The sequence below is a fragment of the Vulpes vulpes genome, chromosome 4, assembly GCF_048418805.1.
Source record: "Vulpes vulpes isolate BD-2025 chromosome 4, VulVul3, whole genome shotgun sequence".
Classification (NCBI taxonomy): Eukaryota; Metazoa; Chordata; class Mammalia; order Carnivora; family Canidae; genus Vulpes; species Vulpes vulpes.
In genome coordinates this window covers 27,125,909-27,369,701 of record NC_132783.1, presented here as the reverse complement: position 1 = coordinate 27,369,701, position 243,793 = coordinate 27,125,909, and the positions used below count along the sequence as shown (strand labels likewise).

The following is a 243,793-nucleotide window of genomic DNA, read 5'->3' as shown; positions in this document are numbered from 1 at the left end:
TCTCTGTGTCTCTCCTGAATAAATAAATAAAATCTTAAAAAAAAAAAAGAAAAAGAAATGATCCTCATAATAAGTCTAGTTACTGTCACTATACAAAGTTAATACAGTATTATTGGCTATGTTCTCTTTGTGTATGTTACATTCCTATGACATTTATTTTATAACTGGAAGTTTGTACCTCCTAATTCCTTTTACTTATTTTGCCCACCCCTCAACACCTCTCCCAACTCTGGTAAACAACAGTTTATTTTTTATTATTTATGACTATTTCTGTTTTATGTTGTTTTATTTCTTAGATTCTACATAATAAGTGAAATGATGCGGTATTTGTCTTTCTCCGTATGACTTATTTCATTTAGCATAATACCCTCTACATCCATTCATGTCACAAATTATAAAATTTTATTCTTTTTATAGTTGAGTAATATTCCACTGCGTGTGTGTGTGTATGCGTGTGTGTACACCACATCTTATTTATTTATTCATCTATTGATAGTTTCCATATATTGCTTATTGTAAATAATGCTGCAGTGAAAGTGAAGGTGCATATATCCCCTCACATTGGTGTTTTTGTTTTCTTTGGATAAACCAAGAAGAGGAATTGTTGAATCATATGGTAGTTCTATTTTTAAATTTTGGAGTTCTATTTTAAATTTTAAATTTTGGAACCTCCATGCTCTTTGCTACAGTAGCTGCTCCAGTTTACATTCCTACCAACAGTGTATGTGGGTTCCCTTTTTTCCCTATAGCTTTGCTAACATTTATTTTTTGTGTTTTTAATAATAACCAATCTGACAGATGTGAGGTAAAGTTGTGGTTTTGATCTACAGTTCTCTGATTTGCATTTCCCTGATGTTGAACATCTTTTTATGTGCCTATTTGCCATCTGTAAGTCTTCCTCAGAAAAATGTCTATTCAGTTTCTCTGCTCAATTTTAAATCAGGTTGTTTGGTTTTTTTTTTTATATTAAGTTGTGTAAATTATATGTATTTTGAATATTAACCCCATATCAGATGTATGATTTACAGATATCTTCTCCCATTCAATAGGTTGCATTTTCATATTGTTGACAGTTTCCTTCTTTGTGCAAAAGCTTTTTGCTTTGATGTAACCGTATTTATTTATTTTAGCTTTTGTTGCTTTTGCCTGAGGAGACTAGTCCAAAAAAATATTTCTCAGACCAATGTCAAAGGGTTTCCAGCCTATGTTTTCTTTCTTTCTACGTTTATGGTTTCAAATCTTGCATTGAAGTCTTTAATATGTGAGATAGTGGTCCAGTTTCATTCTTTTGCATGTACCTGTCCAGTTTTCTCAACAGCATTTATTGAAGAGGATGTCTTTTCCCCATTGTGTGTTCTTGCCCACTTTCTCATAGATTAATTGACCATATACACATGGGTTTATTTCTGGGCTCTCTATTCTATTCCATTAATCTATGTGTCTGTTCTTATGTCAGTACCCTACTATTTTGATTACTATAGCTTTGTAGCATAGTATGAAATCAGGGAGCATGATACCTCCAGCTTTGTTCTCCTTTCTCAAGACTGCTTTGGTTATTTGGGATCTTTGTCATTGCAAATAAACTTTAGAATTTTTTTGTTTTTGTTTTTGTTCTAGGAAAAATGAACTTGCTATTTTGATGGGTATTGCTTTGAATCTGTAAATTTTTTTGAGTAGTATGGACATTTAAACAATATTAATTCTTTCAATATATGAGCACTGTATATTTTTCCATTTGCATGTTTCAGCTTCAATTTCTTTCATCAGCGTTTTACAGTTTTCAGTGATATATGCCTATAATTTTCTTCTTTTCTTGTGTCTGGTTCTGGTATTGGGTAATGCTGCCCTTGGAAAATGAGTTTGGAAGCACTCCTTCCTCTTCAATTGTTTTGGAATAATTTGAGAAGGATAGGTACTAACTCTTTTTAAAATGTTTGGTAGAACTCACGTGTAATGACATCTGGTCCTGGACTTTTGTTTGTTAGGAGTTTTAAAATTACTAAATCAATTTCATTACTTGTAACCAGTCTCCTCAGGTTTTCTGTGTCTTTATGATTTGGTGTTGCAAGGTTGTGTGTTTCAAGGAATTTGTTAATTCTAGGTTTTCCATTTTATTGGTGTATAATTGTTCATAGTAGTCTCTTGTGACCATTTATATTTCTGTGGTGTCAGTTGTAATTTCTCTTTTCTGATTTTATTTGGGTCCTCTGTGTTTTTTCTTGATGAGACTGGCTAGAGAGTTACTGATTTTGTTTATCTTTTCAAAGAACTAGCTTTTAGTTTCATTGATCTTTTCTATTTGTTTTGTTTCTATTTCATTTATTTCTGCTCTGGTCTTTTATTATTTCCTTCTTTCTACTAACTTTGTGCTTTGTTTGTTATCTTTCTTCGTTTTTCTAGTTCATCTAGGTGTAAAGTTAGATAATTTATTTGGGATTATTTTGTTTGTTTCTTGAGGTAGGCCTGTATTGCTATGAACTTCCTTCTTAGAACTGCTTTTTGCTGTGTCCCACAGATTTTGAAACATTGTGTTTCCGTTTTCAAGGTGTTTTTTATTCCATTTATTTTCTTCATTGACCCACTGATTGTTTGGTAGCATGCTGTTTGGTCTCCACCAGTCTGTGGAGAATATGAGGAAATGAAACTTTTGGGGGCCCTAGCCAAAAAAAGTTTGTGTCTTTTCCAGTTTTCTTTTGGTAATTGAAGAAATTACATGCTGTGGCCAGGAAAGATGCTTGCCACAATTTTAATCTTCTTGATTTTATTGAGATGTATTTTTTTGTGGCCTAACATGTGGTCAATCCTGGAGAATATTCCATGTACACCTGAAAAGAATGTATATTCTGTAGTTTTTAGATGAAGTGTTCTGTGTAAAACTATAATGTCCTTCTCATCTAGTGTATTGTTTTAAGGCACTGTTTCCTTATTTTTATTTTTTTTATTTTTTGGCCTGGGTGATCTATGTATTGATGTAAATAGGGTGTTAAAGTTCCCTACTATTATTGTATTACTGTCAATTTCTCTGTTGCTTTATATATTTAGGTGCTCCTATGTTGGGTGCATTAATATCTACAAATTAATTGATTTTTGGATTGACTCCTTTGTCATAATGTCCTTCTTTGTCTTTTGTGACTATGTTTGTTTTAAAGCTGATTTTATCTAATATGAGTATTGCTACTCTAGCTTTTTTTCATTTCCATTTACATGGAATATCTTTTTCCATCTCTTCTATCTTTACTTTCAGTCTCTGTGTGTCTTAGATCTGAAGTGAGTCTCTTGTAGACATCATATTGGTAGTCTTCTATTTTTATCCATCCAGCCAACCTATATCTTTTTATTGGAGCATTTAGTCCATATTTATTTATTTATTTTAAAGATTTTATTTATTTATTCATGAGAGACACAGAGAGAGAGAGAGAGGCAGAGACACAGGCAGAGGGAGAAACAGGCTCCATGCAGGGAGCCAATGTGGGACTCAATCCCAGGACTCCAGGATCATGCCGTGGGCCAAAGGCAGGCGCTAAACCACTGAACCACCCAGGGATCTCATCCATTTATATTTAAAGTAATTATTGGTAGGTATGTACTTATTGCCATTTTGTTATTGTTTTCTGGTTGTTTTTGTAGTTCTTCTTTGTTTACTTCTTCCACTCTTTGCCTTCTTCCCTATAGTATGACAGTTTTCTTTAGTGTTAAGTTTGGATTCTTTTCTCTCTCTCTCTCTCTCTCTCTCTCTCTCTCTTTTTTTATTTTTGTTATCTGTTACAAGTTTTAGGCTTGTGGTTACCATGAGTTTTATCTATGTTGATCTATTTATACAGCAGTTTATTTTAAGCTGATAGTTGCTCAAGATCCAGTGAATCTAAAAGCACTACATATTTGGGATACCTGAGTGGTTCAGTGGTTGAGCGTCTGCCTTTTGGCTCAGGTTGTAATCCCAGGATCCTGGGATCAAGTCCTGCATTGGGCTACCCACAGGGAGCCTGCTTCTCTCTCTGCCTATGTCTCTGCCTCTCTCTGTGTCTCTCTCATGAATAAATAAATAAATAAAATCTTATAAATAAATAAATAAATAAATAAATAAATAAATAAATAAATAAATACACTGCATGTTTAACCTCTCTCCATGTTTTATGTTTTTGATGTTAGATTTTATTATTTTTTTATTTTGTATATTTTTAACTACTTAGGTAGTTATAGTTATTTTTACTATTTTTGGTTTTTAACTTTCATACTAGCTTCTAAGTGGCTGATCCACTATCTTGAACATATATTTGTTTTACTAGTGAGATTTTTTTCTTTTATATGTTTTCTTATTTCTAGCTATGACATTTTCCTTTCCAATTAAAGAAGATCCTTTAACAGTTCTTGTAAGGCTGGTTTTAGTGGTGATGAACTCCTTTAGTTTTTGCTTATCTGGGAAACTCTTGATCTCACCTTTAATTCTGAATGATAACCTCGTGGGGAAGAGTGTTCTTGGTTGTTAAGTTTTTCCCTTTCAGCACTTTAAGTATATCCTGCCACTTTCTTTTGGCCTGCAGTTTCTGCTGAAAGTCATGACCAGTGTAAGATTTTAAAGACTGCCTCCCATGCTGTTTATCTTTTTAGTTTATCAAATGTGAAAAGAAAAACAACCATATAGTTTATCAATATATATGTCATATAGTTATTTTTTTAAAGGAGAAGCTACTTATAAGGCAATGTGGAAACAGAGTTTATTCATCTGTTATTAAAAATGTTACACATTTCTTTAGAACACCAATAGAGCAATAAATGTACATTTTAGAGAATGTAAAACAAATTAAATCGTAATTAGTTTTTACTTCTTTTGCCTTGGCAAGACTGGAAGTATGAGTCACTGGTTATGTTTACAAAAGGACTAATCAGGAAAGGAAAAACAGTTTTGGCATAATATAGATTTTCCATTCAACTTGTGTTCTGGGCTGTGCTCCAAGAACAAAGCTCATTCCTTTTTGAAGATCCTCTTGGCTTCTACTCCTTCATATGTGTAAGTCTGAAAGGTGTTAACAAACATAAAAGGATTTGTCATAAGATTTAAGGTTCAGTTAAGGAAAATATTAGTATTATTATAGCTTTGAAATAATATAGTATTTTTTTCTTAGTCTTGATAGCAACATTTTATACAGATACAGGATATACCTCTTAAAAACATGGTTTTTGGTTTTTAGTCACATATTTTTAGTTAAAATTGTCATTGATATATTTTACATCTATATAAGTTCTCTTCAAGAAATAGGCAATAGAAAAATACCTATCTTTTAAAAATAAGATTTATGAGAAAGGTAATACTTTGTTTGTTAAAGATATAACTCAGCAATCAAAATATAAAATAATTATTATGTAATTACTTTTGTCTTTAAAAAATAGCTATAATCTTTTTATAACTCACCTGCACAAGTTCACCACCTATAATTTCTCGGAGAGCATTCAGTTCATTTCCATTGTCTACCCGTTTGAATTTTCCAACAAGTTTATTTCCCTCTAAGTTCCAAGTACCCTATAAATGTAAAATAAAAAAAATAATACCAAATAGCTTTTTTTAGAGTCTTACATATGAAAAAAATAGAGTCTTCCATATGTCAACACTGTTCTGAGTTTTATAGGTCTACTTCTCAGTCTTCACAATGACCTTATAAAGTGGATATCACTATCTCCGTTTTATGGTTGAGAAAACTGAGACATAGTAGTTCACTTAAAGTCACAGAGCCAGGATTGAACCTAGGCTTTTGGGGCTCTAGAGTACATGCTGGTAACCATTACGCTAGTCTCACTCGTTTCCAAATGCTAAATATTAAGGTAGATGAGCAATGCCTCCCTTTTCTAAATCTTTCATGTTAAAAAGAGTGTCCTAAATTTAGTCATGGCTCAGCTTAGTTTCATAAAGAGCTTAACAACTTTGTATATGTTTTAATTTTATTATTGTTGTAATAATTTAAAAAGGCCGGGTGCCTGGCTGGCCCAGTCAGTGGAGTGTGCAACTTTTGATCTTAGGGTTATAGGTTTGAGCCCCATGTTGGGTGTAGAGATTGCTTACAAATAAAATCTTCAAAAATAAATAAATAAATGGCCACAATTGATCAAATATTTGACAATTTGTCATTACAAACATATAATTTAACTAGAAAATCCTAAGGACAAAAAAGATTTTAAAAAGCCAGTTGAAAAACATCACTACCTAAAATTTCTTGTCTTAAACATTAAAAGGTATATTCCTGGGACGCCAGGGTGGCTCAGCGTTTTAGCGCCTGCTTTCACACCCAGCACATGATCCCAGGGTCCCAGGATTGAGTCCCACATCAGGCTCCCTGCATAGATGGAGTCTGCTTCTCCCTCTGCCTGTGTCTCAGCCTCACTCTCTCTGTGTCTCTCATGAATAAATAAATAGAATCTTTAAAAAAAAAAAAAAAAAGGGAAGTGCAAAGGGGCTTCTGACTTCCAGGACACAAATGCAAATATCACCTTCCAATAAATAAATAGATAGATAGATAGATAGATAGATAGATAGATAGATAGATAGATCGTATATTCCCAATAGCCTACAATGTAGCATCAGATTTTTCCATTTGGCCACTCATTCATTAACTAATTTATTCATTTATTTTATTATTTCAGTGTATTTATTAATGACTTATGTTTTAGATAAATCTAAAAGCTTTTGTTGCTATCATGTAAGTTAAGTTGAAAATACTGAGCTTTAGTTTTCTTTATAAGTAATAGGTCTATACTTAATTTTCTGAAGGATGTTTTTCTAATTCTTATTCTTATTCATACAGATATGAAAATAAAAATATTAGATTTAAATATCCTACCAATTTGTGCGGCACGTAATGTGGATAGATTCTATTGACTGCTTCAGTAAATGAAAGAGGCTTAACATTAAATCTATCCAGGGACAGAAGCATACTATTTTAGTATCATGTAGATAAATCAAGAATACATTGCTTGTAAAAAAGTTTCTTACAGTGAGTTCAGTTCCATCTGCTAGACTGTAATTAAAAGTGACACCAAGCTCAAAAACAATTTCAATGGTACGAAAAGTGCTTGATTCCTTGACGGTGAATTTATTTCCTTCTTGTGTAATTGTCAGTTTCAAATTGTCATGACTTGCAAGCTTCCTTTTCACCACATTAATACCTGCAAAGCAAAAGATGTTGGAGAAAATAAAGTCAAAATGCCATAGAAAGTGTTTATTTCAAAAAGTTCTATTTTATTTGTTTATGTATATTTTGAGGGTGGGAAGGAAAACCTGATAGCATTGCCTTTGCACAAGAGCATTCAGATTGCCTGTTGCAAAAAAATTTCAAGCTTAGTCAGATCAAGACTAGTGATTCAAACTATCTTTTCAAAACTTATGAAAAATTAAATGAAAAACAGAATTGAATCTTGAATTGAGTAATTTTAATACAATTATCAAACTTTTTGCTTCAGTGTTAAGTAAACTAAGTTCCAGAAATGTAGAACATAGGATTTAATATATTAATATATTTATAAGGAACTTTAATTCTGCATAAACAGTATTTTTTAAACTTTTTTTGACTTTCCATAATGGCTTTATTTATTTTTTTCCATAATGGCCTTAAAATTTTGAACTTAATAATTCTCTTTGCTTTGTGTTTCATTTCTCTCACAAAAATGAGAAAATTGGCAAAGATTTCAGTGAAATTTATTATTGTAAGAATGTGCAAATCCCATAAATTTCAACATGGAATTCTGGGACTATAGGATATAATTGATGCAAATTTTGTTTTTGGGGAATGACTCCAATTTGTTTGCACATCTTATGCAGTGTATGAGCTGCCAGGGTATTAGAATAGCTATTAAGGTTAGTTAAATTATTATTAATTTTTAAATATTTATTCATGAGAGACAGAGAGAGAGAGAGAGAGAGAGAGAGAGAGAGAGAAAGGCAGAGACACAGGCAGAGAGAAAAGCAGGCTCCATGCAGGGAGCCTGATGTGGGACTTGATCCTGGGTCTCCAGGATCATGCCCTGGGCTGAAGGCAAATGCCCAACCCTGAGCCACCCAGGCGTCCCAAGTTAGTTAAATTAAAACCCACAGAGAAACCACATGGAAACATAAGATTATTCCCCAAATTTTATATGTCGGAGGAAATGAGAATTAAGTCCAATTTATTTAGAACTGCCAATTATTATAGAACTTTTTTCCATTACTCTACTATATGATCTTTGTTTTTCCACCCTCTAGTTTTCCATCCTCAAAGTTTTGAAGTTTTCATAATGCACTTCCATATTTTAGAGTTTTGAATTTTTCATTATGCACTTCCATGTTTTGCTCTCTAAACCAAAAAAATACCAGTTTTCAATGATATAGGCACAAACAGCAGTTGAAGAATGAAACATACCTAGATCTTTTCTGTTTCAGAGAACTCAAAGAATCTTTTCTCCCACTACAAATAAAGACTAGGTAGTTTTACTAATATAAGAAGTGAGAATATTATTTTCCCTACTCTGAGCCATCACACATTCTGGATCCTCACCATCAGAACAGGAACCATTCCCTAAACCCTGAGGTTTAGAAGGAATTAGAAAAATGTCTGTAAGGAACAAAATAACAAGCCAGTAAAGAAATAAGCCCTTACCCATTTTTTCCATGAACTTGTCATAGTTCTCATTCCGGTCTATCTTCCAAGTACCATCAAAAGCCATGATCTCCAGTTGAGTCAGCCTCTAAGCAATCAGAGATTCAGGTCTGTCCTTAGGAGACAATTTATTCTATTTTCTTATCTTAGAACCAACTTCATACTGTGATGTGGAAGTTTAAAGTTTAAAAGGTCACCTAACTACACTAATGCCCAGCCATTGTAGTTTATCTTTCTATAAATTTCTTAGTTCCTCTCCTGAACTTCAACTGAATTGCAGTTGACCCTTGAACAACATGGGTTTGAAGTGCACGGATCCACATATACATGGATTTTTTTTCAATATATAAAATACAATATTGTAAATGTATTTGCTCTTCCGTATTTTTTAAATATTTTCTCTAGCTTACTTTACTGTAAGAATACAATATGTAATACATATAACATACAAAATATGTGGGAGTTTTTTGTTTTTTAAAAAGATTTTATTTATTTATTCATGAGAGACACAGAGAGGCGAGACATAGGCAGAGGGAAGAGCAGGCTTCCCTGGGGAGCCCAATGAGGGACTTGATCCCAGGACCCCAGGAACAAGACCTGAGCCAAAGGCAGACGTTCAACCACTGAGCCACCCAGGTGCCCAAAATATGTGTTAATTGACTGTCTATGTTACCAGTAAGACTTCTGGTCAACAGTGGACTATTTAAGTTTTTGAGAAGCCAAAAGTTATATAAGGATTTTTGACTGCATGGGGGGGTTGATGCCCCTGATCCCCATGTTGTTCAGGAATCTACTATAAAACATGATAAACAATACTTATTCTGTCTCCAACTACAATTTGTGAGTACATTTATTTCAAGAACTAGAATGTATACTGTGAAAATAAGATTTTCTGCTTACAAGTTCAAAGTGCACACTACATTGGAGGTAACACAATTTAGAACATATATCAAATAACATCTGGTATATGAGACTATTAATGACCTATCCCTTTTTTACAATAGCAATTACCTTGTAAAGTTAGATTTTATGACCAAATATAAATAAAAAGTTAAAGTTAATACAATATTGAGACTGAAGATTTATTCGTGTTGCTAATACGTTCTTTTGCATTGTGTTTTAGGTTGCCAGGAGTTTGGTAAATATCCTGGTACCTGGTACAGTGCATGGCACATAGTAGATACCCAGTAGGTTTTTACTTTGGTCTTGAATGGTGATAGGCCTCTGAGAAAAATTTTAAGACGTAGAAGTGTAGTTAGATAACCCGAAAACTTCCATAGGAGAATCAGTTTTAAACATCTGCCATGTACAGAGAAAACCAAAATCAGATGTCAGCTATGTCATTAATTAAAACTATTCCTAAAAAAAAAATAAAAATAAAAAATAAAACTATTCCTTTGTTTTGCTCTTATTCCCTCTCATCTCCAATCCTGGTACAATCAGAAACTAAAAGTCAATATGTATATGGGACAAGGCTATGGAAGTAGCTAAGAGGATAAAAAAGACAAGAAGATCACATGTCTCTCCTTTCCCCCACTGCAGGCTTTGAGCCTGGAGCAGGATTGAGCTGCTGGAGGAAACACATTAAATTACTCTGAAGTGTAGAGTTTTGATTATTAACTAGTTGGAACATATAATTTCTAAAAAGAGACAGTTATTGTGAATAAATGTGACCAGGGAAACTCTTATCAACTAAAGGTCATTAGAGAAGCAAAAGAGCATGCCGAAAATTTTATTCAGGGTTGGAGGAAGGATATATCTAACGTGAATAGAAAATTGGGGAATAGAATTAAGTTTTTAATTTCTGTTTTAAGTAGGCTCTATGCCCAGCATGGAACCCAACACAGGGCTTGAACTCACAACCCTGAGATAAAGACCAAAATGAGATAGTCAGACACTTAACCAACCAAGCCACACAGGCACCCTTAGTTTTTTATTTGATTGCATCCATTGGGCACTTTTTCAGTGGAGTTGCCCACTTATTATTTTATCAAGTAAGTGCATTAAAAAGCAAATGACCTTCTGTTAGCTCCATTATTTCATTAATGGGGAAAAACACATCAGAACATAGAGAATGGGACAGGGAGAGGGATATTGGGAGAGAGAATGCAATTTTAGAATAATAGAAGTCCTTTAAATTTGTAGCTAACCTTATGAAAAAAAAATTACTTGTCATTGTTTTTCTCCCTTTTGTCAAAGGTAATGAAAACTTCATCATTTGGAACCATCATCATAGTATACTTTCAACCTGAGAAGAGTAGAAAAGTTCATGGTTACCCTAAAGTCAAGGACTGGTCTCTTAGGTAATCAATCCACTACTTATGGTTTATTTGTGAATTTAGAAGGCCATGAATATGGATCCAATATTTCTTTCTAGATTAGAAAAATAGTTATATCTGGTCACTGGAATAGAAATGTGGTACAGTAAAATGAAGATGTAGTTTAGAAACCAAAAGACTTAAGTTTCAATACTGCCTACAGCACCCATTACTGTACAGGAACTTGGTAAGATTGCTCTATCTCTCTGAGTCTCAGTTTCCTCAGCTATAAAATGAAGAAAATAATAAAATCTAATACATAGGGTTTATTAACAAATTATATAAAGCACACATCTGAGCAAGACTTCAAGTAGACATCAAGTCCTCAGTAAATCTTTCTCCCCTCATTCTCTGAGAAAGAAACTCCAACAGTCATAATAAACTTTTAGATAGATGCTAGGTCTCAAGCCACTTTAATTTTTTATAAATAAAATCCCTGTCTTTCTGATGTTTATTAGAAAGTCATCTAATAGTTGTTTGGGTATTTCATGACTTATACTCATGATTAACTTGGGACTGGGTATGACTTGGATTTGCCTGTTAAGGATATAGCATGATGCTTTGGTCCCTCTAGGAATGTATCTATCTACCCTGTAATCTCATGACTGAAATAAAAGTGCCTGCGCCAGTTAGGAAGGTGGGGAGTGTTGTGCCCAAGATTGCGAATCCTAGAAACCACCAAGGAGCCGACACCGATGCAAACACACGAGGGTTTATTTACAAGCTCGAGCTTGGGTCCAAGTATACCCGACACAGCCGAGCAGGGACTTGGACCCGAGACTAAGAGGCATAGCAGCTTTATAGGGGCCAGTGGCCAATGGGATACGCAGAAAGTTGCACAGTCTTGTCAGTCCACATGCAGGTGGCCGATTGAATTACATTTTACCCTAAAGTATCCATTTGAACTGGCCTATCACTGAGCCAATTTCCGATTAGGGTGTGCCCAGTGGCTTGACTAGGGTGGGGCAGCGCCTTAAGCAATAAGGTCATGTAGGGGCGGTACTGGAGGTGGCGGGTGCAACACAAAATTAGTCCTGCTCTGCTTGTCCAGGGGTAGGGGATTTTTGTCAAAACCTGGGTCCCACAGGGAGGAAGAAACAAGAATGGCTTAAGTCAATTGGAGAAAGACAATTACAGTATGGTTTCACTCATATGTGGAATATAAGAAACAGCACAGAGGATCATAGGGGAAGGGAGGGAAAATTGAGTGGGAAGAAATCAGAGGAGACAAACCATGTGAGACTCAACTCTGGGAAACAACTAAGAGTTGCTAGAGGGGATGTGGGGGGTGAATGGGTAATTGGGTGATGGATATTAAGGAGGGCACAAGATGTGATGAGTACTGGGTTTTTTTATACGCAACTGATAAATTATTGAACACTACATCTGAAACTAATGATGTACTATATGTTGGTTAATTGAATTTAAGTTAAAAAACATAAAAGAATGGCTTCTTGCGCTTGTTCACCTAATAGTGTCTTCTGCCCTACGACCCAGCAATTGCACTGTTGGGGATTTACCCCAAAGATACAGATGCAATGAAACACCGGGACACCTGCACCCCGAGGTTTATAGCAGCAACCTCCACAATAGCCAAACTGTGGAAGGAGCCTCGGTGTCCATCGAAAGATGAATGGATAAAGAAGATGTGGTTTATGTATACAATGGAATATTACTCAGCCATTAGAAACTACAAATACCCACCATTTGCTTCAACATGATGGAATTGGAGGGTATTATGCTGAGTGAAATAAGTCAGTCGGAGAAGGACAAATATTATATGTTCTCATTCATTTGAGGAATATAAATAATAGTGAAAGGGAATAGAAGGGAAGGGAGAAGAAATGGGTAGGAAATATCAGAAAGGGAGACAGAACATAAAGACTCCTAACTCTGGGAAACGAACTAAGGGTGGTAGAAGGGGAGGAGGGCGGAGGGGTGGGGGTGAATGGATGACAGGCGCTGAGGGGGGCACTTGACGGGATGAGCACTGGGTGTTATTCTGTATGTTGGCAAATAGAACACCAATAAAAAATAAATTTATTATTAATAAAAAAAATAGTGTCTTCTGAACTTAGTCTTGTCTCCTGGCCACCTTGAATTTCCTAGGAGGAACAGGATGGGATCAGGTAAGTAAATAGCACTTGGACTCATGCCACCCTACTAACAGAATGGACATGTTAAATTTTTCAGCTTCCATTTATCAGTGGCAGTCCCTGTTGTCTTTGGAGTGGCATCATTGGAGTTTTCAAATGACTAGATCAAATTTTTAACATTATACTTTTCCTTTTTCAGCTTCCCAACTCTGCAGCTTCTCAATTCTTATCACTCACCTGGACCCCACCTAGAAAAAATTATACAGAACCTATGGACCAAATTCCCTATAGACAAAGTTCCCCACAGACCTCTCCTACTGATGATACAATTGAACCACCCAGCTGAGGGCCGACACAGTTATTTCTTTTCTTTTTCTGATAAAGCTAGAAGACTTAGGGTCCTGCAGTTGGGAGAGTGGGTGGATCAGGTACGTGTGTGCATGTGGGTGCAGATGCTCTTTCTCTGGTCTTGTAGTCCATGTTAACCACTGAGTAGTATGGAAGAAGTGGAAATCAGCAGAAGCTCCTGGTGATCCTTATCCCTTTGCTGCAGGGGATTGTACAACCTAAATTCATAACATGGCTTATGAGGCCTTCACTCTTACTGCCTGTCTTTTGCCATTCCTTATTATATCCAAAGGTCTGAACACACTTAACTTCTTTCGATCTCTGGTCACTTGAATGTGGATTCTTTCTGTTGTGTCAGGTCCCAGCTTGGTCATTAACTGCTCTGAGAAGCCTATCCTGAACCACAAGTGGTCAGGTAAGCCTACTTCTCCCAAATGTAATGACCTTCTTAAGGTCTCATAAAAGTCATGAAAGACAAAAACAGCTGATTCATAATAGCCAAGGAAATATTAGTATCATCATGAAGACCAGAGACATCATGAGGAAGGGCAGTACAATGTTTCAAGCTCATCTCAAAGAAATAGGTTTTTAGAGATCACAGAAATCCTTTCATGTCATTGTATAGTAGGAGGGAACGTTTTTCTAGAGTATTTAAAAATATATCATTTATGGAAAACAGCAAAAAAAAAAAAAAGGAAAACAGCTTTTTCAGGACTTTTCTAATCACCTCAGAATTTCAATCCTAATTTGTTTAACTTTTACATGTCAGGGAAAAACAGTGGTCTCTATCAGGCCTGTGGAAGAGGAGGATTTGAGGGGCCCATTAAAGGAGCAACAAGAAGTCTTAAGATTACTCTCTAATCCCTAGCAGTGACTGGATAATGAGAAAGAATTCTAATGTTTGCCTACAGAGACCACTTCATTCTGTTTTAATCATAATCTTCATAATACTTTAGAAATATTAAGACCTGTTAAATTATGTCTTAGATATTTGTACCTGACATGACTGGTTGGTTTTCTTCCAAAAAGACTGTAGAGTTATAGCAGTGCATAGCAGGACATCTGCCATATAATGGCAGGTATGGCTTGCTAATTGTTGTTAATAACAGGACAGCCATTTTTTGGGATCCACACATGACAGTTGAATGATCTTGCATGAAGGATTTTAAACTCCATCTTCTGCCTTCTTTGTAATCTTATTCCCAAAATGATCAGTCTCCTCAAGCAATTTAGATGGAAGGTCACTCATCTCCTATGCTCCTCATACCACAAACAGTGGAAGATGGGTTTGCATTATTTCAATTCTCCACTGCCCCATCCAAACCATTTTGTTTCTGTTAACCCCCCCCCCCCCCGCCCATTTTAAAGAAAGTTTCTTCTTTTGAGATCATTTCCTTTTGGCTATCACTTTCCAGCTTACTTCATCATAGTTATCTGCCATTTACCCCATCTATCATTATCTACCATCTGTCCCCATCTAACATTGCTATATACCATCTATCACTGAAGATCTTGACATCTGGCTCACGGTCATCCTCTGTGTCCTGCCATTATCCTGGGTGGCCTCAACATCCACGTAGATAAGTTATTTGTCACTCTGGCCTCACAGTTCCTTAACCTCATCTCTAGTAACCTTTACTTCTGTTACACTTTATCCACTTATATCCACAGCTATAATCTGTGATTTGTGCTCACTCGCTAGAGTTGTTCCTTCTGTAAAATTTAATATATGACCCTCTGACCACAACTCTCCATTGCCTCAAGCTTCTTCATTTTCTCACATATCTTGGGAAAAAACTTGGCTTGGAGAGAACATCAGTCAGTTCCCTTTATTTTCTCCCATATTGAAGCCCCCTCCTGGTTTCTTTACATTCTCTAATCAATATCCTGTTGCCAATAAAAAGACTCTCTTACACGTTCTCCCTGCACCAACCCCTGTGCTATCACAAATGCATGGTTTCTAGTCTCAGCTGAATTGTCCACACTGCCTGGCAAGACTTTTCTGTATCCCAATCAACTCCCCCCTCATTTTATGACAATATCTTTAATCATTCTTTTTTTTCTATCAAAGGTGGAGTTTTATTCTTTTTAAAAATTATTTTATTGCAGTACAGTTGACATGCAATGTTACATTAGTTTCAGGTGTACAACACAGTGATTCAGCAACTCTATACATTATGCTATGCTCACTATAAGTGTAGCTACCATCTGTCACCATTAAACACTATTGCTATATCATTGACTATATTCCCTATGCTGTGCCTTTTATTCCTATGACTGGTTCATTCTCTAACTGGAAACCTTTATATCTCCTCTTCACCCATTTTGCCCATCCTCCCAACCCCCTCCCTCTGACAAGCACCAGTTTGTTTTATGTATTTATGGGTCTGTTTCTGCTTTGTTTATTTTATTTTTTAGATTCCACATATAAATGAAATCATATGATATTTGTCTTTCTCTGTCTTTTATTTTACTTAGCATTATATGACCTAGGTTTATCCATGTTGTCTCTAATTGTAAGATCTCATTATTTTTTATGGTTGAATAAAGTTCCATTGTATCTATCTATCTATCTTTCTATCTATATTATATCTTCTTTGTCCATTCATCAATCGATGGACACTTGGGCTGCTTCCCTATCTTGGCTACTGTAAATAATGCTGCAATAAATATAAGGGTGCATGTATCTTTTCAAATTAGTGTTTTTGTCTTCTTTGGGTAAATACCCAGTAGTGGAATTACCATATCATATGATGTTTCCTTATTTTTCTTTTAAAGACTTTTTTTAAAGTAAATCTCTACACCCAATGTGAAGGTCAAACTCACAACCCTGAGATCAACAGTTACATGTTCTACCAACTGAGCCAGCCAGGTGCCCTTCATATGGCATTTCTATTTTTAATTTTTGAAGAACCTCCATACTGTTTTCCACAGGGGTGCACCAATTTACCTTCTCCCCAACAATGCACAAGGAGTCTTTCTCCATATACTCACCAACACTTGTTATTCCTTTTCTTTTTGATACTAGCCATTTTGACAGATGTGAGGTGATAGCTCATTGTGGTTTTGATTTCCCTGATGCTGAGTGATGTTAAACATCTTTTCATGTGTCTGTTGGCCATCTGTATGTCTTCTTTAGCAAAATGTCTATTCAGGTCCTCTGCCTATTTTAATTGGATTATTTGTTTTTTGGTGATGGATTTCATCTTTTTCTATTCTCTTCTTTCCTTGCCTTCAACAAATGACCTACACATTATTCCACAGGGGAAATAAATGGTCAAATAAGAATTCCCTCAATTCTTGCCTTCTCACTTTCAATATTACCTATTACTTTTTTTACTCCTATAAATTCTTTTACCCACTTACTCAACAAATATTAGAATTTCTACTGTGACTTACACTCTATACTTAAGTATAGAAGAATGAATGCATACAGTTTCAGTCATGAGGAAGCAAGGCTTAAAATTTTAATAGTGAGGCACATGCAAAGACTTTTTCCCCCTTCATCTTCATGTTTCCCCCTCTCTCTCTTTTATTTATTTAGCTGAGGTTGGATCTTTTCTCCTCCACTTCAAAGTGGCCAAGTTTTTCTCCTTTTAAGAAATGAAAAGAGCTCTCTGGATTCTTTTGATGTTTCTAGAAACTACTCAGTCTCTCTCCTTTCTTTTGTAGCCAGGCTTCTTGAGAAAATAATCTATACTTGTATCTACATTCTTCTCTTCCCTTAGTGCCTCAATCTACTGCAATACCAGCTTTCATTTTCACCACTCCACGAAAACCACTCACTGAGATCATAGGTGAATCTTTTGTTACCAAACTCTATGCACATATCTTGGCCTTTATTTTATGTCACTGCAGCATTCTAGACCATTAACTCTTCTGCCTTTGAAATTTCTCCTTTTTATTTCCTGACTTGATTCTTCCTTAACATTCATCTTAATTCTCTGAATACTGCCTTCGAGGCTATTCCATGGGCAGTTGTTCCTCACTTTACACCTTGTATTTAAAGTTGTATCTTAAGAACTCTTTTCATTCCACATAGTCTACCTGGGCCATCTTTTTCATTCCCATATCTTCATTTCCCACCTATGTGATTCCAAACTTCAGATCTACAACCCAGATCTCTCTCCTACCAGGTATTATCCCTTACTAGGTTTCTTTACCTGTATTCTTTATCAGCACCTCAAATTCCACAAAACCAGAAGGGAGCTTAACTTCCCACTCAGTCTTGTTCTCTCCTCTTCTATTTTGTATATCAGTAATTGATCCTGCCATTCTAGGGATAATTCTAAAGTCTTTTCTCTCCTTTATTCTTGGCTTTCCATTTTATAAAAAAAAAATCAACCTTTACTCCCTAACACCACTTAAATATATCCTCTCTTTGTATTTTCTAGCAGTCACTATTACTCACCTAGATTGCTACAATAATTTAAATACTGTTCCCCTCCTCCAGTATCTCAGAATCCATTTTATCCAGAGAATTATCTTCATAGAATGCACATGTGAGCATGTCCTGTCTTTGCGTCTTTATCATTCAGTGATTCCCTATTACCATCAGCATAAAATTCTGTATTTCTTACCTCTCCTGTTAATCTTGCTTTACTCTTCTTCTGCCCAAGGGGCTCTAACTCTCCCATCTCTGTATTTTTGTCCATCTTCTTAACTCTGCGTCAATCCCACCCCTTACCCCATGCTTTCCTGACTGATACCCACTTAGACTTTAAGAGTCAGTTGGGTGTCACCTGTCCAATAAGCTGCCTTGCCTTCCTCCTTCCTGCTGGCCTGGGTTAAGTCTTTGCCTGTGCTCCAGTATTGCTATCATAACTCTTTTACACTTTACTGTATTAACTGTGGTATCTGTTAACCTGTTGTTTCTTCTAAGAGATTTTCAGATTTGAGGGCAGAGACAATGCAAAGTGGGTACAAAATATGAACAAAGTAAACTTACGCATACTAATTAAAGCCTTTGTTGCCTGTTTAGAAGTTCCATTTGTTTCCCAGTCTGGGTTCTGCATGTGGGTCTTTGACTAGCTAACAGGTTGTTTAATAATGAACAGTAGTACCCCACTGCCCTCTATTTTGATACTAGGGCCATGGGTTTACCAAGTGTAATATTTTGACTCCCTGCCTATTTTGCAACCTAACTGAGGAGCCTCCATTTGCAGGCTTTCCAAAAGAAAGGTAATTACCGATCATAGGCTCCAAAGCTATCTGGTTGGCGGACTTTGGCTTCTTGATGAAATGAAGCAAACTTTTATCTCAGAGTGTAAGAATAATGTTGCCAAAGCGATACTTTTTTAGGCATGGTAGCAGTAATCCTATAGAAATCAAGAAAATGTTACCAGTGTTAGGAAAGTATCAGTTGGCTTAGCTATGCCATAGTTTACATCCTTGCCATAGAGAAGCACACTTAGTGGGAAGACTACCATGACTGTATATGTCACTGTAGAAAAAATTTAGGAATATAGCTAAGCACAGAGAAAAGAAAAAATTACTCAAGATCTTATCTCCCAGGGTAGTCAGTGCTAGCATTTATATATATATATATAATAATATATATTAAAAAAATATATATGTATACGTACACCATTCATTTATATAAAATACGCATTACACAAATAGATGAATTTATATCATATATATTATTTTACAAATCTTTAAAGGTTAACTTTATCAAAATTTTTCCATTTCATTAAATATTCCTCTACATCAAGAAATTTTTTAAATTTATTTATTTATTTATTTATTTATTTATTTATTTATTTATTTATTTATGGGGCTGGCATAGGGAAAGGGAAAGAGAGAATCTTAAACAGGGTCTGTGCCCAGAGCAAAGCCCAAAGTCGGGCTTAATCTCACAACCCTAAGATCATGACCTGAGCAGAAATCAAGAGTTGGTGGCTTAACCGACTGAGCCACCTACCTACCTGCCTCAACAAATTTTTTTTTGAAAATTTTTTTAAAATTATAGATTAATGAGGAATCAATGCAGGTAACTTAGTACAAAAAGGCATAAAGAAAAAATTAATCAAGGACTTATAACCAACTGGACATAATTAATGTAATGTTTACATATAACTCATCTATTTTTAAGTACGTTTAAACATACGTATATATGTATGCATATATATTTTTATGTATTTCTACTTACCCATATGTTTGTATATGTACATATAGATGTGTGTGGGGGTATATTCCTATAAGTTTGTGTGTGCATAGATACCCATGCATATATCTTCATTTGATCAAGATTTGTATTTTAGAAGGCTTCATTTGGCACCAAATATAAGAGAGATTTGAGGAACTCATCTGGAATCCTTACTGAGAAATAAGAACTAAAAATAAGACTGTGAAAGTGAGACTGGAGAAAAGAGAACTATATAGATGTGGGAATGCCCTAGGTGGCTGTCAGACTAGATTAGCAGATAAGACAGCAGATGGCAGCTGTGCCAGATGTGTATGCTATTTCCCAAGGGCATCCAGACACCAGCTTCTCTTTTCAGCAAGCTTATCTATATGGAAGATGGACCTTTGAAATACAGATAAAGTCCCCAAACAACATCAGTCAGTCAGACATTGAAATTTGCCCCCAGTGAATGTTTGTTCCTCTTTCAATTGGCATTTGCTTCTTAAATCCTTTCCCTGTTAAAGAAACAGATTAATTTAAATAGAATCACTCTCTTTAATAACTTAAAGATTGGCCTTTACAATCTGTTTGTTTATTCATCCATTCGTTCCTCTCCTCATCCTTCTGTAACCATGAATTGAATGAGCACAATTTATGGAGTTTAACTAAAATGCAAATTTATTTTTGTCTTTATTTTTCACTGGGTCAAGTTTTTTTCCTGTGCTTGCTTGAAAAACTAGGGGAGTTTAGCCCCAATAGAGTCTATGGAAATAGTGCCTTTGTAGTTTTGCAACAGACCCTTGGGTACCAAGGCCACTTTCATATCAAAATCATAGTTTTAATTCAATATTTAGAAATGTTTTGTCTGACATCTTAAGAATATTTTTCGGGGGTACCGGGTGGCTCAGTGGTTGAGTGTCTGCCTTTAGCTCAGGTGGTGATCCCGGGGTCCTGGGAATGAGTCTCTGCATCAGGCTCCCTGCAGGGAGTCTACTTCTGCCTCTGCCTATATCTCTGCCTTTCCCCGTGTGTCTCTCATGAATAAATAAACAAAATCTTTTTTTGAAAAAAGACTATTTTTCGTTCAGCGTCAAGACTTCTCCTCTACACTCTACCTTCATTCCAGGGCCTGGCTGCAAGCAGGCCAGCATTCTTCAGGGAAGAGGATGCCATAAACCTTCTTTTGCTTCTGGCCTCTGGGGTTGGAGGGTAGGGTAGAAGATAGAGAGAAGTGGAGCCCTTTTCATTGCCCTGGCCCTCAGTCTATCTCTCCAGATATAGCAGTGCCTCATTTTCAGTTAGTGACTCTCAGTGCCCTTCTGCCCTGCCAGCTACTAGGTTGTCTTCAATCCTCTCAGACCATTCTCTTGGACAGGATACTTTTTAAAATGACCCCAGGACAATATTCCTACCATTAGTTTTCATCCAGTTCCTAGAATTCCCATACTTTTGACCCACTCTGAGAGGAGGATGCAGATCTTCCTAGTCACCCACCTCTATCCTCCTGTGATAGGCTGCTTTAGCAGGCACAGGTGAGGGTCAGACATCATTACCTGGTACTCCTCACTCAGAATTGGGACTAGGGTGGAGCTAGTGAGGCACTCACCTTAAGAGAAAAATTAAAGGGGATGCCAAAAGCTCAGCATTCAAGATAAATAATATTTTAGTGAAACATTTAAAAATATATTAATGTAAACAAATATGAGCAAGATATCAAAATTTTAAATAAAAACAGGATTAGTGCAGTAGATAGTGAATTCTATGACTATCTTGAGGTACATTACAAACAATTCTTGTCATTCATTGTTCACCCACAGCATTAACTACTGTTCCAATGAAATAATCCTCAAAAATTCTCTCAGTTGCCATCATCTTTTAGAACTATGTTGAAATTTAGGCTCTGTGGTCTAACAGCTCCCTTTGAAATGTATTTTATGTATTGTTGTACTGTTCAAATTTCCAACTTATTTATTTGTTTTTTTAATGATTTTATTTATTTGCAGAGAGAAAGAGAGCACAAGCTAGGGGGAACAGCAGAAGGAGAGGGAGAAACAAGCTCCCCTCTGAGTAGGCAGCCTGATGTGGGGCTTGATCCCAGGGCCTTGGGATCATGGCCTGAGTGGAAGGCAGATGCTTAACCCACTGAGCCACCCAAGTACCCCTAAAATTTCAGTTATCCATCAGAAGAGCATGAGACTCTTGATCTCAGCATCATGAGTTGGAGCTCCACATTGGGTGTAGAGATTATTTAAATAAATAAAACTTGAAAAAGAAAAAGGTAATCTTCAAAAGCTAAAGACTAATTCATTCTAAGAGATGTTAAACTAATGACTGGTGGGCAGCCCCGGTGGCGCAGCGGTTTAGTGCCACCTGCAGCCCAGGGCGTGATTCTGGAGACTGGGATCGAGTCCTGCGTCGAGCTCCCTGCATGGAGCCTGCTTCTCCCTCTGCCTGTGTCTCTGCCTCTCTCTTTCTGTGTCTCTATGAATAAATATAATAAAAAATCTTTAAAAAAATAAAAATAAAAAATAAACTAATGACTGGAAATATTTATAGTAACAAAGGGAATACGAGATTGGTCTGCCTCACCAAGTAGGCCCTGAGTGCAGACTGATGTGTAAAATTACAGGGGTCACAATGCATTTTACTCTCCTGTTAGAACTGTCCCCTAAAACATGCCTGTTACCAACTCCTTTATTCTGCCTATGTCCCCACCTCTATAGAGTCAGTTCTTATGAGCTGTTCCTAAACAGCTCATTCCATAATTTCTGATGAATTTGTTTTTAATGTAAATAGACACCTTTAGAGGTAGAATGATGAGCCTTGTTTTGTTCAGAGAAAAATGAAGGACCTTCAAGCTAGTAAATTGTCAGTTCCTTTGTAAAAAGTGTTTTAAATTGTTTTAACCTACTGGATTAAGTCAAACTTTGTGTCAAAGAATACAGGCATGTCATTGTAGGCACTGAGATTTTTTTGAAACCTATTTTCTAAGTTGTGTTTTTTTTTAAGCTGATGTATTAAAGGGGTAATTTAGTGAATAAATATGTGTTATCTATTTAGTTGACTTCATACAGAGCTATTGGATCCAATGATTTTTGAGTAGTCAGAAATAATTCTCTAGAATCAATTAGGGCACCTTTGGCCTATTTGTGTAAGCCAGTACAAATTAGTAAGCACCCCCCTTGAGTCCAACTGCAGTGCATGGTTCAGTAACATCCAGTCGTCAGCTATTGTTGCCTTGGTTAGTTAAATGACTGTGCTCCATAAGCACACCATAAAATGCATCTGGCTCAATAAACGAAACTGTAACATGCTGTCCACAGAAAAGGAGATTTTATAGACCCGTTCTTGCTTAGAATAGCATAATTGGGAATTCAGTTAATTGTAATCCAAAAAGTTGTCTTAGCCCATGGCATATGAGTTCTGAAACCCCAAATTCTAAAATCTTGCTACATAAAAAAGGCCCATATAATGTGAAAAATAGACACATAAATTGAATTTCACAACATGTTGTTTTCCTAAAATATACTGTCTAAAGAGTTCTTGCAAATCAGTTCCTGCTGCTTTATAAATGACCATATTTACACTGAATTACAACAGCCCTCCTGCAGTTGAGGCCAGCTTGTTCAGAGAATGAATTAAGGCCCAATGACACCAGGGACTCTATGGCCCCATTGTTGCAAGTGAACAGAAGGTCAGTGAAAATGAAACATATTATAAAGTTTCCATTTCTAACAAACGTCTTCCAAAGAATAAAATGGGAATTTAAGAAACATGTACAAGTTTACTTAATATTGTTTTTTTTAATGAATATTTTATTTATTTATTCATGAGAGACACAGAGAGAGAGAGAGAGGCAGAGACACAGGCAGAAGGAGAAGCAGGCTCCATGCAGGGAGCCCGACGTGGGACTCCATCCTAGGTCCCCAGGATCACACCCTGGGCTGAAGGCAGTGCTAAACCGCTGAGCCACCTGGGCTGCCCTACTTAATGTTCTTAATTAACATTAGCATTGATATGAAAGAATACATTTCACATATATAGTGTGAAGAATAACCAAATCCCATTTTAGCCATTCCTAGTTTAAAAAATAGAATAGTGCTGTGGCTAGCAGGCTTACCCCCCAGTGCTCACTATTCCCAAAAGCACTAATGACTCTCTGCCTTAAGCACCTGAGAAGCTTTGCTTGTAGGCTTTCCTCTGATCAAGAAACATGCTCAACCCCTACCAGTACAGCATCTGGCTGTGCCAGGGAATTAAAGCCATCAGGAGCAAACCTCAACTAATAATGCGCAGGAACTAGTAGATAAATACCTAAGCTTCTTTGTCCCTCAGGTAGGATGACTTTGACATGTATTCTATACAGTCTTCAAGAGGTCCCCAGCGTGTAAGTCACAAGAAAATTCCCCAAACTGAAAGATGGTATTTTCCACATTGAATGGGCCACTAAGCACTTATACAGTAGGTGAAAATAGGGCTACACTCAGGCACAATGTGTAATTTCATATACGTGGAGAAAAATAATTTTGTAAATTTCTGTGATTCTGGGGAGTACGATGAGGTGGCAGGGACAAGTGACATACACTTCATAATCATAATGGGTTTTAATTTCCCACCAGTGTACTGGAAGTTAGATGATCAAGGAACATTGCCTTCAAAATATAAAGGAAATTATTGCTTATTTTTCTAATCTAGAATTTTACCCCAACCAAACTATCAACTGAGTAGAAGGATAGACTACAGTTGTTTTCCAGTTTTACATGTCTCAAAAAAATTATCTCATAAACATCCTTTCTGAGAAGCTGCTAGAGGACAAAGTGTGTATATAAAATTTGGATTAAGAAAAAAAACATTAAAACAGATTTTTAAAATATGGGGAAATATAATACCAAATAACTTTTTCAAAGTGGTGTATTAATGTACCCTCCCTAAAACAGTGTATATATATGAGTGCCTTAGGCCATGTCTTCATCAGTATTTATTTTTCCTCTAAAAATGTGATAGGATTTGCTGTAAATCTGTCTAAGCCTGACAGATACTTGTTTTTCTTTATGAGAAAAATTTTAAAAGCAATTTAATTCCTTTAATTATAATAATATATATAATAATATGGTGTAATGCTATAGTATATATAATGCATATCATATAATATGTATATTATATATATTACTATGATTTTTACTGCTACTATTATATACATATTTTATATTTTTTTGAGTCAGTTTAAATCAAGTATTTATTTCCAGGATGTTTTTCATCTGTTACGATTTTTTTTCACTAATATATATAATGTTAGTATTAGTTTTGTCTTCATTGTTTTTCTTGGTCATTAAACATGAAATATTTATTCAAACTCACCAATTACTAGACAAATGCAAATTCAAATAACAATGTGATAAAATATTATTTCCTTCAAATGTCTCCTCTTCATTTTTTATATTATAAGTCACTTCTCACTGGGTGTTTTTCCTCTGAACCTAGGAACTCTGAGAAATTTTATATATATGCAGTGTGTATGTATGCATATATAGCTCTTACTATAGAAGTAATTTATTGTTGAAAATCAGAAAATGCAGATAGAACCTTCAATAATCTCTTCATTTAGGAATTGCCATTATTCACATTTATTTTAAGTTGGGTTCCCTGAGAGTCTTTTTTTTTTTTTTAATTTAAAGATTTTACTTACTTATTTGATAGAGCAGAAGCAGGGGGAGCTGTGGCAGGCAGCAGGAGAGGAAGAAGCAAGGAGCCCAATACGGAACTCAACCCTAGGTCCCAGGGATCATGACCTGAGCTAAAGGCAGACACTTGACCGACTGAGGCACATAGGCATCCTAAAAGACAGACTTGAAGACAGATAATTCAGTGCAGCTGATTGGGGAATGAGTGAAGGCAGCAGGACTGGGCAGAGGGAAGAAGCTGGTCCTCTCTGTCATACCAACAAAGTCCTTAGCCAGTCCTCTGAGGAAGTCTGGAACTGGAACAGACCTTCAGAGTTGTACCTCACTCAGATGAGCAGGTTGGGTCTTTGTTCTGAACCTTCATTGCCCTGTGATAGGACACAGGCTGTGCCTGGAAAGAAGGCATAACCTTGAGCCTGGTGGCTCCCTTAGGCCTGGGACAATTTCTTGGCCCATCTGTGAGCTGACACTGTCAGCAGCCAAGAGTCCTGACAGCCTGGACGGTGAGTGCCTTTGTGCCTTGGTGTAGCATGTGTAGGGCTCGGGGTAGAGGTGGTTAGAGTGAGAGGTGAATCTTTTCAGTAAAGCACAGCATCTACTAAAATCTGCCTCTTGTATTTCCTGGATCAACTTGCTTAATAATAAGTTTACTTCATCTGGGAACAGTTCCTCTAGGATTCTTTTTTTCTGGGGAAAAGTAGAAGTTTAGTGGGATAATCTGTTAGCCCCAGGAAGGCAGCTATCCTTGAGGTCCTATAAACTGAGTTTATAACCTCTCTCTTCTATTCCCCATTCTAGGTTTGTCTCACATTAGGGGCTTTCCCTGAGAAGCCTGGGATTCTGGCTCACACCGTGGTGGCTGTACTTACCCATTTTCTTCTAAAATTTGGCAACGAAATACTAAAAGACACTCCAGTGAATCATCTGGGTACCAAACCAATTTTTTTCTGCTTCCACAGTGTAAGAGCAACCCTATCTTCTGATACTCTGCTGTTAATTATTCCTGCCAGGATGGTGACTTCTTTTCTTGCCTACTGGCCTCTTGGGAAATAGGATTTCCTAACTCACAGAGGCCAGAGTTGGGATGGGAAGTGGTGGCAATGGGGCAACTTTTACTTTTTATTTCTGAGACCCATGTATTCCACCTGTTGAAGACAGAGCATCATACAGTGTTTTTTTCTGAGTGTGAACTATACCCTAGAGGCTGATGCCCTACTCTTGCAGTGTATGCATATATTCATTATTTAGACAGAATTCCTAAATTAGGTTTGATGACCAAATGCCCAGAGTAAAATCAGCTCACACAGATGAGAGGAGGTGTTCCTTCCCATGTTGAGGCCACGTCAGAACACCCTGGGCTATCTACCAATGCTCTCCTCCTATTCCATTCCAAATTGTTTGCTCTACCTGCCAAGTAACAGCCCAAGTTGGTGCTGCCCAGGAACGCTGCTCTGTTGTAGAGGAATGGATTCTGACATGGAATTGTCCTGGCAAATAGCTTGTAAAAAGAAGGGTATAATTGTAGCTGGTAAATACAAAGGGAAGTATCAGTTAATACCCTACTATTCTATAATAGTTAAAATCCCTGCTGGGGAGTAATAAATTATATATTCAAAAAAAAAAAAAAAACACTATATAGTCCCAAGAAGAAAGGAGTCCGTTTTTGAAAGGGCTCAGTTTGACCAGCTTGAAAATGGGAATACGAACTTCACAGAATATTATTCTTCTGACTTAGATAGCCTAATGAATGATTAACTCGCTGAAATATCAGTGATGGTTATGACTGTTGTATATCAAACTTGCTTAGGGCACATAAAAGAACACTTAGAGGATTATGATGGAATAAGCAGATTGCAGCAAATGCTGTTTGGCCTCCTTCGCAATAAAACGTTTACCTCAGCCTTTTTTTTTTTTTTTTCCCCTCATGGAAGAGATAACAAAAAAATTGATGATGGCTTTCTGTTTAATTGACATGTGTAGGGGTAACATGGAGGAAAAAGGTCCGGAAGGAGAAAGAGGAATAGATAGAATAAGTAAGGATCATCCATGAGAAAAGCTCCCTCAGCTGTCCTTTGATCTCCAACCCCTTGTTTGGTGGTAGGTGAAGGGCATAATGATTCTCCCTCAGGACAGCATAATTAGGATGCGTGTTTATGGAAAGATGGCACAGGTGATGTCTACCCTATGATTTCCATTAAACTGTGGGCAATAGCTCACACAGGGAGGCCTGAAGTGACCTTTGCTTAGAGACAGGTGGTGAGCCCAGTGAGCCCCTTCTGCCGTGACAGCACTATGATGAGGAGAGCAGGGACTTTGCAACCAGACCAGAATTCATATTCTGGCTCTGCCAACTGCAAACTGGGTTGACTGAATAAGTAACCTAACTTTCTCTGCTTTGTTTTCTTGTCTGAAAAATGAGTATAAAATTATCTACTTAAGGGTACCTGGGGGGCTCAGTCGGTTAAGCGTCTGTCTTTGGCTTAGGTCATGATCCCAGAGTCCTGGGATCAAGCCCCTCATTGGGCTCCCTGCTCCTGAGGAGCCTGCTTTTCCCTCTCCCTCTGCCCCTCCCCCAACTTGTCCATGCACGTGCATGTGCACACAAGTGTGCACACATTGTCAATCTCTCTCTCTCTCTCTCTCTCTCTCTGTTTCTGTCAAATAAATAAATCAAATCTTTTTTAAAAGATTATCTACTTAAGGAGATTGTTGTAAGGATAAAATGAGTTAATGTATGGTACAGGTCTGGCACATAGTTGCTGCTCAATAAATGTTCACCTCCCTCCCTCCACAATGTAAGAAGGCCTTGCAATGTCGAGAATTATCCTTTGGTAATTCTATAGAAAAATCCTCTTTAGGCATGAAATCGTCTGCAAGTTGTGCTCAGGACACAGGCCTTATGGCTCTTGTAGACCGACTAAGGTGCAGGGCTCAGGCAGAAAGATGTTTCACTGAACCTGTGGCAGGACAGTCATCAGGGTCTCTCCCCTGGCCTGGGTACAGCTCTTTCCCTGAAGAGTTGGAATAGCCCCATTCTCATCTGGAGTGTACCCCAGGTTTTGAAGAAGCTTCAAACTAGAGCAGCAAAGATCTAAGTGTTGTGCCCAAGATTATGTATCTGAGAAACCACCAAGGAGCCGACACCGATGCAAACACACGAGGGTTTATTTACAAGCTCGAGCTTGGGTCCAAGTATACCCAACACAGCGGAGCAGGGACTTGGACCCCGAGGTGGGTTTCAGCTTAGTTTTATGGGCTGGTCTAGGGGACCTCCAGAAGGTGAGAAGGAACTTCTCAAGTTCTGTTTACATTCTAATATGGGGCTTTCAGGGGCATTGAGCTCTGTTCTCATTCTGATATGGGACTTTCTGCCACTGGCTTGGGCTCTGTTCTCATTCTAATATGGGGCTTTTTAGGTCGTTCAGCTGTAAGCTGTTTTTTTCCTGTAACTGAAGTAATGTAAATTTCAGCTCTTATTCACAGGAGCCTGGGATGGCTGTACTTGTGCTAACACTGAACTTAAAGTGGAATGGCCTTAATTTCCTCGGCCTCCACACTAAGGTTGAGTGGTGGACCAACCTTACCCTAGATTTTGATAAAAGTACCACCAGCCTCACCTCCTCTTCTGAATCTTCTTTGAAATGTTCATTGTCTGTGATAGACTAGGAACAGATTGCTTTTCCTCAGGGATGATTGTTTGCCAGTCTTCCCCAGGGCCTCTTTCAAAGCTGGACTGTTCTCTTGGTTCTGATAATGAGCAATGATTGTCGGACCTCTGGTGTGGCAACCTGCAGGAATCTTTGCCCTCCCAAATTGCTCCAGGATTTTGATTCAACCCATCAGGACATAGATGATAAATCAGAATGAGAACCTTTGCCCTTACTCCTGGATCTAGAAACAATTTGGTGAATTGCTAGTAAGCAGTATTTATAACATATAAAATGTCAGCTCTCCCTTTGACCTTCTTGGCCTAGGGCATGCCACATCCAATTTGTCTTTGTTCCAACTGTGAGAGGACTTAATCTCATCATTCTGGCCTGCTGCAATTCAGTGTTCTCTAAGCATATGATCTATGAGGAGGAGCAAGAAGACTGATAATGGATCTGATCTTTCAAGGTCCTGCTTAAACAACTGTAGATAGCAGAGAAGGAGGGGAAATTCTGGAAATCATCATTTCATTTATTTGTTTATGTATCCTACAACTTATTTTTAAAAATTTTAATTCTAGTGTAGTTAACAAACAGAGTTATATTAGTTTCAGGTATACAATATAGTGATTCAACACTTCATATATTACTCAATGTTCATCAAGATAAGTATGTCTCAATCCCTATCACTTATTTCACCCATCCCCCCACCCACCTCCTTTCTAGTAACCTGTCTGTTTGTTCTCTATAGTTAAGAGTGTTTTTTGTTGTGTTTCCTCTTTTTTTCCCCTTTGTCAATTTATTTTGTTTCTTAAATTGTACATATGAGTGAAATCATATGTTATTTGTCTTTCTCTGACTGGCTTATTTCATTTAGCGTTGTACTCTAATCCATCCATGTTATTGCAATAGGCAATATTTCATTTTTTATGGCTGAATAATATTCCATTGTGTGTGTGTGTGTGTGTGTGTGTGTGTGTGTGTAGAGAGAGAGAGGCCGAAAAAAATTAAGGCCATTCCACCTCAAGTTTAGCATTAACACAAGTACAGCCATCTTAGGCCCCTGTGAATAAGAGCTGAACTTTATAGGAAAAACTACAGAATGTCCTCAGCAGGGAATCCCATATCAGAAAGACAACAGAGCTCAGAATTGCCCTCGGCAGAGAATCCCATATCAGAAAGACAACGGAGCCCAAGTCAGTGGCAGAAAGTCCCATATTAGAATGAGAACAGAGCTCAATGCCCTTGAAAGCCCCATATCAGAATGTAAACAGAACTTGAGAAATTCCTTCACCCCTTCTGAAAATCCCCTAGATCAGCCCATAAAAAAACCCAGCTGTAACCCACTTCGGGGTCCAAATCCCTGCTCTGCTGTGTCGAGTATACTTGGACCCAAGCTCGAGCTTGCTTATAAACCCTCCTGCGCTTTCATTGGTGTCAGCTCTTTGGTGGTTTCTTGGATTTGCAATCTTGGGCACAACATATTGCCACATCAAAATAAAAAGCTTTTGCCAGCAAAGGAAAAAACTTACAAAACTAAAAGACAACTTATTGAATAGGAGAAGATATTTGCAAATGATGTATCTAGTAAAGGGTTCATAACCAAAGTGTATAAAGAGGGTATACAACTCCACACCAACAAAACAAATAATCCAATTAAAAAATGAGCAGGGGCAGCCTGGGTGGCTCAGCAGTTTAGCGCCCTTCAGCCCAGGGCGTGATCCTGAAGACCCACGATTGAGTCCCACGTCGGGCTCCATGCACCGGGAGCCCGACGTGGGATTCGATCCCGGGTCTCCAGGATTGCGCCCTGGGCCAAAGGCAGGCGCCAAACCGCTGCGCCACCCAGGGATCCCCACATTTTGTTTATATCTTCCAAAACACTCATGAAATCTATTTTACCATATGAATTTTTGTTTACCTAAAAGGAATATAGACAGAATTTAAAATGTTTTTGAAGATGGAGGAAGAGGCCATGGAGTAAGCAGTGCATGCAGCCAAAAGCTCATAAAGGCGAGGAAGTGGCCTTTAGAAGGAATGTAGCTGTGCTGACCCATTTTAGACTTTTGATCTGCACTGAAGGTTAATAACTTTGTGCTGTTTTAAATCTATACATTTGTGGTAATTTCTTACACCAGCAATAGGAAACTATTACAATGACTTTTGAAAGATTTTAGAAAATGGAGTACAGGGCAGCCCTGGTGGCTCAGTGGTTTAGCGGTGTCTTCAGCCCAGGGCCTGATCCTGAAGACCCTGGATCGAGTCTCATGTCGGGCTCCCTGCATGGAGCCTGCTTCTCCCTCTGTGTCTCTGCCCTCTGCCTCTCTCTCTCTGTCTCTCATGAATAAATAAATAAAATCTTTAAAAAGAAAAAAGAAAAAAAGAAAATGGAGTACAGAAGAGATGTTTACATATCTCATTGTCCAGTTAGTACATGTGAAAATCAGTTCACGCTAGTGGTGTCCAAGTACCAGCTCTTCCTGTTCAGGTCCAGGAATCATCTGCTTGTGTTTCTCATTGTCAAGTATGCTCCTCCTCCCAAACTTCATGGTCTCCACCAATAGAAAAAAGAGCAATTCTGTTATACTCACAATGTTGTGGCTCCTTAGTACCTGTTTGTATGAAGATAGCATATTCTTTTGCAGTTCCCTGATACATTTATTTATTTATTTATTTAGGCTATATTATTACTTCTGGCAGTGCCACATCCATTTTACTGCCTATGAATACAGGCTGTCAGTGAGCTGATGATCATCAGGTGATGATCAGCATAAATGCAAGTCTTAGAATAAGTAGAAGAAAAATATGAATGATAATTTCCAGTCTTGTTAAATTTATGTTTCAGAATTTTATAATACAAAATAAGACAACACATCTTACAACTACTTTTCTTGAACTCCTTAGGCCATATTTACTGCTTTCCTACCTATGATGGGCTCTCATTCAATGTTGACTTCGCTCCTGCCTTCTATACAGCCACTAGGTGAATAAGAAGAATGTTCTGGGGCAGCCCAGGTGGCTCAGCGGTTTAGCGCTGCCTACAGCCCAGGGTGTGATCCTGGAGACCTGGGATCAAGTCCCATATCGGGCTCCCTGCATGGAGCCTGCTTCTCCCTCTGCCTGTGTCTCTGCCTCTCTCTCTCTCTCTCCTCTCTGTGTATTCTCATGAATAAATAAATGAAATCTTAAAGAAAAAAAATAAGAATGTTCTGATTTGTACATTACATCCCTTGAACAGCACAGTCTATGACAGACTCAGGAAAGCAGATCTACCCCACTGATCAGAAGGAGAGGCCACTGATTGAAAAGGCCCATTGATATTACAGAACAACATTCTGGAAATACTTTGTAGGAGATAGGCATAGCACTCTGAAAAAACCATGGGCTGCTGGCTGGTGTGGAGCTTTGTGGAGATGGTTAGGTAAATAAGGTGTCTGAAGAAAATGTATAGGTTGGAAACATGCTATGGTTATATGGGTTTGCTAGCATTCTCTGCCCCCCTCCCCCTTTAGAAGGTTAGATCTTGAGACAGGCCACATATCCGGACACACTTACCTAGGATTTCTGACTTACACTGGATCAGGATTAGAAAGGTAAGGAAAAGAAACAAATCCCCAGCATTCACTGCTTTTATTATATTTACTTTACCTATTTAAAGGCTGTCAACTGATATGGCTATCATCCTCCAATCTGACTGAGTTAGAGGTGGAACAAGAGGTGGAACAAGAGTGTCATTTTAGAGGTGTTTAGAGGTGTTCCTTCATTTGGAAATACAAGAATGAGGAATTAATGATTTCTCCCAACAGTCCCTGTCAAAGAGTTCAATTGTATGAATTTCTTGGGGGATCTAATCCTAGTCTTGTGGCTTCTGACTTCATGCATTGTGAATTGCTTCCTCATGTGTTTTGCAATTACAAATTATGAATTGTCTTTAGTAGCATAATTTCTGTAGCAATTTTATGAGTCTATTTGAGGTTAAATTCTTCCAAAGACATTTTACCTTTATTTTGCCAGATGTCCAGGGATATTACTGGCCTGAGACTTCTTTTGTGCTTGCAGTCTAACTTGGGTAGTCCCAGATCATATTCAAACCTCAAATCTGTGTTGAAGATGGACACAATGTTAGTTTTAGCCCAGATTAAGCCAGGCATGCATCTTTTGTGTCTCCAAGTGGATTTCTTCTGTCCCCACCCCCAACCCCTATCTGAATTTCATTGATGACATAACTCTTTAAAGGTTTCAGCCTTACTTGGAGAGCCATAACCCATGGTTGGGTTGGATGGGCATTAAACCCACTTCATGATATAGATCTACACATATTCCCAGGTCTGACATAGTATCAGTTCATGCTTACTGATTTGATTTTTAATTAACTTTATTTTGGCCTCTGGAAAGTTCTCTTTCTTAAAAGTTTAAACACACATTAAAGCACATTTGCTTTATTTTATAAATATTTATACATTATATATGTTATAGTAATATTTAAGTATTATATCAGTACTTTATAGTTTTAATCCTCATCATTCATAATTATAAAACTAAAAAGTATTTAAATGAAGTGGGAAGATTTTCAGCTTCTCTAGTCTGCTTTTAGATTTTCACACATATTGTTTCTTTTGCCTGGAATGTTCTTTTTCATTTGGCTAAACCAGATATCACACCCTTAAGGAAGCCAATTATGAACCCTCAGGTTGGAATTAGTACCCTCCACTCCCCATCTCAGTACACAAACATATGTAATTGTCCCTCCACTGGACTAGAAACTCCATGAGGCCATGCTTGTTTAGTTTATCCTAGCCAGATAGTAGTAGAGAATCAACTATTTGTGAACGAATGAGAAACTTCTGTTGATTTTTGTTTGCTTATTTTTCAAAACTAACTTTATTTATTTATTCATGAGAGACAGAGAGAGAGAGAGAGAGAGGCAGAGACACAGGCAGAGGGAGAAGCAGGCTCCAGGCAGGGAGCCTGATGTGGGACTTGATCCTGGGTCCCCAGGATCCCGCCCTAGGCTGTAAGGCGGCGCTAAACTGCTGAGCCACCGGGGCTGCCCACATTTTTTATTTAAATTCAATTTAGTTAACATATGGTGTATTATTAGTTTCATGGGTAGAATTTAGTGACTCATCAGTTGCACATAACACCCAGAGCTCATTATCACATCCCCACCTTAATGCCCATCACCCAGTTACCCCATCTCCCCACCCACCTCCCCTCCAGCAACCCTGTTTGTTCCCTATAGCTAAGAGTCTCTTATGTTCGCCTCCCTTTCCGTTTTTATCTTTTTATTTTTTCTTTCCTTCCCTTATGTTCATCAGTTTTGTTTCTTAAGTTCTACATGAGTGAAATGTTGTCCTTCTCTGACTTATTTCACTTAGTATAATACATAATCTTGCTCCATCTACACACTACAAATGGTAAAATTTCTTTTTTTTAGGATTTTATTTATTCATTTGAGAGAGAATGAGAGAGAGTACAAGCAGTGGGGAAGGACAGAGGGAGAAGGAGAAGACTCCCCACTGAGCAGGGAGGCTAATGTGGGACTTAATCCCAGGACCCTGGGATCATGACCTGAGCCAAAGGCAGATGCTTAACTGACTGAGCCACCCAGGCATCCAAGATTTCATTCTTTTTTGATGGCAGAGTAATATTTCATTATATATATATATTATATATATATATATAATATATATATATAATATATATATATACACACACATATACACACACATATATACACACACACACATATATGTGTATGTATATATATCTATATATCTATATCTATATCACCTCTTCTTTATTCATTCATCTGTCAATGGACATCTGGGTCCTTCCCATATTTTGGCTATTGTGGACATTGCTACTGTAAACATTGGGGTGATGTGCCTCTTCCAACCACTATTTTTGTATCCTTTTTTATTTTATTTTTTATTTTTGTATCCTTTGGATAAATACCTAGAAGTACAATTGCTAGGTTGTAGCATAGTTTTATTTTTAACTTTTTTGAGGAAACTTTTTGAGGTTTTTTTGAGGAAACTGTTTTGAGGAATTCTGTTTTCCAGAGTGGCCACACCAGTTGGTGAGGATGCAGAGAAAGGGGAACCCTCTTACACTATTGGTGGGAATGCAAACTGTTGCTTATTTATTTTTAAGTGTAACTCGTCTTATCCATAAGATCACTGTCCTCTAGGTTTATGAATTTTCCTTATTTTGCAGCAATATGGTAAAACTCCCACTAGGAGTAGTGCCAGTAATGGCTATTAGTTTATTAGTGAAAATCTGATAGCTAACATTTTTCTGGTAGAAAACATTTTTTTCCTAAAAAATTGTTTTATTTAGCTTTTTTTCATCTTAAATTTCACCTCTTGTCCAACTCAGAATTTCTAAAAACTTTGTATTGATTTTTGTTTCCTTTCACTGGAATTAGCTTTCCTTTTTTAAAAAATATATTTTATTTATTTATTCATGAGAGACACAAAAAAAGAGTCAGAGACCTAGGCAAACGGAGAAGTAGGCTCCCCGTAGGGAGCCTGACGTGGGACTTGATCCCAGGACCCCGGGGCCATGATCTGAGCCAAAGGCAGATGCTTAACCACTGAGCCACCCAGATTCCCCTTTCTTTATAAAAAATTTAATTTTATGTCAGGTGGCAAAGTATGGAAATCTATGTTTTCACTCAATATTTGTTGAGTACCTTCAAAATATAAGAAAGATGCAGAGATGCTTGTAGCTTAGGAGGGCTGTGTGATTCAAGCAGGTGTTCTTAGGGCCACAGGACAATCAATTATGTTTGGAAGCCTAGGAGACGGAGCTAGAATACAAAGAGGAGAAACAGGGGTTTCAAGAAAAAGGGAATAGTGACAGGACATAGTCCTCTCTTCATCTCCCAGGAAATTTATAACTTATTTTAACAGAGTAAAACACCCTTAGAAACTACTTCTATTGGCTTGTGTGCACATGAGACAGTGCAGAGAGCGGTTGTAGCTGAGGCAATCGCTGACCATGTTTTAAGGCTTGGGCTAAGGGAGACGTGAAACCACAGAATTCCCTAATTTCAGAGAGGTGTTCGGTAAAGGGTGAAGCTTGTTTCTTAAAGAGAAGCTTGTTTCTTCGGATGATCAGAGACTTCACGGATAGGTTAGATCAGTGTCAGAGAAGGCCTAAAAGCCCTCCTGTTGGGTAAGGGGAAGCAGTACTAAGAAGTGAAATGAGATTTTAAAAATAATTAATACTGGGGATATAAAGGTTGAAAGCTATTGTGACAGTCTATGTTGATGGTTTCCCCCTGCCATTTGGCCATGCAAACTTGTCTCTTACATGGCAATTTGGGAGGAATCCTAAAAAGGGCCACTGGAATTGCTGTCAGATGATGGAGAAAGTCAGCTTAGTTTCTGTGTATTTTACACACTCACACACACTCTTAAAATGAGGCAAGCCAGAGAGAAAAACCACGCATGCCATTTAATTAGATTTCTTTTGGTTTCGAATAATCATTGTGATTCCATTCATAACTTTTGTGAATGTTTATTTTGAAAGAATGATTTGTGAACTGGAAACATGGTTCTTGTTTGTTTGCCAAGGCTGAATATAGCTTAAAATCAGAGAATATTCTCTGCAATTTCAAGAAGTTTCTGTTAATTTAATGTCACATGCCTTAAAAATGGAGAATCATATTCTGACATTTATATTTATCAAACATAGGAATCCCTGTTTCTGAGAAGGCAGGACAGCTAATTACATGAAAGTGAAGGGATGATCCTCTGAGTATCAGAGACTTCAGATGACCAGTTATTGTTTGGAGAACATCTTGATGAAATGATCACTGATCAAAGAGCAGTATGCAAGAACTAATTCTCTATTATTTCCATTTTGTTTTTTTTTAGCTAGTAAAAAATTTCTATAAAACAATTTTATTCATTATACCCAGTAAGGGATTTCTTTCTTTCTTTCTTTTCTTTCTTTCTTTCTTTTCTTTCTTCTTTTTTATTTATTTATGATAGTCACAGAGAGAGAGAGAGAGAGGGAGGCAGAGACACAGGCAGAGGGAGAAGCAGGCTCCGTGCACCGGGAGCCCGACGTGGGATTCGATCCCGAGTCCCCAGGATCGCGCCCTGGGCCAAAGGCAGGCGCCAAACCGCTGCGCCACCCAGGGATCCCCCGATTACTTTCTTAAATAAAACAGGAACTCTGGCACCCCCTAATGGTCAGAAGTTCTAAACTAGTATTTTACACGAGCTTTCATTTTATTTTTGTCTTTAGTTTTGTGAATTAGGCATAACTGAGATATTCGGTCCCACGTGGAGTGGGCTTGTCTAGTGGTAAAACTAAATGACGAATCATAAATTCTGAGTTTAATTATACCTCTACACCTCTCCATTAGCAGCAATGAAGGCACGGTGGTATCTGGGGTTCTGTGGAGGCAGGACATTAGCTAGTATCAGATGAACTACAAGAATGTTAACAGTAAAAACCCAAACAAAACAAAATCTGCTGGGTGAGGGATATTTTATCTCTAATGCTTCTAGATAGCCCATTTGATCCACTAAGAATGGATTTGAGACCTTTTACTATTAAGATTCAAAAAGAGAACCAAGAGGAATATATATACCTGCCTTGAAACTAGACAGGTCTAGGCTCAAATCCAGCTCATGCCATTTGGCAAGAATAGAACTCCTAAGCCTTAACTCCTCATGCAACAGGAGGCCAGAAATAATCACCCTCCACAGAGCTGTTAGGAAATCCAAGTGAAGAAGGCATGGAAAATGTTGCCCTTAGATTGGTAGCAAAGGATGTTAATACAAAGAAGACTGTTACTGAGAGGAGTCTTGGCGAAAGGAAAGCATCTAATAAAACCACATTTTTCCAGCCAATATGGCCACAGGCTAGCTTGCCTAGTCTCTCAAACCATTGGGCCATTCTTTCTGCCTAAATAAAATTCTCCTAATAACCACACAATACTCACACCGACTTGTTCATTCTTCTTTTTATTTTTACAAAGCATAGCAAAATGAGTAAACAACTGACAGGTGAAGAGTTTGCACAACAGACCACCCTGACCATCTCTTGATTTTATGGGGATCATAGGTGGGAATGTGTTCCTTTAAAGTGATTTTTTAATAGAAGAGTCATCTGAAATGGTTCTCATGGTGGAGGAGAGGAACGACAAGAAATCAACATTCACAATTATTTAAAATGACTTAAAAGCTAAACATAATATACATAGTAACTCCTTTATCCTAGTACAAAAATAGTGCCAGAAACTATATATTTGTTCAAATATATTGAAAAAGGTATAAGAATACAAATAGATATTAACAGTGGCTAGTGATGATTCATAAGGTTTTCTTAAACTGTAATAGAAATTTATTTTCAACTATTTACACTGCTTTCAACGACATTTTTTAAGACATGTTTACACAGGCTTTTGAGAAACATACGGAAGGGTGAAGTGAGCTTTAATACTTTCTTCCTTGCTCCGTGTAGTGGAGCAGAAGGTGTCCAAAACTGTGCACAATTTAGCAATCTAAAAGAACTCTTAGTAATATCTACCTGGCTAACCTATGGGAAAAAACTCTATAGAGTAGAATACATGACTCCTTACATAAGGTGTTCTTTAAGCTATCAACAGGTTAAATGATTCAGACTTGTAAGAAAACAGGCTATTCACTGGCGGATTCTAGTAAGTTCCAGTAAAGAAGGTCCTTGGGGGTGGTGGTAGGTGGAAGGTCCTTGGAAAACTGTATAATACATATGTTGTAGATGAAAATGAAAGTGATATCATGTACCCTATATTTTCTTGTTCAATTTGTAAGATCAGAAGTTGGTAAGCCTCTTACTCAGCACTTTTTGCAGACTGGGTTCCTTGAGGTCACAGCTCTGTCTCGGGCTGAGCACAGTGCCTGACATGTCACAAGGACTCAATAAAGGGTGGACTGTCACATGTCTGATACTAACTAATTAAATTTTACCACTTTATTTCAACTACAGTTGTTCACAGGAGAGGACAGCAAATACACCTTTTCCTCCTCTCATCTTAAAATCACTCTTGTAAACAGAACAGCACTGCTTGTGATGATCTATAAAGCATTGAGTAAAATCTGGTGAAAAACACAGAAAAATTGAAAATCCGATTGGAGTACGTCTAACATTTGTGCTCTATGTTAAAAATAAAGGCACTTTACCACTAGGCAAGACTATATCTGTGACCAGTTTCCTCCCAGAACCCAATATTTCCATACACTTTATCTCAGTACTCCTATCTAAGGAAACTATTCTCAACTAAGAAATCAGTGGTGACAACATCACTTTCCAGAGTTTGCACCTTGAAGGCAAGTTATTCAAAATCTCACACTCACTAGTGATCTGCATGAGAAACCAAATAAATGTACTGTCTTTTTTTTCTTTCAGTCTTTGAAACATAGGAAGTGACATGTGGGATTAGATACCATGCTCTATAGCCCAATATCCCACATGTGACAGTGGTCTCCAGGGCCCATTAGGGCTTACACAGTGGCTGCCTTCTGTGACATCCTTGAAGACAAAGGCTTTGCCCACACATTAACTCCTTTAATAGCACTTGTTCAGGCACACAGAGGTTAAGTGACTTACACAAGTTTACACAGGACTGCAACTGACAAGGGCCAATCCTGTGAAAAATATAAGGCTGGGCAACTTTACAGACATCTTTTAACAACTCAGTAAAATAGTGGGCACTTTTTGGGCTGAAAATTGAAATTGAAATGGTATGTCATTCAGCTATACCCATGACAACTTTAATCTAGAAAAAGAATAACTTCTTACTAGCTATGGGTAATATAAATACAGAGTGGGGAAGGGAGGACTATAAATATATTTTTTCCAACTTGGGAAGATACTGGAAAAAAATATTCACATAAGAGCAAAAGCTCTAATTTGTGCCCATGTACCAGATAATCTAGATATGGAATTATTTTCCTAAAAATTAAAAATTATTTGAACCAACTAACTGGTCCTAAAGAAGTACTCTTTTTTGTAAAAACTAAAACTTCTAACAATAGAGCAGATACAGCACTAACCAACTTCTTTTAATTGCTAAATTAGTAAAGTAAAATAAACCACTATGTAAAGTTAAACCAAACAAGTCCTAATCTATGTACATCTTCTCGCTTGTGAAAATGACACACATACAAAACCTCCATATATCTCAGTGACATATTAGATGGGTCTAAACAAACTATTAAGTATATGATTACAGATTTTAGCATAACTGCTAAATCACAATGCGTATGATAAAAACATTACTAAAGATTGCTCTTCTTTCAACAATTTTTCTACACTAAGGAATTATGTATGCATGCATAGTTGTATACCAGTATATAGATATGTTATTTTAGTGACAGCCTGTGTAACTTACACACCAGTGCCACCAAGAGGCAACGTTGTAGATCTCACCTATATGACATCAAATAAAAATTGAATAACATCATGAAAACACAAGTATTAACGACAATTACACATATAGCAACAAACAGTTGGTAACTTCCTAGACTAGCCTTTACCAGTAATAAAGTAATGGCAATACAATTTATTTTGCTTTTTTTTTCTTTACCTGAATAGTAAGAATAAAGTCACATTATTTAAGATACACACTCAGAATTTTAAAAAACTTGATGGATATGTTGAATTTTAGGCAGTTTAGAGAAAAACACCAATATAGATGGGAAAAATATGTTTGGTAAAAGTTCTTTGAGGCTGCTGCACCATGTCCCCAAGAAATTCTCCACCCAATTTAGTGACTGAAACTCAGAAACGTTTTTTTTTTGGCACGGGTGGTTAACAAATCACACAAACAGCTCTCTTCCTACTTTCCCTGAGTCCAAACATTAGCATATATTTGGAATAGATTTTCCTTTCCTGAACCAGTTGCTAGATTCACTATCTACTTCTCCAATAATGAATAAATTGGTATTTAGGGTACACAGGATCAATGGGAATCCACTCAAACGGGCTCAAATCTAAGACAATGTTAGCATTTTCTATATGTGCTAAAATTAAAATCTATGAGAAGTAAATATCAACAACTATATGGCTCAGGGTAAGCATTTAGTATACACACCCAAACTTGCATGATACTGAGCTGACCAGTCCTATGAACTGAAAAAAGGGCAGTTTCTCAATTGCAAACTCAGTACTCTTATGTTTCATTCAGGGCTAAGCTTTCTTACCTTCCTGCTCTCTCACTTTAATTTTTGACCCCAATAGCAGGATAGTCCTTTGCTGTTTATACAGTTAAAAGTATTTTTCTATACTTGCTCTGACAAAAAAAAAATGATGATTCATTTTACCTTTTATCTGCAGTCGTATCTCACCTCAAGTCAATGCTCCAATTATCATATTTTCCTCAGTTTTCTGTTGAGACCTAAACTGTTCACTCATAAACTATGGTTTGTAAGAAAAAGGATAAGGAAGTTATTTTAAAAAGGAAGTTCAATATTCAAAACACGGACTCTCAGAGAGGCTTCCAACAGAATATTTCTCTTCACTGAGACAGATACAGCCATTCCATTTCCGGATCACACCCCCATCCCTCCCTCGTAAAGCCAGGGACCATGAAGTCCAAGAAATCATTGTCTTCTAAGGCTTCCCCCGCTTCCCATCAGGGGGCGTATACTGAAATGACTTAAGGGTAGTCTCTGGATAGATGTTAAGTACTGAAATGAAAGAGTTCTCCCCTTCCTGCTCTCAAACAAAAACAGCAAATTGATTAAACAATACCTTTTCTTTACAGTACTGCCTTAGAGTACTTTCCAATTGTTGCAGAGTTTTGACTTTTTTTTGTTAAGGTAATACAACTGTTGACAAATACTATGCTTTCCCCGTAAAATCCACTAAGCCAGCACTTTTCTCTAACCATGATGGTTTTAAATGTCACAGAATACATTCAATTTGCTCCTAGACTATTTTTGAGAATGAAAAGAATCCAAACATTCTTTAGAAGATTGGTAATTCAGAAAACACAAAACCAATTATTTAAAATCCCCAAGCAAAAAACAAAAAAACAAACCCCCAAAACCCAAAAAACAAAACAACAAAAACCTACCTCAGTGCAAGAAATTAACTTGCATTTTGCAGTACACAAAGTATCACAGAACTCTCATCTGTGTGCTAAGAGTGCGTGTTGCCGATAATCTCAGATCAGTGGCATAAAACAAATATACAGAAAATATGTAATAGTCCCCTAAAAACGTTTCATGCTGTGCTCTTAAAAGTTGTGCAAAAATAAAAATACAGCAGTGGCAAAGTATATACTAAATCTGTACAGTGTATAGCAAAATTAGACATCCTGCAGATACACCATCTGTAAACTTCAACTCCACATAAATAGGCCACTCAGTTCCGCTTGGCCTGGCTGCTTTCCCCATTAATCAGCGTTTTCTCCTGCTGTTCTGCTAGGGCCTGCCATTTTTGCCTGTTCTTTCTGCAGCCATCCAGCAAAGGGAAGCAGTCCTCTGATACGTGGGTCAGAGCCTAAAGAAGAAAAAAGAAAGCAAACAACTAGAAGGCATCCAGGAAATAAGCCCTCTCCCCATGCCTATTAGCAAAGAGCCACAATCTTACACTCATTTCATGAGCAGGCCCACTGTTGGGGTTTCCACAAGCTGTGTGAACAAACAGGCAGCTCATTTATGACTGATCTCTCCTCATCTATACTGACAAGTGGCATGTGCTGGGATAGAGCATACACATATATTCCAACATAATATTACTCAGTTATGCTTGAGACAGATCTGTGTGGAATCTGCTCTGCAGGGAAATAATACATTTTGCTTTTTTTGTAGTACAGATGGCTCTCCCTAAGTGTGAGTGTACTGGGCACTGTTTAGTTTTCATTTTTTTCTATAAAATAGTTCTATACAATGTACTTAAACAGACCTGTATCCAAGATTATAATAAAGATTACTTTATAATTCTGGATGGTATTATTATTTACTAATTATACTGCAATACATATTTAGATATAAAAAAGTTCACTGCAGGAATAGAGAAACTCTGAAAATAACTTTAAATACCCAACGACAGGGTTGGATATACTAGTTCACTATTTTGCAGCCTTTACTTTTTTTTTTTTTTAAGATTTTATTTATTCATGAGAGACACGGAGAGAGAGGCAGAGACATAGGCAAGGGAGAAGCAAGCCCCCTGCAAGGAGCCCAATGTGGGACTAGATATTGGATCCTGGGATCATGTCCTGGGCCAAAGGCAGACGCTCAACCACTGAGCCACCCAGGTGTCTCTAATTTGCAGCCTTTAAAAATATCATAGAAACACATATGGTATGGAAGAATACACATTATGATATATTATGAATTACAAAAAGCAAATTTGTTAAGTGAAAAAAAATGAAAATTTCATAAAACATGCACTAATATATTAATAGTAGTTATCTGAATAGTGAAATTATAATTCCGTGATTTTCTACGAGAATATTATTTCTGTAATAAATAATAGTAAAGGTATCTAACAATATTACATAGAATTTAACAGTAGATTCAAATGAAGTAAATCCTTACACAGATACAAAACGTAGGATAAAATAGTTATGAATTGTGAAATCTCTGGATTAGAAGATTCTAGGGTTTCTTTGAGTCTTGACATTCTATAACCCTATGATAAATGCTGTTTTCCCAAACAGTTAAAACTTAAGATAGTTTCCTATTTAACCTTTAAAAATAAGGATAGTGTCTACTTTCTGTACTTTGGGCTTAAGCATCTAAACTAGCAAACTGGATGTTTTAGGAAGACTATCTCTACCTAAAAAATAAAAATCCCAAGCCAGCAAATGGGAACCTGTACTATTCTTCCAGCTACCTCCTTTACATCATTATAAAAATTTTAACGATATTAAAGCTACACTATACGGGATCCCTGGATGGCTCAGCGGTTTAGCGCTGCCTTCAGCCCAGGGCATGATTCTAAAGACCCAGGATCGAGTCCCACATCGGGCTCCCTGCATGGAGCCTGCTTCTCCCTCTGCCTCTCTCTCTCTCTCTCTCTCTCTCTCTCAAATAAATAAATAAATAAATAAATAAATAAATAACTCTTAAAAAAAATAAAGCTACATTATACAATGAGAAAAAGAATGATTTTTTTCTTTATTTAGTCCTAAACTGAAAAAAAGATGCTAACATAGAGTATGCACAGTATCCCTCCTTAAGGTAACGTAGTTAATTCTTTTTAGTATTCCTACATCAGTTTGCTAGAGTCTAACACAAAGTACGCACTCAACAGATAGTTCTACATTGATGAATTAAAGTTTTTGAGAAAATTCAAATATAAAATGTGTTCTTTATTCAATGCAAACAGTGTGATCATCAGGAAGGAAAAAAAAAAAAGAAAGAAAAGCCTAGTGTCAATTGCTTCAATTTACTTGAGGTTTTAATTCATAACACAGTCTAAGTTTAGCAAGTCTCGTGTTTTCATATAAATACCTCATATAGTTGCAAGCAGATGGCATCTATGAACCCAACTTGCATACTTGGGATTTTGTTTTTCTTCTCCCTGTTCATTAGATCCTGAAAACACAAACACAGAAACACATACACACACATACACACACAAACACAGAAACACACACACACACACACAGATCTGCATTTACTTAAAGAACACAATGCAAGTTGGCTCCAAAAACATGCATCATGGGCAGGGTGAGAAAGGCCAGGTACTTGCCTATCTGTCTCCTTCCTTTGTGGGGAAGTTTCCTACACTCCCTGCCAGCCCTGTGCTCTGGAAGACCCTGATCCTTACTGCCTTGTTCATCCTGGCTGACTTTTACCACACTACCTTGGAATTGATCTCTAATCTAGAGTCAGCCACTGACCTAGAGCTGATCACTGACATATATCTGGAGAACAGCTCTGAATTGTCTATTGACGTAAAATCAAACACCCTCAGTTTTGTGGAAGAAGCCACCGAGGCCACAGCTGATTGCAATTCAATTCATGCAGAGAGCTTTCTGAGTGACGATTATGCAGATGTCCCTCTGTTTATTCCCAGGAGGTCATGGCTGGAGCACCGGACGAGCCCAGCACTGCCATGGGAAGAAATGAGTCTGTCTCAGTACTTGTTTAAAATGAAGCAGATTTCCCATTAGCTGTTATCATCACTCTGCTACCCACCACTTTCTAAAAAGATTCTGAGCTTCTGAATGAGCCTGCCATTACATTAGAGGACACTGAGTAATTGTGAAAGACACAGGATGTGCCCAGCCAAGGCTAAAGAGCAGAGTGGATGGAGCTGTACACAGAAGGGGGTCATAACCATGTACCCATTAATATGGGCTCAATAAATGTCCATTTGAATTGAAAAAAAGACTCAAGGCTTCATTTTCAGGAAAAACTCGTTCTAAAAGCCAGAAATGGCTTGAGAACAATCTTTTTTTTTTTTTTTTTTTTTTTGGTCTGTGAGATCCATACTCTATGTATCAAAGACCTTAAAAAAATCTGTGCCCTTTAACATAGCAATTCTGGGAATTTATCCTAACAAGATGATGAAAACTGGCACAGAAACATTAGCAACAGAGAAGTTTATCAAAGTGCTATTGGTCATAGTGAACACTGCAGACATTACAACAGAGGAAGCATGGGAACTATGACTCCATCTACTTCATGTGATCATTATAAATAATACACACATGAACATCTGTTAGAATAGGAATTAGCTTATGATATTTAAATAGAAAAAACAAATTATAAAAAAGTAGGTACAGTATGATGCAAAGAATCTTTTTCTCTTATTTACTTATGTTTTCTGTAATGAATATGTATAATTCTTTTCATAAGAAAAAATGTTTTAAAAACTAAACTGAAAGAAATTGTGTTCCTCAGTAAAGATCCCATAGAAAATATAAGAAGTCTACACTAAGCAAGTCTATCTGTATAATTCCTACCACCAAGGTCTCATACTTACAGCAGGCTCTATGTTGAGTTCTTTTCTCTCTCTGTCTCCTTGGTCAAAAAATTCAGTTGCTACAAGTTCTGCTATCTGAAATAAATAACCGAATGAGTTTGGCAATTAAAAGCGTGTAACTGTCAAATAGAGACTTTGAATAAAGATAACAAAGTCTATCAAAGCTAGCTTTCAACCACGTCAGTAAAATGATAATAAAGCAATAATGAGTACTAGAAATTATATTTTGTTTGCTTTTAAATATGTGCCTCATCACAAAGGCTAGAGCTTGTAACCTGTAATTAGGCAGAAAAAAGCAACAGGTTATTTCAACTTCAGCAATCAATGGGGAAGAGGCAGTGTGTGCCCATCTGTACACATCACCAATGAGATATTGGTTAAGCACCTGTTATACCACGGTGCCGATATAGGTGCATATATGGCACCTGACAGATATGCCTTTTAAGTTTATTTTAATCTACATGTTCCTCCTCTTTTCAAAATCTTTCCCTGTAATTTTTGTTGTTGTTGTTAAATAAACTGAGTTGTGTATCCTGCAGTTTCCCCACTATCTGGATTTTGGCAATTGCTTCCCCATGATGTCATTTGACGTTCCTCTGTGCCCTGGATTTCCACACACTAATAAAATCTAGAGGCTGGATTAGATAAATTCTTTTCTTGGACTACTTCATAAGCAGTGCTGTGTAATTCCATCAAGAGCTATATAATGCCTGGCTGCCTCTCTTTTTGTGCTATTAGAGACCATGAGTGATCTTTGTCTAGATCTGCTAATTCAAAAAAGCTGATATTCAAAGTGATCATTCCTTTTTATTAGTTGAAATACAATAAAAAGAAAGTTTCCACCATCAATTATTTAGTTACCCTAAAAAACAATTCATATAAGGAAAAGCAGGAGAAATGTTGGATTTTTCTACTTTAATTACCATTTGAAAAAAATAACTTTGGGTTCCTAAGCAACTTATCAAGGATAACTAGGGAAGGTTTAATTTTATTTTTATTATTGTTTTGAACTTTTAAATTTAAATATATTTAATGTATTTCAAACCTTAGTGATACTGAGATTGTCCATTTTGACCAGTGAGCTTAATAAGGTGGCTTCTCTGTCTTTTGTCAAAATCCTATGAGTCTTTGATAGCTTCTCTGCTTTCTGATATAATAAGATGTTCCAGGCTCATTTTGTACATTTCCTGCTTTACAGCTGCTATCAGCTATTTCTTTGTTGGAGCCCTTGTTCATTTAAACTGAGGTACTTAGAAACCCCAATATGAGCTCAATCATTACTACCAGGTTAAGTCATTATTCAGAGGACAGACATACAACAGAAGTTCATACAACATTTCAATTCAAGTTCAGGACTACAACATTTCCACGCAACCTTATTCACCTTTATCTTTCTACATAAACTGATGATCCTGGCTGTCAACAATACCAATACAATCTTTTATTTGCTTTTATTCCATATAATCTACAACAGTGATTGAATATCTGTACAAAATTACCACTAAGATTACTGAAAACAGCTTTAAAGGCTTTTTTTGGTCATTCCTTTTTGTTTTTAGGGTACATTCCACTGGAGATACATGATCAAATTACTGTTTTAATGTCACGTGGAATGAAATAGTTCCTTTTAGTGTGGTTTTGCAACCCCAAATCAGGTTTGTTACATTTTACTTTCAAGGCTTAGGGATACTTAGGATTCAACTTTACAATTTTATTTTTTTTAAGATTTTATTTATTTATTCATGACAGACAGACACACACACACACAGAGGCAGAGACACAGGCAGAGGGAGAAGCAGGCTCCATGCAGGGAGCCCAACGTGGGACTCAATCCTGGGTCTCCAGGATCACACCCCAGGCTGAAGGTGGCGCTAAACCGCTGGGCCACCGGGGCTGCCCTCAACTTTATAATTTTAAAAACGATTTATGTGGTTCCAAAGTTAAATCTACACTAGTACATAGAACTCATTCTGTAAATGTACCATAAATTACTTAATCAGTACCCTACTGATGAATATTTGGGTTACTTCCAGTCTTTGTCCTTACCAATAGTACAAAAGTGAACAGCCTTGTATAAAGGTCTTTTTATATTTTTTCCACTATATCTTTGGGATAAGATGCCTAGAAGTAATGGTAAATGAATATGTGTATTTATAAACTTCCCAAGAGTTACAGTATTCTACATTCCTTGTTTTCCCTCAACTTCCCCAACAGAGTAGATCATAAAACCTTTGGATTTTGCCAACTGGACAAGTAAGAAAGGGTATCTCAATGTTGTTTTTCTGTGTGTGTGTGTGTGTTTTAAAAGATTTTATTGGGGCAGCCCCAGTGGCTCAGCGGTTTAGCACCGCCTTCAGCCCAGGGCCTGATCCTGGAGACCCGGGATTGAGTCCCACGTCGGGCTCCTTGCATGGAGCCTGCTTCTCCCTCTGCCTGTGTTTCTGCCTCTGTCTCTGTCTCTCTCTCTCTCGTCTCTCATGAATATATAAATAACGAATGCTACATCACAACACCTGTATCCTCCACCTTGCTACCTCTCAACTTTATTGTCTCCCATCGTCACGAGAAGGAGAGAGGGTGCAATATAATGAGAGAGAGACACCCCACATTCACATAACTTCTATTGCAGTATATTGTTATAATTGTTGTATTTTATTATTATTGTTCATCTCTTACTGTGCCTAATTTATAAATTAAACTTTATCATAGTTATGTATATAAGGAAAAAACATAGTATATATAATGGCTCAGTCCTATCTGTGGTTTCAGGCATCCACTGGAGGTCTTGAACATGTCTGCCACAGATAATCTACTCCATTAGGAATAGAGCGGTTATGAGATTCTATACAAGGTTTTTTGTGTCAGTGTAGTTTTATTTGCCTTTTTTCTTATGAATACGGTTCTGAGAACCTTGGCAGATGAGTAAGGCCCATTCACATTCCATCAACTTTTAGTTCAAATTTTTGGCTTATTTTTCTTTAGTGTTGCTGTCATTTTTTCTTCTCTATTTTTACAAGTTTTTTTAATATTAGGGGTATTAACTATCTATCAAATAAAAGCTGCAAATATTTTTACCATTTTCTCATGGACTTTTACTTTGCTTATAGTGTCTTTTGCCATTGATTCTGCATATTGAGCCATAGCTAGGAAAGTTTTCTCACTCCTAAGTTAGCTAGGAAAGTTTTCTCACTCCTAAGTTATAGAAGAATCCACAGATGTTTTTATTTAGTACTTCTATGGTTTAATTCTCACATTGATCTCTATGCTCCATTTGGAATTTAAGTATGCAAAGTACATCCAATTTTGTCTTGCCATCTGATTATGGAAGATGGGAAAGTCACCCTAAGATTATTTAGTAAAAAAGTCTCTCTTTTCCCCCAGTTATTTGAAATGCTATCTTTATTATATACTAAATGTTCTATGCAATTCTCAATGCTCTATTGTGTTCCGCTAGCCTGTCCCCAACAACAAACTATTTTAGTTATAGAGGCTTTATAATGTTGCTTTTCATGTCTGGACCCCAACATATAGTACCAATTATTATGGAGCAGGACAGTCTGTAAAGACTACCTTTCCTGAGTGCTTACAGTGTCAGCTTTGGCACGTGGAGGGTACATTTCATTTTTAAAACTTTTTTTTTTAAAGATTTTATTTATTTATTCATGAGAGACACACAGAGAGAGAGAGAGAGAGAGAGAGAGAGAGGCAGAGACACAGGCAGAAGGAGAAGCAGGCTCCATGCAGGGAGCCTGACGTGGGACTCGATCCTGGGACTCCAGGATCACACCCTGGACTGAGGGTGGCACTAGACTGCTGAGCCACTCGGGCTTCCCGGAGGGTACATTTCTGATCTCGTTTTCTCAGCATTGAGATGAACCTGTCACTGGGCTCCATGACTATGCACCACAGAGCCCTGACCAGCAGCAGGCTGTCAACAGTCTTGGGTAGTGCATTTAGGATTAACAGCGCAGTTTCAAAAACCAAAACACAATATACACATCACTGTATGTAGAGCTATCCCTTTTGTGAGCTGAGGCCCTTTACTGCCTCTGCAAAATGTTAGGACAGTTACTAATTTAGAGAGAAGGATATATGTCTAGCCTCCTAGCCATAGGCCCTGATCACATCCTTCCTGATACCTTATATCAACATTTCCTATATTTATGAGCCCCAAGAAATGCTTAAGTTCTACTTGTTAATGCCTACTTAGAGCTGAGGTATAGCTGGCTAGGCTAACTATAAAGAAGAAGAAAAATAATTTGCTTCTCCTATTTTTCAGGGTTATTAAAAAAATGTGCTAAAAAGATTCCTAAGTGAGGCAGAAGTAGTACTGGAATTAAAAGACTATCAACAGCTAGGTTTTTGCTGTGTTAATATAGATGTTCTCTTTCTTAATATAGCTTATATTAGTAAATGTTAAGGAATCTTCTAAAAAAGAAAACCTGTTTATGTCCAATTATCTGCTTTTAATGCTACTTAAAGATCAGATAAAACATTCCACAAATACTTTAGAAGCCACTTTTAGGAAAACAGACTTTTCTTACTTTGACCTTTTTTAAAAATTTTTATTTATTTATGATACTCAACACACAGAGAGAGAGAGAGAGGCAGAGACATAGGCAGAGGGAAAAGCAGGCTCCATGCAGGGAGCCTGATGTGGGACTCAATCCTGGGTCTCCAGGATTGCGCCCTGGGCCAAAGGCAGGCGCTAAACCGCTGCGCCACCCAGGGATCCCTTACTTTGACCTTTTAATCCCTACTTTTACTGTCACCAAGCAACATACCCGTTGTTGAATAGGCCACGGTTTTGTAATGGCAGACAGGTCACAAGCTGTCATCAGCATCGCTCTGTTAAGGCAAAAAGAAGCCCAATGCTATGATTAACTTTTTATGCAAATATATACTCTCAGTAAATAGTTACAGGTAAAAAGGTTAAATTAAAGCCTCCTAAACTCTGATGATGTCAGTTTACAAAGACCAAAGAAACAGAAACAATTTATATGGAAGTGTGGCTGACTCAGTGATAGCAGAGTGTCAACTCTTTTGGTTGTCCATTGAACTGGAATTGCCCTAAAATTGCCTCATTTAGCTCCAGATTGGCACAAGGAGAGAAATTATTAACCTCTGGGCAAAAACTTGCCTCCTGTTACTATTTTTTTTCACCTTGGTAGTCCATTCTCAGTGAAGTAAGATGAAAACACACTGACTACTAATAATTAGCCACTGAAGGATAACATCAGATATCCTACTGATAAAAGTCCTAGGGGAGCAAGAATTATGGTGGGTCATCCTTTTTTAAAAAATGTTTTATTTAAATTCAATTTACCAATATAGAATAACACCCAGTGCTCATCCCATCAAGTGCCCTCCTTAGTGCCTGTCACCCAGTTACCCCATGCCCCCACCCACCTCCCCTTTGGTAACCCTTTGTTTGCTTCCCAGAGTTAGGAGTCTCTTATGGTTTGTCTTTAATGGTGGGGTCATCCTAATGCTGACCTCAGCACATGTGAGAAGCTCTGACTTCCAAACAGTATCTGCCATTTCCCTTCAAGAGGGAAATGAGAGGATAGTGCTGTTTCATCTTTCTGTTGAGAGAAATGGAAACCATGCTGGGCTGTAGAGTCAATGACAAAGTGCTCTAGAGCTCAACAGCATAATTGTATGAAAATGGTTCTGTCCTTCGTGCAGTGTTTTCCCATGTTGGACCCAGATGTCTGTTTGTAATAATTTATCAGAAGGAACAGGTGGAAAGGCCATCACCGTAGTATAGAAACACTTGTGGTGAAGGACTGTATCCCTTGTCCCTGCAGGGAAACCCAACCTAAAAAAAAAACAAAAACGTCCTTCTTAACTACGTTAGGCAAAAAGAAGAGTGGTTTTCTGCTGCTACCCTACCTCTTCCACCACCTCTCTTGGAGGAGTGCAACAAAGATACTTTTAATCACGTTTAAACCCATTTTCATGAAGGATTTCAGTGCTTGCCAGTATAAACCACTTGCCCCAAAGAAGGCTATGCATCCACAGAGGCTTCACTAAGATCTGAAAAATGAGGGGATCCCTGGGTGGCTCAGTGGTTTAGCTCCTGCCTTTGGCCCACCCAGGTCGTGGTCCTGGAGACCCGGGATTGAGTCCCACATCAGGCTCCCTGCATGGAGCCTGCTTCTCCCTCTCCCTGTGTCTCTGCCTCTCTCTCTCTCTGTGTGTGTCTCTCATGAATAAATAAATAAAATCTTAAAAAAAAATTCTGAAAAATGAGTGCACACGGGGACATTGACAACTCCAACCGCACTTCTCCCCTCAAGGTCCCTCGGGTAGGACGGAGCAGCAGGGACCTGTGCAGACTTGGAACTGCAGTTTGTTTCTTTTTTTGCTATTGGGATAAACTGTTCGCTAACTATAGTAGCAGGTCTATACTTTTCCTTTTCTTTTTTTTCTTTTTTGTTTTTTAAAAGACTTTTATTTTTAAGGAATCTCTACACCCAACATGGGGCTCGAACTCCTAGCCCTGAGATCAGGAGTCATGCTCTACCAAGTGAGACAGCCAGGTGCCCCTTAAAGGTCTATACTTTTCTAACCACTGTGATGAAAAACATTTTGAGGCTATGAAGTTAAGCATGATTACAGAACAGCTGGGCATTTGAGTATTGTCTCCTTAAAATCTGCATCTTCATTTGCATGCTAAATGGTATCATTCCGTTTAAAGAAATGCTAATTTCAGGGGCATCTGGGTGGCTCAGTTGGTTAAGAGGTTAAGCATCTGCCTTGGGCTCAGGTCTTTTTTTTAATTTTATTTATTTACTTATTTTTTTTGGCTCAGGTCTTGATCCCAGGGTGCTAGGATGGAGCCCCACATTGGGCTCCCTGCTCAGTGGGGAGCCTGCTTCTTCCCCCTCTGACCCTTCCCCCAGCTCAAATAAATAAATAAAACCTTTATTTTTTTTTTTTCTCTCTCTCTCTCTCAAATAAATACAATCTTTAAATAAAAATGTAAAATTAAAATTGTAATAGCACTCCTTGGAATTCTATGTCATTCTTCTATTATTGACCACTTGTTCTTTGTTATCAATCCAGTTCTTGCCAAGACAAAGGTACCAGTGAATGCTAACAGCAAAGGGGTGGTGTCTACAGCTGGAAGGGAGGGACAGGTGTACAGGGGAGTTAAATGGAAATCCTGCCTATCTGACTGTGCTACGCTACTATCACTCAAGAGAGGGAAACCCTTCACAACCATCCTCTTGCTCCCACAATCTTTGGGGTGCTATTTGCAGCTGTTCCATTCCAAAGAATCGGGAATATGAGCAAGGGGACCTTATAGCTTTGTATCAATATTCAACCGCCTTTTAAAGGTCCTTCGAGGACAAAGAAGTGATTTATTCACTTGCATTTGCAAATCCATTTCCTTTCAAATAAATATTCATATTCAGCCCTTTATATAACATTCTAGAGAATTCTGACAGCCTCGAAGATCATCACCCTGTGACAAATAACTGCAGTAAAATCTGATAATAGTAAAATTAATTGGGTAGCAAAACTTCAGCTTTAAGGACAGTAAACCTACTTACAAAAACAACTCTTTTTGATGAGGATCTTCCAAGTTGAATTGATTTTTTCTTATAAGTTCAAAAAATTCTCCTCGTCTCCTTGAAAATAAAGAAAAATATTTGGTAGTTATGATGAGTCCCCAGGCTCTTGTTTCTTTGGTTGACAGACTCACAGAGTAAATTTTTTGAAAAAAGATCTCTAATGGTTTTTTCCCCTCTTAAAATCCAATATAGAAATCATTTAAGGAACTAAAAATATCTCACTTTCCTCTCTTCTTTCATTTTCTTTGGGTAAAACAATAAACTTCATCTAGTTTTTAACTATGAATCACAAATAATAATAATAATTTCAATTCTTAAACATGATTTTAAGAAAATGAAACAATAGGAGTTAAAAATTTGATGCCAAAATGACTTAAGAAATTTTAAGTGTATGGCATAATCAGATTTATATGGCTTCAGTTTAATTTCATTTATCTTATATATTATGGTATAGGGTAAAAACTTTATGTTCATAATAATTATTTTATGTCAGTATAAAATGGTGAAGGCTTTTTGAAGCAAAGTGACTTTGGGTGTACACTAATATTCACTAGTGTACATACAGTGTGCAGTGAATACCTCCTATGCGCCCAGCACTGTTAAGAATCTTGGGAAGTTATTAAGACACGAGTCCTTTTCAAAATCTAGTCGGATGGGCAGCCCGGGTGGCTCAGTGGTTTAGCGCTGGCTTCAGCCCAGGGAGTGATTCTGAAGAGCCGGGATCGAGTCCCACATCAGGCTCCCTGCATGGAGACTGCTTCTCCCTCTGCCTGTGTTTCTGCCTCTTTCTGTGTCTCTCATGAATAAATAAATAAATAAATAAATAAATAAATAAATAAATAAATAAAATCTTTAAAAATATATAAAATAAAATCTAGTCAGAGACACAAAACAAATGTAGAAAAACTTATCTAACAAAATTGACTCAAAAAAAAAAATTGACTATGTGATCTGAGTACCAAAAATGAAAAAATACATTTTGTAAGGGTTCAGAGGTGAGACCTGAGTGGCCTGGAAAGGCTGGAAGTCTTTGTGGTTACAGGTATTTTTAAATTCTTAGTAACTTGATAATCTTTATTCTGCAATCATTTTAAATAAACTAAGGTTTGCCGCTTTTTCTTTTATCCTAATTAACTTTAAAGTGCTCCAAAATCCAACGATGCAGACACTTTTAGATGCAGTTACTTTTAGATGTATAATAGTGAATATCTGGTATGTGTTTTTGTGTGTCTATTCTATTTGTTTTTACTTCTCCTAAGAGTGGTTGAAGCCATGGATGTGACTCTCTGTGCAGAGGGAGAGAGGGCTGCGCTTCAGGGAAATCCCATGAGTGCCACCAGAAGACTTGCCTCACTCCTATACATGTAGCAACAACCTGGTTTGTGTGTGGGAAACTGATGCCTCCCCAAATGCAGCAAAGTTTCTTCTTGATTTTAGAAAGGCAGTTTAGTTACAGGCAAATGCATACATGCATGATAAATACTACTCTAATGCACACTTTAATTTTTTGAGTCAGTAGCTTCACTAATTAAAGTTCTACATTAATATTCTTCTGCCAAAATCAAATAAAAAGAAACAAGAGTTATTTGTCTTGCACTTACTTAGCTCCTTCTCCTGCCCACCTAGGCTTAGATGACAGCATGGAGGGACTGTCACGTGGTCAGAAGCTGGGGGAGTAAAGAAAAGGAGGCAAAGCGAACGGGCTCTCAATCTTTAGGTTGGACAACCTAGCTTGGGATGACGTTAGGATGGTTATGTACTTGGTACCTAGCTTCAGAGACATAGCAGTAGATAAACACAAATAACTCTGTATTCTGTAACTGCTAGCATTAAGTAATAAGTCAAAGGAGTACGCTTTCCGGGCTTCCTTTAAGAAACTGCTCCATTTGAAAAACAAGATATTTGACTTGCCAGGACATTTGTCTTTATAATCTAAAAATTTTCCAATATGCATTTTAAAAATTTGAAACAATGCAAACACTTCCAAGACCTATTTATCTCAGAATATTTCTTAAAACTTACTTAATGTACAATGCTAGGTCTGTGGCTAAAATAGCTTGCTTGATTATTTTCAGCGTGGTCTTATATTCTTCAATGGAGAGGCCACTGAGAATCTGATTGCCCTTTATAAAAAAGAAAACCATCATTAGCACTCCACTTGGAGAAGCTGCTGACAAGAACAAAATCTGAAGTTACAGTGACATATCTTAAACACACACCTTGTATTCTGAGCTCATGAATACAGAGGACACCTGCTTACTTGGAATAAATGCCATGAAATGATGTTTGCCCTCTATGCTTCCACCCCTACCACCTCGTCTGATAAGAAAGACAGCTTCATAACGGTACATCTGCCTACACATGCATGTTTTTCCAAAACTTAAACTCTTTTGTCCAGACCTAAAATCTAATAACTACTATATATCTTTGTCCTTTGGACAGGTTAATTGCTATAGTGTACAGCAAGAGAAATTTTGAAAAATCAAAGCCATCTTAATGGACATGAAGAGTAGAGTAGTGAAACTTTTAAACAAAATGGTGGGATCCCTGGGTGGCGTAGCGGTTTGGCGCCTGCCTTTGGCCCAGGGCGCGATCCTGGAGACCCGGGATCGAATCCCATGTCAGGCTCCTGGTGCATGGAGCCTGCTTCTCCCTCTGCCTGTGTCTCTGCCTCTCTCTCTCTCTCTCTCTCTCTTTCTGTGTGACTATCATAAATAAATAAAAATTTTTAAAAAATAATCAAAATGTTTATAAAGAAATCAGTTCTCTATGGATTTTGTAATAAATCCAGTAACGTTTTTTTTGGATGCAAATTTATATAATTTTAATTTATTCAATACTGAGAACAGTGTGTATTCTTTAGGAGTATGCCAATACGGATGGGTTATAGGGCGTGGGCCAAAGGTGTGCTTACTGGTGATAAAAAGCAAGGATGGGTTAAAACATCTATAAAAAATATTGAAAAGGTGGTAAATTCAGCTGTAAACAATGAAAAATTTTTGCTATATAACCATTTAAAAAAAATTTCTTGTCTGTAATTTAAAGCATAGTGGCTCTGTCATCTTGAACTACAGAAAACATCCCTTGGAGACTCAGCATATATTCAAAACAACATCTGCAAATTAAGTCAGATGTGCTTCCTAAATCTCAGGGCCAATAAAAAACCCCAGAGGTGTAGGAATGAGATCTGGAGGCAAAGGATTTGTTCTGAAGACAGGGACACTGCTGTGTGTGGTGTGCCAGGGCCAAGACACTAGTTCGAGAATAACTAGATGCCAACATCATGGCATATATCTAATTAATGAATCCATGATTACAACCATAAACATTGTTTTTAAGTATGAAATCATTTTAGGTTCTAGACCAGAAAGAAAACTATTTAGAAAAAAACTCTTGATACTTATATTTATTTTAAAATAGAACAATTTCAAGTGGAAAATGAAAGAAAAGGTTACTACTCTGTGGGATGGCTTGCAACCTCCAAGTTTTGGAGGCATGGGGTTGATTTCAGTCCTGTCTTTTTCAAGGACCACAAAGAGGGCTAAAGAACCTTAGCAGGGGGCACCTGGGTGGCTCAGCGGTTAAGCATCTGCCTTTGGCTCAGGGCATGATCCCGGGGTCCTGGGATAGAGCCCTACATTGGGCTCCCTGCAGGGAGCCTGCTTCTCTTTCTGCCTATGTCTCTGCCTCTCTCTGTGTGTGTCTCTCATAAATAAATAAAATTTTAAAAAAGAAAAAAATAAAGAACCTTAGCTTTAGAAAGGAGGTGAAAGTGAGCAACCCGATTTTCAGGAGCTGAGGAAGGAGCCATAAATAAACCAGACAGAGGTGATCATTCACATTAAAGAAATATCTAGTAGGAAAACCTCACAAATGAAGGCACTTGGCAGGGATCATGAACTTACCCACAAGAAAATAACTTGGTTTAAACACCTACCAGGCACAAAGAGTAAGAAACCCCTCACAGTCAGTACCTGTCTGTTGAGAATGTTCGTGTCCCTCTTCTTACCTATTCCTTACTCCCCAAGTCTGGAGGGGTAGGAAACTACATGGGGGTTTAGGAATGAGGAAGGAGATTAAAAAAAAAAAAAAAAAGGTAGGGATGAAAGAAGCCAACCAGAGCAGTAAGTGGAGAACCTGAAACTTTAAACGAAGTCTAGACTTTGGACTATTTTACAAGACTGGACATTTTGGTTTCTAATTGAGAATTGTATACTGTATTTTGGGACTTAAAGTAATTAGAAGGCTTCTACTTAAAAAGAATGACCAGAAAATGGGGCACCTGGCTGGCTCAGTTGGTTGAGCATCTGACTCTTGATTTCAACTCAGGTCATGATCTTGGGGTCATGGGATTGAGCCCTGTGTCAGGCTAGTGTTGGGCATGGAATCCACTTAAGATTCTCTCTCTCCCTCTCCCTTTGTCCTCTCCCCCCATTTACGCATGTGTGCTTGCTCTCAAAAAAAAAAAAAAAAAAAAAAAAAAGACCAGATAACTCATGGGACTCCCAAATTTCTAGGGCTCAGAGAAGAACTAGCCACACTGGGTAAACATAAAAAGATGGAGGTAAAATTGCTTTAAGAGTATATACCACGCATTGTGTTTGTTCCACATAAGTTGCAGTCTTCACTTTTTTCCTATTATAAAGGTAATACATGCATTTAGTAGACAGTGTGAATAATGAACAAATCAGAATAAGAACATAAAAAGTATTAATAATTTAACTAGACAAAGACCACCTTTGTTGATGTTTTGGTGTACATTATTTTATTTTCCTTAACATAAATTAGCATAGCATATGCTTTTTTACATTGATAAATACTCATTTCACCAAACTGTTGAGTAGCTTTATTCCTTAACATAACAGTTTGTTAGTGGTCAGAAGATTCAATAAAAAGAGGAACAGGCATGGTTTTGTGAAAGCAAACCTTTGAGAGCTGTATAAACCACATTTGACCAAAAAAAAAAAAAAAAAAAAAAAGAATTAACTGAGAGCCATAAAATACTAGTTTTGCTTGTTTCTAGTTTGCAAAAACCAAACAGAGGTGAGTAACCAGATATCCTTTATCAGGCAACACTTAGACAGTCTTGGTTGTCTAGAGAAATGAGGCTAGGAAGATTGCAAATGTTTTGGCTTTGCCTTCCTTACCCAAAAAGGAATAAAGCATGCTCAAGAATTTATGATGCTGGGAATAAATCCAAAATTTAAAAATAAAACTGAATTTATAAAGCTCCCTTTTAAAATTCCACAACCATAAAGTAGGTACTTACTGGACTATTAAGAATCATCAGGCACTGGTCAAAATGATGATGCTCCATGATTGAATGGCAGTAGAGTTGAGCAAGTGGGTGTTCACTTCTGAAAAATATTTTGTTGAAGAGAGAAAAACAGTTTAAAAATGACCAATTTACCCCCAATATGTCAGTTATTAATGTCTTCTTCATACCAGTTAATAAAAAAACGGGCTACTGCACAAAATTAATCAAACTAACAATCCTTTTGCTGGGGAAAAAAGTGAGTTAATCTCTGGGAAATAAAGAGTCAAACTATTTTCAAATACCTGTGTGATCAGTGCCAGTTCAAAGCATAAACAACTTCACTGGTTTTAATACTGATAAAATAGTAAATTGGAAGAAGGACAAAAGACTAATTTCTTGAGACATGAAAAAAAAATCTCTGAAATACCTGTACCAATGAGATTTTTCAGTTTCAAAACTGCAATTTAAAACCTGGAACAAATTTCAGTGCTAGTCTTTCCACTGAAATAAGGCAGCATATTCACACGTGCCTACATATCCAAAAACAGCAGACTGAGATGGAATTATCAAGTTCAATTTTGGAAGGCACAGAAAAGGGGCAGGGCTGGTGCACGCCCCCCTTTGAAGGGAGGGAGGAGACAACTGTGTTGGGACACATGCCCCATGTGGGATCCAGGTTATTTCAGTATGGGATCTCCTGCAAGCTCTTTAATTTGAACTTGGGGGAAACGGTGGGGACCATTTGGCTGGGTGAAGGGGGTGGGAAGGATAATTACACTCAGTTCATTATATGGAACACGCAGTCACAAATCGAGATCTAAAGCATGACACACACAGCCCTCTGCCTCATACTTCTCATGATCCTTCACATGTGAATACGAAGCACAATTTTCACCATTTTTTCTTGAAAAGGAAAAGTCAGAGGTCCTGAAAGTCTCTGTTTCTAAAATTTATAGGACAGGGGTTTATGCATTGTAAAGTACAAGTAAGTGTTGGAGAACACAGTTGACTTTGTTATTTCTTTATGCTACTATATGAATCATTAATTTACTTTGCATTTAACTTGAAGATAGAGAAGCTGCCCAAGAGGGAAGGAATAGAACACAGGAAGGAAATGAGCGGAGTAAGAGTAGCTTAAGGGAAAACCAAATCAATAAAAGGGAAATAAACCTAGGAGAGTGGGCAGTCGTCTATTCTTGTTTAATCTTCCACCAATCCTGCTGACTCCCAAACCTCCATTTTTGGTGCTGTTGTAACCTTTCCCAAGTTAGCTCCTGCCTGCCTGCCTGCCTGCTTTGCTCCTTCCACGTGCAGGGAGTTGTACAATGGACCAGATGCTGTGCTCGCCATCGGATGATGGGACACAACGGATGGAGTCAAATGAGCAGAGTTATAAAAAAACACACACATAAATTTGTTGGAGACTGCCGGAAGCTAGGTAGGAGGCCACTGGGAAGCTAGCAGTCCTAGTTCTAGTTACGTGGGTATGAGACAGCCGGAGCTAGGGTCACAGACTCCCGCACAAGCAGCAGCAGAGTTGTCTGAAAGCTCCGTAGAGGTAGGAGTTGGCAATAAATCCCGATGCTGGGGTCCAGCCGGGCTCTTCCTGGGGGAGAGTATGAATGCCAAGTTCCTACCTTGTCCTTTACTGACGTTGGAAAAAAGGGAGAAGATGATTAGGGTGGGAGGTGACGGAGGGGAAGAGGTCTAGTTGAGGGCGGGACCTGCAGACTTCAAGGTGCCTGAGGTCCACCAATGGATATAAACGTCTGTGCTTGGCTCTGGGCTGGAGGTGTAGACCTGGAACACTTCACCCTGCAGGTGGTTAGTAATCCAGGCCATGGGAGTAGATGAGGCAACGCTGAATAATGGAGGGCCTGGGGTAAAAAGAATGCTGGCCTCCCAGGCAGCCTGGGTGGCCCAGCGGTTTAGCGCCGCCTTCAGTCCAGAGCGTGATGATGGAGACCCAGGATCGAGTCCCACGTGGGGATCCCTGCCGGGAGCCTGCTTCTCCCTCTGCCTGTGTCTCTGCCCCTCTTTCTCTCTGTTTGTGTGTCTCTCATGAATAAATAAAATCTTATAAATAAAGTAATAAAAAAAAAAGAATGCTGGCCTTCCTTCTGAATTCTGGCTTGTGTTCTGTGCTCTTCTCGACTTTGGCCAGAGCCTTTTCTTGCCATTCAGACTGGCCTTGCTAAGGTCAACCTCAAAGCGACAACCACAGCCTTCTTCATTCCCTCCACTTAGATAAGGAAAAGCTTCTAGAGTACCTGTTTCTTTCCAATGAGATGTAAGAAACTCAAGGATATACAGTATTAGTTTAATATCAATTTTGCTCCACCAGCTGTTAGCTGTTCGGACATCTATTACCTTGTTAGACTGTAAACCTCTTGAGTTTGGTCACATCTGTTTCCCCTAATGATAATAATTACCATTTGCTGAGAACCTCCAACATGTCAGGCACTGTGTAAGTAGCTTATGTTCAGTTTTTGTTTCATACGGGACACTTCCGCTCACCACACAGAAAGCTGCAGCCCCACCTCTGACTCCAGCCACTGCTGTAGTGGCAGTTCCGTGCGTGACTTAACGGGTCCACTTGCTGAGCCCGCGCTACGGAGGAGCTGAGGCCCAAGGAGGTTGTCTCTGCCCAGTGGGGCACGGCAGCTTGTGGCTGGCTGGCCGTCCCCCCTCGGCCCCGTCCATTTATGCACAGTTCTGGGTCTCATTTCCCACGACTTCTCAAAGGCGCCTGGCAGGACTGAGCACCAGCTGCCCGTCCGAGTGGACGGCTGGTAGCTCATCTTCCCCTTGGCTTCTCCTTCTTTCGCGTCTTCACTCGCAGGCCTGCACTCCAGCTCCCCGGGGATCACAGGCACAAATGTGTGCACCCCAGCGTGTGTCTCAGGCTGTGTCCCCCGGGGAGCCCCAGGCTGAGGCCTCTCTCAGACTGGCATTTCAGCATTTATTCTTTAGCATTTGGCATTTATTCTTTAGACAACCAAGAGTTCGGAGGGATGATCTAACTTGCTCAAGGTCAAACACATCCTCTCACCACATCATGCTGGCCCATGCCGCCCCGGCACTTTGCACACAGCAGCCACTTACTGACATACTTAGAAGCTGGACCAGAAATGCCATTAGGCAGGTACGACACAAACTTGTTTAAACTTTCGAGCACATAATACATTTTTAGACAATGCAGAAAGGACTCTTTCACATTACAAAAACTTCTTGGGTTGTGGGATAGATGAATGCAAATTATGTGTGTTTGCCTTTGCTTACATTCTAAAAATATGATCTGTGAATCAATAAAAGGGTGACAAATGCCCAAGGTTTCCTGTTTACAAAAATATTCATGGACAGCAATGTATTCTACATTCTGTTGCTTTTTACTCCTTCAAACATGAGACTATGTTGTTTCTTTATATGAGATCCTGTCACGAGGACCCATCTGAGCCACTACTGCCACCGAGATTTATTCCCATGCTGATGTCAACAAGCAGCATGGACTGTACGCCCTTCCTTCATTTTCCTCTTGTCCTACAGTCGTTTGTCCATCTCCTCGAGCGGCGTTAGGATGTCAGTGCCCAATCAGAACATTCTAAAAATAGAAAGCCTTAGAAATCGATAGAAATGTATGCTCTGTGAGAAGAACAATGCCTGCTGCCCCTGCTGCTTTATAGACTCTCAACAACCATCCTTGATTTTGCTTCTCATCCATATATATTACTCTTGGGCTCGGCTCTCTCAACTACCTATCGTAAGCCATGTCAACCCCACTGACTTCTTTACTTCCCAGTTTCTCTCCAAATGATCACCGTGTATTCCAGCAGTCAGGGGCTATTTTACCTTTGCATTCTCTGCCATCAAATTAGATGCCACAGATGTTCAAGCTGATGATTCATTTGGCCTTTTGACCCTAGTTCTTTGAACGCCTTGACTCTACTGTCTCTTCTCACGTCAACAATACATACGTCTTTCTTTGTTCCACAGCTACTAGGTGCTGCTAGACACATTATTTTTGCTGCCCCAACATGGGACAAAGCAAGATCCTGAATTCCTGTACGTCCTTAACAGCATCCCCCCTTTGAAAAGGCTAAAAGCTGGAGAGCATTTACTCTGTGCAGGGTACTGTTACAAGTTCTTTACTTTTATTTATACTCCTTAATCCTTGTCAACAAAACAAAACAAACAAAACAAACTATAAGACAGGTACTGTCATTATTCCATTACACAGAGAAGGAAATATGGACAGGGATGTTAAATGACTCGTTCAAGGTCAGATGGTAAGGGGAGGAGTCAATATTTGCTTTTGCACCCAGGCATCTGGCTCGAGTTGGCCCTTAACCACCGTAACCGTCGTGGCCACTGTGGGGCGGCCTGAGGACTAACTGAACTCATATATATAAATTACTAAGAGGAGCTCCCAATGCCACATGGCAAGGGCCATATTAAGTGTTAACTTCTATTATTATTTTTATTAGCTGGTGACATTAAGACTCCTTGAACTTGCACTTTTTGCATACTGAGAGACTCCAGTAGTGTCTCAGGCCCTCCATCCTCAGTGGGAATGATCTCCTTCCTGGCTAATACAGACTATGCCCAGTTGAACTTTACAAACTGTGATTCTTGTGCTGTCTTTACTGCCCTGCTGTGGCCTTCAGAGCCTGCTGACAGTCCATTGCCACCATGCCAGCCCAGGTCTCCAGCTCACTTCTGTTTCTCTGACAGAGAGTGAATACCAGGGTACAAATGCAGGCCTGAGATACACGGTGGATTATAGTTACCAGGAAGTTCTTTCATTCTGATTTTATGGAAACTTAATCTTGGAAAAAAAAAAAAAAAACCTATTCCTTTGATCATTTTACCTCTTCTAACTCCCAACTCATTTACTATTTTCTCCTCATTGCCAACACTCCTTTCCCTCTGTCCTTCTCATGCCTTCCTCCCTAAATACATACACATGCATGTGTAGGTCCCATTTCTTCCATTTTCATAAGTGGCCCCACTGCTGTTCCAGTTTCTTGGGCCAGGAGGCAGGATTTCCCCCTTCCTTCAGGCATATAACCATCTGTTTAATATTAAATGGAAAGACCTTTCTCCTTCCATCTCTTCCTCACTGTGGCCAGTAGGTGATGGTCACCATGACTCTGGCTTGCTGTAGCAGCCTCTGAGCTGCACTCTGAGGTTCTAGTTTTGATCCATTACAGCCCGTGTCTGACTTTTCAGGCTCTCCTTCCCAAGCAAGGTCTTTACTGCCCACTGCAGTGGCTCCTTGTTTCTTCACTCTACCGCATCTCAAGTATACTGCTTGGTTTTATAGCTCTCTCTCCAAGGGGCCTATAACTTCTACTTGATCATCCTCTTATTCCCCATCCCTTGTCGGTGAGCCTCCTGACTGCACAGGCCATGATCGGTGTCCCATGGGAATGCCCCCCACCTCACAGTGTTTCTGGGATATCTTTGTCTTCTATCCTTTCTGATTCTGACCCACTTCCTAGGATCTCACTTCTCCCATGAACAGTGGAGATGGACAGCACCAGTCTTGACCAATCTCCTCTGCCGAACGCTTACAATCCATCCCCATTACTAAACAACTCAGGACTTACTAGGGGCTTTCTTGTGTTGATCACCACTGTTTCATGAGACTATGGTAATTACTTACAACAGGAACCACATTTCATGCTTTATAGCTCTCTTTCGGCCTAACAAAGTGCCAGGCCCTGGTAATTGCCCATTAGCCGGCTGCCTAAAATGTAGGATACTTTCACTCTATTATTTTATAAAATGTCAGACTTGAATCTAACCAGATAAATGCATCCACAACAGTCTTCTTATATTGACTGCAGGCCCAATCCAAGAGGTTTCTTTACAGGAGCTGAGTGTTACACTGTGCTCTCTCGAGTAGATGTCTGTACTTTGTCATTTTGTTCCTACTATTCTGTTTTTAAAATAATAATTTAATATCTTTCTCTTACCCACCCAAATGGGAGAAGAAAGTATAGCATTGAACTCTTCCCACTGGCACACCTGTAGTACTCCTCATAATGGCAGTTTTACTAATCAAGTAAGCCATCAAAGAACCAAATAATGGCGGCACCTGGGTGGCTCAGTCGGTTAAGCATCTGCCTTTAGATCAGGGTCCCAGGTCCCTTTAGTCCCAGGGTCCTGGGACCAAGCTCTGCACTGGGCTCCCTACTGAGCAGGGAGCCTGCTCTTCCCTCTCCTCCTTCCCCTGCTCGTGCTCTCTCTTTCTCTCTGTCAAATAAATGAAATCTTTTTCCAAAAACAACAACAACAACAAAAAACCAAATAATGAGTCAAAACATAATTTCTTGTACATCTTACTTCAAATTAATTTTCTGACAAGATGTTCAAGAGGAATGAATGACAGGAGAGTTCTGTTTCTAATTTTGCTACCACATGAGTGCTTTTCATCTTTTTGATATATTAGTTTTATTTCTGTGCCTTCTTCTATTGTGATAGTTTTCTTCATGTAGTGTTGGAATACTGACGAGATTGGATACTGTATACCTTTTTACAAGTTAGCTCCTTATATGGGAATGTTTATGGTACTCTTATTCCCCCAAGAGTCCCCTGGTTAAGAAAGTCCTCCTGAGGTATCACTCATTTACCACTAAGGAAAGAAAAAAAAAAAAACATCCCTGGAAAATTCTTCATTTCTTCTATTCAAACCACAGAGATGTAGGAAGAAATAAAAATCTCTGAAACTCCTTTAACTTTTTTTCTTGAAGTTATTCTTACTTGGTGGAAGTCTGCTTTGTGGTGTGTATGAAGGCAAGATTCTGCAGTCTATGAATTTTTCCCAGGACTTTTTTTTTAAGAGAAGATGACGTTTCTCCAGATGTTTTTCTGGGTAATTATTTTTAAATAAACAAAGGAAAAAAATAGCTGAGTCTCTAAAGCAAGGCAACATGGCATCTTAGAGCAAACTATACACCAATAATATGTTCAGCTTTGAGGTATGAGGGAACATAGCATTGATGGCTTGGATCTTTAGGCTATGCTCGACCCTCGCTATGTATCTTTTTGTGTGGTTGTTCCCTATCATAATTACTCCCGGGTCAACATGAGGCTCCGGAGCATGATCATGCGACAGAGGACACAGGACAGACATGTGATCCAGTCTGTTCTCCAAAATGTTTCCTCTTTAAGTTTAGATCTTAGGAAAGAAAGAGCCAGTCTCTGACACTCAGGCAAGAGCTTGATATCTTTTCCCATCAAAGGTCAGCAGAGGACACGGTGGCTGCATCACTACAATTCTTTTTACATGAAGTTTTCCATTTAATTAGATAAAGGGAATCTGAAATTCCTTCAAGATATCAGACATCTGGAATTTCCTTAAGAGATATATCCATTAGTCGCATCACTTGCATACTTTAAGAAAGTGCTCAGTAGTAAGAGATTTTGCCATTAAGATGTAGGCTTTCCAACTAAATTGCTACAAGTAAATAAACATGTGACGGTGGCTTAGAAATCTCATGAAAAGTGATGTCACCTTTATCCTCTCATTTGTCATTGCAAATGTCACTTTAGGATGGCCCGAAAAGGAGCCTGAAACACTTGTCTCAAGAGTCAGTATCTATTCTCAAGATCAGTCAAAAAGCAGACTTCTGGTGCTGATAGGACTATCACTAGCATCTGCTGCTAAGACTTAGCGCTTAAGTATGTACTTCACATTCTACCTGGTATTGGTATGTGTTATTTTTTAAAACTTACATCAACCCTATGAGGTAGGTAATATTATCTCCATTTTACAGAGCAGGAAATTGAAGCATAGAGAAATAAGTTCCCTTGCCCAAGGTCATATGGGAGCTAACCGTGTGCCAAAGGTAGGGTTTGAGTCTCATCTGACTGCAGGCCCAAACTTGCCAACACTGCACTCCACTGTTTTCCCTAAGACCAAAAGCCTCCTTCTACTGAGTTCTTCCTAAGTACTTAGGATCAAGCTAAGCACTTTTCAAATATTATCTCCTCTATTTCAGGGTAAAATTTTACTTTTTTGAACTAGGCTTTTTTTTTTTTTTAAGACTTTATTTGAGAGAGAGAGAGAGAGAGAGAGAGAGAGAGAGAGAGAGAGAGAGAAACAGACTCCCCACTGAGCAGGGAGCCCCAGGGGCTGGGTGAGGGGGCTTGATCCCAGGACCCTGATATCTTGATGGATCTGAAGGCAGATGCTTAACCCACTCAGCCACCCAGGCGCCCCCTGAGCTAGTCTTAATTGTTTTCTAATGAAGCGCTGAGTATACATAAACTAAAGCAAAATTCTTGGTAATTATCTAGTGAAATTAGATTCTCAACATAAAGATTCTTTTGAACTTCAGGCCAGAAATGTTATCAATCCAATATTGGATTGGATTATTTTTTTTCCCATTTCCCTTAAATAAAACCAGAGTATGTTATGGGGCCTTGATCAATTGAAATTTGGTACCATCAAATTTTGCTGTGGCTTTTACCTTAAAAAAGATAGCCCTACAATTGAAAAGAAACATTTTCTTCTCTAGCTGGGGAAAACCTGCCTTACCGCTGTATGTAAGAGTTATTCACACCACGGTGGTCCAAGTCGTGGCTGAGAGCAGCAATCAGCAGGGCAAGTATCTCCAGGTCAGTCAGCTTGTTCTGTGTGACCAAAGAAGTCAGAGGAAAGAAAGAGAAAGACAATTTGGTAAAGTTCATTATCCTACCTCTTTTCATCAATCACATATTTGTTTTTCTGAGTGTTTTTCACATGGGATTCTTTACAGTCACAGAGGACTCATGCTAGAATCCTACTCTGCGGGGAACCAGCTGTACCCTGTCTTCAGGGTGGGATTATTAGAAACGTCATTTATCAACAGAGAAGGTTGAAATGCCTCTAACAATCAGTAATCTGTCCACCTCCTGTAAAGAGCATTAACTTTTCATGATCTCTCTCTATATATATATGTGGAATCATCAAACTAAACTTTAAATAATTGGTATCTCTCTGCCTTCTAACTCCCTGAAGATTCTGCTGCCCTCACTCCCTGCTGTTAGTGCTACATCCTTCAGGAACACAAACAATATGAGCAGTAAGCAAAACGACATAAAAAAAAAGAGGATTAGGAATGAAAAAAAATCTGCCTTTAAAAAGTTGCACAATATATTCCAAGGCCAACCATAGTTATTTTTGTCACATCTGCCATTTGTATTATTTGTACTACTGGTCTCCTTTATCATTAAGAAAACAAGTTGAAATCATGATCAGCTCCACTCTGCGGGAACCCTCAACGTTCTATGCAGTATGTCTACAACGTTAGACAAAATCATCATTTTGTTATTCTTCATAAAAAAAGCAAGGATAGTCTTCAGCGGTATAATCCTGGTGACCTTTCTATAGCCCAAAATAAGTTTATCCTAATTTTTATAAATGTTTGCTATGGCAGGAAAATACTACTATGGTATTTCATATGGATTCGTGGACAACAATCCCTTCTTTTAGCTCTAGCCAGTTAAAATGTGCAGCCTATGGAAGGAGAGTCAGAGAATAATATTTTTAGAATTTCCTTAATAAAAAAAAAAAGAGCATGGAAGCTCTGAATTAAACACAGTTATGTGATGGATGCCTAGTATCACTTACCTAAATAACTAGTCGATTCTCACTGAAGTTAGAATCTAAGAACAGAGATATGGATAAAATTTGGCCTGGAAAGGAACGAATTACTTGAACGCTTTCTGCACTGATCTTCCTTGAATACGGGGTCTGGTCAATGTATACGATATTAAAGCCTTTTCCATGAAATACTATTTAAAAAATTTAACTGAGTGCTCCAGAGAAAATGTGATAGAGAATCCTGGACTTACCTATGAAGCCATTTGAGTTTTTTTTTTTTTTTTGAGGAATTCTACTGTGAAGCTGGTTGAATATGAACACAAGAAATTTGATACTTTTTCTCATACTGTAGACATTTCCTCTGGAGAAAGTATTTATTTGCCCAAAGACTACTAAATTTAGCATGAAGTTATTTTAAAGATTTTTTAAAAATATGCCATATATGTTACATATGAAAGAAAATTAATACCTAAGTATTTTGCCATGCTAGTCTTCTTCAATTAACAAGCTGTAATTTATTTTGTAAGTGACAATAAACAGTATTCCAATCATTGTTAGTGCAATATTTAAAAAAAAAAAACCTTGAAAAAATATCCTGTAAATTTTACTACTAAAGCAAGAGGTTTTATATATAAAAACAGCTCTAAAAAGTACCTGAATCTTGCCAGCCTTTAAAGCAGCAAACATGCACTGAGCTGTATTAAAGGCGTGTCTCCAATTATGATAGGCAACATTCTTCCTGTAATTCTTCTTAACACTTAAAATCCACCTGCAAAGAACCTTTAGGAAAGAAAGCGTAAGTAGTAATAATGCTTGCTAACACGTATCACATATTTACTCTGTTCCAGGCACTGTAGGAAGCATTTACATCTAACCCTTGGACTGTGGGGGAGGTACTACGACTTTGAAAATTTCACAGATGAGGAAACTGCCATTCTGAGTGGTAACTCGTTAAAGGTCACATTGCTCCAACGTAAAGGGAGAGGCTAAAATTCAAACTTGAGCAGTTAGACTTCAGAGCCCACCATGTTAATCACCATGCTAACTACGTGAGACGTAAAACGCAAGACAGCTCTAGTGAAGGTATTTTTGGCATGGGTGCGGAAGGTACTGACTAGCTTTTTAAAAGATACTGTGTCGCGTGTGCCACCAAATAGTCAACTGTGTACGAATTCACGAATTCACGTGTAGAGAGTCATGGAAATAGCCACTCTCAAGTTCTTCTCTACTCCCACTTTTTAGTTCTGCAAAGGTATTCGGTGCAAGGCTGGGGAAGTGGACTGGGAGCTGAGATAGAGAGCAATGTCTGAGCACAGAATGGAGCTCCAAGTCCTGATGCCATCATCAGGTCTTTTGTTCCTTTTAAACTACACTTAAGTATTCAGGCAGAGTTACTGCTTGCTTACCAAGAAGTAATTTTTAAAGATATATATGCAAAATAAAGCCCTGAGGTCCCTATGAAAAAGACGTATTTTAAAAGATGGGGGGGGAGGGGGGGGAGGACAGACCAGAAAATCTCAAAAGCTGGGTTTAATTCAACTTCCAAGTAGTGTATTCAATAAAATCCCCGGAGATGCCTGGGCCCTAAGCATGGTTATTTTTTGTTTGGGTTAGCATCAGAGTCTGCCTCTCTTCAATTCTGAATGATTTACTATACTTTGGGGGATCTGTGAGAACAAATATGTGCTTCTTCCTCCGTATATCACTGGAGATACCTCAAACACAAAGAACATTGCCCTCGGGCATGGAAAAAGTACCGGGAAAAAGAACGTTGCTTTAACAACATTCAATACAAATGACTGGCTGCAGAAGTAGGCCAAAAACAAGGTTTCTTCTTTGTTGGTAGAAATTGCTTACATAGGGTTTGGTAGAAAAATCAGCGCTTTCATAACCCTCCTTTTCTTTTCAGGTCTTTTTGTTCCTGTTCTATTACGTAGTTCACAGGGAATTCTGATAACGAGCAAGCCAAATGTCCCCTAGCTCTTGCACCTCCAAGTCACCTTATTTAGCAGAGGATTTCTGTGTGCCTAAAACTGACATGTGTTAATCCCAAGTGCAGTTTCTTTCATCATGACCATTTCTGAACAAAATCAGCTAGAAAGATGATAGTTTCATCTTTTTAGCAGAATTAAGAGCTCTAAACTTGCTTCGATGTGCATAGTTAGAAACTATATGTGTATAGTTAGAAACTATAAAGCGTTATAGAAAATTACTGATGATGAATTAAAGAATCAAGGAAAACCCAAAAATTTAACCTATGAATATGTCTCTTTACTAATCATAAATCTGTAGATATAATTAAATGTGCATATAATCACAAAATGTGGAATAATGACCAAAATGACTATGAAATATTAATTCCTGATGGACTATTCTACTATCCTTGTAATAAGATGGGACTAAGAGAAATGGGTAATCCAATGGGTACAGTAGTTAGGAACTAGATATAAGCACAGGTTTGGGTTCTATTATCAGGATGACTTTTTTTTTTTTCATTTTTTTTTCAGGATGACTTTTTAAAAACATTTCTTTTGAGTATAGTTAACACATAATGTTACATTAGTTTCAGGTGCACAACACAGTGATTCAACTTCTCTATACATCATACAATGCTTGCCACAAGTGTAGCTACCATCTGTCACCATACAGCGCTATTATGACATCATTGACTATATCCCCTGTGCCCTTTATTCCTGTGACTTAATCATTCCATAACTGGAAGCCTGTATCTCCCATTCTTCTTCACCCATTTTGCCCATCCCCCCAGCCCTCTCCCCTTTGGCAACCATCAGTTTGCTCTCTGTATATACAGGTCTATCAGGATGTTAATAGCATTTAGGAAAATTATAGTCAGATCTGCTCAGTGCTTGGTGGATATGCCTGGCATGTTCAAATCTGCAATATAGTCTTTTGTAAAGGACTACTGAGTAATTATGTGCAAATTGCATGACCCTAGGGAGCATGCTCAATACACTGATCAGTCTCCAACAATGACAAAGGCTTCCTAAATCCTGAGTGGCAGACTCAAGATGCTCTGGGACAAAGAGAAGAAACAGAAAACAGCTCAGTTTCTGCCCTCAAGAATCTCAATCAGAGTGAAAATAAGTGTACATATAAAGTGTACATATAAAGGAAATAAAAAGTGTACATATAAAGGAAATAAAATCGAGACCACAAATTGTCAACAGTATTCCAACAGGTATGAAGTCAAACCTAGGATTGAGTCAGACTCTGAGAAAGTGTGCTGTGGCAGAAAGTGGAACAGCCTTGTTAAGTGGGACAGTCCATTCAGGAGAGGAATGACACATCAAAGAGAGAAGGTGAAAATTAACATATGCAGATGTGTTCAAGTAGAGTCAAGAGTCTGTTTCATAGGTCCACAATAGTAATGGTTGTGATGTTTATAGGAGAGTCACTCAAGATTCGGAAGCCAAGAAGAGACATGAAGATTTGACATATCTTTCAGTTGAAAATACTCTTTGTTGTTGCAGCTTCATGATCTCCAGTAATAACATTTTAATTTTATCACTCTAAAATTATACTGACAATAGTATCTGAAATAAACATGAAAACAAAACAAAACAAAACAAAAAACAAAAAACAAAACCAACCACGATAGGAGAGTCACTAAGGGAGGAAGGCCAATCAGAACGACTGTGATATTCAAATTGGTTGTTGGCCAGAATCAGAATAGTAGTTATTCAAACAGAAAAGGAAAGTAAATGAATGAGACCTTGAAGAAAAATATCTGCCTAATGAACAAAAATTCAAGAAAAGGTAAGAAAAAGGGTTGCTAAAAGAAATTCTGAGTGACTGGGGCACCTGAGTGACTCAACTGTTTAAGTATCCACCTTTGGCTCAAGTCATGATCTCAGGGTCCTGGGATTGAGTCCCATGTTGGGTTCCCTGCTCAGCATGGAGCCTCCTTCTCCCTCTGCCTATGTCTCTGCCTCTCTGTGTGTCTCCCATGAATACATAAATAAAATCTTTAAAAAGAGAGAGAGAGAGGAACACATATGCATGCATACAAATAGTCATATCGATGCATGTGTCATTCTCACAAGACTCTCACTGGGGAAGTCATACCATTATCCCCAATTAACAGACTATGAAACTGAGAATTTGAGAGATTAATTGCTTAAGGAAATAAGAGCTAATAACCAGTAGAGCTGTAACTCAAAATCCATGATCTTTCTACTCTTCTCATGCTATCTGAATTTCTTCATTTGAAAACAGGGCCACTAACAACAGGCCAGAGAACCATTCTTGAGAGCTTCTTGAAGTAATCAAGTAACATGATGTCCCTTAATCAACATGGCTCTAAGATGAGTGAAGTATTATTAAATCCACAGACAGTAGTTCTTTGTTTTTACCCAAAAGTAAGATAAACTTTGGCTAAATTTTTTTCAAGAGATTATTTATGTGTGTGTGTGTGTGTGTGTGTGAGAGAGAGAGAGAGAGAGAGAGAGAGAGAGAGAGTCACAAGCAAGATGAAGAGCAGAGGGAGAAGCAGACTTCCCGCTGAACAGGGAACCAGTCATGGGGCTCGATCCCAGGACCCAGGGATCATGACTGGTGGCTCAGTCACCCAATACTTTGGCTAAATTTAAGAAAGAATACTCCAAGAATACCATAAATGACACTGTATTAACCTAGTTATATTAACCCTTCATTTTCATTCCTAATTTAGGCTTTTGAGAGCTTCTGCTGAAATGAATACTTAGCACAGTGCTGGGTACACTGTATATGCTAATAAAGTTTCATTTTATGAATTCATGGATTGCTAAATAGTAGAGGCTTTCAAAGGATTTAAATTTCCAGACAGGAAATCTGTACAAGACTAGAAATTCAACTGTCCAGAAAAAAAAAAAAAGTAACTTTGAAGGCAAATTACTACATTTTCCTCCTAAACAATCCTTTCTCTTTCCCCCTTATTCTTTGATGGTATACACTCAGCCGTTACGGAGCTCTCCCCTAGTGTCTCTGGATGGGTATTAGAAGATACTAACTAAAGTCTCGCTGTTTTCTGAGAGGTAAGTAAGGTAATTGGCAGGGGTTAAAAATCAGTTTTCATCATCACCCCGTATGGGTAGCCCCTGTTCAAACCACAAGCTTGGCCTCTCATCAAGCGCCTGTACGCCCTCATTTCCAAAGCAGTTCACTTTGTCTTGGTCCTTGTCCATACTGTGTTATCATAACCTCTGCAATCAGATCAAGTTACTTCCCTGTTTAAAATTCCTCAGTGACTCACCATTGTTTTCAGGATAAAACCCAAATTCCTCTGAATAGCTTAGAAAGTTCCATACAATCTCTACTTCTTACCTTCCTCTCTAGCTGCCAGCCTCGCCACGCTGCCTCTCTCAACCAGTGCCCGATGCCCCAGGCCCACTCCATCAGCCCGCCTTGGCACATCCTACTCCCACTCCTGGGGATACTCTCCCCTGTTCTTTACCTTGGTGCTTGACAAACAGTAAGAACCCAATAAATGTCTTTTTAGGGTTGATCGTTTTTCTTTTAAAATCTCAGGGAGGCATCAGGTGACAGTATATTAATTCTCTCTCTCTCTCTCTCTCTCACACACACACACACACACATGCACGAATGCACATGCACTATCTCTCTTTTCCAAAGGACATGATTGTATTCCTACCTCATGTTTCATCTGGAAGTTCTGCACAAGGTTGAGGTCAGTGAACATCCGAATTGTGCACAGTGCTGTTTCTAGGTCAGACAGCTCAAAGTCACTGAAGCTGAAGTCAGTAATTTTAAGTGTCTGAGCAGATGGTACCACAGCAGCCTTAGGTAAAAACAGAACAAAATGAAATAAAGCTGTAAATTTTATAAAGCAGCAGTGATTCACAAAGTTTTCTCACTTTACTTTAGGGAAATACCACATTGTGTTTTTTTCTTTTTATGTATACCCTATAAATCTTTTGATAAAGGAGCTACTTCTTTTTTTTTTTTTTTATGAGTCTCGTGGCGGGGGTGTGGGTTCCAGGTAGGCTACGTGGAGGAGAGAGGGGGACTGTCCTGAGATTGTACTCAGAACCGTAAGCAGAACTAAGGACTCCGGCAACCTGGCCCCATTTACGTCCCCAGTCTTAGTCACTGAACAGACGCTTATTGAATAATTGTTCTGGATCCATCCCAATACTATGGGCTGGGGATCAAGTGGTGAGCAGGACCGTGTAACATTCTACGTATTTTATGTTTAATTGGCAAGACACTCTTGCTAAGCGGATACTCTAGCTCTATTTTTCAAGTGCAGATGCTTAAGCACAAAGAGGCTAACTGCCTTACCCACAGTAGCCCAGCCAGTTAGGGAAGGGATGCCAGCTTCTGATCCAGGCAGACTATCCTATTTTCAGATGTGACACAATCTACTGTGGGCATCGGATGAGCAGAATGCACTTCAACCAAGCCTGATCCTAAGACTCACATAGGGTGCACGTTAAAAAAAAAACTCAGCGATTCTGAATCATTAGATCTGGGGTGGATCTTAAGAAAAAAAAAAAAAAAAGACACCAGTTTTGTTTCTGGAGGGGCACCTGTTTTTTTTTTTTTTTTTTATAATAATATCCTTGGTTTTGATTTGATAATTATTTAATTGTAGCCAACACTTGCAACTTCTTTAAATATACCTTGCTCCTTTTCATCAATGTTTGTTCATAATTCCTGCTTCTCCTACAAAGCAGCACCCACTCTCTTTAACTGATACACAGCTCACATCCAAAGAAGGGTTAAATGCCCTTCCGTGCAGACCCCACCTTGGGAATATCCATTTAATTACAGAAAATTCACTGTAATGTAATTTCCTGTTTATCTGTCTCCTAAGTACCCTGGGATCTATATGCAGGACTGTATCTTATACATCTCTGTATCCACTGAAATGACTGATGGATACAGTTTTGATAATTGTTAACATGAACACTTATTAAAAGAGTGAGAGGGGAAAATCTTATTCCCTTCACTTTATATGAGTCATAAATTCCAGTTTTAAAATCCCCAAACCACCAAGGAGGATGAAGCCCATTAACCTGCGTTGGAAGACTAGCAGACCTGGCAAGTGCCTTGCGATCCATTATACTATTTAAAAAATGGGAGATTTTAATGACTTTAATGACGACAACAAAAAAAAGGATTTCTGGCTTATGAGAAATCAAGCCACTCTGAGGCCCAATTCTCATGAAGCAATGTTGGCCAAGGCCGAGGCGCCTGGCTCCCTCAGACTGAGCAGAGCTGTCGGGCTTCTCTCTTAGACTTCCTGCCCGGCCCCAATGAGCATCAGAACTTGCAGGGTACTCCCTCACTCCCTTGACCATTTTCCCTGCCAGCACGTTAACTGCTTTAGCCAGATTGGGCTGCGATTTACCTGATGAAAAGAGGCTTTAACTTGGAGCCAGGCAGAGGGAAGACAAATTAGGAAATCTGAACCTGGTTCCTTCTTTTAAGGTCTTTTCCCAGACTCACTCCAAACCCCTTAGTTTTCCTAGGAGTGTCTAGGATATCACTACTCTGCTTTACCTCCATCTTTTCCGAAGTAAAAAGGCCAAAGTAACTAAATCTTAAGGATCAGTCCACAGCTTTCTCCTACCCATCTTGGGGCGCTTGCCCATTCTCCTCTCTTGACCATCACATCGTACTTGCCTCTCTCAGACACGTTTAAGCTTTAAATTAATGTCACCTCTTCATAGGCCACACTTCAAATCTTTTCCCAAACCCCCAATTCACGAGACAATATGCATTTTGTTAAGTAAGTTCCACAGGCTACTGCGTGGGCTGAAGCAGGGGAAGAGAGGATTTAAAATGTTTAGATCAAGGGCTTCATTGTTGACACCAGGCCCCAACATCAGAGATTGCAGCAGTCAACTGCCGTGCAACTGGGAAGTGTGGAGGTGGGAACTACCAGCCCACCCTGGTAACTCGGAGCAGATTGCAGCTGCTTCCCTTAAACATACTGCACTCCACTGGAGATTTTTTCCCCCTCAGGGCATCATTATTCTTACAGAAGTTTTCTTTCTTTCCTTCCATAAAGGATGTAGGATGAAGAAGGCCAACACAGCTTGTGCCTCTCTCCTTGACACTCTAACTCCCAACCTTTCTACGGAGAGAAAACGGTGTTGTCTTTTGCTTGTTCAGTCACACTACACCAAGACTCAACCTTTCTGAGCTGACCCAGGGGGGATGTGCAAACGTTTTCCTTCGGAACCTTGTGGTCAGTGATACAGCGGTTCAGAATTCTCGGAATTGACTGCTAACGAGCCGTGAGCAAATCAGAGGTTGTTCACGGCCCTTGTAAATTGCCTCCCTGACCATCACGAGGCAGTTCAACTTTCTGTTGGTCTTGAAAGGGCTTGGGATAAAGGTGCTTTTGAATAAAACACGACCCGTAATTCTTACCATTTCATAAAACAAAATATTCTACAGTTTACTAATCGCAGAGAATAAAGGTTGTGGCATTTCTGGGATAGGCTATATATATATATATATATATATATATATATATATAAAATTCTGGATTTTCACAGCTGCTTCTTTTAGTGACTGTTTTGTTAGAATTTACAAAGTGACTTTTTTTTTCTTCAGGTGATAATTTAACTTATTGCACGGTGGCACTGAAGACTAACAGAAATAGCCTGTTTTCTAAAGATTTTGTGAAGCTACGAGGTGCTATAGATGTGTATATGTCTAATGGTTAATAATCTAACTCAGTTTACGATACCATCTAATCCCACAGAATAATACATAATAATAATAATAATACATGAGAGTGTAAATGCCTGTGATTCCTCAGGCAACAGTGTTTAGGTATTTTATTGCTTAATTCAAATATAGATAAGCTCTTCTAGAGTTGGGAGTTTAATTTGTGTCAAATTAACCAAATATGGGATGCAAAAAAGTACAGGAAGCTCAGTGAGTTAAAGATTCAATCTGGCAAACAAATCCGTAGTATAGTCTCATTTTTCTTCTGAGTTCTGGAATTGGATCTGCCAAACTCATCAAGAAACTAGTTTACCTCTCATCACACTTCAGAGGAAATTCTTCATTTAAGTCACCCTTTTATGACCCTTTTTCTAATGCTTTGGTCCCTTTTCACCATTTCAGCAAAAAAATTTTAAAACCACAATCGGTTTCAGAAGTGAAATTCACTAAGGGTGGAACTAAACATATACTTGGGAGTAGGACTGGACTGGGTTAAAGGAAGCAGTGCTGAGACCCCCTGCAGCCCCACAGTATTTACAGTTTTAAAAATATTTTAATTTCTTAGCGTTCTTAACTCAAATCCAGTTGTTCTGAATATCAACTGACAAAGAGCTAAATATTAAATTGATCACAATTAGCGAGAGTAACTACTACATTTATATTTACATTTCGGCATTAGATAATGGTCATAAAAAGAGGAATTTTAAAGCAAAGTGAAGCACATGGTAAAAAGTTATGTTTGTGTGACACCTGCGTGGCTCAGTCATTTATTTAGTGAACAGCTCTTGATTTTGACTCAGGTAATGATCCCAGGGTCATGAGATTGAGCCCCATGTGCACTCAGCGCGGAGTCAGCTTGTTCTTGTCCCTCTTGTTCCCTCTCTGCGCCTCCTTGTCGTTCTCTCTTAAATAAATACATAAAATATATATATATATATATATATTTTTTTTTTTTTTTTTTACAAAGGGGGCATTTTTGCTATTAAGGGTTCTAGTCCCAATGTGTCCCTGACTTTATCACCCTCAACAAGATGTTCAACCTCCTTTCTTACCTGTAAAATGAGGGGGTTGGGTGAGAGTGTCTCTAAGATTTAATATTCCGAATTTATGGTATATTTATTTCTCTAGCCACAGGACTCCAGAACTTCTTATTGCTTTCTCACTTTGCAACAAAATACCACCCTGAAGGTAGCATGTGAATCCTACCAGTGTCTTTCCTGTATGGGGCTCAGTCTGTCTCTGACCTCTCATCATTTAAGGTAAATGGATGGGTACACCATAGCTGTTATGGTTATGCTGTGTTTTTCATGCTTGATTCCATGTTCATGTCACTGTCAGGCTTCCTGACACATGAGAAGGGATATCCTACAACTCCTGGCTAAACAGAGGACCCACAGCCTCTGTGTGAGTGTAGAGGAGGATGAGACTAGGTATGTGGTGGTATCTCTACTTACTGCAGTAATGCTCTAAATGAAAATTGGAGTTTCCTGAAATTGCCATTTGTATTTTTGTTAGGGGGAGGGTATGGGAAGAAGTCATTTGTTTGACAAGTCACTCTTGTCTTTTTTTTTTTTTTTTTTTTTTTTTAGGTTAATACTCTTTCTCACTTCCAGGCCTCTTTAACTGTTTTTCCTCTGCCTTGAATGCATCCCCCCAAGTTTTCATAGAGCTAGTTTTTCTCTCATCCTTCCCAGCTGCACCAGGGAAACACTCACTGTGTATCCCCTTGGTAGATACTATGGCAAAACTCCCTTAGCATCCATCTCAACCTTCTGCTGGGGAGCCTTCAAAATATATTTCTTGGGGTACCACAACCGTGCCCATATAAGATGGTAAACTTAATCAGTAAATCAGTGTATGTTCTGAAGTTCCACCGACGAGCTGTTCCACCATCTCTCTTCCTCTCCTCGGGCTTCCCAATTCCCTGAGACACAGCAATACCGAAACTAAGCCAGTCAATAACTCTGCAGTGGCCTTTAAGAGTTCAAATGAAGGGAGAGTTGCATGTCTCTCCCTTTAAGTCAAAAGGCAGAAATGATTGAGCTTGGTGAGGAAGGCATGTCAAAAGCCAAAATAGGCCAAAAGCCACACCTCAAGCTCTAGTTAGCCAAGTTGTGAATGCAAAGGAGAAATCCTTGAAGCAAGTTAAAAGTGCTACTCCAGTGAACACACCAATGATAAGAAAGTGAAACAGCTTTCTTGCTGATGTGGAGAAAGTTTCAGTGGTCTGGATAGATCAGATCAGCCGTAGTATTCCCTTAAGATAAAACCTAATCCAGAGCAAGACTCTAACTCTCTTTAATTCTGTGAAGGCTAAGAGAGATGAGGCGGTTCAGAACAAAAGTCTGAAGCTAGTAGAGGTTGGTCATGAGGTTTAGGGAAAGAAGCCATTTCTATGACATAAAAGTCCAAGGTGAAGCAGCAAGTGCTGATGTAGAAGCTGCAGCAGGTTATCCAGGAAATCTAAGGTAATTCATGAAGGTGGCTACACCAAACTACAGATTTTCTATATAGATGAAGCACGTCCTATTGGAAGAAGATGCCAGGTAGGACTTTTACAGCTAGAGAGGTCATCTGCAAATATCTTCTTCCAATCAGTAGGTTGCCTTTTTGTTTTGGTTTCCTTTACTATGTAAAACCGTTCTTGTTTGATGTAGTCTCATTTGTTTATTTTTGCTTTTATTGCTCTTGCTTGAGGACACAGACTCAAAAATATATCACTGAGAATGATGCCAAAGAGTTTACTGCCTACGTTTTCACCTAAGAATTTTATGATTTCCACTATTACATTTAAGTCTTTAATTCATTTTGAGTTTATTTTTGTATACAGCGTTTGAAAGTGGTCCAGTTTCATTCTTTTCCATGTATTGTCCAGTTTTCTCAAACCATTTATTGAAGAGGCTGTCTTTTCACCACTGTATATTCTTACCTCCTTTGTTGAAGATTGACCATATAAGCACAGGTTTATTATGGGCTCTTTATTCGGCTGCATTGGTCTGCATGTCTATTTTGTGCCAGTACCATAGTGTTTTGATTACTTAGCTTTACAGTATAGTTTGAAAACAGGGAGCATGATTCTTCCAGCTTTGTTCTTCTTTCTCAAGATTGCTTTGGTTATTTGGTGTCTTGTGCAGTCCCATGCAAATTTTAGAATTAGCTGTTTGAGGTCTGTGAAAAATGCTGTTGGTATTTTGGTAGGGATTACACTGAATTCAGTGCAAACTGCTTTGGGCATTATGGACATTTTAACAATATTAATTCTTCTGACCCATAAGCACAAGTAGATTTTTCCATTTATTTGGTCTTTACTTTCTTTCATCAACATTTTATGGTTTTCAGAGAACAAGCCTTTTATATCTTTGGTTAAATTTATTCTTAGGCATTTATTCTTTTTGATGTAATTGTAAATGGGATTTGTTTTAATTTCTCTTTCTAGTTGTTTGTTATTAATGTACAGAAATGCCATAATAATTTTGTGTCCTGTGACTTACTGAATTCATTTATTAGTTCTAACAGTTTTTTGATGGGAGTTTTTAGACTTCTCTCTATATAGTAAATCATGTCATCTGAAAATAGTGAGTTTTACTTTTTCCTTTCCAATTTGGATGGCTTTTATTTATTTTTGTGTGTCTAGGACTTAGAATCCTATGTTTAATATAAGTGGCATGAGGGGACATCCTTGTCTTCTACCTAATTTTAGAGAAAAACTTTTCTGCTTTTTCATATTGAGTATGTTTGCTATGGGATTGTTACATACGGCCTTTATTATGCTGAGGTATGTTCCTTCTAATACTTTGTTGAGAGTTTTTATCATAAGTGAATGTTAAATTTTGTTAAGTACTTGTTTTGCATCTATTGAGATGATTCCAAGATTTTTACCATTTTCTTAACGTGGTGTATCACATTGATTTGCAGATATTTAACCATCCTGGCAACCCTGGAATAATCCCTTTTGATCATGGTGATCCTTTAAATGTATTGTTGAATTTGGGTTGCTAATATTAGTTGAGTATTTCTGTATCTATCCAACAGGAATACTGGCTTTTTTTGTGGTATCTTTGCCTGGTTTTGGTATCACAGTAATGGTGGCCTCACATAATTAGTTTAGAAGCATTTCTTTGTCCTTATTATTATTGTTTTTTGTAATAATTTGAGAAAGATAGGTATTAACTCTTCTTTTAAGTATTTGGAGAATTCACTTGTGAAGCCATCTGGTCCTGATTTTTGTTTATTGGGAGTTATTATTACTGATTCAATTTCATCACTAGGAATTATTCTGTTCAGATTTTCTATTTCTTTGTTCTTTGTTTTCTATTTCTTTATTGTTGTTTCTAAGATTTTACCTATTTTTCTAGGTTATCACATTGTTTGGCATATAACTGTTCATAATAGCCTCTTAAGATCCTTTGTATTTCTCTCTGCTTTTTTTTTTTTTTTCTAGAGAGAGACAGCACAAATGTGGGGGCAGGGGAGAGGAAGAGAGAGAATCTTTTTTTTTTTTTTTAAGATTTATTTATTTATGAGAGAGAGAGAAGCAGGCTCCCTGCAGGGAGCCCGATGTGGGACTTGATCCTGGATCCTGGGATCATGACCTGAGCCGAAGGTAGCCACCCAACTGCTGAGCCACCCAGGCATTCTGTAGAGAGAAAATCTTAAGCAGGCTCCTTGCTGATTGTGGAGCCCGACTTAGGGCTTGAACTCATGACTCTGAGATGAACTGAACCAAAATCAACAATCAGACCCTTAAATGACTCAACTCAGGTACCTCAAGATCCTTTGTATTTCTGTAGCATCTGTTGAAACTTCTCTTTCATTTCTAATTTTACTTATTTGGGTCCTTGGGTGTTTTGCTTTGTTTTTTTTTTCATGAGGAGTATGGCTACAGGTTTATCTCTTTTGTTTGTCTTTTGAAATAATCAGTTCTTTGTTTTATTGATGTTTTCTACTGGATTTTTTGTCTCTATTTCATTGTTTCCACTTGGATCTTGATTATTTCCTTCTTTCTATCAACTTTTGGCTTTGTTTTTTTGTTTTTTTCTAGTTCCTTTAGGCATAAAATTAGATGATTTTTTTTTTTTTTTTACTTTTTCTTGTTTCCTGAGGTAGGCCTGTATGTCTTAAACTATCTTCATATACTTGCTTTGTTATATCCTACAGATTTTGTAATGTATTTCCATTTTCATTTATCTCTAGGATTTTTATTTCCTCTTTGATTTCTTCATTGACCCACTGGTTGTTTAATAACATATTGTTTAGCCTCCATGTGTTTGTGTTTTCTCCACTTTTCTTCCTATAATTAATTTCTAGTTCCATACTGTTGTGGTGGGAAAAGATGCTTGATATATTTGCTACTTATATTTATTGAGACATATTTTTGGCCTAACATGTGCCCTATCCTGGAGAATGTCCCATGTGCACCTGTTTTCGTCCTTCACCAGGTCAGAAAAGTTTTTAGGCATTATTTCTTCAAACAGGTTTTCTGTCCCTTTCTCCTTCTCTTCTCCTTCTGGGGCCCCTATGTGAGTGTTAGTACACTTGATGTTGTCCTCATTTTAAAAATTCTCTTTTCTTTTTGTTCTCATTGGGTGGTTTCTACCTCTCTGTCTCAGAGGCTGATCTATTCTTCTGCATCATTTAATCTGCTGTTGATTTCCTCTAGTGTATTTTTAATTTGTTGTTGTATTCTTCAGTTGATTGGCTCTCTTTTGCATTTTTCTATCTTTGTTGATGTTCTCACTGTATTCATCCATTTGTCTCCCAAGATCAATAAGCATCTTTATGACCATTTCTTTGAACTCTTCTAGATGGTTTATCTCCATTTATTTCTTTTCTGCAGTTTTATCTTGTTCTTTCATTTGGAACACATTCTTCTGTCTCTTCATTTTGCCTGTTTGCTTCTTTCTATGTATTAGGCAGATCAGTTATGTCTTCTTGTCTTGAAGAAGTGGCTTTATATAGGTGTCCTGTGGGGCCCTATAGTGCAAACGCCCCTGGTCATCCATACCCTCTGGGTGTGGTAGGATGGAGGACCACTCACTGGTTGTGGTAGGGTAAGGTTACTTGCGACAGTGCCATTGTCACCAAGGCCACCCATGAAGTATGGTGGGGTGGAGCCACTTGAGAGGAGCACAGGCCAGGATGGGTGGACTGGGTAAGGCATGTCTACAGGGAAATGCCAGGCCAGGGCAAGCAGTGCTAGCATGGTAGATAGAGTGTCAGAAATGGCATCTGCTAGGTAGGGTAGCTACTGAGGGCAGCTAGGTAAAGGGGAGTGAAAAAAAATGGTATCCACCAGTACTTCTATCGTTGGAGAAGGTTTCAGCAGATCCCCAAATTACTTCCATGCCTTAAATTTAGTCAATTAAATTAGTCAATGAATCTCATTCACATGTAACATAGGCACTTTTCTAACTGTTGCCTCCACTCTGGAACTCAGAGCAAGTGATACTGCACATGCCCTTTAACTAAGAGTGGAGTCTTGGTTTCCTACTGTCCTCTGACTCTCCTGGACCTAAGCCTCACTGGTTTTCAAAGCCAAATGTTATGGGAGCTCATCTTCCCAGTGAAGGTTTCCTAGGTCAGAGAGCCTAATGTGGAGATTGGACTCCTTGTTCCTCAGAGAGGGCCTTTGCAACTGTGATATCCTCCTGTTTGTTTGTTGCCATGTTGGGGGGGGGGGGGGGTCCTGAGTAGGCTGCATCTCTGCCTCCCTTGGTTGTCTTGATGTGACTTTTTCTCTATATTCTTAGTTGTGTAAAATCTTAGTTCTTCTGGTCTTCAAGTTGTTCTCAGAGATAGTTGTTTTATATATAGCTGTAGTTTTGGCATGTCCATGGGTGGCAGTGAGCTCTGGATCTTGATTGCAAATTCACACATTCTATTTCTTGCAGCATTAAAGTAGCCAAAACCTAGATGCAATCTTATCCTTCAGGTTGCTGAATTACAATGTAGGATGAAATCCCAGACTTGCCATATCTCTTATGGGAAAAACTACACACATCCAGACCATCATTCTAGAGTGTCTCTATATTATATAATTTCACAATGCCCTATACTTTAAAGTTACAGCTTTTTGTTCCTGGTTATTATAATCATATAATATTGCATAATTATTGTATATAGTCCTTCACTATTCAAGTTCTAAGAAGGTAGAGATTTATTATTTATTGTCATGTGGAGCACCTAATATAATGCCTACATAGAGGAGGAGGTAAATATAAATGTGTAAATGAAAATCTTTTTCTGATCATCAAGCACCTAAACAATTCTTCATAATATTAAATTTAATTTAGTTTGGCCAAGAGTTATAACACAAATGTTAACATTAATAATGAACCATGCTATGTCAGAAACAACAGATATATACTTTCTTACCCTATAGTTCAATTATTAATTTTATTTGCTTAAAAATTTTAAATATAGTTGAATTCCTTTCATCACAATAAATATTTTATTACTATACTTTTTTTAAGAATCAGCTTCAGTTTGTCTTAAGTTTCATTGAAGTTTGATTCATTCACTTCCAAGATACAGTAGAAACTCAGGATGGGAAAGCAGACCCAAATCCACTTTTTAGCAACTCTGGCAAGAAGTTACTTAAAACGGTCAATTCTAGATTACTCCCCTCAAGTAGAGAGCTGATTATGCCTTATAAACAAAGATTTACATTTGTTCTTATTTCACATCATTCTTTTTTCTTCCAGATTTTCCACCTACCTGTCCCACTTAGACTAATTAAAAAAAAAAAAAAGAATGTATACTTCCTTGAAGTCAACATTAATAGAATAGCTCAGGCAAAAAGACATAGAACATAAAAAGCCACATCAAGATCTTGTTGCTGCTACTATTAGGTTTTGAGAACTGATTTTCCTTCTACTGCTATGACTACAAACAATAACTAACACTTACTGGGGACATATGTACCAGGAACTCCAGTCACTACAATTCTGCAAGGTAAATTCTTTTATTATCCTCTTTTTATAGATAAAGAAACTGAGATACCAAGGAAGTCACAGATCTGCCTGAGATCACAGAGCTAGAAGTTGAAACTAGTTTCTCTCTAGACCCATGCTGCTTTATATATTTCATCAACTAATTATTTCTAGCTTCATAATCATAATCATAAGGAAGAAAGAAAGCAAAATCTTATTGAATATTGAAGGAGCTTGAGTTGTGTGATTTCATGCTAGAGTACAGGCTCTCTAAAAGTCTAGATTTTTCCCGAATCTACTGATTGATTCATTCACTCAATCATTTAACAAGCTATGTAAACCAGGTTCTTGTTAAGCAATCACTAAATGGTAGCTATGATGATGATGATGATGATGACAACGATGACTTGAGAACTGCCTGATGGAGAGGATAGGCACATAAATAATTGAAATACATAGTTTTTAAAGCGCAATGACACAAGTATGTTATTAGTTCGCACATGATCCAAACACAGAGAATGTAGGTAAACCTTTACTTATTTTAGTCACTTGTGATGGTTAATTTTAAGTCTCACCTTGACTGGACAGAGGTGCTCAAATTAAATATTATTTCTGAGTATGTCTGTGCAAGTATTTCTGGATGAGATTAGCACTGAATCAGTGGACTCAGTAGACTGCCCTCCCCAATGTGGATGGGTATCATCCATCCATTCAGGGTATGAAGAGATCAAAAGATGGAGGAAGGAGGAATATGCCCCCTTTTTGCTTCCTATGGAGTTGGGATATTTCATCTCATCTTCTAAGGCCTTTAGACTTGGATTTCAACCATCAGCTTCTCTGTCCTCAGGCCTTTAACTCAAACTGAATTATATGACGGTTTTCCTGGGTCTGCAACCTTGCAAACAACAGACTGCTAGATTTCTCATCCCCCATTAATTGTGTGAACCAATTCCTCAGAATAAATCTCTCACCTACTGGTTTTGTTTCTCTGGAGAAGCTCAGCTAATACAGTCACATATTTTTCTTTTTTTTTTTTTTTTTTTTTTAGTCACATATTTTTCTAATGTCAAAGAGAATCTATCCTAAGCTTTATCAGTGCCTTACATAAGACAAATGACAGCCTTTTCTTTATTCAACTATTTCTAATTATGAAGGCTTCTACACAAATATAGACGGTGCCTCTTTGTTTACTTAACAGAAAAATAAAACTTTATAGGAAATAAACTATTTATAAAGTGTATAGTCTCCTTGAAGGCCAAAAAGCATGTGTCCATGGCAAATAATACACTTGGGCAAGGTAAATAAAAGAACCATTTAAAAATTATTGAGTTTCTTATTTTTAGTAGACACCTCATGAAAAAGGTTTATATTTTGCCTGTGGCAAAGTCTTTGGTAACCTCAGAAGAAAATAAAGACATGTGGCTACATGGCTATACAATTTGCTCAACTGTATAATCATTATACAAAAAAAGGTCACACTGTTATCAAAGACATTCTACCTGCCCTAAGTCTAAAGTATCAAATCTCAAGAGCTAAAATAAAAAATTACAAAAACTCCTAACAGCCAACTGTAAGAAAAGGCTTATTCAGAAAGTTATTTATTAAAATAATTCTGAAAAGATGAGATACTGAACTTGGTCTTTCATTAAATGTCAAATTCTTCCTAATTAGCTTCAGTGTTTTACAAAGACATTTTGTTCCATTACTCCTGATGTTTATTCAACATAAACGATAGGAGGAAAAGAGATTTTTCTCAATGATCCATTCTTCAAGGAAATTATTTTCAGAGATTAAAATTAACCTAAAGTATCTGATGAGTTTATTGGTATCTAAAAGGAGAGATCCTCAGGTGTTTTAAGCTCTCCCTATCAGTCCTGGATGCCTACACTCCCCCCCACCACTGGGGTACCATTTTACACAATGCAGTTTGACTCCAGGTCTTTGAATAAAGCCATTTGACAGCCATCACATTATACTTTACAGAAGGCTAATGTCTCTCTTCCCCACTTTTAACATGCACAGAAAATATGCTCTTGAAAAAAAAATCCACACCATTTACAAAGCTTGTTAGAATTTATCTTTCTCTAAGAGGGAAGTGAACTCAAAAGCATATGAGAAAGAAATCTACTTATACAAAGGGAGGTGAACATTCAAAGAACCAAATCTTACAGGGAATAAAAAAGGGAATAAGGGACAGCAGAACTGGATTAGCATATTTTCTTTAATAACTAAATCAACATATTTTATGATTTTTCCTCCTTTCTACCATTATATAAATGTAATCTTTTAAATCTCAATAGTGAAGAGACACAGAATGTAAAAAATAATGAGCATAAGTTTTCAAAACCATGTAAAGATGGCGTGTGATAATGTCAAGATTCTGATAAAATATATCTATGCTTAGAAGTAAAGCCTTCAGGGTAAATTTATGACTACAGTTAGGAATAATAAACGCCAATCTGTTTAACATCTAGTTAGTATATAAGAAGTTCCAGAATGGTGCCACTATACTTTGGAGCTAAGATTACTGTTGGAAGTAATCCACTAGTAAAATCATAGCAGAAAAGATGAGATTAGCTTGCCAAGGGAAAGCAGGAAGAATCAAACAGAATCTATTAAGTCTTGCCAATGTGGAAAAGATATAGCCCAATTAATGTTATAGACATCTGTAAAAGTAAATATATCAACTGATGGTGTACAGGAAGTCCAAAGGACCCAGACGGTTTCAGGGTAATTCCAGCACCTGTTTGAGGATGAGGGTGCCTTATTGGATGCCATAGGTTACTACAGTTCAGTGACACTTGTAATTGAGATCTTTGTTATTATCAGCTCAAATTTTTCCATTTATAATTTGACTATCCATACACAGATTTTCCTAAAAAGTGAGGGAATGTGATGATCATCTTGATACAAGGAATTGGATCTATACTCTAACACTCCCTTAGGCATCAGAGATTTGGATCAGGGAACTGGCTCTCCCCTTTACGGCTGTCACCTGCAGCAGGAACGCACATGCCTGATTCAAAACAGTTCATGTTAAGTTTCTGGCTCTGAAAAGATAAAGTCAATTCTGTCCCAAGGAAATCCTGCCTAAGAGGTCAGCTTCTTCCCTTCTCACTATTTTGATGCACAAGACCTTTCAGGATCACAAAAAGGTCTCAGTTTGCTTTTAGATACATTACGTATGATTACGGAAATTGCCATAAAGCAGAAGCTCTAGGTATGAACTGAATAAGCACTGATTCTATGACAAAACGGAGCAGCTTATTTGAAAAAACTAAACTCTAATATATGTTTATATACTGCTCTTCTAACAAGAGAGGAAAGCAGAAAAGGCAATCCATCAATCAAATATTTAGTTCCTGGAAATAAACATTGATTACTTTCTGATATCTTAACTGATAAATTTGGGGCACCTGGGTGGCTCAGTGGTTGAGCATCTGCCTGTCGTGATCCCGGGATCCTGGGATCGAGTCCCGCATAGGCCTCCCTGCAGGGAGCCTGCTTTTCCCTCTGCCTATGTCTCGACCTCTGTGTGTCTCTCAGGAATAAATAAATAAAATCTTTAAAAAAAAAAACACTGATGATTTATTATTATAATAGCCATAACCAGGTAGCTGGAGTCCATTTATTTTTATGTGAACAACTTGTTACTAAAGATCATTAAACAGTATACAGTAGAATGCTTAGTTTAAGGCCCTATTTCTGCTATGCCCAATTTTAAGTCAAGGGAAATTAGATTAAAAATGTCAGTAAAACAAGAAAAAAAAAAAAGAAGAAGATTCTGAGTTTCCTATCAACTTTGTTATACTTCTGTTATTATTAGAGAACTTTTCTGGACACAGGCATAAATACTTAGCATACTGAAGTATATTATTTAAGAACTAATTTGTAAAAATAAAAGTTAGGAACACATTAGACAGCTTTTTGATTTATTTTAGGTTTTAAATTGAGATAAATCATCAGATACATGACAAAGGCAGCAACTTTGGTAGTTGCTGGATAATGCAGACACCTGTGTAGTTGGAGCTGTAAAGGAATTTTTATTAGGCTGCTAGAAAACCAGCATTGAATTCAGTTGCTGAATTTCAACCAATTTAAATAAAGTACTTGACCTACAAGCTTATAACCCTAAATTTCTCAATGCAGCTGCCAGAAATCTATTTTCCAAATGAAACAACAGATGGTTCTGAACAATACTGCAATATAGCAATTTTCAGTTACTCCAAAGTGTTTTCTTCTTGTTAAAATTTTAAAAAATTAAGAAAATAATTTTCTGAAAAACTGCTATTTTCAAAGTGAAAAGCAAAATTCAATAACCTAAGCGATTATTTTTTTAGCATTATCTTTAGAAATTGCTCTATTTGCCAGTTTTTATTTACTTAAAACAACACATGGCAGGTTGTAACCTTGCCCTCATTTTAGAACTAATTTAATAATCCTGCAGTGCCTGCAAGCATTTCAAGATGTATCTTTCCATGTGATAATTTCCAACTCACAGCATGCATTTAGTTCAAAACTTCATCATTCTGGGAGGATGAGACCAACAGGCCAATTAAGCCTGATGTGAAAGATATTTAAAACCTATAAACCTTTGTAAATAACTGAAAAACTGCTCATTCCTTTGAATACCATCATCAACAAAATAAATACAGCCATTTGGAATGAGCCCAACCCCCAAAGAAGAAGCTTAACCTTTCAGGACAAATCACCTCAAGTTCCTTAAACTGTCCTTGGCAAGCGGCTGTACTTCCTATGCACTATTTAATCGAGAATGTTCTCATCCTTCCTTCTTTTCCAGCTCATTACCTCTCCAGTGCTGTGCAATGGAGCATGGGCTCTGGCTGTGGCCTGCCTGGATCTGGTCCCAGCACCATCACTTACCACCCAGGAGATCCTGAGATCTCCTCAACCTCAAATTCCTCAAATTCTAAATGCTAACTGGTCCTGGCCTCTTTGCCATTGTCTAGATACACTTAGTTGACACAAGCAAAGAACTTCAAAGATGCCAGGTACATGGTAAGTGCTCAATACATGTAGCTATTCGGATTACTATCATTATTGCATCCCTTCCCTCCTGTCTGGCTCAATGCCTAGGATGCTCCAAGATCTGGAAAGATTTCTTCTTTGCCTTGCACCGGCTCGACCCCGCATCTTCGCCCTTGGTTCTCTAGCTTGTGAGCAACCTGTACACACGACGACAAAGCAAACCAAAGCAAAAAAACTTCAGGGGGTTCAGCCAACACCCCTCATAACTACTTCTCTACTCCCTCTTTTACACAAAACTTATCTTTTAAAGCTAGTCTATGGTTCACTTCCTCCGTTTTGTCACCATTCACACTTACCTCTGGCAGTTTTATACCGAAAGCTGCTTTCTGGATGGTCACATGATCACAGAGTCCAGCAGCCTTCTCTCAACCTTCCTGACCCTCGCAAGGCACCTGCCAGTTTACATGAGAAAACGCAGGTAAGGCCACAGAGGGCTGGCATTTGGCCAGCTAGGATGATGATGACGACAGGGAAAAGTCTCAGTGACCTATTCACACCCTTCTCATTCCTTTTTTTTTTTTTTTTTTAAAGATTTTTATTTATTTATCCACGAGAGACACACACACAAACAGAGGCAGGGCCACAGGCAGAGGGAGAAGTATGTTCCCTGCAGGAAGGGGAGCCTGATGCGATCCCAGACACCAGGATCACACCCTGAGCCAAAGGTGGACCCTCAACCACTGAGTCACCCAGGTGCCCCACCCTTCTCATTCTTTACAGACTCTCCTCACATCTCACATAGACCTCCTCCATGCGGTCCTAAGTATACTAATGTCAACCCAGAAGGCCAGCCCTTGAAGTCAGTGTGCAAGTGCCTCAAATTTTCATTAATCTGAATCAAAACTTAGCACACTTAACATTCTACTGATGTATCAGTATGCTTTTATTCTCATAACAAACTAAATAAAAATGTAATGAGAATTCAGGGACTGACCTTACTTGAACCCAATTTCATTTTTTTTTAAGATTTTATTTATTTATGAGAGACATAGAGAGAGGCAGAGACACAGGCAGAGGGAGAAGCAGGCAGAGGGAGAAGCAGGCTTTATGCAGGGAGCCTGATGTGGGACTCGATCCCAGGTCTCCAGGATCACGCCCTGGGCTGAAGGCAGGCTCTAAACCATTGAGCCACCCAGGGATCCTGAACCCAATTTCAAATAACATTCTATAAGCCATATGGTCAGACACTGAAATCACTCTCCATTCTTGATAATACAGAGCAGGTTGTTGGCAACAAGCTACATCTTTGTTGTCATTACCCTAACTAAGCCACTACACCTCGCGGTCACCTGTCCACATTTCCCCAGGAACTGAAAAGCAAGTTTAGTTTTGGCCTAAGAATGATGCAACATTACTAGAAAAAAAATCAAATCTTATGTATTATAAAGTCAGTGTGTTATCCATTGCTTTGTATCATCAGTGACTTTGTAGCACTACAAGTAGAATTGGTTACATTTTTTATGAATGTCCATCTAAATATTTACCACATTTAATTCAATGAGACCATTGCTATTAGAAGCAGTTATCCTAAAAGAACCATGTTCATGTACTAATTAGATGCCTCCAGTTAGTCACTTTTACAAAGAAAGAGGTGAATTACCGCCAAGGATTGGAGCTCTTTTGTTTCCTCCTCTGCTGCTGAAGCATGGTAGGATAGAACCTACAGGGTAAGAAACAAAGGAAACAGGTTATCCAAGAGAGGGCTACCGAATGTGTAGACTTTGACTGTAGACTCTGACGGGTGCAAGCTTGAGCTTCTGCTAAAACTTCCTGGAGACAGAACTACACACCTCTGTATGTCAGATCTTGTTTCCTGCTTTCTTCACCAGAGAGAAAAATCCCAGATTTCGATTTAATCTTTTGTCTTTGTTTCAGAAGACAAAAGATTATACTCCTTAGGTTCAGAGAACGTTTTGTCACTTTAATTCTGACACTGTTGATATAAATAAAGAGCACATTATTTATCAGCCATGCTACTGGCTCAGACATGGCAGAAAAATTACTTTGTGCTGCTTTTTTCCCTTTTATCGTATTGCTTTTTAAAAAAATAATGAGTCAGTAATTATTAAAGATGGCTAATGAGCACATGGGCTCTCACTAAGCTGTTCTCTCTTCCTCTATATAGGCTTGCAATTTTCCATAAGAAAAAGTTTTTATAGGGACGCCTGGGTGGCTCAGCGGTTAAGCATCTGACTTCGGCTCAGGGCATGATCCTGGAGTTCCAGGATCAAGGCCCACATCAGGCTCCTTGCATGGAGCCTGCTTCTCCCTCTTCCTATGTCTCTACCTCTCTCTCTGTGTTTCTCATGAATAAATAAAATCTTTAAAGAAAAAAAAAGTTTTTGGGATCCCTGGGTGGCGCAGCGGTTTAGCGCCTGCCTTTCGCCCAGGGCGCAATCCTGGAGACCCAGGATCGAATCCCACGTCGGGCTCCCGGTGCATGGAGCCTGCTTCTCCCTCTGCCTATGTCTCTGCCTCTCTCTCTCTCTCTCTGTGACTATCATAAATAAATAAAAATTAAAAAAAAAAGGAACAAAAACATTAAAAAAAAAAGTTTTTACAGAAAGACAACTTCTAATTGATAGCTGGCTTAGATTCATTCAGTACAAAACCATGGAAACTAAAAATTTTTATTTAAAAACTATACACATGTGTATACATGTATACACATGTGTGAAACTACATGTATGTATATGTATTATATGAATGTAATTTGAGGTATATGTGTGCATATATACACACGCATGTTTGTGTGTACATATGTACATATACATATGCATGTATTTCTTTTTTTAAGATTTTATTTATTCATGAGAGACACAGAGAGAGAGAGAGAGAGGCAGAGACACAGGCAGAGGGAGAAGCAGGCCCCATGCCGGCAGCCTGATGTGGGACTCAATTCCAGATTCTGCGATTCACACCCTGAGCCAAAGGCAGATGCTCAACCACTGAGCCACCCAGGTGTCCCGCATGTGTGCATTTCAAGAAGATTTCCACTGACTTATAATCCAAAGTCTCTTATATGATACTATGGCAAAACTATTAGTGTTATATATTCATTTTAGAAAGTAAAGTCTACCATCTTGGTTATTGGTAAATTTTTACTTATAATGCATAGCTTTCATGCTATTTGGGTTAGGTATTTTTTAGAGGATTGGAGGAAAAGTTAGCATATTCCAAACACTGATTCCCACAGATCTCAATCAACTAAATAAGAGTAGGCAAACATTCAAATATATTTCATACCAGTATATGAATAAGTAGAGGCATTTGCCCTTTTGAAGTCTATTTCCCTAACCTGGTCTCTGATGTAAGAAATTTCTATTATACCAAGTGAACGTTTTCAGGCAGTTTGTGAAAATCATCTGGGAAGGGCTGCCCCCCACCTTGGGGCAGGGTAGTCCCACTTGGAAGGGAGCCTGCCTGAGGTCAGTGTCCCAAACCAATGGCTCACTAGCTGCCTGCACATTCAGAATCGCTTGGAGGAGCTCTAGAATAACATAGATTCCCAGCCTTTACCCATGATTCAGGAATTAGGATTCTCAGAAGTGGGATCCATAAATTTGTAATCTGAAAGAGTTTCCCCTTTCCTCAATTCTGATTCTCCAAGTGCTTGGGGTTTCTGTTTTTGTCTTTTAAGATGTGTGACTACGACTCCTCATGAGGAGATGGGGAGGCTCAGACAGTGAGAAAGACACTGGCTTCAGTGACAGCAGATGTCTATGTGAATGGACTCTTAAAGTCTAAGGAGTGAAGGGACAACCAGCCCTGAGTTTTGGTTTGGTCATACGACCTTTGATATGTTTCTACAATATGCTGGGTCTCTGTTTCCTTAGCTGGTTAAAAGAGGAACTAAAGTTTCAGGCCGATTCTTGGGAGGAGACAGTGAGATCACACACAGACCCCACAAGCTGTTACAGGGGAAAGGGCAGAAGCTGAGTGTGTGGCCGCAGAGATTGAGAGAGTCCTGCATGCGCCAGCCCACCTCCAGTGTGACCATCTGCTTAGCCATGGCTCTCTCCACCGCTTCATACATCTGTGTGTTCTGGATCCCCAAGCCACAAAAGATGACAAAAGCCTCCAGAAACTGTTCATCACATCGGTTGAAAGGCTTAACCTTGCCAGTATTCTCCTCCATCTTATTAACAAGTTGGCAAACCCCTATAACAATCCAAGAAATTGAGCAAATATTATTAATTATTATAGTTTTTATTGACTTTAACACCACACCCCCCCACACCCCCCCACACACACTGCCGCCGCCGCCAAGATTTTCCTATACTTTCCTCTTAGGAATGCTTGCAATCTCCAAAGAAGCAAACAGATCCTCACAAATATAAGAAAAGTAAACTGAATTAATTTACATGAGAACTTGTTTCACACAGTCCTAAATGTATGTTGCCTGTGTTCAAAAAAATCCTAGAGTACTATTTTCTTCTAGACTCAGTCACGAATTTTAGATCAGTTGAGTCCCCAAAGACAATTTGTCCTTTGGAGACTAATTGGATTTTTGTCCACTTGCCAAGAGAACAATTTTGTTGCACGTCAGAATTTTGGGTCACACAGACTGCCTTTCCTTACTGAGAAACCAGAAGTTAAAAAAACACAATTACATACAAAACAGAAGGTACAAAACAGGCAAATTCATATAGACAGTCTCAAATTTCAAATAAGCACCTCTGCACCCAGGAGAATCATATTTGCAGACAACTTTTGATACTGCAAATAAATGCAAATAAAAATGACTATTTACTTAGAAATAAAGGCAGAAGTAATCTTTAAAGAAAATCATAACCTCTAAATCCTAGCTTCTCTTAGAAGGTCAAACATATGGTCAATATAAAGGAAAAAATTATGTCAACATTATGATAAATCTTGACTGAACTAGTTCTGTGGGATTCTGAGCCTCAAGGCCTCTCTGAGTTTGGTGACCTCCTACCTCTGGGTTTAACAAGTGTCATTAAATCCTCATTTCTTCTGTAAATAAATAATAACAGTTCCATCATGTGCGCCCACTGTGGGGCATGTGTTGTGCTAAAACCTTCGGTATAACACACAATCTCTGGGCCTTACGACTTACGCTATGAGGTAGGCGTGACCATCCCCATTTTACAAACCAAAAATCTGAGTCTCGGATTAAGTCATTTGCTCAAGGCCACTGGCTGGTATGCTTAGATCTAAAATTTGAACTCTAGCTCAGCCTAGTCGCAAAGGCCACTATTTACTGCACTCTGCTGCTTGGTGCCCTTTTACCTTCTTCTGATCACTGCTGGCAGTCCCCTGACTGCATCTTGCTTGCTCACATCCTTGCCTGTGCTTTCCCACCAGCCTCCACTGCTCACCACACTGCTCTCTTTCCTATCATCCAGTTGACACCTAAATCTCCTTCACACTAGCTCCTGGAGGCAGCCTACTTCCCAGGTGAGGCAGGCACTTCTCTTTTCTTTGCCCTCAATGTTACCACTCAGTACCAGTCTTTCTCCGACTGGCTTACTTCACTGAATTCCACTCCTGAACCCAATGTTACACTATATGTGAACTAACTAGAATTTAAATAAAAATTTGGAGAGGAAAAAATATTATCCCTTGGTGTATCACGGTGGATTTTCCTTCTGGCTCTCTTCCTAGGCTGTACATATCTTGGGCCTAGGGATTTTTTCAGTTCCACTTTCTCAGCTAGCAAAATGCCTGGCATATAGCAGGAACTCAAAAAATGTTTACTGAGTTAAAGAAAGAATGCAGGACTGTAGCTCTGACCCCAACTACTTTCCCATGAAGATTATAGTCTGTTATCTCTTATTTTTCCCAGAGTACAAAAGGATTTCAGAGTCCACAGTGATCCACGGTGGCACATTAAGTCCCTTTATCACCATCAATATGCAATTTATTTTGAAAGCTACAAATTAATTGTACTCTCATTTTTGTTCTCATTTGTTTGTGGGAGTTTTGCTACTATAGACAGGAAAGACATCCTTATCTGTCTGTATTAGTACCGCAGGGGTTACTTCTCTAACACCTATTCCATTATCAAGAAATACTTTTAACGAAACATAATGAATTTGGACACTACAAGAGAAACCATAATGAAACAGCAATTGGCATACTCTCAGAAGAATACATCCCCTGTATGGTACAAGGTGAGAGTTCTGTCCTCTGACGCATGTGAGTCCCCAAATTATAAATATGGAACTGCTTATCTGGGATCTGGCTATCTCCCAAATCACATTTTCTTGTTTGTTTCATGCCTTATCTTCACATCACAATGTAATTGCCTTTCAATTTTGATTGAAGTCATCTCCTACTTGATGGCCATGTTTAATAAACAAGATTTTTCTTTTAAACACTTCCTAAGAATTACCGTATGTATGTAAAGGCAAAGACAAAAGGAAGGAGACGTGGCTGACAGGCAGGCTCCTGGGCTTCTGACCTAGCTTAGTAACTCTCCTGCACGTCAGGTCAAATCTTGCCTTACGCAAAAGTCACTGAATGAGCATTAAGAAATATTGGTTAATACCTCTGGAATTCAAAGATATAGAAATGAATGTTAAATGTACAAGTATCAGGAGTTGGCTTAACAACCACAGCTCATAGCAGAACAGCTGAAGTGTGTTTGCGTTACCATCCACCACTCTGGATACAGATGTGTAGACAGAGCTAAGCTCTGTGCAAGAAAAGGGGTGAAGACAAATTATATATTTGGGCATATAATTTGATTCTCCTTTGAAAGTAGAATGGGCAGTCATATTTATGTAGCATTCACCATCATTTCGCTGATTTCTTTATATCTTTCAGAAAATTTAATTCTATCAAACAAAAATACCCAGGTTTTTGTTTTTGTTTTTAAGGCTATGAGGAAGAAGGTTTATTCAAACAAATAGAGTCTCTTTATGGGAGACAATATAAAGCCTGGACACATTTATAGATAAGATTTTGAGAACTTCATTAATGACTGGTAGAGTGAATAAAGAGTATAATAATGAAATTTAAAACTGGTCACTTGAGATGCCACATCTTACCAGGAATCCATATAAAATCAGAATCACTTATATGTGAAAACAAAATACCTAATGCAGACCCAAAAGTAAGACAAAACCACTCAGCAAAAATCAATTAATATAGAAATCATAAAATAAAATATTCAAAAACATTAGGAGAAAACCAAGAGGTAGGGCAGTTAGTAAAATAGCAGTGTTACTTAATATTATTAGAGTACACAAAGTACTTGTCCAGATGTTGTTTCACATGGTCCTCATGGCAACTCTGAGAGCTAAGCTGGCACCAAAGGCCATCTCTACCAATTATGCTGAAGGGACTAGATGTTTTCTTCTAAAAATCACACAATTATGTTTTCTTTTCTGTAATTCCAGGGATCCGATGTTAGCAACCATCGTTTTTCTTCTGGCTTTTTGGCAGAGAAGGGACAGTGCTTAGATTCTATGTGTAGACTCATGTATCCTCTATCATACAGTGTAGACTCCCAAATTAGCATCCTGTGTTGCCAATATGCAAGACCTTATCACCAGTCTTGGAATTTTTTTTTCTCTTGTCATTTATCAGTTATCTTAATCTGAGGTTTTCTGCTGTATAGTGCCTTGCTTTTAACAGCTTCTCTGTTTTAAGATTATATATGAACCTAGTACTTTTATAGATTCACGATATCACATTTAATTTTTTAATTCAACTTCATTTTCCCCACGAATTGCTGCTTAGATTCTTAAAATACTTGAATAGTCATCCCTTCTCCAATGATTTGAATTGCCACCTTAAATAATAAAGTCACTCTTAGTACTTCAACTACTAGGTTGTTTTTCCACATTTTAATATTTTTGAAATCAGTTTGCATCCCAATCAATTGCTTGTCATAGTTTAATTGAAATAATTTTTTTTTCTTTCTTGGAAGTATAGAAAATGAAGTCTTTCAACCAATGGCATCTTAGAAACAATGAACTATTATATACATAACACTAATACATATGTATCAGACTTGGGTCTGCATTTATTTTTTATTTTATTTTTTAAAAGATTTTGTTTATTTATTCATAGAGACACACACAGAGAGAAAGAAATGAGAGACATAGAGAGAGAGAGAGAGAGAGAGAAAAGAGAGAGAGAGAGGCAGAGACATAGGCAGAGGGAGAAGCAGGCTCCATGCAGGAAGTCCAATGTGGGACTTGATCCCGGGGCTCCAGGATTACACCCCAGGCTGCAGGCGGCGCTAAACCGCTGCGCCACCGGGGCTGCCCTTGGGTCTGCATTTAAACTACTGTATTCCATCCATCTTTCCATCTTTTCTGGCACACATATATTTTTTTAAATTATTTATTTGACAGAGAGAGAGACAGAGAGCATGAGACGGGGGAGGGTGAGGCAGAGAAGCAGATTCCCTGATGAGTGGGGAGCACAACGTGGGGCTTGATCTCAGGACCCTGGGATCACTACCCGAGCCAAAGGCAGATGCTTAACTGACTGAGCCACACAGGCGCCCTCTCCCTATATTTTTAATAGCTTTGGCTTGTGTATATCGATGATGTTAGTTTATTAGAAGCATTTATGACAATTACACTTTCTTGGTGGATTTTAACTTTAATCAATGCAACGCATCCCTTTATATGATGTTTTTACCTTAAATTCAACTTTCTCTAATATTATCATCTCTATTCAAATTTTGCTCATTTTATATAAAAATGTGTTCTTATTGGTATATACCTCATATCTTCCAGAAATTCCCTAATTGTTTTTAGTCCAGTCAAGGTAAGCTTCTGTTTTCTAATGCTATTGTGAAGTTTTTCTTACTATTTTTTCAATCAATTCTTGAAACTATAATTCTTATATTTTTATTCTATATATTTTCACTTTTATAATTTTCACCTTACTTCCTTAGTTTTATTTTTTTCTCATTTTCTTGCAATTAATACTGCACCTACAGTCTTACTGCCTGGAGCTTATTATAACTAAGCATAATTTACAATTCTCTGGGAAAAAAACCCAGATACTTTAAGCATTATAAACAATACATACCATGGATGACACTGCACAGTTTAATTATACTTGCATTAGGAAAATCCTAGCAAATATTTTTTTTCCTAGCAAATATTTTTATAAACAAATAAGCAATTAGTGACATTGCCAAATGGCAACTTTTTTTTTGCAACATTTAATATGAAAAATAAAGTGAAATTGTGTCAAATTTAAACATATAAGAATCAAATTGTTACACAGAGAGGAGTAGAGGATTAGGATACTAAGCAGTTTAAAACATACATTCAGTAAGAAATATAGTTGACCCATAAACAACATGGATTAGAACTGCGAGGGTCCACTTATCTGTGGATTTTTTGATAAATACAGTATAGTACTGTAAATGTATTTTCTTTTCCTTCTAATTTTCTTAATAACATTTTCTTTTCTATAGCATACTTTATTGTAAGAAAACATTATATAATATATATAACATAGAAAATATGGATTAATCAATTGTTACTGAAAAGGCTTCCTTCCAGTCAACAGTAGACTATTAGTAGTTAGGTTTGGGGACATTTAAAAATCATATATCGACTTCAGGATGCATGGGGGGTGTCAGTGCCCACAGCCCCCATGTTGTTCAAGAGTCCACGTACGGACTTCTCATACTTCACTGTCAAGTGATGTGTGATATAACACTGTGATTTTTGTTATACTTTTTGTTAACAAAGAGATGAAAATGCCAGTTATGTAAAGTGGAGATGTTCTCAACATATATTTTTTTGGATGGGAATGGGATTTCTTCAAAAATCTGTCCTGAAATTGGCATGGAAAATCGGAATAAGAATTTCTGGTAAACATGATTTGGGAAAAGGCATATTTAACCTAATAAGTAGGGGAAATAATTGGTTAAAATAAATGAATGTTGAATAAGAAAAATATTTCCTTAATAGCATTGGAAGCAAAACTCTGGAAACACTCTGTATTAGCCAGCTCACTAAGAAAACATCTGATAGGAAACAATACCCCGGGGAGTACAACAGGCCCCATACTGGTCTAATGTCTATAATTTCATCTAAATGTCAGTAATGGAAAAATATGAGGAGAGAGGAAGATCACAAAAAACACATGGGCCTGTCTGCCTTTCTGCATGTAACTCTATGGGGATTCTCTATTAGAATTACATAATAGAGGAATCTGGCCTGTGATATGTAAGAAAAATTATCTACAGCCATGACTTTTTCCATGCTGCATCTGCGGGCACAAAACACAGGCAGGAATTCAAATTTTCTGTTTTGTCACACTTTTAAAGAGCAGGGAGCCCTGGAGATATTTCTTATTGTAGTTGGAATCAACGTGAGCCCACACCAAAACCCCCATTTTTTCCCTTTTTATTAATGGGGAATGTTTCCTCTCTGAAAATAACATTTGCTTACTTTCCTGGCTCTGTCATCAAGTAGGGTGACACAAAACATATGCCAAGTCTGATTACTTCAATTGGTATTTTTAAATTTTTTTGCTCCTTGAAGGAAACATGACAGGATCATAGAATATGAATTTTGAGCAGGTCTCAAAGGTTATTTAGTTCAACTCTGCAAAGGTGAGTAATGTGCTCATGAGGTTTTAACCGAATAAAGGAAGAGCAGAGCCAAATGGACACCAAGTCCCCTTCCCACTTGGGGTTGTTTGCACTGCACTGAACCAGCTCACATTTGCATCAAGTGATGACAAAGCCTGATAGATAACTTCCTCCAGCTACTCCCCTTTCCCAATTATTATTCCAAAGAGATGCTAGAGAGGAAAAGCAAAGCTGTGACCTGATGTGGCAAGATGCCACTCAGTCCTCCTTACGAAAACTTATTAGTGAATAATGCATCACTTCTGGAATTTCATTTCACATTTTCAAAGGTCAGGGGCAGCTTTGTAGTAAAGTCTTTATCCTTAAATCAAAAAGCATTAAAAAATATATTTCTAATGTATATTTCTAATGTAGTTTGCACCTTGCATTTCCTAGGAAATAAAATTTTATAGTGTAGCGTTTACTTGGGATCATATACTTGGAAGTATATGATATGCCTTACTTGGAAGGCACCCTTGCCAGTCTCCTTGTTGCTTATGTTGGCAAACTGATCATCTTGAGAAGAAAATGCACTCACTATGTATTCATCAGCGTTTACTTTTCTCTCTGAGAACTGTGAAGAGTGCAGGTCAGCAAACAGCCCAGCCGGGAATCACCAGGCTGACTTCTGGGAGGCTTTACCAGGCAGTTCACCAGTGTCAGGATCCAACTCCTCGCCTCGTAGGTTTAGAAACCAAATTACCATGGCTGCAGACAGAGCCATCTCTCTGGGGGTAGAGTCACAGTAACTAACTTCGTAAGTCTGATATCTAACACCAAAATATTCGTGTATAGCACGAAACATCTGGCCCAGGCAATAGCAACTCCAGCCTATCACCTCAAGTCCAGTTCACTGATTTATAATAAGAAACAACTGTCGGGACACCTGAGTGGCTAGTTGGTTAAGCGTCTACCTTTGGCTCAGGTCATGATCCTGGGTTCCTAGTTGGAGCATCGTATCTGGCTCCCTGCTCAGCGGGGACTCTGCTTCTCCCTCCCCCAGCTCTTATGCTCTCACTCCCTTATTCTTTCTTCCTTTTAAACAATAAATAAAATCCTTTTTTTTTTTTTTTAAAGAAACAACTGTCAAAGCAATCAAGGTATTTTTGAGTATATAAGTAATATATTCTCCTCCTAAGAATTAAGTTACCTTGGGGAAAAAATAATCAGAACAAGGGAAGTCAGATTGGTGGGATGGTTAATGGCATACCCTGGTGCCTGCATTTCACAGGAAGAATGCACACTGGCGAAGGGACTGGAATCACTGAAAGCTACAGCCTGCTACATCCACTGCCACCAAGCAATGGCCTAACCATGTGGTCAGACTATTCAACCCACGCTGATGCAACTTACTACATCCAACTCCACTTGAGGGGTGAGGAGTCTCTGACCCCTGGGCAGAACCTACATAGGTACTTTCAATATTTGTCCTTTTTTTCCCCTTTTTCATTAATAATACCTCCTTCCCCTGCCTTGCTGGTTGATAGCCTCCTTCAATAAAACTACAGTTAAGTCCTGCAATCTGGAAACTACTCAGACTTTTTAAGATAAATTTATATTTCTAAGCCTCACTTCATTAGGGTTTCTATTTAAAGGTTAGCTTTCAGAAGGTCTTTGTATTTCCTTTATTTCAAAGTTCTCAAGACAACGTTAACAGTTCAGACTAGTTTCATATGTCAATCATGCATGATTGGCAAATAAAACCTCCTACTTTCTCTACTACTCTCAATATAACCTGCAAGGCCAAGAAACAAATATGTCAAGAATAGGTAACATCATTCCTTTTTTTTTTTTTTTTCTGAGGATGCATTCTTCCAACATTCCTGAAGTAGACATTTTTCTTATTACCTTAATATAAGAATGTAAGCTCCTGAGGGCCGGGATTTCCACTTTGCTCGCCAATTTATTCCACATCACTAGAATACTGGAGTGCTCAATAAATATTCTTGAACGTATGAATACACTCTAAAACCCAAATCCCACATTTAAAAAAACAGAGGCAATGAGAGTCTCTAAAACAATATACATTATCAACTTGATGTTTCTCAGTCTACAAATTTTCTACACATCATTCTTCAACAAAAATCTTGTTGAAATAGTATTATAATAATTACAAAAATACATTATAGCTAAGATATCTAACAATGTCTGTTAACATCAATAAAATTATTTCAAAATTATTTTATTCCAATTTTTATCTTTTTTCACACACTTTATCAAATTTACAACTGAAGGAAAAAATTTCTGGGAACACATTTTTTTTCTTTAATAAGTATAGAGTAGAGATGAATAAAAGGTTTTACCTATCACTTTATTCTTCTTTCCATTTTTTATAGGAGTACAAAGCAAACTTCTAATGCATTGCTGGTTTACATTTCCTGTGTTTTCATTCTAAACAAAAACAAAAATAAAACAAAGCAGATACAAATTATGAAGAGATTGATTTGTCCATTAGGTGCTATATAAACTATATCAGACATCTAAAACCACTATCATATTCATCTTTTACTAGCTGGAGATACAATCAGAGCGCAGAAAATGTACAAATTATAATGAAGTTCACATACATGCAATATACAGCAATTAGTCTTTACATTATTAAAAGTAATAAATGTCCTATATTTCCTTTTTTTTTTCATTCTGAACTTCCCAAGCAGCTTTTGGTAACACTAAGCAAAATATTTATGTAATTATTTACTATACTGGTATAGTACATGTCTCAATAACTTACGATGGCCAGAATCTAAAAAGCACTACACTACCTCAGATACTATATGCTACAAACTTGCCTTTCTTTAGGACTGCCTCTGTTTCTATTGCTCATACTGCTAAAGTTCTAAAAAGGCTTTCTAGATACCCAAGTAACAAAATCAAGGCAGCTGCCTCAAAATGCAATGCTTTCCCAGAAATGAGAGAAAACATTAGAATTCAAAGTTTTCAGTGTCTGAGAAACTGATCTTTGTAGCTTTGCTGTCAAAGAAAACATACTCATTTCTCCACAGAGCTACTCACTGCAGTAAATGCCCAGTAATATATGTTTGAGCCATATGGAACTTAATTTTTGAGGACAAACTTAAGAACTCTAGCAACACTGTAAGAATGTCACTGACATAAAGTAGGTAATAGAATTGACTCAAAACTAGTTTATGATAATTCATTATTACACACTGCATACAAAGCTAGTAAGTACAGAGAAAAATACTGGAGTACAGCTGACTGCCTCTCAACAGATTATGAGCTATTTTATTTTATTTCGTTTCATCAGATCAGGGAAAGCACAGATCACTCTGAAATAGCCAGTTCTAAGGTCAGGTCTTCAGCTGAAGAGGCCCTATAAGTGCAGATCTGATGGGAAAACAGCATTTGAGTTCCAAGTTTAAAGTTGGTTGACTTACTGTCCAGGGAAATCTTTTGTCCTTACTGACATCTGGGATATTAAGTGGTTCCATAGTATTTTTGACATACTGAGCATACATGTAATTGATTCTGTTTGCATCACGTTCCCTGTAGAAAAAAGATATGAGTTCTTTCTGTGCAGTGAAAAAACATGGGCAAAACAGAGTTAAATAAATGATAATAAGAGATACACACCAATCTTAAGTTATAGAATAAAGTGTGTATCTTAATTGGAAAATGCATTTTAAATGTGATGATTTACAACTTTGTAGTTATTATAATTTAAATGTTTTGAAAAGACAAAGACCAGCAATTTTTCAGCTAACACAAGTTTTAAAATGTCGTAAGTGGGGGGATCCCTGGGTGGCGCAGCGGTTTGGCGCCTGCCTTTGGCCCAGGGCGTGATCCTGGAGACCCGGGATCGAATCCCACGTCAGGCTCCCTGCATGGAGCCTGCTTCTCCCTCTGCCTGTGTCTCTGCCTCTCTCTCTCTGTCTCTCTCTGTGACTATCATAAATAAATAAAATTTAAAAAAATTAAAATGCCGTAAGTGGGATGCCTGGATGGCTCAGGGGTTGAGCGTTTGCCTTTAGCTCAGTGTGATGCCAGAGTTCCAGGATCGAGTACCATATTTGGCTCCCTGCAGGGAGCCTGCTTCTTCCTCTATGTCTCTGCTTCTCTTTCTCTCTCATGAATAAATAAATAAATCTTAAAAATATTAAAATAAAATGCCGTAAGTAATGTTACCACCACTGTAAATGGGCACGCTGATTTTTTTTGCCGTTTATGTAAAATCCGTATGAATTTTTTGTCTTATTTTTTCATTAGATTATAGAATAACTAAGGTCTAGTGTCTGTTTTACTTCCTCAGTTACGTGTTTTATCCACCCCTATAATCATATATACATTTCAAACCAAGGGAAAAATAAAGCATGCCTCAAGGAAATTTCTAAGGCTTTTGCTCTTCTTTTTTCTGCTTTGAGAGACTTTATGACACTTTTTTAAATTAAAAATTTATCTTCTTCAGTAATTTTCTTGAGCTTACAATATTTTTCCCAGTTTTCCCCGTTTCTTGCTTAATAGGTTGAATATAAAAGATCAATCAGATGTCAGAGGGTACAATGCCAGTGCTGCAGCTGGGAACACAAAGTAGACCATGTTTTTTACATCAGGAAACTTTACATGGTCCCTAGTGATGGCGATGAGATGGGTAAAGAGTGTCAGGTTGTGGAAATTTACTCAAATTATAAGGCTATGCCTATCTTAATTATCACCAACTGAAGAAATAGAGTCTAAGAGCAAGAAAGATTTCAAAGTAAAATACATGCCTCAGGAAAAACGTCCACCTGTTCTATGTTCTCGAGGTTACAATATTTTCTCTATGTTCCATCTTCTACCCAACATGTGACCCCTTTTGGGATGGTGCTCTTGAACACTAGTAATTCCACTGAGACTCCTGAAGTTTGGCCCCATTCCTGGTCAAGATATTTTAGCCTTTCTCTTCTTTGCTATACATTATCGTTTAAGTGTAATTGGTCAGATTGGGTCAAATTTGACCCCATGAAGCAAATGACAGTAGTCACATAGGAGCAGATGAATTTTAGAATGGGCATTTACTGAACAACACTGATCACCTGTGAAGGCACATGGACTGTCTTACAAATCAGATCTGGGACCTGGCTCCTCTTTCATGCTTATTATCTCAGTGGAATCTCAAGAAAAGTTTATGAGATAAGTGCAGGATTTAGGTCAATAAAACCATTTTTAAAACTACAAATATCTTATACATAGCTAAAGTCTCAGGAAAAGAAAATAAGAAGCTTTAATAAAGATACGAAAAATGAAAAGATGGTTACAGGGAGAAAGAAGTAGATACCTTTGATACTGGAGAAGATACCTTTGTCCATATCTTTTAAAAAATAACAATGCTATTAGTGACTTTTATTACTCTCATCCCCATCATTATGTTAACAGTGGGAGCCAGATGAAACCCAAAATAGTTAAGTGACTCGCCAGAGATCATAAGATCAGACCTACAGGCATTAACATAGAGGAGACGTAATTTAAATTACTTTTAAATCAATAGAAATCTAATTCTCTTTTTAAAATTTCCTGAAAATTTTCAGTTCTCCTAATGGTGACTTTAATGAAAAATGAGTAGTAAGATGTATTAAGTTATGCGATACCATTTTGTTTCTTACTCTCTAAGACATGCTGGTGAATTCTTAGTTCCCGCACTCAGTAAATACAGATTGAGCACCTGATCCACGAGAGGCCCCCTTAGTGTCACGTGGGAGACAAGCTTATATAGGTCAGTAGCCGTCACAAGGAGCTTACAATCCAACAGAGGCTGTGACACAGAACAGAGAATACATTCAGTTACATGCCCTGTTTGGGGAGAGTGTAGCGCAGAAGCCGCCAGCTGTCTCCCTGAAACCCTCTTCCGTTCGTCTTTATGTGGACACATGGCCACCCAGGATAAACCCTATGTTGTCCAGCCACTAGTGGTTTAGAATCATCATGTGAGTTCTTGTCAATAGGATGTAAGAAGAAATACGGCTGCTTCTAGAAACCTCACTTAAGAGAAAGCTGGTTGGTTTATACTCTTTCCTTTCACTGCCCACATCTCACCCCCACTTAAGACACAGATATGTTGAGAGGAGTCTTCGCATTTGCTTCTTGGAGGACCTGGGCTAATTCCTACATCTAATGTGTTTTGCATAGTGGCAATTGGTGGAATGTACAGGAGTATATCCTTGGCAAGACAGGAGTGTGAGAAGTTTCTGTGCTTTAGACCGAAATGGGCATCACTGCAGGCTATGTAAAGCAAAGCCAGAAAAACACACAGGAGACATGGAAATAATAGCTAATACTCACTTAGAATGTGGCGGTAATTTTCTGAAGCATTTTGTGTACATTATCTCATTTAGTCCTTACTACAATTCTGCTATTTGTATTCCCATTTTACAGATGAAGAAACTGAAGCTTTGAAAGGTTAAATCATTTACAAAATGCCCGACAGCTAGTAAATGGTGGAACTTAAATTTCACAGTCTACACTCTTCTTCTACTCAGTATGCATTGCTCCTTATAGTAAAACCTTTTTTACTGTTTTGTAGTGTTACTGTATTTGCTGCCATTATGTTCTCTAAATAAAAGCCAATAACGAGTATTAACTAGCATATATATATATTCCAAGAAAGTGAGCTTCAAGAATTAATTCTATACTACTCAGTATATATTAATTCTACAATAATTCTAAACTAACATCAAGTTAATTGAGATGGAATAATAGCACTAAAATGTCATTTTTTTTCCCTCCTAATTGGGTGGCTCTTATGAAATGAAGCACAGAAACTCCAAAACCTCCCACCATCTGGAAATGAACTTCCCATCTGAAATTCGTAGGCAACCCAAGTCCCAAATACTATCCTGTGCTTTTTCTCACTGACAATAGGATTCTGAAGATTATGTATAAATATTCATCCTGAATATTTTTTAGTTTTACACTTAACATTTCAAAACTGTCTTCAATGTGTTATTTTAATTTATAAGGGATACTTAGTGAGTTGGTTGGACAAATACCAAATGAGCCATGCTTTCCAACTGAAATGACTGGTCTAAAAGAATGATTTGCTTATTGCTGACATCTTAAAATTGCTTAGCATTTCATTTCATGGGAGAGTGTTTGGGTTGGCTAAATGTTTAAGACTGAGCATTGGAGAGTCCTGCTGGTCAAGTGTCATTATCAGCTTAGTGCTTTTTCAAAATGCTGAAGTCACAACACATCATTTTTAATTCAGAGGTTTGGCAAAATTAGGCCTAATATCTAATTTTTATTAAAATAATAAAAATATTGACATCATTTAAAGGCCTTTTGTGCTATCATTAGTATAGACGCTAACCTTAATGTTTAGCTGACATAAGGCATTTTATATTGTAAAATTAGTTGATGAGTCCATCAGAATGATCCATTAAATTACTCTTTTACAGAAATCACACTGAGCTATTTACCCGTTAAAGAAGTATCTTTATACTAAGATTATCTTGGAATGATTAAAAAAATAAATTGAAAAATACCTTCCACTTCATCTACAGAGAGGGAACACAGAGTATTCATTAGAAATAATTCAAATGAAAAAAAAATAATTCAAATGAGTAAGACTACACTTTTTTAATGCATATTTACCAGTAGAGGTCACTATCACACCAAATCGCTGGGCTTGTTCAGCTACCATTAGAAATAGAGGACCAGGCTGAATTTGTAATAAAATCAAAATGCCTATACATAAAATGTAATTATATAGACTCATAATTGCTGCACAAATATCCAAAGGTAAATGTAGATAACTCATCATTTTGTACTTTTTTTAATCTTATTTTTTTAATTCAAGTATAATATACAGTGTTATTTTCAGGCATACAAAATAATGATGAACAATTCTATATGCTTCTCAGTGCTCGTCAAGATAAGTGCACTCCTAATCCCCTTTATCTGTTCCACTCATCCTCTCACCCACCTTCCCTGACAACCACTAATTTATTCTCCGTATTTAAGAATCTGGTTTCTAGTTTGTCTTTTTTCTTTGTTCATTTGTTTCTTAAATTCCACACATGGTCATTTTATATCATTTATATCACATACCATTCTATCATTTTATACTTTTAATATACAGTATCATACCTATAGATATATGTAGACATTAAATATATATGTCAATATTTTTATATGTAGCAATTCATTATACCATCTGAAAAGTAAAAAGATCAAATATTTACATGTGTCTTATCTAGAAGCTTTCTAAAACATTCTTTACAAAATCCAACAAAAATGTCCTAACATCATAAAATCAAAATTATATTAATGTTCTTCCTAAGAATAAGAAACTTTATTACTGATCTAGGCAGGAGATACCAGCATTTAAAAAGGATACACACATACTCACTAGGAGGTAGGTTTATTATCACATATTCAAAAAAAACTCAGTATTAACTAAAACTAAATGTCAAATATGCCAGAAAATACCATGGCACACAGGGGCTTAGGAAAGATTACACATGAAAATAGGATATATACTTTTCATGATCAGCAATGCCAAGAAGGAAGCAGAGGTCAGCTACTCCATTTAACTTTGTTTTTGTTTTTTTTTTTACTCCATTTAACTTTGTGAACCAAAAGCTCCAGGTAGCAGAAAAATCTCTAGACATAATATGGTTTATCTACTTTTGACTATGTATGCCAGGCCCAGGTTAGCAAAAAAGGCCAAAGTGAGATGTAGCATGAGTCATCTGCTACATCTACCCCCAAGTTACATCTGCCCCTTTATTAATTCCTCAAATTCTTTTAATAAGAGAAAACAGATTTCATTGTATCTGACTGTTAAAATAATAGTCTAGAAGTAATGAGTTTTGATTTACTTATAATCACTTAACCAACTAAACTTTAAGTCACCGTGGTCAACAGCATCTCCATCTTGATAAGGGAAGGCATAAGAGGATAGGAAATGTGAGACAGGATGAGAAGAAAAGGATGAAAGACAGGCCTGCAGACCTCACACCGATCCTGGGAGGTCAGTCTTAAGAGGGTTTGACAAAACCAGGCTATGCAGTGAAGTGTTCTGTTCTTGAAGACAGCTGTAAACTCAGGCAATTGTGCTCTGCTATTCTGCTTTATGTGGTCTACAGAGATGATTTTCATTTTGTTTCCAATTTTTTATTACAAACATTTTCTTCCAATTTTTAATGAACATTTTGAAATATAAAAAAAATTGAAAGTAAAATGAATATCCTACTCTATCTATTGAATCTAGATTCAATAATTTTTAATGTTTTACCAATTTGCTTTATATACATATGTATGTATAAATATACTTATTTGTTTAAATATATCAAATTTAGATATATTTATTTATTTATTTTTGGCTGAACCATTTTAAAGTAAGGTGCAGACATCCTAATATTTCACCCTTAAATACACCAGGATGAATCTCCTAAAAATAAAGTTTCCTATTAACCTCAAAATGTTCCTAATTCCAAAGAAAAGTAATAGTAATTCCCCATCAACTATCTACCATCTAATCCATATTCATATTTCTTATTGCACTCAAAAACTGTTCCTGGACAGTTGTTTTAATCAGAATTGACCAAGATTTATGCGTTGCATTTGGCTGTTATGTCCAAGACAGTCCTTCCCTCCATCTTGTTCAACGACACTGACTTTTATTTTAAAAGACCTAGTCATCTTCTAGAATGTTCTATAGTTTAAATGTGCACAGAGGTTATTTTTAAAGTACCACCACCAAAGAGAATATATATTGGTTACTGAGGACTGTACTAATTGCAACACCATTCACTAAATGTAATAATGCCACACCAGGTCAACTGTTGAAAAAAATATGAAACTTTAGTATCAAATAGTAAAGTTAAAACAATATTCTATTTCCATGATCATATGAAGCTTTTAGATATAACATCAAATAATTAGGGATAAAATAATTTGGGGCAAAATTAAAATTATTTTAGGGGGTGAAATAATTAGAAACAAATGAATAATGAAAATTGTGGTTAAACAGCACTATACCTAAGAATTCCTGCTACTTTATCCTGGCCGACTTGCATTTCTTAGAATATCCTATCACTTAAGCAAACAACACTAGGTTTTTTTTTTGCTAAGAGTGAAAAACGGAATCTGAGCAAGAACATTTGGTAGTTTACTCTAAATCCTTTCCTGGGATCCCTGGGTGGCTCAGTGGTTTAGTGCCTGCCTTTGGGCCAGGGCGTGGTCCTGGAGTCCCGGGATAGAGTTCCGGGATCGAGTCCTGGGATCGAGTCCCGCGTGGGGCTCCTGGCATGGAGCCTGCTTCTCCCAATGCCTGTGTCTCTGCCTCTCTCTCTCTTTCTCCCTCCCTCCCTCCCTCTCTCTCTCTCTCTCATGACTATATAAATAAAAAAGTAAAAAAAAAAAGTAAAAACTTTGTTTTAAAAAAATAAAAATAAATAAAAATAAATAAATCCTTTCCAAAATTCTTCAAAAAGCACAAATAAAATTGGGGCAATGATATGTCTAACCTCAACCATATTATTGCTTTCTATTATCCAAATGATAATTAGCAGCAAAAAATTAGTACAAATTTTTAAATTACAAAAAAACATGACAAAGAAATGAACTGCAATAGAGATCTAGTTTGATTCTAGCCATTGGATGTATGTATTGGTGTGACTAGGATCTTGGCTTCCTTTTGTTACTAGTTAAATCCCCAGGGCTAATTCCAAATCACAGCGGACTCAAAGAAATGTTTATTCAGAAGTCTATCAAATTTCCAGTGAGGATCCAATATGCAATGAAAACTGTAACTGCAATACAGACTTGTGGATCTTAAATAAGCCAGTTCACAAAAATTCTGCAGTAATTTGGACACAATTCACTATATTAGAAATTCTTCTATAGCTCAACTACAAGGGAAAAAATGCTGGAACTCTGTCATCAAATAGTAAAGTATTTTCACAAATAAAATTATTGGTGGATGGGAGGAAAGCAGCCTGTAGCTTCTTTGTTATGACTTAAACCAGTCATGAAATAACCATTTAGCCAGCATTACATATCTGGGCTTAAATAATGTGGGGGTTAGCAGTGCCAACACCCCATGTAGTCAAAAATTTGCATATAACTTTTGACTCCCCCCAAATTTAACTAACAGCCTACTGTTGACCAGATTATACAGTCAATTAACAAATATTTTGTATAAGTATTACATGCAGTATTCTTACAATAAAGTAAGCTAGAGAAAAGAAAATGTTACTAAGAAAATCAGAAGGAAGAGAAAATACATTTATAATAATGTATTATATTTACAGAAAAAAATCCATGTCTTAGTGGACCCACACAGTTTCAGTCATGTTGTTCAAGGGTCAGCTGTGCTTGTGATAAAGACAGAGAATAAGTTATTTTACCTTGTTAAAGTATCTGGCGATTTTTCTAATTCCTCACATTCCATGTGAAACACGCTAGAAAAAGAATCCTGAAAACAGAGTGACAACACATACTGAGAAGTTTGACAATGTAATGAAATCTATCTAGATACACACATGCAAGTCAGTGTAATTGACACAAGACACCAATACTTGTGGTATTTTTTTAACTTATTCTCAGAATACACTGACATACATACTCAATGCTTGACAGCTTCAAGTCTGCTTCCCATGTTCATACTGTTTCCAATATTCACTTGCAAAAATGCTCATTTGCGTATTACTTGGTTTTTGTTTTTCAACCAGGCATTAATAAACACATTAGCTTCAAATTTTCTTGATATTTATTCAAAATCCTCATATTTTAGCTTTTATACATTGATTGCTGTTGTTAGATCTTTTTAAAATACATGCAATTCAGTATATTTTATGAATATTTACTGAAAATAATTGTGAAGATTTTAGCAACAAAAAGAAGTACTTTGCAAGTTACATTAAAAAGCAGAATATATATTCATACTCATGCTGTATTTGCAACTGAATAAAGAACTGGGGGGAAACACAGAAATAAAATAATATTAGTTTAATTTGGGGAGGGAAGAATTGAGTACTGTATTTTTCTTGCTTACATTTGGATTTTTGCTCATGTTGTTGAAATAATTTTAATCAAAAAGTAATAATATAAATGAACATCAAGTCACTTGATTCCTAAACCCAACAAATTAAGTTGTTAAAAAGTGAGCAAAATATATTAACAGGCATATTGCTAAGTTATACTTCAAAGCACCAATGATCCAAGTCAGTTGCTGCCATGATAGATGTTAACTGGCCGAAGCATGAGGTGAATGTTAGTTGAAGTGATATTCAAGTTGTCTTAAAAAAGGAGGTCCCTACATATAACTTTCAAAAATTAAATCCTAAGAACAGGTCACAGAGCAAAAATTGTAAATTGACTTACTGCATTAATGAGTTCTGACCTGAACTTTAAAAGGATAGCTATTTGTAATCATCTCTGTATTAAGGACTTTATATATAATTCATTGCAAATTTAAAATAATATATATGAGAATACTGATTACCTTATAACACAGTAAATTCTCATTTGATATCTGGTTAATGAGAATTAACACGCATACACACACAAAATGATTCAGATAATGTTTAGTCATATAGTATAGTCTTACTATCTAAAATAATTTTTTAAATTTTAATATAAGTACTACATATCTTTCATTATTCTATTGCCCTAAAACCCATCAATTCAGATCTCATATATGGATTACAACTGAGTACATAAGTGGCTGTAATCCCCACTCCATTCCTAACCCACCAATGAAGAGCCTATTTTCAGGGTCTATCAGAAAAAAAATAAACAATGATGTCAAAAAGAAATATCCCAGAAACAGTGATCCATAGGTTAAAAAGGGAAAAGAAATTGCATAAAGGAAAACTGCCTTAGGCTAGAAGCTCTGATTCTAACAGTAAACTCAATTGGCCTGTATAGAAGTAACCAATTCAATGAGAACACTCCGTCTTTCCACACATATCTGTTTCTTTACGTTATACATCAATGGATTGAAACCTACCAATTAGAACAGTTAGTGATTTTCCATTGTTGGTAAAGGATTTAGGACTAATAGGCACCTTTAATACAAGGCCCTCTATTGGGCCATGCCTCTTGGTTTCTAAACAATTTTTGATTAAAAAAAAAAATTTACACCCAACCCATTCAGAATGGGAGTCTACTTGTTCATAACAACCAGGACACCACTATTCCTGACCACAAAAGGTCTGCACACTACCATGACAATGTTATGTCTCTCCATCAAGGTAGTGTCAATATTGACAAAAGCAGCACACAGACATTCATTCCATGGTAACCACTTAGTGGAGGAACACAAAGGTGAAAGGGTGCTTTGAAGGCATCCTCCAATCTCACCTTGACCCCCTTTCAACCAAAACAGTTCATACTCTGACTGGCTGGCTTGGCATAAACAACCATATACAGTTGGATTTCAGAGCAATCTGAGGCTAACATGAAGTTTAAAAGCAGTGCTTTAAGGAATATAATTTCTGTCTTTCTAATAATTAAAAAGTCATACTCTGTACTCACGGAGCAATCTTCATCCACTATGAAAATGGTGCATTTCTGCACCTGCATGAAAGAGATAATAGTGGCAGCTATTTTCTTTAGAATTACTTCTAATGATTGTTGTTCTTCAAAAATTAAGCTAGCAAGGTCAAGCAGCACCTAGACAGGAAAATTTAGAGCTCATTACTTAGTAATTATTTGTAATTATAAAGCAATACAATGATTTATATGGTTTATAAGTTGTTTATCTATAATCTAATAAGGTATAACCAAGTTTATGTCCAAGAATTAAATATGTAAGTCTCTATTTACTAACAGAGCTTCCATGTTGGCTGTTAGTACAGTTAGTAGAGTGGTTACAATTGGACTCTATAATCAGAGTCATCAGTTTTTAATCCCACCTTCCCTTCCTGTGAGCTTTGTGATGTAGAGCCAATTCCTTAAAAATGGGGATAATAGCAAAAGTAATACCAAACCACAGGACTATCATGAGAACTAAATAAGTGAACATTTATAAAGTATTTTGAACAGCATCTGATACATAAAACACAATGACATTGCTGTTGTTCTCAACTTCTGAGATCATTTATCAGCATTTTCACATAGCCCAGTAAATATTGTCCAAAACAGACCAAGCTCTAAGAGCTCCTTTTGTGTTTTTCCTGGTAATTTCACTTTCCTTTGAATTCCACAGAATCTCTTCTAATCTTGCAAAATATTTGTGTGATGATGAAGAAGAAAAGATATCACAAAAAATTTACCAGAGGAAATACTATCCTAGCTGAAGCCTGGGGGATAAGCAGGAATCGTTTAGGTGAAGCGGGGAAAGAAAATATTTTAGTCAATAACAACTGAATTGAGAGAGAGTAGCATGCTGCAAGTTTTGATCAAGTTTTAAGAGAGAATATAGAGTGTAAAGAGGAGAGCTAGGGGAAATGAGATTGCAAGGGCGAGTGGGGAAAGAACCTCAAAAGCCTGTGTGTCTTTGGAAGCAGCTTGGGCTATAATGTACTGCAAAAAGAAAGTGACAGACTTGTAGCTGTGTTTGTAAAAATGGAGACTAGATTAATAGGTGGCAAGAACAGAGCAGGGAGGATAGTTAGGAATATATTGCAGTCAAAGGCAATGGAAGATCCAATATCTTATTAACACAAGTTCTAAAAAGAGAAAATGGAGTGTGAGAGAGAGGGAGTATCAAAGAAATAATGAAAAAGAAGTACATAAAATGGAAAGGCTTAAGTCTCCAGATGGAAAGGGATGACCAGATACCAGCATGATGAATGAAAAAAAGTCATATGATAAAATTCAGTTATAAAAGCAGAGACTGAAAGGATCTGAAAAACTCATAGACAACAAAACAAAACATCTATGCAGAGCAAAGAATCAGAATAACATGGATGCTAGTTAGAAGACAATGCATAACCTCTAAATTTTGAGAAACTGATTTTTCAATTTGGAATTTTATACCCAGCTAAACTGGGAGGATGGTACAATAGGCATTTTCACACAATGCAAGGACTCAGAAAACTTACCTGATCAATACTCTTTCTCAAGTAATTAATTGAAAATGTGCTGCAATAAAACAAGGGTGTAAACTGAGAAAGGAGGAGTTATGGAATCCAGTGGATAACCAGGGGAGTTCTTCTGAAAAAGCAGGTAAGGGAAATTCTATGATGACACCTATACAGCAGGCATGGGGAGAAACGTCTCAGCTTGGAAGAGAAATGACAGAGAACCTCAACTTGGAGATCTCCAAGAAAAAGAACTCAACAGAATGCCTAAATAATAGGGACTTAGAGGGGGACAAAACCCAACAACATGAGGCTACACTACAGCAAACAGTTCAAGGGGAAAAAAATAGAATAGAATTCAGAAACATGAGGAAAAACTAAAAATTACATACTAAACATAATACGAACAACATTTACACAGTCATGGTATTTATAAACACTTTAACACAACTTTAGAATTAAACCAGACAAAGCTTACTAAGCTAACCATGGTTGTAGAAAACTGTATATGTTATTGTCATGGGCAATAGAAAAAGTCCAGATGGGAAAAGCACAGGGAAGGAGTGGCAGTTGGGAAGGAGAGATGAGGCATACTAAGAGCCTCATTTTACAAAAGCACAGAATCAAGAGATGATGTCTCCAGTTGGTAGGGCAAGAACTAAAAAAGTCTTATCTAGCAGGACAAATGCAGCCCATTCAGTAACCTAAAATAGACCTAATGATATTGGTTGGATAAGGATAATGGCAAGTAAAGGTATAAATCAAATTCATATCTGTTAAGTTAATGAATACTGCCCAACAGTGATAAAGCAACAGAGCATAGAAAATAGGAAATGGAAATAATTATTAAAAGATACAGCTAAAATGTTAACTGGAGTTTTAATCATACTCTTATATTACTTGGATAAAAATCTAACAATTTTTTTAAAAAAACGATTTCTATAATTTCTCTTTAGTAATCAGACTTGCCTGATTTCTCTTGTTCTCCAGCAGTGAAGTCTCATAGAGTTGAGCATTATGAAGAACAATACCACAAAATGCCAAATAAGCAGCAAAGTCCTAGAAAACAGGTAAGACAACAGCCAAATTAAGAACTGTCTATAAAACTGTCTTGTTATATTGCCTGAAACACAAAAGGCACCCCATAATGTTTACAGGTGAAATAAATATTAGAAAGCCAAAGGAGTACATGTTAAGTCTGCACAAAATTATGAACAGATGCAAAGCAAGTGTTAGCTAACTAGCATGAGTAGATGACAATTATTAACAAAGTTTCCTAAAGTCATACATTAGCTACAAATTAAGATGGAGAGGGGAGGGAGTAGGACACGTATCTCTTTATATCATTTGAAATTGAAATCTACTCTAAGCAAGTATAGTTTCTAAATGATATTAAGAGTTGAATCTGTGCTGAGACTATATAAATAGCTTGTAACTCACTACTGGGGCAAATGAAAGCTAACATACTTATTTGAGAATACTGGCAATAGTAGTCTCACAGAAAGTTCTATACAATGTTAGCTTAAATATTTTTTTTAACATGGGTCTGTCATCCTCATTATACTACCTTCAAGTGATGTGCTCACAATTATAGTAATTATTGATTAAAATAAGTCTTTCCATGGCAAATGTTATTCACAATCATAGATATCTTTTGCCAAGAGATGATACAGCCTAAGAATGCAAATCATTCAAGAGAGGTTTACATTAATGGACCATAAACAAATGATGGAATACAAAGCCAATCTAGAACCATGCCAAATATTCTCAGGTGTCATTAACAGGATAGGAAACTAGATGTCTAGAACACTGATTTAAAGAGGTACTTGCTATGCTCTGAAGCAATTAGACATGAGGACGAAGGCAAGTGCCAATACGGCCTACACCATGGAGACAAAAATAACTCTGTGTTGTTTGAATGTCTTCCAAAAGCTCCTACTAATTTTCAGGGGAGTGACTTAAATAACAACAGGCTTGAATAAGAATTCAGTAGACACCATGATATACATACAATTATATATTCAAGAAGAGAAATAATAAAACCTACTGACAGAATGAAGTTATAAACAAGTTCAGGGGCTTCCGCCCTTAAACGGGAAAGCATGTCAATGTGGTGTATGGAATGTATTCCTTCAGAGTTGGATGAGAAGAGTAATAAAATAATGCTGACTGCTGCTCTTTCTGAAGCTAAATTCAAATCATCCAGCCTAAATTCACACCTTGGCGCCCCACCGTCTGTGTGCAAAGCTTATAAAACATTCTGAAATTTGCTTCACCAGGAGGGAATTCCAATTTTTAGCCAACCTGGAGTGCTGAACTTGGAGCGGTGCTTCGGGGGTTTTGACTCAGGGTTGAATTTGTTTATAGCAGTGATGAAAAGTAAATGCAATAGTTAAAAACACTGTGTCACCTTCTGTATGGCCCCAATGCACACACAGCCCTGGAGGAGGCTTGGCGGCACAGTGAGGAGGGAGTTGGGGGGCTTCTAAGGACTACCTACCACTAGTACTCCAAAGTCAGCCTGTATTGAGCCGCAGGAAAAAGACACTTCTGAACATTTCAGATCATTTTAAAGTACAATGGTTTTCGCTATCAACAATTTCAGCAACAGCTAATTCTAGAGGTCTACACTTTATAAAGAGAAAAACACCTTCCTAAATTGACATGACATCAGACACAAATTTTGGTACCTTTTCATCTTTTTCAGTGAATGTCCCACCATTTCCTGATTTCTTGTTGATGGCCTGGGCTACACCAACAACCTGGTATGAGAAGAAAAAAGTGGTAGTTTCATTGGCTGAAATTATTCATATAGATTGACTGAAATATGTTTATAAAGGAATTTCTATAGGTGCATTAAAATAACAATAAGCTACGAAACCAAAACAAAACCCCTCAGCATTTGAACTAGTTCTCTCTCATACATCTTTCTTTGCTCCTAAGAATTCAAATGTAGTCAACTTCTTGGGTCCCATTTTTGACTTTGATTTTACCTTGCATTGTGAGAAAAGTTATTGGCAGTCACATTTTAAGTGAATTTTTTTCAAGGTTTTTTTTAAAAAATATTTTATTTATTTATTTGAGCAAGAAAGAGCACAATCAGGGAGAGAGGCAGAGGGAAAGGGAGAAGGGGAAGCCTGATATGGGGTTCGTGATTTCAAGACTCCGAGGTTATGATCTGAGAGGAAGGCAGATGCTTAACCAACTGAGCCATCCAGGTGCCCTTCAAGGTTTTTGGATACAAAATAAACCATAAATTTCTATTACATTCAAATTAATTATATGCTAAACATTTTACATTGGCTTTAATGTTTCAAATGGGCTAAAAATGCTTTTTTTTTTTTTAAGATTTTATTTATTTATTCATGAGAAACACAGAGAGGAGAGAGAGAGAGAGAGAGGCAGAGGGAGAAGCAGGCCCCATGCAGGGAGCCCGACATGGGACTCGATCCGGGGTCTCCAGGATCACGCCCTGGGCGAAAGGCGGCGCTAAACCGCTGAACTACCCGGGCTGCCCAAAAATGCTCTTTTACTAAAAATGCTCTTTTACTGGAAATAGGACCCAGTGGACAATTACAGTGAAAAATAATTCCTAATGTAGGGGAGTAGTCCAACTTCTTTTCATTTTACCTTCAACAGACTTGTCTTTGGGAAATATTTTCTTGAAAAACTGAAACAGGAATTAGCAGGCTGAATCTTACTTCAAATGCATCAAAGATACACCATATCTTACGAAGACTAAGCTAAAACTCTGGGAATAGGTTTTAAGTGTCCACGAAAGGTTTAGCAACACTATAAGAACTTTCTCATCTTTCTGTATTTTACTTACCTGTTTAGTTCCAACTTCAGCTGGGTTACTGCCTTAGTGTTTTAGAGACCTTCAAACCTTACCTTTTTCCTCTTATAAATTCCACTCTCCTTCCTTCTGTGATTTAGTATCAGTGGGATAAATTATCCCCTAAATGGTTATATTTTAGGAATATAAGCTCCTTAGGCTGCATTATGTATTTTCTGAAATCGAGACTAGTAAAAGTGATAATGATGGTTTATATCACTTCAGTCCCTCGAGAATGAGAGCAGAGGTGGTGTGGGACCATGAGCCCATGGGTGTGGGGATCCTTGGTTTTCTGTGTATGGCTCAACCTTTTTTCCTCAGCTCCTTCTAAATTCCTTGGCTCTAAGAATAGGATATAAAATTCCCTGCTAGGATGGCAGAACAAGGAAGGGGAAATGCATTCTGGTCTGATAGTTTTCTGGTCTTCTCAACATCTTTCCTCCATGCCCCATGCAGAGTAAAGGGACGTTAAAAATGAAAAGAAAAAAAAAAAAAAACAGAATTCTCCAATTATCCTGTACCTTTTTAATTGTCCTTAGTTCAACTCTTCCATATTTTTGTACAGTCTTTAGCTCTTGAAAGTGGTTAACAGATTTCTAGAGGCTTCAATCTCAATGACTGAATGCATACAAAAACTTTTGTCTAAGGTAGAAAAAAATGTCTGGACTGCAGATAAGCATGTTTACTTGAGTAGAACTAACAGGAGCAAACGAAAAAAAAAAAAAAAAGAAACGGACAGGAGCCACTTGAGGATCACTGGGGTCTAACAGACAGTGGTACCAGTACAACTTGATTATTTCAAGTGTTCATTCATTCACCCAATAAATACTGAGATGCCTCCTATGTATTGGGGAGTGGTAAAAACTGGGAAAAAGACTACTCTAAAGGCACTCAGAGTCAAGAATGGGTGATACATAAACATACACTTAAAAACACACAGGATGATCAGTTTGTTCATAAAGTGCCCACAGACTGCTAGGAGTACAGAAGGGGGCATGCAATATGGGTCAAAGGGGCAGCTTCTTAGAAGTGATGACATTTAAGTTTTCATTTGTATTTAATAAATGGTTTTACTTTAAAAAAAAAGACTTAAAAAGACTTAAATTAAAAGTTTTCATTTTTTTTTTTAAGATTTTGTTTATTTATTCATGAGAGACACACAGAGAGACAGGCAGAGACATAGGCAGGGGGAGAAGCAGGCTCTATGCAGGAAGCCCGATGTGGGACTCAATCCCTGGGCCCTGGGATCATGCCCTGTGCCAAAGGCAGATGTTTAACCACTCAGCCACCCAGGCGTCCCTAAAATTTTCATTTTAAAAAAGATAAGTCTACAAACAGATAAAAAGACTCTTAGGCAAACCTTCTCAGATAATTACACAGTATAAAAGATGCACTATATGTGGGCGAGCTGGGTGAGGCAAGTACTAAGCAAGAAAATAAAGAGAAAGTTCCTGCTCATTCAAAAATATAAAGACGCAAAAAGCTAGTTGTTTATTAAATGGTCATGAATCAAACTGATTTAGCATTTTAGTCGATCATGAAGGCACCATAAATTGACAGTGAGAGGACAACAGTTAACTTCCACATCTTAAAAGAAAAGAGGAAAATCAGCTACATTATGTATTTTCTGAAATCAAGATTAGGAAAAGTGCTAACGATGGTCAGTTTAGATCCCTAGAGACCCTTGAGAATGAGGGCAGAGCCGGTGAGGGCCCATGAGCACACCATGGTCCAAGGCTGCAGGCTACAGATATCCTTGACCTAGTCCGTGATCTGCAAACAGCCTTGGGGTGGGAGGGAAGAGGAGAGGGGGGTAAATGCTGTAGAGGTGGGTCAGTGAGCATCATCCCTTACTAGAGAAGCAGAACCAAAGCATGGCCTACTCCCAGTGGGTCTGCAGCAACTTCATTTAAGTAGAAGAACACTTCAAATAAGGCTTCTTCGGTACCCTGGGATGATCCTTCAGCTCTCCCTTTATTAAAACCTGTATGAGGGGATCCCTGGGTGGCGCAGCGGTTTGGCGCCTGCCTTTGGCCCAGGGCGCGATCCTGGAGACCCGGGATCGAGTCCCACGTCGGGCTCCCGGTGCATGGAGCCTGCTTCTCCCTCTGCCTATGTCTCTGCGCCTCTCTCTCTCTCTCTCTCGCTCTCTGACTATCATAAACAAATAAAAAAAATTTAAAAAAAAAAAAAAGAAAGAAAAACTTAAAAAAAAAAAACAAAAACAAAAAAACCTGTATGACAATTTCGACTTCAGTTTCAATCTGCATGTTTGACACTCGGGACCATTTATGCAGTAAGCATTTTTCTAACTATGGACTGAAAAGTTTTCTCTCTGGTTAAAAGAACAATATCCTTGAAACTATACTAAATATCAGCCATTATTCACAATTTTCAACCAACCCAAGAGTGTTCACACAGTTCAACAATGATCTTCCATTCTGGAATTTCTATCAGATTCATTTTTCAAACCTGCCTATTCTTCCTTCTTTTTGTTTTGTTTTTCTTCTTTTTTTTTTTTTTTTTTTTTTTGAGAGAGAGAGAGAGAGAGAGAGAGCAAGCATGCCAGGATTGGGGGATGGGGGGCACAGCAGAAGGAGAGGGAGAGCATCTTAAGCGGATTCCATGCTGAGCATGGAGCATGATGCTGGGTTTTATCTCTTGACCCTGAGATCATGACTTGGGCTGAAATCAAGAGTCGGAGGCTCTACTGAGCCACCCAGGCACCCTCCTTTGTTTCCTATAAATTCTAGCACCTGATGTTCTTCATTTCTTTGAACATACTTAATTTTGCCTGCAAATTCATCTTTAGCAGGGACTGCTTTCCACAGGAATCCCATGCTCCCCATGTCATGAAATTCTGTGCTCAGTGATTTCCTCTGTGTCTTGGTACTATATTGGGGGGGTGGTGAATTTGAACCCCATACCTGTGTATGACACAGGCCCCTGCTCTCATGGTTCACAGGTGTCTCCTCTTTCTTTCACCACAGTAGGTAAGAGGCAAGCTTCCTTGAGGTTTCTCCTGGCTGCTAGTGGAGTTTACTGGGCCCAGTTTCATGAATGAGGAAACCATTCATCATTCATCTGGGCTTCACTTCCTTGCTCGTCTACCCCACTCCCACAGAGTGTATGCATCCCCCTAGCCTGCTGATGCTATCCCCACACATTCATCTCCCTACTCTGAATCTGAGACCTCCATGAGCCCATCTGGCTAATACTCTGTGCTCACATTTCGTATCTTGGGTTCCCATCTGTTTTTGACACCTGGAGGTCTTCCCTTTCTTGAGCTCATCTGTAATTTGTAAAATTTCTTTTGATGAAATTTTACCTTCTACTTGTTTGCAGAATTGTCAAGGGGGATTCTTCAGCATCTGCGCAGTCTTGCAAACAGAGAAGAAATCTTGTTTATAGGCTTTAAAACCTACTTTGTACCAGGTGAACACTAGATCTTTACTATATTTGGGATATCCCCCCCTCTCCAACATTAGAGCAAGGTATTTACTTTTAGGCAATGTCATAGAATGAGGACTTCTAATGATTAATTTTTTATCCTTTCTGGTAACCAATTATTTCTCTAATAATTTTACAGATTTCAGATATTAGAGGTTAACCTAAGAGATGATCAATTAAATATTATTAGTATTCAAAAAACAGCAAGTTCTTCTGGAAGAGTTATTAGACCAAGAAAATATATCTAATACATATATGTGTCTCTATCCCCAGATGGGTGACATTTTACAAACAGCACTGATAAAAACAAAAGGTAAAAAAATAGGAGAGAGGGTATAGTATTTGTCCAGGGTCACATAATTCAGTAAAGGACCAAAAAGAGTTTAATTCTCTGAATTTCAAAGATCCTAAGCAAAACTAGCACCCTCTGCCCTCCTTGTGTTAATTTCCTTCTTCTGTCAACTATTGCTCCTTTAAACAAATTAGCTTTGTCTTCAAGCCAAGTAACTGCTAACCACAGGTTTTTTTAAATGTCAGTTTTGAAAGACAGCTTTTATAGCAAGGGTATGTCAGACCTCGTATCTAAGAGACAAAGCCCCTAAAAGTATTAGCTTCTGCATCAGAAAGCCCCATCACTCTGCCTACCTGCTGGCCACCTGGACCCTCAAGTGCCAGTACTCTACGCTATTTTGTGCTTAAGCACAAAGAAGGTTCTGTTTTCTATTTTACTGGCACTTTCCAACAGCATAAATGGATATTATGTCCTCACAGGGTCAAGTGTTCTTTTAGGAATGCAAAGGGCAAGACTTGATTCTCGCTGACTGAACAGTGTGGAATGTGACAGCTGGTCAATTCAGGGGCAACTGATCATTGCTACAATGAGCAATTTCTTCTTCAATTAGCAGCTGCCCCAGACACTTACTGAGGCCATACATCAATCTCAATACACTTCCTCACTCTCATTTTCAGGGGATACTCAGCATGGAAGCTAAAAGCAAGAGAGGAAAGAACAGACTACAAATCTTAGCTAACCTTCTCTCCCATTCATGGAATGTCTCTACCATAACAACAGGACAGACTATCTATAACCTGAGCCAAAATCTTACTTCACCAAGGAAATGAGAATTCAATATATACAGGAGACAGTGGAGAAGTCTCCCCAGGGCTTTGTCCAAACTTTTCCTCAACTATCAGTCGTTCAACAAAAGAATATTTTATTCAACGAATAATCACTGAGTCCCTTGTGTATCAGTCATTGTTCTAGGCAATGAAGACTGAGCAGTGAACAAGGCAGATAGAAAGCCATGTCCGGGATCCCTGGGTCGCGCAGCGGTTTGGCGCCTGCCTTTGGCCCAGGGCACGATCCTGGAGACCCAGGATCGAATCCCACGTCAGGCTCCCGGTGCATGGAGCCTGCTTTTCCCTCTGCCTATGTCTCTGCCTCTCTCTCTCTCTCTCTATCATAAATAAATAAAAATTAAAAAAAAAAAGAAAGCCATGTCCTCATGGAGGTGACATTTTAGTCAGGGTGTTAGGCTTGGAAGAGAATCCTATACCACCTTCTTCTCCCATTTTACAAGTGAGCAAACTGAAAGTGACAGGGTTGGTATGACCAATCTGGGCTTTCTCTCCTCTCTTCCAAATCCTAGGCAATTATCAGAATATGGTCATAGTCTGTGTGGTAGGCAAAATAATATCTCCCAAGGATGTCTTGGGACCTGTGACTATGTTACCTTACATGGCAAAAGGGAATTTTCCAGATGCAATTAACTTAAGGATCTGAAGAAAGGGAGATTATCCTGAATCATCTGGGTAGGTCCAACTGTAATCATAAGAATCTTTATGAGGGAAAACAGGAGAAGGAAGGAGAGTCAGAGCCAGAGATGCTTTGAAGATGCTTTGCTGCAGGTTTTGAAGACAGAGGAAGGGGCCACAGGCCAACGGATATGGGTAGCCTGTAGGAGCTGAGAAACACAAGAAAACAGATCCTTGCCTAGAGACTCCAGATAGCAACATAGGGACACCACAAGGTATCCCTGCTGACACCTTAATTTTAGCCTAGCAAGAACTATTTTAGCCTATGACACCCAAAACTATAAGATAATAAATTTGTGTTCTTTTAAGCCACTAAGCTTCTGGTAGATTTTTTTTTTTTTTTTTTACAGAGCAATAGGAAACTAGTACATTCTGTTAGAATCATTCTCCCTTTCCTTTTCCTCACCCCATACTGTATCTTATGTTTCACCATCTAAATCTTCACTTTCTTTGAAAGCCCTGACATCTCATTGCTAATTGTTTTTCCGCCTTCAGTTGACCTTTGACACTCATGCCAAATTTATCTTCTTGGGATACTGCTTTACACATACAAATTACCTCTTTACTCAGAGCCTTTTAATGTTCCATCCGTCTACAGGATAAAAATTGATGACCGAATACATATCCTCAGCTTGAACTAAGATCACTTAAATGGGTCTTTGAATTAAAACACTACAATGACCTTGTTCACATCACTCCTTGAAATATTACCTTCCCCTTTCTCTACTGAGGCTGAGTTTACAAAAAGCTTCCCTTCAAACCCTTCTGAAATTCTGTGTGGTAGTAGGGTATGCCATCCATTTCACAATCGAGGCATTTTCATTTTTAACCTCATATTCTCTACTCTGATCCTAGCTCTCCAACTAGATTGTGTTCCAAAGACATGATTTATATCTATGCCTTATTGCCGTACTTTGTCCCGAACACACTCAATGCTTGATAAATATTTGCTGTCAATAACGGGAGAAGTGAGAGAGGGATCAAATATTTTTTTAGGGTGATGTACTTACTTGCTAATTCACATTCGAATAATAGGTAATTTAGATCTGCTCATTTGCTTTCTCTGCCATTTGCTTGTTATTAAGTGATCTCTCCATATCTGAGAACTTTATGTGGCAGTAAGAAGTTTATGCTCTTAAGAAGTCTTTAGTTATGAATTGAAACTTAAGAGCCTAGAAGGATTTGGGAAAAGTAGGAAAGAAAAGCTTAAGATTGTTCATTTTAACATTTAATTTTAAAAATACAGAAAATCACAGAGAATAAGATAGTAAATATCCATATCTCTGTCATCCAGAACAGTGGGAGTGTGGGGCTTGTTAAATATGGCTTACTGGGCCTCACCCCCACAGTTTCATATTTAGCAGATCTGGGTTGGGGCCTGAGAATTTGTATTTCTCATAGCTCTTAGGTGATGCCACAGGCTGCCGGTCCAGATATAAAAGACACTTTGAGAACCAATGATAAAGAACTATTAAGTGTTAATATCTGGGGATGCTTCCTTTTTAAAATTAAACTAAGAAAATTAAATTGCACTTTCTCCTTCCAGGCCCATTCTTCTTTCTCCTGCCCCTCCTCCCCAGAATTAACCTCTAGCATTACATTCTTAAGAAATCTATGAATCTATAAGCAAGACATAGTATTTCCATCTTTCAAAAGAGTTACTCAAAATCAGGTAATATGCATAATTTTATAACCCTTTATTGTATCCAGTGTTGCTTTTTACTTTATATAGATCTGACTCATTTGTTTTATATATAATGTTGCATTTCATACCAAATTTTATTCATCTAATTACCAAATGACAGATGTTTGGGTTGTTTGCAATGAGCATTTCTACTGTACACACATCCAAGAGCCTCTTTGGCAAAATCTTCAGAGGGATGATGGAAGTTATACCTTTATCAGCAATGCTTAAGAGTTTTTGTTAACCTTACAGTCTAAGCAGTGCCTACTATTATCAGGCTTTTAAATCTTTGTCCATCTGATGGTCATAAAACTTTATCTAACTGTTGCTTTAATATGCATCTTCCTGATTATGGGAGAGAATGAGCTTTTTAATTTTTATTGTCTATATTGGTTTTCCTCTTCTGTGTTGCCTATATGTATTTTTTTTAAAGATTTTATTTATTTATTCATGAGAGACACAGAGAGAGAGAGAGAGAGAGAGTGTGTGAGAGAGGCAGAGACAGAGGCAGAGGGAGAAGCAGGCTCCATGCAGGGAGCCTGACATGGGACTCGATCCCGGAGCCTCCAGGATCAGGGCCTGGGCTGAAGGCAGCGCTAAACCTCTGAGCCACCTGGGCTGCTCGCCTATATGTATTTTTGCCAGTTTTGACCATTTTGTGGTTGTTTGGCTTTTATTAATAGCTTTGAGAATCAAGGTTTGATTTTTTTTTTTTAAGGATTGGTCAGACTGACTTTATTTGGTTGTAATCCATTTTTATCCATTTATATGTACAAGCACCACTACACCTACTATTTCTCTCAAGAGTGTTTATGGATCTTCCATGGTTGCAGACAACACCAGTATGAATATAGGAGAAGTGGATGCTTGTAGTTTATTCTCATGGCCTGAGATGCTAGGAAGAGGCAGCCAAGTCGAAAAGAAGCTTTGAGGAAGTTGCAAGACATAAACAGCAATGCCCTAGGGTAACTGGCATCAGAAATATATGATTAATGACCAATATCTCTAATATATAAATCCATTCCCAGCCCCTAAAATTCATAATGCTAAAAATTTTGCCATTTAAAAAAGGGAGAACGAAGGGCCTGCTGTAGGACAGACTCTTTGTATCTGTTAATTCATTTAACTTTTGGTAAAACCCTTTCAGGTAGATATTACAATTCTCATTTTATCACAGAGGTAGCTGATATTTAGAAAAATTAAATAGGAGTCTGAGTACATGCAGGTCTGATCCCAAACCTACGTTCTTTCTACTCCTCCCCCCAGGAGAAAGTGAAACCTGCACTAGTATAAAATACAGATTCTTAAGCACTAGTGTTCAAAAGAATCATGAAGACCAAGGATCTTCCAGTACATCCAAAGGCTGTATGCAAATTCCACACATATACCTATCTTGTTAATGCATATTTTTATCAAAGAGAACGGTACAGTTTCAAAATTATAACTTTAAGAAACAGAGACAAGTCCAAAATGGCAACTAAAAGTTGCTTTTACTTTCATTATAAATCTTACAACATGTCTTTACATCCAAGAATCTCTTATGCAACATAAAAAGGTCCTTATTCCAGGGATATATAATGTACTCTCACAAATAAGTAGAATATTCAAAAGAAAAAAAAAGAATTAATCTATCATAACAGAAATCAGAACAGTGCTGCCAAAGGTTATGGGATATCTTAATGGAGTGTTACGGAGATGGGCGTGCATTTGTCAAAACTCATCAAGTTGTAAGATCTGTGTATTTCACTGTATATAAAGTTTAACTGAGCTTTCAAAAATTACTTAAAAGTCTTAAGAGTAAATTTTTAATTGCTGATGGTACATGCAAGCGACGGGTCCATGTACCAAGTTCCCAGCTGTTCTGATAATGGGGCAGCAGGCAGAGATTCTGACCACTGGCTCTGTGCTATTAAGTAGGATAGATGTTCCCCACGTAGGGCTAGAACAAATCCAGCCTCTGGGGGTCAGTAGCTGTCCTGCCCTAGGAACATCAGTGGGAGTGGTGCCAACCTGAGACTGGGTTCCTTCCAGACAAGGGGATACAGGGCATAATTCTTGATCCTAGTGTTTATTCTCATCCCTTTGCACACACAAAAAAATTCCTCTTCCCTGCCAAATACCAAACTCTCTGCCTTACTAGCTTTTAAGAAATGAGGTGAAGGTCTTAAATCTAGAACCATAGGAACTTTTTGCCTTCTTATTAGACCTTTCTGTTCCTCGGAATACAGACAGAGCAGCTCATGGCCATGATGCAAAATCTCTGTACATGCCCTTTAAAAACAGGCCAGAAAAAAAAAATAAAAATAATAAAAATAAAAAATAAAAACAGGCCAGAGACACAAAGGTTACATAGCAGAAAAGAGCCTGCTGTCTTTCCCACAGCAAGGTATGCTCACCATTCACTGTTATTTCACTTTTCATCCCTCCATTTGTCTGGCCTCACAACACTCTATAAAGGGAGGAAACGGACATTTTTCTGAAGCTTCACTAGGTGAAGAGCCCTGTGGTGGGCACCGTCACATTCCTTGTCTCACTAGGACCTTTAAAACCACCTTGTGTGTTTGCACTTCATGTTGAAACTTTACAGATGAGTCACCTGAGGCATAGAGAGGAGAAGACACTTGCTCAAGGAATCACTGATCATAAGCCAGCATTCAAGACTAAGTCATTTTTGCTACAAGTGCAGAGCTCTCTCTTTCAAACTCTGTCTCTGCCTACTTGGGAGGAAGTCCAAAATAACAAAGAATATGATATACTCAATATATATTATATAACTGTACTTTGTATCGGAATGAATCTACCACTGTTCCTGCCCACCTTTACACAGGACATTGCCAAAAATGACTTCGGAGCCTTGGATCTATGTAATAGCGGAAGATTTATTTTCAGGGTGGTGTTCTGCAATCTGCCAGGGGCTGGCTTGCAAAGCAGAGGCTTAGCCCTGCACAGTGCTGTTGGATTTGGACCCTGGTAAATCCAGCACTGCCTGCACTTAGAACAGGTCCAGGTGTCTGCGGCTTGGTGAGAGGGTGTGCTGATAGAGCTTCACATGCCCACCACGTGCACCAAATATAAACAGAAGAGAAATAACACAGAAGAAGTGGCAAAAGGCCAGTCGTGTGTTATCAAAACACTAACTAGACTGGATCTCATTTCCAAACTGGAGCTGGCATCACAGATTTTGAGAGAACCTCTTCTTCCTTAGGGCTGAACTGAGCATTCAGGTCACTGCTCTCGCCTATACTGGTCCAGCTAACCACCTCATGGCCATGAGAAGCTAGATATCCATACCATTTAGCTCAAGATATCCAGGGCAAAAAAAGTGTATGTGCGTATTTATCATCTTTTTTTTTTTCATTCAAAAATCCTTCACATAGAGGCTACGGCCTATGATGTCATCCTAGTCAAATCATAATTTTATCTCTAAGTGTTTTCTCCTTCAAATGGAAGATAAGCTCCAGGAGCTAATCACATATGAAACCTCAGACGCAGACACCTGTCTCACTAGAAAAGCCTCAAACTGTAGGTGTTACCAGCAAAAGAAGACAAGTCCTCCTCCACACAGCTGTGACAGATAATATATAAAGAAATGAATAATATTTGGAATCATTGTTTGCAACTCCGTGTTTTATTATTATATTATTCCGGCCCATAATTTGCGTTTTCAGAAACTAAAATAGTAAAAAAGAGTTGGTTGTTAGCTTTTCAGGTACAACCAATACTAAAGAAGAAAGAAGGTAATTACTTCGTGGTAAGAAAAATAAAAGAATAAAGACGATGAATAAAGATGATGTGGGTCTAAATCCCAGCTCTGACACTTAGAAGATAGAGAATATTGGGAAATCTCCTGTACTTGACCAAGTCCCTGTGGGAGAAGTAGCTGCATATTTGTGTGCTGATGAACTCGTGTGGTAGAGGGGGATATTCTGGTGATCCTGCACATGAGGCCAGGGTGGGGCTGGGGAGGAACTGCGAGACGTGTCCTCGAGCAAGTGACCTGGAAAGAGATCCGGTGCACAAGCGCCAGACTGACCTTTGCCATTTCACGGACGGTTTATCCCTATAAGTAAAGGGGAGACCAGAGTGTATGGAATCAGATGCAGAGGCAGGGAAGGGAGACAGAATACGTCCTCTTGTAGAAGTACACTTCTCATTGCTTTTTTCACTGAAGTTGTAAGCAAGGCCATCAGCTGAAAGTGGGGTAGGGAGGCAGCCCTGAGATTCGAGGAGAGAGGGGAAAGTATTGAACAGTAAAATAACATAGCCAAAAAAGAGAGCTAATTGTTTTTATCACCACACACCAATACTTTCTTTTGTAGGTTTTCCTTTAGGGAATATCACAACTCTCCTCTGTTAGATCTATCAAAAAAGTCTAAAATATATTCTAGAGTCTTCCTTCTGCTGATTTCTCCATTTTATCAATCCTTCCATCTCCCAAACAGAAGTGTAACAAATCTACTCCTTGTCTCCTCTGCCTCAGCCTGGGTCCACTTCTAGCTTGGATGGCTGGGAAAGCCTCCTTACTAACTCCTCTGCTTCTAGATACAGTACTTTTTTCATGTATGAACAAATACAGAAATTATTTACTTATCAAAATCTATGGAGTTCTATATGAAACAAAGAAAACTGCTCATCTCTAATGCTGTGGCTGTATGGATCTATAAATACTAGCAAATATTTCCTGGCTTAAAAAAAAAAAGATTCAGTACCCCGTCTGCATGGCACCGGAGGGCTCTTCAGGATCTCCTCTGCCTGTCTGCACGGTCTTGTCTCTGGGCCCCTCCCTCCTTTAAGTTTATACTCCAGCAAACACTGTGCCAAAGGACTAGACACATTCCCTCTGCTTTCGATCCAGGAATGGACAGACATAGGGAACAATGGTGCAGAAAGATAATAAGGATATACCACGGAGCGTTTCCTGTGGATATCATGGAACAAAATATTTACATTACTTGCAAACAGTAACGATCTCATGTAGACCAGCATTTGTGACATAACATTTCAGAAGCTTCTTAATGCCTCAATCATTTGCCACAGTCGAAGAAGCAGACATCTTCCTGTTTTTCCAGTCTTCCTTAAAAAAAAAAAAAAATTCTGCTTCTTTTCTTCTCTTTAACTCATGCCAGCTGGGCAGAGTAACAATACCAACCCTCCACCTTTGTTTAAACCCAGCCTATGTCACTTCTGGTAATTCGTGTCATTTTTTTAGTACATGAGAGGGTGAGGAATAAGAATTTTAATTAATGAGCAGAATTCCTCTTTTATCATCTGGCCTGTTTAAAGGAAAGAAAATAAAGCCTCAAAGTATAGCTAGTACTTCTGGTGGCTTGAAAATATCTTCTCAAATTCTTTCATACTCCTCTCTTCAAGAGGTGGAGCCTAATCCCTCGCCCCTTGAATCTGGCCTGGCCTTGATGCCTGGCTTCTAAAGAACAGAATGCCAAGAAGGGAAGGTGAACAACTCTGGAGGTTCGGTCAGACAAGGCACTGGTGCCTCCTCCTTGCTACTCTCTGCCACACGATGAGGAAACTGAGTGCCTTGTGGAGAGGCCCACTTGGCGAGGAACTGAGGCCTCCTATCAACAGCCATGTGAGTGAGCCCCCTGGGAAGTGGGTTCTCAAGCATGAGCCAACCCTCCCTGCCTGGATCCTGAGTGCTGAGATCCGCCCCTTTCAGGGAACCTGGGCCACACCACGCAGTTGGCTAAGCCACTCTGGAATTCCTGAACCACACAAACTGTGAGAGAAATGTGTCTGTTGTTCAAAATCACTACATTTGGGGCAATTTGTCAGGTTGAAAAAGACCATGAACACAGTACTGATGATCATCAAATAATGTGTAATAATAAAATAGATCTGGAATTCTAAATCCAGGTTACTTTCACCTTATTTTACTGCTATGAAGTGATGCAAAAAGGAAAAATAGGGTTCAAAAATTTTATAAAATCATCATTTCTTGCTCTGTTTTTTTAAAGATTTTATCTCTGAGAGAGAGAATGCATGAGTGCAGGGTGGAGGGTGGGGAAGGGAGATGGAAGGGGCAGAGAGAGGAGTAATCTCCTCACTGAGCAACAAGCCAGACAGGGCTTGATCCCAGGGTCCTCGGATCATGACCTGGGATCATGACCTGACCCAAAGGCAGGTGCTTAACCGACTAAGCCATCCAGGCACCCCCTGATCTTTGTTTTTTAAATCTTCCTAAATATATTAAAAAATATTTTTTATTAAAGAAATGTTTTCCTTAAGCCTGGAGTATTCATTTCCATCTCACTGGTAGAAGAGAAATAGAGATTTTTAGATGAGGATAGAAGACGGAATAGAGAGTACCCTAACAGTTTACATAAAGCACTGTACCTATGTAATCTTAGCTCTCAATAAATGAAATAGATGTTTGCACACATATCTACTGAGAAGAGAAATGTCATTGACAACCACCTTAATTCTTTAAGAATGCATGAAAAATGGACATTATTTAATAATTAAAAATCCATCCAAAGGTCTAATTATGCAGTTCTGGGTTAGACATCCTACCAAGAAATTGTTTATGCTTATTGGCAACTTGTTCCAGATCTCTAGTATTCATTATTCAAGGCCAATGTAAAACTTCCCAAAATTAAATTTAGAAATGATTACATTAAAACATAATGCATTCCAACAAGTGCTGGAATACTTATCCTGAAAGTACCAATGAAGATAAACTTCATATTGAATAAAACGTAGCCTTCAGTCTAAACCAAATTTTTTTACCATTAAGAGTAAGATTTGGGGAAATACAGCCTTATCACAAATGTAATCGTCAACCTCAAACTGTCATTCACCCTTTTACTCCTGGATCAGCAGCACAGCCTCTGGGACTTAACCTATTAGCACCGTGTTTTTCATCTGATTCTCTTAACAAATGTTTTTTCCTAGGAAAGTGGGCACCATCTTCTTTGTAAATTACATTCCTGTATTATTTAAAGGGTAATGTGGAAAAGCAAAGAGAAGAGATCATCACCATCATGACCTCAAGCCCACAACAAACGGAAACTTTGCAGAGTACTTTCGTTTCTAAGAACAAAGCTACAAGAAAGAATATTGCAGGGGAATAAGTGCAATGAACACTTTCTAAGTTTAAAAAAAAACACAGTTTTTTAATAAAACCACCGTTTTGCACCAAATAAATAAAATAAAATAAAAAACAAAAACATGTAACTAGCCAATTCTTTAAGACTAAAATAAATCTAAATCAACTGACAGTCTGCAATTAAACTCTGCTTCTTTTAGAAGCTGTATTTTCATTTAGCCAGACTTAGAATTGAAGGATTATGCATAAAGCCATAATGTTTATCTGTTTCAAGCTTACTTGTCAAATTTAAGACCCAGTCGGCGCTGTGAGCACGAGATTGTTGGCAAGCATGCACTCTGCCTCCACCCCCTCATGTGAAAGCATGTATGTGCCTCTCTTAAGGCTGTGGGATAAACAGCAAGAATCTGCCATATGAGACCACAGCTTGCATCTTTCCTCTGTAACTTCTCTAACTCAAAATCCAGTCTTTCTTTTGCATGAGTGAGTTGAATAATGAACTCATTCAACATTTGTCTTGTCACCATGTACTGATAGTTAATGTCTGGAGTACAAGATCTACACCTAGAAATTGAAAAAAAAAATTCAACAAGTATCTCCCTTGCTTCATTTTTTTAATATCCTCACTGCCTAGACCACTGCTCTATACAGTACAGTGATTTAATAGTTACTTGTCCAAATAAGACAATTCAGAGGGGGAAAAAACCAGATTATTTAAAAATAAGCAGATAAGGTTAACTTAAATTCTGGAAAAATTTATGTTTGCAAATTGCAGCTGGAATTATACATCTGATTCCATTAATGCTTTATTTTGTGATTTTTAGCAGGCATTAAATTTCTTTGAGTCACCAAAAGCATTTATCTCATTAAAAAAACTCATAAAAATTAGTGTTTTTTGGGTTTTCATAATTTTTTTAAACAAATTTATTTACTTATTTGAGACAGAGAGTGCATGCACATGGGTGTGCATGTGCACATGCTGGGGGAGGGGCAGAAGGAGAGTGAGAGAGAGAGAGCATCTCAAGCAGACTGAGCTGAGTATGGAGCCTGACACAGGGCTTGATCTCACAGCCCCAAGATCATGATCCATACTGAAATCAAGAGTCAGATGCTTAAACAACTGATCCACCCAGGTGCCCCAAAATTTTCAGGTTTTTTAAAAAGGAAGATATAAATTTAGATAGTTAGCTAAAATGCTCCTCTCTCACACTAAAAAAAGTTATTATGTATCCTCTATTATAAACTTATATCCACATCAAAGAATTCTAAGTACATCATTAAGTATGATAAAATAAAATCAAGGTGCTAAAATAAAAATAGAGGAGGAAAAAAATGTGATTCTAAATTAGATTTCTACTCAGTAACTAGAATTGACACACAACCAAGAGAAAACAAGTGTTTCAGCCCAGCTTGAAAGGCATAATTGGATATATCTCTGGTTCAGATCAAGAAGAAAGTTTCAAAGAACTTGCATTATCTCACAATAATGCCTTCTCTTCACTGGTGCAATGCCTATAAATAAATAAAATAAACACTCCTCTCTACCTTGTCATAACGGGCAGTACTTCAGAGGAGGACAGTAGTTCTGAAATAGGTCATCTGAGTTAGAAAGAGTTGAACTTTCCTGTACTTCTTCACTAAACATAAAAGAATGGTCTCATTATAGATATAACCAATGCCAAGTGACAAAAACTGGTCCAAATGTCCAGGTCCCCAAAATCCAGCATTAAGTCTGAAGGAAATTTGATAGCAGCCCTAAAAATTCATACATTTGTTGTAATTTTTCTCATTATGTTTCATGAGCACATCATGGCTTTTCTCTGGAGCATACTGGCCCAGATTAGCATGAAACATGCTCCTGTCACTCTTATTCCTGGTGAAAACTTCCTCCTATTTACTGGACAGACTCCTCTTGAGGTACTATAGAGAATGTGACTCTGATCCGCTTTCTTTTGCTTTACTTTTTTCTTAATTTTTTAAAATTAAAAGAGTCTGTCTACAGAGTGGTTCAAACACTTATCGTTAAAAATCATCAGAATACAGCCAGGTCTCCTGGTTTCTGCTTCAAGTCCTGCCTCTGCATTGAGTCAAACTAAATACATCAGTGCCCCTCCTCCCACCTCCCTCGGCCTCCAAATAATTTAAATGTGGGGAAGAAAGTGGATGCAGTCATCACCCACAGCAGAATTTCAAGAAACCCTCCTTCCCATGTTATTACCTTATAGCCAGACTGCCTAGTTTGTGTTGTTTCTGTTGAACATAGTCAACAACGTAGTTGGCTGACAATATTAGTTTCAGGTCCACAAACCTAGTGATTTGACAATTCTATACATTATGAAATGCTCACCACAGTAAATGTAATTACCATCTGCCACTATACGTAGCTATTACAATATTTTTCATTATATTCCCTATGCTGTACTTTTCATCCCTTTCTTTTTTATAACCAGAACTTTGTACCTCCTAATCCCCTTCACCTGTTTCACCTGCTCCCACCTTTCTCCCCTCTGGCAATTACCAGCTTGTTCTCTGATTTTATGAGCTTATTTCCGACTTTTTGTTTGTTTACTCTGTTTTTTTAGATTCCACATATAAGTGAAATCAGATGGCATTTGTCTTTTTCTGTCTGACTTCTTACACTTACACGGTGACTAGATTTGAATCTCAGCTTTGCCAGTTTTGGTTACCCAGCTTTGAGTGAGTTCTTAAGTGTTCCAGGTCTGTTTCCTCATCTGTTAAGTGGAAACAAATAATGACTACCTTCTATAGCTGCTAGGAAGATTAAGTGAATTAAAATGTGCCAGGTCTTTAGAAGAGTTTCCACAGGATAGCAATAATTTGTTTGAAAATAATAATAATAATAATAATAATAATAATAATAATAATAATAATTTGTTTGAAAAACTGAGAGTACCACGGGTTGCCAAGGATGTGAAGCAACTGGAACTCTGATACGTTGCTGGTAAGAACGCATATGGTGCAGCCACTTTGGGAAAGAGTTTGAAGTTGCTTATAAAATTAAACACCTACCATATGACCTAGCAATTCCCCTCCTATATATTTACCCGAGAAAAATGAAAGCATTACGTCCACACAAAGACTTGTATGCAAACATGACAGTGGCTGCTTTTATAATAGTGGCTTTTTTCATAAAACTGCAAACAAGTGTCTATCAAACAATGAATGAATGGTCAAACTGGTATATTCACACCATGGAATAAATTACTCGCCAAGAAGAAGGAAGAAATTACTGACACAGGCAACAACATGAATGAATCTCACAAACGTGGTACTCAGTGAAAGCAGCCAGACACACAAGACAACGTATGGTAGGATTCCATTTATAGGACATTCGAGAAGAGGCAAAAATAATAGAGACAAGGACAGACTGGTGATTATTAGGGGCCAGGGGTTGGGGGAGGGCAAGGAGGTTGGCTGCTGGGGGACAGGGACCTATCTGAGGTGACAGAAATGTTTTATATCTTGATTACAGCAGTGGTTACATGACTGTGTGCACATTTGTCAAAACTCAAACTGTAAAATTAAAATGCATGAATTTTATCGTGTTAAATTATACCTCAAGACAGCTGGGATTATTGTTGTTTGTTTAATTTAAATCATCCTCACAGGTCATCATAAAGAGAGAAATACATATACACAGAAGGGCAATCCCACTCACTTCACCCTAATTTTGTTGCACACTCTCATGAGTTCCCCCAGTTTCCAATGTTGGTAGACTGTTTGCACTATTTAGAAAGAGGACAGTATGATTTAACCTGGGTCTCTTGGCCAGTACAAGGTTAGTTTGGGGATCACAATTTTACTTAACAAAGTAGAAGCTGAACACCATCTTCTCAAGTGCACAGAATCACAGCCTTTGGTTTATTAACTAGGGCTATCAGATAAAATACAGGAAGGCTAATCAAATTTAATTTCAGATGAGCAACAAATCATTTTTAGCATAACTGTGTCCCAAATATTGCATGGGATATGCTTTTTATTTGCTGTATCTGGCAACCTCGTCATTAATCCATGCATGGTCTTTTCTATATATTCATCCACATAATTAACCAATTAAATTAGCCAATTAATAATGAATTGAATAATTAACTAATCTCATCATGTTTTAACTGCAAGGATATAATAGTGACTTTGACTCTAAGTTTCCCCTTAAGAAACCACACAGCAGCCGTAAAGCACTGAGAACTTATTTCAGACTAATGAGAAGTGACTCCTTTAGGATCCTGTCCTTTAGGATCCTGTTAGTCAAATTGTGACCCGCAGACTCAGGGGGTCAGTATCAACTTGGTCCTTGTTACAAAAGAATCTCATGCCCACCTAGACCTACAGAATTCAGAAATTGCATTTTAACAAAATTCCTGTATGATAAATTTACACATTAATGTTTTAGGAGCACTGGTTCAGAAAGCTGTGTTTTAGGACAATTCCCAGGAACATAGCAGGTGGAATGGAAGGAAACTGACGGCAAGTATAGAAGCCTCTTATGAAAACATTTTAAAAAGTTCAAGCATTACTTCAATATCTGAATTATGGCAGTAGGTTTGAATAGAAAGGAGCTGAAGTGAAAAACACTCCAATGGAAAAAAAAATCAATAGGATTTGGTAAAGGACTGGATGGAGGAGAGAAAGATGTCAGAATGTGAATGTAAGTCAAGTAGAAGCATTAAAGTGCTCCTAGTACCTTTGGCAGTAGTTCTGTAGTTCTTGAACCTAGCTGCACGTTGTAATCACCTGCGAGTCTTAAAATACCGATGTCTGGGACCCATCTCCAGAGACACTGATTTATTATTATTTTTTTAATAATAAATTTATTTTTTATTGGTGTTCAATTTGCCAACATACAGAATAACACCCAGTGCTCATCCCGTCAAGTGCCCCCCTCAGTGCCCGTCACCCATTCCCCCCCCCCCCCGCCCTCCTCCCCTTCCACCACCCCTAGTTCATTTCCCAGAGTTAGGAGTCTTCATGTTCAGAGACACTGATCTGAAGTGAAGCCTGGGCATTAAAAATTTCTAAATACTTCCCAGGTGATTTTAATGTGCAGCCAAGGTTAAGATCCCCTAGCACACGCACTTTCAATCTATTTGTTTCACTTAGAGTAGTGGTTTTCAACCCTGGCTACACTGCAGAATTATTTGGAGAGCTTTAAAAAGGTATCAGTGTCTACACTCTGCTCTTAGAGAATCAGATTTAACTGGTAATATTTTAGAAGTTCCTCAGTTGATTGTAATGTGCAGCCAGAGTTGAGAACATTTAACTGAAACATACAATTTGGTTGATAATTTATTAACTTTTTTTTTTTCAAGTAAGTATGAATGAAGAGGGAATTCAGGGTTAACAGAAACCAAACCTTCTAGTTAGGTGAAATATAAACCCAAACATTCCATTTGCTTGTTATAATTTCACAATGAAACTTACTTGGAATTAGCTACAATTTTCATGTTTTCAAAACCTCATTTTGAGTCTCCTCAAAAAATCGGTTGATAATCATTACAATTGGATAACCCCTTTATGAAATAAGCATTATTCAGACACTTCTAATATAATATGAAATAAATGGATTCTAGCCACAACCAAAATTATATATCTTAGGATAGAATAAGGTTCTAGGGTGGTGATGGGGGGTGAGGTAAGGAAATAAAACATCTGAAATCTATTTCTAAGTCAAAGTAAAGTATCAAGATTCAGCCCTCTCTAAAGTCTAAGTCATAATTTTTATTATTAACATAATATTTAAGTACTTTGTAGTTAACCTGTCACAATTGTATTATTTCATAAGTATGCAAAGTATAGCTTTATTTTTTCTTCAAAAAGAAAATGTTTCCAAATGACCTTTTATAAAATGGAAAATTGGCTTACCTCTTCCCTATGATTCTTAATTGGCATACAAAGAATACTCTGTGTCTTGTAACCTGTAATTTGGTCAACTTCTGCATTGAACCGAGGATCCTAGTAAGGAAAAAGAAATTCAATTTAATGACTGACCTGTTCAAAGACTGATTTGATTTTTCTGATTTATAAGATTAGAAAAATCTAACCTTCAACTTACCTTATTGCTCTGAATGACAATTTTATCATTGGAAAGACATCAAATCATGTAAGTACCTATCATTTTTGACAAAGATAAATTTATGTCTTTTAGTAGCTAGTGTTCATAAGAAACAAAAAAATACAGACTCAAATGTTCAGAAATAAAGAAAATTCAAAATATTAACCAATTTAGACAGCATGCCTTAGATCCATGAAAAAGTGGCAACTCTCCCCCTCTGTAATACAATTTGCCTATTCCCATCTTGCTGATACTCCTGCGCCATCCAAAGGAAAACATCTCTGCTCTGAAACTATAAAATCTACCAACTCCAAAACAACCTGCCTAATATTGACTTTACTTCCCTTGTAATGGTTGCTCATATACTAACTCTTCTATTTCAGGTGTTCATAAGAATTTTAAATATATCATGTATACGTGTGCATAAAAAAAGTTGCATGGCCTCAGTCAGACTGTAAACAATTCCTTAATCTTTGTATTTCTTTTTCCTTTCACAAGTACATCATGCACATTCAATAATCACAAAGGACTTCTCAGAGTGGTAAAGGTTCTAAATGTGGTTAAAGAAAGAAAGGTATAGGCTATTTTCCCTTAAACTTTAGATTGGGAAGATTAAAGTTAGGCTATAAACTTTAGGAGGGGCTTTTTTGGGGGGGGGGGGTCCCTCACTGGATTTCCAAAACTTGCACAAGAAATCAAAAGCATTTGTTAAAATAAATGAAGGCATTCATTAACAAATGATATCATAATTATCAGTTGTGGTCATTTTTGGCTTATTATAGTTTAAAATAAACATTGTAGGTAAGAAGGAAAACATACTAGAGGAAGTAAACAGAGACTACTATAGGTGATAAGATTAGAATTGAAACAAACATACCAGAACATAAACATATAAAGGAGTGTTGTTCCCCTCAAAGCAAAAGCCTTGGGAAGTTACATGCTCAACCTAATAATAGCAACACTGCTCTAAAAACTCTGCTTTTGGAATTCCCTTCAGAGAATATGGAATAGCCACACTGGAAAATCCTTATCTTTGAAGGTCGTTTATTTATTTTTTTAATTAGTCTAAAGTCATGCAACGTCAAAGCTGTGAATTAAATAAATGATTACAGTAGATTCCATCAACTGGGGTCAGAAATGAGGCCAATTTCCCCAAGAGAGCCACATTTGGCATTAAAGGCAATTAAAAAAAAATTATAAAATGGTAGAAAACCAGTATAAATATTTTACTTTATAAATAAACACTACTGCATTTTTGCTTCTTCTTTTTTTTGGGGGGTGTGGCAAACATGCTCAAAGTTACATTGAGACACAGAGAAAATGTTGACTGAATATATTTTTTAAAATTGTTCTTAATATACTATATTGGAATGTATCTAAAAAGGTGGAAAGGACACTGATATTGATGTATTAAAGAAGTGACAAAATTATTAACTTATAAAGTGGGGTGTTCTACAAGCTAATGATCAAAATATGAATATAAATGCATCCTCAGCAATTATTTTGTTAATAAATATTTGAATTATAAGACCAATTTATGAGGAAGAGGACTAAACAACAATCTAATCAAAGCAATAGAGTTTGACAAACTGGAATTAACAGGGCTTTCACAGCTTTGGAGGCATCATACTAGGAATTTAAAATCAACAGCAGCCCTGGATTCCATTTCATTGAAGGAGGTGGGAGTAATGTGTATGCTTCAAATTCACTTGAGGTGAAATCTGGCATCTCAAGGAATTTCCCAATCAATGTGCTCAGTGCAAAGGCAATATGCATAAAGATCTTTAACCCCTTTAGGTCCAGGAAACACCAAAGAAAAAATGGAGCAGTACTATTACTGTGATTATTTTTTCACTGTTCATGAGAACATGACAGTGTAAAACAAAAAAAAATAAAGCCTTGGATATCCACTTGCTAAAATAAAGCAATTGGTACCAGACTTGCCTTCTTAGTGAAAACTGTAAGACTGGACCGAATGTATGAGACAACTAAATCACAAATCATGAAAAAGGGAAATACACAGGACAACCACTCTGGCTTTCTTCCTTGTGGCATTTTCCTGCTGGCAAGAAGGCAGGCGGTATCCAAGTGTAGCAAGGGTTCCAAATGGAACAAAAAGACTTCAGGGCTTCTAAAGTGGCTAAAATTTGCACAGCAAAGTACCTAATAAGAGAGCTATGCTGGGGGGACTAAGGGTAGAGATAAAAGGAAGCCTGAATGGCTACTCACTTCACACATGTATAGGGCAAGACTCTTAAGAGAACCAGCTAAAAATTATGTTGAAGGTTGAAAGCAGAATGGGACACCAATCAGGGAAGAAATGTTTGGAGACAATGGAGTTCCAGCTCAGCCATTCCATCTCAAGCATTCAGTTGACACAAAAAAAGCCACTCCTTAGGAGTAAGGACCATACCCTAGATTTCAGAGGCATTCCCTAAGACCATATTCAAAACTAAAATATATCCACCCAATAATAACACCAAGCCGGACAGGACCAAAAAGATCTTTCAGTAATTGCACTGCCCTATTTAAAGAAAGATGGTATGATCCAAATGCCCTGCAAAGAAACATGTACAATGTCCAACATACAATCAAAAATCACATCATATGTGAAGAAAACAGGAAATTGAAAGGTCATTCAGATATTGAAATTAACAGAGCAGGACTTTAAGGCAGCTATTATAAATGTACTTAAGGACTTAAAGACAAATGTGGTAATGAAGAGATGGGAAACTATAAAAAAAGTATAATAAAATAAAATTTAAAAACTTATTTTAAAAAACCCAAATGGAAACTCTGGAGCTGAAAAGTACTGTGTCTAAAATGAAAAGTTCATTGACAGATTTAACAGCACATTAAAAACAATGAAGAAAAGACAGATCTTAAAAACTTAGCAGAGCCTTGGTGTTTTCTGGGACAATATCAAGTGGTCTAACATACACATATATATAATTGAAGCCCCAAAGAGAAGAAATAGAGTGGAAAAATACTTAAAGACATAGGCCAAAATTTCCCCAAAGTTAGTGAAAACCTTAAACTTACACATATAGTATGAAAATTATATATAGCAAGAAACATATAAGATGAAAATATGGAGCAGAGCTGACTTCTCATGAGAAAAACGAAGACCAAAAAAGTGGAAAAGCTCTTAAAATGTTGAAAGAAAACTACTATTAACTGAGAATTGTCTATCCAAAAAAATATCTTTCAACAACATAAGCAAAATAAAGGCATTTTCTGATAAACTAAAACTGAATTTGTCACCACCAGGCCTGTATCACAAGAAGTGCTAATGAAAATTGTTCAGTCTTAAGGGATAGCTACTAGAATCTACACGAAGGAGTAAAGAGCTTGGAACTTGGCTTAAACATGTACACAAATACGTAAAGAACTAGGAAGCTTGGGTCTTCAGTTTTGGAGAAGGCACAACCCGACAGACAAAGAAAAAGAAAAACAAAATGCACTTTGAGGTGTTAGATTGAAACTGGAGGTATCAGTAAGAATTCATTGTTTTTAATACAGGAAGCAGATACATATAGAAACAAAATATGGGCATATGTGTCTATTTATATCCTTCATTCCTAGCTCCTAGCTCTGTCTACTGACATACTGGTAGCAACAAACACACACCAGAAGCAATGAACACAACCCATACTCAGATTTTAGTTTCTATCTTGATTACCATTCCCTCCAGTGAAAGGAACCACAGTTGCTTGGGAAAAAGAATGATAATAGGGCTAGGAGGAGGAAAAGTATAAAACAGGCATGGAACATATTGTTAAGCCAATTAGAACTTTCAGCCCACAAGAAAATGAGAAAGCCCAGAGTGAAGACAACCTATCAAAAAGATACAGGAACCTGGCAAATCTGATATAATTTGAGAATCTGATAAACTTATTGCACAAAATAAAAATCCACGAGTCCACAGTGATATGAATAAATAAATGAATGAATACAAAAGGTAAACTCTTCTTTAAATGAGAATGCCAACTAAAAAATACAGAACATGTGATGGAGTTAGAAAATATAGATGCTAAACCAGTAAATGTAGGTTCATAAAGAAAAGAATATTTAGGGCAGCCTGGGTAGCTCAGCGGTTTAGCGCTGCCTTCAGCCCAGGACGTGATCCTAGAGACCCGGGATCAAGTCCCGTGTTGGGCTCCCTGCATGGAGCCTGTTTCTCCCTTGGCCTGTGTCTCTGCCTCTCTCTCTCCTTGTGTCTCTCATGAATAAATAAATAAAATCTTTAAAAAAAAAAGGAAAAGAATATTTACACAATATCAAAGTATCTTACCATATGATATTTATTAATTATAATACAAAAACTGTAACCTTATAGTGGAGAAACCTAGTGAACACTACTAACCAAGTTTTTAAAATTAATATCATCAACACTAGGGTAAACTAATATCACATGTTTCCTGATAACATATGCTGAGAAGACTATGAGTATTTAATAAAATATATATTTAGTCTTTGTCCCAGGTTCCTGGCACAGAGCTCCTAAAACCCTTGTAATTCCCTGAGAAATAGGAAAGTCCTTTGATAGTCATAGCAAGCCCCGTTTAACCATACCTAACTTCATTCTAATAAGATGAGTCATAGGGAGAGTATCCCTGATAGCTTCCAGATGGGGACCAGAAAAACCAAATGACTTATTACAGGGTTAGAACTTTGAGCCCCACCCCTGACCTCTAGAGAACAGAGAGGGGGCTGGAAATTGAATGTAGACATCAATGGATTTAATCAATCATGCCTACATAATGAAACCTTGATTTAAAAAAAAAAACAAACAAAAAAAACCAGAACAATGCCGTCTGCAGGAGTGTCTGGGTTGATGAAGATATCTATGTGCTGGGATGGTGGTGCACACCCTGGAAAGGACATGGAATTTCTGTGTCACCCACCTCCCATTCCTTGCCCCAGTGCATCTCTTCCATTTAGGTGTTCCTGAATTGTAACCATTATAATAAAACTATAACTATATATAGTGCCTTCTTGAGTTCTAGAAGTCATTCTAGCAAATTATTGAACCTGAGTGGGGAAATCACCTAATTTGTAGATAGACATAAATGTGAGTAGCCTGGGGACCCTGTTGGTGACTGGTATCTGAACTGGGAACTGGGGACAATCTAGTGGGACTGTGGAGTCTGTACTACCTGGTAGCAGTAGAGTGTCAGAAGCTAGTTACTAGTGGTCGTTAGTGCTAACTACTAGTAGTTAGAATTGGAATTGAATTGGACTGTAGGACATCCAGCTGGTGAAGAAGTGAAGAACTGACTTGTTTGGAAAACCAGACAAGTTCTCAACATTGACATCGGTGGTATTTCTGCCCAAAATACCTTACTTGAATCTCCTCAAAAAGACTTTCTACAGAATAACTAGCCTGAACTCTCAAAATATACATCAAGAAAAATAAACAGTAAAAAACGATTCCAGATTTAAAGGAGACTAAAGAGACATGACAAGCATATGCATTATATAATTTGGGATTAGATCCTGGATGAGAGGAAAAATATAACTATAAAGAACATTAATAGAACAATAGATTAAATTTGACTATGGCCTATTAGGAAGTAGCATTATATCATAAAATTTCCTGATTTTGAAAAATTATTGTAATAGTATAAAAGAATATTTTTAGAAAATATTCACTGAAATATCTAGTAAAAATGTTTCCAACTTATTAAGTGGTTCAGAAAAATAATATGCATGGGGCGCCTGGGTGGCTCAGTTGGTTGAGTGACAGACTCTTGACTTTGGTTCTTTGAGATTGAGCCCAACATTGGCCTCCACACTCAAGGTGGAGCCTGCTGGAGATTCTCTCTCTTCTCCCTCTGACCCTGCCCCTACTCGTGCTCTCTAAAATAAATAAATAAAATCTTTAAAAAAAAAGAGAGAAAAATAGTATGCATATATTGCTTACATGCATTGTATATAGATAAAGAAAATGATAGAGTAAATGGAGCAAAACATAAACAATTGGAGAATCTGGGGAAAGTGTATATGAAGTTTCTTATACCAGTCTTAAAACTTTTCCGTAAGTTTGAAATTACATAAAAATAAAAATAACAGAAAACAACACAGCAGTCTTACTGATTTAGGGGCTAGTTTTCTTCCACAGAGTGGCATTTTTAAGATAATCCCAAAAGATTATTAGAACACTAAAAGACAGATATATCAATTCCCAAACTATGTTCCCTGGGGCAAATTAGATCATGACAGATTAGCAGATTTATCAAAACTAAAACAATTTATCAAAATTAAAACAATTGTTACTTCTTTCTCCTAAAATTCACTTTGGAAATCATTTTATTCATCAGATTGAGAACTCATACTCTCATTTGAAAGAGCTCATATTTTTTTAAGAAAACATCTTGACAAAGTGAGATGTGCAAAGTGAGCTTATTTATCTAGACAAGGAATAGAAAAGTAGGAATGAAGTCACCAGGGTGGGAAGAATAGCAGTTACATGGTAAAGGTCACATGAGTAGCAATGAGACCCCCTCCCTAAAGACCTGCAAGTCTTCTCCTTAGAAACCATGGTACGACATGCAGTGCTTGTCCTATGGAAACAGAACAGTAGTCAAAGTTTTGCATTCCAGTTGACTTGGGAGGAAGAGGAGTGTTTTGACAATATAAATCCTTTGACAGGAAATCTTGGGGAATCTTAAGGCTTCTGTAGGACATGAAACTAACGTGTTCAAGGCAACCTGAGATGGTCAATTTTAAGTGTCAACTTGACTAAGCTAAAGAATGCCCAAATAGCTCGTAAAGCATTGTTTCTGGGTTTCTGGGTATGCATGTAAGGATGTCTCCCGAAGAGATTTGCATTTGAATCAATAAACTGAGCAAAGATCTTTACCAACACAGGTTGGCATCATCCAAATCACTGAGGGCCTGAACAGAACGAAAAGGCAGAGGAAGGACAAATTCACTCTCTCTGGTTAAGCTGAAACATCTGTCTTCTGCTCACCTCCCTCCATTGAAGTTCCTGATTCTCAGGCTTTTGGACTCAGAGCTATACCAAACTCACACCACTGGCTACCCAATTCCCAGATCTTCAGACTCTGAATTATACCACCAGCTTTCCTGGTTGTCCAGCTTGCAGGCAGATCACAGAACTACTATGCCTCCATAATTGAGTCAGCTAATTTCTGTAATAATCCTCTCCATATATATACTTATATATTCATATATATATTTATATACTCATGTATACATTTCTCTAAGTAACCCTAGATACTGGATGGTATCCAGTTTTCATATTAAAGGAGAACACCAAACACATTTATACAGTTGTTCTGATTATGTGATAATATCTTATCATCAGGGACGCCTGGGTAGCTCAGCACTTAAGTGTCTGCCTTCAATCCAGGGTGTGACTCTGGAGACCTGGGATCGAGTTCTGCATCAGGCTCCCTGTATGGAGTCTGCTTCTCCCTCTGCCTCTGCCTGTGTCTCTGCCTCTGTGTGTGTGTCTCATGAATAAATAAACAAAATACTTTTTAAAATATATCTTGTCATCAATAAATGGGTGCCATATCCAAGAAAGTTACATGAATGATGAGCTGATGCAGGAGGAGATGATGGGTGATTGAACTTCTACATATAGGCAGCAAACACCCTGTCTTTGGTATTTGTGGTCTGATTGAGAATCACTGATTTAAGTTGTGGATCTTGTTTTGTACTTTCAATATAGGAATGTGCTATCTTATTAGTAATAAAAGAGTTGAATTCTCCAATTTATATCATTCTGTCACAAGGTTTTACAAAATGAATCAAGTGTTGATCACTTCTTATAATTGACTTATCTATAAGACTTTTTTTTTTTTTTTTTTTAGCTTCAATCTGAGTGTCATTATTGTCATTATTTCTCATGGTCACCTCGTGGTTTTCCACTGCTACATTACAACTTGTCAAGGGTTCTGTGGTCAAATAGGCTTTATGAAATACTGCTATGGGGTGTCATTTATACAGATGCCAGTTTGAAGAGGTAGGACTCAGAAAACAGAACGCATTTTCCTGTTCTGGCTACTTTCACAAAAAGCTCCTAGGCACTCTTGATTATTGGAATTATGGGTGGGGCTGAATAATGAATTATCCATTAGCCAAGGGATTTCCACTGTCAACAGCAATGTAAACTGCATGTCACGGATCAACTCCACACCTTTGGAATGAAATTCCTGGGAAACGATTCACTTCAGCAAGGGCCACTATAAACACAGATCAAGGGTGCTAAGGGGAGTCAGCAATATGAAGAGGCCACAGGAAGAGAGGCTTCACCCCGGATGCACTGCAAATCAGGGACATGGGCCTCTTTCAGAAAGCAGTGCAAGAATTAGATCATTCATTACTGCGAAACGAAAATTATGCTGTCAAAACTTTGACAGTGGTAAGCATATTAACCAAAATGCATGTAAGTGAGGAAATTCTCAGAGCTGCAGCAGCTTAGAACCACACAACAAATGAAGGCATTCTCAGCAAAGCTGAAGCCTATTTATGGTCCTCCTGTACTTGGGACTGTAGTGCCCTTGAAAAGCGGAAACCCAGCTGTCACCTAAGACAGGAAGGGAATTTTGCAAATTTGGCAGCAACCCTTCAGCTGTGTCCTTAATACCCATCTCGTAGTCTGCTATGGTGTGACGTTACTACAGGGCTTGCAGAAGACACGGAGATAGCTCCACGAAGAATCAAAATGGAAGAAATGGATTGTACATCCTTGTACAGAATGGATTCTGAAAAATACCTCATGATTTCACTACCTGCACTATCAGATCTGTCCCCAAATCCCTGCCCTCAGTGTTCCTCACTAGTTACCATATTTATTCACCCAGCTTCAAACCCTCACTTATCCCTGACTCCTCCAACCCCCTCACTCCCATTTTAGCTGCCACCTCTGGCAGATTCCACTTCTTCACTGGAAACCCATTCCCTTCTTCTGCTCATTAAGGCCAGTGCTCTGGTTCAGGTCCTCACTTCCTCATAGTATTAAGTTATTTATCCTCCTAGCTTCTAGTATTTTTTCATTTTACAACCACTGTAAAGTTCATCCTGGTAAATCAGTCTGAATCATAACGACCTTAATCTAACCACCATAATCTAACCACCTTCAATTATTCCTCATGGCTCTGGACTGCAGACATATCCCTCAGCCTGGCATCCAAGACTCCAGTAATCTCCGGGCTCTGTCCCCATAACACCTCAATGTCTACACTATTACGCACACATGTCCATACAAGCACCACATGGTGGGTTCTTTCAACTTCTCTTTACATCTGGATCTCATCATCACCTTGCACACAATCTATTCAAATCCTAACTAACTATTTTCCAGGGTCCATATCAAGCATTCCTTCCTCAGAGAAACATTTCTCTGCTCCCCAAGTAATGTCATCTCCTACATCCCTGAACCTACCACATTTTTCTTGGCATCTATTATGATATGCTTTCTATGCTTCTTATTTATCTTATCTACTATATAATTTTCATTCAATCAATATTTATTAAGACTTGACTATGTGCCAGGCCTTGTATTAAGCATCAGGAATACAGGAGTGAATAAGACAGCAATGACCCCTCAAATCACACAGAGGAGTTGCAAACCAGGATCACCACAGAGCACTGAGAGCGTACCATAGAGAAGTTCGCTAGGCCAACTGTTCTATCAAGGTATTAGAAAATACCTGATAAACAAAGTGTCATTCAATTCATATGCTCTGTTTAAAAACCATAATTTTATTAATAAAAAAGATAATTTTAAATGGGAAATTTGAAGAATCATATAGTATAATCTTTAAGTCCATAATTAAAGACCCATATACAATTGCAGCAAAAGTGGAAGAATGTCAAATATCCCCGCTTAAATATTTTACAGCAACAATTACCATTTTTTGAAGACATATATTTTTTGTCTAATAAAATAAATCAAAGAAAGGATGAAAAGAAAGAAAATCAGATCTTGAAAAAAAAAATCAGATCTTGGTGTCAATGGGGCTTCAAATGAATGTAAAAAGACTACTGGTTTGGTTTTTTGACAGTTTTTGGATCGAGTGTTTTAGAATCTCACTAATATCCCTAGAATTTCATGCGGATATAACATAGATAAGGATATGTATACTCGGGAGGAAAAAAAAGAAGAGAATACAACTATGAGATGAACTATGTTAAATTATCATAAGGAGAAAAACAAGACAGGGACACCGGGGTGGCTCAGCAGTTGGGCATCTACCTTCGGCTCAGGGAGTGACTCCAGAGTATCAGGATCAAGTCCCACATCGGGCTTCCCATGAGGAGACTGCCCCTCCCTCTGCCTTTGTCTCTGCCTCTCTCTGTGTCTCTCATGAATAAATGAATAAAATCTTTTAAAAAATTAAAAAAAGGACAAGATTTCTCTATGGCCCATATCCTTGACTCAACCACCAGTAAAGAAACTCTGGCATTTAAAAGCGGGGAAAGTTCGGGGTGCCTGGGTTGCTCAGTTAAGGGTCAGACTCTTGGTCTGGGCTCAGGTAATGATGTCAAGGTCATGGGATCGAGCCCTGAGTGGGGCTCCGTGCTCAGCACAGAATCGGCTTGAGATTCTTGCCCCTTCCTTCTCCTTCTTCCTGTTCTCTCTCTCTCCTAAATAAATAAGTAAATAAAACAAAATAAAATTTCTTAATGAATAAATAAAAGATGGAAAAGTTCTTCCCCCCAAAACAAAACAAAAAAACAAAAAAAGTTCTTCCCATACATGCCAGTTTTAACTAAGTATGCAAATTACTACCTTTCAGTGATCCTATTACATCTCAGTTTGAAACATCGCCCACGATTCACATCAAGTGTCCAACGTTCCACCCCGTTTCTCTCCTCACCTCACTCACCCGTCTCAGTGATCCCCTATTTACCTCATAAGCATCTTTGATGTTCAAGGGCTCACCAAGTGCTGCCACATGTCCCACAATGCCTTTGTTCCATTCTAAGCGGATACAGTTATTTGAAGCTTCTTCCAGTGTTGAACCTTCTGCAACATCAAACAGGCGGCTGATAAGAAACTTGTCATTGGAGCTGTCCTCACAGACAAGAAACAGGGAATAGCGATCAGCGGAGATAAGTCCATGAATATGCAAGAAAATTTTATGACATAAGGCTGTGACATCCAAATGACTAGAAATATCTTTCACTAATTCCAAGAGTCTGGAGCACTGGTCCCCTTCATCATTATCAAACCTTGGGGGGGTTAGCGGCATCTGTTCCTTCTTTTCTGAGTCAGCGAGGAAGCTCACAGTACCCTCAGAATCTTTGACGACAATGGGTCTAAGAGGCCGGTCAAATTCAGAGGCAGAGATTTTCCTGGTTGGTGTGCCAGGCACACTGCTGTCTGCACGGGGACTCTGCTGCGAGGGGCAAGAGCAAGATTCTGCGTGGCCTCTGATGCCTTCTTTACACACAGGGATGGTGTGGACTCTCTCAGCGAACCAGGCATTGACCATTTCTCTGCAGAACAGAATGCAGACATACTAAATATTTAAGAAAGAAAGGTGCTATCTCTCTCTGAAAGCTGCTAACAATTCTCTCACAGCAAACTGCTTAGACAATAATTCAATTTTTCACAGAAATTAAAAGCAAGATGGTTTATTTCAGACAATTATATTTTGGAAAACTGTAAAGAACAATTGCTTCAATTAACATTATAATAAAGTCTGATACCTATAAACAGATTTTCAGATATCTGATTTACAATGCATAAAGCATCAAGTCTGCTTCTTTGAAAAGCAGTTTGCATAAAAGACACTAAATTTGACCACAGTCTTAAGAAAACATAAATATAAAAATTAACTCACTGTTTAAAACACACAACTTGTTTTGAAGTTAAATATTTGAAAATTTAAAACAAATATTCATCAAATTTGGTTAGCTAATATGCTAAATGTTAGATAATTTTATCTATATTACTAATATACAGATTAGATTTAGAAGAGGGAAAATATAAACAATTTGATCTGGTATATTGAAAGATTATAGATTCTGTAAATAGTATACTAATAATGCTTGTTCAATAATGGTACAAATGATCTCTTCTAGATCATCTACTCCTGGTATAAAGGAAGAAAATTAAAAAGTAAGCAATAGCTAATTTTAAAAATTTAGTCCAAGCAAATTTAAATTATTTAAATTATGTGAAAGAGATCCATTTGAGTTGAAGGCTTCACGGTGTGTGATTTTTTTCAAACAAACATCAAATTATACACATCAAAATGACTGTTCAATTCAAATGATTCCATTTGGAAAAATGTTTCATATCAATGGATAGTGCGTTACTTCAAACATTTTTGGAGCTCTTCTTTTGAAACTAACTTCAAAGAAAATTCATAAGGTAAAAAGAGGATATTAGTTTTCTCCAAAAGTTAGATCTTCTTCTTCACTAAGCCCTTCTCTCAAACACATAAAACCAAAACCAAAACCAAAAAAAAAAAAAAAGTAAACACAAAAAACCCTAGAGTAACAGCTAACTTAGTAACTCTTATGCATAAAATTTGACTTTTCCCAAAATTCAAATTTACCTTCAAAAGACAGAAACTTGCTAACACTAACAATGTTTAAAAGAATCTGCCCATGATAAAAGCAATGCAATCCCCACTCTATAAGGACATATTATTTTCACTAAAAGGCCAGGACAAAAAAAGTTGGACTATGCACTATTTTCGAGAGTGTTTATATATAGGCATTCTTCAATCTTTTTGTCAGTAGTAAAAATTGTTACCACCTTGATGGAGGGTAAACAGGCAACATCTAACCATCTTTTAAATGCATTTATCCTTTGTTCCAGAAGTTTTACACATGTGGCAAAAGAAGTACCAGCATATTTTCCGTAGCACTATTTGTTATAGCAAAGATAGTAAGCTACCTATACCACAACTGGAAGGCTGGTTAAATACATAATGACACATTTATACAATGGAATACAAGGCAGACATTGAAAAATAGTTATTTCACTTAATAAATCTCCATAATTTATTAAATCTCCATAATTTATTAAGTGAAAAAAGAAGAATACAGAGGGAAAAAAGAAGAGGCTGCTTTATTTCTGAATTTTTACTAAGTTTTCCATTTTTGAGATATTCTCTTATTTTATTTTGAAGAACAATGTATTATTTGGTAAATATCTATTATTCTGAAATAGTACCAGTCTAGAATGGAATGGGTAAAAAAAATAATAACACAGATATTATCAGGATGACCACACAATTTCAAGTGCTGGATACAGATATAAAAGCCTTTCAAAGACCCCTTTAAGAAGAAACACTTTCATACCCCCCACCAAATTGCAGTAGTGGTGCCAAAGACACTGATGTCAAAAATGCCTGTGAAGCTGTCAAAAATGTATAGGAGGGCAGCCCGGGTGGCTCAGTGGTTTAACGCCGCCTTCAGCCCAGAACGTGTCTGGAGACCCGAGATCAAGTCCCACATTGGGCTTCCCAGCAGGGAGCCTGCTTCTCCCTCTGCCTGTGTCTCTGCTTCTCATTCTCTCATAAACTTAAAAAAAAAAAAAAAAAAGAAAGAAAGAAAGAAAAGAAAAAATGTACAGGAAGTTTCTGAATAAAATTGTTTTGTAAGATGTAGATAGAAAAAAGCACTATATCTAAATTAATATATTTTATGTGATTTAAAGATATGTAGATGTAGCTTAAATTGCTAAATCAATATAAAAATGGGCATTTGAATTATTTCAGCTACAACCTAAAATTTAGTCAAATGATTTCTTATCTTCTTATTTGGAAAATGCTGATCAACTTTTTTTTAAATCAAAATACCTACTTGACAAGCCCACGTAGATATCTAAACAGACAACTTAAAATGGCAAAAACAGAATTCCTAATGATACTCATTATCTTACTACAATCTCACTGCCTGCCAGTTTTCCTTATATTAATAAAAGCACTATCATCTCCCTAGTTACTCAAATCAACATCTAGGAATAATTCTAAATTTGTTTCCTTCAAATCTCATGTCCAAGCCAAGCCCCATCTATGTGACTCCCTAAAGCTTGTATCCCAATCTGGTCATTTCTATCTCTTACGTTACATCCTGGTCTAAGTCCACTATGGCTACAGCCTCCTCACTGGTCTCTCTGTATTATACGTGCCCCCTTTCAATCCATTATCCCCATAGCAGCCTGAGGAATCTTTAAACAAAGTATATCTTAACATCATAATTATCCTACTTGGTGTCTCAGTGACTAAAGAATAAAACTCAAACTCTTTCAACCCCCTACCATTGTTCCACTTGCCCAGGCTGGCCTCCCTGGTGCTCCTCAAGCACACCAAGCTCTAACTGTCCTCAGTCTGGAATGTTCTCCCCTCACCTTCATCTGGCTGATCACAGCTTCTGCATCTCTACCCAGACAGGTCTTCCCTGATCGTGCCGCCTAAAGTGGCCTTTGACACATGATGGTCTCACTTCACAGCACCTAAATTCTTATTAGTTGATCTGTTGTTTTATTGTCTGTCTCCAACCAGATGTAAATTTCATCAGAGCTGCCGGTCTGCCCTGTTCCCGTGCTGAGAAAATGCCTGTCTCATAGTGTGTCTACAACAAATAATTTTTGAGTGAAGTGAATGGATCAATAAATAAGGCTCCTAAATGAACTACAACAAAAGGGACAGCAGTCTTTGATTATCTGAACGCTGGTATATCTGTTGCATAAAATCAGCACTGCGGTTTAACTATGAATATTTATCACCTCTTGGATGTAAGCCTCATAACTAACTATGTTTAATTTATCCTCATATAACCTGCAGGGCCTACTATATGTCTTAAATAGAGCCAGGACTTAAAAATTCTGTTATATGGTTTTCATTACTATATTTGTCTCACAACTGTTTTGTTTCTAATTATTTTCTTGGAGGGATGAACTCAGTGTTAAATTATACAGGAAAGCGGATCTAGTATATTCGCTCATTCAATCAACAATTTTTATTCACCACCACTCATGAGGGGAGGGATTTCTCATGACCACATTATTGATTATCTGAGTCCCTGTAGTTATATGCTTATGTAGGAAAACATACGTTATCACTTAGGAACACTCACTTAGGAACCAACCCACAAATTAAATCAAATCATTTCTTACACCTCTCCCTCCTTAGACATCCCTTGCAAGTTTTCCAGTATATGACCTATGTGACTATAAGAAGTGGGCCTTTCCTTTTAAAATAATCTATCCTCTTCTGATAATTTTTAAATGCTTCAATCTCTGTATACAAATAACCTGCAAATCAAAATTAAAATGCTTATGTAGGATACAGAATTTCTAGAAGTAAATCAAAGGTAATGTTGGAGAACCATCACAATACATTACGATTGTTTGCAATTACATTACAATATTACACAAAGCCACTGACAATTTAGGGCCATGCCCAATTAAAGACAGCTTACAAATCAAGAAAGAATCAACAAAGATAATGACATAATAGATACTTGAAAAGAGGATTTTATTTAAATAATTATACTCAAGATTAAGAAGCGTCCTTGAAAAAACAGATGAAATCTTCAGATACTAATTTGAAAAATTATTTTTTGAGAAAAAAAAAAACATCAGAAGTCTCTATAATCCTGCTGTAAAAGTCAAACACGAAGGGGACGCCTGGGTGGCTCAGTGGTTGAGCATCTGCCCTTGGCTTGGGGCATGATCCCAAGGTCCTGGGATCAAGTCCTGCATTAGGCTCCCCACAGGGAAGCTGCTTCTCCCTCTCCCTATATCTCTGCCAGTTTCTCTGTGTTTCTCAAGAATAAATAAAAATAAAATTTAAAAAAAAAAGTCAAACATGAAGAAGTAAAGTTAATGGTTATGGAATCATTTTTGTCAAAACTGTTTATTCTAACAGTGAGCATGGAATTTTCATTATAATCTAAATTGTATTAAACCTAGGATAAGATTAAATTACTTTCATATTCCGTGGTTCCATTTTCATGATAAAGTTCCAATCAAAACCTTTCCACTCATTTTTTTTCATTTTAATTGCATTTATGTTTAAATATCTTTATTTTTTTATAGAAGGAATTATTCTCATAAGGTAAAGATCTGATGTGTTAGGCACTATGCTGGGGACCAGAGATATAGTAATGAGCACCTCTAGGCATACTATTCAGTGATCACTCTTCCAAAATTGAGGTTTATGTTGTGTTCAGGAGTTAATTTATATTTTGGATTTTGCCATCACACGAAGTAAATGTAAATGCATATAAATGAATAAAGATGGAAAAGATGACTATGAACAGATATAAGGATAAAAAGTACCTGATGGGATTCAAGAAACCTAGATGATACTTCTGACTGGCCAAATCACTTCTGTGGCCTAGGATAGGATCTCTTTTCATTTCTCTTCTTTGATATTGTGGGATTTTTGAAAAGTACTCAATATGAATGATACTGAAGAAAAGGGGGACACCATTTTATTTAAACCTGGTAAGGCAGGCATTAACAACCCTGCTTTCTAAATTATGAAGCTAAATTAAATGGCTGAACCAAAGACATTCTATTTGGTAGCAAAATCAGGAATCAAATCCAGGTCTCCTTTTTCAAGTCCTACAGCCTGTAAGAATATAAACAATTCCAGAACATCAATGCTTACCACAAAGGAGGTGCTCTGTAACTTCTAACTGCATCCAAAAGAGCCAAACTCAAATTCAACCATACAAGGTATAGAGAGAATAAGATCACTTACAATAACACATTCTCTAACTTAATTTTTTGCACTCAGATCATAAAATGATGGCACATTAAACCACAGAGGTAAAAATGGTCTCAAAGGACTCAGAGAATAAAGAGTCTTAAGGACAGTGTCCTGAAAACATTCTGACTGAATCCCATGTCTGTTTCTCTGAAACCAGGTCATGTTTTAGAAATCTAAAACAATGCACTGAAAAAAATGTATAATGAATGTGTTCAAGAGAAGAGTCATTCTCCACGTTGCTAGATTTAGCAAATAAAAATACAGAACACCCGGTTAAAATTGAATTTCAGATAAACAATGAATAATTTTTTAGTGTAAGTGGTATCTGAAATTCAAATTTAACTGAGTATCCTGTATTTCCTCTGACTATGCCAGTCATTCTATATTATTTTTCTCCAACTGAAATTGTTGTCAGATACACAACAAAGAAAAGGTAGCTTCTATACAGCATACTAATGAGTTCCAGGCTATCAAATCACTTACACTAATTTTGTCATCAAAAGAGCACAAAGGACTACTGCACTGTGATCCTGTGTATAATAACCAAACTTTTCAAAAGCTTATAGATTAATAATTCGTAGTATAAAATTCCTCTTTAAACCAAGTTCTTTCATTTTACTCTCAAAACTACACCATATATTTAATACAGGAAAAAACAAATTATAACTGACTCATAAAAGAGAGACTGAATAACCACTAAAAATTCTTGGGACTACAAAGCATCAAGAGGCTAAATTTTGGGGAATCCTAAATTCTAATCTCATCTAAGCATTTGCTACTAATGAGTTGTATGTCTAGTAGCAAACAATTTTCTTCCTCTGAGTTTCAACTTCCTCTTCCATGTAACAGGGTTAAACCACCTGTTCTGACCTCTTGACGAGGGCCAAAGTGCTATCTTCAGCAGGATATAAAGTCAAGAATACCAAACAGGCCATCAGAAGATAATTCTAGTTCCAGTTATATGACTACATAGATGTGAGGCTAAGCCATTTAGCCTCAACTAAGTCTTTCGGTTGTCAACATGGGCAGCTGTATTAACAGGCCACAAAGACCCGCCCATAAAGGCTTACTTTATCAACAGGCCAGCAGATGACCATTAGGTCAGTCAACTCAATGTCTTTTTGCCCCTCCACTCCTTTTGTTTTTTTAAGATTTTATTTATTTATTCATGAGAGACACAGAGAGAGAGGTAGAGACATAGGGAGAGGGATAAGTATGATGAGGGACTCGATCCCAGGACCCCAGGATCACGACCTGAGCCAAAGGCAGATGCTCAACCAGAGCCACCCAGGCGTCCCCACCTCCTCCTTTTTTATTTTATATTTTTTTCACCTCCTCTTTTTTTAAATGGGAGAAGGACCTCCCTACTCTTCCACTCACCATGCAGGGTTGATATAGAGTTAACTTAGAAAATGCTTGCAGAGACATTTCAAAATCTCCTCTATGTATTTAAGATTTTGCGATCACCTGTACCCTCACCTCTCATTCCAGCGGAGATGCAGGGCTGGGGTAAGGAACAGTGGCTGTTCATTTCCTTATGAGGTTCTAAGAATCAGAGAAAGGATGAGGGGAAAGAGGTGTTCCTGGTGTACAATCCCACAGCCCGAGTGGGCTAACAGCATCTGGAAATAGGTTGGCTACAGGCATCCTGACGACTCCAAGTCCTTGGCCAAGGCAGACACTGTAGGATGCCATTCTTTATAGGATCCTATGAAGTTCCCCCTCCTCCAGAAAATAAGAGTCATATCATAACTCTATACAAGTCGCATCCTAATCATCTGAGCAAAAAGAAGGAAAAAAGACACAAGTTCTGCAAAGTATTTTTACCCTGTGTCACAAGCACTAATAACTTAGGGACTCTACTTTCGGGCACAAGCATGTCCTTGCTAAGTGCCCTGCAAACCTGGGAGCGATCAAAAGCAGGGCGGCCCTCTTGAAGTCTTTGAGTTGATTTCACTTTGCAAGGCTGTTAATGAAAGCTAACAGGCCCTAGACACTTGAAATAAAGCCATGGCCAAGGGAAACGCAGTGAAAGTTGGTGCCAAGAATTTATAGTCGATGATAAGATCCTAATGTTTAACAGCCCATTCAAATCATTCCCTCTCTTCTTACCCAAATGCATCTCATTATCCTCCAGTCACTTGTACCTTCCTTATTTTATGACACAAAGAATTTCTTACCTCATAAATGAGTTATATTACACACCTTTTTAAAATGGGTAAATTAAATTTAGTTTTGTGTTTGTTTTTAACTTTTACAATACGTCTTAAAATAACTAGAGAAACCCTGAAGGGTACCAAAATCATTGTTGGGAGTTATTCCTCTCAGGTAACGCGATGTGATCACCATCTGTGGTTTCAAACTTGTTCATACCTTAGATGCTGCTCCGGCTCCCAAAGGGATCCTTTCCCACACTGAGCAAAGAGCCCCAAGGATTGATATTAAGTAGATAATAAGAAATAAAGCCAAATGGCAGGTGTCAAAAACTTGCAATGAATTGTCATAAACGTGACCTGAATTTTGAATTTCAAATCTTTTCAAATAGTGGATCCAATCAGAAGTTTATTACCTTGATATTCTACTTTAGGGAAGACTCTTCCAGCCCAAACTACGCAAGCAATGGCAATTTGATATAAAAATCAGTGTCATAAATCTATGTTTATGTTTAATATTTAACATATTTTGATTTCACTGAAGTTCTTTTTAACACTACCAGCACTGCACCCTTCAAAATGGTGTTACAAAGTAGGTGGAGCGCCCTATTTTTTAAAAGATTTGTATTTATTTATGAGAGACCAAGAGAGAGAGGAGTGGAAGAGAGAGAAAGAGAGAGAGGGAGAAGCAGGCCCCATGCGGGGAGCCAGAGGCAGGACGGGATCCCTCATCTCCAAGATCAAGCCCTGGGCCGAAGGCGGCGCTAAACTGCTGAGCCTCCTGGGTTGCCCCGCCCTACAAATTAAATGAGTTCATGCACTCAAAAAGCCAGGAAACCAGGTTTCTAGCAGCTGCTGCAGGAAAAGGCTGAGCTGGATATTTCTAGTTGGATATTTTGCATCTTTAGTCACAGAGGGATGACCAAATTCATTCATTCGTGATAAAAAAGATCAAAAAAATTTGGGGTAGGGCAAGGCTTAGAAGGTGAATTATCATTGCTTTTTACAATAGTTGTAACAGTTTATTTCCTTAAAACTATAAACATGAAAAAAAAAACCTATAAACATGGGTGAACCCTATGTACTTATATTTTTAAGTAGCTGAAAAGTGTATCATTCTTAAAATGATAGAGTCAACTAACTTAATGACTTAATTTAATGGTTCAAATCTAGTTGTACCCTTTGACGGATATTTAAATAGGTTTAAGTTTGTATCTTCATCTTCTTCCTAAACCATTATAAGTTGATTAGTAATCCTCACTGAAAAAAAATGAAAGGTAACTGTAAAGCATATACTGTGTTAAGAATCAAAACTTTTCCACCTTTTGCAATTCCTCATTTTCACTCAAGATTATTAGAAACATTACAGGAAAGAAAATTACAACTTATAGTTTGTGTTCTAGAAATTTTCCACTAATCTAGACATCTCACAGTTTCCTCCAAATGCCTTCTAACTAAAAATATTAAGTAGGAAATACACAACTTACTGACAGGACAGAGGGATGTAAACTGTTACACAGGATTTCAAATATGGTCAGCAACACACACACACACACACACACAGATGACTGGGTCCATAAGCACTTCATGTAACAATAAATTTACTTTCTACAAAAGCTGAAGTGCTCACTTGTCTTATGAAATGAATCTTGGAAAAGACAGGAATGCTTTAAAATATGTATTTAATATTCCAGATACCTTGAAAGGGGAAAATGATTAAAATGCTTTGTCTAGGTTTTATAGAATATTTCTTGGCATCTAGGAAACTAAGGAAAAAAGAAGAAAAATTTACAAGGCAAAGTAAAACTGTGATATAAACACGGTAACTCTCATAAGTTAAAAATACCATTAGATGAAACCTAATTGTAGAGCAACTGGTTTAATGTGTTTTGTACTCTTGTCTAAAACAATGTTATCAAAGGATAAAAATTCTTTGAAAATATACTGTACTTTAGGTATTTGTGTTCTAATACTAAAAATATAATTGTGATGGCCTAGTACCTAAATACTCAGCCATTCTATTTTAAAATGTCATTTGAGAGTTTCCACTTTTTATACTCTAAAATTATATACGGAAATTAAACCCACTTGGGCAAAGTCTCTAGGCACATCATTTATTAACGTGCATGCACATAAATGGCCCTAGGAGAAACCTGCCTCTCTTCCTGAGTTAAGAGTCCACGTAATATTAAATCTATGAGCTTTTGCTTTGCTTCCTTTAACACTGACACTAAATTTAGGTAGATCTTGGTGGATAAGGACCCTAGGTGGGGCAGACTTAAGCTTCAACCCCAGAGCTACTTCTTTCCAAGAGTGGAACCTTAGGGACATTAGATTCCAAGACTGGAATCTCCATATAATGAATGTAGATAATGACATAAACCCTCCTAGGATTCTTAAGAAAATAAAAGGAGAGGTACCCAGGTGGCTCTGTCTGTTAAGCAGCTGACTCTTGATTTCAGCTCAGGGATGGAGCCTCCAGTCAGGCTCTAAGCTCAGGGGGGAGTCTGCTGGAGAATTTTCTTTCCCTCTCCCTCTGCTCCCTCCCCATGCTCCTGGACTCTCTCTCTCTCAATCTCTAAAATAAATAAATAAATAAATTTTAAAAATTAAAGGAAATAATGCATATAAAGTGACAGCATAGAGTCTGAGACAAAGTCTATGCCTAATACAGTCTTTAATACATGATAGTTATTATTTTTCAGTTAATCAAACATTATTAAATGGAGTATACCTTCAAAAGTGATTTCTTGTAAAAATAAAAATTATTCAAGAGGCTTGTACAGAACAACTAGATGTTGGCCACTGCTGCTGCTTAAGCTCCTGGTTTAAAAGCACTAATATCTCTACAGAAACACTTAGAGGAAAAAAATGGTCCTTTCAATGCTTGTATTCTCTCAAATTAGAACTGAAAAATCATTAAGACTCCCTAGACTAATAACTACACTATATATGATGTAATTTTCTGAATAATATATAAAAATAAAGAGCTGAATATTTAGTTGAGAAAAATAAATGTAAGAACATATCTTGTTTTTCCATTACTACCTAAAAATTAATATTTTTGCCAAAATAAGTTATAGATTTGGGGGGACTTTTTTTTTTCAAAATATCAAAGATAAAACTCACAACAAATGTGAGAAAATACATAACTATCTATAATGAAAATGACTGCATTATTTCACAATAATCATAATTCTAAATTGCAGAATGGTTTTTAGTACTAGACAACATCATACTTTAACACTCTGATACAGATTTGGAAACTAAAGTTGGTCTGTTTTAGCTCTTACCCCAGGGGCTCAACTGAGGAAATTCTCTAAGTATGCTGAAGCTTGGGCCTCCAGGAGGGCTATGCACCAGGTTTTCGAGCAGTAATATTTGGGGATATTCACGGGATGCTTCAGACAAGTAGAGTAAAAAGTTGCAGGACCTGAGTAATCCACAAAACACAACATATTCCCAAGTTTTAAGATTACTATTAAAGTGTCATTCCTTGTTCTTTCTCTCTAGTGCTTTTTTTCCATAAGTCATGTGAATTAATCACTTTAAAACCAGAATTACAAAAAGTAGACTAATTTCCTGTCTGGAAAGGATGGTTAAAAACCTATACGGAAATCTGCTAAGATGATCTGTAGGAAAAACACAAAAATAATTCACATAAAATAAATATAACATTAGATATTTTTCCTGCTCTTAGATCCTAATTTTATAGTTTGAGTTACACTGTTTGAATAATTTGACCTGCATTACTACTCATATATTTGGAAAGTAGTTAAAGAAGAAAACTATTGAATCTGAGAATCTGACACTCTGCTCTCCTTGTGAGAATCAAGAATGCTTAGAGCTGGGGCACCTGGGTGGCTCAGTTGGTTAAGCATCTGCCTCTGGCTCAAGTCATGATCTCAGGGTCCTGGGATAGGGCAAGGAACTATGGGCATCGGGCTCCCTGCTCAGGGGAGAGTGAGCGTCTACCTCCTCCATCTGCAGTTCCCCCTGCTTTTATGTTTTTGTTTGCATGCACTCTCTCTCTCTCTCTCTCTCTCTCTCAAATAAACTTAAAAAAAGAAGAATGCTTAGAGCTGAAAGAGATTTTTAAGCTCACTAATGAATGTCTCTGCTTTGATTCTCTACCCCCTCTCACTTTAAAGCGGAGGGTTAAAAAAAAAATAAAAAAATAAAAAAATAAAGCGGAGGGTTATTAATTTGGGCCAATCCCAAAGTTGGGGACAACACTGGGAGGTCTGGGCTCCCATTCCACTTCCTTTTCCAGTACCTCACGGAATCCACAAATGGTTCTGTTCAAATCATTATTAATATTCATGTAAAAAATAAGGACTCTTAAAATCTATAAAATCACCATTCATTTGTTCTAATTCCCACTTACCAGAATAAAGGAATAACTATCAGTCTGTGATTATATTTAAGGTGCTGATGATTCTCAAGATAAAAGAGTAAACTACTGAAATTCACTCTAAGAGAGAGAAGAAAATGTGTTATTTCCTTTAAATTTCTTAAGAACCCTACAAAGTAAATGCTATCCCCATTTTACAGAGAAGGCAAATGAAGCACCTAAGATCATACCCTTTGAAAGAGATAGCTCCAGGGTTTGAAGCTAAGATTTGTCCTATCTGGGGCCCTTACACAGTATTAATCAGTAGAAATCAATATGAAAGATTTCGGAACAGTGGCTTCTAACCAAGATGTACCTAATGTATGCCCTTGGGGGCATTTGGAAACGTGGGCCAGTATGATGGGGGTGCTCTGGCAATTAGTGCCTGGGGCCTTGGGATGTTAAATATCCTGCAATGTGTTGTACAGTCTCTCACAACAACATAAAAAAGCCAACATCGAATGCCAATAGCATCCCTCACCTTTTCTTTTTGAGAGGGGGAGAGAGAGAGAAGCTGGGGAGGGAATAAAGGGAGACAGAGAGAGAGAATCTTAAGCAGGGTCCATGCCCAGGATGGAGTCCAAGGTGGGGCTTGATCTCACAACCCTGAGGTCATGACCAGAGCCAAAATTAAGAGCTGGACACTTAACCAACTGGACCACCTAGGTACCCCCACAGCATCCCCTTTGAGGAGTACTGCTTTAGATAAAGAAAAGATGACTACACTATAATAGGCTATTAAATGAAGCTGGGGAGATTTGGAGCACCCCCAAGTGATATCCTCAAATAACCTCTACTCCAATGTTAGTGATTAGTTCTCTTGGATCTGGCATGGAAAGGACATGAACGCTCTGCCTAAAGTTATTTAGTATTTCCAAGTTTTCTCCAGCTATGAAAACATCTGAGAAGCTAACTGGGACCCAATACAAATAAAATGCAGAACTGCTTCATATGGTTTTACATTCACATTTGACTGAGAGTTGAAAGAGATGTGTTCTGTAAATTTCCATGCACTCACAATCACGTGTGAAAAATATTCCTTAAAGGAAAACCTACTTATCTCTGAAAGAAAACATAGTCACTGACGTCTATGCTGTAAATATGTAAACTGATTTGTTTTGCAGCTGAGATATGGGAAGGACTGTGCTGGACTGGCACTTTCCAATTGGAGGGACCCCAAACAAGTGTGTTTTGGAGATCTGTAATTTTTCTATGAAAATGTCTTAAATTTTGTGTTTTCACACTGATGATAATTAAAATAAAAAAAGAGAAGTAGAAGAAGAAAGAAGAAAGAAGAAAGAAGAAAGAAGAAGAAGAAGAAGAAGAAGAAGGTGAAAGAAGTATACTTTAAAATACTGGGATGACCACCTTGGAATCAAGCACTGTCCTGCAATTTTAGCAGTCAGGTATATATTTGTGTTCACAATCACACTGCAGCTTAGTGGTTCCAGGACAAAGAGAAAATGTAAAAAGAGACCAATTTGATATGCAAATATGCTTTCAGACCAAGGAAAACCCAAAGTTGGTATGCTGTGCTATTGGAATAAAAGCTTCCTGACTGAGCAGACCCAGGGGAAGAAGTCAATCATCATTAAGGCAACTGTAGCAAAGGTGAGCTGACCTCACCAGACCCTTTACTGGGCAGTCAGGGCCATATTCACTCTAAAAAGGTGATTTAATAAATGCCGTCAACTTGTATCTGGCTGGAGTTGTACCATTTTAGTTCATAATTAACTCATAAATTTATTTTGGTATTACAATTGGAAAAATGCTGTAATTATGGCAGCATTATACCAGCTCTTAAGAATTCCACATTTAACTAACATTAAATAAAAGGAAGCCCGGCACTAGATGGTAGGTATCTGGAACTTCTTGGTGTGTCTACATCGCTTTCTTTTAGGAAATTCCCTCTCCCCCAAAGGCATTTCACATTGTGGGTTACCCACCCCTTGGATAAACCTATTCTTCTGGACACAGTGATTGGTTCAGAGCAGGCACATGACCAAGCAGGGCAAGAGTAATTTTGAGAGGACTGACACAAATAACAAGGTTTTTCTCTAGTATCAGAATTTTAAAACCCACAGAATATTGCACCGAAAAAGCTTCTAGCCTATGAAGAAAACATACAGAATAAAGCCAACACAGCATAAGGCCAAAAAATGGAAGGGTAGATGGATGGAAGGAAAGAAAGAAAGAAGAAGAGATGAATGGATGGACTGAAGGAAGGACAAACAGATTAAACAGACATACAGACAAACAGAATCTTGACAATATTTGATCAACTCAATTTCATAACCAAACCAATCTCCAGGCACTTAATTATGTAAGTCAATTTTATATGCATCCAAGTAGAGTTTATGTTCCTTATGACCAAATACTTTCTAACTAATATATTAGAGATGAATAAGACTGTCTTTAGCAGGGGAACACTACTTAAGTCTGAGAAACACCGGATTACATGATCCTCTCTAACTCTAAAGTGCAAAAATTCTGTGTGTGTGTGTGTGTGTGTGTGTGTGTGTGTGTGTGTATGTTTTAACTATTTCATCAGATTAAAAGATCAGGATCTTTTCTTATACCTCGGTGTATGTACAGAGAGCAGAAATAAGGATGGCTATTTTTTGTAGTTATCACTAGAGATATGATACTAGAAGAGGATCTTTTCTCTCCCAAGTTTAGATTTAATAAAATTATTCAGAAAACGTAATTTGCAAAAGGTTGACTTTACAATTCAGAATCAGAGGAAAAGTCTCGAGGAAAACAGAAGCTACCAATGGCACATAACACTTTAAAAAGCATGTTCAGTACAAACTACAAACCAGAGAAATAAATAGATATCCTTAAGAGCTTCTTAAAAGGTTTTTAGAATACTTAGCAAAATGACTCTTAAGAACTCAACACTCACTTGGCTTTACCTGCCTTAAACATTTGCTTGGCAGTAAGTGTAAATTTCTACCAGTTAGAGAAAATGAATAAAGCACTTACATCGTAAAAAAAATAATAATAATTCAAATTAAGTGGGAATACCAAGTCAATAAATAAGATTACAGAGCTAAATACCAAATGAATGACTCCTATATTGGAAAGCCTTCCTTCAATTTTTATTCCTAGGTATGTAGCTCACAGGCGCTTTTTACTCAGAACCTGATAAAACAGATATCACCACCACCACATCAATCAGCTGTAAACACTGGTCAACTGAATCCGCATCTGTCCAGCTAAACTAATTTCATAGGAAGTCCTGCAAAGTCAGTAACTAGACTGCATCCTAAATTCAGAAATTAGTCGTTTTGAACCCTCCACGATCAATCAACTCAGTGATTTATTTAATTGCCCTGTGGTCCTTATGGAAGACTTTCCTCCTAGGAAGAGGCTGTCATCCTACAATCAGCTCTGAGAACAAAGAACACATCTAATTCGACATAACAGTTACAGGTTTAATAAAATATTAGGTTGAAAAATGTTTGGGGGATAAACTAATAAACACCAAACAGTTCTGTGTAGCCTTTTCAATTACATAAGAAATCTTTCTTGAGCATTCTTAAAATGCAGTAGGAAGTTCAAGCAAAGTCCTAAGTTAATTTGTGTTTCAAACCTTAGGAAACCTTCTCTGTATTCAGATAAGGATGAAGGTACAAACTCTACCTTTAAAACTTAAAAGCCAGTTTCAGATATTTTAAATATTTAGGTGGAATTACTAAAAAGAAAATTTTGTTGCACAACATATTCAAAACGCTAAAAACTGCACATCTTGAGGTGAGTACTAAAGAGCAGCTTAAGGCTGGCTATATGAACGCTGTTTATAAACCATACAAAAAGAAAAGGTCATTACTGCATCAGAATTACCACCATAAAATTATTATAAATAAGACCGAAGTCAGACTGAGTCAATAACCACACAGTTTTATTATCTTCAACACTAGGGACAACTTAATAAAATATGCCTAACAAATCATTTATCTGAAAATTGGAATTATATTCCTATATAATCACAGAAACAGTATTTTTTTTAAGTGGATGGCATATTTATTTGATATCTATCATCTGATTTTAATAGAACTGTCTTGCAAATAAGAATATTACAGCTTTTAGAGATGAGAAAAAAATATGACAGAAACAAAGAAAGAAGAAAAGAAAAGAAGCGAAAAAAATCCCAAACACAGGACTGGGAATGCCAACTAATTCAGCACAGTTTTGCAGTGTCAAATAAAAACTCTATCGCTGAAAGCTACATGGAAGTGTAAAACTTCTGTTTCTGGACTTTGATCCAAGCGGTCATAAAAACTTGTCCTCACTTAGTAACTCCTATTTCCATTAAATGCCAAATATTCTCAAGCTTTTGCCTAGTACAAAACAAAGCAATAAAAAGTCAATCACGATACTCCTAAAATGATCTAAAACATCACCCTCTGTGGCAGAAAAGATTAGTAAATAATGAAAAGTAACATTATTTTAATATGTCAAGAACAGCTGTTAAAGTGGCACTGGCACCTGAAGCCTTCATTTGCAAATGCAGGAAGATTAGAGCCCTTAATTAACATAATATTTCAGGCGGGTAGAATAGTGAGGGTGGGATTTTCCATACGTTGTAGTTTACAAGTCTCAAAATAATTTTTCTGCCTATAAATTATGTTATGAATTCTTCAATTGACACTCAGATTCACATAAAGAGGCTGCGATTCCTAAAAAGCATCTATGCCCCAAGCTTGTAGCCTTTAACCAGCTGCTTAGCCCTGTGTTTGAAGATAAGTTATAACAAACAATGTAATATAGCAGCAGAACTCCTTTCAAGGTCAACCAATTTTCACAGGTATTTAAATGAAAATTTAGGAATGCCAGAAACCTTCATCCTGTTCAGGGACTACTTCTGAGGACAGATCATTCAGTCTGGGGATAGGACAAAAAAGCACGCATGAATGTCAAATGACAACAATTAAATCAAATAAGGTAGAAATATTCCATCAACATGCCTGTTCACAGGCACAGATGCCCAATCTAAGTGAATCCAAATTTATTTTAAATTTTAAAACATGTTAAATGTTTCTACAGAACGATCTGTTTCATGGGGTCCTGAATCACAGACTCATTTTACACTTAGAGTGTAACAAAAGGGAAAAAAGCAAAGTAATGTGAGCCTCTAGTTAAAAAAAAAAAAAAATCCTAGCTCTAAAGTCAAAATGTCTGCAAGTTTTTACCACAACCATATGAATCACACTGGGTTTAGAAATTTGGAATTTTTAGAATCAACTACTGTCTAATCTCTCTTAAATCTCCAGTTAATGCCACCAAATATAAGCCCGAACCAGAACCCCTGACTACACACAAGCTCTCAGATTATATTCTTTAAACTGACAACTTTCAGCACTTTATAACTCTTAAAATTAATGGCTTGTACTCCTCTTTAAATATTTTACACTTTCATTTTCTGACTTTTACTCAACATGAAATCTTACAGATAGATATATAATACACACATACGTTTCAAAGAAGGTAGTCAGTGTATTGTCAACAACTATAATATAATAACCATCGCTAAAAAAAAAGTCTTTATATAGAGTTTCAGATGATCTAAATTTTACACTGAGCAGCGCAACTCTGAGAAATTAGGATTTTAATTCTATGCTACTTGGGAGAAAAAGTAATGCGGAAAACAAAGTAAATTTAACTCTTTCCATTTGTTTGCCAATGAAAAGTTACTAGCAAAGTTTTGGCAGGCTCTGGGAGAAGCATTCGTACGTACTATTAACACCGACCACCAAGCTATCCTAAGTGCCTACCTTAAGGGGGGGGGGGGTAAGAAGAGGACATTTATGCTGATTTATGTAAGACCCCTCAGTTTTTTCTTTCAACTATTAATAACCTGCCTACAGAACACCTCCAAAGAACACCCTGACACACTGAAAAAAAAAAAAACAATCAGCCCAGTTCTCCTGCCTACTCCCCATTCAATGAGGCAAAGAGGGGGAAGTGGGCCAGGGGGAAAAGGAACTGGGGACAGATGGCCTCCGAGTGGCAGGTGAGCCCCGGGACCCGCGGCCCGCAGCAGGCAAGAATCCCGGATCCCGGTGCCTGAGCGCCCAGGCCCGAACGCGCAGAACAGCGTCCTTCGAACACACATCACTCTCTCTGGGGGGTTTATCCTCAGGTGGCTCCAGGTTCAGGACTTTTGAAGGAAGACTGCCAAGGCGGGCAAGGAGACTTTGCAAGGAGGGCGGAGCAACGAAGCCCTGGAGATCAGATTTGCCCTAAGTCAACGGCTCTGTCCCCAAAGCCCGACAGTGATGACATCCACATCAACTCTTTAGGAGAAACAGCCTTTTGTTAAAAAGCAAACAAACAAAAAAGAGCCGCTTCTAAGATCCCGAAGTACTACTACACCGGAAGAGAATAAAGGCGGAGAAGCCCATCAGACAGTCCGTTTCCAGGGAAGCACCCCCACCCCCCGTGGCCCCGACGCCCCCACCCCGCACCCAGCCCCGCGCCCCCAATGGAAGTGGGAAGGGGGGATGCTCAGCGAACTACCTTGTTTGGTCTCCAAAGGGCAACATAGCGAACACAGGACTTTGGAGGCGCAGCCCCCGCGGCCTCCGCAGGCCCTGGGCTCCGGGGCGCCCGGGGCGATGAGGAGCCCAGGTGAGGCGGCCCCTGAAGCCTGCTCGCTGGCTCACCGACCCCGCGCCCGCGCCGCCCCGCCCTGCGCCGCCCCCTGGCGGGGAGCGCCCGGCACAGCCGAGCCCGCGCGGCGGTGGGGGGATCCCGGGGCCGCCCCACCAGCCCCGCCTGGCGCGCGTCGGCCCCCGACGGCCGCCGCCTGCAGCCGGTGCGCCCCGGAGCCCGCCCGGCTGCTCCTCGGGCTGCGGGGACGCCGCCGCCCGCCGCCGCCCCAGCCCCAATCCCTCCGGGCGCAGTGGCGAGCGTTTCCCACGCGCGCGCGGCGCTCCCCGGGGGCCTCCTCCCCGCCCTCCGCCGCCGCCGCCCCGGCGCTGGGCTCGCGACCGGGAGGAGCCGGCCTCCGGGCTCAGCCGGGCCGCGCGGGACCCGCCAGCCCCCCGCTGGCCGCCGCCGCCTCCGTCGCCCTCCCCAGCGCCTCCGTGCACGCCGCGGAGCCCTGGGCGCAGCCGGACAGAGTGGAAGGAAGCGCGGAGCCCGGGAGGGACTGCGGGGGGGCGAGAGGCGACCGCACTCACTCCGGGAGGACTCCGGCATGGTGCTGCCTTAGGGCTCCTCGCGCTCTCACCCCACCCCCTGCTTCCCCGCCCCGCCGAGGGCCGGGCGAGGGGGGCCGGGGGCGGAGCGGAGCCGCTGCGACCCAGCTGGAAATGGTGCTCCCGGAGGAGCTGCAGGGAAGGGCTCCAACACGGTTTGGGGGTCGCTAAGATTTAGGGGGCCCCGGAGGCTGGGGGGGGCCCGGGGAAGGCCTCTGAAGGCGGGTGTCTGTGAACAATCTTGCCCTTGGGGATCGCCAGGGCAGCGGGGGGTGGGGGTCGGGGCGAGGGAGGGGGTCCGGCCTGCGCACTGTTGCATCTAACTTTGTGAGCAAGTTGGATCGAACCCCACGCTTGGGCATCTGGACTGTACCGGCCGCGGAGTCGAGATCTCTATGCCCCAGCGGGACCCAAGCCCTCCTTGGAAAGCAAAGGGCCTGGGAACAGAGCTCGTTTAAGGGTGAAGGAAGGGGGGAGGTTCAGGAAGGGGGCGAGCTGAGCCCCCAGGTCACTCAGCGCCCGGCGCGTCCTCCGGGGGTCCCCTCCTTACCTGGTGGCTTTCCTAACAAAGTAAGAGAAGGTGAAGTCCCGGTGATCGTCCAGCCACGCTTCCACGGAGTCCTGATCCCGCTGCAGCTGCGCCCCCCCGGCGCCGGGGCTGGCCCTCTCCATGACCCACGGGCGGCGACTCGGCAGCTGGCTCCCGCTGCTGTGCACCCCGGCTGGGGTCCCTCCCCCAGAGGAGGAGAGCTCTGCCCCGAGACCCTCCCCCTCCGCTTCGCTCCAGGCCCCGGGGCTGTCGGCGGCGCTGCTCCGCCCCAGGCCAGCCGCTGGCCGCGCCCCGCCTCTCCCCAGCCTCACCGCTCCCAGGTGTGGCGGGTGGGGCAGGCACAGCGGCCGCGCGTCCTCCCTGGGTCCGACGGAGACGGGGCTCGGAGTCGCTCGGGGCCCCAGATTCCCAGGCGGCGACGGAGACAACTGGCGAGCTCGCCGGAAGCTCAGTGGCCACCGCGGCTGGAGGCCACGCCGCCGCTGGGGTGCGCTGCGCGGGCTGCAGGGGGGCGCGCAGAGGTGACCGGGGGGCGGGGGGGGGGCGCGGAGTGCCTCACTTAAGAGAGGGACAGTCGCGATGAGTGCGCACACCCCCAGGTCCTGAAAGCCAGAGCGAGGGGCAGTTTCCACCAAAAATAAGAAGTGCTGCTACCCTGGGCACTTTGCCCCCACCCTGGGTGAACCACGACCGCCCAGCGCCCTGGGCTTGGGTCTGGAAGGAGCGGGATCCACCTTCCTCGGAGCCCAGCCAGCCCGCGGGTGTAGGCCAGATTTGTGGGTCCTGGTGGGTGACCTCCAGCAGAGGCATTCCCCTACGTAGTATGTCCATGATAAGGACAATGTTAACTATGAATTAGGCCTCTTTGCAGCAAACACTCCCTTTGCATGACTCCAAACAGGATGTTCTGGGAAAAGGAGAAGGTAAACTGAAATAATCGTTATGGTTTGGGGATGAAGTCAGGGAACAAGGGCACCTCTGCGCAATCAGGTTAACTTGAGAGCAAAGGCACCACCCGGATGCAGTGCAGAGCAGGCCGGTTAGCCCACGTTTAAATTAATTCATCACCTATATTTAAGGGGGATTAACACACAAAAAAGCATCCGTTTCAGAGGGCTCGGCCTTCCTACTCTGTTTTGTCCGATCCCCACTGTGCTTTACAAGAAGGAATTGGAGTCTTCCTTTTGCTTTCTTCTCATCTCCATCTCATTGTCCTGCAAATTAAAAATTGGCAGTTTTAAGAGGCATTTTGCAATGACCTAATTTGGGGGCAGAATTAATTCTGGAGTCTATGTTTCACAACGTGTGAAGGGCACCATTAGCAGTGATATACCCATCGTGATTTAGCCGACATACTTTCACAAAGCCCTTTCGAAATCTTGGCAAGAATTTAAGACCTTACTCACTGCATAGAAACGCATAATTAAATTTATAATATAAGAACTTTAAAAGATGTCTTCCAATCCTCCAATGCAATGGTTTATCCTTCCTGCATTAAATAATTGTCCTTCTGTACCTAAAGTTTTTCTGAAACTTTACTGTTGTATGCAAGTAACCACAAACCAATAAGAAGTAAGCAGAGCAGTGAAATGTGAAATAATATGTGATAAATTCTATAGATTTTAAAATGCGGGTTCTCATCGCGATGTGTGATTACAGTGCTCATGGACTAGAGGCTTTGTCCTCAGTGCTTAATTTTTCCCTGTGGAGATCCATGCATTCTCCTAACAGAGGGTCAATTGTAATTTAACACTGTACTTACCTACAAAAGATGGGGTGAAATTTTGTCTTGACTTGTTTGCTTCAACTGGCTGCCTTGATTAAATAAACAAGCACCTCTAACTGCCCATTCCCTCTTAACCTGAAAGGGTTAAATGATCAGGAATCAGAAAGTTATCTGACAAGGTGCTCCAAGAACAAACACCCGTGGACTCTGCCATTCTGGAGTCTGATTTCTGTGTGGTACACATGGTAGATTGCGTGTTTGTTGTGGAGGCCTGTTATTTGAAGTGAGTATATCATGAGGGATTGGGGGATGGGGTATTTCAAACCATTCTAGTCTCCAGAAATCTCAGATAAAATTTGTAACAAATCTCCTTAACTTTAAAGTTCTTAAAGGTGAGCATATTTTGCACTGACCTCACCCCCACCTCTTGTTTCCCAGCTCCATTTTATTTATTACCCCTACTTGCTAGATTGTTTAATGTTTTAACTTACTCCTAGGGACTGTACTAAGCATCTCCAATCTTGTTTTAGAATGAGTTGAAGACTGAGTAAATAATAAACATTACCAGGAAATAACTTTAAAAATGCTGTTAATGCTATTTACAACAAACGGATGTGCAATGACTTAACAGAAAGTCCTCCAATTCCCATTGTACTAGAATAAAACCAAAACTCTCTAAGATGGCTTACAAAGTTCTGCATGATTTGACTTTTACCTTTCTCTACTGTTGAAGATTTTGATCTTACAACTAGAAAAAAAATAAACCTATGATGATCAGATTCCTTTCCAGTTAAAAGGGGTGTGAATTATAAGAGTTGTGAAGTCTTTCCTGCCTTGCTTTTTGTTTTTGTTTTTGTTTTTTTTTTTCAAATACCACACAGTATATTCTGTCCCCCTGCAATCTTCCAGTATATCCCAGGCTTGAGAAAAGTAATATATTTGCACTTATAGTGAGATCCTAGTTTCTCACTGTTGAAGGGAGAAAACTTGAGGATACATTGTAGTGTCAAAATGGAATTGGAGGTTACAAATTAAATATGGGGGGGGGGGTGTCATGTAGAGAAATCCCATATGATGAAGAAATGCAGGCAGTTTCTAAGAGCTGTTGGTACCCTCCAGCTGACAGCCTATAAGGACCTTCAGTCAGCAAGAAAACGAATCCCTCACTCTTAAAAATATAAGAAATTGAATTCTGCTAACAACCTGTGTGAGCACAGGACTGGATATGTCCCCATTCGAGCCCCAGATGTGACCACAATTCCAGTCAATATATAGATTTGCAGCCTTGCAAGATGCTAAGACATTTTCATAATCACATCTTAATAATAATGAGTCCTATTATCCAAGAACATAGTATATTTATCTACTTAATCCAGTTTTTAAAAATTTTACTCAGTAATATCTTGTGGTTTTTAGAATATTTATCTTAAGCATATTTTGTTAAATATATCTCTGTATCTACTTCAGCTCTGTCACTGAGCGGTACTAAAAGCCATGACATGTCAGTAGCAATGAGTACACTTAGTACCCAGATTTTGGATTCTAAATACCATTCTCCACCTTAAAAGGAATCAGAAGTGTTTGGAGAAAAAAATTCCAGGTCTCGGACAGAAAAAGTATAAGACATGTGTGGAAAATCTTGTTTTGCTAGAAAATTAGAAAGGCTTAAAATGATGGCAACATATCAGAAGGACAGAGGATATATCTGACAGAGATTACAATGGACAAATCTGGAGGAATTTAAATATCAAAGTATGTTATGACTATAATATAATAATAGAATGTACAATATATAATTCTAATGTCTAATAGAATATACAATATAATAAATTGTAACAACTGACTAAAATAAAAAACTGTAATTTCACTCTGGTATAAATAAATCTTAGATAAGTAAGTAAATAGGAAAGAAGAGAATGTCCCTTATAGTAGAATGCTAACTAATAAATACAAAAGGAATTATATAGTAAGGGAATCAATGGTTGCTGAAACTAGTCAGTGAAAGTTTAATGTTGAATGGGGTATTTACAAAGCCTTAAAGTATCTCCTTACAAGGTTTTTTATTAGTTTTCCTGGGAAAATTGTATCTTTACAATGGACACACTTTATGGATGCCTTTCTAACCAAGTGATCAATTTAATATCACTTATATTGGGACAAACCAAATATATACACCTTTTAATAGGATGGATATTCTTAGAAGGACACAACATCACTTTTGTGTTATTCCTGAATCTAAATCTAACCTTGAGGGGATCCCTGGGTGGCTCAGTGGTTTAGCGCCTGCCTTTGGCCCAGGGCGCAATCTTGGAGCCCCAGGATCAAGTCCCGCGTCCGGCTCCTGGCATAGAGCCTGCTTCTCCCTCTGCCTGTGTCTCTGCCTCTCAACCTCTCTATGTCCATCATAAATAAATAAAAATAAATCTTAAAAAAAAAAAATATAATCCTGAGGATCAGATTGAGAGATTTCCATACAAACACACCCAGATTGAGGCACTTTGTAAAAATAATTGGCCTGTATGCTTCCAAGATTTCAAAGTCAAGAAAGAGAAAGACTGAGGACCTAGTTATTTATTACTTTGTAACAATATTACCACAATTTTAGTGGCTTCAAACAATGCACATTTGTTAACTCTCAGTTTTTGTGAATAAGGAGTCTAGGCGCTAAACTGTGTCTTCTGCTCAGGGGAGGTCTCAGGGCAATTGGATGTCAGCCAGGGCTGCAGTCTCATCTGAGAGTCAATGGTAGAAGGATCTGCTTCCAAGCACACTCAGGCTGTTGGCAGAATTCAGTTCCTTGTGGTTGTAGACTGAGGGATTCTTTTTCTTGCTGAGTTCTGGCTGGAGACCCTAACATGCTGTGGGCTGGGAGCCCCCCTCTGCCTCAAGAAGCCCCCTTCATTTCCTTGCCTTCATTATCCCAACATGACTGCCTGCTTCCTCAGAACTAGCAAGGGAGAGAGACTCTCGCGAGATGGCACTAAAATCTTATGCACGTAACCATGCAATCATGTATACATGGTTATACACATCCCATCACCTTTGCCTTATTCTGTTTGTTGGAAGCAAGTCACAGTTCCGCCCTCACATGAAGGGAGGGGAATCACAACAGGGTGTGAACACCAGGGGGAGGATCCATGGAGGCCCCCTCAGGAATCCTTCTAGAATAACACTAATAAAGCATAGTGACTGTGATATAGCATGCGTTCAGTAGACATTTGTGGGGAAAATTTGAAAAAAAAATTCTTAGATTGCTTTGGCAGAACTTTTGTATATTGTATGTAAATGTGCAACTGATCTTTGAGTTGTTTCAAAGTTGATTCAAAGTTGATCTTTGGTTGTTTCTTTTTGTGGTCTTTGGAAGTCTTATCTCACTTAAAATCACCTTTTACTCTTAGCAGCACTGGGCACATCTGAAATTGTTTTCTGGGGGCAGTGTTGGAGTATATGCTTTCTGTTGCACAGCAAAGATCAGCCTAATATCTTAAATGCATGACTTTAAATTAGATCCTAATTCTCCATTTCAAAGACTGAGCCAACTTATGAATAATAAATCCATGTAATAGTGCAATTATTCCAACCAGTACATAGCATTTTCTTTCCCAAATCAAATGTAAGGTTTTCTACACAAATCTCTTGTAGTGGCCCAGAATTCAGTTTGACAAAGGCTGATCCTTGTGAAAAGATATTACATAGAAGCTGGTTTTTTGTTTTTTTGTTTTTTGTTTTTTGTTTTTTTGCCTCAGGGAAGGTAACACTTGGAAGAAATGGACTTAACATGAAAACAGGAAGGATTTTGGAAAGATACTAGACACACTTTCCTGACAGAGGGATGCAATACAGATGGATTTATGATGAAAAAACAACTGTGGAGTTTTCCCTAGAGACTTTTACAAATGGGATGGACAACCATCTGTTGACCATGCTTTGAAGTTCTGTATCAGAGACAGATTGACCTCAGGGGCTCTTCAGGTTCTTCGCTGCCCTCCCACTTGCTTATGGAGAGGATGTTAAACAGAGCAATTATGTGGTTTTCATTGACAAATAATATTAACCACTAACAGAAACATAACATATATCCTAAACACTCATACCCAGAACAAATCTATGCTGTTCTCATCCACTTTCTTATTTTCTCTAGAGAAAATATCTTGCACTAGTCGGATGACTAAAAATAAAATAATTAGCTTAGAAAGAAATAGCAAGGACTGAAACACTTTTAAGTCGACTACATCCAGGTGTGACACACTTAACTACAAACCAGTTTTAAAAAGTAGGTCGTTTAAAATAGACCTTTTTAAAAGTTGAAGGAACAAAAATGGGTGTTTTTGAAAGAAAATCGAGAGAAACGGAAATTTATTGATCTTGAAATTGTAGTCTAGAGAATCACTCGTCTTTTTAAAAAAATATAAGTTATAGGTTAAAAAATTTTCAGTTGATGTGCACAATCTCATTTTAAAAATCTCATGTCTTTGCAGACACCACTGTGGAGCCTGCCTCCTCCCAAGTATGTAAGGAGAAGTGTGATTTAATTATCAAGCCAGAGAAAAAGAAGGAACCTCATGAAGGGTGGCAATTTTCATCTTTTAGGAGTGCTTTTTAGGTAAACTTCTTTGAACTAAGTCTTTTTCTTTTTAAATCAATGCTTTATAATTTACAAAAAATCAATTTAATAAAACTCAAGCAAGACTCTAAAATTAAGTATAATATAAATTGTGCAAAAATTTTCACTCACATTTGATCCATGCCTTGAAAATGCTACTTTTTTTTTTTTTTTTTAACAAACAGAGGCTATGTAGAAATCTAGGTTGAACTAGAAGTTCATTCTTTACAGATACAGTCACAGTGATTCAATTTTCCCATTCTTTTCTTACAGGGAAATTAACAATACATTGAAAGGGGGGACGCCTGGGTGGTTCAGCGGTTGAGGTCTGCTTTCTGCTCAGGACATGATCCCGGGGTCAAGTCCCACATTGGGCTCCTTGCAGGGAGCCGGCTTCTCTCTCTGCCTGTGTCTCTGCCTCCCTCTCTGTGTCTCTCATGAATAAATAAGTAAAATCTAAACAAAACAAAAACAAAAAAACCCAAAACAGTATATTGAAAGGGAGTGACATGCAGCCATTCAAATCTAGAAGCCCCAGGATAAAATTCTCCATCTATGCTCACAGAAAATGTTGTCTTTGAATAATAGCAGTCCCAAGATGCACAATCAATAAATCAATATAAAGAAGGAACTACCTCTATAGAACAGGCCCCAATTCCTTCTCATTCATTTGTTTTCATTCCTTTCTGCCGATGAAATCACTGAGTGCATCAATGAGAAGCATTGCACAAACTATTCCAGCATGAGAGAGTCAGGCCTGCATAATCTCTTTTATATGAGGGCTCTGAAACTGAAAAACATTTCAATAATGTTTTAAAACTCTAGAATTCATCAATGCCAGTAATTTTCTCTTTGCAGTAGTTACCCTAGAAGGCTATATATTTTTATAAACTGTGTTGCCATTGCTGAAAACATTTTGGTAAATTTCTCTTTGGAATGCTTTCAGAATCTGCATTAGTCTTTTTGTGTCTCTTCACTAGTGACAATAATTTTGGTTGGTTTATTTTTTGATGAGAGGGAATTTGTGTTTTTTTGTAGATTTTAAACAGCCAAAAGTCACTCTTCCTATGGTCTGGTGGGAAATAACTTTTTTTTTTTTTTTTGGTAAAATGAGAAATGATTATAAAGTAATGGGGCTGATTTTTGTTGTCTAGATTGGAAGTTTATATTATCTTTTACATTTGCTAGCTGTGTGACCATAGGCAATTTACTTAACTACTTCCATGCCTCAGTTTCCCTACCTTCAACAGGAATAAAAGCAGCCCACCTAGAGTTGTTATGACTATTAAGTGATATAACAAATATATGGTAGTAATTAGAGTGCCCAGTACATAGAGCTCAATAATTCTTTTTTTTTTAAAGATTTATTTATTTATTTTAGAGAGAAAGAGAGAGAGCCAAGAGGAGGGCAGAGGGAGATGGAGAAAGAGAATCTCAAGTAGACCCCCCCCCCCCATTGAGTGGGGAGCCTTACACAGGGCTTGATCCCATTACCCTGAGATCATGCCCTGAACTGAAATCAAGAGTCAGATTGCTTAACTGACTGAGCCACCTAGGCACTCTGGTCTCTTCATTGTTAAACCAGGCACTTTGAGTTCTTACCAATAAATCTTACTGAGAGAATAATTATATGAAGGAACTTCTAGCTTCACCTTCCCATCAAACTTCTTTCTCTAAAGCTAGTACATTACCCAAAACTCACTGCAAATCTATCCTCTGAAATCAGCTCTCCCTCTTTGGTGTTACTAATTCATTTTATAATTCTCTCTTTTCAGCCAGTCATGGAGTCTTGAAGATTGACCTGACCTCATGACTCTTAAATCCATCTCCTTTCCTCCACCCTTGTCTTTAGTCTATGAACCCATGAATTCTTCATGTGGCAGGCAGAGTGATCTCTCTAAAGGGTAAGGCTGATGGAGTCACTTCCCACCTAAAACACTTTAGCGGTTCCCCATTGTTCTCTGGATATAGAATAATCTTGGTAGGACCTATAAGGCCATTTGCTGTCTGAACCTGGTGCCTTGCAAGGGCATCAGTGCCACAGTTCTTTAATGTTGAGTGCTCTTGCTTTTCCAGGACTCTGCATGTGGTTGAAATTTGCTATCTTACTCTGTTTCTGGATACCTCCTACTATCTCTTCTGGATTTAATTTAGAGATCAGGTGCTCCAGAAAGCTCCCACCTACCACCCACAGCTTGTTTAGGTATCCCTTTTATGTAATTTTTTAGCATCTGCACACTCATTGCCCTTAATTGTAATAATCCTCTTTCTTTGAAATTTATTTCCACATCAGAACATGACTGTCTGGAGAACACATGCTGTGTCTTATTCCTGGTCGTGTCAGTTGTGCCTCCTCTAGGACCTTATGTTCATAGATACATTCCTTTGACCCTAGTAGGGCTCAGTACTTATTTATTGAATAGATGAATGGATAGTAATTTTTTAAAAAGCTTTTATTTATTGGACAGAGAGAGAGTGAGAGAGCACAAGCAGGGCAAGCAGCAGGGGGAGAGGGAGAAGCAGGCTCCCCGCTGAGCAGGGAGCTCAACATGGGGCTTGATCCCAGGACTCTGAGATCATGACCCAAGCCAAAGGCAGGTGCTCAACCGACTGAGCCACCCAGGTGCCCTGAATGGATAGTAATTCTGATGTCTTATTATAGTTCTTGTGACTTACAAATTTTATTGTTATTAAGGTTTTTGGTGTTGTTTTTCTAATTCCCAAATTCAGGCATTCACACCTACCCTCTCTGCTTAGAAAAATCTGTATCTTCTTCCAAATAGTTACATAACTCATCCTTTCACTTAATGTGTCTCCACTTACATATCATCCCAGAGAGATCTTCTCAGACCACGCGAGCAAATGGGACACACCCATCCCACTGGCAAACATGGCTTCATTTTTCTTCATGGCACTTATCAATTCTGGACATGATACTCTATGTTTATTATTTACTTGTTTATTCTTGATCTCTGTAAGCTCCATAAGCTCCAGTTTGTTTGTGTTTTCATCACAGGGTCCCAGCTCCCACAATACTATCTGGCACATAGTGGGCACTTAATGCTAAGTAAAGTATTGAATTCCAGATTATAAGGTCATTGAGAACAGTAAGTTGTGTGTGCTCCACATCATCTAACCTGTCACAGCGTATAATTGATAAATAAGTAGAAAAAAGTCGTACTCACTTCAAAAAGCTTATCTCTATATTTGTATCGTTTCAAAGGGGTTGATTTAATTTAATTTATTTTTTAAAGATTTTATTTATTTATTCATAAGAGACACACACACAGAGAGAGAGAGAGAGAGAGGCAGAGACACAGGCAGAGAGCGAAGCCGGCTCCACGCAGGGAGCCCGATGTAGGACTCGAGGATCATGCCCTGAACCAAAAGCAGACGCTCAACCACTGAGCCATCCAGGTGTCCTATCAAAGGGGTTAGTTTTATACTTGAGTAACAGGGTGCCTCTTAAAGCCAACCATACTTACACTGAAGGAGAAGGAATTAAGAATTAAGTAAGCCTCTCCAACCTCTGGGAAAGTAGGCAGAAAGTTTCTTTGAATGAGATCTTTGTTGTGCTAAGAATCAGGTGAAGTTCTGCTCCCCATTTTTGTTAAGTGTAGGATAGGAAAATGTTTCCTGGTTGAAGTGGAACAAAAGACTGCCATTCCCTGAGACGCTCTGTGAGCAGAAAAAAGGTCTTTTGGATGAAGTTAGGTTAATTTGCAGAAGGAGCTTGAAACTTCTGGAAGAGGAGCTAAAGTGTGTGTCTTTATTCCCTGTGATTTAACATTGGGGCTTGCTGGGGGATGGAGGCACAAGTCTGTCAGGTGAATAAGGGAGGCCCCATGAGCACAGAGACAGACGATAGCAATAGCCCCCACCCCACAGAAAAATCATCTGCAAAAAGGGCAGAGGTGGATTTACCCCAAAGCTATAGAAGCTTTAACATCCTTCACTTATGGGGCCCCTCTGAGTCTCTTAGTGGGTTCCTAGCAATGTGTCCCCATGGTCATATCAACTAATGACTAAGACACCTGACACTTTCCACCCGAATATTTCTTCAGTGGACTTCTTCAGTAAAATCACTGAGGAGTGGCTGCAGGTATCTTGGGGTCCAACTAAGGGGAAGTTGAGTTAAGGAAACACTTAGTTTGGTTTAAGGGGGATATCTTTATTTGATTCACAGTCAATTCTATGTATTGTTAGGTTTTGGTTAGCTGCCTCGTTATAGAATTGACTTACATCCACTCTTCAGAATTACCTGTCTCAGGACAAGAAAAGTCAGAAATCCTGTCACGATATGAATGTGCCCTGTATCTCCTGTCATCAGAAGTATGTGGCTAGTTCAGGTGAAACAAACTTTTTCCAATTTGGAAAATCCCTAAAACTATGATGAGACTTAGTTTAAAATGAGACTACACAATGTTTGAAAATCATTGGACAGACCCTCAACAGTTAGCAGAAGATTCCAGGAGGTATATAAGGCAAATGCTACTTTACAAGTCTTTGCTGAAGGCCTTATTAACTATTTGATGTCCAAGATAAACTAAAAAGTAAAGAGGATGTAGGATATGATTTTTAAGGGTTCCCCTGAGACTCTACCATTTCCTACCCTATAACCTCCCAAAACTTTTTTAAAAAGCAAACCTCATGATGGATGAGGTCGGGCCCAAGTCTAATGTTACTAGACTCTTGGGATATAAGTGCACTGCACCCTAAGCCTCTGCATCATAGCACATACAGGCTGATGTGTTGCCAGCTTCCCTAGTGTAAGAATCACTTGCAAGAATATTTTAATGAGTAAATTTCAACCAGAGGTAAGGCCATTTTCCCTTTAGGTTTTGAAAAATTGATGTACCAGGAATGGAGAGTATATTCTGGGAATGAAATTCTAGTCTAGTGAAACGCTATGTGAACACTGATTAAAACTGCAATTGTAGAAGTTACCATAGTGGAAGGTACAAACGTAGGTAATGGAAAGCTTACCCCATTCTCTGTGTCCTCATGGTCATTCCTATGTTCTCAAGAACATACCCTTGCATAACTCTGGCACACAACTTGAAAGCCCTAAAATAAGCAATGGGGATTAGGAGAGTGTTTGTCCCTCCAGGTCGTACTCTGTTCCTGGGAAGCTGACCTATAAAGACTATATTAATAAGCTCCTTTGCCCTCTGGTTAGTGGTTGCCTTGTTTAAGGGGGGAGCATAAATAGGAAATGATGGGGCAGGAGGAGATTGAGTTCAGAATTTTTATTAACCTGATACAATGGACTATACATGGTGGCAAAATTTTTGCTACTTCTCCAACTGAAAGGTAGAGTCTGATTCCCTTCTCCCCTTTCACAACTGAATGCTTAAACAACTGAATGCAGAGATGTGACATTTGGGGACTTTGAGGCTAAGTCATTACAAGAAGTCTTACAGTTCCCATATGCCCAGGTCTTTTGGAGTATTCAGTCTAGGAGCTCTGAGATATAGTGTTAGAAGTCTGATTACCCTGAGATTGCCCTGCTGGAGTGGGCTGTAGTGAGGGACCCCATGGAAAGAGAGTCATGCCAGCCACTGCCCAGCTGTTCCAGCTTTTCCAGGCAGACATGTGAGTGAAGACACCAACTTGGAGGACATTGCAACCCCAGCAGATACAGTGTGTGAAGAATCAAGAAACCCAGCCAATAATAGAACCGAGATCCCCACTGAGCTGTTCCAGACATTTCCAGCTGTTCAAACCACCCCGGCCAAAGCCGAGGCTCCAGGCATTGTGAGGCAAAAAAAAAAAAAAAAAAAAAAAATCTATCTTTGCTATGCCTTGCCAGGATTCCTGACCCACAAAATTGTGAGCATAATACATAATTATTGTTTTAGACTAGTAGGTTTTGGATACGTTGTTATACAGCGGGAAATAACCAGACACCTGGTAACCTCCCAGCTGTATCATCGCTGGTTGGCCATGTTCCTCTGCCAGAGTCTCTTCAAGGCAGTCCTCCCCATATCGTTTGCTACTCATGCCTTCTAGCCGAAGGGAGGCAATGACTCCCTGAGATCACTTGTTGCACCAGCCTTTGTTATTGGCTTTCTTAAATCTTGCCCACCTCTTAAAAATAGTCCCTTAATTACACTCTCCTGAACTACCCAGTTTAAGGGTGTCATCAGTTTCCCACTGGGCCCTCAGCTCATATGCCAGACCTATTATACATGTCTCAAGACATACTGAAGAGCAGGGGAAAGCTACAGTCTATGGAAGGAGGTTCAGAGTTACACTTCAGTTAGCCACAGAAAAATTTGCCTAGCAAAACGGTATGTTTATATACTTACAGCAAGTACTTCTCTCAAGTAATTAGTGTGTCACTCTTAATGAATGAAATACTTTAGAAGAGACCAAGTTTTTTAGGCCATCCTTAAGGTTTTCTGGATTCGATAAATCTCACTCATCCTTTTGCTTTGTGAGGGAAAGGGTCATTCTCTAGCACATTCCATTATTTTATTTAACAAACATTTATATATTACATTTTCTATAGTCCAGGCACTCTTCATTTATTTTTAAAGATGTTATTAATTTGAAAGAGAGAAAGCATGAGTAGGGAGAGGGGCAGAGGGAGAAGAAGGCTCCCTGCTGAGTAGGAGCCCCCAAGGAACCCTGAGATGCTTAACCAACTGAGCGACCCACGTGCCCCTCCAGGCACTCTTCTAAGATCTTTACAAATAATAACTCAACCTCCTAATAACCCTATTAGCCCTGGGTTATTATCACCATTTTGTAGACAAAGAATCTAGGGTATGTTGAAGTTACATAACTGGCCCAAGGGCTCATAGGTAGTAAATGATAGAACTAAGCACTAGAAACCACAACACTCAGCTATAGAGTGTGTGCTCTTTGCCACTGTATTACACTATTAAATCCTTCCAGGAAAGACTTAGAAAACAGGAGAAATGAGTTGCCCAGGTAGTCCACTGTGTGACCAGTCTCAGTGGTTGCTGGGGCCTCCTCTTCTCAGAGGCATCAGAGATGTTGGAGAGCGAGAAAGAGAAACAGGTTAGAAGCTTAAGAGCACAAACACTAGAGAGGACAAGTGTAGTAGTTATCTACTGCTGTGTAACAAATTACCTCAAAATGTGGTAGGTTAGAGCAACAATAGGTGTTTATATCTTACGGTTTCTGTGGGTCAGGGATTCGGAGAGGGTCCAGCAGCATCTCTTATCTGCCATATCCAGAGTTTCAGGTTGGAAGACATGGAGACTGGAGTTGGAATCATCTGAAGACTCTTTCAGTCTCATGTGGGCCTGGCTGAGTCTGCAGCCTGGAATACCATTCACCCTCTATTTGGTTCTGGGGGTGCTGAGAGTGAAAAATGAAAAATGGTTTCATGTGTGGGAGTTACAATTTTGGAAAACCTAGCTTAAATGATTATTTGTGTCAGTTGGGCTTTCTGAAGAAAACAGAGGGCAAGCTCAAACTGGGTAAAGGAATTATAATGAAAGTGTGAGAAGTGTTTAAAGAAATAAACAATAAGGGATTATGTAGAACCGTAGGACTAGCAACAGCAGAGAGTCATTCTCTTCCAGGACTGAAGGAAGGGAAGAAGTTACCAGAACTCTGAAGGGAGCTATTTGTAGAGGGTCTGACAAGAGCTGTGGCTTTTAGGAAGTAATGCAGATAACCAAGAAGGAATTGGTAGAGTAGAAAGAGGGTGAATTGTCCTCATTGTCTCATTGTCCTCTGGTCCTTTGATCTTCTGCTTATCTAACCCAACTGGATGCCATATGGCCAGACCAGTGCGGATAGGTCAGCCTTCCACGACCACAGAGTAGAGTGATGGTGAGAAGGGTAGAGAATGGGCCTGGACAGACAAACAGAAGATATCCAACACATCAAAATATTACTCCTGATAGGTGGTAGGCAGTGAAGAGTATGTTTTGGAGGGTCACCAGTTGTCCTTTATAGAACTCCAGGTGAATGCTGCTGAAATGAGTAATGTCACCATTAACGGACTTTATATTATGGTATATCATATGAAATTACCATTTTGTAGATTAAAAAATTGGAAAAATTGGCAATTTCATATAGTTCAACCCAATGTTCTGGGTACTTTCCAGTAAAGTTGCAAATGAATAAATACATCAGATAACTGAAAATGTTGCTTCTCATTTTTTTATTGTTGACTATTTTCTGAGTTACAACTGTCTAAAATACTTAAGTGGAATAGGTATTCTAATTAGACTTCATTAAGTATTTTTTTTTTTGTTATTATTGTTCAAGGATGAGCCAAGGCAAAAATATAAAGTCAGCAAAACTTTTGAGATAGATATGTTACTTACTATAGTTCATGGCAGTCTCAACCTGGGTGCTCAACTAAAGCTTTTTAACCTGCCTAACAGTTTGTCCTTCAAAAGGTGGACAGCCTTGAACCCAAGCAGAGAACTATAAACGGTATCCTGATATCTGAGTTTCAGAGAGGCCCAGCAGTAAATACAAGAGACACAGGATAGATCTGGGGAATGGTAAGTTTTAAGATTCATGTTTAAATCATGACTTTGACCATACTGCCCTCCTAATCAAACATTATTTAGTAACTTAATGTATAAAGAAACTCTGGGGAGAAGAGGGTGGAGTTTAAAGGGATATACTGGGCTCTCCACTAATAAGTTTAGTTTTTACTGACTGGATTAATTAGATCAAAATAAAACATATGCATAAATTTTTATTCTCTAGGTTTGTGGAACAGATCACATTGGATATACATGCTGTGTTCTGTTGGAAAGCTAAAAAGCAAAAAGATTTCTAGTTTCCTCCTGATGTACTTTTGGGAATCTTCAACTAAACTAAACCAATTTCTATATTCTTTTTTCCCCCAGTTTCTATATTCTTTATTCTTGCTCTTCATTAAAAGAAGTCAAATAAATTATCTTGCAATTCCCTAAAATTAAAGAAATTGCATTTATATGCCTCATCATCTTATAACATCAGCTTCTTTAATTGGGAGATTCCATCAACAGGTGTTTTCCAGAAGTTGCCTAACCTTTATGGAGGGTCTACTTTATATCACACATATAAGAGCTGGGTTTTGCCTAACTCTTATAGGCATTATGATGTTACATACTCATCTCGTTTACATCTTCCCATAATTCAGTGAGGTAGATTTTATTTCTATTTTATAAATGAGGAAATATGTTCATAGGGCTCAGGAATTTAACACCACACAAGATGATTTGAATAAAAAGAGCAGATTTTTAAAATCCAACAAATTGAAAAAAGGACATAAATTATTTTTTAGGCACATTTAAGGAAAATCACTAGAATCAGATTTTTTTTTTTTACCATAAAAACATTTGACACTTGAGTAGATGATAGTAGTACACATAATTTCTAAAAGCCATTGTGAATTTAAATTATCACAGAACTATCAATGTTGGGTTTCAAATTAAGACTACCTCAAACAACCTAAAATAATGTGTCCATTTGGTTTAAAGACCTAGAAGGAGGGGCAGCCCTGGTGGCTCAACGGTTTAGTGTTGCCTTCAGCCCAGGGCGTGATCCTGGAGCCCTGGGATCGGGTCCCACGCCGGGCTCCCTGTACGGAGCCTGCTTCTCCCTCTGCCTGTGTCTCTGCCTCTCTCTCTGTGTCTCTCATGAATAAATAAATAAGGTCTTAAAAAAAAAAAAGACCTAGAAGGGAAGAATAATTACCAACTTATGAATTATCATTTTAGTCACACTCAAATTTCAAAAGTATGCTTGTGACTTGAATAAATACACTCTTGAGTATAAAATAAGGCCCAAATTTACTTTAAAATTGTATTTATTTATTTGTTTGTTTGTTTATTTTTACTTTAAAATTTTAAATGGTTTTATTTGTTAAGTGATTATTTATGGCCTATAATCAAATTATAAACTGTTTTTTAAAAAAGCATTTCCTTTTCATGTAAAGAAAGATTATCTTTTAAGTTTGCTTGTTTTCCTTCCCAGCTAGCATTTATGGCATGTTTATTTGGAGTAGAGGTATGAAAAAAAATAAAACAAACCCAGCTCTTATGTAAGCTAGAAGATTGACTTTTGGAGTCTCAGAGAAATTTCTTCTTTGTATTTTGTATTTATGTAGTTTGCAAACAAAACAAAACAAAACAAAACAAAACAATAATTCTATCGTTTTTTTAAGAAATTGAATAAGTAGCAGGATACCTGTTTTGTTGCTCAGAATTAGTTTGTATGTAATCTCAGGATTTTCCTCAACTGATGATATAGCAATGGTCTTCCAACTGGAAAATGAACTGACAGTTGAGTATCCCAACTGCTTTAGTTACAGTAAAGAAATCCTAATCATTAGCTCTAAAAATAAAATCTATTTGCAAAACAGGGATAGTTATAATGATTACCATCTCAAACTTTCATTGAGTATTACATTTAGTAAATAATATTTCCTAATGCCTTTGGAAATCTTTCTTACCTTGCCTACTCAAGCCTTTTTCCAATATCCAATTAAAACCTGACTCTAAAAATAAATAAATAAATAAAACCTGACTCTATTCAGTAAATGTGTCCTTTATACTATTTTCTTTTCTACAAAAGCTAATTGATTTAGAGCTTATAAAACTTTTTTGTTTTGTTGTTGTTGCTTTAGGTCCCAAACAAGCAATGTTCTAGAAGGGGACATAAATCATGAATACAAGAATAATTAAACTATTCATAGGATCTAGAAAGCTCCTCACTGTTTCTTCAAGGTTTATTCATCCATTTGTGTATTCAGTGACAAAGGATTTTTGAATGCCTCCTATGTAAAATAAATTGTAATTATTCAAAAGTGTTTTTTGCAAGTATACCATTACTGGGAGGACAGTTATTAGGCCATTCATTTTCTGTTTATTTTGCAAGGAAATGTACCCCTTTGAGCCTGTTTGATTTGGATATGTATTCCTAAAGTAAATATTGCTATTGATGGCTTCCTGTTTAATGTTGAGCTAGCCAAGTGATCCTAGAAATCTTCCGGTTGTGTTAAAGTTTCCTTTTACATAGATTCCAGTGTAATTGCTTTCATATTATTCCATACAGAAAAACCAACGACCTCCTGTATTCAAACTTTTATACCAGCTTATTCTTACACTTCCTAAGAGACAAATAACTTAACAAAAATGACACTATTATTTTTAAGTAATGATGTTATATCCTGTTCGAGCCAACATGTAACGTATGTCACATTAATTTTTAGGCAGAAATTAAATTAACCATGCTGGCTTCCTGGTTCTTGGGAAGTTATTTATTACTCTTTTTTCTTATCTGCAAAATTAAATTAAATTAAATTCCGCCTAATCTATCAATGTTCCTGCATCTCAACCCACATCCTCTGCTCTTCCTGCAGGAGCACAGCCCCTCCACTTGTGTCCCAGATACTGTTCCTCCTTAACTTCTATGAGGCTCTGTGGGTCCTTTCTCTCTTCTGCATCATCCCTTCTTCTGCAGCATAAAAGCCTGCTGTAATACTTTCCATCTTACTTTTATTTGAAAAAGCCCTCTCTTGACTCCCCATCCCACTATAGTTCTGCTCATTTCCCTGCTCTCTTTTGTGGAGCTCTACCTCTGATTCTGTTGTCTTCATTCCCTCACTCTCTACTTATATCTTTCACCCAAACCCACATCTTTCACTCCTCCACAGCACTGTCTCTTGAACCCATTGCAGTTCTGCTTTATTCCATTTCTATTCCAGAAAAGAGTATGTGTTAGGGTCACAAATGACCTCTGTGGTATATCCACTATAGAATTCTCAGTCCTCATCCAACTTGACTTTTCAGCAGCATTTGGCACAAGTGATGATTGATCAAGTGATGATCCCTTTTCCATTTTCTTCACTGTGTTTCCAAGACAACTGTCTGATCTCCTTTACTCCATCTTCTCTCTTAGTTGCTGAATTTGCCTCCTCTTCCCAACTAGGATCAGTCTTCAACCCCATTTTACTCTTCTTCAGATCTTCAGCAATCTCATTTCTGAGCTGAAAACTTCCAAAGTTATATGCCTATCAATGTGAAACAAGACCAACTTTATTTCTCGTTGTAATATACAGCTAGAAAAAAGATTCTATGGGATCCTTCGGTCTTGATTTCACATTTATTCCTGCATTCTTCCTGCTTATCCTTGGGATCAAGCATGATGTTCTTTTGTCCATTTATCTGACAAATACTTATTGAGCAATATATGCCACACTTTATGCTGGCTTATCCATAATCTAGGCTTCTAATGGTTTCTGGTCCTTGTTTTCTCTCTTTTTTTTCTATCAGTTCTTCTTGTTCAATTTTAGCAATTCCCAATACTTCAGATATGTGCTAAGGAGCCCCCAGATTCATGTTCCCAGTACCTGTGAATATTTGCTCCCCAAAGCTGCAAACTCAAAATTCTACACCCTAGATTTCTATACCTGGAGCAAATGCTTCAAATTTAACGATACAATTTAAATGCAATTGTGTTAGAAAAGCAAACACAGGGCAGCCTGTGGCTCAGCGGTATAGCACCGCCTTCAGCCCAGGGCCTGATCCTGGAGACCGAGGATTGAGTCCCACGTCAAACTCCCTGCATGGAGCCTGCTTCTCCCTCTGCCTGTGTCTCTGCCTCTCTCTCTCTCTCTCTCTCTCTCTCTCTCTCTCTGTGTCTCATGAATAAATAAATAAAATCTTTAAAAAAAAAGAAAGAAAGAAAAGAAAAGCAAACACAAACAAATGCTGGTGCCCTTCCTGCCTAAGTCAGACTTGAGTCATTCTCAATTCTTTCTCTTCTTTTAGCTCACAGTGCCCTTTCTAAATATCTCTGTGACTGATCCCCTTCTCTCTATTCCTACTAATACTGCTTCATCACTTAACACGCCGTAAGCATTTTTTCTCTAAGGATCTATGTGCTTCCATTCTTAAATTCCTTCATTTCTTGCCCCATTTTGCTGCCTAAATTGAAATCTGAATATTTCACTGCTCTAAGATAACACCTTTGCCAGTTCTCCATCTCCTACAGAGAAGCTCACAGTATTGTTCCTTCTTAGAACAAAACATTTGAACCTCATCAGCTCTTCTGTAAAGACTTGACATTTCTGGCCCAACAGAATGACTTGTACATCTAAGAAGTGGACATGCTTTTTCTGACCTTTTGTCTCTGTATACGTTTCCACAGCCTGTGTATCTGGTGAATGTGCATCTTTCATCAAGACTCAGATCAACTGGATGCCTGCCTTCAGCTCAGGGCATGATCCTGGGATCAAGCCCTGCATTGGGCTCCTTCGTAGGGGAGCCTGCTTCTCCCTCTGCCTATGTCTCTGCCTCTCTCTCTCTGTCTCTCATGAATAAATAAATAAAATCTTAAAAAAAAAAAAAAAGACTCAGATCAACTTGGGGCACCTGGGTCGCGCAGTTGGTTGAGCATCAGACTTAGTTTCTCCTCAGGTCATGATCTCAGCGTCCTGAGATGAAGCTCCACCTTGAGCCCCACCTTGAGCCCCACCTTGAGCCCCACCTGGGGCTTGTGCTCAGTGTGGAGTCTGCTTAGGATTCTTTCCCTCTTCCTCTCCCTCTCCTTTTAGTCCTCCCTCTGCTCACCTGCTCTCTCTCTCTCTCTCTCAAAGAGAGAAAGAAAGAAAGAAAGAAAAAAAGAAAGAAAGAAAGAAAGAAGAAAGAAAGAAAGAAAGAAAGAAAGAAAGAAGAAAGAAAGAAAGAAGAAAGAAAGAAAGAAAGAAAGAGAAAGAAAGAAAGAAAGAAAGAAAGAAAGAAAGAAAGAAAGAAAGAAACAACTGACAGATCAACTTATACTGTCTTTGAAGCCCCTCAAGCCCTGACACTACTCATAATTAGGCCTTCTCTCCTCTCTGTTATTATACCTTATATAGATATCTTTTTTTGTTATTTTTAAAAAGATTTTATTTATTCACGATAGAGAGAGGCAAAGGCAGAAGGAGAAGCAGGGATATGGGACTCGATCCTAGGATCCTGGGATCATGAGCCGAAGGTAGGCACTTAACTGACTGAGTCACCAGGTTCCCTTAGATATCTTTGTTTTTTTTTCCATTTATTTCATATATTCTAATTATTTGTCTCTATGTCTGCCTATTTTAACATATAGGGAAATCTATGCAGGCAGAAACTATGTATCAATAACGCTAAAATTTCAGTTTTTAAATTTTTATTTCATCTTTTGTAAAGAACAGGGAACATCTGATATGCACTATCATATAACAAATATTTTCTAAAATAAACTGTGGAAGTTTAGATTATGAGACAAAACTTTTTTCTAAAGCATAACTATTTTCCTAACATGAGTTACTCACTTATACATTTATTTTTTTAATAGTGAAATATAACCCATATACCATAAAATTCACCCTTTTAAAGTATATAATTCAGTGCTTTTAAAATATATTTACAAAGTTATATAATCATCACCACTCTCCAATTCCAGAACATTTCCAATTCTAGAACATTTTCACTATCCCCAAAAGAAATTCTGACTCCCATTAGCAGGTATTCTCCATCTCCACTCTTTCTCCAGGCCAATTAATCTGCTTTCTACCTCTATTTTTTATATTTGCCTAATCTGTATATTTAATATAAATGGAATTATGCAATATCTGGCCTTTTACACCTGGCTTCTTTCATGCAGCATCATGTTTTTAAGGTTCATCCATGTTGTAGCATATTTTATTACTCTTTATGACTGAATAATGTTCCATTGTATAGATATACCATATTTTGTTTATCCATTCTTTAATTAGTGGATCCTTGGGTTTTCTGCTTTGGGGCTATTATGAATGATGCTTCTATGAATGTTCATGCACAAATTTTTGTGTGGGTGGACATATGTTTTCAATTCTCTTAAGTAAATGTTAGGGATGGAATTACTGTGTCATAATTCTATGTTCTTTGAGGAACTGCCAAATTGTCTTCCAAAGTGATTGCAATATTTCACATTCCCATGAGTTATAAAGGTTCCAATTTCTTTACATCCTTGCCAACACTTCCATTGTTTGTCTTTTTGATTATAGTCTTCTTGGTGGGTATGAAGTGGCATCGCATTGTAGTTATATAGGGTCTGATGTCATCCTCCCATAGAAGGGCTATAAAGATTTCCATTCTATTTAGAAACAATATGTAAATATTTCATTTTATATTACTCTGAAACAAATTGGAGGTAAGACTCTCAGAAGATGGAACTATTCTTCCTACTTATCTAAAATGTTTCATAGGACTCAGCAAATTTTAAATTATTTCTTATTATTCCTAAGATACTTCCAACATTCTTCTGTTTCCTATTCTTGTTTTCTGGCAATATAAGACCCTCAAATGCTGTTAATTAAGATTTGACTCCTGTTGATTTTGAGGGAAAAATACTTTCTAGTTCCTATCTAGTCTACATGTAAGCATTATATGACTGTTAAGGGCTAAGGAAAAAGATAATATATTTAATTTGTCTCCCTTGTGACTCCTGAGGCTTTTTGTCTTATTTTTTCTTAACTATTCTTTTCTGATAACTAGCAATTACTTTGTTTTTGTCTGCATTTAACCCATTCAACTTACTATTGTTTGAAACTTTTTATAACAGACTATAAATTCCTTTCTGCTGCACAACATGGGGGTATTCAGCATAGACAGTGGGTTTTAGAAGTTGAGTAATTTGTTTGAACATGTGGAGTGTGGAGTGACATTTGTTATAGTGGCTGTTCGTACCTTTACACACACATTCCTTTGGTTGAGTGTTACAAATGAGGTGACTGTGATTGTGGCCAGCCCTCCAGTCTCTAGTTGAACAGAGGATTATTCTAATTTATACAAAAAATGGTGACAGTGATTTGCCCAGATGGATTCCCAAGCTGATAAGATATAGTGAGATGCTGCAGGCCATTTTCTGCAGTGTTAGGACTTTTGAGAGACTTCTGTTGACATGTCCCAAATATATTCTCATGGGGTTATTGCTCTATTTTTCCAATGCTTCTAAAAATATTCATCCTATGATCTTGTATTCATGCACTTTAAGTATTTCTCAATTTTGTTTGGAGGCTTTAGCTTAGTCATTGACTAAATGCTTTTTTCATTCATTCACAAATTATTCACCCTGGATCCTTGGTGGAGGTGCCTGTGATTTTCATTACTTTTACCACTAAGCCATTATCTCCTAAAGGACTTGTCTGACTTTTCCTTAAACTACCGTGTATTTATATAGCTGTGTATAACCTAATCTACCCATTCCATACAACCAGATATCAGATATTTTAATTTCACTCTCATGTGAGTGCATAGTTGAACATTTAGCTTAAATAGTATTACTTCACCCTCACAAATAGGCACAACTAAACATATAATCACCATATAATTTGCCAATAGTTACCAATGAAGCACAATTATTTTATTTTGAGCTAAAGTCAAAAGTAATAAGCATCCATATTTGTCTGTTAATATACAGTGATTTTTAAAAGGAAGGAAAGCAAATTATGTAGAAGAATCATTTGACCTGATAAATGTTTGAAAGTTACTTACTTTAATACCTTAATACTTTAAGTTTACTTACTTTAAATATATCTCATCAGTGATGGTGGTCCTGTCTCATTTTTACCTACTAATGCATTTTAAATATAAAGTACTTGGGATCCCTGGGTGGCGCAGCGGTTTGGCGCCTGCCTTTGGCCCAGGGCGCGATCCTGGAGATCCGGGATCGAATCCCACGTCGGGCTCCCGGTGCATGGAGCCTGCTTCTCCCTCTGCCTGTGTCTCTGCCTCTCTTTCTCTCTCTCTCTCTGTGACTGTCATAAAAAAATAAAAAATAAAATAAATAAATAAATGTAAAGTACTTTATTCTGCATTCAATTTCTTTGTTACACTGACTTTTCCTAAAAAGAATGTTCATATTTTTCATTGATTCTTAAGATTAATATTGGCAAGCAGCTAACTTCCTATGTTAAAGTATATCTTTCTCACTAGTAAAATTTCTTGTTTTTATTGTTTATGCCTCTAACAAAATTACATTTAATTTATGCCACTAGGAAATCTGAAGATGGGCCATAAAAAATTGTCCTTTCTCTTTGCCCCCAAGAATATAATGCTTATCAAACTAAAACTTTGAGGCAGATTAAAGAGCAGGAATTGGCATAGCCATGTGTGTTAGCAACTGGAATTAAAAGAAGTTGAGGGTAGCCCCGGTGGCTCAGTGGTTTAGCGTCGCCTTCGGCCTTGGGACATGATCCTGGAGACCCAGGATGGAGTCCCACATCTGGCTCCCTGCGTGGAGCCTGCTTCTCCCTCTGCCTCTGTCTCTGCCTCTCTCTCTCGCTGTGTCTCTCATGAATAAATAAAGTGTTTTAAAAAAAAGAAGTTGAAGCTCAAAACATATCCCATTTATCATGAAGTTTATATGATGAGGAAATTTGCCACTGCTCTAGTTAGATGTACACCTGCAAAGTCTGGGACTTATAGGAATGTCTGTAAATGGAAGGTATATGGGGAGTTCCCATAGTTACTGCAGCATTCGTTTCAATTCAAATGTGTGATTTATCACATACTCACAGTGCATAAACTTGAACAGAGTGTGTAGCATGGAGCTTGGATGACATGGTTTTATGGTTCCAGATGTTTTCAAATCATTCAGATTTGCTTTGAACTAAATGATCCATCCATTTTTTTAGAATTGTTTTTCTTTCATTGCCAGTTGCATCTATTTTTTCTAAGGAAGAAGAAGCATCTTGATCCTCAAATAATTAATTCTTGTTGAATTCTAAACTAGTAGGTCCTATTCTATTCAGATCATCATATCACTTTCAACAACTTTAAAAGTCAAGAGTTTAAAGCTCCTTGCTTCCATTTTGTGGACTTCATTGGCCAAATTCTTCTTATGAAGATGATTTTAGAATCCTAATTTTAGTAGCAATGCCCTTTAGGACAGAGACTGGATGTTGCTAGATGCCTGGCTGTGTTATTGGTCAAGCTACAGAGCCATGTAAAGCCATAGTTTTCCTATATAGAAAATGGGTAATAATAAAATAGGAGAGCCTGCTTACCTGAGAAGAATCGATACTGGAAGAAAAACTCACTTAAAATGAGTATACTTCAAATACCATACATTTTATAGCAAATTATAAGAAGTTTGAAAATTCATCTTTAAAAATTCAAGCTAAACTATCTTATAATGAATTCATTTTAATTCATAGTTTAACATTGCAAAGATATATTATTTTTTAGCATAATACAGAATGAAGCAGGTATTAATTGTTATAATTTTGCAGGGTAAAATTATATGATAGACAATCTGCACTTCAGACTCAGCTTTTATTTTTTTATTTTATTTTATTTATTTATTTATTTATTTATTTATTTATTTATTTATTCACGAGAGACACAGAGAGAGCGAGAGAGAGGCAGAGACACAGGCAAAGGGAGAAGCAGGCTCTATGCAGGGAACCCGACGCGGGACTCAATCCTGGGACTCCAGGATCAGGCCCTGGGCTGAAGGCGGTGCTAAACTGCTAGAGCCACCCAGGCTGCCCCAGACTCAGCTTTTAAAGCAGGATCATAATTTTTTGATATTTGATTCTTTTTTTTTTTTTGAAAAACATAACCTGCCAACAGTTTGCTGATTTTTTTTTCAGTTGCTAGCTACTCTAAATCCTGCCAAGTCTTCATTTGTTTGTGTCTTTGGCTGTGATTTGAACAGTGTTTCAGCATATTTTTTTTATCAATTTCATGAAAACCACATCTCTTCCAAAATCTACAATTATGATTTGTTGTTGATTTTCACTGTGTTTCTGGATGTTTGACTAAAATAACAAGAAATTGAGGGGCAAAATCTTTGTCTCTTGTACTGAGATGCTGGCATTAAATAGAAGCAATGTTTGCTTGAGTGCAATTCATTCTATAAGTGGTCTCTTAGTGAATATTTTGTGTTTAGTGACTTTTACTTTCTCTTAATATTTGGACTCAATAAACTAATACTGATATAAGCGCTCCCTAATGCATCTAATTATATTATTAAAGAATGTAAATGTGGGAATATATCTACGACACCTAGCACAGTGCCTGGTATATATTAATCAAACGATACCTATTAATGATTGTTACTCTTATGATAACTTTACAATCATTTTATAACAAAGATAGTTGATTATATATGGTAAGTGTTGGAGATACCCATTTAATGAATGAACTTAGCCATATAATGATTCCCAAACCATTAGGTCAACAGACCACAACTGTGATTGGGGCCACCCATTCCATTTATTTAATTCACCAGAGTTTATTTCCACAAACCAACTGACAAAAAACCCAAAAAACAAAAAACTTTTTTAGGGACTCTGCAGCCCAATCCATTCATGCTGGTTTTCTCTTCAAAGGAAGGATATAGGAAGTATAGATAGAGAGTTTAGGCTTTTAAGTCAGAAGTTGAGAAGGAGCATGATTTTTGGCTAGATTAGTGGCAGAGTGAGAGATCAAGACAGTTATGTCAGCTGCAATTTCCTTTAAACACTTTGTCTCCTTCCTTTCCTTCTTTCTTAGGTTTATCTGGAGTCCTCTTTGAGTTAAGATAGAAATCAAAAGTAAAAGTAGGATCTAATTGTTACAATTTTTATTTGAGATGGTGGAGAAAGGTGACAAAGCCCAGGATAAATGGAAAGATAAATCACCCTGGCTGAGAGCAGGCAGGGCCAAGTTCCCAAGACATGCAGTCAGAATGATCAGGGATGCCTGGGTGGCTCAGTGGTTGAGCGTTTGCCTTCAGCTCAGGGCATGATCCCGAACTCCTGGGATTGAGTCCCGCATTGGGCTCCCTGCATGGAGCTTGCTTCTCCTCCCTCCGCCTATGTCTATATATATGTATATATATATTTGGGTTATCAGATAAGTAGGTACTTTACCTATCTGTTCCAGTGCTTCTTAAAATTAAAGGGCATAAGTATCCCCTGGAGATTTTGCTAAAATGGAGGTTCTGACTCTAGGTCTGGTGAAGGTCTTGTTTGTTTCTAATAGTTCCTAGGTGATATTGTTGCTGGTACAGGGTCAAGGACCATGCTCTGAGGAGCAAGAATCTAGTATTTTCCCAGGAATGTTTGGTGAGATGAAATGAAAGGCCTTACTGATGATTAAAGAGATTAAATATGCAGTTTTCCCCTTATCAATATTGTTTTGCCACATATCAGGAAATTAAATATGTCTTTCTAGCACTATTTGGGCTTACAAATGCATACTAGTTACTCTATTTCTGGCCCCTCAAGGACATTTCAAAATGATGATGTTCTAGATTCTTCTTGGGTGTCAACATTAAGCTGTCTCATATAATTTTGCTTTGACAAAATTGTGAAAGCAGATGGTCTGGTTTTCCAAGTCACCTGAAGATCTCTTGCTTTCTCCTCCTTACAGAAGCCTAACAATGTGTAATGACTAATAATGTGTAAAGTGTTCCAATAGTGTAAATGACTAATAATGATAGTGTAAGGCAGATGGAAAGGCAGTATTAAGTTCCTACTATATGACATAAGCTGTCCTAAGTGCTAGAGACACAAAGGTGAACAAAATGTTTGCGGTATGCCTCCTCCCTTTACGCCCATGAGATGGGTATGATTTTAATTGTGCAGGTGAAAACAAACAGTGAATTAAGTAACTGCAGCAGTAACAACTGACATGGGGTAGAGCTGAGAGGTAAGCCCAGTTCTTTTGGACTCCAAAGCTCCTGCCAAAGCTACTGAACTATTCTGAATAGGAAGTTGCCTCCTCCTTCACCACAATAAATCACTGGGGGTTTGTATTCTCTAGTGTCCAAAAATGTCACTCTATTTCTTTTTCTGATCCTTTCAGAAGAAAGCTGTTGACTCCATAGTGACAGCTTCCTATATGTTTTGCAAATAAGGATCTTCTCTTCAAACCCAAGTAATCCAAACATATATCATATTTTAAGACTGATTTACAAGCAAGCAGATGTTCTTATTTTAGTGCCACTTCCTATCTTCTATCTCTTGTCCTAGTTAATCAACTATAATTGATTTTTTTTCCCAAAAAGACAAAGAAGGGGCCCCTGAGTGGCTCAGTCAGTTAAGTGTCTGCCTTCAGCTCAAGTCATGATCCCAGAGTCCTGGAATCAAGAAAGTCCCACATGGGGCTCCCTGCTCAGCCAGGAGCCTGCTTCTCCCTTGCCTCCCTGATTATGTTCTCTTGCTATCTTTGCCTGTGTGTGTGTGTGTGTGTGTGTGTGTGTGTGTGTGTGTGTCTTTCTCTCTCAAATAAGTAAATGAAATCTTTTGAAAAAAGACAAAGGAAACTCCTACTATACATGGAAATCAATTTGAAGTAATGTTGAGATCTAAATGTGAAAGATGAAATAATAAAATTTCCAGATAACCCAGAAGAATGTCTTCATGAACTTGGAGGGGGGGGCAAATCTTCTTAAGCAGGATACAGAAAACACTAACCATAAGAGGACATATTGATAAACTATACTATTTTAACACTTTTGTTGTTAAGAATATATTAAGGGAGTAAAAAGGTAAGCCACAAATAGAAGATATTTGCAATATATAAGCCAACAGAAGACTCAGAACATGCACCAAAAAACCTTCCAATAAATCATAAGAAAAAAATAGAAAGCACATTAGAAAATGTTGCAAGAGACTTACAAGGGCACTTCACACAAAATCATATCCAAATTGCCAGTAACATATGAAAATGTCCTCAACCTCATTTGTCACCAGGGAAATACAATTAAAACCACAATAAGATATCAGTCCACACCCTCTAAAAAAATCTAAGATAAAAAAGATTGTCAACGCAAATTCAAGAAATGCTTAGAGCAATTGGAACTCTTACACAATGTTAGTGGGAAGATTAATTAATACAGCAACTTTAGACAACCTTTTGCAAAAAAAAAAAAAAAACTGAGCAAATGCACAGCCAATGAGTAAGCAATTTCACTTCTAAATATATATGTAACAGATACATGGCCAATAGAAAGTCATGTTTATGAATATGCACATTCCTAAGCATCATAATTGTCAAAACTGGGAACAATTCAAATATCTATAAACATAAAATGGATAAATAAATTGTGTTTTATTCATTCACTGACATATTCGTCAGCAATGGACAGGAATAAACAATTGCTACTTGCAACAATATAGGTAAGAGCTCATAAACATAATGTCCAGCAAAAGAAGTTGGACACAAGGAAGTACATATTGCATGATTCTGTTTATAGCAAGGTCAAAAACAGGCAGAGCAGAACTGATATATAGTGTTAGAGGTCAGGATAGATACTTTTGAGGGGAGGGAGAAGCAACTGGCAGGGGCATAAGGATGATTTCCAGAGTCCTGGAAATGTACTATTTCTTGACCCGGTGATGGTAAGCTATGTCTGTGTGTTCACTTTATGAAAATGCACTGGAGATGTATATTTGTGTATATGTAGGCTAATGCATATACTTTACTATATGTGTGTTACTTTTAAATAAGAAGTAAAAGATACGAAAGAGTAAAATCATTTAGTCTCTGCATTTTTAATGTCATGTTACTAGTTTTTCTCCCTCTATAGCAAAGAAGAAATTTTTTTTCTTAATTTCATTCCTTTGCCTTGCATAGCTGAAATCTGCTTTTTAAGCAAATTTTTATGACACTTGTAAAGTACATTTTTATTACTGCTTTTATTTTGCCTACCGGTTTTGCCTTTTTTACATCAAATTCATTCTGTGTTATTATCTTTTTTGGAGTTCTGACCCAACCCTGCTTTTTGCCACTTTTCCATTTGCCATTCATATTTCAGCAAGGTTCTGGTAATAATTCCATTTGACCTTAAGACAAATGCATTACCAAACATTAAACAAAGAGCAGCCACCATGGACCTGATGTGTGACCTCATTCCTTCTAACATTTAAGGAAACAACAGTCTTCTAAGAATGATGGGACACTTTTTCCTGAGGGTGCGACACTTATGATGAAATATGTGCTCTCTAAAAAAGAGCACAGAAGACGAGAATATAAAGGGACTTTATCCTGCCCGAGGGGGAAAATCATCCTACTTCCATAGTGTGCTGGAGATTGCTTCCACACACTGTCCACTGCTGCCACCCACTGCAGTCTATGGCAGCACATGGTGGGAATGGTTTGGAGGACTTGTGTTCTGAGGTCATCAGGTAGGAATTCAAACCCTAGATCTTACTTACAATGTATGCTTGAGCACATATTCAGCCTCTCCAACTTAATCAACTTCTCTATAAAATTGGGAGTAGAAAAAGCCTATATCACAAAACTGTTGAAGGATATACAGTTTTTTTCATGTGATGGGAACTTTTAAGATCTACTCTGTTACTGATAGTTTTCTTAAAATATGCTTTCTTTAGGTACTTGTTCCATAAGGTACTTTAGGAATTTCCTCAAATGCAACTTTTTCAGTGATGCTTTCCCAGAATCCTTACTTTTAAATTACAATACCTCCCACACCCATCCTTCATATCCCTTTACATCCCTTTAATTCGCCTGTAACACTTACTGCAATTTGACAAATATTTTGTCTATTTTTTGTTTCTTTTTGTCTCAATCACCCGTCTCAATAACTATCTCCAGAACACAAGCATAAGGAAGAATTGTTAATTTTTTTTCACAAATTGTCTATTCATTATATAGAAATATACATTAGGAGATATTTTATTATGTATGTGATGAATTAAGATTTGCTAAGAAACATGGTGTACTAAGAAAGGAAAGAAAGAGAGAGAGATCAAAGAAGTAAAAAAAAAAGACAAATGGCAAAATTTTATTTTATTTTTACTATTTATTTTATTTTTAATTTGTATTTTAAGGACAATAGTCAGTCTGTAACAGACAAAAACAAACATGAAGCCAGATGATATAAGACAAATTAATTAATATTTTTTAATTAATCAAATATGTTAAATTTTCACCTGAATGGAAATAGTTCCAAATATTGCTCTTAAGTTGAACCGTGAAGAAATATTTCAAGTTAAAAAAAAAATTGCAGATAGTATTCTAACGTTGAAATACAGAAAAATGCTCTCATAAATCATTGTAAATATTCCCAATTTGTTGAATATTTTACAATACTAATAAATAACTATAATATTAGATATAAAAGCATGGAATTAAACATACAAAAATACCTCATATGAACAAAAGAATTATGCATACTATTGTGTCTTTTAAAGTATTATTATTTTTTTAATAAATTAATATTTATTGGTGTTCAATTTACCAACATACAGAATAACACCCAGTGCTCATCCCATCAAGTGTCCCCCTCAATGCCCGTCACCCATTCCCCCCGACCCCCCGCCCTCCTCCCCTTCCACCACCCCTAGTTTGTTTCCCAGAGTTAGGAGTCTTTATGTTCTGTCTCCCTTCCTAATATTTCCCACACATTTCTTCTCCCTTCCTTTATATTCCCTTTTACTATTATTTATATTCCCCAAATGAATGAGGACATACACTGTTTGTCCTTCTCCCTTGACTTACAGCACTCAGCATAATACCCTCCAGTTCCATCCACGTTGAAGCAAATGGTGGGTATTTGTCGTTTCTAATGGCTGAGTAATATTCCATTGTATACACAAACCACATCTTCTTTATCCATTCATCATTTGATGGACACCGAGGCTCCTTCCACAGTTTGGCTATTGTGGACATTGCTGCTAGAAACATCGGGGTGCAGCTGTCCCGGCGTTTCATTGCATCTGAATCTTTGGGGTAAATCCCCAACAGTGCAATTGCTGGGTCATAGAGCAGGTCTATTTTTAACTCTTTGAGGAACCTCCACACAGTTTTCCAGAGTGGCTGCACCAGTTCACATTCCCACCAACAGTGTAAGAGGGTTCCCTTTTCTCCACATCCTCTCCAACATTTGTTGTTTCCTGCCTTGTTAATTTTCCCCATTCTCACTGGTGTGAGGTGGTATCTCATTGTGGTTTTGATTTGTATTTCCCTGATGGCAAGTGATGCGGAGCATTTTCTCATGTGCATGTTGGCCATGTCCATGTCTTCCTCTGTGAGATTTCTCTTCATATCTTTTGCCCATTTCATGATTGGATTGTTTGTTTCTTTGGTGTTGAGTTTAATAAGTTCCTTATAGATTTTGGAAACTAGCCCTTTATCTGATACGTCATTTGCAAATATCTTCTCCCACTCTGTAGGTTGTCTTTTAGTTTTGTTGACTGTATCCTTTGCTGTGCAAAGCTTCTTATCTTGATTAAGTCCCAATAGTTCATTTTTGCTTTTGTTTCTTTTGCCTTTGTGGATGTATCTTGCAAGAAGTTACTGTGGCCGAGTTCAAAAAGGGTGTTGCCTGTGTTCTCCTCTAGGATTTTGATGGAATCTTGTCTCACATTTAGATCTCTCCTCCATTTTGAGTTTATCTTTGTGTATGGTGAAAGAGAGTGGTCCAGTTTCATTCTTCTGCATGTGGATGTCGAATTTTCCCAACACCATTTATTGAAGAGACTGTCTTTCTTCCAATGGATAGTCTTTCCTACTTTGTCGAACATTAGTTGACCATAAAGTTCACGGTCCATTTCTGGACTCTCTATTCTGTTCCATTGATCTATGTGTCTGTTTTTCTGCCAGTCCCACACTGTCTGATGACCACAGCTTTGTAGTCCAACCTGAAATCTGGCATTGTGATGCCCCCAGCTATGGTTTTCTTTTTTAAAATTCCCCTGGCTATTCGGGGTCTTTTCTGATTCCACACAAATCTTAAAATAATTTGTTCTAACTCTCTGAAGAAAGTCCATGGTCTTTTGATAGGGATTGCGTTAAACGTGTACATTGCCCTGGGTAACATTGACATTTTCACAATATTAATTCTGCCAATCCATGAGCATGGAATATTTTTCCATCTCTTTGTGTCCTCCTCAATTTCTTTCAGAAGTGTTCTATAGTTTTTAGGGTATAGATCCTTTACCTCTTTGTTGTTGTTTTTTTTTAATTTTTTTTTAAAATTTATTTTTTTTTATTTATTTATGATAGTCACAGAGAGAGAGAGAGAGAGAGAGGCAGAGACATAGGCAGAGGGAGAAGCAGGCTCCATGCACCGGGAGCCTGACGTGGGATTCGATCCCAGGTCTCCAGGATCATGTCCTGAGTGAAAGACAGGCGCTAAACCGCTGCGCCACCCAGGGATCCCTCCTTTACCTCTTTGGTTACGTTTATTGCTAGGTATCTTATGCTTTTGGGTGCAATTGTAAATGGGTTTGACTCCTTAATTTCTCTTTCTTCAGTCTCATTGTTAGTGTATAGAAATGCCATTGATTTCTGGGCATTGATTTTGTATCCTGCCACGCTACAAATTGCTGTATGAGTTCTAGCAATCTTGCGGTGGAGGCTTTTGGGTTTTCTATGTAGAGTATCATGTCATCGGCGAAGAGGGAGAGTTTGACTTCTTCTTTGCCAATTTGAATGCCTTTAATGTCTTTTTGTTGTCTGATTGCTGAGGCGAGGACTTCCAGTACTATGTTGAATAGCAGTGGTGAGAGTGGACATCCCTGTCTTGTTCCTGATCTTAGGGGAAAGGCTCCCAGTGCTTCCCCATTGAGAATGATATTTGCTGTGGGCTTTTCGTAGATGGCTTTTAAGATGTTGAGGAAAGTTCCCTCTATCCCAACACTCTGAAGAGTTTTGATCAGGAATGGATGCTGTATTTTGTCAAATGCTTTCTCTGCATCTAATGAGAGGATCATATGGTTCTTGGTTTTTCTCTTGCTGATACGATGAATCACATTGATTGTTTTACGAGTGTTGAACCAGCCTTGTGTCCCAGGGATAAATCCTACTTGGTCATGGTGAATAATTTTTTTAATGTACTGTTGGATCTTATTGGCTAGTATCTTGTTGAGAATTTTTGCATGCATGTTCATCAGGGATATTGGTCTGTAATTCTCCTTTTTGGTGGGATCTTTGTCTGGTTTCGGAATTAAGGTGATGCTGGCCTCATAGAACGAATTTGGCAGTACTCCATCTCTTTCTATCTTTCCAAACAGCTTTAGTAGAATAGGTATGATTTCTTCTTTAAACGTTTGATAGAATTCCCCTGGGAAGCCATCTGGCCCTGGAGTCTTGTGTCTTGGGAGGTTTTTGATGACTGCTTCAATTTCCTCCCTGGTTATTGGCCTGTTCAGGTTTTCTATTTCTTCCTGCTCCAGTTTTGGTAGTTTGTGGCTTTCCAGGAATGCGTCCATTTCTTCTAGATTGCCTAATTTATTGGTGTACAGCTGTTCATAATATGTTTTTAAAATTGTTTGTATTTCCTTGGTGTTGGTAGTGATCTCTCCTTTCTCATTCATGATTTTATTAATTTGAGTCTTCTCTCTCTTCTTTTTAATAAGGCTGGCTAATGGTTTATGTATCTTATTAATTCTTTCAAAGAACCAACTCCTGGTTCTGTTGATCTGTTCCACAGTTCTTCTGGTCTCGATTTCATTTAGTTCTGCTCGAATTTTAATTAACTCTCTTCTTCTGCTGGGCATGGGGTCCATTTGCTGTTTTTTTCTCTAGCTCCTTTAGGTGTAAATTTAGCTTTTGTATTTAAGTTCTTTCCAGTTTTTGAATGGATGCTTGTATTGCGATGTATTTCCCCCTCAGGACTACTTATGCTGCATCCCAAAGATTTTGAACGGTTGTTTCTTCATTCTCATTAGTTTCCATGAATCTTTTTAATTCTTCCTTAATTTCCTGTTTGACCTTTTCATCTTTTAGCAGGATGGTCCTTAACTTCCACCTGTTTGAGGTCCTTCCAAACTTCTTCTTGTGATTTAGTTCTAATTTCAAGGCATTATGGTCTGAGAATGTACAGGGGACTATCCTGATCTTTTCGTATCGGTTCAGACCCGATTTGCGACCCAGTATGTGGTCTATTCTGGAGAAAGTTTCATGTGCACTTGAGAAGAATGTGTATTCAGTTGAGTTTGGATGTAAAGTTCTGTAGATATCTGCGAAATCCATCTGGTCCAGTGTATCATTTAAAGCTCTCGTTTCTTTGGAGATGTTGTGCTTAGAAGACCTATCGAGAGTAGAAAGACCTAGATTGAAGTCACCAAGTATAAGTGTATCATTATCTAAGTATTTCTTCAGTTTGGTTATTAATGGTTTAAATATTTGGCAGCTCCCACCTTCGGGGCATATTATTGAGGATTGTTAAGTCCTCTTGTTGGATAGATCCTTTGAGTATGATAGGTTGTAGGTGTCCTTCTGTCTAAAATGAGTCTCTTGTAGACAGCAAATAGATGGGTCCTGCTTTTATATCCAGTCTGAAACCCTGTGACTTTTGATGGGGTCATTAAGCCCGTTCACGTTCAGAGTTACTATTGAAAGATAAGAGTTTAGTGTCATCATGATATCTATTCAGTCCTTGTTTTTGTGGATTGTTCCACTGGACTTCTTCTTAAAGGGGAATTTTAAGAGTCCCCCTTAAAATTTCTCGCAGAGCTGTTTTGGAGGTCACATATTCTTTCAGTTCCTGCCTGTCTTGGAAGCTCTTTATCTGTCCTTCCATTGTGAATGAGAGCCTTGCTGGATAAAGTATTTTTGGTTGCATGTTCTTCTCATTTAGGACCCTGAATATATCCTGCCAGCCCTTTCTGGCCTGCCAGGTGTCTGTGGAGAGATCTGCTGTTACCCTAATCTTTCTCCCCATAAAAGTCAGGGACTTTTTTTCTCTTGCTGCTTTAAGGATCTCCTTATCTTTGGAATTTGCAAGCTTCACTATTAAATGTCGAGGTGTTGAACGATTTTTATTGATTTTAGGGGGGGATCTCTCTATTTCCTGGATCTGAATGCCTGTTTCCCTTCCCAGATTAGGGTAGTTTTCAGCTAAAGTATTATTTTAAATTAGGAGTTGTTTAATATATTAGCATGGAGGCTGCCTGAAATTCTCTCTCTGCTCCTCCTTGGCACCACCTCCTCCCACTTGTGTGTGCACATGTGCATACTCAGTCTCTCTTTCTCTAAAAAAAAAGCCAGAAAATATTTATTTTAATACCACTTACTCTGCAATCTTATGCAGAATATTAATTTGTTTAGCTTACTTTTTTAAAACTACTTGTGTGGCACTTGGGAAAATGTCAACCTACACCTTGTCCAATTTATTTTAATTCCAGTTACTATTATTCCTTTTTTTGGCTGTTAGCTCTTTCTATATTGTTTGATAGATTTCTCCCTTAGCATCAAACAATTTAGTATAATACTTCGAAAGTGAAAGTCCTTAGGGGATTATACAGAATGACAATCCCTTTTGCTTATTCGAATTTATGTAGGGCTAGTTCTCCAAATTCTTGAGGAGTTATTTTATAGTTTCAAATTGTAAACAGCTTGACTTTGTCACTTCATTAGCAAATCCATCTGATATTAGTGCAAGAATAAACATGAGGAGGTTTTGAGGACATATATTGTTTTGTTACATCTCCATCAGACCATAAAGGATCTGAAGCATCTAAGCCATTACTGAGGAAAGGACAGCCTTTGTTTTCAGGAACTTGGCCCCTAATACAACTGTATCTAGCAATGTTGATGTGAATGAAATATACAATGAAGAGTCAAGTGAATAATTCCCTAATGTGGTCTTTATAATTTGTTAAATTCTTTGTGCATCTGGGAAACTCCAGGAACTAAAATAATTGAAAAAGAGGATTGACATTAAAAGGCAGTGCCTCATGTGTCTCCAGGTGGAATCACACCTCTCAAGAAAAATACAGGTTAGTTTTATTGCTTGGCCATACTTTATCCAGCCTCTTTCATTTCATCTCTTTCTTGATCCTTTACTCTGATTCTCTCTCTTCCAAATAAAGTCTTGTTTCTGAGCACACAGTATATATTAACCTTCGATCTCTGTGATATTCTATCACAAATCAAAGTTATTAAAGGTATTTTGCATTGTTTTGACCATAAAGCATAAGTTAAAAGGACATTCTTTTTCATGTATTGAAAATGGAGCATGTGGCTATACTTTTAGCTAAGCGAGTGGCTTTTTTACACTGGTACATCTTCCCATTTCTGTTAATGGAAAGTGTAACTTATACAGGCTGTAAAGGAGGTATTGCTTCATCTGCCCTTGTTCACTCACTCTGGACTGACATTTCTGTATTCTCTTGAAAATAGTCAATAACCTCCTATGGCTGCAAATGTTGTCTTTTGTTGAAAGGAGTAATAGCTCAGGGCCTCTATATTGCTTGGTTTCTTTGGGTCATGACTAGTTTCATAACTGTTTTATCACTATGACACTGCACTCATCGCATTCCTATATTCCACAGATTTTGAAGAGCCTGCTCAGAATATAGAATATCTCTTCAGAGTCTTTGTTGCTCTTTAGTTTATGAAGTGAAGCTAATGATTCTCTAGTTCAGTAGTTCTTAACCCAGGGGGGCAAGAAGAGAATCACCTATGGGGCTTTTAGAAAATATACATGATGATTTTTGAGTGGGGCCCAGACATCAGAATATTTTTAACCTCCCACATTTTCTTCCCAAGATGATGTTACTGAGCCTTTAGAATTGGTTATCACAGAGCTATTCACCCAACTGTTTTTTTCTGTTTCAAGAACTAATGCTACATAATGGTATAATAGACCCAAAGCTAGCCTGCCTGGCTTCAAATCCTGGCTGCCACTTTTTACCAGGGTGCCTCTAGGCAAGGTGCTTAGCGACTCTGATCCTTAGTTTCCTCATTTGGAAATTGGGGATGGTTGTAATAAGAGAACATACATCATACATACAAAACAACCAGACTAGAGTCTGGCACCAAGAATGTAGTATAAAAGTATATTAATAAATATTTAATTCCACTGAGAGCATTTTTATATTTCAAAATTTCTCCAAAACATTAGGGCGAGCCTTGTTTATCTGTATATAATTTATGCTTTTAAAAAAATATTTGTTTATTTTAGAGAAAAAGAGTGTGCACGTGAGTGGAGGTGGGGAGGGGCAGAGGAGAAAGAGAATCTTGAGCAGACTCCTTGCTGAGTGCAAAGCCCAGGGGTGGCGGTGGGGGTGGGGGGGGGGTGCCGGGCTCCAGCCGAGGAGGTGAAATCATGACCTGAGCCGAAATCAAGAGCCAGATGCTTTATAGATCTTGGAAACTAGCCCTTTATCTGATACGGCATTTGCAAATATCTTCTCCCATTCTGTAGGTTGTCTTGTAGTTTTGTTGACTGTATCCTTTGCTGTGCAAAAGCTTCTTATCTAGATGAAGTCCCAATAGTTCATTTTTGCTTTTGTTTCTCTTGCCTTCATGGATGTATCTTGCAAGAAGTTACTGTGGCCAAGTTATAAAAGGGTGTTGTCTGTGTTCTCCTCTAGGATTTTGATGGAATCTTGTCTCACATTAAGATCTTTCATCCATTTTGAGTTTATCTTTGTGTATGGTGCAAGAGAGTGGTCTAGTTTCATTCTTCTGCATCGAAAGATGAATGGATAAAGAAGGTGTGGTTTATGTATACAATGGAATATTACTCAGCCATTAGAAATTACAAATACCCCCCATTTGCTTTGACATGGATGGAACTGGAGGGTATTATGCTGAGTGAAATAAGTCAATCAGAGAAGGACAAACATTATATGGTCTCATTCATTTGGGGAATATAAAAAATAGTGAAAGGGAACAAAGGGGAAAGGAGAAAAAATGAGTGGGAAATATCAGGGAGGGAGACAGAACATGAGAGACTCCTAACTCTGGGAAACGAACTAGGGGTGGTGGAAAGGGAGGTGGGCAGGGGGTGGGGGTGACTGTGTGACAGGCATTGAGTGAGGCACTTGACGGGATGAGCACTGGGTGTTATTCTATATGTTGGCAAATTGAACACCAATAAAAAATAAATTTATTTAAAAAAAAAGAGCCAGATGCTTAACTGACTAAGCCACTCAGGCACCCCATGATTTATGCATTTTAAGTGGTTAACAAGTTGGTGTTCTAAGCAATGCATTAGGATTTTTTATTGTTCCTTTGTTTCATCACCCCCATAAATACCCAGTGTGTGCTCAAGAAAATCCAGTGGATTATACAGTTTCATTAAATTTGATTATTTATACCCTCATTTTTTTCCAAAAGAGTTCTGGGCAGGTATCTTACAAAATAAATATATAATATAACGAGTTAAAAGAGCTACATATTAAAATCAGAGCAAAGGGTAAACAAGAGTAGGAAGATAAATTAGGCTTTTAAGTTTAGCTACCAAGAAGGTACCCTATAAGGTCCTGTACTCTTCTAGCGCAGGCCCACATCACTCATTCGGGGCTAAATTCATGCCAAAGTGATATTTTATGTTATCTGTGCAATAGCTTTCCTGTTAACACAGGAATAGAAAGATGACTTTTATTATTGTTTTCACAAGCAAGAAAATTTAAGTTCTAAAAATGAAGTAAGTTATTCTAGATGATTTGATGGGTTAGTGACAATGAAATACCAATGTTCAGATGTTATTTGCTTTACCTAAAAATAGCTTAATTTATATAATATTATAAGATATAATATAAGCCATTTAAAAATACCTGTTAGACATTACCACCTCATAAAAGACAACTGTTTACATTCAACTATCCAAAGGAATGAGTCTACAATGTGTGCCAGATATGGCATTTATTTCTATTTCTATGATCCACTTTTATCAAAGCATGCAACTGCTTGTGGTTAGCTCTCAAGTCTATAAAAGGAGATTAATAAGAAGTTGAGCAGTTTGGCCTAGCATTCACTCACTATCTCCTCTGGACATCCTTCCCCTGTGTTGTTGAGCAGCTGTCACAAGTATATCCTACAATCCGAGCTGTAAGGCGTGCATCCCAGACTGTAAGTAGATAGGTTCTCAGCTTCCAAAGAGTATACCATATTTTTGTGGACAAATTCACTAGGATAGCAGAAAAACAAAATAACAGTCAAATCTAAATTTGTTAGAAACAGGCTAAGTGCTCTAACACTATCACCTCTGAGCTTGACTATGACAGCATTTTATTCTCTATGTCAGAAAAAGCAGGTTTGAGATGGAGCATATTAGTCACTGATGACATTAAAATCCTTAGGATTGTTTTGTGAATCCATTCCAGACTAAAAATTTCCAAGGATCTTAAAAGTCACAGTGGCTCCTGGGACTTCCCAGGAAATGCCACCTGTATAGTATATATGTAAAATTTCCCCTCCTATATAGCTAACATATTTTAATCTCACTGAAAATAATAAGTTGGCAGGAAAAGTGGAACTATGAGGTAAATGCCTCCTAATTACTCTAACTCCAGTTTTGGTCTTATGTTTGATAGTGTTTTATATTTCAGACTGATAATTTTTAACTTCATATTCTTATTAATCCATTCTGAAGGATGAAGAATGTTACTAGAAACTCCATCTGTGTTTTTATTCAGAACATAGACAATTACAGGTTATCATGGGGGTGTTTTGTTTTGTTTTGTTTTCTTTTAAGTAGGCTCCAGCACAGGGCTTGAACTCATAACCATAAGAGCAAGATCTGAGCTGAGATCAAGAGTTGGGTGCTTAACCAACTGAGCCACCCAGGCACTCCAACAATTAACAGTTTTTAATTTTTTTCTTTGGTGGGCTGTCCTTAAAAATACAATCTTCTTTTTTTATATCCCATTCACTACCTTCTAGGATAGCTGTTATCACTAGCAGTATTTTTTTTAAAGATTTTATTTATTTATTCATGAGAGACACAGAGAGACAGAGAGAGGCAGAGACACAGACAGAGGGAGAAGCAGGCTCCATGCAGGGAGCCCGATCTGGGACCCTATCCCCGGTCCCTAGGGTCATGCCCAGGGCGAAGGCAGGCACTTAACCGCTGTGCCACCCAGGGATCCCCACCAGCAGTATTTCGGGGTAGATTTTAGTTTATCTGATATAAGGATGGCTACCCCTGCTTTCTTTTGAGGACCATTTGAATGGTAAACGGTTCGCCAACCTTTTATTTTATTTTCAGGCTGTAGGTGTCCTTCTGTCTAAAATGAGTCTCTTGTAGACAGCAAATAGATGGGTCCTGCTTTTTAATCCAGTCTGAAACCCTGCGCCTTTTGATGGGGTCATTAAGCCCGTTCACGTTCAGAGTTACTATTGAAAGATAGGAGTTTAGTGTCATCATGATATCTATTCAGTCCTTGTTTTTGTGGATTGTTCCACTGGGCTTCTTCTTAAAGGGGAATTTTAAGAGTCCCCCTTAAAATTTCTCGCAGAGCTGTTTTGGAGGTCACATATTCTTTCAGTTCCTGCCTGTCTTGGAAGCTCTTTATCTGTCCTTCCATTGTGAATGAGAGCCTTGCTGGATAAAGTATTTTTGGTTGCATGCTCTTCTCATTTAGGACCCTGAATATATCCTGCCAGCCCTTTCTGGCCTGCCAGGTGTCTGTGGAGAGGTCTGCTGTTACCCTAATACTCCTCGGCGCCCTCGGGAACCCCAATTAAACGTAGGTTTTTCTTCCGCAGGCTGTCATTATTTCCCTTAATCTATCCTCATGGTCTTTTAATTGTTTGTCTCTTTGTTTGACCTCAGTTTCTGACCTCAGAAAACTCAGTTTCCCTCTTTGCCATCAACTTGTCTTCTATGTCACTCACTCCTTCTTCCACCTTGTTAACGCTCGTCCTTAGGACTTCTAGTTTGGATTGCATCTCATTCAATTGATTTTTAATTTCTGCCTGATTGGATCTAAATTCTGCAGTCATGAAGTCTCTTGAGTCCTCTTTGCTTTTTTCTAGAGCCACCAGTAGCTGTATAATAGTGCTTCTGAATTGGCTTTCTGACATTGAATTGTAATCCAGATTTTGTAACTCTGTGGGAGAGAGGACTGTTTCTGATTCTTTCTTCTGAGGGGAGGTTTTCCTTCTAGTCATTTCTCTCAGTGCAGAGTGGCCAAAAACAAGTTGTATTGGGAAAAGGAGAAAAAGAGAGGAGAGAAAGAAGGAAAGAAAAGAGAAAAAAGAAAAAAAAAGGAAAAAAGAGAAAGAAAAAGAAAGAAAGGGGAAAAAAGGGTGGGAGAAGCAAACAGAAATAAAAAAAAAAAAACACAGGGGAGTATCTTCTGATTCTGTATACTTTAAGTCCCTTGACTTCCCCTGGAACTTGTCCGTCTAGCTGGTCTTCTGGGGGAGGGGCCTGTTGTGCTGATTTTCAGGTGTTAGCACTTGGGGGAGCTGCTCTGCCCCCTGCCTGGTGCAGGGCTCAGTGGGGGTTGTTTACCCCTTGAGGCCCCAAGCGGAACAACCAGAGTAGCCGCGGCCAGCTCTCCAGCCCTGCAGTCAGCTCCCACAGTAACTACGGAGCTCTGAGTCTGCAGGGGCCTGGATGCTCCAGGGCGGGCCGCTGATCTGCTCAGCTCGGGACAGGAGTGTCCTTGCTGTCCTGTGCCCTCCTGGCCTCTGCCTGTCCCGGAGGGAGGTTGGATCCTGGGCTGTGTCCCGGCGCCCATTGCTCCCGGGCCTGCGCTGTTGGAATCGCGCTCCTGATTCGCAGCCGCCTCTCCACGGAGCCGCCTCCCGAGCCCCTCCGAGCTGCTCCTGGGTCAATGTGTCCGTGCCCTGCAGCCCTTAGGGAGCTTGGGCACTCTCCCCGGAGCGCAGGTGTCTGTTAGTGTCCCAGGGAGTCTGAGGGCATCCCCGCCCTCCCGGGTCCTGCTCTAACTCCCTGCCAGCGCCTTTCCACCCAGGAAGATTGGTGAAGCTGCTGCTTCTCCGGGACAGGGCTTTCCGGTCCTGGGGACACTGCCCCGGCCTTAGCCCGGATCCTCGTGGGACCCCTCCCCCTTGGATGCCTTTTGTTTCTTTATTTCTTTTCTCCCCCCCATCTTCCTACCCTGATAGAAGCGTTAACTCCTCACTGTAGCATTCCAGCTGTTCTCTCTTTAAATCTCACGCCGCATTTGTAGATTTTCAGGATGATTTGAAGGTTATCTAGGTAATTTGGTGGAAACAGGTGACTTGGGGACCCTACTCTTCCACCATCTTGCCCCTCCTCCTGGTCCTAAGAATTTTAATTAAACTTCTCTATCATGTAGTAGTAACCAAGAAAAGCTTAAAAGTTATAGGATCATCAATTTTAAATTATGTTACTATCTATAAAATTCAATCATCATATAGAGTGTTTATTATGTGCTAGGTATTCTTTTAGGCACTGGAAAGACAGCAATAGGAAAATATGACAATATAAATCTCTGCTGTTATGGAGCTTACATTCTGGAAGAGAGGCAAACAATAAATATAAAAATCATGCAAATTATGTTGTAAAGTATGTTAGAGAACATTATATATTACATAAAAAAGAAAAATCAGGTAAGCTCTGTGACATCATTAGCAATAATATCTTGGATTTGACACCAAAAGCAAAGAAAACAAAGCAAAAATAAACAAGCAGGCTACATCAATGAAAAAACTTGTACAGAGCAAAGGAACCCATCAACAAAATGGAAAGACAATGTACTGAGTGGGAGAATATATTCACAATTCATGCATCTAATAATCATGGATCTGGGTTAATGTTCAAAATTATTAAATAACTCACAAATCTCAGTAGCAAAACAGAAACAATCTCATTGGAAAATGAGCAGAACAACCTAATGGATAATTTTCCAAAGTAGACATGCAGGTGGCCAACAGAACAGGTACACAAAAAGATGCTCAACATCACTAATCATCATAGAAATGCAAACCAAAAGCACAATTAGATATTACCTCATGCTTTTTAGGATGGTTAATATAAAAAAGACAAGAAATGACAAATATAGGTGAGGATGTGGAGAAAAGGGAACCCTTGCACACTTTTAGTGGAAATGTAAATTAGTACAGTCACTACAGACAACAGTATGGAGTTTCCTCAAAAACTTAAAAATAAAACATCCATATGATCCAGGAATTCCACTTCTGAGTATTTATTTGAAGAAAATGAAAATACTAATTTGAAAAATTGCTTGCATCCCCAAGGTTCACAGGCAGCATTATTTACAATGGCCAAGATATGGAAACGACATTAAGTGTTCATCAGTGAATCATAAAGAAAATAGGATATATAGATAAAATAGAATTTTATTTAGCCATTAAAAATGAAATCTTTCCATTTGCAATAACATGGATGGGACTTGAGAGAATTTTGCAAAGTGAAATAAGTCAGACACAGAGAGATAAATACCATATGATATCACTTGTATGTAAAATCTTGAAAACCAACAAAAACAAACAAATAAATAGAAATGAGCTCATAGAGGGAGGAGAGGCAAGATGGTGGAAGAGTAGGGTCCCCAAATCATCTGTCCCCACCAAATTACCTATATAACCTTCAAATCATCCTGAAAATCTACGAATTTCCAGAGCCTGCCACCGCCACTGCACTTGTTCCTCCTGGGGCCTCACGGGTTAAATAACCGCCACTGAGCCCTGCACCAGGCAGGGGGCAGAGCAGCTCCCCCAAGTGCTAACACCTGAAAATCAGCACAACAGGTCCCTCCCCCAGAAGACCAGCTAGACGGACAAGTTCCAGGGGAAGTCAAGGGACTTAAAGTATACAGAATCAGAAGATACTCCCCTGTGTTTTTTTTTTTTATTTCTGTTTGCTTCTCCCACCCTTTTTTCCCCTTTCTTTCTTTTTCTTTCTCTTTTTTCCTTTTTTTTTTCTTTTTTCTCTTTTCTTTCCTTCTTTCTCTCCTCTCTTTTTCTCCTTTTCCCAATACAACTTGTTTTTGGCCACTCTGCACTGAGAGAAATGACTAGAAGGAAAACCTCCCCTCAGAAGAAAGAATCAGAAACAGTCCTCTCTCCCACAGAGTTACAAAATCTGGATTACAATTCAATGTCAGAAAGCCAATTCAGAAGCACTATTATACAGCTACTGGTGGCTCTAGAAAAAAGCAAAGAGGACTCAAGAGACTTCATGACTGCAGAATTTAGATCCAATCAGGCAGAAATTAAAAATCAATTGAATGAGATGCAATCCAAACTAGAAGTCCTAAGGACGAGCGTTAACAAGGTGGAAGAAGGAGTGAGTGACATAGAAGACAAGTTGATGGCAAAGAGGGAAACTGAGTTTTCTGAGGTCAGAAACTGAGGTCAAACAAAGAGACAAACAATTAAAAGACCATGAGGATAGATTAAGGGAAATAATGACAGCCTGCGGAAGAAAAACCTACGTTTAATTGGGGTTCCCGAGGGCGCCGAGGAGTATTAGGGTAACAGCAGACCTCTCCACAGACACCTGGCAGGCCAGAAAGGGCTGGCAGGATATATTCAGGGTCCTAAATGAGAAGAGCATGCAACCAAAAATACTTTATCCAGCAAGGCTCTCATTCACAATGGAAGGACAGATAAAGAGCTTCCAAGACAGGCAGGAACTGAAAGAATATGTGACCTCCAAAACAGCTCTGCGAGAAATTTTAAGGGGGACTCTTAAAATTCCCCTTTAAGAAGAAGCCCAGTGGAACAATCCACAAAAACAAGGACTGAATAGATATCATGATGACACTAAACTCCTATCTTTCAATAGTAACTCTGAACGTGAACGGGCTTAATGACCCCATCAAAAGTCACAGGGTTTCAGACTGGGTAAAAAAAGCAGGACCCATCAATTTGCTGTCTACAAGAGACTCATTTTAGACAGAAGGACACCTACAGCCTGAAAATAAAATAAAAGGTTGGCGAACCGTTTACCATTCAAATGGTCCTCAAAAGAAAGCAGGGGTAGCCATCCTCATATCAGATAAATTAAAATTTACCCCGAAGACTATAGTGAGAGATGAAGAGGGACACTATATCATACTCAAAGAATCCATCCAACAAGAGGACTTAACAATCCTCAATATATATGCCCCGAATGTGGGAGCTGCCAAATATTTAAACCATTAATAACCAAACTGAAGAAATACTTAGATAATGATACACTTATACTTGGTGACTTCAATCTAGCTCTTTCTACCCTCGATAGGTCTTCTAAGCACAACATCTCCAAAGAAGCGAGAGCTTTAAATGATACACTGGACCAGATGGATTTCACAGATGTCTCCAGAACTTTACATCCAAACTCAACTGAATACACATTCTTCTCAAGTGCACATGGAACTTACTCCAGAATAGGGCAGCCCCGGTGGCTTAGCGGTTTAGCGCCACCTTCAGCTCAGGGTATGATCCTGGAGACCCAGGATCGAGTCCCACGTTGGGCTCCCTGCATGGAGCCTGCTTCTCCCTCTGCCTGTGTTTCTGCCTCTCTCTCTCTCTGTGTCTCTAATAAATAAATAAAATGTTTTTTTTTTAAAAAAAAAAAAGGAACTTTCTCCAGAATAGACCACATACTGGGTCGCAAATCGGGTCTGAACCGATACCAAAAGATCGGGATAGTCCCCTGTACATTCTCAGACCATAATGCCGTGAAATTATAACTAAATCACAAGAAGAAGTTTGGAAGGACCTCAAACACGTGGAGGTTAAGAACCATCCTGCTAAAAGATGAAAAGGTCAACCAGGAAATTAAGGAAGAATTAAAAATATTCATCGAAACAAATGAGAATGAAGAAACAACCGTTCAAAATCTTTGGGATGCAGCATAAGCAGTTCTGAGGGGGAAATACATCGCAATACAAGCATCCATTCAAAAACTGGAAAGAACTGAAATACAAAAGCTAACCTTACACATAAAGGAGCTAGAGAAAAAACAGCAAATAGATCCTACACCCAGCAAGAGAAGAGAGTTAATAAAGATTCGAGCAGAACTCAACGAAATCGAGACCAGAAGAACTGTGGAACAGATCAACAAAACCAGGAGTTGGTTCTTTGAAAGAATTAATAAGATACATAAACCATTAGCCAGCCTTATTAAAAAGAAGAGAGAGAAGACTCAAATTAATAAAATCATGAATGAGAAAGGAGAGATCACTACCAACACCAAGGAAATACAAACGATTTTAAAAACATATTATGAACAGCTATACGCCAATAAATTAGGCAATCTAGAAGAAATGGACGCATTCCTGGAAAGCCACAAACTACCAAAACTGGAGCATGAAGAAATAGAAAACCTGAACAGGCCAATAACCAGGGAGGAAATTGAAGCAGTCATCAAAAACCTCCCAAGACACAAGACTCCAGGACCAGATGGCTTCCCAGGGGAATTCTATCAAACGTTTAAAGAAGAAACCATACATATTCACCTAAAGCTGTTTGGAAAGATAGAGATGGAGTACTTCCAAAATCGTTCTATGAGGCCAGCATCACCTTAATTCCGAAACCAGACAAAGACCCCACCAAAAAGGAGAATTACAGACCAATATCCCTGATGAACATGCATGCAAAAATTCTCAACAAGATACTAGCCAATAGGATCCATCAGTACATTAAAAAAATTATTCACCATGACCAAGTAGGATTTATCTCCGGGACACAAGGCTGGTTCAACACTCATAAAACAATCAATGTGATTCATCGTATCAGTAAGAGAAAAACCAAGAACCATATGATCCTCTCATTAGATGCAGAGAAAACATTTGACAAAATACAGCATCCATTCCTGATCAAAACTCTTCAGAGTGTTGGGATAGAGGGAACTTTCCTCAACGTCTTAAAAGCCATCTACAAAAAAGCCACAGCAAATATCATTCTCAATGGGGAAGCACTGGGAGCCTTTCCCCTAAGATCAGGAACAAGACAGGGATGTCCACTCTCACCACTGCTATTCAACATAGTACTGGAAGTCCTCGCTTCAGCAATCAGACACAAAAAGACATTAAAGGCATTCAAATTGGCAAAGAAGAAGTCAAACTCTCCCTCTTCGCCGATGACATGATACTCTACATAGAAAACCCAAAAACCTCCACCGCAAGATTGCTAGAACTCATACAGCAATTTGGTAGCGTGGCAGGATACAAAATCAATGCCCAGAAATCAAAGGCATTTCTAAACACTAACAATGAGACTGAAGAAAGAGAAATTAAGGAGTCAATCCCATTTACAATTGTACCCAAAAGCATAAGATACCTAGGAATAAACCTAACCAAAGAGGTAAAGGATCTATACCCTAAAAACTATAGAACACTTCTGAAAGAAATTGAGGAGGACACAAAGAGATGGAAAAATATTCCATGCTCATGGATTGGCAGAATTAATATTGTGAAAATGTCAATGTTACCCAGGGCAATGTACACGTTTAACGCAATCCCTATCAAAAGACCATGGACTTTCTTCAGAGAGTTAGAACAAATTATTTACGATTTGTGTGGAATCAGAAAAGACCCCGAATAGCCAGGGGAATTTTAAAAAAGAAAACCATAGCTGGGGGCATCACAATGCCAGATTTCAGGTTGGACTACAAAGCTGTGGTCATCAGACAGTGTGGGACTGGCAGAAAAACAGACACATAGATCAATGGAACACAATAGAGAGTCCAGAAGTGGACCCTGAACTTTATGGTCAACTAATGTTCGACAAAGTAGGAAAGACTATCCATTGGAAGAAAGAAAGTCTCTTCAATAAATGGTGCTGAGAAAATTGGACATCCACATGCAGAAGAATGAAACTGGACCACTCTCTTTCACCATACACAAAGGTAAACTCAAAATGGATGAGAGATCTAAATGTGAGACAAGAGTCCATCAAAATCATAGAAGGGAACACAGGCAACACCCTGTTTGATCTCGGCCACAGTAACTTCTTGCAAGATACATCCACAAAGGCAAAAGAAACAAAAGCAAAAATGAACTATTGGGACTTAATCAAGATAAGAAGCTTTGCATAGCAAAGGATACAGTCAACAAAACTAAAAGGCAACCTACAGAATGGGAGAAGATATTTGCAAATGACATATCAGATAAAGGGCTAGTTTCCAAAATCTATAAGGAACTTATTAAACTCAGAAACAAACAATCCAATCATGAAATGGGCAAAAGACATGAAGAGAAATCTCACAGAGGAAGACATGGACATGGCCAACATGCACATGAGAAAATGCTCTGCATCACTTGCCATCAGGGAAATACAAGTCAAAACCACAATGAGATACCACCTCACACCAGTGAGAATGGGGAAAATTAACAAGGCAGGAAACAACAAATGTTGGAGAGGATGTGGAGAAAAGGGAACCCTCTTACACTGTTGGTGAGAATGTGAACTGGTGCAGCCACTCTGGAAAACTGTGTGGAGGTTCCTCAAAGAGTTAAAAATAGACCTGCCCTACGACCCAGCAATTGCACTGTTGGGGATTTACCCCAACGATTCAGATGCAATGAAACGCCGGGACACCTGCACCCCGATGTTTCTAGCAGCAATGTCCACAATAGCCAAACTGTGGAAGGAGCCTCGGTGTCCATCGAAAGATGAATGGATAAAGAAGATGTGGTTTATGTATACAATGGAATATTACTCAGCAATTAGAAACGACAAATACCCACCATTTGCTTCAACGTGGATGGAACTGGAGGGTATTATGCTGAGTGAAATAAGTCATCGGAGAAGGACAAACAGTGTATGTTCTCATTCATTCCGGAATATGAATAATAGTGAAAGGGAATATAAAGGAAGGGAAAAGAAATGTTGGGAAATATCAGGAAGGGAGACAGAACATAAAGACTCCTAACTCGGGGAAACGAACTAGGGGTGGTGGAAGGGGAGGAGGGCGGGTGTTGGAGGGGAATGGGTGACGGGCACTGAGGTGGACACTTGACGGGATGAGCACTGGGTGTTTTTCTGTATGTTGGTAAATTGAACACCAATAAAAATTAATTTAAAAAAAAGGAAGAAAGATAGTCTCTTCAATAAATGGTGTTGGGAAAATTCGACATCCACATGCAGAAGAATGAAACTGGACCACTCTCTTTCACCATACACAAAGATAAACTCAAAATGGAGGAGAGATCTAAATGTGAGACAAGATTCCATCAAAATCCTAGAGGAGAACACAGGCAACACCCTTTTGGAACTTGGCCACAGTAACTTCTTGCAAGATACATCCACAAAGGCAAAAGAAACAAAGCAAAAATTAACTATTGGTACTTCATCAGGATAAGAAGCTTTTGCACAGCAAAGGATGCAGTCAACAAAACTCAAAGACAACCTACAGAATGGGAGAAGATATTTGCAAATGACGTATCAGATAAAGGGCTAGTTTCCAAAATCTATAAGGAACTTCTTAAACTCAACACCAAAGAAACAAACAATCCAATCATGAAATGGGCAAAAGACATGAAGAGAAATCTCTCAGAGGAAGACATAGACATGGTCAACACGCACATGAGAAAATGCTCTGCATCACTTGCCATCAGGGAAATACAAATCAAAACCACAATGAGATCCCACCTCACACTAGTGAGAATGGGGAAAATTAAGAAGACAGGAAACCACAAATGTTGGAGAGGATGCGGAGAAAAGGGAACCCTCTTACACTGTTGGTGGGAATGTGAACTGGTGCAGCCACTTTGGAAAACTGTGTGGAGGTTCCTCAAAGCGTGAAAAAGAGACCTGCCCTATGACCCAGCAATTGCACTGCTGGGGATTTACCCCAAAGTTTCAGATGCAATGAAACGCCGGGACACCTGCACCCCGATGTTTCTAGCAGCAATGTCCACAATAGCCAAACTGTGGAAGGAGCCTCGGTGTCCATCGAAAGATGAATGGACAAAGAAGATGTGGTTTGTGTATACAATGGAATATTACTCAGCCATTAGAAACGACAAATACCCACCATTTGCTTCAATCTGGTTGGTACTGGAGGGTATTATGCTGAATGAAGTAAGTCAATCAGTGAATGAGAAACAGTGTATGTTCTCATTCATTTGGGGAATGTAAATAATAGTGAAAGGGAATATAATGGAAGGGAGAAGAAATGTGTGGGAAATATCAGAAAGGGAGACAGAACCTAAAGACTCCTAACTCTGGGAAACGAACTAGGGGTGGTGGAAAGGGAGGAGGGCGGGGGTTGGGGGAGAATGGGTGACAGGCACTGAGGGGGGCACTTGACGGGATGAGCATTGGGTGTTATTTTGTATGTTGGTAAATTGAACACCAATAAAAAGTAAATTTATTTAAAACAGAAAAGAAAAGAAAAAAATGAGCTCATAGATACAGAGAATAGATTTGTGGTCGCCAGAGGCAGGATTTGAGTGGTGGGTAAATGGATATGGGTGCTTGTCATAAGGTACACATTTCCAATTACAAAATAAATAAGTCGGGCAGCCCAGGTGGCTCAGCGGTTTGGCACTGCCTTCAGCCTAGGGCCTGATCCTGGGGACCCAGAATTGAGTCCCATGTCGGGCTCCTTGCATGGAGCCTGCTTCTCCCTCTGCCTGTGTTTCTGCCGCTCTCTTTCTCTCTGTCTCTGTGTGTCTCTCATTAATAAATAAATAAGATTTTAAAAAATCAAAATAAAATAAATAAGTCATGGGGATATAATGTACATCATGGTGACTATATTTAATATTGTATTGCATATTTCACCGCTGCGAAGAAACTAGATCTTGAAAGTACTTATCATCAAAAAAGTGTTTTTGGTAACTATGTAGATAATGGATGTTAACAAGACTTATTGTAGTTTTAGTTTTATATTTTTATTTAACACATTTTATTATATTATTTATATATTGTATATACATTATCTTACAATTTTGTAATATATACAAATATCAAATTATAACATTGCAAACTAGAAACTAATATAATGTTATATATCAATTATACCTCAATTTTTTAAAAAAATAAAAAGGAAATTGGTTTAAAAAGACTTGGAAATTCTGGGTAGGAGGATGAGTAACACATTGGAATATTTAATAGGACACTCTGGATAAGTCTTGTTTAGAAGGCAACGTTGGGGAGAAAGGTAAGAGAATATCTAGTTTGTACAAAACCAGCAATGAGGTAATTATGTTTGAAGCAGACTGAGAGGGAGAGTAGTAAGAGAATTTATTATCTCCAACCCTCATTTCTGCAATAACCTCTTAATTTCACTGCTTCTACTTTTTCCTTTTCCTACTCAGTGAGTTGAGAGTAGAGTCTGTGTGTGTGTGTGTGTGTGTGTGTGTGTGTGTGTGTGTGTGTGTATGTAGAAGAGCATGGAGGTGGTCATGGTGCTGATGTTAGGTAAAACAGAAGCAGTGAAGTCAGTTAGTGGTCTTTTTCAGTAACCCAGGCAACAGAGGATGGGGGCTTGAATATCAAACAGTGAAGATGAGGAGAAGCATTTATATTCTGAGCATTTTGAATATAGAGTCAACAGTACTTTCTTGAAGCTTGGATAAAAATGTGTGAGAGAAGGAGAGAAGTCAAAAATGACTCTAAAGTTTTAGTCCTGCGGAAGTGTTTGTTTGGATAGAATTGCATCAGCAGAGAAGGGAAAGGATGTGTGTGAAGCAAGTTTGTGGAGGAAAGTCAACTTTTCAGTTCTGGAAAATTGCATTTGAGATTTCTATTAGATCTTTTATGCATGCTAACTCAGGACAGGAATTAAAACACATGGTTTCTGTTGTTGAATTGTCACGATGCATCTTTTACCTAATACCAGTAGAGACATCAATCTGCCACTACTTTACATTATGAATAACTAAATAAATGAGGAAAAAACCAGAATTGAATATATAACATCCATTCCTTAATTTGTGTCTTTCTTTCCCCCTCCGCTTTCCAGAAAATTGACTGCTTCTTAGAATTTGCCTTATTTGTGGACTAAAGAGCACATGCTTAAAGTATTTTTTGATCCTGTTTAACCAAACCACCCACAAAACAACAAATAGAAACAAAAACAAAAACAAAAACAAAACTCCTCCATGTGTCTTTTAAAGAGTGAATAATCGCTCCCTAGACTTCTGTTTTTAAAATGCACACCCCGGGCTGATATGTAACTGTGAATTAATTAATGAGATTACTTTCCTCCAGCAACTGAAGGGTGATAGAGGTAGCTGGGAAAGCACTAGTGACTGAGGAGAGGAAACTATATAGCTTGCAGGCTGTAGATTATCCAGAAGGGTGTTGCACTGTTGCCTGTGGTCCCTGGGATAGCTTGGGCTGTATTTCCCAGCTTCCTTTTCACATGACTGAGTTTCAGCCAGTGGAATATGAGTGGAAGTGTGTCCGTCTCTTTCCCAGGCCTTTCCATCGGATGCTATTTATTCTCTCCTGTTTTGATTGGCTGTAGACTAGCATGGCCATATTGGAAACATGTTGAAACTAAGGGAGCCAAAACTGAAAGAAGCCTAGGTCTCTGAGTTTCTGCTCACAGGAGACCATCTGTCAAAAAAGAATTCCCATTTTGGACTTAACACTAGTAGGAAATAAATGTCTACTGTATTTGAGCTGTCATACTTCTGTAAGCTAAGGATCTCAAAGCTAATACAAAGAGGGGCACCTGGATGGTGCAGTTAGTTGAGTGTACAGGTCTTGGTTTCAGCTCAGGTCATGGTTTCAGGGAGAAATCAGCTTGGGTTTCTCTCTCTTTCTCTCTGGCCCCGCCCCCCAATAAATAAATAAATAAATAAATAAATAAATAAATAAATCTTTTAAAAAAGTGTATACAAAGAGAGAAATAGGGGTTCAAAAGTACACTTGTTTAGGCCCACACTTCTCTATTTAGCTCTCGGGTTTGGAGCCAATTATTTCCTTCAAATCTCCTAAAAGCATAGAGTTGAGGAGTCAACTGGGGAATGGAATCACAAGTGCATACCTTTTAAGGTAGTCTTAAACTAAACTCATGGAGGGATCCCTGGGTGGCGCAGCGGTTTAGCGCCTGCCTTTGGCCTAGGGCGCGATCCTGGAGACCCGGGATCGAATCCCACATCAGGCTCTGGTGCATGGAGCCTGCTTCTCCCTCTGCCTGTGTCTCTGCCTCTCTCTCTCTCTCTCTCTCTCTGTGACTATCATAAATAAATAAAAATTAAAAAAAAAAAAAAAAAAAAAAAAAAAAAACTAAACTCATGGAACATTTCATATAATATACTATTAACTTAAGCATGAATTCAAAGATCTAAATCTTTGAGGCCTGATAAATTGGCAGCATTATTGAGATATTCAGTTTTCCCAAGTTGATTTGCATTGCCAGGGAAATCTGTTTATTGAGTACTTGGTGGCATTTAGAGATGTAATTCAATGCTCTACTTGAAAATTTCTGATCATGCTTTTGGATCAATGCCTTTCACAAATATTACATCTTTTCTAGGGCAGTATTCATTACATAAAAGTTTTCTCAAAAGTTTTTTCCATTTTTAATATATCTGTTCTTTGGCCTTATAGGCATATAGGGTAAGCTCATATTTTTAAATTTAATGCACATGTCCTTCAGAGAAAAAGACATTTGTTTTCAACATGAGGGACATCTTTTGCGCTAACTCTATGTCCAAAATATATCCTTCAAAACAAAGTACAAAAATTACAAAAGGTTATGGATTTTCCAGTCCTGTACTAAGAGGAAAAAGACAAGTAAATTAACATTCTTTAAGGAAATGAAAATATTTGAAGGTTTTATCTACAAATTTAAATACATGGAGTAAAAATCTTCCAGTATGTAAACTCTGGTTTAGTTTTCTGTGAAAACAGATGCTATAATAATACATAAACATTGGCAAGCTCCTCTTCCTAAAATATCTCTTCTAAGTAAATGACACAGGGTCCCAAATGTATTTAGTTTACCGTGTAATATTCCTTGAAAGTCTCATGAATCTTTTTACATAACTCTTACAATGACCCTATGAAGAGACAAACATTATTTTTTACTTTCCCAGTGAGGAAACTGAAGCACAGACTAGTTTAATGACTTGTTCAAAGGTATTTCTACTATGTGGGAGAGGTGGGAATTGGACTATGCAGTCTGGCTCCATGGCCCATGCTCAATATATCTGGAAAGGCTATTATATTAAGTCCCTTTCATTATGTGCAAATCAATTCATCATTTTTATTAATGATATTACATATCAGGTGTTAAAAATAATACCCAATGTAAGAAATTGGAAAAATAAACTATTAGTGCTTATCTTTATATTTATGGTTGTTTTTATGGTTATGTAAGTATAGTTAAACTTATAGTATTTATTATGGGAAATATAATACTTATATTAGTATTTATACTTATATTAGTACATTAGTGCTATAGACTATACATAAAACTAACTGGGAAAGTTTTTAACTTTTTACCTAAAAATGAAGCAAAAACTTTAAATATTTGATATGATGTACATATATTTATACTATACCATATGCTAATATACTATACTAAAGAAACTTATAGGATATAAATAATAATCACTATAAAGTATAATTGAATAAAATATTTAAAAAATCATTATTTTGTACTCATGAGAAAAGTTCAGTACTATTTATGTGAAAAATATAAAATATGAAATACATTAAATGAAGTGCTGGTGACATGTTTAAAAATAAAAGTGAGTTTTTTGGATGTTAAATGGTTTAATGTTCTTACATATCTTCAAGGTGGCAAATATATTAATATTAAATTCTACTAAGTCAAAGGTATACATTTAATTTCTAGGGCAAAAATGGGCTTCTTTAGGGCAAGTTTAAAAAAAGAACCTTCAGCATATAGTTTGAGTAAATGCTTACACATGCAAATATTAAAGAGTTGTGTTAGGTAGCGTTCTCCGGAAAAACAGAATCAATGGGATATATATAAGAGGAGATTTATTACAGCATTGGCTTACATGGTTATGGAGGTCCAGAAGTCCCATAATCTGCAGTCTGAAGAGACAGAAAAGCTTGTGGTATAAGTCAGTCGAGTCTGAAGGCCTGAGAAGTAAAGGAGTTGATGGTGTAAGCACCAAAGTTGCAATGTCCAAAACCCAGGAGCACTAACGTCTGAGAGCAGAAGCTGGATCTCACAGTTCAAGAAGAGAGAACAAGAACTTGTGCTTCCTTCATCTTTTTGGAGAACTTGCCCTTCCTTCATCCTTTTTTTTTTTTTTCAAAGATTTTATTTATTTATTCATGAGAGACACACAGAGAGACAGAAGCAGAGACACAGGCAGAGGGAGAAGCAGGCTCCATGCAGGGAGCCCGACATGGGACCCGATCCCAGGTCTCCAGGATCAAACCCTGGGCTGAAGGCAGCGCTAAACCACTGAGCCACCCAAACTGCCCTCATCTTTTTGTTCTACTTGGGCCATCAATTTTTTGGAAGATGCCCACCTTCATTGGTGAAGGCAGATCTCTTTACTCAGTCTAATTCAAAAGCTAACTTCTTTCAGAAACACGCTCACAGACTCACCCAGAATGTTTTACAGCTATCTGGCCATCCCGTAACCCAGCCAAGTTGACACATAAAACTAACCATCTTCAGAGTGTTTCCAAGTAAGGGTTCATTTAGACCTGCTTCACATTAATGAATAATAAAAGTGATTCATCCTCTAACAAATCCATTAATTTATAGTTTTAATGGTTATAAATTCGTTCTTGTAATAAGTTTCTGCTTCTATGCAACTTTTGATCTTAATCTGATTATCAGCCATTTCTTCATCAGCCATGTCTTCATTCCTTCATAATTCAAGAAGTCAATGACAGATTAGTTCAATCCAAGTCAAATAATCATGGTTTCCAAATTAGTAGTTTTGTAGTGAAATGATACCATATAGCTGAACATGATAACTAAAAGCCATGTTCAAGAGCTCCATTAACCACTGCAATAGCTATTAGCTACAGGTGGCTATTTAAATTTAAAATCATTAAAATGAAATAAAAAAATCAGCTACTCCAGGCACCCAGGTGGCCTAGTTGGTTGAAAGTCAGTCTCTTGATTGTATCTTATGTCACGATCTCTGGGTCATGGAATCAAGCCCCACATTGTGCTCCATGCTCAGCCAGAAGTCTGCTTGAGATTCTTTCTCTCCCTTTTCCTCTTCCTCTCCCCTCTGCTCCCCCAAGGTCTGCCAAGTGCATATGCTCACTCTCTCTCTCTATCAAATAAGTAAATAAATCTTATTTTAGCAAGAGAGAGCATGAGCGGGGGGGGGGGGGGGGGGGGCAGGGCAAAGGGAGAGGGAGAAGCAGGCTTCCCCCTGAACACAGAGCCTGACTTGGGGCAAAATTCCAGGACCATGACCTAAGCTGAAGGCAGATGTTTAACTGACTGACTCACTCAGAAGCCCCAATAAATAAGTCTTAAAAAAAAAAATCAGTTACCCACTTGCACTACTGGCAACTGCATTGAACAGCATAGGTACAGAACATTTTAATCATCATAAAAAATTCTACAAATTTTGTTCTAAAGAAAGAGAGAATTTAAATTTTTTTTTAATTTACTTATTTGTTTTAGAGAAAATGAGAGAAAGCATGAGTCGGGGAAGGAGCAGAGAGGGGAGGGGAAAGAGGAGAGAGAATCTCTGAAGCAGACTCTGTGCTGAGTCTGGAGCTTGATGTGGGGCACGATCCCATGACCCGGGATCCTGACCTGAGATGAAACCAAGAGTAAGATGCTCAACTGACTGAGTCACCCAAGCATCCCAAGAAAGGGAGAATTTTTATTTTTATTTTTAGATTTTATTTATTTATTTATTCATGAGAGACACACAGAGAGAGAGGGGCAGAGACATAGGCAGAGAGAGAGGCAGGCTCCATGCAGGGAGCCTGATGTGGGACTCGATCCCAGGACTCCAGGATCATGCCCTGGGCAGAAGGCAGGCGTTAAACTGCTGAGCCACCCAGGCATCCCAAAAGGGAGAATTTTTTTTTATATAAAGGAAGAATTTTTAACATGAATCAATTATATTAATAGATGATTTACAAACAAACCTCACTTTTGCTGGCAATTACTTATTTTCCATAACCTCTCCAAGCATTCCTCTAATAATATGGCTGTCCTAAATTTGAAGACTTACCTTTCTCTTGCTCAAGCTCTGGAGAGGTCAGTAACCATGGGGAAAGCATGCACAAAGAAAGCAAATAGGAAAGCAAAAGCAAGAAGCAAGATAATGCAAAAATTGCGCAGCTTTTATGAGATCAAGAAAGTTGTCTATAACACACCATAGACAAGTCATTTAGTCTTACAACTTTTGGTGAATAACAATTTCCTTAAAGGAAGTATAATAGAGCTATTGAAGTTGGGTGATTAGCCTAAAATCAAATAGTACAAATAAAAAAAGAAATTAGAAACAGCTAATATAAAAAGATATAGGTAAATTCCAAGCCATTCAGTGACAATGTTGTTCAACTGCTGCAGAGGAGAGAATTTTTCTGTGATGCTTCCACACTTACAGAATTGGGAATTGGGATTCCCAGTGCTTCCTTTCTTTCAGCAATCAGTGAGCCCCTTCGGTGAGCTCTTCATGTCTAGGTTTCCAAACACAACCACTAGCTCTCCTCTAGATATTAATCTCCTATTTGTACTTTTCCATCTGCAATTCCTTTCTCAAACCTAAAAAAAAAAAAAAAAAAAAAAAAAAAGAGACTGATTACGTCCAAGTGGGTTTCCAAGGCAATGGCACAATATCAGCTATTTAAATGTTCCAGAAAATTCCTATTTCCATTACAAATTCGCTTATTCCTAGCCTCTTGCTGACCCAATTAATGGTAATTAGATATCTTATAGTTACCATCCTTTCTTTTTCAAGCTGCATTTTAACCTGTCTCTTTTTTAAACACCATGTAATAAATATTGGATTTCAAAAATTCACAAAGACAAGCAAAAAGAAAAAGGTGTTTGCACATAAGCAGAGAAATAATTCACTGCAGTGTTTAATCTTTGTCTTTTTAAAACAAACTCTAGCTTTGGGAGTAATACTGCAGGAAATAGAAAAGGAAACAATGTCTCACATGCTTCCAAATGTAGTTGAGACATTATAAATAAAATATTTAGTGATTTAACCAAAAATTTTTTTATCACCAAGCAATCCTGTGTTTTATGACTTACTATGAATTGCTCATACGCTGCATTGTGTAAGATACATCAATTTCATCTTAAGTAGAATTAACAAAATACTTACAGGAGTGTTTCAGGAAGTCTTAAATCATTTTGGTGGCTTATTTTGAACTGAGCAAAAAATAAATATTAAAAATTATAATATCTAATGGTACCTTTTTAGACTACTATGTCTAGCCACTTGCTAGTTGTCATAAGACATGTGAATGCAGAGTTGGGCAGATTCTAAAGAACTTTGAGCTTCCTGGAGTTACTTGATTTCTGGTGCATTTTTCTTTAATAGGAAAAGAGACACAGTATTTTCTAGAGGTAAGACAGTAAGTCTTACCTCTATATCAATTTTTCTAGAAAGTCAAGAAGTTACAGACTTGACTCAGAGATAGTACATACTTCAGTATATTTACTGAAATGGAGGAATGGGTGAAATAGTAGAATGCTGATTTTCTAAAATATATGAAGAATTTAGGAACTTCCTTGGAAAGATATCAAATTAAAAGAAAGAGGAATTTAGATATGACAAATCTATCTATGTAACAAGACCCTCCTCATTACTGAAACTCCTCATTACTGGAGAGGAGTTTCAATTTTGAGTACAGCCATACCAGTCTGGCTCCAATTTGATTGTAGGGAGTGAGAGATGTGTTCTCTTCACCTCCAGCTTGCACATTTTTTTAATGATGAAAGTATTTATGAGGTACATTGGTGTTGGATTAAAGTGCTTTGTTGCTCCTTCAACTGAGGCCCATAAGGTCAGTGTTATACATGGTCAAAGGAGCAGATAGATTGATATTTACATGTTGATAATCACCCAATTTCTTCTTTTTCATAGTAGGTGACATCCTTCAATAAAATCAGACAGCATTCAAAGCCCTTACTCTGTGTATTAGAAATACAGTGGGAAGCATGACAGGCACAGTCTCATCCATGAGAACTGTTTTGTCTTATGGAAGAGGCAGATCTCAAAAATAAGTACAACACTAATATAATTATAAGAACATGGGAACTCACAACAGGAGGATCTAATCTAATGAGGATCATGTAGGGAAAGCCTCTTAGAGTGAGATTTAAGTTGATGTCAGTTGACATCGGCAGGATGGGCCAAGTTAATCAGGTAAATAAAGAATGGAAAAAATGTTACAAGTACAAAGAAGAGTATGTGTGAAGGTCCTGGGGGTAAGAATGGAATCTACTGTGTTTCAGAAAGAGAAAGAAGCTAACGTGGCTGTTGCAAATAGATTGAAGAGAACAGAGGAGGGATGAGTCTGCGGAAGTAGGCAAGGATCAAATCACAGAGGCTCTATCAGCCTTGGTAAGGGTTTTAATTTTATCATTAGAGTAATGGAAAGTCATAAGAGGGTTTGAAGAGGAAGAGACATGATTGCAATTGCCTTATTGCAAGTCCACTTTGGCTCTTTGTTGGTGAATGGGTTACATAATGGCGAGAATGGATAAGGGGAGCCTCTAGGAATAACGAAAACCAAGAGACATTTGTGACTTTGGACTAGCAGGATAGATCTCAAAAGTGTTGTCCATGGATCTCTAGGGCACCCAGAGATCCTGTCTCAGGTCCTGTAAGGTTAAAAGTGATTTTCATAATAACACTAAGATATTATTTGCCCTTTAAATCGTTTTGACATTTACACTGATGGTGCAAAGCAATAGTGGGTAAACTGGAAATTTAGCTCCAGTGAAGGGTTATAGTTACTGAATTTTTCATCTCAATATATTCCCGATGAAAAACTGCAAGTTTTATATAAAAATTTCCTTGATTAGGGACAGCCCGAGTGGCTCAGCGGTTTAGCACCTGCTTCCCAGGGCGTGATCCTGGAATCCCAGGATCAAGACCCAAGTCGGGCTCCCTGCATGGAGCCTGCTTCTCCCTCTGCCTGTGTCTCTGCCTCTCTCTCTTTGTGTCTCTCATGAATAAAGCAATAAAATATTTGTTTTTAATTTTGTTACGTGGAAATATTTACTAATTTTATTAAACCTCAACACTGAGTAAACAACTTTTTAATATTGTGTGACAAAATGGTAAACCATATTGCTGAAGTAGCTCAAGGTTATTGCCAGCTTCCCATAGCAGAAGTTGCTTCTCTCTTTGTAGCAGCAGAGATCAGGTGCTCAATGTAGTAAAGGGCTAAAAAGAGACAATATATGAAAGTGGATACTCTAAAATCAAGACAAGACAAGAAATAAAGACTATGGGAACATAGGTAAATGTATCCATGTGCATTTAGGAGTCATTCTGCAAAGCTACTCAGCTTCCTAGTTCTGCCTGTTTCAAAGTTATAAATAGGCTCCTAGTCTTAAATTGTCTGGTAAATACTAACAATTACGGCTACAGTGGGTTCATAATGAATCAGGAGAATGGGCTGTGTGCATCTCTTCCTAATTCCACATTCAGTAATGTCAGGATGTAACTTGAAATCAAACATGGCAATCATACTTCTATCACATTAATTTGTGAACACTACAAATCCAACCTCCTTTTTTTAAAAAAAAGATTTTATTTATTTGAGAGAGAGAGAGCATGAGAGAGCATGCATGAGTGGAACAGGGGCAGAGGGAGAGGGAGAGGGAGAAGCAGGCTCTTCACTGAGGAGGGTGTCCAATGCAGGGCTCCATCCCAGACCTTGGGATTATGACCTGATCTGAAGGCAGATGCTTAACAGACTGAGCCACCCAGGCACCCCTCCTTTTTTTTTTTTTTAAACCTGGATTGCCAAGTGTTAAACATTTACCAGCACACTTCTGGCCCCAGGCAGGCAGGTCTCTGAATTCTTTCTCTCAATCACGTTCCCACGGCAAATCATTGACTATCTCCATTAATCCTCATTTATTTAATAATCTTTGTTTTAAAAATTTTTTGAAATATTAGCTGGCATTGTTAAAATGTAAACATCTAGCATATATTAATAATTATATGCAATGTATTACATATAATGTAAACATCTGGCCCACTAAATATTTATTGAACGTTGAATGTTAATTGAATAAAATGTGGGTTGAAAAAGGCTAAGAATACATCTTACTTGCTACTAATATAATTTATTGTCTGTTCTCCCATAGAACATATTGTGACTATAGTACCTACATCATATTATTTATTTACATATAAATCCAAAAATCTAGCCATTGAGATGAGTAATAGAGCTCCCTTACTTCTAATTTACTTTCAAGAAAATATATTTAGAGAAGTAACTAAAATATTACTTTATTTCTTTTCTCAGTGATAACATATTACTTTAAATAGTTTTAGGGTTGACATTTATTTAGGGAAAATATGGGGACTTAACCATTTTGAGAGTGCCTCTGTTCAATTTTGCTTTATGATCCTCTGCAAAGCCATCCTTTTATGGTCAATAATTGAAACAAACGAGCTCACTAATAATCAATTCTCAGTCATTCAAGGATTAATGGTATAGTTTGTGGAGTCATTTGTTATCTCTCTTTGCTTTTCTTTATTCTCTTTTTGGCTTCTTGCCACTGAATCTTTGCATTATTCATGAGAACCCACACTCTTGCATGATTGGGGAAATAAAGGGTTCTGAAGTGCAAATCGTTCTTTTACCTATTTGTTAGCAGTCCTCCAAAAAGTGTTGTTGCAAGAGGAATAGGTCAAAACAATTCACTTAAATGAAATTTGTTTAAATTTATAGGTTTCAAATATCCATTTAGTGTAAAGGTAGATCTGCTTAACTTTATACACTAGAGAGGGGCTTAGAAAACATGCTTAAAGTTGTTTAAAATCTCTAAGAATCGTATGTTTTGTCCTTTCCTACAAAGAATCAACAAAATTTAAAAATCAGATAATAACCCCTGCTCCTCCAAAAAAGCCTTCAAGCTTCACAATTTAAAAATGTATTTCCACAGCAGGTACTTTGTCATGATGAGTGCATTTGTGCATGTTCCTTGGAAGATAAACAGTGGAAGATAAACAAAATGTTGGGCTTCGGTTATAGTAGAGCCTTCCAAAAGAAATAAAGTGACTAGTTAATCCTTAGAGTACTGGAATTTGCTGGACTGTTAGCCAAAAGAATATTTAGGAGATTGCCTATGTGTTTCTGTGTACATGTGCTCAAATCTTGATGCTCTGGTCTGAGGAAAGAGCAGAAGGAAGACAAATGTAGGACCCCGGACCTCAAAGTAGAAGGTAAGGATTGTAGAGAATATGTGTGTAGGGGTGTGCGTGTGTGTGTGTGTGTGTGTGTGTGTACACGGCAGCAGGTGAGAGTGAAGCAAAGAGGACAGCTAACTGTTGACACCACTGTCCTTGGTGACACTTGGCGTCCAGCAGCCAGAATCTCTAAGAGATTTTTCCTGATTATCTCCAAAGCTGCCATGTGGAAACCTCTGGCCTAGGTGAGCTTTACTCCAAAGCTCCAAAGTATAACTCCAAAGTATTTTTTTTATTGATGATGATGCCATCTCTCTAGTTTGAAGATTGAACTAGTTTTATTACAATTCAGTTGGTCATTTTGCCTTGCTGCTAAGTCTGTGTGTGTGTGTGTGTGTGTGTGTGTATGTGTGTGTGTTTTCAGCAGTCTCTCTGGATATTGAAAAATATCCAGACACATACACATAAATGGCCAACAGAATGCAGCATCTCAGAGTGCAAAAATATATTGTACTTTTCTGGGCACAGAAGAGAAATCTAACTTCCTAAACCCTCTCACAAAATGGGTCTTGAAAATTAAATGAATCAACATCAACCATATCCTTCAATTTCTTGTGTCTGTAGCAGCCACACTGCTGGTGGCACTGACACTAGGGACAAAACCCTTGTGCTTGGATTGGTTAGCAGTTCATAGTAAAATAGGAGCTCAGACAAGCAAACCAAGGTGCTGTAGGCACAATTATCAAGAGACTTACAAATGTTGTGCAGTTTCCAGAAAAACTGTTTCCTGCCCTAGTCAGGTCAACCTCTGGAGTGATGTCTCATTTCTCTTCCGTGCCAATAAATAGTGAAGATCAGCTTCCTAATGTGGAGCAGGGATCAGCAGAAAAGAAGAAAATTGATATTTTATATTGGTAATAGTTGTGGGAATTTTAACTTTATTTTTAAATCTATGCTATTTCAAATATTTAATTCATGGCACATGTTAGTGACAGATTTCAGAAAAGTACAAACTTTTGATTTTTTTTTTTTTTTTAGATCTTTAGAAATTGTTGCCCTTTGTTCCTGAAATTTCCCTTGAGGCCTTTGCATATTTCTGTTCTTTTTGTGTGTTCCTTAGTTTCTTTTCTTACCACAAGTTCCAGAGTTTGATTTTGTGAATCAAACAAATTCACATTAAATCAATAGAGAAATGCATTTTGATAATCTTCCTGTGAGCTGCTGTTTTACCATATTATCCTCTAGTAGGGAATTATTTCCCTTAATTGCACAAGACACAAAAGTGTCTTAGAACATTTTTCAGAAAAACGCACGTAATACAAATCAAAAACACGAGGCTGAAACATCCCTTGCGAAAATCAATAGGAAGGGCAATTAAGTACAGTTTTTAGACAAAGACTTTGAATCCAGAATCAGAATCAGAAGAATGGCTTGGCTGGAATTATATAATCATACATAGGCAAAAAGCACAATAAAAAATTATATTGAATTGCAGTAATTTTTTAACTTCCTAATAGTACCCTGATAAGAGTAAATTGCATCCCAAATTGCAACAAATCAGATATAGTTCATATTTGATCGACACATAATTTTTATTATCTATCCTATGTTAGTCAAAGTGATGAATTGCTTTTATTCTTATTTATCAGGATGAAGGATTTAAGCTTCATCCTCTTCAAAATGACAGATAAGTAATTGTATTTGGAAGTTAGTAGATATTTAATAATCATTCCAATTACTTATAAGTGTTAATTATAGAATATGTTCCCAAATATTTAGTTTGAATAATATTTCAAATCAATAAGTAGAAGGCAGTAATTGCATGACTACTCCTATTAAAGCATTCTGAACAAGAAAACAAATCTCCATGTAGAATTACATTTTAATAACTGTCATCATAACCAATTATGTAGTTAGCCCTAACAAGACTTGATCTGTTTTACCTGTCTTTCCCCCAGCATTCACCTTTAAGTAAGGGCCACCTCTGTGCCTCATACCAGCTAACCCATGAACTTATGCAACCCACATTCCATACCCAGTTATCCCAGGACTTGCCACATGTCCCCATCCAATTCCAGTTGTACCTGTTTGTTGCCCCTTAGATCACACTCTCATGGTCAGCCTTGCTCCAGACTGTGATTCTATTTTGTAATACTTGGCTTTCCCAGCTACAACTCCTTGTGCTTCTTAAGAACAATGGTTTGGACCCCCCATTTCCTTTCTGGATTTTGGCTCCTTCTTGTTGAATTCCTAACCTAGCTGTGACATGTAGGATTTGTGGTGTCTGACCAGTACCCCAATTGAGCCCATCCAGGTTATAATGCCGTTACATATTTAAGAGTGAACTAAAGAAGATTGATAGTAGTCATGGTATATGCATTTTTATATGTAAATGAGAAACCATTTTTTCTGACATATTTGTTCCAAACCTTATTTCTTCTGGTAAAATGCTCTATTTACTTATCAGCAAAAAGCTAATAAAAGTTTTTTGATATATGAATTCTACTATGAAATATGAATTCATACCACGAAATATGAATTTAGGTTTTTTCTGCATTTTGACCAATCCAAAGAATTATTGACATTTATAACTATCTGTGATTAAATGATAAAAGATAATGGATATAAAAACATTTTAAATAGTACATTCTACAGGTGCTTATGAGGATATTATCATTATGTACACCAAGTAGCCTCAAGATAAACCAATGTTTTAGCTCATTACTAAACCCTGCATGGAGCCTGCTTCTCCCTCTGCCTGTGTCTCTGCCTCTCTCTCTGTGTGTTTCTCATGAATAAGTAAATACAATCTTAAAAAAAAGAGAATCTCCTTCTCCATACCTCCTATGAAAACAATTTCTTTTCAAATAATAATGTATCTTAGTGAGAACATACAATTAGCCAACTAATGCAGTCACATGACAATTATTTTGAAGAGTAACATGTAATTTAGGAACCTGAATTTTCCTACATTTTATTTATTTATTTGAGAGAGAGAAAGAGAGTGTGCGAGAGAGTGCACGATCAAGGGAGAGGGACAGAGGGAGAAGGAGAAGCAGACTCCTCGCTGAGCAGGGACCCCAACGTGGGACTCAATCTCAGGACCCTGGGATCATGACCTGTGCCAAAGGCAGATGTTTATCTGACCGAACCACCCAGGCACCCATTTTTCTACATTTTAAAAGTTAGGAAAAGTAGGTAAATGTGGGTTTATGTGTGATTCATATTATTCATGGGGAAAAATTTGAATGCTCTTCAAAATATGGGTCAACTGATCTCACTAAATATTTTGAAAATTATATAACTTTCTGCCTTGCTTAGGATGTAAGGATCATGTCCCTATCCAGAAATTTAATTTATAACCCATGAAGGAATGCATTCAATACATTTAGTCTTTGTTCTAAATAGTATACTCCAAAACGAAAATACAGCTCACTGGATAAAAAGTGTTCATAACTATGTATTTTCTAAACATAAATGGACAAATATGCTGAAATCAAAGCCACATCACAAAACCTAACCCAAAATAATTTGCTGGAGGGAAGTTCATGCATACTAGAACTCATGGAACTCTAGCTCTGGCTAAAGACTTTGTAAATAAATCTTGGGCAGCATAGTGCATTGGGGGTTAGAGGCTATTTAGTATAAATAAGCAAAAACAGAGCTTGTATTTGACATACCCTATTACAGAAGGCTTTCCCCCAAGGTTTTCAAGTATTGGAATTCATAATAGAAAGCCAAATATGTCTTTGAGGTTTAATGGATCTCATCAATTATATGACATTTTAAAACGTGTGTATTTGGACCATGAGCTATGGACTATTTGAAATCCTAATGATGCTTGTTCTGGGGATATGCCTGAAATTTTAATTTCCAAATTTGGGATATCATCGAACTTTATTACAGGAAAAGATAACTCCAGACTCTGTGCCAAGCAGAACATAAGGTTTTTTATTTATAACTCTCAGTTTCCTGTACAACCAACAAGGTAGGCATTCTACCCACAATAGAAAAAGACTTTGCAATTCAGGCTGTAAGAACAAGCTTTGTGGGGAGTTCTCAGACTCATTCATTAATTTATTTATTTATCTTAAGCAAATAAACTAATGCTTCATTCATTGAGAAAGATATATTTATCTACCACAGATTAAAAAGGAAATGGCACAATTCCCACATCTGCAGGAATGAATGGTCATTGATCTAAGAAATTCCTTTCAAGAATGGGATGATGGAGCAGGAGTTTAGAATCTAGAAAAGAAGATCAGAGAAAGACTAGAACATAGACTTATGCTTCTGGAAAAGGTACTATATATCTACTGATAGATACAGGTTTCACATTTGCATTTTGAATCTCAAGGTGCTGAGGGACACCATATTCCTTTGGTATTCTTTATTCTTTTTCCTTTCCTGGTAGTTACTCCACACTTCAGAGCTAGCCTATTCTCCTGAAAGAGTTCTAGGAACCAGGGCAGCCCCGGTGGCTCAGTGGTTTGGTGCAGCCTTCTGCCCAGGGCGTGATCCCGGAGACTCGGGATCAAGTCTCACGTCGGCTCCCAGCATGGGGCCTGCTTCTTCCTCTGCTTGTGTCTCTGCCTCTCTCTCTCCCTCTCTCTCTCTGTCTCTCATGAATAAATAAGTAAAATCTTAAAAAAAAAAAAAAAAAAAAAGAGTTCTAGGAACCAGAGAAAATATTACAAACTTCTCATTCCCCAGTGTTTTGACCCTCAAATTCTTGTGGAGGAGAACCCAGGAGACTTTTTAAATTAAATTCAGTTTAATTCAGTTAAAAAGTATTATCTTTCTCAGAAGACCATCTGTTATGCCTCTCTCTGATTGTTCTTTTCTCCCTTCTTATACATTAACTGGAAAACACCATCACTTCCACCTTTGGAAACTCTCCTTCTGCCCTCATCCTCATTTGAGGCAAAGATGAGATGAGCGGTGTTTATATTAAAGTTCTTATTTCAGTTTGTTTAAAGGCTTGACTTATTTGGTTTTTTTTTTAAGATTTTATTTATTTATTCATGATAGTCACACAGAGAGAGGCAGAGAGGCAGAGACACAGACAGAGGGAGAAGCAGGCTCCATGCAGGGAGCCCGACGTGGGATTCGAACCCGGGTCTCCAAGATCAAGCCCTGGGCCAAAGGCAGGCGCCAAACCGCTGCACCACCCAGGGATCCCTAAAGGCTTGACTTATTTGAAGCACTCATTTTCTTTTTTTAACTCCCTAGCTTGAGCAATCTGTCGACAATCTATGACCCAGCAGAAGAAAAGTGACAAAGCTGGGGTTGGCAACATGCAGTATGTAGACAAGAGTGATTTTTTATGACCTTTGACATAGTCTGATATGAGTCATATCTGCGTCCATCTAATTCAGTATTCTATTACCAATAGAATATCTAAAGAGTATGGCATCAAGTTTAATATTTAGGTTCTTCCAGCTTCTTTTGGTAACATACAACCGTAGTAGTTTAGAGCTAGAATGGACTTCTGTTTCTCCACTTAGTCCAATGCCCTCAACTATCTTAACAAAAAAAGTAATAACTTCTGACACATGCCAAATAGAATATTATATAAGACTTTTTATATACATATTCTCTGTACATATATTCTATATTCTCTCAAATTCTTAAAGAATTTTTTTTTAATTTTTATTTATTTATGATAGTCACACACACAGAGAGAGAGAGAGGCAGAGACACAGGCAGAGGGAGAAGCAGGCTCCATGCACCGGGAGCCTGATGTGGGATTCGATCCCGGGTCTCCAGGATCGCGCCCTGGGCCAAAGGCAGGCGCCAAACCGCTGCGCCACCCAGGGATCCCTATTCTCTCAAATTCTTTTAAAATTTTTTTTTTTTTTTTTTTTTATTTATGATAGTCACAGAGAGAGAGAGAGAGGCAGAGACACAGGCGGAGGGAGAAGCAGGCTCCATGCACCGGGAGCCCGATGTGGGATTCGATCCCGCGTCTCCAGGATCGCGCCCTGGGCCAAAGGCAGGCGCCAAACCGCTGCGCCATCCAGGGATCCCTCAAATTCTTATAATAACCACTAGTGGAGAAATCATTATCCTCAGTTTATAGTTGAAGGCCCTGACATTCAGAGAATTTAGGAAGACTTTAAGATTTCCAAGACTTTCCAAGACTTTTCCTTTTCCAAGGGGGAGAAGCAGACATTTAAAAAATACTCTGTATCATAGGGCAAAAAAATGCTCAGGGCACAAAACTAGATGCGATGAAGTCCGTTGTGGCTTATTGTATTAGTCTCAGCAAGTCATGATGTAGGTCCAGACTAAAGACTGTGGGATGCAGAGAAGGGGAAAATAAAATCAATAGAAATTTAGAGTATTGAACCAATGGGATGTAGTGATAAATTTGCTCTGGGAGGTAGGTGGAAGAAGACTCAAATTTAACAACCAATTATTGGCTTAAAGAGCTGCTAAAGAGGGGCATGTAGGTGGCTCAGTGTCTGCCTGAGTCTCAAATCCTGATCCCAGGGTCCTAGGGTCTACCCCTGGTTGGGGACTCCTTGCTTAGCAGGGCGTCTGCTTCTCCCACTTCCTGTGGCCTTCCGCCGCTTGTGCTCTTTTTCTGGCTCACTTTCTCTCTCAAATAAGTAAAATCTTAAAAGCAACAACAACAACAACTGGCTGAATGGTGGGACACTTGAAAAGATGCAAAGCCCTGACAAGAAGATTTGGGAAGTGGGGGTGAAGCAGAGAGCAGAGAGCAAGGGTGCGAGGAGCAAGGAGATCATGAAGTGCTGACATGGTACGGCAACTTCTTCAAGCAGTTTTTAGGAGGGGAGATCTGAGGATACATTTCTGCCAAATGCCCTCTCACCCTTTTCTTTACCCTTATCCGTGTGACAATCCAAATAGCGCTTGGGCTTTGGATTTGAAAATACACGTAAACCACGTGTTCTGAGCAACTATAGGGCTCGGTATTTAGCAACTCACTTGATTGAAGACCTTGTGATCTCCTTGGATGTAGCTAGATTTTACATAAATTGGGAGAAAAGGGTGTTGTCATAGAAGAATTACTAGTGTAGTAGTAATTCATCTCAACCTAAACTGGGATTTGGGATTTTGGTGTGTGTTTGATGAAAATGGGCAGCTAAAAGCTCAAAGAGGCTTTTTGGGTGGAGTAGTTTACATAGTAGGAAAGTATCTCCAAAATGGGAGGTGTCTGGAGATAGATATGGAGGGGGCAGGGTGCGGTCTCTGTTATTAATGCAACCCATGGAGGAAGCCTGAAGCCTGACGCAGACAGGGGCTAAGGGAAAATCTTAAGGATCTGTTTTCACTGGCACAGAAGCATCTATCATGTGGTTTAGAAACCTAGGTGGTGAAGTAGGAACAGGTTAGGGAAGAGGAGCATCATTTTCCTCTCAAGACTAAATATTTTGCTCCATGCTCATTTTGCAGGGCTTCTCAGAAGTCAGATATCATTCTTAACTTGGTTCTTCTGCAAGAATGGTGTTTTTTTTCCCCCTCTGGCTTCTTTCAGAATTTTTTCTTTATCTTTAATTTTCTGGTTGTGATGCTTGCTCTATCTCTTCAAATTGAGGGGTGTTTTGTTTTGTTTTGTTTTGTCTTTTGGTGTGTCTTGCAAGTTTTTCTTGTTAGTTGGACATGATATATCCAGTAAAAGCAACTGCTGTAAAGAGTCTTTAGTAATGTGGTGGTGAGGTATGGGAGGAAGGAGAAGAAGTTTATAGTTCTGAGATTGGGTCTCAGTCTTTGTGAGCCTGTGCTTCTGGACCATGGAGGAGTATCACTTCCCCATGTGTAGGCATAACACAGCCTGGCTCTGAGATGGCAAAGGCTACTTGGGCTTGTGAGTGTTTGTACTTTGGGAGAACCAGGTTAGGGGTCAGCACTCTGAGCAAGGAGCCAGTGTTAAGTACCACTCAAGTGGTCCTTCTAGCTGAGACTTCAACAAGGGATGAGAAGCAGAAAAGTTTGGAAGGAGTTCTTTCTAACCCCATGCTATGCATTTGGGGACTACAGAAATAGGTAGATGAGACCGTGCAATTACAGACAGAGGACCATGAATTTTCAACTATTGCTGTTATTGTGGTTTCATAAGCACAGAGTGGCCAAGCCTGAGGGAAATGTGGATTATATTAGAATAGTAGTTCTTAAGATGAAGTGTGCTTCACAATCACTGGTGAAACTTTTTAAAAAGGTCCAAGTCCATGTCCCATTTTCAGGGTTTCAGATTAAGAAATCCTATGGTGGCATCTTGGCAACTGTGTAATGAGAAACCTCCATAATTCTGCTACTTATGCTTAGTTAAGAACCAAAGAGAAAAAAATTAGGTTTTTGGAGGTGTTTCCCTCTTTGAATTTATTGTTTCATATTGTCATCTCTTTTTCCTCAGCTTTCCCCCTTCCCATTAAAACAACTTCCTTTCCCCCTGACATTGACTTTCTTAATTCCTCACTGAAGGCTTTTCTGAAGAAAAATTCTTGAAAGATCCAGCCAGCCTCAGACTCTTAGATTCTTCATATTTGGACTCAGATGAAAGGAAATATTAAGAATGTAAACATCCTATTTTCTTCCTAAGGAGAAAATGGCTCACAATTTTATTTTGTTTGATCAGCTCAATGTTAAATAATTGTGTGAATATTTTTCTTGAAACATCCTCTCTCTTCCACTACTATTTTCACAGCTCACTCTACTGTTATTTTTGCTTAAAAGTTATCAGTGGAATTTAGACATCAAAGCACTTTCAGCTTCATTTCTCCACTCTGGCTCCACAGGCTACAACCACCCTCCACAGTTGTAAGCCACAGAAATGATCCCACATCACACATTCTTTCATTCATTTCTGTGTAAGCTAAAGGAGATTGCCTTTCTTTTGCATAACGTATAGCATTGAAAATAAACTAGGTTAGTGACCTAATTCCTGGTTAATGAGTCCTTTATTCCCTAATGTTACTGTTAATTTTTAATCCAATGGATTTCTTGTCTTCTTGAAATAAAGCTAAAATATAATAACTGTGTAGTAATTATTTTTTCAGTGCAAAAATTTCAAATGCCCATTCTCTTAATCGAGCAAATGGAGGTTATAGTTATAACAGGCATTAAACATATTTTTCCATTTTCTCCAGGAATGAAAAAGGAGAAAACTGATCATGCACTAGTTTGAAAGAGCCGCCAGTTATGCATTCTTTTTGTATTACTTCTCAGAGGAAGGAGCCTAAGATTCTAAAGAGAGGAATGATGCATTAAATGCTGAGAAAAAAAGGAGTCTTCAGTCTTGGGAATGTAATAACCTGGTGGTCAGCTGAGTGCCCTGAGTTGGACTGACCCAATCAGCTGCTGGGAAAAGTAACACAACTGCTCTGCTGGAGGGAGATAGATTCAATCAGATATGGTCCACTATCCAGGGAGCTTCTGGTATCATGAGAAAAGGAAGTGCTGTTCCTTTCAACTGAGAAACTGTGGAATGTCTCACTCATCTTTTTTTTTTTTTTTTTATTCCTGTCTCTTTTTTTCCTTAGCTTTGTGATAAAAGTATTTCAATTTAAAAATTGATTATAGAAATCAGAAGTGCTTCAAATCATCTCTTCAATATTTATAGGTAACATTCATCTCTTTAAAAAATTTTAAAGAAAATTCTAATGTTCACTGCACATGAAATGGAAACTGATCCTTTTTATTGCATTTTTTAATTCCTTTACTTATTCAGTTGCTTTGGATTTTTTATTCATAAAGTGAAAAGAAAGTCTTTTCCCTAAACTCGAGTGACTTTAGACAACTGATATGCCCTACTCAAATCTCAGTATTTTACTTGGACTTTAGGGAAAAAATGTGAGTACCTACTTTTTATTATCATAGAATAGATTTTCAGATAAAACACTAGGAATTTATTTAAACATATTCCTCTGAACTATTTCATCATAAAAACTAAAACAATACATGATTAAATTAATATTACTGTTTCGATGAACTCATTTGACAACAGTTGCAAGGTGCAATTTGAGGAGTTCTATGGGCCAATGTTAGGTAGGCATACACTTTCTACCCCCAAATCTCTGGTATCTTTGTATTATCTAGAAAAGGTAGTGGAGTTGATCGGAAATGGCCTTGAAAATAAACTAGAAAAAAGAAGAAAAGAAATGCCTCTATTAATGCTTATTAATTCAAAATTCATTTACATTTTTCAGTGGAGGATTCATGTAGTTTTATACATGAAGTGGCATATGAATAGTGGCAACACCAAAGTGAGGCTCAGGGGACCATCTTGTAGTGCCCTTCCCCTTGCTCCAGCTACCTCCACAAATTTACCATCTAGACAATTGCCATTTTCTCAGGGATGTGAAAATGATCTCTTGAAAACATTTCTATTTGTGACTTGTAATTTAAGTAAAAACAGTAAGACAAGTCCCCTAACTTTCCTCACCCCCACCACCTCCTGCTGCCCCTCAATTCCTCCATGTAACCTGCAGATCCCAGCAGATGTATGAGTGAATATGGGCACATAAATTTATTTTACTGATCATTTTCTCACAACACAATGAAAATAATAGTGCCAGTATTCCATAAAGACTCAAACTGTCGTATAAAGTCCTTGCTGAAGAAAAAGAGACAAAAACAACTTTCTAGAGAGGAGAGAGACTCAAACAGTAATATGGTATGTGCTCTATGGATTATTGGGATGAAGTCATATTAAAACAACTCTTTTTCTATTATTTTTTATAAGTGTGTCTCATAGGAAAGCTATACTGGAAAATAAGGAAATAATGGGGACTGTCTGAAGGTTTTTAAAAAATCATTAAATTGGCTTGAGCTCACTTTTTGAGGGTTTCCATCTACCATCTGCTTCCACATACCTATACCCTGCACAGATAGAGCTGGACAAAAAGCAGAGTGCATTTTACAAAATCAGAGGCTGGAGGATAGCAGCAATTAAATAATGAAGCCCAGAGAAATGCATATAGTAATGTTTAAAATGTTCTTTTATAGTTATTTGACAAAAACCCCCAAATTCATCAGCTTCTGGAAATTCAAAGGAAGGCAAGGGCTGTAGCTGACTTTGAGCCTGACATATGTCTGAAATAAGAACACAATTAACATTTAGATGCTGGTCTGAGACGTCCCTTGAGACTATTACTTTAGTTTCTGTTCCATCAAAAGCATATCAGGGAATAACTATATGTAAAATATTGTAATTTGGA

The 243,793-nt window shown here is 38.1% G+C and overlaps 2 protein-coding genes and 1 long non-coding RNA gene across 7 annotated transcripts; 1 reads left to right on the top strand and 2 right to left on the bottom strand.

Moving 5' to 3' along the window:
- Positions 1-4,819: 4,819 nt before the first annotated feature.
- On the bottom strand, positions 4,820-41,294 carry FABP2 (fatty acid binding protein 2). Its single transcript, XM_026013458.2, has 5 exons — positions 41,165-41,294; positions 8,622-8,709; positions 6,983-7,155; positions 5,411-5,518; positions 4,820-5,014 (listed from the first exon to the last, which is right to left on the bottom strand). The coding sequence occupies exons 2-5, from the start codon at positions 8,686-8,688 to the stop codon at positions 4,964-4,966; spliced, it is 399 nt and encodes a 132-aa protein (XP_025869243.2). The 5' UTR covers positions 8,689-8,709; positions 41,165-41,294; the 3' UTR covers positions 4,820-4,963.
- On the bottom strand, positions 37,810-170,815 carry PDE5A (phosphodiesterase 5A). 4 transcript variants are annotated; one of them, XM_026013453.2, is made up of 21 exons: positions 170,388-170,815; positions 150,258-150,846; positions 139,179-139,268; positions 118,139-118,210; positions 116,418-116,507; positions 113,959-114,096; positions 111,828-111,895; positions 103,878-103,986; positions 102,786-102,873; positions 93,889-94,064; positions 91,504-91,563; positions 73,871-74,017; positions 68,875-69,000; positions 67,174-67,268; positions 58,641-58,728; positions 55,394-55,494; positions 53,351-53,428; positions 50,573-50,636; positions 45,789-45,863; positions 44,309-44,392; positions 37,810-42,347 (listed from the first exon to the last, which is right to left on the bottom strand). In XM_026013453.2, exons 1-21 carry the CDS (start codon positions 170,507-170,509, stop codon positions 42,210-42,212), a joined length of 2,598 nt encoding a protein of 865 aa, XP_025869238.2. In that variant the 5' UTR covers positions 170,510-170,815; the 3' UTR covers positions 37,810-42,209. The 4 variants fall into 4 exon arrangements, with proteins under 4 accessions (XP_025869238.2, XP_072611454.1, XP_072611453.1 ...); XM_072755353.1 differs by lacking the exon at positions 170,388-170,815 and adding an exon at positions 169,820-169,855; XM_072755352.1 differs by lacking the exon at positions 170,388-170,815 and adding an exon at positions 169,155-169,390.
- On the top strand, positions 101,714-146,602 carry LOC112930979 (uncharacterized). 2 transcript variants are annotated; one of them, XR_012001013.1, is made up of 4 exons: positions 101,714-101,894; positions 116,442-116,518; positions 118,156-118,213; positions 146,242-146,602. It is a non-coding gene; the product is annotated as an uncharacterized lncRNA (long non-coding RNA). The 2 variants fall into 2 exon arrangements; XR_003237242.2 differs by having other exon boundaries at positions 101,783-101,894; positions 116,439-116,518.
- Positions 170,816-243,793: the final 72,978 nt, after the last annotated feature.

What these genes read in the sequence shown, in the direction of transcription:
- FABP2 (XM_026013458.2), bottom strand. Translation starts at nt 8,688, where the DNA reads ATGGCTTTTGATGGTACTTGGAAGATAGACCGGAATGAGAACTATGAC. An exon ending in CAGATGGAACTGAACTCACT is followed by an intron (nt 5,519 to 6,982) that starts GTAAGAAACTTT and finishes TTACATTTATAG; the next exon opens with GGTACTTGGAACTTAGAGGG. An exon ending in TAGGTGGTGAACTTGTGCAG is followed by an intron (nt 5,015 to 5,410) that starts GTGAGTTATAAA and finishes AACACCTTTCAG; the next exon opens with ACTTACACATATGAAGGAGT.
- PDE5A (XM_026013453.2), bottom strand. Translation starts at nt 170,509, where the DNA reads ATGGAGAGGGCCAGCCCCGGCGCCGGGGGGGCGCAGCTGCAGCGGGAT. An exon ending in TAAAGGCTGGCAAGATTCAG is followed by an intron (nt 67,269 to 68,874) that starts GTACTTTTTAGA and finishes TTGGTCACACAG; the next exon opens with AACAAGCTGACTGACCTGGA. An exon ending in AATAACTCTTACATACAGCG is followed by an intron (nt 58,729 to 67,173) that starts GTAAGGCAGGTT and finishes AATATTTTTCAG; the next exon opens with AAGTGAACACCCACTTGCTC.